The following is a 288,358-nucleotide window of genomic DNA, read 5'->3' as shown; positions in this document are numbered from 1 at the left end:
CCATGATTCTAAGTCTTGGCCCCTTGACAAACACTAGAGACCGCTGCTCAGTGAAGCTGAGGGGGAGGGAGGGAGGGGAGTAGGGGGGGAGGGGAGGAGTGGGGCTCTGTTAGCACTAGGGATGGTCTTAGTGGCGGCTGCAGGATTTAGAAGCTCTTTGCAGAAATCCAGTTGCATTTCTGTAAGGGAAGAATGGAGAGTCCTTATTTTGTCTGGACAAGTCTGGAGTGGGGAGGGAACTTGGTCAAGGTGAAGAGCTAGGTTAGCTCTTCAACCATCCTTTTCTCCTCTCTCCTCCCCTCTTTCTCTCAGTCAGCCTGGGCTTGGGCTGTGGCCTGGGGGTTTCCAGCAAGGCTGCCTTAGCTGCTCTTCCAGAGCACCAGCTGTGGGGCTACTCGGGGAACAGGGCTGGGGGGAAGGGGCTGTCAACCTGCTAAGCACTAGCTTTCAGGAAGGCCCGGGTCCCTCACACAGAAAGGAGGACATCCGACCAGCAACAGGACACCAGCCTGGGGAGGCTGCAAAGTCCTCTTCAGGACACCTCTTCCCCACATGGCCCTCCATCCCCGGGCCCAGGAAACATATGGGCCACAGGAGCCTGATCCTGCGGCGTTGGCCTAGAGCCCAGAGCTCCGGGGCAGCTCCAGAATTTCTGTGTAGGAGGAGCTCAAACTTTGCCATCTCACTGGAAGGGAGGTGAGGGGACTGGTTTTAGTTGGAGATGATTTTCTGGGAGATGCTGATACAGATCAGGAAGGAGGCTACCTTGCTGCCCTCTGCTAGGCTCTGCCAGTGCCTGCTGCCAAGCTCCAAGTGGGCTTGGGTTGTGCCAGCCGCTGAAGCCAACGCGGGGTCAGAGCAGAGAAGCCATGTTGGGCTGAAAGGCAAAGCCTGGTTGGGGAGGAAGGAGCCACGGCAGATGCTGACTATTTGTTCCTGGAAGCCTGGGGAGGGCAAGGAGAGGAGATTCACTGAGCATCCCATGGAGAAGCTTAGAAGCAGAGGAATATGGACCAATCCTTTCTTCTTTCAACGCCCATTTATTTGTGTTTCTTTACAACCTTTATTTCTCTAACATGGATATGTGAGGAATGGCACTGTTAGTCTCTCTACATTAATTACCCCTTATAATCCTTAAGATAACTCTATTTTATAATTAAAATCCCCACATTGCACATAAGAAAGCTGAGGCTCAGAGAGGTTATGTAATCTGCCCAAGGTCACACAGCACAGCACACATGTGGCTGTGCCAGGATTTGAGGACCCTGAAACTTAGAACCACTAAGATCTATTGGGTGCTGACTCTGCACCAGCTGGATGGGCAGGGGTTCCTTTCCTTCCTGGAGCTTACAGAATTTCTGTAATTGAGTGGGGGGGGGTGCTATTTTCTAGCAGGAAATGGCAAGGGTGACAAGTGCTACAGATGAGAAATACTGGGTACACAAGAGAGGTGCCAGGGAATTGAGATTGGCAGGCAGTACAGAGGGGAGTTGGTGTGGTGACGTGGGGCAGAGAGGACAAATGTCCTCCATTAGAGGACAGCTTGTGCAAAGGCTCTGTGGCAGGGAAGAGCACAGCCCTTTCCAGACCTGCAAGATCAGGGCAGCTGGAACTCAGAGTGTGAGGGAGTGGGGGCGTGGCAGGCTGAGCTGGAGGGTGGGCAGGGGCCACATTTAGAAACGTCTACAAGAAGGCGGTAGGAGAGGTAACCATAAGGAGCCCCTGGGGAACCGGCCCCAGCTGGAGCAGCTGTAACCAGCTCAGAGGATCAGCATGTGAGGTCACAGGACCCAGCTCCATGCTCTTAACTCCCTACCAAAACAACACAGGCACCTGGGGGAGTCACTCCCCCTTTGAGGGCTCCCTATAGCTCAGTGAAGGATTGTCTCTTTCTTGCCTTGCTACCTCCTGGGATTGCTTGAAAGGATCAAGTAAAATCAAGGCTATAAGCTGTTGCTACCATCCTATAGTGGACTGTGGTGGGGGTGCCCCTCTGGGGCCCTAGGGACTTTCAGCAAACCCAAGCTAGCTTTTCTCAAAGGACCACACTGCTCCCCTTCCCCATCTTGACCCAGCCCCCTGCCTGTGCAAATGTCACCTGATCATTCCCTACCCTATCAGATCCCACTCCCCCAGGAGGGGAGAGGCCACAGTGGAGGAAGCTTATACATTGAACACAGGGATTTTCATGAGCAGACACAGTCCTATATAAATGCTTTATTTTCTGTCATTAGACCCAATTTAACTGGCAGCAGTTTTGGTAAGACTCAGGTGTCTTTTCCTCCATATTACCAGAAGGAGCCAGGGGGTTCCTGTCCTCCATCTCCCAACATCCATGCAGCAGTCCATTGCAGTCATCAAGGATCTGCCGCCCCAGTGTCTCAGGACATCCCAGTCTGTGCCCCATCCAGGCCGCTGAACTTTCAGCCCTTTTATCCCTCCTCCTGGCAAAAAAAGCCTTTGGTGGATCTCAAAAGAGAAGCGTTTCTTCCTCTAGAAAGGGAGCAGCCAAGTGACAAGCCCCCCGCAGTGTGGGAGGCCAGCAGCCCTGTGGTCCGTCCCTGTGGTGCTGTGGGGGAGAATCCCTAGTGTCCTCCCTGTGGAGCATCTGACCTTGAAGCTTTGATGGTCCATCCCCTTTTCTATCCGAAGGATGGTGAGGGGTCAGCAGAGCTGACCAGAGAGTTCTTGTCCGGCCTCTGTCTTGTCCCCTAGCCCACACCTAAACACACACACAGCAGTGTGCACACACACCCCCTTCCCAACAGCGATGTGCGGCCCCAGCCCGGTACATGGGTGGCACACACTCCCCCACTCGCTCGCAGCCTGGAAATCCCCGAATCAGCTATTTCTGCAGCCCAGGGGCCGTGACTAGCGAGCTGCTGTTCTAAAGAGAGGCTCCAGCCCAGCCAGAAGCGGCGGGTGTCGCAGTATTGCAGTGGCCCGGCTCTGGGGTGATGTTGTCAGGGGGCTGGGCCAGGGAGAGGGGATTCGCTGCAGGTATGGGGAATTCCCAGGGTTCCTCACACGCTGTGGAGATAAGAAGCCCTGGAAAGCTCTGAGGGACGCCCTCCCCAACACATACACGTATGGGAATTTTTTTTCGGGGGAGGGGCGTGACGGGAGAATCACCTCCTGAGTCAAACTTGATTCTTGAGTCTGGATCTGAAGTACAGGAGCAAACGGGAGGAAGCTGAGGGGGAGGAGAAGCCGTGGGGAAGAGGGCAGGGGTGGGGTGGGGTGGGGTGGGGCTGGGAAGGGTCAGGGATGGGTGATGGCACCACGCCAGCACAAACTGGACGGGGCTGAGCTGGAGCCCTGAGGGCGGAGGCACGAGGGTGAGGCCCAGGCAAAGGAGCCCGACCCGGTTCGCAGCCCTCCCCGCCCCTTCCTGCCCTGAGAGTAGGGGCAACTCCTGGTCCTCTCGTTGCTCTGGGAGGCTTGAGGCCTGGCGTTCCCCAAGAGGGAGAAAGCGGAGTTGTGGCAAGCGGGGAGTCTCTGGGTTCCTCTGGCCTGAGCCCTTTCGGTGGGTTCCTACCTGGGGGCCAGGCCCAGGTCCAGGGCAGCGCACACTTCCCCCTCGCTCCCCAGGGGCCCCTCCAGCCGCTTCCTCCCCTTCCCGAGAGACCGGAGGAGAGCCCCGGGTGCCCGTCCCTACTTAACCCTCCCGTCCGAGCTCTCCGGGTAGGCACCCCCACCGCCCCTTCTCCTCTGCTCTCTGCCTTTTGTCTCCATCACTCCCCTTCTCCCTCCCTTTTCTTTCCGTTCCCGACTCAGGAAAACCTTCATCCGTATCCCCTGAAGCAAATCGGCTCCCTCCTACCCGCTAGTCTGTTCCCGACCGCGCAGCGATACCCCTCCCCGCGCCCCTCCCCCATCCAGTCCCCGCTCCGGAGAGGCTCGTAAAGCTCGTGGGTGGCGCGGGTGGGGTGGGGAGTGTCGCAGGAGGGCACGGGGCGGGAGGGGACTCCTCCGCATTGCCCCGCGGGGCTTGGGGACCCGAGGCCAGCCCCACCCACCGCAAACTTCTTTAGGGGCGCGCCGGGTCGAACCCCTTTCCCGCACGCCGTGTCTCCCTCACACACACCTCCCCTTCCCTGTCGCTCCTCCCTCCCCGCCCACCGGCGGTCCGGACCCGAGCAGGGGGGCGCGGGGCGTGCGGGGGCGGCCTCCCCTGAGCGGGGATTGCTGGGGCGGGGGCCCTGCACCGCGGTTTGCGGGGATCGCCCTCGGAGGGGCCGGCACGCGCTGTGTGCAGGCGGATGTGAGGAGCATCTCAATTGGCGGGCGGGGGGAGCGGGATCGGGCTGTTACTACTGCAGAGAGAGAGAGAGCGCCGGCGAGCCGGCGAGCCGGGAGCCGGCGGGCGGGAGGAGAGCCGCAGCGGCCCGGCCCGCCGCGAAGTGGAAAGAGGGGACCGCGACTTCGAGACCCCGGCCGTCCCCGTACTCTGGCCTCTGGGCGAGCTCACGCCGCACCGCGCACGGACGTCCCCGGTAAGAGCCGCCCCGGGCGGGGACACCCTGCGAGGGCAACGCGTGGTCCCGAGCGCAGCAGCGCGCCAACCATGCGCGGCCACCCGGAGGGCCTGGGGCGCGGGGCGGATGGATGCAGGGTCGCCAATCTGGGACGCTCCGACTTTTTCTGGGCTCGGCGCTCGCAGCCGGATAAACTAAGTGCGGGACGGAGCCCGCGGTGGGAGCAGTGGGCTTCGGAAATCCACTTGCTTCTGGACCACCGTTGGCGTCCCAGGGGAAGCGTCCTGAATTATGCCGGGAACCCCTCGCCATTGCCCTGCTTCTCCTCGCGGGTAGCGCGGGACGCGCGCGGGGAGAAGGCGAGAGAGGCCGCGGCGCATCTGCGCGGGCACCCGGGGCTAGCGGGGCACGGCAGGAGGCGGTGCGGGGGAGGCTGATGGAGTAGGTGTACTGTGAAAAGTGGGTGCGGGGCACGTGGGGCCCCCCGCCGCCCCCGCCGCAGTGAGGCTGAGCCAAAGGGCCCCGCGCGCGGAGCTCGGGAGCCCCCTGGCGCAGAGCGGGACGCGCTGTGGACACTGGCGGTGCGCGGAGCTCTATTCCCTTCCGCGCCCCCCGCGCTGCCGCAGCGGTCTGGGGCTGGAATGGACCGCGGCATCTTCGCCCCTTCCTCTCCTCGAAACTTTTTCATACTCCCAACAAGCGCCGCGGCTCCGTTTGTTGGAGGAAGCCCGGTCCTAAGGATTCTGGCAATCGGCAGAGCTTGGAGAGACGGGTGGGGGTTGGGGAAGGGGCAACAGCGCAGGAGGAGGGCATGCTCTATTCAGTTTGCTGTGTGACCTTGGACAAGTTGTTGTACCTCTCTGAACTTCACGAAGATGGAGACACTTGGTGCTCCAGTCAGGAATGGGGACCAGGTGGGGAACAGGGTGGTCAGGGGAACCAGCCTCCGGGATGCCTGTCCTTTGCTTTGGAGCCTAGGAACTCACGCCCTTGATCCAAGGCCTCTCTGCGGGGAGCTCCGCGCTCACTTCCTGGGGAGGAGATGGCAGTGTGGAACTGTGTACCCAGCGTTCCAGGGGAAGTCAGGAAGCTTCCATTCTGACCCAGCCTGTGACCTTGGACAACTTACTTAGTCCTCTGAACCTCAGTCTGGTAATCTGCAGAATGGGGTTTTGGAGCTTCTGGATCTGAAGTCTCCTGGTTCTGACACCTGTGCAGGCCCCAGCATGCAGGGGAGGCCAATGGAAGGATTGGAGGATTGGATGAGGTGCCCCCCCCCCCCCCCCCCGCAGGAGCTGCCTTCCTGCTGTGACCTACCCTCTGGGGAAGCTGTGGGTCCCCGCCCCCTAAGAAAGTCAGCAGGGCCTTGAGACCCTCTGCCTGCTCATCCATCATTTCTTCCCACTCAAGAATTTCCAGTCCGGCTGTGAGATTATCCGGCTTCCTAGCACCACACGTCCTTGTAGGGTGCAGAGCTTCCCCGGGAAGAGATTCCCAGGGACAGATAGGAGCCCCCTGGGCAAAAGGGGGGATGTCAAGGATCCCCCCAAGGTCATGCTGTCTGGCCCCTGGCTCTGGACAAGGCTGCATCCACCTCAGACAAGGGTGATCTGAAGGAATTATGTTTAGAAAGATCCTGTCTCTGATTAGAGAGATCTCCACTATCGTAGCCCCCAGCACTCCACTGGGCAGCCTCGAAGCCTCCACCATAGGAAAACCTCGTCTCACTTCTTCTCGGGTGAACTCTGGTTTTGTCTGCAGGTGGGGTGGGACCTTAGCTTCTCCCTGGGCCTCAGGGTGTCGTAGGGGCGAGTCCTGGCTTAAGACAGGAGGCAAGAGTTTCATTCTAGGCCCTGCCTCCAATTTGGGTGACCTTGTGTGACCTTGGGCAAGCCCTTTCCTTGCTCTCCTCACCTGTCCATGGAGAGGGTTGAACTGAATCACTTCCCCCCGGCCCTTCCCACCTTGTGGTTCTGTGGCTGGAGTTCCGGACTGGTGTCTGAGTAGCCAGCCAGGGGGCTTGGCTGGGTGATGGGGGCAGGTGGTGCTCCCCAGCCTCGGCCTCACACACGCTTCGCTTCTGTCCCCAGTACTTCTGTCTCCAGCACAGAGACCACCAGAGCCTCAACTCCCTATATGGAGGGACCCCTTTCAAGGCCTTGCACGCCAAGGAGTGAATCCCCGGGAGACCCTGGGATCTACTGGTTGTTAGCTGAGTGACCTTGAGCGAATACAGGATTTTACATCTTTGGGTTTCAGTTACTCGAAAATAGTGGTGGTATTTTAGGATTGTTGTGAGGATTAAACAAGAAATGCTCAAAAAATGCTTCATCCAGTGCTGAGCCCTCTGTGTCCTCAGTGAGTGGTAGCTGCTAGCCCTGGTACCCAGAAAGCTTGCAGGAGCCGGTGTGCCTCCCTGCGGAGGGGGCCCTGGAATCTCCTCTGGGCTTCCAGAGCTTCCCTATGGGATGGCTGTCTCTCTCCCTCCGTCTTTCCCTCCCCCTCTCCCCCTCCCTCTTTCCCCTTCTCCCTCCCTCTGTCCCCCTCTCCCCACTCGGCTCTCATCATTAACATCATTCTGCAGCAGAAACTTCATGTGAAAGAAAAAAAACTGCTTGACTTTCCTATAACCTCATACCTGTTTGCCTCTAGCTCTCCCTTCCCCACTTTCTGCCACACCTCTGGTCCCTTCTGTGGTGAGGACACATGAGGGTTTGATTCCACTTCCTGAACTTTCCAGGAACGAGCCCCCCCCCCCCCAAGCCCAGGGAGGGCTGAGACTGGATCCTGGGGGGCAAGGAGCCAGAGGCATGTCTGGGCTGGGTGGAAGGGCTGGTAAAGGCCCTGACTCAGCCCTGGGGGAACTCTCAGGATCCCAGACCACAGAGCCAGACCGGATGGGGTGCGCTGGTGGGCTGGGAGGAGGGGTGGCAGGGCCAGCTCTTGGGGTGACTTTAGGCAAGTCCCATCCACAGGCCTCTGAGTCTTCATTTCCAAAGTGAAAGGTTGCTTGAGATGAATCCAAGGTCCTGCCAACCCTTTGGGTTCAGGGCCCGGTTGGCACTGCCTTCACTGAGGCTCAGTGGGGTGGGCATCATCTGAGCATCAAGACTCCCTGCCCCTTGGTCACAATTCAAGGACATTTGTGGGCATCATCTGAGCATCAAGACTCCCTGCCCCTTGGTCACAGTTCAAGGACAGCCTGGGGAGAGGGCATGCCGTCTTTCTCTTAGTAAGAATGCTGAGGGTTAAGAGCAAAGGCTTTGCATGTAGACAGACCTGGGTTCTCATCTTGGCTCTCTCTTCTTATGAGTTGTGTGAAGTTGGGCAAATTATGTAAGCTCTCTGAGCCTCAGCTATCTCATCTGTGAATTGGGGAGAAAATTACCTGTCGCCTAGGGTTCTTATGAAGATTACATGAGAATAACTTCTATAAAATTCCTCCCAGGACCATGAGTATGGGCATTTCTAAGTGGGGACTGGGTGCTGCATAAGCACTGAGTTTTTGAGGCTCTGTGTTGTCACTGAGGGGGGCTTGGGTTAAAGGAAGGGTGGGGACAGAGCCCACAGTGGTGCAGTTGTCACCAGGCACAGGCTTCTGAGACCAGTTCCCTCCGTGCCCTAGCTTGGGCTTCAGGAGTCTGCACTCACCCCATGGAGGGGTGAGCTCAGCCACAGGGGGCTGCAGGCAGAGTGTAAGACTGTCAGAGAGAGCATGGAGGTTAACAAAACGCGCGCCCTGTGCCGGTGCTCAGGGAGTACAAGCTGGAGGCGCCACAGCCTTCCACTCAAGGTTAGTCGCGAGGAAAGGGCTGTAAAATGAGGTCTTGGGGAAAAGGCATCTCTGCTCCTGGGGATGGGTTAGGTGAATGGAATCACAGCACGAGGCACTGGAAGAGGCCGTGCGGTTCATCTCATCCAGTCTGACTTTGATTATGGGCAAACTGAGACTCAGGGAGGGGGAGCCCCTTGCCCAGGACTACATGACCCGTTGGTGCCAGGGGCGGCACTGAGTCTGCATCTGGGGGCCCTCATGCAGTGCTCTTTGCACTCTTCCCAGTAAGCACAAAGCAGGTATTTTCCAGATCTTCTAAAATCAGAGAGCACAAGGCATTATGCCTGATGGCCATGGAGAGGACAGGAGTCATGGGTGGGAAATCACCTCTAACCCAATCCTGAGAGCATCTAGTCTGACATTCCCATTTTTCAGATGAGAACACTGAGGTCCCAGAAAAATGACAAGACTAGCAAAAGGTTGCCCCGTGTCTGAGACTGTAATTCCCGGGCCAGAGCTCTGGTCGTTTGCCAGCTGTCGTAGGCTGCCTTCCCTGGGTCAGACACGCTTCGTGGCTTTAGGACAGCCAGAACGTGAGAAAATAAAACCCAGTGTGCTTGAGAGAGGGACAGAGGACAGAAAGACAAAGCAGAAGAAAGAAAGACAGAAATATTACTCCCATGACCATGATATTCCTTCCAGGCTTGCTTTCCTGATGCGTCTCTGGGGCCCCCCCCCCGCTTGGAGCTCTTCTGCTGACAGCCTGCCTTGCCCTCGCCGAGGAAGGAGACAATAGCCAGCCCCGCTGGTCTCAGTTCCACTGGCAACGCTGAGTGAAAGAAAGTCAATATTTGCCCAGTGGCAAAGGACGGGAAATAAGTCTGACTTGGGATTGAGGTTTGTGGGGGAGGAGAGGGATTCTGAAAAGGAAGGTTGCAGAGTGTAGGGCCTCCCGTGTGAGTACTTGACTTCTAAAGGAGCCTTTGGGTTTACCGCATTAAATAACCCTTTGCCTCTCGGACAGCATCTGCCTGCTCCATCCTCCTGGGAGCCCTGATCCCTAATAAATTTCCCTTATTGTTTGGAGCCGACGCCTCCCCCAGCTTCCAGCTCCCTGGAGAAATGGGACTTTTAAAGCTTTTGCAGAAAGGCCTTGGAGCAGATGCCCATTGAGTGAAGCTCAGGCAGAGCCATACAGAAGCTGCTTCCCTATCTAGGCCCCTGAGCCCAGGGAAAGATGTGGTAAAAGTCCTTGGCAGGTCAAGAGAAGCTGTGAATGATTTTTTTCTCCCCCTGCCATTGTTTTGTTATCTTTCCTTTTTTCTTTTTCTTTTTTTTTCCTCTGCATCCCACTTACTTGTTCTCTGGGTCCTGAATTTGGATAGCGGCTGGGGGGGAGGAGGATCGAAGCCCCCAGCCTTTTCTTACTGAAATGAAATTCTTGACCCCACGGCAGCTGCCGGCTGGTTTAGTGGCTTCTGTGATGGCTGTGTTGCTCGTGGAGTTGCATCTTAGCAATGTCACAAGGGTACCTTTGGAATCAGAAGCATTTCTTGTATGAGGCAGTGGGCCTGGTTGAACTGCAGCAGGAAGGACTCAGGTGAGGTACGAGGAAGGACTTCCTATGGTGGGCTCACTGGCTCTCTGTGCGACTGCTAGGGGAGAACCGTGGGGGTGGATCTGAGCTCATTTGGCAATGAGCTAGCTTTCTTACCTGCCCCCGGAAGAGGCCGCAGTGACCTTCCTGGAGGTCAGCCGTGCCCCCTAAAGCTAACCCTGGTGCTGTAGCTCCAAAACTAACCAGCAGGACCGATGGGCCCTGGAGACCATGCAGCCAGAGTGACCTCCCGCCATCGGGGCCCACTGTGCTGCTGCTGCGGGCTTAGGGCTGAGGGGCTGAGCTGGGGGGAGAAGGAGGGCCCTGGGTCTCCCCGCCCAGCCTCTCAGGGCCCTGGTGGCAGGAGAGTCTCTCAGAGCTGCTGCTCACAGTGGGGCAGGCCAAGGCTGCCAGCTCGGGGCCTGTCTTTAGCCTGCTCCCTGCTGCTTGGCCAGGGCTGGGCCTTGGGAGCGGCCAGCTGCTCAGGGACAGATAGCAGCCTGTCCCCAGGCTTCCCAGCACATGGCCTCTGGGCGGGAGCAAAGCTCCGCTTCCCCACATCTCTATCTTGAGCAGACTCCCTGGGCCTCCTGGGGACATTTGCTCCCCGTTTTGGTGGGATTTGGAGCATAAAGATCCTTCTGGGTCCTTGGTACTATGGGACGGTGACTGAGTTCTCGGACACCAGGGCACTAGCTTGCCCCAACTCCTTTGGGATTTTGTGGTTTAAACACTTGGGAATGTCAGTTTCTTCACCTTTAACATGGAAATAAATCAGCTGGTATGCCGGAGGGTTGACATGAGAAGTTCAGGAAGAGCAAGTACCTGGCGTTCTGTGCTAGCACAGCTGTTGTTGTGGGGCTTCTTAAAACCGAAAAGGGACATTTTGCAGAAAAAGAAACGTGACACTGGAGCTAGGAGTGGGGTGAGGCAGGGATGTGACCGTATTTGATTAGAAGGATCTAGAAGCCAATGATTTCACTGCTGAGTTACTGCACATGGTCCCACACATGCTGTGTCTTCCCTTCGTTGGACTTCATTAGTCCCCATTTAAAAATGTGGAGAAGGATGACTCTCTCTCACCTCCTCCAGGGTGCCTGTGCATCCAGTGAGGTGGGTGATGGTCTGGAAAAACCAGTGGGCCTGGAGGATGTACACCCTGGCGTCCTCCTGTCTGAGCCTCTGTGACACAGGCAGGCTTCCTGGCTGAGGCTCTGGCCCGTTGAAATTTCTACAAATGGCACCAAACCCAGTGGGCTGCTCTCCCAGTGAGACCGCTCAGACTCTGGGTGATTCTGGGGGAATCTGGCCTCTCTCTAGGTCTGCTCTTCTTCATTTTGGCCAGGAAAAGGGATGATGGTTTTGTGTCTCTCCATGCTCCTTAGCAGTGGGACAGGAGTCCTTCTGGATATGGCCCACAGCTGTACAAACAGGGAGCAGGAGGCTTGACCATCTCTCCTTCAAGCTGGGACACCCTGGCCAGGAGCCACAGGCAGACTTGGGTCATGCCTTCCCTGGGATGGCCAAAACAGGCCATACTTCCTTCCTCCTACCCTCAGCCAGGCTATCTGCAGTGCAAGGAGGCAGAGGGGGCGCTGCCCGGAAGCAGGGCAGTGGCACAGGTCATATTCAGCACCTTTCCTGCCAAGTAAGTCAAGGACCCTGCTTGATCGCGCTTTTATCCCCTCCCTTATCCGTCTCCTTCCTGGGGTGGGAGATGGCGCCAAGCTGACCTGCTGACAGTATTGGGTTGATGATTAGGCCAAGGATCTCACACGAGGTCACCAGAGGTCTCTGCCGAAAACCACAGGGGTGACCAGGCTGCAGATACCCAAGCTGGCAACTGACAGCTGCCCACTGTCCCCATCCCTCACAGCTGGTCATCTGGGGTGAATGGCAGATCTGGAGAAGGGAGGACACTTTATTTCAGAGTTACTCAGGGCCTTGGAAATGTCTCCTCTGGAGCCCTCCTCAGAGCCTCTTTCTAAATATCATTTTACCCAGAGCCCCAGAGATGAGGTTGCTTTGCCAAGGTCACCTCCAAAGTCAGCCGTGAGCTCATGCTCAGAGTCCACTGTATTTCATCTGTTCCATTCCCCAGGCTTCCTAAAGAAGACGTTGGACATTGGCTAGAAATGGAGGGGCCCAGCCTGATGCCTGTCTCCTGTGACCTTGGCCTTGACCTCAGATTTCCCTGGACCTCATATCTCAGGAAGTTGGAAGGACTTAGATTAAATAGCAAGGAGAATTTGCAGAGTAGCTTTGTTAAGGGGAGAGAAAGGAAGATTTCCCCAAGACATTTGGGAGTCCAGGTTGGATTAGGTCTTAGGAGAAGCTTCGGGAAAGAGCCTTGGACTTAGAGTTCAATAACACCAAGTCCAAAGTCAGATCCTACACACTCTAGCCCTATTGGGCTAAGTGCTGGATCTCTCTGAACCTCATCACCCTCCCCCCTCTAAATGTGATTGGAAGCTCCTTCCTTTTACTGGGGGATATCGATTTTTTACTAAAAAGAAAAAAAAAGTTTTATTGAGATATACTTCATTCATTTAAAGTGCACAATTCAGTGGTTTTTAGTACCATCACAGAGTTGTGTGAACACCACCACGATCTAATCTCAGAATTTTTTTTTCAGCCCAGGTAGAAATCTGTACCCGTTAGCAGTCATTCCCTATTCCTTTCTTCAAGCCTAACCCATGGATGGTCTACGGCTTGTCTCTCCACATCTGTCTGTCCTGGATATTTTATAGAAACAGAATCATATGATACATGTTCTTTCAAGTCTGGCTTTGACTTAATGTTGTTTTCAAGGCGCCTCTGGGCTATAGCAGATGCCATTTCATTTCTTCTCATTGTTAAATCATGTTTCACTGTGTGGATAGACCACACTTAGTTTATCCTTTATCAGTTGATGGGCATTTGAGTTGAACTATTACGAGTGCTTTGCGCATTCATGTCCTTTTTTTTTCTTTTTTTTTTTTTTAAAGTAATCGCTATACTCTATGTGGGGTTTAAACTCGCAAGCCTGAGATGGAGTCTTGTGCTCTACCCACTGAGCCATCAGGGGGCTCTGCATGTCAAGACTTTTGAGAAAACACGTATCTTCACTTCTCTGGGGCACATTCCTGGGAGTGGAATTGCTGGGTCCAATGTACACTTATTTTGAAAGTTGACTTCTATCAGGTCCTGTTGTGAGTATTTTACATGGATTATCTCCTTTACTCTGTGAGGCAGGTGCCATTGTGCAAAATGAGGAGACCCAGGCCCAGATAACGTATTTGGGGGTGCTTAACTAACAAGGCCAGGACGAAACCCGAGCATATGACGATAGCGCCAGAGCATCTTGCTTCTTTATGTGAGGTTTAAATGAGAGTGTTAGCACCAGAGTGTTCCCAGCACACTGCCTGGCTTATAGTAGATGCTCAGTAAGTGTTTGTTGTATTCTGGGGAAGATGACCAGACACCCTGCATTTCTCTGTCTGACCTGCTGTGTGGCCTTCGGAACATCTTGTGTTCCTTTGAGCCTTAGTCCGGTTCCCTCCAGAATATAAAGCTTCCAGTGTGGAATTGAAGAGGCAGAGAGGACCTATATGACCCAGGGTCAGGGTGTGGCAAGTGCAGTGCAGTGGAAAGCATCCCAGATTCTAGCTCTGACTCTCTTACTGACGTGAAAGTAATTTCTGGGGCTCCTGGGTGGGCTCTCAGTCAGGCCGGCACCTGACTCTTGATTTCGGCTCAGGTCATGAACTCGTGCTTGTGGGATCGAGCCCCATGTCGGGTTCTGCGCTCAGTGTGGAGTCTGCTCCAGATTCTCTCTCCCTCTTCCTCTGACCCACCCCCCATGCTCTGTCTCTCTAAAGTAAATAAAAATAAAATCTTTTAAAAAAAAGAAAAAGCAACTTCCCTTCTCTGGGCCTTGGTTTCCCTTTGTTCCAGAAGGGGCTGTAATAATCCACCCTAAGGTGCGTTGCAGCTCTTCTGTCCTGTGTAAGCCCCATGCTGTCTCCTCAGTGGCCTGAGCCCCCTGGGAGCGAAGCCTGGAGTAGATGCCCAGGGTCTTGGGTCACCATGGGTGCTCGGCAATATTTCTCCCACCCGGTGTGTTAACAGGCCAGGTTGGGGCTGCGGGTGGTGGTAGGCGAGACCTCCCTCCCCCCCTAGTTGCCCCCTTCATCCTAGAGCCCTTGGACTGGGGACCTTCTCCTGTGATCTAACCCAGAGAAGAGCCATCCCACCTCCCCCCGACCTCTACCCCTCCTTCTCGGTTTCCCTTCTCTTGAGTCCTGCACTTCTGGAATTCTGCTGTCTAGAGTCAGTGTGATCCCCACACCAGCCAACTACCTAGCTGGCTTCTGGTGCTTGGCCCCACCTCCTGGTTTGGGACCACCTGTGGAAAAAAGCAGAGCACACAGCAGGTGCCCTGTGCGTGCTGGCTGAAGGAATCTGGTTCCCCTAGTTTCCCACCCTTTTTCAGTGAGAGCCGTATAACTGTTTTCCAAACCCGCCCAGCACCACCAAGCAAGGCAGCTGCAACAATTCTGCATCTTCTTCGAGCTATGGCAGCCTTTCCCAGGCCCTCCCTTTACTCCGCATTCTCTGCTTCCTGGAACCTGCCAGAGGTCCTACTGCATTTCAGCCATAGTGGGGCTAGTGCATGTAGCCCTACGTGGTAGGGATCCATGGTGTTTCTGTTTTATGAAAGAGGAGGCCAGTCCAGGAGAGGGGAGTGCCTTCTCCAAGGTGACCAGGCTGGTAGGTGGCAGCGGGAGAATTTGAGTGAAGGCTGTCTAATCCCACAGCCCGCACAGCAGACTGATCAGAAAGGTGGTATAAAGGATGTTTGAGGGGTGCTCAGACCCAGGGAAACCGAGTAGTGTCTGTGAGCAGGCAGGCTCTGCAGTCCTCCAAGGCAGGTGTGTGTCCCGCTGCCCTATCTCTGTCTACATCTGCACGGAGCTCAGTCATCCTCTGGGGCTCGTCTTCTCTTCGCTGAGCAGGTGCCGTGTCTCCAGCGGGGTCCTGCTCCAAGCTTACCCGGGAAGATCAGGTGAGATCTAAGCAAACTTTCCTTCCCCTGGGGATGGCTTCAGTCTCTCCAGGGGTTGCTGTTCCTTCCTCTGGGGTGCTGAGCTGGTTTCAGGCCCCAGTTCCCCTCCCCTCCCCTCCCCCCATGCCTGTGTGTCTCACTATTTTTAAGCTCCGTGGGCTTAATGAGCTGCCTGCCATGACACGTATTCAACATTCACCTTTTTCTCTAATGAACCTTGGAGAGCTGAGCGGGCTCCCTTCTCACTTGACAACCACCCCCAATCAGGAGGCCAGCGCTGGGCTGTGGCCTGTCTGGGTCCCAACTCCGCTCAAGGACACCCGCCCTCCCAGGTGCCCCCCAACTTGGCCTTGGGGATGGCCACACTGGATTCCAGGCGCCCCCCCTCCCTCCATGCTGTCTTTTGTCCTGTTTTTTCCCCCCCCATCCTGCCCCAAGCCCAGAAAAAGCAAAATTGAAACCACCAAATCAATAAATAGTATTTAGTGAGAGTTTATTGTGTATTTAAGAACAGTTGGTGAACTGGGAGCTTTTAAATCCAAAGACTGATAAGAAGCTCAGGGACCTGGCATCACAGGATGGCTTACCAAGTGAGAAGGAAGTTGTTTACCTTTTACCAAGAGTGCCTTATTACAATGGAGGTTTCCACTTGGCAGGGGATTGGTTAAAGGTGATTATCTTACATGTTTTTTTTAGGAAGGCAGCTTTTTTTTTTTTTTTTAAATGATCATTGGAGGCATTTACAAGAATAATCTAAGTAAAATTTCACTTATCAAATAAGCTAGATTTAGTTTTGCTGATATGGCCTAAATGGTCTTGTCTGCTCAGGGAATTCTCCAGTTTGGTCTCCGTTTTGTATTTAATTTCTATACCCCGAAGCCATCCCTGCACGAGTAGTGATGTTCTTTTTTTTTTTTTTAAAGATTTTATTTATTTATTTGACAGAGAGATCACAAGTAGGCAGAGAGGCAGGCAGAGAGAGAGAGAGGAGGAAGCAGGCTCCCCGCTGAGCAGAGAGCCCGATGCGGGACTCGATCCCAGGACCCTGAGATCATGACCTGAGCCGAAGGCAGCGGCTTAACCCACTGAGCCACCCAGGCGCCCCACGAGTAGTGATGTTCTGAAGAGAACTGTTGAGCTCCCCCACGTAATCGGTGGTGGCTTCTCTTGAGGACAAAGAGCCTGGGAGCGAATGAGGCCAGCAGGCGGTGGGATGAAGAGTCAGAGGTGTGGAGTCTCATGGGGTTGGAGAGGGAACTTTGAAGTTCATCTAGGCCAACTCTGTGTCCCGTCCCTGTCTATGGCCCTCCATGCCAGGGTATTCATTACCTCACGAAACCCCCATCCCATCAGGATTTTGCAAAGTGCTGACTGCAAAACTCCTCCCCCATTTTGAGCTTGAAGTTCATCTTCTTCCCCAGCCCTCACACTGCTGGAATTGAAGAGGGGAAGCAGAGGAATCCCTCAGCGCAGTGTGGGGGGCAGGGGCAGACTGGCCTCTGAGCCCAGGAGGTGTGCTATGGTCCTCACCTCGGAGGGGGCTACCAAGGAGAGCCAAGATGGCTGCCAGAGAAAACCGAAGTTCGATGCCTGAAGCCTTTCCTGCTTCAAGTGTGTGAGGAGCTTGAATTTGTGGCAGAAAATCAAAATGACTGAAACAGACCAGCTCCGTATATGGAAAAGGTGAAATGCAGCTTCCCGCTTACCAGCCATAGGGCTGCGGGGTCTGATGGGAGCCACGGCAGGAATGCCAGCTGAAGTTTTAACCCAGGCCCTTCTATAGGGAGATGGAAACCCCTGATGTTCACATCGTGCCTATTTTGGGAAACTTTGCAGGCCTGAGGGTTTTGCCGGCTTGGAAGAGCACTGAACTGAGAGCCAGGCTCTGCCCCATGAACCCTGTGACCTTGGGCCAGTCACTTCCACCCTCTGGCTCGGTTTCTTCTGCTTTAACCTGTGTTGCGTGTGGCCCTTCAGAACGGACATGGGCATCTTCGCCCTGCGGTTGCTGAATGCTGTCATGCTCAGTGTCCCTGGTTGCATGGAGGGGACAATCACCCGCCTGATGCCTTTTCCGGTCTCCTTTAGCCTATGGCGGAAAGGCTGGAAACATGTGTGCCTTTTGCCCCTGACTACGGCCTGGATCATTCCCAGTGCGCTTGGCAATGGTGGGTGTAGAGCAGTACTTCAGCTCCCGGAGAGAACGCCAAGAGGCCTCTGGTGTCCTGGCCCAAGGAGACTCTCCTGCCCCAGGTCAGGCTCTGGGGTGGATGTCCCAGAAGGTGGGGTTTCTCAAGCCCCGGCCGATGTCCTACTGCCCGTCAGATGTCGTTCCTGCACCTTCCGGGGCCATGGTGGCGAGTGGGCCCATCTCATCTTGTGGTTGTCAGACACCCACCCCTGCCACCTGCCAGATCTCTTACCTAGAACTGTCCAGCCCCTTCCAGGTCCACGTCTGTGTCCCTGGCTTGGGGCTCAGGAAGCCTCCCCTCGGGGGTGCTCCCTGGTTCTTTGTGCCTTTGCTCCGTGGTCTCTCGGCAGGAGCACCTGTGCATCCCAGAGGAAGCAGGCGCCCTGCTTGGTGCCCAGCGCCAGGGGCAGGGGCTGTGTTAAGTCTCCCCGGGTGGCCCTCTAGTCCGGCTCTCGTGGACCAAATGGAGCGTGTCAGTGCAGAGCTGGAGCACTGACCACGGGTCTGCCGGGAGAGCTTTCTGCTCTGCGTGTTCTTTGTTCTTTCTGATTGAGGTGGAACTTAGATTAATACACACAACTCACCGGAATGTTCTCCCGTACGAGTATCCCAAAAGCTGCCTGTGTCCCCGCCCACTGCTCTCTTTCCTCTGTTGCCGCCCAGCTGGTTCTCTTCTCGCTGGGTCTCCTTCCGTACTTGGCTATGCTTCATCTGCCTGGCATTTCCCTTCTTCCTGCGACTCCTCTCAATGTGGATGTTCCCGGGAGCCCGTCTCTGGTTTCCTTTTCCCTGGGGTGACTGTTCTCCCAACCCACCCCCCACCCCAACCTGTGCTAATGACTCCCAGACCTTGGTTCTCCCCATAGCGCCCATTCCTGAGTGCACACGAGCCTGCCAGGTACCTGCCAACATCACCGCCGCTCGGTGGCCCACTGGCATGGCTAGAGTGCCGCTGGGACGTCCTCCGGGCACCAGCACCACTAGCTCCGTTGCCTCCGGGCTCTGTCACTGCAGAATGGAGGTGCTGGCCGGAGGCTTAACCTGGGCCACCGTAAGTGCTCAGGAGAGGTTCACCTGCTGGTTCCCCCCCTTCAGGAACAGGACAGCTTCAAAACCTCCAAGGCAGGAACTCTCCTGGTTCTCATCTCACAGTTGGAGAAGCAAGACCCAGAGAAGCTAAGCTACCCGCCCAAGTTCGCAGGGCTGCAAGTGGCAAAGCTGAGACCTGAAGCCAGGTCGTCTGACCCCAAGGTCGGGTGCTAACGTGCACCACGTCGCTGCCCACCGCCCCCCTCCAACCTGGCCCCAGGGGATCCGTTCCCTTAATGGTCCTGCTCCCAGGTTGGGATCCACATAGAATCCGAGCTGGACTTTCCAACTTGGAATTTTCCTGCATCTCTTCCCTCCTCCAGCCCGCTGGCATTTTGAGGACATGGTTTGCCCCTGTGGGCCCCTATTCCCCATGTCTCTTCTCACTCCCAGGTCGGGCCAGAGAAAGTCGGCTTCTTCGGGGACTATAATTGTGCCCCCAGGATTTACGTGACCCACTTTAGTTTTTGGAGACCTTGAGCTGTCAGAGGTGTTGGCAGTAATGGGCATCTTTATCCGAAAAGTGAAGGGCATGTCTTTTTCCCCAGGGCCTGTCCAGCATCTGGGGGGATTTGGGGAGAGCAGACAGCATCCCCCTCAGCTAACCCCCCCCCCGCCTAGGTGCTGAGAGCGCCCTGGGCTCCCCTGACTTCGGACTGCCCCCGGCTTCCTGATCGGCCGCCAGTAAAATACTCTGATCTCAGTATTTCAGAGTATGAAGTGCTCTGCCCCTGAGGGCAGCTCTTCCCGTCCTATGGGGCAGGGGAAATTGGGCGCGATGCGAGTATACCCCGCTCGGCCTCAGTCTCCTCATCTGTAAAATGGGAATATTGTACCTATCTGACATGGCTGAGCATGAATGAAATTCAATGTGGCAGGCAGTAGAAACTCGAGGAAGGGAAGCTTTCCTTCCTTTCCCCTGACATACACCCCCACCTGCGGGCCCAGGGCCTTTGTGATCTCTTCCCCCGACACTTGGTCCCACGAGCTGGGGCTGACTGTTAGGAGGGAACAGAGCCCTGGGTTGGGTGCCAGGAAATCAGGGTTCCAGTTCACAGTGAGGTTTTGGGTATGTTGATCTCTGAGCCTCAGAGGTCTCCTGTCACTGGGGAGAATCCCATCTGCTCCACCTCTGAGAAAACCTGAGTGTGTCGTCTTGCCCCGAGCTGCTTGAGGATGGGGCTGAGTTTTCTTCATTCATATTCTCAAAACTTGGCCCTGACATGACCTTCAAGGTTGGATGAGGCGGGCAACCTCTGCCTGGTCCCTCATTAAGGAGGGAAGGAATTTTCACGCCCTTCCTCTGCTTGTGTCTCTCTTGAGGTCTGGACCGCATGGTACTGCCTTTCCTGAGGGAGGAGCCTGAGGGAACAGCCTGCTGGAGGCTGTCTGTGTCTGTCTCCCTGCTGAGCCGTCCAGGGAAGCAGGCCTGCCTCTCCTAGACCAAGGACGGCTCAGGCCCTAGGCTGCGGAGGTCTGGCCTTGACAGCATGCCTTAAGCCTTGGAGTCTCTCCCCTCCCGTCCGAAGCAGGGAGCCTGCTGGTGTGGCTGCCGGAGGGGAGGGTGCTGTGCCCTGTGACACCCCCCCTTCTCCGTTCCCTGCCTGTCAAGCCCAGCAGCCAGGCTGCTCCAGGGTGCAGGGCCGGTGCTGGCAGGAAATGCGGAGGCCAACAAGACACCTCCCACCTCACAGCCTCATGCAGGGACTGTGACACAGGAGTGGCGCAGTCTCCCTGAGGACAAGGCGGGGCTGGGGGGAGAGTCCCTGACTCTCAGCCAGGGCTGCTGACTCCTTTTGGGGACACTAGCCCTAACCTGGGGCCCATGGTCAGCTCGGACGCTGCCAGCCCCTCTGGGGAGTGGTGAGGAAGGGCAAGGCATGGGCACTCGGGCCACTCCGTGGCCGTGCCTCGTGGCTGATTTTGTCCTCATGGGGCCCTGCTGGGACAGGCACTTCGCCCGGTCTCTGCTGGGGCCTGAGCCCTGCTCCCAGAGGTGCCCCACTGCTAGGCTCCCGGTCCTACCCAGAGGTCAAGGTCTCCAAGCATCTCGGATGGTCACGAGATCACCCAGGGAGGTGCAGAGGCACTTTCCAAAGAGTGGAAGGAAGCGGGGAGACACCAGGTCCCCCCATGCCTCCGTCGGGTCCCGTACCTCAGGCCACCTGAGGAAACAGAGGAGCCCCTCGCCTGGGGACCAATGAGAGGTGACAGGATTGCTGCAGTGGGGCTGGGGGGTCTGTGGTCTCCCCCACCCCCAGGGCTCTGTGGTATTGCAAGGTGCCCCACGCTGGGGTCTGTCCCGCTTGCCATCCAAGTACAGGGTCTTCCCATGTTACCCCAAGTCCTGGACAAGGGTATGGTCTGGGACTCCCCAATTTTCTGTTCCTAGGGCTTCTCACACTCCTGTATGTGGCTGCGTGACCCACACATTTACTCGCTTGATCATGTACGTGTTCCCAGTGCCGTGCACATGTGTTAGCACAGTGGCACATGATGTCACATACAGAGCCTCGCCGGTACCTCGGCCCTTCACTGTCCCAGTCCTTCAGTGGCTGCTGTCGCTTGGCTGGGCTGGGCCTGAGGGGTGCCAAGCCTCTCTTGTCTCCCAGCGGCTGCCAGCACACGCCACGGAGCCGCAGTTCTGCTCCGTCACTCAGCTAATGGGGCCTTCCACCATTCGCCCACCTCCTCCTCTCTGGGCTGTGAGCGTTGAGTGGGGCCTAGGAATCCGTGAACCTGAGCAGGGCTGGGGGGCCTCATCCATGCCCCCCCCCACGTGGAAATGGAGATGGGGCCGGCTGGCTGCAGCCTCCTGGCAGACAGTGGGGGCACCACCGGGCTCCCTATCAGCCAGGCCGCCGGGGGGGAGGCTCCTGGGGTCTCTCACTTCCTCCTCAGAGCCACCTAGGGCCCCTGTCACCTTGCTACGGCTTCCTGCTCCTGCCTGCTCCTTCTTTCCCCAACCACCCACACTACCCTCCCCACACACGCATCACACACTCACGTTCACACGCTCGCCCCCTCCGACACGCTCATAAACTCATCCCACACACCGGCCCGCACCGCCACACGCACACACTCAAACTCAAAGACCTTTGCTTGCAGCCCAGCCTCTAACCCCCGGTCCCTTAGCGGGGCAGCGCTGAGCGGAGCTGGTGTGTTCAAAGCTCAGTAACGTTTAGTCAGGAAGAAGATGCATCAATTTTTAACGGTTTTTAGCTCAAAATGAAGATGTGCATTTGGCGTGCAGGGTAACGGGGCCATGCTGGGAAGTGCAGGGCCACTCACGTGGCAGAGCAGGGAGCCCATGGACTGGTGTCAGGTAATCACTACTAAGCCATCGGGTTCCTCTTCTGAAACCAGTGCTTCCCCATGTGCTACAGGAAGCGGCTGTCCTGGGTACCCTTGACAAGGGCACAGCCCCCTCCCTGCCCCGTACACTGAGGCTCCGTGACCTTTGGGGGTCAGCCCCCTGCACCCCCACTGCACCAGGCAGCCTGGGAGGCATGCGTCCCCAAGCTGCCATGTATCCCCACTTGGTCAGGGTCCCCCAGCCTTCCTAGCCCGTTCCCAAGCATCCTGATACCCAGCCCTTGGAAACCCTTTCCTCCGCCCCAGGAGAGCTGCCTGTGGGTCTGGGAGACATTGTCAGGTGCCAGGCAGCAGGGCTCTGGACCAAGACCCAGGATTCTGAGTCTTGGGAGAAGGGGGAGGGAAAGCAGCAGGTCCAGGGGTAGAGGGACCCTTTAAACTGGTGGCACGGGAGCCCCCATCGGCTGCTCTGCACAGGCCAGCGGCTGGCGGGCAGCCTGGGGAGGTGACTCAGCAGCTTCTCAGAGCCTTCTTGCTCTGAGGGAGTCAGGGCCCTGGCCCCTCTCCCTACCGCCCAGGGGGGTGGGTGGGTGCTCCTCCCTCCTGGTTCCAGCTGTGGTCCTGGCTGGGGTGGCAGAGGGACGCAGGTCCCCGGGGCCTGGCCGGACTAGGGCATCCCTGACCCCCCCCTCCACAGTCCCTCTGCACCCTGCTTTCCTGTGGGCTGCTGGGGGTGGAGAAGGGGCGACAAAGAGCGGGGAGTCGAGGACATGACTGCTCCTGCCGCTCTGTGCTCTGCCTTGCTGCTTGTGTGAGGTGAGAACTCACATCCCTTGGGGGGCGGTTTCCTCACTTTTCAGACAAGGGGTTGGACTGCGTTGTCTGCTGGGTTTCCTTAGTTCTGTGATGAAGAGTAGCCGCGCCTCAAGTCTAGGTCCGGGGACAGACGCCCTGCGCCAGGTGTGCGGCCTTCCCCTTCGGCACCATCGGGCAGCCGAGCGGGGATGGTTAATTTAGCAAGGTGCCAGGGAAGGCTCCGGGGGGACTCAGTCCCGCTCATCACCCCCATCTGCCCTGGGCCTCTCCTCAGGTGGCCTAGGATTTGCTGACCTCAGCCTAGATGCAAAAGAAGGGAAAGGAGTGTGGAGTGTTGCAGCAGGAGGGATTGAAGTTAGACCCTGGGAAGGACTTTCTCGCTCCCTGGGACCTTGTGGTGGGTCCACAGCAGGCTCTGCTTCTATAGAGAAGCCATGGCGGGGCACCTGGGTGGCTCAGTGGGTTAAGCCTCTGCCTTCAGCTCAGGTCATGATCTCAGGGTCCTGGGATCGAGCCCCATGTTGGGTTCTCTGCTCAGCGGGGAGCCTGCTTCCTCCTCTCTCCCTGCCAGCCTGCCTCTCTGCCTACTTGTGATCTCTCTCACCTCTGTCAAATAAATAAATAAAATCTTAAAAAAAAAAAAAAAAAGAGAGAAGCCATGGCGACCTTGCTGCCAAGTTGCGGGACGTGTGGCCTGTCCCAAGCCTCGCTACACAAGGAACTCGCAGAGATGGCTCATGGGTTTCCAAAATGAGCTAAAAAAGTAATTCGTTGAAACTTTATCTTCTGATTCCCTGGACCAAATGAGGGATTGGAGCATTGGTTCAAAAAAATAAGAAAGTAACTTATCCTGAAGTATTGATCTTTTTAGCCTGCCCGGCTTTGGTGAGAGGCAGCTTGCTGGTTGTGCGTTGCTGGTTGTGCGTTTCCATCTCGTTATGATGGTTTCTGCAAGTACAACCTGAGGAGACATTAAATACGTTGTATCCAGTTAGCGCCCCATGATCTGGACCTGAGTGTGGTAATCCACAGGGGTACAGAGTCCCCAGATCATTCTGAAGAGGTTTGAAGTGGCAGTTGGTGAGTGTGTGTGTGCGTGCGTGAACATGCACGCTCCTGTGCTTTGGGTGTGAGGTGGGGATCAAATGTACTCAGCTTTGATGTGGGGTCAGAGTCTGATTTTGAAGGGAGTCTCATCAGGGAGGACACCGTGGGGGTCCAGGGGGCCTGTTGGAGAAGCGTGTGGGGCCCTAGAGCTGCTGATGCTTTCTAGGGCAGAGGAGAAGCAGGGGCAGGGAGCAGGGTGGGTTCTGGGTAGGGGAGGCAGGGGAGGTCTCGGTGACCCCCAAGCTGGGTGATTCCTGGGTCAGCTACACAAGCCCCCTCCTTTGTGCCCGTCTTTTGCAAGGCTGGGGACTGGGCTCTTGGTTCTGGAAGCCTCCCCGGGGCTGGGGAGGGGATAGGCAGATTTACCTGTGTGCTTCAAAACCCAGGCACCATAGCAGGGTGCACAGCGATCTATCTGCCAACTACTCCTTCCCAACTCCCCTCCCCTGAAGCAGTGACAACACATGTCACCAACTCCCTCTGCATCTTTCCAGAAGCAGTCTCTGAATATATAAGCCCATATCTACATGTCTCCCCCCCCACACACCACCGATATTATGCTTATCCTCGTGCATATTCATTCTTTGATTAACATTCTCTTGAGGTCGCTCCATATCTGCACCCACAGATTGAAGCCCTGGGGCAGATTAACCTCCCTCTTGAATCTGGTGACCATGAGCTGAGCAAAGACCCTAAAAGCAGAGCACTGGGGAACTTCTGTGGGTGTGGAGGGGGTGCGAGGCTGGCTCAAGCCACCTTCTGCCTCTTGTCTGACCCCCTTCCATCCTGTCGGACAGGTTGTGGTCAAGGGCATCTTAGATAACAGGGATCGCAGCTAAGCTCGGAGAGCCTCTGGCTCATGAGGGGGATCACCTCCAGGGGCCTGTTGTTTCTGCTTGCTGGGAAGGCTCTCTGGAGAAGGGGGTAGCCCTCCTTGTTTTGCTGTACCCCAGGGCTCTCTGTTCATATGCCCTGCTTAGCCCCCACGGGCTATCCTGTTTCCTCCCCTGCTCCAGGGCACTTCCTCAGGTAGATGGGTAAGATAAGGAATAAGTCAATCAGGTTGTCACTGGCTCCCCTACACTGCCCCCATACCCCGCCGCCCCCCAGCACCAGTGTCTGCTCATCCTGCAGAGGGGCCCAGAGGCAGCAAGCTAGTGCTCAGAGATCCCAACGTGGTTCTGAGTGTGCAAGGACTCTTAGAACACCTGTACCACCTCACCTGGCCCTGCCCACCCAAGCCTGCCTCCTCTCTGCTTTTCTCCGGGAGAGTGCAGGGGTGGTGGAGGAGGGGAAGCTGGGGACGAAGTATGTGCAGGTGGAGAGGGCTCACTGAGTGGTGACTGCAGCCCAGAGGCCCAACTGACTACCCCTGAGGAAGGAAGCCGAGGCCAGAGTGCTGAGGACTCAGACCATCACAGGAGCCAAGTGGCCATCCTGGACAGACAGACAGACGGATGGCAACCAGTGGGCTGGGGGTAGAAGTGAATACCTGCGGGGGTTCTCCATCCACCCAGCTACCTAGCTCATCTCCACCCCTGCTCCTGGGGCTTCTTTTCCCACTGTTGGAGACTCCCCTGTCCTGAGCTTCCGCTGCGCCCCTTCCCCCGATGCCACCCCGGGGTGGGGGGGGATAGGAGTGGTAGAGCAGGAGGAGCCTCAGGCAGACTTGGGCTCCAGTCATGATGCTGACTGTGGGGCAGGCACTTAGCTGAGCGGAATTTGCCGTATCTCTGATGGCCGAGCCCTCCCAGGCGGATTCATGGAGAACAAGACTGGAGACCTGACTACTTAGTCCTTCCTGCCTGCCTTTCCTCCAGCAGCCTGCAGAGGGCGCTGTCGCAGAGCCTTCAAGGCTTATTTGACTTCAGGCACTGGTCTTGAACTTGAACTTCCCCTGACAAGCCTCTCTGAAGTCTTAGAACCTCAGTTACCACAGTGTGGCCCCTGAGCTCCTGTGTCACGGTGACCCAGGGCGCTTGCGGCTGCTCAGGGGTTCCAGGGTCACACTTCCACCCCGCAGAGCCAGGCCTTGAGGGCGCGGGCGGTGTGGGTCTGCATAAGCTTCCCAGGGTCTCCCCAGGAATGAGACTCTCCCTCATCCCTTCCTCTCTGTCTGCTCCTGGCTGGGTCTCCTGGGGAGCCCCCTTGCCCCCCCATTGTCAGACCTTGACCCTGACCCTGCAGGCCCAGAGCGGGCGCCTCCACCCAGCCCTCAGCCCATCTCCCAGCTGTCCCGGTGTTGGTGTCACAGCACCCTACAGCCCTTCCTGCCTGATGGTGCCATTTCATGCTTTCCCGCTCTGGCAATTCTCACCAGACACAGGAGTTCACTCCGTCGTGGGAGCCCCCGGAGCCTCTAATCATTTATCATCCTCAACACTTGCAGCTGGCTGCCTTCCCCAGGACTGCAGCCTGAGCCACGGGGGAGGCCGCGGCAGCTATAAATCCCTGAGGATTGGACTTTTCCTCTTTTTCTGTGCTTGTCTCTGCCTCTGCTCAGACCCTGGAAGCCTAGAGTGGGGAAGAGCCCTGGAGATGAAGGAGGTGGCTCTGCTGGGAGGGAAGGAGCACTGGTTGGGGCTCCAGAAGATTCTGCTCCCAGCACTGCCAGCAGCATGGGCTGTGTGCCCTTGGACAAGTCACTTCACCTCTCTGGGCCTCTGTTTTCCACAGGACTGTTGGGAACTGGCGCGCAGTCTTCAACCCCTTGTTTCCTTAGCTTCTGGTGGAATAAGTAGGGAAGAAAACACTGACCCCCTAGGCTTACCCAAGAGGGAACATAAAACCTCGTAGTTTTTAGAAATGCATACGTGCTCTAGAAATGGTTGGTGATGTCACAAACATTCACAGCGGGGTGAGTTCTAGGAGGCACTTCGGACATGAAAGGCATGGGACTCATCCATTCCTGACAGATGGTTGGGAGAGCCTACTGTGTGCTAGTCAGACATCCCTGTATTCATAAATCTTCAAGTCTGGGGAGTGGAGACACAGATAAAATGATAAAATACAGCACATGTCTGTTGATGATAAGTGCTATAGAGGAAAAAAAGTGGGGGGAGGAAGTGCCAGTGGCTGGTGGGGTTTGCACTTTCAAAAACGGTCATCACCGATGACCTCACTGAGCTAAAGACGTAGCCATGTGGAAACCTGCAGGGAACAGTGTTTCAGGCTGAGAGAACAGTAGGTGCCAAGGCTCTGAGCTAAGATGTGCTTGGCATGCATGAAGATCTGGAAGGAGGCCAGCGAGGCAGAAGGAGGGGAGAACCAAGGGCACGGGCTCTATGTGCAGGGCCAGGATGCTATTGGGAGGATGGGGTACTTTGAGGGGGAATGAGCCACTGTAAGCGTTTTGTTTTTGTAACAGGATCTTTCTGCCTGCTGGGCTGACAAACTAGAGATGGACAAGAGGGAAAGTAGGGAGCCTACCATCCTCTTTGTCCTGACAGAAAGGCCCCCTGAGGGGTCCTTGGTGGCTCAGTTGATTGAGCATCAGCCTTCAGCTCAGGTCATGATCCCAGGGTCTTGGGATGGAACCCCGAGTGGAGGGGGAGGATTATGCGGGGAGAGAAAGAAAGAAAAAACCCTGGAAGAGCAAGCCTGGGAGGGCTCTGAGGCAGGGCAGAGGGACAGAGAGGCCTGGAGCCTCTAGAGGGCACCGTGGGATTATGGGGTGGTGGGGAGAGGGCTTGGGAGAGTGAGATCAGAGTCCGTGAGTCACTTCGGAGGGAGTGACTCTAGAGGGGAAATGGAAATGCAGCCCAAAGAGCAGCCTTGGAAAGAGGAGAAGCACTTGTCAGTGTTCTGGGCAGGCGCAGGGCCCTGGAAAGCGCTCACACCAGCCCATTTAATCCTAGCCGAGACTAAAGGCACGAGGAAAGCCATCTGTTTGACAGTGAAGCCATCTCATGCTCAGAGAGGTCAAAGAAACCAGCCAGGGTCAGACAGCTCATCTGGGAATGTGCTCGACTCCATGGCAGGGGCCTGGCTGCCAAGGGAGAGGAAGAGTGGGCAGCCCCCAGAACTGTGCACACCCCCACTTACCTGTCTTGTCGCACACACGCACAAATGCGTGCACACCCACTGAACCCAGCCAGGGGACTACTGGAGCAGTCGGATGGAGTCTTTAACATGCTTCTGGAAAGAGCCCCGCCAGCAGAGTCAGGCAGTGGTGCTCCCCGTGTCCGGGGAAGGATGGGCTCCGGTGTCATCTGTGAGATGACATAACGTGCCCAGTGATCTAAGAGTCTGTGTCCTGTTCACTCAGTGTTCCAGTCACGTATCAGATGTTTACTGAATGCCTGTGTTATGTCAGATGCTGTGGTTTCTGCGAGGGCACGGTCAGCAAAGTTTCTCTTAAAGGACCAGAGAGTAGAGACTGTAGGCTTTTCGGGCCACCCAGGCTCTGTCACAGCCACTCGGCTCTGTCGTGGTGCGGAAAACAGCCAGAGGGATTGTGTGAACAGATGAGTGTGGCCGTGTTCCAATAAAACTTTATTTACAAAGATTAGGCAGTGGGCTTCATGTGACCCGCGGGCCAGAGTTTACCAAACCCTGCCCCAGAGCTACAGGGGTGAGCAAAACTAGCGTGGTCTCTGCTTAAATAGTTACAGGCCACGTAAGGGCTGGGAGAGTGAGGACGCACAGCAGGCCTTGATCTGGTGCGGGTGGCGGCAGGAGCCGTGGGCATGGTCTGGGAAGGCTTTCTGGAGGAGGTGCCATCTGAGCTGGGCTCAGAGGGCTGTGCAGGCCTTAGCTCTGTGAAGTTGGGGAGTGGGGGCACAGCGGGTGCAAAGGCCCTGTAGAGTGTGTGTGTGTGTGTGTCGGGGGGCGGTGCATGTGTATTACAGGAAACAGCAGAGGGCAGGTGTGGTTGGTGTTAGAGACTGGGGAGGGGAAGAGGAGATGAAGTAGATACAGAACAGGACGGCCTCGTAGGCCACGTTTGGGATGGCGGCTTGTGTCCCTGGGATGGCTTTTTTTTTTTTTTTAGAGATTTTATTTATTTATTTGACAGGCAGAGATCGCAAGTAGGCAGAGAGGCAGGCAGAGGGAGAAGAGGAAGTAAGTTCCCCATGGAGCAGAGAGCCCGATGTGGGGCTCGATCCCAGGACCCTAGGATCATGACCTGAGCCGAAGTCAGAGGCTTTAACCCACTGAGCCACCCAGGCGCCCCTCTGGGATGGCTTTTAACCATAGTGATGTAGTCAGATTCATGTTTTATGAAGGTTGCTTCGGTGGCACCTGCAGCACTGATTGGAGGTGAGTGAGACGAAATACAGGGGATGGAGGGTCTGTGTCAAGGGCCTGGCTGGACCTCTGGGCCTCGGAGCTCAGAAGTAAGGTGGGTTGTGACAGCCGTTGGAATGGGACTGTGGTCACCTGGGGGGACCCTAGGCCTGAAAAAAGAAGGCTCGAGGGCAAACCTTGAGGCAAAGGATGGAAGCTGGAAGCTGAATTAGGATGAAAATCAGGGAGTGGTGGGGGTGAACACGAGGGAGGTCAAGTATGACCAAATGAAAGGTTCTGCTGGGCTCAGCGACCTTGGGGTCATCTGTGGCTAGGCAGAGGGCCACATCAGTGGGTGATGGGGCAGAAGCCGCGGAGGGGGCGCTGAAGGGAGGGGGGCGAGGAAACAGAGACCATGTGGTAGGTGTGACCCTGAGGGGAGGGGGAGACTGAGGCATCTGAATGAGGAGAGGAAGGGAGGGTCTTCATTGCTTGGTTGGTGGTATTTTATTTTATTTATTTAAAATTTTTAAAAAAGATTTTATTTATTTATTTATTTGACAGACAGAGATCACAAGTAGGCAGAGAGGCAGGCAGAGACAGAAAGGGAAGCAGGCTCCCTGCTGAGCAGAGAGCCTGATGCGGGGCTCGATCCCACGACCCTGGGATCACGACCTGAGCCGAAGGCAGAGGCTTAACCCACTGAGCCACCCAGGCACCTGGTTGGTGGTATTTTAAAATGGGAAAAATCCAGCACACGGAACCTTTTCTTTTTCTTCTCTTTTCTTCTTTTCTTTAATTCCTTCCTTCTTTTTTCTTCCTTCCTTTCTTCCTCCCTTTCTCTCTTTCTTTCTTTCTTTCTTTCTTTCTTTCTTTCTTTCTTTCTTTCTTTCTTTCAGGATTTATTCACTTAGGATTGAGAAAGAGCGAGCAAGTAAGCAAGGGGTAGGCGGAAGGAGAGACTCCCCAGCGGGGCCCGACACAGGGCTCCGTCTCACAACCCTCAGATCATTTCTGCCCCTGAGCAGAAATCAAGAGTTGAATGCTTAACTGACTGAGCCACCCAGGCGCCCCAGAGAGGGAAATTTTCTTATCCCCAGCCTTGCCCTGTTCCCATTTTTGTTTTGTCTTGTTTGTTTCTGTTATTTGCACTTTGTATTTGTTTTGTGTCCCTCACCAACTGCCAGCTGCTACCAATACAGTGGTGGCTCAAGTGACAACATCCACTGTTCTAAAATAATTCCTGAGCCTACAAATAACTTTTCTTACTAGTGTATCCTCTACCATTGAAGAGGTTGCATGGTCCAGAGGAAAGTAGGATTGGGCAGGCATTGGGAGACCTGGTGACCAGTCCCGGTAGACTATGAAGCAACTACATCTGAATGAACTGGTTGAGCAGGAAAGGTCGGGCTAAGGAAGACCACAGATCAAGACGGTGTCCTGAGGTCAGAGGGGTCGCCTCCAACCGAGATGGAGGGCCTGGTCTTCGATAGGAAGAAAATACTCAGCTGAAACAGGTTGTCATGAGGAGAGGGTGGGTGGCTTGGCCTCTGGTGGGGCATTCTCAGATTTCTTTCAGTGGCTTCTAATAATAACGGGCCAGGTGTTGGGGCCATGGAAATAGAAGGGTCACGTGGCTGTGTCCATTGCGAAGGGAGGCGGAGTGAGTTGATGGGGCATGTATGCGAAGGTTTCCATGTTGAGCATCCAGGGGGCGCCCGGCTGCCTTCATGCGGCTGCTCACCCACCGTGCTCCATGGTCTGGGGGGCAGCAGAGAGGACGACCTTGATAGGGCGGGTCTTAGCTCCGACTGCCATAACAAAATACCATAAACCAGGAGGCTTATCCATGACAGAACTTTTTCACAGCTCTGAAGGCTGGGACGTCTGAGATTGGGGTTCCAGCACCGCTGGGTTCCGGTGACGGCTCTCCTGCAGGCTGCAGACCACAGACGTCTGGCTCCCCACCTGGTGAAAGGAGCCGGCTAGCTCTGGCCTCTGCTTCTCCCGCCCTAACCCCATCCCAGAGGCTCCACCCGATCACCTAAATGCCTCCCAGACCCTGCCTCCTAACGTCATGATGTTGAGCTCGACATCTCAGCATAGGAGTTTGGGGGGCAGGGACACAACAAAAACTCAGCCCTCCTGGGGGAGGGGATTTCTCCAGGTGGTGTTTAGCCTGGCGGATGTTGAAAAGGCAGAGATGGGGAGGGTATGTAGGGAATTAGGGAGAATTATTGGCGTGCTGGACCACTCTGGGAAATGAAGACAGGAGGGACTGAAGGTGCCTCAGGGAGGTCAAGGAGCTTTCTGGAGGAAAGGCAGGCTAGGCGGGGGGAAAGTAAGTGTGAAAGCTGTGAGTCGGGTTGGTGAGCCCGTGACCTGCAGCCAGAAGACCACTGGGGCAGGAACTGAGGGGCTGAGAGCAGGGGAGTTAGGAAATGCTCCAGGGAGCCAGCCAGGGGCCAGAGGCCAGGCCAAGCAGAGATTTAATCTAAGTGTGATGAGAGGCCATTGGAGGGTTTTCAAACACGTGGCTGGCCGCTGCGTGATTAGACTGAGCAGAGGAGAGCGGGGAGCTTCCAGACAGGTGGCTACCGTGGGACTCCAGGTGGAGAGGTGGGAAGTGGCCGGACTTGGAAACCACTGCGAGTGGAGCTGACGAGTTTGTGCACCCCCTGTGTGGGTGACGGCAGGTGAGGAGCTCAGGATAACTCTAGAAAGTGATGCATCTAGAAAGTAGCGCTTTTTAGATGTGTAGCTGAGCAGGTGGGCCCTAAATCCACCCCATCCGTCTCCGCGCGCCTACCGCTGCCCCTGCCTTGTGTCAAGAGCCATCTTCTCCAGCATCTCCGTTATTCCCTTGCTTAGCTGGGCAGTTTTGTTCTCATGCTTTTTGGCCAGAAGTGGATTTAAAAGGGCATTCCAGGCTCCGGGCCCTGGAGAAGCCACTGCTCTGTGCTGCGGCCTTATTAACAGCCTCCACGTAACCTCCAAGCCGCTGTTGTCACTCCCCTGTGGGGATTGCCCAAGAACACTGGAGAGTCTTTCATGGGAACTTGGGGATGACATGACATCCATTATTGGCTGTTTTAAACTCTTTCCCCTTCCCTCTGGAGTCAGGGTGCCTTCTAGGCTTTTATTCACTGGCACCAGAGTGCAGTTTTCAAAATGTAAATTTGTACACATTACCTGCATCCTTATAACCCTCTGGCAGCTTCCCATTACTCTTTGGGTGAAGACGAAGTCTTTGCTGTGGCCTGTGATGGTCTGTGCCTGGGTCTCCCCGGCCTGCTCTTCCAGCCCCATCTTGACTCAGGCTCCCTCCACTCTGGTTTTCCTTCAGGTTCTGCACTCAGCACACTGCTTCCTGCCTCCGGGCCTTTGCACATGCTGTCCTGTCTGTTCAGACTGCTCCTTCCTGTCCCCCTCATTTGGATATTTCCCACTATCCTTAGATCTTGGTCAGTTCCTTGGGAAAGCATTTTTTCTCTCCCAGATTAAGTCAGATGTACCCCATTATAAACTCATACCACCAAGTATCACTCCTTTGTGGCATTTCTCAGAATTACACTTTTATTTTCACTTAGAATGAATGAATGAATGGTTCTCACATTTGTCCTCTCTAGTGCATCCCCTGTGTTCCTACTCTGGTCTGGATCCACATCGTCTCTGTCTGGTCTGTGGAACTAACCCTATGCTGGCCCTCAGCCCCAGCCTCACTTCCTCCAGTGCCTGTGGAGCTGTCTTCCCAAAGCCCCACTTTTAACAGAGCAGGTCACTCCTCTGCCTTAAACGAATGCCACCAGAGTAATATTTTTACCAGCAAAAACTTGGAAACCGTCTAAATGTCTAATAGTGCAACGGTTAAGCAAATACGAGGCTTCCACGGAATGGGGTACTGTCTAGTTATTTAATAATAAAGGAAGATGTTAATGACAAGAGAAAAGATTGGGGGCGCCTGAGTGTCTCAGTCTGTTAAACATCTAATAACTCTTCATTTTGACTTAGGTCATGATCTCAGGGTCCTGGGATCAAGCTTCACATCAGGCTCTGAGTTCGGGGGGGGGGAGTTCGCTTTTCTCTCTCTCTGCCCCTTCCCCCACTTGCCTGTGCATGTGCTCTTTTTCTCTCTATGATAAATAAATACATCTTTTTTTTTTTTTAAAAAAGAGAAAAGGCTTATGATAAAATTATATATTAAAAAAAGCAAAATGGGGCACTTGGGTGGTTAAGTGGGTTAAGCCTCTGTCTTGAGCTCAGGTCATGAACTCAGGGTCCTAGGATTGAGCCCCACATCGGGCTCTCTGCTCGGCGGGGGGGCCTGCTTCCCCCTTTCTCTCTGCCTGCCTCTCCGCCTACTTGTGATCTCTCTCTCTCTGTCAAATAAATAAATAAAAATCTTTTAAAAAGTCAGGGTCATGAAAAAAATAAAAATTTTAAAAATTTAAAAAGCAAAATGCTGAATTACACATAGTATGGTCTCAACAAGTCAAACGCACCCAGAAAAACTTACAAAATGCTGCAAAATGTAAACCTGAGTTATCTCTGGGTGATAAAATTTTGGGAAGCTTCTCTTTCAGTCTCTTGCCCTCTGTTTTCTAGAGATTTTGATGTAGACTGAGGGCAGGGATGGTGACAGCAGGAATTTGAGAGCAACGAGCAGGAATCTAGGCAGAACGAGGTCATGGAAGAAGTTAAGGAGAAGACAGGCTCAAGAAGAAGTCTTCCATAGCATAACCTTGCCTCCTTCTTAGAGTTGTGTGTTTGGGTTTAAATGAGATATACGAAAGAGATAAGGTTTACAGGCTTTGGAGTCAGGCCATCCGGTTCATATATCAGTCTCAGAACTTACCAGCTAAGTGACCTTGGGAAAACTGGCTGAGCTCTCCGAACCTCCATTTCCACATCAGTTAAATGGGAATAATAATCAAACATTAGGTTATTGGGTCATGATCCTGGAGTCCTGGGATTGAGTTCCACATCGGGCTCCCTGCTCAGTGGGGAGTCTGCTCCTGCCTCGGCTCCTGTCCCTGCCCCACTCCTCCCCCCGCTTGTGTTCTTTCTTACTCTCTCTCTCTCTCAAATAAATAAATAAAATAAAAATCTTTAAAAGAATTGGGGCACCTGGGTGGCTCAGTCGGTTAAGTGGCTGCCTTTGGCTCAGGTCATGGTCCTGGAGTTCCAGGATTGAGTCCCATATAGGGCTCCCTCTCAGCTGGGGGACTGCTTCTCTCTCTGCTCCTCCCCCTGGCTTGTGTTCTCTTTCCCTCTCTGCTTCTCAAATAAATAAATAGAGCAAAAATTATTTTAAAAAAATTAGGCAATTGTTTGGATTAGTTGAGGTCATGCATGGAACTACTTTGCACCATGCCTGACTCATATACATCGTAACTTTATGATGACAATTATTGTTGTTGTTTTACCATAGTTATTAATATTATAGGAAATATCTTTGAATTATAAGGAATTATTTGAATAGTCTCACTTTTTTTTTTAAAAGATTTTGTTTATTTGACAGACAGAGATCACAAGTAGACAGAGAGGCAGGCAGAGAGAGAGAGAGGGAAGCAGGCTTCCTGCTGAGCAGAGAGCCCGATCCCTGGCTCTCAGGACTCGAGGGGACTCGATCCCAGGACCCTGAGATCATGACCTGAGCCGAAGGCAGCGGCTTAACCCACTGAGCCACCCAGGCGCCCAAATAGTCTCACTTTTGAAAGAATTTTTCCAGTCCTTTGGGTAGAGCTTTCTGTACTCAGAAATGACCCCTGGGACATTCATCTGCTCCTGTTCCCCTCTCGTCTGCAGTAATCTCCTCTGCCACCATGAGGAACATCTTCAAGAGGAACCAGGAGCCCATTGTGGCTCCTGCCACTACCACCGCTACAATATCAACTGGGCTCTTAGACAACTCTACCGAGAGTGGGGGCGCTGGGGAGAGTAAGGAGGACATGTTTGCCACGATAAAGGACAAATTCTTCAATGAGATCCAGAAGATCCCCTGTGAGTGTCCCAGGGGGCTGAGAGGGTGGGGTGAGGCTAGGGTTAGTGAAAGGCCTTATGGGCAGGGCAGGGTGGGGAAGAGTGGGGAGTGCCAGTGGGATGAGATTGGCTGCATGTTTGGATTTCAGGATGGGTTATTTGGGGAGTCCCTTCAGGAATGGGGGAGAGTGTGGTCTGGCACTAATAAAGGGAAAAAGGGTTTTATATGCCCCAGTCTTAATGTTTAGAAAATTATCAAAATTTGAAACCAAAGGAAGATGAAAAATCACAAAACGGAAGTTATAATTGAGGTTTTCCAGTCATATTCTGAAACTACGCTGGTGTGAAAGACAGAAAATACCTCCCCTCCTCTCCCATTGCTTTCTGAATTCTTGGCAAAGGCTATATAGGATCACCAGAGCTGAAGGGGAGCAGCCCCACCCGTGGGAGATGGCGCTTCAGGACCACGGAGAGCAGCCCAGGGCCCCCGAGTTCTGCCAAGTTGAACCTTCTAGGTCCTAAAGGAGCTTGGCCTGCTGGCTCTGGGTCAGCCGTCTCAAGGCTGGGCATTGGCAGTGGGTTGGAGGGGCTCTTTCTATACTTGGTCCAGTAAGGACCATCCCATTCTCTCCACTATAAGCCAGTTTTTCCTAGATCAAAGGAGTCAAAACTCAACAGAGCCAGTGGGAAGACAGCTCCACAACCAGAGTTGATGTTCTTCCTCATATACATCTGGCTGCTGTCTTTCAGGGACCTATACCACAAGGGTAGTAGGCTAAGGAGAGAGGAGGGTATTAATGAAAAGACACGCAAAAAGGATATGCAACTTCTATGTCAATCACTCATGAGTGTGTGGTTCACAAAGGTGGAGTGTGGGCATTGGAGTTCATAGTCTCCACCCCTTCTAGCCAGTGCTCTGGGATCTGGGGCTGTATGGCAGAGCGCTGCTGACTTTGGGGTCTTCTCTGTGCGGACAGTACCACCCTGGGCACTGATCGCCATTGCCGTGGTCGCGGGCCTCTTGCTTCTCACCTGCTGCTTCTGTATCTGCAAGAAGTGCTGCTGTAAGAAGAAGAAGAACAAGAAGGAGAAAGGCAAAGGCATGAAGAACGCCATGAACATGAAGGACATGAAAGGGGGTCAGGTAGGACAAGGCAGGGGTGGGAGGACCGGAAAGGGGCCCAGGCCGGCCATTCCAGGTTCTAGAAGGTGACACGAAGGCTTCTGGGCTCTATAGCCCAAACAGCTCCCCTTCTTAGAACTCCACATGCCCCCCACCTTCGTGCCTGTTGGCTACATCTCAAGTGAACTGTTGTCTACCCATCAGCTAGTGGGAAGCCCCCTTCCCACACGTTAGCACGACTCATCCTTGATAACACAGAGGACGAGAACAATATGTGGGTGCCCAACGAGGCTTTGGGACAAAATGTTGGAAAGAGAAACCCCAGCCTGCCAAGAAACCACCATTGGAGTGACCCTGTGTTTTCCTGCCCGAAGAAACTAGAGGACAAAGTCTTGCTGGAGGCTCTGCTAGGGATGGGTGGGGGACCGAAGGAGGTAAAAGAATGGTCACGAGGCACCAAGACAGGGCCAAGTGGAATCCATCTCTCACATAATAATTTGGCTTATTTACCCCTATTTTTTAATGTTCATTGGCCTGGAAAGGTCCTTTGATAAACTCTTGTTTCTCCTTTTGAGTTTACAAAGGCCCCTATGTGCTTCACTTTTGCTCATTTGTTCTGGGAGTGATGAGGGGAAATCTCTTGCTCAAGGAATCAATATGGAGGGTGAAAGGAAGGTCTTGATTTCAAGAAGTCAGCCAGAGATTTAAGCCTTTGAGGGCTTGTGTGTGCTCGTATATTCCTGCCTGTATGCGTGTGTGTGTGTGTGTGTGTGCGCGCGCGCGCACGGCGCTTGCCCAAAGGAAGCCTGCAGTTTACAGTCGAGGGGGGTAGGCAAGACTCCAAGAATGATCTGGATGTAGCCCACCCAGTTTGCTCTCACCAGGTGCTTGTGACTTCAGGGGCTGGTCTGAGCTGTAGGATTTTCTCTTACATCCTTTTTTCCTTCCCTTCTCACCTCTGTGGACTCTCCATACTCCTGAATGCCCGGACTGTGCTCCTGGTAAGTCTTGCCCTGGGGGGGGGGGGTCCTGAGCTGGGGAAGCACTGAGGAGAGGCTAACAAGGGAAGCACCCCCCCACCCTACCCCCACCTCAAGAAGCCCTAGAGCATTGGCATGGTGCCTGGGCTCACAGGACTGTGTCTTGCAGGGAGAGGGGCACACCCAAACCAGAGCCACGTCTTCCAGACAGAGGCTGGGGTCCTGACGGGCTGCCTGGGGGCTTTGAGGGGTTGTGCAGAAGCAAGTCCCCCAGGGCAGTGCCGCATTCCCACTCCTTGCTCCACACCCAGCTCCGAGTCAGGGTCTGCATGGAGGGGCTGGCTTCCCGCTGGCCCTGCACTGGCCAGGCTCTGTTCTCTCTCCTCTTAACTCGCCCATCCTCTTGCCCAGCCCCCACAGGATGATGACGACGCAGAGACTGGCCTGACTGAGGGAGAGGGTGAAGGAGAGGAAGAGAAAGAGCCAGAGAATCTGGGCAAACTGCAGTTTTCCCTGGATTATGATTTCCAGGCCAACCAGGTATGAGGACCTGGCTGGAGGGTAAAGTGGGGGCTGGAGCAGAGGGCTGGGATGTGGGTGGGAAGGGGATAGAAACAGCTCCACACTCCCACACACCTCACTCCTGCCTCGGCCCATAGGCATTGCTCCTTTTCATGGAGTGGGGTGGGCTGGAAATCACAGGCATGTACCCCAAGACTGCCTTGGCCACCACTGTGGAGAAGGTTCCCTGGCTCGGATGGGCTCTGCCGTGAACTTGGCCTACCAATCTTGGGTAAATCTGTGAACCTCTCAGCTCCGGCATCCACCGATGTCATGCCAAGTTCTTGGGGTGGAAATGGAGACCGGTCTTCCTCTCTAGCACCACCCCGTTCCCGCCTCCACAGCCGCCCAGCACTGAAGAAGGGTTGGTGCGTGCTGGGTCCGGGACAACGTCTGGTGTTGGAGCAGTCCCGAGACTCAGGGCCCCTCTCATTCTCTCCACAGCTCACCGTCGGCGTTCTGCAGGCTGCCGAATTGCCCGCCCTGGACATGGGAGGCACCTCAGACCCTTATGTCAAAGTCTTCCTTCTTCCAGACAAGAAGAAGAAATATGAGACCAAAGTCCATCGGAAGACCCTGAACCCTGCCTTCAATGAAACTTTCACCTTCAAGGTGATGCGGCCAGAAAGTTCCCTCCCTGATCCCAATTCCATTTCAGTCCTTTCTTTCATCCTTGGCTGCGGCTAAGGCCCTGGAATGAGCTCAGGCTGGAGCAGTGGCAGGTTGGACTGTGGGCTTATGGGTGAGGTCACTACTCAGGCTCCTGTAGGACGGTGACATCCCACCTTCCCACACACACTCGTCTCCCCTAGACCCCGAAGTCGTCTCTCTGTCTCTGCAAACTTGCCGGGAGTCCCGTGGGTTAGGGGGAGTAGAGCTCAGACCCAGGGTCCCGCCCACAGAAGCCCCTGGAGGTGTGTGAGTTGCTTTGACCCCTCTCTGATCCTGCTTGTGCCCTCCAGGTGCCATACCAGGAGCTAGGAGGCAAAACCCTGGTGATGGCCATCTACGACTTTGACCGCTTCTCTAAACACGACATCATCGGAGAGGTAAAGGTGCCTATGAACACCGTGGACCTTGGCCAGCCCATCGAGGAGTGGAGAGACCTGCAGGGCGGGGAGAAGGAGGAGGTGAGAGGAGAGACCGGATGGAAGATGAATGTGGCTGCCCACCTGGGTTGCCACCTACTGGCACGACAGGGAGAGGGCCGCCTTAGGGTGGGTGGGCTGGGTTAGGATCCCAGCTCTGCAGCCAGAGCTGTGTGACCCTGGGTACGTCACTTAATCTCTTTAGACCTGGCTTCTCTCCTGTAGTCTGTCTTTACAGGTAAGAATTACCTATTTCTGTAATGCCCCTGGCACCCAGTAGATATCTGGCATCTAGTAGGTGCTCAAGTAAAGGAGAACACCATTGTTATTTTACTCCTAAGGTTCTGCTATCATTAGGGCCAGGGGGTTCCTGACTTTGTGCCTCAGTTTACCCACAGGGAAAGCCCACGTTTATTATAAAGGTTTCTCAGCATGGGGGCTTGCCCTCCCAGCAACTGCTACGGCACTCAGTCACTTACCCAACATTTATTAAACACCTGTGTGCCATATACTGTGCCGAACATTCCATTTTAGCCACCGCTCCTTCCAAGCATCCGTCCTTTGTCTAGGCCAAGCCCCTGCTCTGTGCCCAGTGCAGTACTGGTAATGGGGGGTAGGTGAGAAGAGACACTTAGGACACCCTTCCTTCCCTTGGGGCTCACGCTGGGTGAAGGCAGGCCCAGCACACCTGAGCTGAGAGTGAAGAGGTCAGAATTGGCCCGAGTGGCCCCGTCTCTGAGCGCCTTGTCTCTGAGCACCCCATTTCTGAGCAGCTCGACTCTGGCCTGGTGTTGGCAGAGCTCTTAGTACCCACCAGCGCTGGGCTCTCCCCCTGTCCCCAGTGCTAAATTGTTGTGGACTTTGTGGAACTTTCACTGGTCACAAGGAACCCCCCACTTATCTATGTGAAAACATTCTGGGGACAGTCACCCAAGAAAAGAGATGCAAAGTGCTTGGAAGACTGCAGATCCCTCTTCAGGCAGAATGGTTGACCCTGAGTGGCCTCAAAGGCAGAGGAATCAGGGAGGAAGACTTCCGAGACAGTTTCCCAGTGTCCTTGGAAATAAACCCTTTCCAGTGTACCACACCCACTCCTTCCCACCTCTTCTAGGCCTGGGGTAGGAGCCGGGCCACACCCTGCACCCCGAGTCTATGATCACCCACAGCCTGTGCTCTGCTCCTCTCACTCTGGAGGCCATGGCTCCTGCAGCGCCACTATCAGGGGCTTCGTTGAACTGGAGCAGGAGGCCGGGAGACCTCAAAGATCACAGATATGGGGATGGGGACTGGGGACCGAGAGAGCTGGGGAGGACCACTATCTCGCCAGTCTCAGCAAAAGGGGGGTGAATGGCGGGATGGTTGAGATGACCCTGAGTCCCGTTCTTGTCCCTGGACAGCCAGAGAAGCTGGGCGACATCTGCACCTCCCTGCGCTATGTGCCCACAGCCGGGAAACTCACTGTCTGCATCTTGGAGGCCAAGAACCTGAAGAAGATGGACGTGGGCGGCCTTTCAGGTACATGCAGGGCCTCTGGATGCCATTGGGTGGCAGCAGCGAGCCAGTCACGGCCCAGAGCCCTCCGTTGCTGCACTGGTTCCAGGAACTCTTTCCTGTCCCTGGACCCAGAGGCTGGACCATGGAACAGGAGACACCTGGCTTTCCCTCCTTTCTACAAGGGTGCCCTGCCCCCACTCTGAGCTGCCAGGCAGTATGGGCTGTGGAGGAAATGATCGGAGTCTTATCTCCCAGATGAGTTAATGGCTTCTCCCAGGGAGGTGTAGGAAGCGGACGGGTTGCAGGCCATAGCTTGCGTCTCTGTCCTATCACCAACCATCTGGGACGCTTCTCCAGGGAGGCCCTGCCGGCTCTACCTTGGAAGGGGACTGCGGGGTGGGGAGCACTCGGAGTGGAGCTGGCCTATGGCATAGGGTCTGCTGGGACAGGGGAGCATGCCATGCCTTGCAGGGAATCAGGCTTGGCGGCTGGTCCCCCACTCTATAACCGACCAGCCGTGAGACCGGGGACATGTCATTTCCCTTCTGTGGGCCTCAGTTTCTCATCTGCAAGGTCTGGAGAGTTGGACTGAATAGGGGATGGCGATGTGTGTGGTGCCTGTGGCATGCCTCCGTCCCCTGCCCAGGACAGAGAGCAGCACATGACCACTTTACTCCTTCCGGATGAAGTTTTAGTCTCAGGAATGGCCCACATCCAGTGCTCCAGGCAGCCACAACCAGTCAGCCCCTGCTGGTCCTCCCAGTTCAGCCTTCTTGTCGTCCCTGAACTAGACACTCACTCTGCTTCCTTGGGACTCAGCCACCTGTGCCTCCGGGCTTGCTGGGCGCCTGGCCCTGGCCTGGGGATGCTCTGGGCAAGGGCATTTGGTGGGAGGGTGGGGGACTGAGGGGGCCTCTCCGGGGCCGCGGTTCTCCCTGCGCAGATCCCTACGTGAAGATCCACCTGATGCAGAACGGCAAGAGGCTCAAGAAGAAGAAGACGACGGTGAAGAAGAAGACGCTGAACCCCTACTTCAACGAGTCCTTCAGCTTTGAGATCCCCTTTGAGCAGATTCAGGTGCTCGCGTTTCCGGGCGCGGGGGCCCAGGCGGGTGCGGGCGGCAGGTGTGCCCTCGAGGGGCGTGAGGGAGCTCCCCCGCAGCCCTGGAGCCGCCTCGGGAGGGCTCTGGCTCTCATGGTGCCGTCCTGGGGTCTCCTTCCCAGGCCTCCTTCCAGAGTTTTTCAGAGATGAACACAAACAACTCAAAACAATTCTACCAGTCATTCCTTTAGAACCGGGGGGCACCCGAGTGTGCGATGGGCCGGTGAGGTTGAGCTGCCGAGGAGGTGGGCGGCAGCCTCCACCTGGCCCGGCTGCTTCCCGCCTTGGTGATCCTTCCCCCACTTCTGCTGCTCCCTAGGTCTGCTCCCAGCTCCCCCCACCGCCCCCTTCCTCTCCCCTCTTTTCCTCCATCCTTCCCTTCTCTGCTCTCTCCTTCCTGCCTCCTACCAGCAAGCTCGCTAAGTGAGAGACCTGGGCATCATCTCAGACCCTCTGTCCTTTTTCTTTCCTTCCTTATTTATCGAACATACTTCGCTGAGCATTCCCTAAGTGCCAGGAACTCGTGAGATGCCGGAGAAACACAGGTGTAGAAGACACAGTCCTCACTGTCGAGGACCTCACAGTCGGGAGGGACCGCAGGAACAGGCCACTGAGACCCAGGGAGATGTGGGTGACCCAGGCTTCAGTGTATGTGACTGCAGAGCATGGTGAACAGCTCAGCTGAGGCTCCCCAGAGCAAGTTTGGTCCTAAAGGATGAGCCTGAGATGGGGGAGGGGTGGAAGGGCTGGGGGCGGGGGTGGCCAGGCCAGAGGAAGGCACTGATTGTCCCCTCAGTCAGTCCGACTGACCACCAAGTCCTCTTGATTCTCTCCCCTCAACGCCTCCAGTCTGGCCTCTGCTTCCGTTCCCACTGCCCCCACCTTGGTTCAGGCATTCACGATCCCACCCCCCTCAACCCTGCCGCGGCCCCCCAGCCAGGCCCAGTCCCCCTCCAGTGAATCTGTGTCACCTCTGTGAAGCCTTTCCTGACTGACCCGAGGAGGACGGTCACCTTGTCTGAGTTCCCATAGTACCTTCTACTTACCTCTCTAGCGTAAACTTTATCACTTTGAGTTGTATGTTTCTGAGTACGTGTCTGCTGCTTTCCTTAGAGGTGATGTTGCCTTTTCCCTTTTCCTCACCCCCCTCCACCCCCTGGCCCTCAGCAGTGGCCGGAGCATGGCACGTGCTCAATAAGTAGCTATTGGTAGAAACAAAGGCTGTTTCCAGAAGGTGCAGCCCCTGCCTGTGTGTAAGTCCAGCCTTTTTGGAGCCAGAAAGGGAAGCAAGGTGCTCTCCTTGCCAAGCATTTGGACTAGAGGAGGGAAGAGGAGAAGTTCGGTCACGTGATCGCTCGTTTTCACCTGCCAACTCCTCCCCTCCTTTGCTTCCTCACAGAAAGTCCAGGTGGTGGTCACCGTGCTGGACTATGACAAGCTGGGCAAGAACGAAGCCATTGGCAAGATCTTCGTGGGCAGCAACGCCACGGGCACGGAGCTGCGGCACTGGTCCGACATGCTGGCCAACCCCCGGAGGCCCATCGCCCAGTGGCACTCACTCAAGCCTGAGGAGGAGGTGGACGCGCTTCTGGGGAAGAACAAGTAGGCAGCAGTGGCCGGGAGCCTGCGCCGTGACAGACACTGACAAGATCCAGAGCTATCAATACCTCAGTTATGCGACCTTAGAGGTTTTCTTTCTCATTTGTTTGTGGTTGTGTCCTTGTTTTTCCTTCCTTCATCTCTTTTTAAAGACCAACTTCCCTCTGAAGGCTGTGTGAGGAGAGTCCCCTAACAGGTGAAAGAGAAGCCTGGCTCTTTTCATCGTCCCAGGAGCTGTCCTTGCTGCATGCCCTGTCACGTTTCCCTCTCACTCCTTCAAAGCTTCTCTGAAGCCTCACCCCGAGTGAGGCCCTCTTCTGGCAGAAAGTCTCAGCACTTCCTGTTTTTAGAGCGTTCTGGACCAACAAAATGGCAGCACATCCTGTTTCCTGACAGGAAAGGCAACACAGTGGCCTAAGGTGTGTGTGTGTGTGTGTGTGTGTGTGTGTGTGTATGTGTGTGTGTGTTTGAGTATCTCTCTGCATTCCTGGAATGAGCCATGGACAGTGAAGTTGTGTGGGAAGAGAAGGCTCTTCAGGGACTCTGAAATGAAGAGACCTCCACTGTCTAAGTGGAAGATCTGTCAACTCGTGGAGAGGGCTCAGAATCCTGGCCAGATGCCAGAAACTCCCATACTCCTTGTGGGTGGGTGTGGGAGGCAAGATGTGGAGACTGGATTTGTCCAGAACTAGGACCAAACCCCTGATGCCATCCCGTCAGGCATGGTTTCCCCACAAGTATGGTTTCTGGGACATTCATGGACATGAACTATTACTAGATCGGTCAGGCTCTAACAAGGGACCATCACTCCTGGGATCTCACTGTTGTTGACAGTTAACATCAAACTATGAAGAAACAAAGACCCATTACCTAGAAAGACCAAATGAAACTCCTGGATCTTCTTCAGTCCCTTCCAGTGGGAAACACAGATGCTTTCTCCCTTTCCAGAATATAAGCTATGCGGTTGATTTGCATTGATTCCCCATAATGCCTTTGCTTCTGTTTTCTCTTTTAATCTAAGTGGAGCAATGCTATCTGAAGACTGTTATCTGTACAGAGCCAGAGAACTCTTAAAAGGAAGGTTTAAGTATTCTTAGTTCCCCTGAGGTCCAGGTAAGAAGGGGGACGATGGTGGACAAATGGCCGAGATTTCCCGGATGAGACGGGTGGGGGTGCTGAGAGTCCCCCCCAGCACCCACTCCTCTGCCTTCCACGCCAGACAGCTTATGGGTAGCTGGCGTGGCCCAGGGAGACCTGTGGGGAGCCCCATCCTACCGTTTCTTAGGGAGGCTTCTCTCTATGAAAGCCAAGAAGCAGGATATCCATTCTAAATGGGAGGTGGAGGACAGCTGTGGGGGTTTCTACCCCACGCTCCATTGTGTCCCATTCCTTCTTCACCTTTTGTCCCCAACACTGATAAAAAGCCATATATATGTTAGTCAAGTTTGCACTGAGCCTCCTTCCAAACACTCAGCCTGGGCAAGAAGTTAGGCCCCACACGGCCTGAGGTTAGCGCCACTTCCTTCCGCCTTTTTCTCCCATCCTTGCCTCCCTTCCTTCAGCCTTCAGCCTCTCTCTTCCAACCATGAAGCCCTGAGGCCCTTGTCATCTCTTCACCACAGAATACTCACAGCTTCCTCAGAACCTTGGGGATCTCCCTCTTTCCTGGCAAAAATGGCAGCACTTCCTGTCATGCCCCATCTGGGCCACCTCAGCTTCCTCTAGGTACCTGAGACAGATGGACAGTGTTAGAGAAAATCAGGCTATGAGGATCCACATGAAGAAGGTGCAGAGTGTCTTTTTATTTTCTTAAAAGAAAGGTTTTTTATTTCTGTTGTGCCAACTTTTTTTGTTTAGAGTTGGGGACGAGGGAACACTTCCACCAGAAACAGACTGGGAAGCAGGGCTCAGCCTTGTTCATCTCTCAGAGACCCTTCTCCTTGCTAGTGGCCCTTGGTACATGGGAGATTGTATTTTACTGGACCCTGTGTGAGTGTGGGTGTGTACTCAATGATGAGAAGGTAGGACTCTGACAAGGACTGTGAACTTTGGACCTTGGGACCAGAGTTGTGGTCATAGTAGAGAGTTGTAGGAAAATAGGGTGCCTTCAGAATCTGGCTGAGGGCAGCGTAGGATGTCCTGGTATGGACATCCGAAGTCACTGGACTCTTCTCCCATCCCCAGAGCTGTGGGATTTTGGTGCTTTCTCAGGTCTCTCTCCCCGCTCTATCCCACAATTCTTGTTCATAGGACCTCCCTGTCGATCTCATCTTCCTTACCTCCATTCTTTGGCCTCTCCTGATGTACTTTCTACCCCCTGAGATTCTTCTGTGCCCATGAACCTCATTTAGCCCTTCCAGAGCCCGAGATTTGCCACTCTCCTGATGGGGAGGAGAGGAAATGGTGGGTTTGGGTGATGTTCCAGAAAGAAGACAGGGGCTGGATTTTGTTACTCTGGACGGCCCCTCTAGTGAGCAGGCTTGAGGGGTGGGGACATGTTGCTGAGAGACTGAGTGTTGGCACCAGTGTGACCCAGGGAGAGACCTGAGTGTCTCTCAGGCAACAGTTCCCCCCTCCCACCCGCCTAGGTTCCTGCCGGTCCTTGGATGGGCTATTGGCCAAGAGGAGCCATCCTAGCGAGGGCCTCTATCCAGGTCTATGAACTAGGCTGGTAAACATACTTAGGCTTGTAAGTTTTCTACACCTGAGTGAGGATGTTACCCGAAGCACGGAGCATTGTTCTGAACCCTCACTGCCAAGCAGGTTTATTTCTGGGGATGTTAGGATGCTGGCATGCAAGCCCTAAGTAGGACAGAGTTAGGGTCTGGCTAGTAGTGAGGGGTTCTGGAGGTCTCTTGCGGCTGTGCGTTTTCACACCCAAAGTCTATTGCAGACAGGGACCTAGCATAGGAGTGATTTTCTTCCAAAGGGCTGAGACCATAAAGACCCAAACCCAGTCCCACCCAGAACTGGGGGAGACCAGAGAACTTGGTCCTCTCCTTTCTCCTTGAATAGTCATTCCAGAGGGGAAGCTAACTCTACCAGAGCTGTGGCCAGATTTTTGGACTTTGGAAAGCGGAAGCTGAGGTCTGGGGGGAAGTAAGGTAGAGGACGCTCAGGCAGCCCCAGACAGGGAGAAGTGCCCTTGCAGGGATCCCTCCGCTGGAGGGTAGGCCAGCCGGGATTAGAGCACAGCCTCAGATCCTGATTTTTTTTTCTTCCTAGGAAACCATATTTGGCTAGGTTTCTGCAGAATCAGTTTGGGCTGATGTTGCTGGCCCAGGGCTCCAGTGAGAGAGAAAAGAGAGGTTGCAGCGGTCCTCCTGTGGGTAAAACCAGCTCCCCGAAAGTGCTGCCTCCTTGCAGTGGGGTGGTGGTGGGTGAGCAGAGAGGTTGAGAAACCTCCCCTGGGGCTGGGAGTGAGAGATTCCATGGATGCTAATGTATGCTAATTCTTGGTCTCACCCAACTATATACGGAGAGAGGCTGGCCTTTGTTCCTCCACGCCTAGGTAGGAAGAGACTGAGCCGGGACCTGCCCTCCTACCCTCTACTCTGTCCTCACCCTCCACCCCCTTCCCACCTGAGGCTCGGTGGGGGGTCATTTCTCAGAGCCCTGGCTGGTGGCAGGCAGGGAAGAGTCCCAAGGCCTGACCTTGGTGGCCCAGAGCCCCACGACATGGTTGTCAGATTTGGCAAATAAAAATACAAGATACCCAGTTCAATTTGCCTTTGGGATAAACAATGCATACTTTTAAAGCCCGAGTATGTCTTGGGCAAAAATTGGAGCATACGATACAAAGAGGGATTTGTTGTTTATCTGAGATTCAAATTTAACTGGCCATCCTGTTTTATCGGACACCCCATTCTATGACCACTTCCCCCCTCTCCCCTCAGTCCCGGGGGGCCAGAGACGACTGGTCACCGAGGATCTTACTTAACCTGCTTTTCGAGCTGCAACATTGAGAAGGGGATACTGTGACTTGAAGACACACGAATATACTTTATTTTTTAAGTGACAACAAAACAAGAACCTTCTGAAGCCATTTGAGCCTCATGACCCCCTCCATGTGCATTTAGTTAGATAGACAGAAGATAGTGACCTATAAACCTACGAACCGAGTCTTGTTTACTCAACATGCATGTCTCTGACTTTCTGTAAATAGCCGCATGGCCATATGCTGAGAGTACCCCCGACCCCTGACCTCGGTCCCACTTGACACACCTCATTGAGGCTGCCCCTTCGATTTTATGTCATGTCCAGTCTTTGTCCCCGAGCCCCACCCTGTCTCACCCCATCAGGAATCCCCCAGTGGGAGCCGCGGGCCAGGGGCGCCGGTTTCTGGCACCAGCCCCAGCCCTGCCTTCGGGGACGTGGGAGGACCCCTAGCACCCCGAAGGCCCATCCCCCCATCTCCGAGCTGACCCTCAGTATACTGAGTGCTGTGTCCAGCCTGGTGTCTGCTGTCCCAGTAGCTTCTGTGTCCCGTGTGTGTGTGTGTGTGTGTGTGTGTGCGTTGTGCCCCTTCCTCCCACTGTATGAATTAACTGAAAAGCCATAAAGGGAGCCTCCTGCAGGAGACTGCCCGTGGTTCCTCCCAGGAGCCCCCCGTGTCCCTCTGACTGGCTCCCCACAGAACACTTGTGAAGGGCTCACCTGTTGTCACCCCTCCCGCTCTCTCAGCCCCGTGTCGTAGGACGGATGGCGTCCAGGGGTTCTGGCTGAGTCCCAGGAGGCGTCCCCGCTGGCCCTGCCCAAGCGGGCTCCTTCACCTGGATTTGACAGTCCAGCTCCATCTCCATCCCGTGCGTGGACGGGGCCGTGGCGGGGATGCCATAGTGTTGGCTACATTCTCAAAGGGCACTGAGGAAGCCACCGGGATTTTCGGGAGCAGCTAGTCAGCGGCTCAGGTTCCCATCACCATCCGGGCTTGACAGAACCAGCCCTGCTTCTGTGACCCTGTGGGCTCAGGGGCTGTGGGTGGCAATGGGGGAGGGCCTCTGGGGGGTACACTGGAGCGTGCCATGGGTTGGCCTCTTCCCACCATGCTCCCTCCTGCAGGCTCCCTCCAAGAGCCGGTGGCCTGTGGCCTGCAGACCCTCCCGTCAGCTCTCCAGGGCAGCCCCAGCCAGGAGCATCCTGTGGTAGAGAATTGGGGTGGGGGCGCTGGGGGCTCTGCAGGTCCCACGTCACTGTGTTGTACCAGGACGGACACATAGCTTCCAGCCTGCGGGTCCTCGCCCCAAGGGCACCGACGAGGGCAGACTAGACTTGTGTGGAAAATGCCAGGAGGCCTGAGGCCTGGCAACCAATAAGCATGAGGGAGAAGAGAGACAAAAACCTGAGGAGAACAAGGCCGAAGGCAGTGAGGTGGGCTCTGCCCTTCACAAACCATGACTCGTGAACACACAGAAGTCCCAGGGATCCCGGTGCTGGGGGACTGTCTCCGGGTGGGCTGGGATCCCGAGCTTGGAGGAGGGAAGACGAGCCCAGCCTCCCACTAGCGCTCTCTGGGACCCTCCCGCTGTCCCCACCCACGGCAGACAGCAGTGCCGACAAGAGCTGAGGGGGTCCGGCCTGGTGGAGTGGCAGAGCCGGGTGCAAGGGGTCGGGGGTCTCTCCACCTGGCCCTCCTCAGCCATCAGGACTCGGGGGTGGTGGGGGGGGACCCTCTTCAAAGAAGCTTGACTGTTCTGCCCTGACTCCTCCCCCTCTAAGGACTTGATTTGCTGCTTCTGAAATCCCAGGGATCTGAAAACTTCAAAACTAGCGGGGCAGACCCTAGCCTGCCTCAGGTCACCGCTGGAATGCATCGACCCTGCCAGGAACCCTGCCTTTGTCTTCATAAGAAGGACACATGTGTAGCCCTCGCCCCGACCCCTCGCCCCCCACCTCCTCTGCTTGGCAATGCTCTCCACACCCCCCTTATGTGGACTCTGTTGTTCTTGTCTGATCTCTTGTCAAATGTTATTTTGTAATGAGCTGCGTCTCCTTATTAAAGAAATGAGCTGAAAGAAACCCGGGGGTGGGGAGCTGTCTCTTGTGTTTGCTGGGCTGCGGGGAGGGGCCTGGCAGGAGCTGCCTCCTGAGAGTCTGGGTGGTGGGTGCGTGTGGGGAGCGGGTTTGGAGAACCTGACCTTGAGGCCAGCGTATTCCTTCAGGGAAGCAGTGCAAGGGGCCTGAGGCTCCTTCTCTTCTTGGGGATGCAGTCTGTGATCCCCGTGACAGGGTCAGGGCAGTGGTGCTGGGGGAGGGGGCCTGGGAGGCTGGGGGATCCTCCATTCCTTTCCCGTGGGGCGGGCTTGGGGGAACAGACCTTGCGAGCGCTCAGACACGGAACCTGGGCCTGGGGAATAGAAGTTTGAAAAGAGAGAATGCCTAAGAAGTCCTCGATTGCCCCATTGTAATGTCTTTGACTACTGAGGCAAAGATGTTAGGGGCCAAGGAGGAAGCTTCAGAATTTTAAGAAAAGAGAAAGTAGGGCAGCAACCGCCCCTACTGAGAAGGAAAAGAGGGCGAACTGAAATAAAACAAAGGCATTTGTGTGGGGTCTTAGAATTGCAATTCAGGGGACCCAGCTTCGGATAGCAAACCGGCGGTGTCCCTTCAAGGGTAAAAGCCTGAGGTTTTTATCAGCAGACTGTGGAAGTATTAAGAAATGCAATCAAGTTGTTTTCTAAAAATTATGGTTGGAAGATAGAATCACATTGTACAGTTGGTTTTCCGAGTACGGTCGGTTCTAGGAAAATCTTTTGCACAGTGTCCGACAGTTATCAAGAATGTGGAGGCAGGGGCGCCTGGGTGGCTCGCTGGATTAAGCCACTGCCTTCGTCTCAGGTCATGATCTCGAGGCCCTGGGATCGAGCCCCGCATTTGCCTCAGCATCCCTGCTGAGCAGAGAGCCTGCTCCCCCCTCTCTCTCTATTTTTTCTAAAAAAAAAAAAAAAAAAAAAAAAGAATGTGGAGGCAGCAGGCCAGTATTCAGGCCTGTGCCTCTGCCTAGTTCAGTAGTTCATGTCATTTTGAGAGCTTCGCCCTGGCTGAGATTCCCGCTGTGTCTAAGGGCAGCCGAGTTGGTGCGGGGCCACTGGGCCCAAACCTGAGCTTGCCTGTCGGGTGCGGACACAGGAGGCGGCGACGGCACCCAGACCAGAAGGCGGATCTGGGCTTGCTGCTTTAGCTCCTGAGCAGGGTGGGCTGGGTAGACTGGAGGGCTGAGGACTTGCCGTTGGTGGGTCTCCTGGCTGAACACGTGAGCTCTCCGCCATGGGCTCTTCCCCTTTGCAGAGGGCTGGCCAGGGGATACCAGGACCGGGAACAAGTCCTCACCAGCTCAAGCGGGGGAGAACAGAAGGAGAAAGGATTTTTGTGGTTTCGAAGGCCCTCACATCACACATGCTGCTTTGCCTCTGTTTCGGGCCCCAGGACAGGTCTGAACTCTTCAACCATGACGTCATGTTTGTTGTGTTGCTGCTTGGGCTCCGAGCAGCTGGGTGACAGCAAGGGAAAAGAATCTTTCCTCCCGGTGCTTGCGCCAAGTCAGTGACCAGGGATTTCCGCTTGGCGGCAAACGCAGGGCTGAGCCAAGCTGGAGGCAGGGCTTGCTGGATGGAGAGAGCAGACCCGAACCTTGGCTGAGCGAGGTCAGACCTGGCCACCCACCTGCACCCCCGGCCAGGGGGCCTGAGCGGCCGCCCCCCTGGACACGGCTGCTTGGCTGGGAGTTCGGATTTAACCTCCAGTAACCCCGCAGCTCGGTCGCCGGAAGCTGCTGCGTGGTTTAGGCTCTCCTCAGTCACAGGGTGGCCTAGCGAAGACAACTATGCATACAGCAGAGGGCTGAGGGGGAATGCTGGGGGACCTCCAGGAGCCCAAGAAAGCTGCCGCCTCTCCAGCCCTCCTCTGCCCGTGTGCCTGAGCAGGTCAGTGTCCAGACCGGCTCCGCCCCTCAGTCACAGAGCTTGCTCCCCGCAAAGAAATCACCATATTCCAAGTCGCTCAACACCGGGAATCTTCATTTCTTCGAATGGTTCCTTTGAACGTCCAATCTCGGCTTTTCCTTGGTCTGACTCCAGAGATCCCGCTTTCAGTGACAGTGACTCACTCCTGGCTGTTCCTGGGACAGAGGCAGGAGGGTGAGCACCCCCCACCCCGGTAAACCTGGAATGGGCTGCCCCAGATGGGACAGTCTATAGACCCCACTTCCTTAACCGTGGAGACACAGTCACAAAGTTAAAACACGGTTTTATTTACTCATTTATAAATATGGTCGTGTTTACAGGCATCATATAGATGTGAATATTACTCCCAAACTTTCAAACACAGAATACTTAATAATACTATATAATAACAACCAGTAAAACAAAATCATTCATCTCAGGGTTGAAAGGCCACTCAAAATTGCATAAAAATACATTCAATTCACAAAGCGAATCTGGCTCCCCCTCCCTAAATGCCCTTATCCCACCCCAGGTGTATTTACAATGGACTGAAGTTAATCCGTACAAGTCAGCTGAAAAACTTACATCTGGTGCTTTAACTGTGGTGGAAGTAAGGTCGGGAGTGAAGGGTGAACTGAATGGAGAAAACACAAAATTCAACCCCTAAAATGGGAGAGGCATGAGGACCCCAGGGTGGTTCTTCTAAGCTCTTCTCCCCCCTAACTGATCACGGTCAAGGGCAAAGGAAGAACAGAGGGAGGGAAACCATGAAGCCAACGCCAGAGTCTGCAGGAGTCCCGTGAGAACAGGCTGTATCTTCTCCAGGAGCGGGGGAGCAAGGATGAAACACGTTCCGTCCCTCCTCGGGGAAATGATGGCCCTTCCTGGGGGCCAGTGAGGTGGCAGGCCCAGTCTTTCAAAGGCTCAAGGGACTCTAGGCGGAAGTGGCGTTCTTCTGGATTGCTGCAACCTCCCAGAACCCTCTCGCAGCCCTGCAGCCCGCTTCCTGGTGGTCTGTGCCTGAGCCCCTACATCCTCCTTCCCTCTTTTCTGGCCTTCCTCACTGGAGGACAAGCTGGAATCTGTCCCAGGCTTCAGTGGTGGGGGAGGGAGGGAAGACAGGGTCAGATATGTTAAGGTGAGAGTCTAGTGAGTGTTGACTTCACGTGTCCCTGTTCAGGATCTGCCCCTCATCCTCAAATCTGGTTTTGCGGGAACATCGGAGGCTCTCAGAGGCTCCCTGCAGTCAGTGTGCCTCTCCTGCCTCCTCTCCTGCAAGGGAGCAATGGGCTGAGGTTTTTTTCTGGGAAAATACTCTGTCCCTAGCTGGAAATAGTCAAAGCTCCCAGGACAAAGACTGAGTAAGCTACACACGGCTACCCATGGTCTCCCTGGCCAGGCCACGGACAAGTCAGACGGGCCCACCATTCAGACCTCCTCTCTGAGAGGCTGTTAGAACGGCCAGGGACCTTCGAAACTAGAAGAGGGGTGGTGGTGGCTGTGGTTGGAGAATGGGAGTGGAACAGGAACCATGGCTGATGTGTGGAAAACCTCCTAAGTGCCACTAGCGCCAAGTGAGACCAGCAGAGAACAAAGAATGGTGGGAGATGGGAGAGGAAGGGTGAACAGTTAAGTTTCTTTGCTTGTAGGGACACAAGAGCATCCTAATGTCACCTTAAGGGGACACCCAAGAAGTTTATTGGAAGCATGAAGGGGAAATTTGGAGGAGAAATAACAGAAACTATTACTCTGGCAGATTCACAGTCTGAAATGATGAGCAGATGGGACTGGAGAATGGCTCAGAGAGAAGGCCTTTGGGGGATTGGAAGGGCAGGGGAAGAGCAAAAGATATGAATTAACAGAATAACAGACTTGGATAACATTGATCCGAGCACACACCAGGCCAGCAGATGTGCACATGCGCGTGCATGCAGGTTGGAAGCAAGGGCGATCTCCCAGTCGTTACACCTCTTGAGATAAGATGAGATCATTCGTCAACTCATCACTCACCAGTGGTGTCTGTCTGTGAACAAACCTACTCCCTATACTCTTCCTGGACACTGGGTTGCAAGCCACACCTATGCTCAATTTGACCCTTGACCACAAATCTCAAAGGAGAAGTGAAAGCATCTCTTCCTCTGCAGTTGCTAGCAGGCTAGTCAAGATTCTCGAGCTGGTTTTTATCAGCCCCCAGAGACCACCTCCTCCCTAGTAGCTGTGACAGTAACAGTTCCTGGGCTGCAATGAAGTTGATCTGTTTTCCAATCTAATCAAAACACAAGTGATCAATAGCTGTCCTTGATAGGGTCTACTGCTCCGGAGCAATGTCGATAACCATTAGGGAAGCTGATTAACATCTCTGCTCTGCGGGAGGCAGAGGGACCAGGGTACCAGGGACAGAGCACTCATTTCCCTGCTTGCGGCTCCACTGCTCAGTGACCCTCCCCCTGTGCCCCCCCACCCCACCCCGGCAGCCTCCACCCTGCTCTTCGTTCTGCCTCCTTCCCATCTTCCCACCGCAGCTCACTGGCCACCTTCACTTTCAGGGTCTCTGGCCTTTCACTCTACTCACACCCAGTCCTGCAGGAGGCTCTTTGGAGCCGAGCGCTGTTCTATGCCACACGGTTGTGTGGACTTAGGGTCTCTGAGCTCTTCCTGCACCAGCGGTCTCCTCTGCAGACCTGCTTAAAAGAAGGATCACCCTGAACAGCACGGGAACCTCCTACCTTGGATAGTCCAGAACCCAGAGGGGCTCCCCAGAACTAAAGGTTGAGGTTTTTATTGAGGAAAACTCTCTTGCTGCTGTAGGGCAGAATTTAAGACTATGTGTAAGCTGGTGCTAAGCAGAGGGGCCATGTCTGCCCTTTGGATGTTAAGGGCCATGAAGAACACATTCGAGAAGGCTGACGAAATCTATGAAGCAGTAGCTCTATTTCCTATATTAAAACAACCTGTCCAAAGGCTGCCTGCAACAAATTGCTTTCTATCCATTTCCCCATGAGCTCCAATTTCCACCTCTGCAGGTTTTAATATTCTTACCGAGCCATTAGGAGGGAAAGCAATTGCAACACCATTCCATTACCTTCAATATTAAATTCACTTTCTAACAAGGATGAGAAGTCAACCTTGACGTGCTGATGTTAAACAGTACGAATCCAGAAGAAAACAAGATTTTTTGCCATTAGAAAGAGCAAAAATTCTGAGTTAAGAAATGTTCTGATCTTCCCAGGAATAAATATATCACAGAATTATAAGCCTAGAAGGGATCTTAAGGACAATCTAGTCCAAAACTGCATTCTGCAGACAGCGAAGGTGACTTTCCCAAGGTCACATGGCTAGTAAGAGCTGGCCCTACAATGCAGCTGTTCTGACTCCTAGGGGCTTATCCTTTCCTGTTGGCTTCTTCTGCCCTCAAAGCTGCCTTGCTTATTGGGTGAGGGGACTCACATCCTTTGATGGGCTGAAACCTGCCTTAAAAATCAGCTTTGCAGTTAGAATCGGGCCAAGATTTGGGGCTGCTAACTGTGTGTCTAGAGTTAGGTGTGGTGCTGGCACAAACAGTGGCCCTGGGAAGGGCCAGGAGGGAAGGACTGCAGCCAGTGCCCATCTAGTGTCACCTGTTAAGCTCCAGTGGAACCAGTGGGGTGGTACCAGGAATTGCCCCCTGCCTCATGGCTCAGCTGCTGAATCCTTCAGGCTTTCCCTTTTGTGGGGCTGAGCAGCCTGGAAGCTGAGGAACTGGCAATATTTTCAATAGCTCATCTCTCCTCTCTATGCTTCTCCCACTGCAGAAGGACTGCCACCGTGGTCGGGATAGAAACGCTGGCCTTTGTCTGAGGGGAGGCAGTCTGTCTGTCTGGCTAGGGGAGGCTGCACTGGGGCCAGAAAGCCAGAGACCAAACCAAATGCGTGGCTTTGAGACTTTCTTCTCCTCTCATCCGTGGCTCAGTTAAAAGCCCCTGAGAGTTCACGCACGATTTTGTGGAATTCACAGGCTAACACGTGGGGGTTCAGCCTTCTCATTTCTGAGCACAACCACTGAATAAGCACGTTTTGTTTTGGGCCGGGGAAGCCTGTGAAATGATCCAAACCAGAGATCTGAAGCCTCCTTCACCAGAGGCCTCAGAGAGCAATAAATGTATCTTGGTCTCAAATGCAGAGAGGGAGACAGGAAGGGGCAGAAAGAAGTGAGCACATCCTGTAGCTGGATAGGAAAAGCCAGGCGGGTTCCAGGAGATGTCAAGCAAGACTGCCTGAGAGAGAACCCAGCGCACTGCACAAGCCCAGGGCATGTCTGTTCTCCAGATTCTTTACAGGCAACACCCCAAGATTTGCATGACCCTGTTGCACTGGAGACTGGGACTGGGACAGGGGCCATCAAGCCCAAGAGCTATCTGGAAAAGAGTAAGCAGTCCTTGAAGGCCAAACAGTTGAAGCAGTGAAACTTCAGCCAGAGAATCTCTGGAATGGCCGAATCATTACTCCCGAAGGTGTGGCTTGATTTTGAAAAATATCAAATTAATGAGAACAGAGGATATAAAGTCGTACCAAGAACCTTCTCGTCCCCATCCTGGTATTTCATGTAAAGAGTCTGAAAGTGACCCAGCACAGCTGAGCCCCAAATTGTTGGCCAGACCGGCAGTATTCACACAGCCTGAGCTATCTGGGGTGCTCTTGGGTATCCAGAGCAGTAGGTTGAGGACAGGAGGTCTGTGGCCACTGCAGAGACCAAAAGCACAAGTGGAGGGAGGCCTGCTGCTGTTGGCCCCGAGAGCACACGGCTGGCCATTAGGTCTCTAGACATCACTCCAGGGCTTCCAGGCAACGCAACTGGGAGGAAAGGGTATTTTATTCTCTGGGAAGGGACCAGAATTCAAAGTCTATCTGTCCAATAAAATTAATTGCATAAGAGAGAGTGCCTGAAATTACCTGGGATGGTTTACACTTTCATGGTTTTTTGGCCATAGAATCCATTATTCCTGAGATTGAAAAGCTTGTAAATTTTTCATCACAAGGAAAACTTTCTGGCAAGAAAAGGCATCTTTAATGTGAAAGGGCTGTGTGAAGCAGCAGGGCCTGACACCCACCTAAGAGTTTTTAGATTCTGTCCCACGCTTCTGAAAGGCACAAACAGATGAGGGAACTGTAACCCTTTTACTTGGTCTATCTAATGTGAGAGGGTCAGGATATTTTCCTAATAATTCAGCTTTCCTTTCCTGAGAAAGAGGCAGGAACCACCCCCATGCCTTGCCCAATATCCAGGATGTGCCAGGAGAATCAATTAGTCAACACCTTCTGTTGATTTCCCCTCTCCCTAGAATGAAGAAGATGTTTATAGTGAAAGTGAGGAAACATTTTACTCTAATTTAGCATTCCCTGAGAACTGAGCTGACAGTGCTCCCAAGGTCATACGAAATCCTAATCAGTAGTGGCTTCTCCTGGAAAATGGTTGGAAACGGAAGAGAGAATTCTGTATATTCTAAAAATGGGGTCTTGCCAGAGGAGACATGTTTCCTATTCTGGAATTAGGACCTCTGGTTTAAAGAGCATGTAACATTTCAGAGGGCCGTGAAGAACTACACTGTCATTTTTGGGAAAGAAATTAAAAATGGGCAGAGATGGTATATGTTAAGAGAACGGACCACCCTAAGCACTGAATACCATGAGCCACTCTAAAATGAGGATTTACATGACCCGCACACTCAAACCAACCTTGGGAGAAAATGCCTGTAAAGGCCAAATACGTCAGGAAGACAGACGAGATGTGACAGGCAGGAAAAGTATGCCATGTGAGGGATGCCTTCAAGGACTGGGAAAACGCTAGTTGAAAGTAAGGTTAAGGGGAGATGACCAACGACACGAGGGGCTGTCACATGAAAGGGCAGCACTGGACCGTGTGGAGCCCCCACGGCAGACCTCGACTCATCTTAGGAAAAGCTTTCTGGTTATCAGAGTTACTCACCTTTCGAGGGACAAAGGTGCAGCTACCTGATGGAGGGCCAGAGCTGGGGCAGTGGGGTCCCGGCGGGGGTCCCTCTAACATGACAATGGAAAGCTCAACCAAATGACCTCTGGGCTTTGCCACTCTAAGATTCTGAGACTCTCATCAGTGGGCTGGAAGTATCCCATCCCTTTAAGCCTCTATTAAGAGGTCATTTCTCCTGTTTGCTTCTAGAAAACAAATGGTCTCTCCCCTACATCTAGCCACTGGAAATCATCACATTCACCACCATTACCACAGCACGATCTATCTTCTGTCCTCTTTGTCACAAGGTTGCAGATGTCCCCAGATACTCTACTCACACCAGGTATGTGTGCCTCCACTCCCCGGTCCACCTCCCACCCAGCCCAGCTCTCGACTCCTTGCAAGGACCTCCTTTCTCATTTGGAGCAGGTGCCAGAGTGAAGAGAGGAAAACAAGGTCGAAAGGAGGTGAGGCAGAATGGCGTGTTCAGAGCCCAGATTTTCTAATAAGGAAAATCACTGTGTAGGGAAGACAAGTGGGAGATGAGAACAGTGGGCTGACACTTATGCCATGGTCTGGCTTTTCTGCAACAGGGCCAGCGGTGCCGCCAAGGCAATTCTTCTGGTCTCCAGAGCGCCCCAAGAGAAATGATTTTCCATAATGGCCAAAGACAAGTGAGGTCAGATGCTCTGTTCTAGCTCTTACACAATGTGGTAAGGTGGAGGAGGGGACACAGAAAGGAAAATAGAAGGATAGAAAGAAAAGGAATAAGGAAGCCAGGGTCATCTGAGCCCTGGGGAAGGGGGCCAGGCATGAGGAAAGAATAAGAATTAAGACGAATCAGGCATGTTACTGGGTTGTTGATAGAAAAAATAACAGTAACACCAGCAAAGAGTAAGAGAAAAGTCAGTTCCTGAGAGGTGCAGACTAGCAGAGACCTTCAATGCAGAGTCACGGTCACCTTGGAATCTAATGGAAACATAGCTCCAGAGGCTGTCCGGTGGTTACGCCAACATCCTGTTTCCCTTGGCATCCCAGACAGGATCCTGGAATGGCCACCGTAAGACTCACCTAGATCAGAGGACACTGGGTCCGTGTAAAAGGCTGTGGGGTACTGGTTTGGGTAGAGCCTTACATGTTTGGATCAAATCCAGTGTGGACGAGTAGCTGTGCAGCAGGGAGTTGGGACCCACAGCTGAGCCTGGTGGACTCCCCAAGGCCTTCTCCAGATGGCTCGAACGGCTCAAATGATCACAATCATGCTTCAATTAAAACTGCCATAAACTCAGGGGGTGGGGGGCACGGGAGGGACAGGGCATTCAGAGTGCGGAGGACATGTATGGTGCAGAGGAGGTGACTGGAGGAGGGTCAGAAAGAAGTCCTTCCACCAAAACATTCACTTCATTTGGTTGGAAGGCAATGGCTGGAAAAGAGGGGTGGGAACCGCAAATGCTGCCCCTTCCCTCCCAAACTGGGAGCCTAGTCTATTTGGATAGTTTGCTGATGACTCTGATGAGGGCACCATTTTCATCTTTCAGCCTCTGGTTGTCGGATTTCAGTTCTGTTAACACCTGCAGGGTGACAGAGGGAAAGGTGTGTTAGAGCTTGGAATCATCACCTCCGTACCGTCCCTGCCCAGGCCAGGCCAGCCCAGCGAGCGGGGCGTTCGGAGGCAGCATATGCAGGGTACTGCCACCACCCTTTCTCCCAGAGAGGGAAGTCCCCCGAATCTTCATGTTTGTTGAGTTGGTGATGTGCAAAGGGAGATGTGCATTAGGGAGACCACAGCCCTCCGTCTTTTGAACTAGCATATTCAGCAATAGCGTCTTATTTCACGTTCCACACCACGTGTCCTTTCATTCTCCTGAATCGGTAACTGTTCACAATGGTTCTGGCGCTTGAACTCACTTCTAGCCTGGAGATAGTAAGGAGTGCGCCAAAGGGAGCTGGTGAGGACACAGTTTCTCAGGAGAAACTGAGAAAGGAGTCCTGGTCAACTAAAAGAGTTAAGGGCAGACACTGCTTCACACCCCATCAAAAATAGGAATGCAAGGGGGCAGGGCACAGCTTGGCTTTCTGTCACACCCACGAGATTTAAGGTCCTCCTCGTGCCTTCTGTGATAAAATCCACCCAAATTCCTGCCAGTCATACTACATGTGTCCACTTTCAACCACTAAAACCCAGGGAGTGTACAAATTCGGTCACTGCACAGCTGTGACGCACAGAAAGCGATAGGTATGTATTGAATTCTCGCCCGGAGCTCCCTGTGGGGAGCTACCACAGGATACCAAGGGTCCTCAGTGGCAGTTTTAGGGGATAGTGTTACAAATCCAGGAAATAGGTGCTTTGGAGGATGGGGGAATAGAGATTTCTATTCTATCAGTTTTGCCATCTTGGACAGGACACAGTGCTGTTCAACAGGCGAACAAAGGAAACACGGCAGCCCAGGCCCTAGTCTGGACAGCCAAGTCTTCATAGGGGACCGGACAGGCTGGCAGGTGTGCTGAGCGTCTAAAGCACTACCATGGGACGTTGCTGAAGGGACAGTTCCTGTGTGGGCCCTGCTGGCAGTTTAGGGAGACTTCGGTTAGAGGGGAAGTACATCTTCACCTTGAAAGCTACAGAAATCTACATCTACATTCCATCAAGGCAAACGTGCTTTGATGTGTTTAGTCAGCAAACCTACAGGACTCCAGCAGGTGAGGTCACCAGTCAAGGTGGCCTGGGCTCGGAGGTCATGAGGCCTGTTTAATTCTAGCTCCAGCACTGCTACTAACCACCTAGGGGCTCTAACTGTACATTAAGAAACAGAGTTTTTGTTTCCTCAATCTCCTATGGAGGATGTAGCCTTGATTACACGAATACTATGTGTAAGCACAAATATATGTATCACAGAGACATAAAGGATTTGTATTAAGGGAACGAAAACAGCAGTGAACATCCATAATGGGGAAGGTCTCACTCCCATCGGCTCATTAGTACCGCAAGAGTCTGTGACACAGGTGCTATCCTTACGTCTACAAATGAGGAAATGAAACTTCCTAACTAGTCCAGAGTACCCAGCCCTTAAATGGCAAAGCTGATACCGAGCCCATGTGTGCCTGACTCTGAAGATGATTCTTTCATTACGGAGGTCGTGTGGGGGCGGAAAACACAGCACCAGAAGTCCAGAATTCCAGCTCCGTCGCGGTCATGAATGGTCTCTATTATGTTAAGCAAATCACTCAGCTTGTCTGGGCTTCCATTTCTGTGTCTAAAGAATCCATCATCATCTCTGCCCCGGTCGCTCATCAAGTTGGGCCCCTTTGAGGGCCCCGGGAGAACCGCACGGGGAAGTGTGCCGACGGGCAGGACGTGCTCTGCGATTCTGGGGATTCTCACGACCGCGGTGAGTCCTCCCATGAATGTGGGATGGCAGGTAGGTGATCTGCAAATTTTACTACAAAGATTTTAATCCAGATAGTATCAAAATAAAGTTGTGGTCCTTTGCCTCTGCCTCCCCTACCTCCAGCCTAATCAAAGCTGTTCTGGCTGCTCTCTTCCGAGCCTCCATCCCTGTGGCCTTGGCTACCAGAAGCGAATGCTCAGAAAGCTCAGTCTGAGAAGATTTTTAGAAAAAGTCAGCCAGGTTGGCCCCACAGTGCTTCAGCTTCCCATCTGCTCTCCAATGCTCCATCCTGGATCCCACAGCCAGCCTGGGTGTCAGTGAGACTCTGAAAGTCGTATTTCCACTACAGCGTTCCATAGGCAGGGAAGGAGCTGTACATGTCGTTGGATTTCATTCCTCTGCCAGCAGCTCACCAAATCAGAACTGAGCTGACCCCTCCCTGCTTTTTAAACGTACAAACAACTCGCTGGGCCTGGTGATTTATTTCAACATTAAGAACTCAATTCTTTGGAAAAAAAAAAAAAAAACACCAAAAAACTTGGACAAGGCAATTTCCCAGCTGCAATACGCTACAACTGACATCTTAAGGGAGTGTCAAAAAGTACAAGACGTGGAATGTAGAAATCAAGAGGGAAAACAGTCTCATAAACTTGACTCTCAAAAGGGAGAGGAGGAAATGAACAGTGTTATCTGATATCCACTTGGAGTTAAAGAAGGATTAAATAAGAACACATGCGGAAGCACTAGAGAAGTATGAGGTTTAACGGAGCTTTATCATTTCAGCCCCCTGGAGGTCAGCTTTCTTAACTGCTAAATTACCAGTTCACAGGTTTGATGGTAAGGTGTCTTGGGCAAATAAAATTTCAGTGCATGTTTTCCCAAACATGACTTTGTCCAGCCTTTGATGAGGAATGTGTTGAAGAGGGAGAGGATATGAGGGTCTTAAAGCTGCAGAGTCCTGGGAAGGACAAGGCTAGCTGCAGGGTGATGGCAGCTCAGGAAGAGCCTTACCTAGGCTGCTTCGCTTCTGACTACGTGGGAAGTGGGGAGGGCGTCCCACTCTTACATTCTTTTGGAAATGGCGTATACAACACATTGAGATGATGATTTCTCTAGGGGATTATTAAAAAACAAAACAAACCCCAAAACACCCAAAAAGGCAGGGCAAACTTTCTTGGCCACCCTGTCAGTTTGGCTTAGTTATTCCCTCTTTCCTTCTGGTGGGTGTTGGCAAGTGTTTTCTGTAAGGGGCCAGACAACTGGTATCAAGCCATACGGTCTCTGCTCCCACTACTCAACTCTGCTCTTGTGGCCCAAAAGTACTTATAAACATAATGATAATATGTAAACAAATGAGCATGGCTCAGTTCCAATAAAACTTTATTTCTGGACATCAAAATTTGATTCCATTATTTTCATGTGTCATGAAATAGTCTTTACCTTTTGATTTTTGCCCCCCGCCCCCTCACTATTTGTATGGCTTATGGGCCAGACTTGATGGGCCACAGTTTGCTGATCTGTTACATGTGCTATGCAATGGTTTCTTTGCAGTGGCAAAATCTTTGGGTGGTAATGGCTGTTGAAGAAGTCAAGAGTGCAGAGAAAGCAGAATGCTGTCCCCCATCCCTCAGCTGCAAAGGTGGGGCACACGATCAGATTCTTCTTGCACTGTTTAGGCCATATGCTTAACAAATGGCTAAAACTCTGTGCCAAACACGAGGCAGCTAAAATCACAATGGTTGAGTGCTTGGGTCTGGAACGTGACATATTGGGTATGAATTTTGGTTCTACCATTTACTCTTTGAGTGACCTTGGACAGGTTACTTGATCTGTAACTTGCTCTTCCCCCACATGTTAAAATGACTGTTCTGGGGAATAAGTGAGGAAAAAGCATAGAAGGTACTGTGCACAGGCCTTAATAAATGATAATTGTTACCTTAGTTATTAACCACTGAAAGCACAAGATCTAGTTTTGCTCCATACTCTATACTATGTTGCACAAAGAGGGAAACTAAAAATAACTGGGACATCTTCTGTGGGTCCCTAGTTCACCCCTGTCGAATTTCCCAGTAATCCTGAGGCTTACTTTAAAGCTTGGAGCTAGGACCTGACATGGCACTTGGTAAGTAGGGTAACTAAGCTGCCTGGTGCCAGGCCGCGGTATTACTTCCCTTTCAGTTTTCTTTCTGTGCGTGATAACATCTACAGCTGGTATTAGCTCAGCCCTTATGGTAATTTGGGTGCTTGAGATCTAGTGGGTATTAGCTGCCAGCTACTGACCCTGAAGGCACAAGCAAATAGGCAGAGAAAAGAACAGGCGCTGGTCAGGACTAATTAGATTGTTGCTGAAAATTAAAAACTCATTTCAAAGAGTGAAACTGCTCAGCAGTGGTGACCCCATCACACCACCGCGGGATGGGAAAACAAGTTATCTGTGAGCTTGTCTTTCAGGCTTCTACCAAGGAAAGGCTCCAGGTTAGCAAACATAGTTTTTGGTTCCCAGCTGAGAAGAAATCCCTCCTCTCTGCTGCAACGACTGTCATCTCCTTTGCAAACCGACTCCCATTAGGGAAGGTCTGGCTGTGTGCGGGTCTCATTTATCCAGGCTGTGTTCTGCCTCACAGCCCACACACTGGCTAGGGGTGGGGGTCAAGGGGCACATCCTTAGGACCCAGAGATTTGTGACAGGGATGAGAACGATGCCTCCCGAGGAGGGGGAAGAAAGCAAAGATTACTGCAGAAGGGAGGCAAAGGACAGCCAGTTCTACTCAAATGGTGGGCTGGACAGTGGCGTCGCTGGTGGGGGAGCTCTAGCCTTTAGTGCTAGTCAGCCCCACGCAGCATGTCGTCAGATGTGGAAGACTTCGTTCTGTCTGGTACGTTCTGGGGATTGGGGCAGGGCGGGGAGGGGGGCATGGGCCCACCAGGCACTACATACATTCAAAGCTCCCAGCCAGGGTTCAGAGTCCCTGCCTTTGGTTACCCCAGGCCCAACAAGAATTTGGAGTCCGGGACCAGCCCCCATTGCTCCAGCGACCATGATGTACTTGGGCTGCTGCCGACTGAGCAGCTCAATCTCAGTTCGGCAATGACCCCACCAAGTCTGCACATCCACGGGTATGTGTGCACATCTGTGTACTCCTATGTGTAGCCGAGTGAGCAAATCCACATTCAGTCTCCAGGGGAGGAGAAGGTGATGTGGTGATCTTACCAAATAGACCACCGGCCCAGGTAAGGGTTCCTCCACGGCCTCCCCTTGACCTAGGCTGTTATGTCTCACTCTGTGGTCTCAGTCCTGGCTCTTTCCATCTGCAGATGACCGACACTTAGAGGCACCCACAATACGGTGGCTCCGATGGAGGGGCATGAGCACAGGGCTTCTGGGTCCAACAAGAAGAGTGAACATGCCTGGAGTGGTGGAGGAGGGAAGTGAGGTGGAGAAGAGGGGCAAGAACTAGAGCTCCTGGGTTTCCGAGGACTCGACGGACTCCGAGAGTCTGGCCACAACTCGGGTCAGGGCCCTGTTCTCAGCCTGCAGTTGCTCGTTCATCTGCTTCAAGGTTTGAATCTGTTTTAGCTGGTGGAGGTTCTGTAGAGAGTGAAACATGGAGGGGACAGACAGACAAAAGAGAGACAAGACAGACCAGAAGAGATAAAAGTAGGACAAAGAAATCACGTGACTTTCTGTTTTTTGTTTGTAGTTGGCATGCAAGAAAGGAAATGAGAAAGGCAGGAGTGATGGTGCAGGATGAGAGGAGGGACGAGGGAGAAAAGCACCAACGAGGGGGAGAGCCGGGCCTACGACTCTTGGCTAAGGTCTATCTACGCTGCAGGTCAGCACGTGAATACGACCACCATGTTCTCGAACAGCATGTGCGGATGGCTTTTGAGAAGGACTGCCACCATGCGGCTCGGGCCTTCTGAACGGATTTAACAAGCCTGAGCCACAGCCTCAGGGGCCCTTCTTCATCATCAGTGGGACCTGGAGGTGAGGACTCCACGCATTCCTAAACCCAGCTGTGGCCCTTTCCTCTCTCCCTCCTCTCATCGTGCCCCATACTTAGCCCCTATTCCTACTCCCCCGACCCCCGGGTCCTTTTCTTACTTCATTTTTTTTTATTTAAAAAAATGAAACAAGGAAAACAAAAGAGAGGCCTGTTGTTTAAGTACCTTCTGCACGGGGCATGTACTGTTTAGAAGGCCTAAGGGGCACGTACAAGCTAAGAGACAGGCAGTGATCTGCAGGGTCCTCTGGCCTGTTTTGGGGTGCCTCATTAACCCTGCTAGTTCTCCACTGCAGTCCCGAAGCTTGTTCCAGGATCCAAGAACTGCCAACCCGCCTTTCACCTGCTAGAGGACTACCTGCGTTGTGAAATTCACAGCTGACTGTGCTTTTTTGTCCCAGCTCATGAACAGGCGGGCGGCTGCTTGGAGGTGTTCACATACAGACTCGTGCTCTGAAAATTACAGCTGTGCACAAAAGTTAGAGAAATAAATATCCAAGACAGTGGAATTGCTTGGAGTGATGTACTAGTTCAGACCTCACTATTTGTAAGTGTTACAAATGGGACAGAATAATCAGTCCACAGATACTCTTCCTAATACCTCATAGCCCATAAAGGACCTAAAGACTTCAATAAATGGGACTATATCACAGGCCTCCTTACTGTGACTGTCCTTCCCTAAGTGGTTGTCTGTACTGACCCTGTAACCAAGACCTTCAGCTCTTTGGGAGGAGGAAAAGGATTTTATTATGTAGGGCTTCACAGAGGAAGATGAAAAATCCTGTGGATTACAGTAATGACAAACCAGAGAGAAGTCTCTCATACCCACATGGATGTGAGGCACAGAAATGAAGGATGAGCGGAGTTAGAGTTGGACGTGAAGAAGCAAGAAAATGAAAGGCAGCATGAGGCGGGGAAAACAGTGAAAAGGAAAAACAAGCAGAGACAAACTGCAGAATATCTCTTTCCCCAAAGAAGGAGAATGAGCACCTTGGAAAAAAGGCAGAGCAGCCCAACACTTCCATGGAGCCATTGAAGGGTAGGGACCAGGCAGTGGTTCTTACCCTCTGCAAGCATCCTGGCCATGGAGAGAACTGAGATCAGAGGAGATCATGGTGCAGCATATGGAAATATTTAAAGAAATAGACAGGGACCAAACATAAGAACCAATGGAAAGTCCCTGGCTCTCACCCTTCTTTGGTGTTGACCTTGGACCAAAGCTTTCAACATAACCATAGTCATTACGTGAAGTGGTCCTTGCCTCCTAGGGAGTTATATAAAAGGCACAAGCAATGAAAATGATTCAGTCTAACAAGTGAGTACAAGTAGATCAAGGTGGAAGAATTTGGAAGTTATCTGCATGAGGGAGAGAGGCAGGAAACCATCTGGTGGAATGTTCCGTAGGAAATAGTACTGAAAATAAGGCAGCAAGATGGAGGGGAGGGCAGGGCACAGAGCAGGGTGGGCAAGGGCAGGATCAGCTAGTGGTATTTCCAGAGTAAGTAAAAATAAAAATTCCAAGAGCGATCTAAAAGGGGAGTGGCTGCCGGGCCCCTCATGCAAGGACCTGGAGAGGCAGGGAGGAGGTCTGGGAAGGAGGCCAATGCTGAATGGCTGATGCAGTAGAAAAGTCATCCAGTCTGATGTGGGCCAGACCCAGTGCAGCCTCGCACAGCTCGCGCCGACATGCACACCTGTCAGAGGCTGGCACATCATTCCACTCCAATCCAGGATCTGAGTGCAGTATGTCCTGGGGAGAACTCATAAATACTTACCTTTCTAGTAAGGCCAGAAAGATGCAACCCATGTCACAAGCTCAGAGCCCCATGCACATCTGGGCAAGCCCAACTCAGGGTTCCCCATTTCACTTGGCCTTTGCACTTTATTTGCCAGAATCAGAAAAACAGACACCAGAATCCTTGAGGACCTGCTGGATCTTCACTGGAGGTTCACTGGAGGTCAACCTTCAACCTGCTCCCTACTGATTGCTCCAAGAGGTTTGAGCATCTGTATAAACCAAATACGCAACAGGCATGGGGGCTAACTGGACTTTAGTTGTACTGGGTCCCAGATTTGATAAGGCAGTTACCTGTGTGGTTGACTGGCTGCCTAGCACACACAGATTTTAACCACTGATCATTCCCAAGAGGTTACTGATCACAAACTGTAGCTTGGATGAAGGAGGACTTGAAAGCTACCCAAGCAGCTTCTTAGACTCCTTTAAGGTCAGTGACATCAATTTTATGATGTCTGTATCTAAATATTTGACGTTTTTGCTTATCTCAAGGTATAGACACAAACATGAAACTGGTGTTGGCTGTGAGGCTTGTATGTTCCTCCCACTTCGTCCTCTAGGGGGAGCCGGATGATCTGTAAACCTGGTGTTGGGCTTGGACCTGAGCCAAGGGCGTTTAGGGGCTTGAGAAATTGCAGGTGTGTCTTCTCCATTTGACTTTGCAATCGGTCATGGAGAATAATGGCAATTGACTGAATGCTTCCATTTTTAATCAAACAAACAAACAAACAAAAAAACCCCAAAAAACTCAACAACAAAAACCAGTTTCAAATCAATGTGCCTATTTTTTGAGGTCTAAACAGCCAGAATCTGGCTTCCTTTGATAATTTAAACAACTGGATCTGAAGCTGGCTGGCAAACAACTTGAGCCTGAGGGAGTGAACACCTTCATGTATTTTGATCTCTTGAGGAAAGAAAGGAACTCGTGACCTAGTTTAGGAAGTCCTCGCCCTGACAGAACAGGGAGAAAGAAATATGGAAGCCTATCTCAAACCACAGGCCTGAGAACAACTAGAACCACTGAAGGGGCTCTCATGCTCGGCAATTTAGGATCGGAACAGAAATAAAGAAGGACCTCAGCTGCTCCACTTGGCGACTTTCTGGGTCTTTGCGTGCGGGTCTGGGCAGAGTAGTGCGGAGTTCTGTGACAAATGGGTCTGGGCTAGCCTTGGGCTCCGGGGTCCTCATGAGAAGGCACCACCTTTGGCTTCATTTACATGTTCCCGATCAGCATTTAGGCTATTCCTTAATGAGCACCACCGACAGCTGCCTAACAGCAGAGCACAGACAGCATCTACTCAAGGGGTTTCAAAAATGGAGGAGCCCCCAGCGCAACCAAGAACTGTGGATATTCATTCATCCAGAACTGTTTAGCTCTACTAACATACTGCTCGAAATGGGAGAGAATACTTCTGTGCTCTAGGTGAGGTGTGTTTGGAAAAATTCAGAAGAAGGGGAAGCTAAGGGTGTTGGGTCATCCTGTTTTTACCATAGGAGAATTAACCATTAAGTGTTTTTACTTCTTGTTGTTTTACATCAACTTAAAAGATATAAGTGCCACTTTTTGGAGATATAAATAGGTATTGCTTGAAACTCTATGTGAACGGGAGGTTACAGTTTTGGAATGGTGACTAAGAACTCAAGGGCAGGGCATCTCTCCCTCATTCTGGAATTATATAAAGAGTAACAGGACTACGAGCACTGGATCTTCTGTAAACCTGGGCCTTGTCAGGTGCTGAGAAGTTTTTTCTTCAGTAAATAACCGATTTTTTTGGCCATTGTAGTAATAAATGTCTCTCCTAAAGCTCTAACTGCATATTAGAGATGCTCGCTCACAGCAAGGGCTCTGCCCCAGTGTTTGTTGCTCCCAGGTCAGGAAACCCAAGTTTCATCAGACGAATGCTTTGTATGATATAGCTGGTAAAATAAGATCCTTGAAGTTTAAAAAAAAAAAAAAAAAGAAGGCCAAAGCCGAGCAAGTGCTAGGTGACTATGGGCATGCGGCAACATGTACTCTCAGGGCTCAGATGCTCCCAGGTCACCCCAGGTGGCTAACCTGAGCAGCAGTATGTTCCCTACTGCTTTGCAGGCCCCTTCTAGAGCAGGGAATTGCCTTTTCTGGGTCGACTGCCAGTTCTCAGCACTCAAAGCTGCCTGGGATGGCAGTTGTTCATTAAAGCGGCTAATGGAGATGATGGTCATTGCAGGGCACAGTCAAGGGAGAGGGGAAAGCAGTAAGCCGGGGGGTGTCAGTGGGGGCATGAGCTTATTCTAGTGGGCAAGTGCCGAATATTACTGAATATTTCGGGGGAAATGGGCTGGGGCAGGAAATGGATGTGAGAATTAATCTGCATTCTGCTGCAGAATGACTCAAACTGTGTTGCAGCGAAGGGCTGCGACAGGGAGGCACACCAGCCAGGAAAGTCTCTGGCTGTGTTCAGGCTTCCCTGGGCACCTCATGGGAGGCCTAGAGAGCTGGGACCCTTGTTTTAGCCTTTTCATCCAGCCCCTGAGGGTGAAGCTATTGCTTGGAAAAATCTTAGAAGTTGACCTTAGCTTTGTCTCCAGCCTGCAGACACCTCCCCTTAAGCCAGAGCAGCACTGGTTCCCAGAGACGCTGCGAGGTGCCCACAGGGGGCCTCTGAAATGGCTGAGGAGAGATGCTCGGCTCCTCTTCACACATCTTCTCTTCTGGAAAGGGTTGAGTGTGTGGGGAAATCTGGAGGGGCAGGCCTAGGCTCAATCACCCAGTCCTAGCAGGCATTTAGGGAATGGGCACACAAGGAAGGAAGAAAGAGCTCTCCATACCTTCATCTCCTCCTCCATCTCTGACATTTTCCGCTCCAGGGCTCGCCTCTCCTGTTTAGAAACAACGAGATTGTTGGAACATCGACTGGGTTTAGAAGGGAGTCAAAATGCTGCCTCCCAGGGGCCACGTGATCAGCAGTGTCACATCTCAGGCAAACCTCATGCAGGAGACTAAGAGACTGATCTGTGGGATGAAACTACTTCATTGATAGAAATCACGTGACTTAAATCTCCATCAGAATGTTCGAAGAGAAGCAAATGGTAGGACCAGGGTCCTCTGGATATTCTGATTTTATGGAATTTCAAGTGACTGCCAGTGACCAGGGCCCTTGTTTTCTATTAATAAAAGGCATCCTTATCTTCAATAATGCTCCCCTCAAATTCCTAAGAAGCTGCTTCTACCATGATGGGGAGCAGATGGTGAGTGGGGAAGCAGCCATCATTATCTGGGAAGAAACAGCACCCTTCCCCCTAGTCCATCTCTCTCCCAGCAACCCACTCCTGAGTTAGCCTGGACTCTGAAGATTCCTTGATTAGATGAGATGCCAGTGAGATTTTGTTACAGGCCAAGGAAATAAAATATAAAACTTTGCTGCTTTCCAAATTAAACAGGAGGGATGAGAACATATTATACCCTTAGGGTCAAATCACAGCTAGGGTTCATCAATAAATCTGAGTTTTCCCAATCCAAGAATGTCAAATCCCAGAAAAATATTCTGAATGCAGTTGGGAGGTCAGCAGTTGAGCTGGAATGTCCCCTCCCCACTCCCAGTCAGAGTGAGTGCAAGATTCTGCTGGCTCATAGAACAAGTCAGAAGACCTAAATCAATGGCAGAGGGTCCTGCGGAAAGCTTCCTTTCTGTTCAAGGTGACAGGAAGGGGAAAGAAACCTTGGTCCGGATGTGTACATGTGTGCTGATTTACAGTAAACCAAAATATACTGTAGGTGTGTGTGTGTGTGTGTGTGTGTGTGTGTGTGTGTGCGCAGTTCTGCCTATAGGCCAAACCAGTGCATGGGGATGACCTTCCAAGGACCCACCCCAGACCCTAAGACTGGACTAAGTGAAAAGCACTAACCATCTAAAGAAGCCAAAAGGACTAGCAATCAAACTGCTGTCCAGAGTCACACAAAAAGAATTTATTATCAAGCTAGGAATGGAATGTGGCAGAACTCCCGCCTTCTTAAGACAAACTTTTTCCACTGGCCTGAACAACAAAGTCAGAGAAACTCAGATGAAACAGAGCAGGGGGAAGAAACGCACATACCCTTTTCTCCATCTCCAGCATTGATGATCGGTCAGAGGTCTTCTCTTGTTTCTGCTAGTGCAAATTGAAGACAAACAGTAGTCACTTCGATTGTCTCAGGGTCACTAGGAAGCCCAGTCTGGTTCAGCTTCACCGTGAGACACCCAGAAATAGATGTCAGGGCTTGGGCTCTACTGGGGCAGAAGCCACTAGCTAACAGATTCTGATAGATCTCTAGGGCTGACGTTATTGCCTCTCTGAAGTTTGCAGGATTCCCATGAGGGAGCAGAGGTGGTAGTAATGCTTATTAAAATTTAGCACAGTCCCAAGTGCAAAGACATACCCACAACACAGACACACAAACATTTGTTAGGTCTTCAACGCCAACTGTCTCCTTCTACCTCACCGCCCCTCTCTTCTCCTGGTCTGTGAGTAATCTCACGACTCAGATGAAATGAAAAGTGGCTTTTCTTCTTTGAAAGCTAGAGGCTCATGAACTTGAGGGTCTAAGCCCCATGGCTCTTAGCAATCCCTTTGCACTTGTCGTCCTTCTGCTTTGGGCACTGACATGGTTTCTCCTTTAAAGCAGTGGTGTGCACACGTGGGCGGGCTTCCCGGGCTTCTGGGAGCCCACTTGTGCGATCAGCCCTGCTTTGAACTGAACAGCTCCACTTTTATCTCTTTTGTATACTGAGCTTCCAGGTGAGGTGAGATTTTACCTGAACAAAAGACTGGAACTTAGAACATCTTTGATTTTTGCTATAAATGTCACTGAAGGGCCAAGAAGATTTAGCCACCGTAGCTAAAAAGTAGAAAAACTTCAGGTAGTGACTCTTAAACAGGGACTGGAAATGAACCTTAAGTTCCTTTTGGCCGTAGCACTATAAAATTTCTTATATTTAATAGACTATATTTAATAAATACGGGGTGTTTTGCCTAGTACCATGTGCAAGCAACCCTTTAAGAATACAGAAAGTATACTGGTCTTTTGGCAAGAGGTTTCTTTTTTCAGAATGTTAAGGGATAGCTAGAGCTAACAGTAAAACTCTCATTTCTGGCTCCTGTCCTGGGCTTTCACCTTCTGTTCTGAAGGTCAGGGCTATCTGCCTTTCCACTGAATCTACTAGAAGCGGAAGGAAAAGAGAAAAGGCAGAAGTAGATCCGGGCGCTGGTTTATATCCTCGTCTGACTCCCTTCCCTGAAACTAAGAAGCACAGAAGCTGTCACGATTTCAGTATTTTCATTTTGTCCCCTTCTACAGAGTGACCTTAACTAGTTCACTTCTACAAAGAACTCGTTTTGTTTTGCTTTTAAAATCTTAACCCCGTTAGAGTTAGGGCAGACCTTTCATGTAAAACATCGCATGTGTCCATGTGGTGTCTCCCTACGACGTGTGGGGCTGACAGGCTCGCCTCCTCTCTTGCCAGACACTCGATTTGTCGTAAACAGCAGAGGACTGGTTTGTAGCACCACTGTTCCTTCTGAATTTGCATCACTTGTATTTGGCAAAACTCAGTATATTCAGACACACCCAGCAGAGCGGTTGGCTAGAAAGTAAAGCCCTTTTCCCCGGTGACTGGAAGGGCTGATTTTATTTTCAGTGTCCCCCATGCGAGTCAATGTCACAGCTTGTTAGCCTGCTCACTGCTCCGGAGCTGGAGGAAAAGCCAAGATCCCCTAAAGGTCAAGAAATGTGCTTCTGGAGAGAGTGGGGAGCAGGTCCTCCCATGGCTCCTCACGTGACCACCCCCCTCCCCATTTCCTGTAAAATACCCTCGGTCATTCCTAACGGGAAGCAGCAGCAGGTCTGTATTAATTAATTGTTGTCAGTTTGTGGCACGACTCAGAAGAAAAGTCAGCCTTCGGAATCTTCCACGGGTGTGCTGTGAATGAGACGTTCTGCCTGCCTCAGGCATGCTGGGGTCAGCGGAGCCCTTGAGGTTCATTTAGTTCCATCCCTCTGCCATGTATGTGTGTGTGTGTGTGTGTGTTTTCTTCTGGATCGAGACCCACTTTTCTTGTACCACTGCATCACTCTGTGCACAGCTGTCCTCTGCGCTACAGCAGGTCTTACAAACCCCAGCCGAAGAGCCATGCTCAGCTACTCCAACCAGGCGGAGGGGGGCCTCTTCCCACTGACGGGCAGTTCACAGGCCAGGCCACCCACTGGGCGCCTGGCTGGGCCCCTCTCCGGAGAGCGCCCATATTCCAGCTGTCTGCAGTTAAGTCGTGAGGTCACCCAGCGCCAGCTCACCCCATTCCAGAGGGGATGCCGTAAGATGATCAGAGGTGCCTGAGCACCCCTGTCCCACCGAGCCCCGAGTATTCAGTACTGTATACTCCTAGTGTTTTAGGCTTTGCTTTTCCATTATATCATACAGCCAGAACAACTAGCCGTCTCTGGTTTTCATTTATGGCTTCCCAGTAAAGAGCCATTTTTACCTCCGTTCAGCTTTCAAAATTCTTAGTCACTGGGCATTCCAGGAGGGTGATAACTCCATAGGTTTCCTGTTAACTCAGCAATCACCCAAGACAGCACTTGCTGCAGTGTTTGTCTCACTGGTGATGAGGTTATTGCCTCTAGTCCCCTCTAAAGCGTTGCCTAATTAAATCAGGCCTGGCAGTAAAAGGGTTTATCTGGTCCATTTGCCGCTAACATTCCTTATTCCTAGGCTGAACAACAGTGGTGGCTTGAGGAGGTAACATATGCTGTAGGACAGAATCTTTGCTTTGGGATCTGGTTGTACATTCTAACAAGACATTTGTCCTTGATTTCTTTTTTAAAGAGAGAGACAGAGAGCACGAGAGAGCATGAGGAAGGGGGAGAGGCCGAAGGAGAAGGAGAGAGAGAATCCTAAGCAGGCTCCATGCTCAGCAAAAAGCAACTCAGGGCTCTATCTTAACGATCATGAGATCATGATCTGAGCTGAAACTGAGTCAGATGCTTAACTGACTGAGCTACCCAGGTCCTCCTGTCCGCAATTTCTTGTATGACCCATGCTAACCATTATTTCCCTAGGCCTACATTAGGTTCAATGGTATCTTGCTTATCCCTCTCTAGGAGCTGCCCGCAGATAAACTGAACTGAAACATGATGATCACAACAGGAGACACTGTTAGGCACTAATCTTGTGATACTGGTTAATACCCTTCTACTAAGAAATAAGTAGATTATCCATAATATTAATTATTAGCACTCAGGCTATTAGGAATTGTTCACTGAACGATCAGTTTTCCACTTTAGGTTAAATGCCGATTGAACCCTGAAATCAGACGAGAATCTCTACTTCTGTCCTCCTGTCTCTGGGGAGGGCCAGTCTTCATTCCCTGTCACTTCCCCTCTCTCACAGCCCTAGGTTACTTTGCCTCCTTGCACTCACCGTGCCACCCAGCCTTTTTCCTCTTCTCCCTTACCTGGGCCATCTTCTCAAGCTTGGACTTTATATCTGCTAGCTCTAGCTGGGCCTCCTGAAGTTTTGTTTTCAGTTTTTGGTTTTCGGTCAGAGCACTCTCGTAGAGCTGAGGGGAGGGAAAAAGAATCAGGTCACCGACTAGGCAGGGCTCCCAGGATTAGTGCTCCCACAGTTTCATCCTATGAGAATCTCCACCGCCCCAGACCATCATTGTGGGGCAGATGGAGAAGATGGAGGAAGTCTAGGAAACAAATTATATTCAGCCAATTGGTTTCTTGCCTCTCAGTACTGGTGAAGTCCCAGGTGCTGAACATAAACGAATAGAATGGTGCTCCAACTTCAAAAATGTTAATCTCCGGGGGAAAAAAGAGTCACTGTGGTTCCCCGTACAAAGAGAACATTTTTTTTTTTTAGAGCCTGTCTAGTGTATATATTAATTTTAGTCAAGTTCTGCTTAACACATTAACAAAACAAACATTTCGTTAACAAAAACGGTTTTTCCCCCTGGCATCTCAAGCATTTGAAAGGGAAGGTTTTCAAGCGGACCCCTGGAGCTAGGCCCTCTTCTGCAAGAACCAAAGGCAATGAACTATAAAGTATTTTAAACCCCCCCAAACCAGATTATCATTTACCATCACCAAGAAGTATTTGGTTGACATTCACAGAACTTCATGAAAAGCACGTTTGTTAATATTAAAAGTCTTACCAAACGACTCTCCACGGCTCAGACACACGAAAAACTACTTTTATTTTCCCTTTCTACAACTGTCAATCTTTACTTTCTCCTACACCTCTAAATACCAGATTCAAGGCATAGATTTACTGCACTAAAAACAATATATGGAACGGTCTGTATTTAGCTAGAAGAGAGATGGATCAAACCAAGAAACCCGAAAGGAATTAGTAGCTCGGATTTATCACGGAAGCACCTTTTCTTCTGGTTTATGGGAACTACATTCATTTTTCTCCACTGGGGAAAAGGCTGAGAGCTTGACGTGTTGTAACCCAACAACGGGAAAGTTGAAAGGGGAGCCTACTTTTTTATAATCCCTGTTGCTGTCCTCCTCCACGCGGCTGGTCAGGCTGGCGAGGCGCGCCTCCCGGGCCTCGCGGCGGGCTCTCGCTGAGGCCCGGTCACCATAAGAATCGCTGCTTGAAGGGTTACTACCTCCTGATTCCAACCTGTCGGAGATACGTTAAAGGTAAAATTGGTTTTCAAGAATGAAGAGATGGGGGAGGGTAATGCTTCAGGGGAGTCGTGCCTTTTCTAAGAAGCACTTGAGAGCCTTGGCCAGAAACAAGGCACATTCCTTCCTCGAATCTTCTCCGCCAGCATTCTCGGACCTTGGGGCTAAGCCGCGCCAGCTTGGAGGAGGAGGCTGTCTTTTGCCAAGAATGGAGCTTACTTGAAAAATTGGCGGTTTGGACTCATGTGCCGATTTAAATCTTAGAGCTTTTCAAATTAGTTCGGGTTTGAACAGCTTTCCTCAAAGAGTGTGCTTTTAAAAGCGTAAGTTTTTTGGATCTCAGTGCTCTTAGACGATGATTCCAACGAACTGTCAATGAATCAGAAACATATGGACTTGGGAGTTCTGAGCTGGAGGGGTCTGGGGGGGTGATAAGGAGGGCATGGTGCGTATGTTTTTTAGGTGCACTGCAGGTTTGCTGCAATCTCAAACATTTCAGGGTACCACCACAGCTATTTTTCTACCCTCTGTTCTCCGGTCCACATTGTGGACTGTGATGAGTGTTTCTATGTCTTCCAGCAGTTGAGCTCTGAGAGTTGATGGGGGCCTCATTTCCAGGAGTGGTAAGTTCATTAGTGGAAGGGTCTCTCAGCTGATTATCTGTTTAAGTGTACAACGATTATCCTGATTCTTAACCGTGGTTTACATTTTTCTCAGAGTTTGCTCTTTCCAAATGAAAATGTGGCCCACGAGACTGCTACGTACAGACCAGCCCTGCAGAGCTCTCCCTCCCCGAACGGGGATGGTGTACAGAGTCACAGCTGTGGAACTTTCATCTGAAGGCTCTGTCGTGCGGTAGCTATTGCCAAAGCTGGGGGTCGGGGCGCTGGACTAAGTGTTAGAAGTAGTAAAGGGACAACAGGGAGGACACAGAGGGGGAGAGGCAAAGCTCCTAATGACATTAATGGCCACTCTGTCTTACAGAGATGCTAAGTCCTACAACGTTCTTCGAAACGTTCGTTTTCTTCTTACACTTCTTTTTTTTTTTTTTTTTAATTTGTAAATAGAAACCTCTTTACTGGCTTTTCTGATGTCAAAAGAAATATATGCTTGAAGAAAAATGTAAGTAATACCAAAGTGTCTAAAACAGAAAAATGTAAGTAATACCAAAGTGTCTAAAACAGAAAGTGAAAGTCACTCCATAATCCTGCCCAAGAAAGAACCCACTATTAACAGTTTATTTCATATCCTTGCAAAAAGTTAAACACATGTTAAAATGTACATACTTCTATAAATAAAACCAGATAATACATACTATTATCTAACTCTCCTCCTTCTCCCTCCACTTGGAGGCATCTCACCATGTAAGTAAACAGATCTGCCTCATTAAAAAAAAATGATGCACAGTCTTCCACCGGGCGGTTGTATGGCAACTGGATCTTCTAGTGACAGACAATTATATTATTTATAACTTTTTAGCTATTAGAAATGATGCTACAGTGAGAAGACTTGTCCATAAATTTTAGTGCATTTGTCCAATCTTAGAAGTGGAACCCTTTGGTCAAGGGGCAAGTCTATTTTAAATTTTGATATACGTATTGTCATACTGTCCTTCAGAGAGTTTAGTCCAATAGGAGAAACACTCTCATTAAATTAAATATTTGTAGATCACTGAGAAGGTTGAGTATCTTTGGTTATTCATCTTCATTTCTGAATTGTCTATTCAAAGCTTTTGTGAATCTTTTGCTTGTTACACTGTGGGAGCGCTCTATAGAGCAAGGCTTTTAAGACGAACATAAGGTACAAATATTTTTTCCTACTTTATTTTTTGTCTCTGTTTATGGTGTCTATTACTAGCAAAGATTTTACATTTTATATAACTAAATTGGACAATTTTTACTTTTATGGTACCATGCCTGTGAGAGTCTTTCCTATATAAAGATTACAAATATTCTCTTCTATTGCTTTTGTAGTAAAATAATTTTCTCTTAAAAATTGTAATCCATCTGGAATCTGGTTTTGTTTGTTTTTTTTTTGGTATAGCTTCAGGGAAGGATCTGTCTTCCCAAATAGTTGGTTGTGCCAATGATCACTTAACAAATATCTCTTCCCCAACAGAGCTGAGACATCATCACCTTATAAACACGTGACTTTTCGGGGACTATCTACTGTGTTCCACTGATATCTTTGTTTATTCCTGAACTAACACCTCACTCTTTTAACCATTAGTTTTGTAACATATTTTGAGGTCTATAGGGAAGTCTCTTTTCATAAATGGCTATTATAATGTAACAGAATTAAAAAAAAATTAACTATAGCAAAATACCACTCTCCACCAGTTTTGCAAAGCTAATTTTCTGCTGGGTTAGATGTAAATTATTTATCTTCAGCCTGCGCCTGGTTAGAGGGTAAGCAGAGGAGAATCCACGCAAGTTTACACCTTTTGAAATATATCATTAAGGTAGGATAAGCTCAATTATCAAATAAATTATAAGACTCATTTGTCCTATGTTATCCCATAACCACATTTCCCCTCAATCTCTTCTTAGTTTCTCTATCAGAGGAAAAGTGGAAAGGGAGAGGTTCATACTTTTGGCTCCACAGTCTTTATATTTTTTTATTTTGTTCTTCAGGAAGATCAGTTTTGTATCCTTAGAAGCTAGGTGAAAAATTAGGATCATTCCCCAAACTCTGATCTGTTTCCTTAATTTTTTAGCACTCGCAACTTTGGTCTTTAGCTCATTCAATAAATTATTATGGAGCACCATCCAGGTACAAGGAATTGTGTTACGTTCACTATTAAGTGACAGTATCTAAACGCAATCACAATTCAGGCACGTACCCTGCAACAAAGTCTTCCCTGAACCACCAGATTAGGCTAATGGCCTTTTCTCTCTGCTCATACTACCTGTCCATACTACTATCTTGGCCCTTACTGAAGGTGAGGATAGGGTTTTATTCAAGTTGTTTCTGTAGCACAGTGCCTGGTAGGTGCTATAGGAAAATTAATGTGGTGGAAGTACATAAACCGAATTGGAAGGAGGAGACTCTGATGGCAGGAAGTGAGTTGAAAAGCTGCGGCATTAACTTGGGCAGGAAATAACAGAAGTCTGAACTACCGTGGTGGCTGAGGAAATGGAAGGAAAGGATCCGAGAAATATGAGCGTACGATATAAAGCTAAGTTCAATTAGACATGCACTTCTCACAAGTATTAAGCATGCATATAAAACAGGGAAAGGTCTTACCTAGAAAGTCTTTCATGCTGGAGAAAGGAAGAGACAAAACAAAAAACCAGCATTAGCAAGGGACTGAAAATTATTATTTCCATTTACAAATGCACTTTTCAAATAGGACATCTCAACTTCACAGTTGGAGGTACGGGTGCAAATTAAGAAGAGCAATTCAACAGACGGCACAGAAGGCTACTTAGCCTGTCTTCCATGACACAGTAGACTTGAGACTTTGGGGAAAGCATCTTTTTTAACTGGAAGTCAGCAAACTGTAAAATGAACAAAAACTGCACCCCCACTCTTATCTGCGCCACCCAACAACCACCCTTGTGTTCTAGGAGGGACTGATTTTCTGTGTGGCCTTTAGCCTCTCTGGATTTCAATGTCCATTCTATTAACTTCCTTTGATTCACAAACCCCCAGCCCTGCCCTGAGTACTGCAATCTACAAATATTAAAACCCAGGACAGTTCCTGGCTTTACCATAGTAGCTTTACCACGCATCCTACTGAAGGGTGAGTAAGAGGGTGCGGGGAACAGGAATCCTAGTCCCTAGGAGGGTGGTTAGAAAATGAAAAGAAAAAAAAAAAAAAAAAAAAAAGAGAAAAAAAAAAAAAGAAAAAAAAAAAAAAAGAAAATGAAAAGAATAAGAAAGTACTTTGAGGTCCCAGCAGAAAGGAGTTTTGTAGATGCACACTGTAAGCTTGGTTATCTACCGATGGTCTATCTATGGTTGTAAACAAACAACAAACAATAATTATGTCGATATTTTACATTTTTAAAAATCATAGATGACCATTACCCTCTTATTTCCACTTTTTTTTTTTTTTTTTTTTTTTAAAGAACTCAGGCAAACAGAAACTCAGTTGATTTCAATAGATTTACTTATTTTCTCTTTGGAGATACTGAAGAACAATAAAGTCCTCAATGACACACAAGAGGAGGAGGAAGGGAAACAAGGACCCAATAATCTACAAAATGAATAATAAATTCTTTGACTACTGAGGACTCGCTCAATGACACTGCTTTGTTGTAGAAGCATTACACAGTCCCTGGAAGCCACTGGTTTGCCAACCAACAGAGCATGGCAGTACAATACAGACCACCCCCTAACTCTGTCCAGAAGTGTTTGCTGAAAGGAATTCTCTCTCTAAATCATGAGTATATTCATAAGAATTCTTTTGTGTACTTTCCAAATGCACATATCCCAACGTCAGCCCTAGAGACTCTCTTTCCCAAGGTCTAGAGTAGTGCCTTATGACATGTATTTCTTTAAAGTCCCCCAGGTGATTCTGTTTTACAGCCCTGGCCAAGCACCACTGGACTAAACAAAGGCTTTTCAACATGTGGATGTGGACCACTGGAGATGAGGAAGCCAGTAAGAAAAGTATATGGTGCATCTTTAGCCTTCTCAGACACTTGGAGTATCCTAAGCTTACAAATCTGGAATTGAGGGCGCCTGGGTGGCTCAGAGGGTTAAGCCTCTGCCTTCGGCTCAGGTCATGATCTCAGGGTCCTGGGATCGAGTCCCGCATCGGGCTCTCTGCAGGGAGCCTGCTTCCTCCTCTCTCTCTCTCTGCCTGCCTCTCTGCCTACTTGAGACCTCTGTCTGTCAAATAAATAAATAAAATCTTTAAAAAAAAAATCTGGAATTGAGGAATTTCCGTCTCACATTCATAACTGATCTTCAGTGAGAACCATATGCCTAGCCTACACTATCAATGACTACCCTATCAATATTAACTAGGGTTGTTTCTCTCTCTCTCTTTTTTTAAGATTTTATTTATTTGACACACAGAGAGAGATCACAAGTAGGCAGAGAGGCAAGTAGAAGGAGGGGGAAGCAGGCTCCCTGCTGAGCAGAGAGCCCAATGTGGGGCTCGATCCCAGGACCCTGAGATCACTGACCTGAGCCTAAGGCAGAAGGTTAACCAACCGAGCCACCCAGGCGACCCTAGGGTTGCTTCCTCTTACTTAAATCCTATTTTTAAACAAAGACACTAAATTTGAATCACCTCTTGAGAATTTAATTAATGTGCAAACATGTTTCAAGTCTACTCAAGTAAAACTGAGATCCTCCACTGTTGACAATGCCCACTCACCGGCTTAGTGATAAGGTCCAGCCTTTAAGGCATCTGGGTGAATTCAAATTCATATCCTAGGAGGACTGTAAACTGACATGCCAAAGATTCATGAATTAAGAATCAACTCTATACCAGCAAATGTTAAGGGTCTACTGAATTTAAGAACCCACTGCACACAAAGCCCTGCAGAAGAGGTCCCAAGGAAGAATGGCCAGAATAAGCTGCATGAGTGAGGAGAGCCCCATGAACAGAATCAACAATCGTCTGAAGCGATGGGAGGAACCCACGTGAGCAAGTGTGCCCACCAGTAGGCTCCAACCACAAAGGCTTCCTGAAACTCATGAATTATGAGAAGAGAAGGTTAGAGAAATACAAAGATATACATACATACATTAAAAAAAGATATGTTGTTGGGGTGGGGGTGGGGTCCTTACCAGTGATCCATGCATTTATTCCCAGTGACACCTTCAGTGCCAGAACATGACAGGTGCTTGGTAAAGACTCACTGAACTAAACTGTTAATGTTTCTGGGAAAGAGTGGGATGTCCTTGGCTGGACCTCAGCTCTAATTGTTGCCTTGACATCTTTTAGCTATGTGACCTTGTGCAAGTTACCAGCTACTCTTGTGGTAAAAATTAAATTTGATAGTTACGAGGAAGTATATCCTTAAAATGTCAGCTTCCTCTCCTGCCCTGAACCCCCCTCCCCCATTCCCTTTCTGGTTGTAGAAATACTATACTGGCTGCTGATGTCTGTTAGAGCAGTAAGTTAGCTTAGGACTTTTGATTCAGGGAACTGAGTTCACAGAAAACCAAATGAAACAACAATTTAACAATTCAGGAGACCACTTATTTTCTCTTGCTGCTTCTAGGCAGAGCTGCCTTTTTCAAATTTCATTATCCATATGAGATAATCATTCTTCCTCCACCTACCCCCTTGGGAGAACCATTCTTGTCAGTCTCTCCAAGACAGACCTGCCACACCATGTCTTAGGTATGGAAAAGGACCCATGTATAATCAAACTGTTCTGCCTTATATAAGCCTTCTTTTGCTTCCTCCTAACTGAAACAGAAGTCTGCCTTGCATGGTATACACTGACCGAGGCCTGATTCATTTACTGACAGATCATGTTTATCTATTGACTTTGTTATTCCTAAAATGTGGGACCTCACTTGAAAATACGTTAGTTTCCTCCTTGTAAACATCTAATTTGTTGGGTACGATTTTAGCTACAGCTTCAGCTTTAAGTCCAGCAGGCCCTGTAGACGCTGGCAGTTGCCTCTAGAGTGAAGAAACAGTGTTTCTTTTCACTAAGACAAGGAAATAAGGATTTTACCAGGTATCAGTTTTAGCTATTACATAGACATCAAAGCATGCTAATCATTTCCACTGACTTATTCCTTATAAGAATGACACATAATTAACCTTTCTCATTTAGGATGGTCTGGAAACACTATGAAGCTTTTTATGTCCTATCGTCACCCCCAAGAAAGTTCTCAGACAGATATGTGACTGCACAGTATGGCTGGATATACCGTCTGGCCATCAGGAGGCTGATATAAAATATTAACACTTAAAAATAAGAAATAGGTTAGAGCTACCACACAGCAATCAGGTTCCTGGATGGGAAAAGGTAGATTCCACTGTGTTTTCGAGAGGCCTAAATCAATTTCTCCACAGAGGACAGCATGCCGAGAAAGGTACTGCTAAGGGTGCTCAAGCCTGTGCCTGCCGTACCAGTTCTGTCCCTCCAGGCATACTGTAGGAGACAGCTCCCATAGACAGCCCCGTAGAAACTGATGAAGGACACTCATTTCCACCTGCTGGGAGCAACTGAAAGCAGGTATCACAGTCTGCTGTTTATCATTTTTTAAGGCATGTTAAGATTTGCGTTATCAGGGCGCCTGGGTGGCTCAGTGGGTTAAGCCTCTGCCTTCAGCTAGGGTCATGGTCCTGGGGTCTTGGGATCGAGTCCCACATGGGGTTCTCTGCTCAGTGGGGAGCCTGCTTTCCCCTCTCTCTCTTCCTGCCTCTCTGCCTATTTGGGATCTTTGTCAAATAAATAAATAAAATCTTAAAAAAAAAAAAAGATTTGCATTATCAATTGATTTTGGGGTGAACTTTAACTAAACAAAGTCTAGGTGATGAGTGATCCAGGAGACATGAGGGGAGATGATGTCCCTAGATCCAGATATCCAAGAAAGAAGGACTTCCCGCTAATCCTTGATCTCTCCTCACTACTTCAGACATTCCTCCCTCTCCTCCTGCTTTTACCTGACCTTTGGAGCTATCTGGACTCCCTGTTTTTCGTTTTCTGTTTTTTTTTTTTTTTAATTTTTTTTTATTGCTTTCAAGGGCTACCTTAGCTATGTCCTGGGAAGGTCAACCCAACTAATTAGAGGAGAGCATATAAACCTTATGAACTGAGATGTGGATACAGTAGAGGCAGCATATTAGCATAACACAGTATCATTCCAAAGAAAAAAAACAACTGGGATTTCTCAAGGTGATGGTATTCTCACTATAACAGCAATTAGCTTAAGAGGAGTGCTCCTATAGGCTGAAAGTATACATGACATGGGGCACGTGGAGGCTCAGTTAAGCAGCCCATTCGATCTCAGGGTTGTGAGGCTGACCCCTGTGCTGGGCTCCACACTGGGTATGGAGCCTGCTTAAAATTCTCTCTCCTTTCCCCCGTGCCATGCCCCCCACTTCCCTCTCTAAAAACAACAACAACAAAACACACAGGACTTAGGGTACAATTTCCCAGCTTCTAATAAAAACCTTTTCAGATCATACATTCTCGTTTTTTCATTGGTGGAGTATCTCTAGAAACTATTATTTTGTTTGGCCTCTTGATATTCTAGATAATCTGGTGTTTGATGAAAAAACACTGGTTAGATTTAGGGAGAGAAAAGTTTGGGTTTTTTGGTTCTTGGGTAAAAGGAGCAGAGCTGCTGAACTGGTGAAGACTTCACTTCAATCTTCCCTTTTCATCTTGCTGTCGATCAAACTAAAGCACAGTTCACCGTTATCCTGACACTGCTTCTCATTCTAAAAAGCTGCTTGCCATCCCTGCAGGGAGACTACTGAGTGAGTGTGGAGAGAGGGAGACAAGACAGAGTGGGAGTCTGCCTAAGTGGTCTCAGGGGAACAGCAAGCCAGGAAGTGACATCATAAAAGGTAAGCAGAACACAGGCTGGGGAAATGAACACTGAAGGTTTTCCAAGAGAAGATTCCAAGAAGTCAGCCTATTGGGCAGCAAATAAGGAGAAGCCCTACAACACAGGGCTCGGGGATGCTAGCCAAATCTAGGATCTGGAAGCTAGGAATGTGAGTTCTTCTTACCTATGTTCTGGCAATAGCCCTATCTTTCTCTTTTATTTGTTTTTATTTCTAAAAAAGATTTTATTTATTTATTTATGAGAGAGAGGGCAGGGGGAGCAGACGGGAGAGGGACAAGCAGATTGTGTACTGAGTACAGAGCCCAGCGTGGAGCTTGATCTCAGGACCCCGAGATCATGACCTGAGCAGAAATCAGGAGTCGGACCGTTAACCACCCAGGTGCCCCCATGGGCTCTCGCTTTTATTTTTACTTACTTATTTATTTATTTTTAAAGATTTTATTTATTTAGTTGACACAGAGATCACAAGTAGGCAGAGAAGCAGACAGAGAGAGAGGAGGAAGCAGGCTCCCTGCTGAGCAGAGAGCTCGATCCCAGGACCCTGAGATCATGACCTGAGCCAAAGGCAGAGGCTTAATTCACTGAGCCACCCAGGTGCCCCAGGCTCTCGCTTTTAAAAAACAACAGTTACTCTTAGTCTACTCTTTCGATAGGGTCTGAAGAGCTCATCTGTACATGATGACATCATATATTTTAGAGAAGGCATGAGTATTCTACCCTATTTGCAATTAACACACGTGTTATGTTAGGTGCTCTAGTCAGGAAGCCGTAGAAGGCATTTCTCTAAGTGTTTTAGTTAAAGATTGTTCCTCTACCTTCTACTGAAGACGAATGATGGAGAAACTCTTCGGTGCATCTGATGAGATAAAAACTGTTCACAGAAGGAATTAATTTCACAGCTTTTTAGGGCCCAACTGGGGCACTAGGTATTGTGAATGAGACCCTGGAGGGGTAAAGACTAAGAGCTGTTCAGAAACCACTAGGAACACAGAAAACAGAGATAAAAAGAATGATCAGCTACATAGACCATAGTTTTAAAAAGTGCTCCAAAACCAAGAAGTGGGCTCTCTCCTTTCATGACTCTTGAAATTCTCCCATAATAATTTCATTGGTTGGGACCTGTTTCTGATCAAAGAACAGACTGAAGATCGTCATTAATTCAGACGGCAATCCTGGAAAGGGACGGGAACCAGGCTGGTTTTGATTTGTGAAATGTGTAGGGCTCTCAGAACACCAGAGCCTGGCTTAGAAAAATCCCCACAAAAGCTTTTAACTTGAAAGTTATCAGGAGTTCAGGAAGGCACGTAATTAAAACCAAACTCTTCCGACCAAGTTTAAAATAAAATTGTGGCTCTGGAAAGCTGGGCCCAAGGGAAAGGAATGAGACTAAGTCACATGTCTTCTGCCAAGACTGAAAGGGGTTTAACTTATGTTCCTTTGGAGTTAGGGCCTGACCCCACAGTGATGGGAAAAAATCTCCTATTTACATTTTGCCTGAAAGGGACGAAGCAGAAAGAACATTTTATATCATGTTTTCGTGCACTAGCAGAGCCAGGGGAAACAGTTTGAGCTATTCTGGGATGGCCTACAGAGGACCAGCCTTCCCTTCAGTGTTCTCAGATTAATGACTGATGATGAACGAGTCAAGGATGGGAGTGTGGTTGCAACATGGACCTTTCGGATTTGTAGAGCTACTGCAAAGCTACTCAATATCGGAGCTAATTGACAAGTAATAGAATTCTATAACTTCTTGAGCTTAAGAATCATTCTGGTTTCCTACATATGTCTCAGACAAAGTTTTCCTAGCTTTCTACCTTAAGGGAAGAATACTCTTTACAACTCAAACAGATGGGACTTGAGTAACTTGAAAGGAGAGGTTCCCGGTCTAGCTTGAAAGGGATCTTTCTGAATCTATATTGTTCTAATAATAAACTTGGGGATCCTGCACAATTTGGAATAATACAGGGGGGGTGGAGAAGAACTTTCAAGACTTACACAAAGGTGTGACAGGAAAGGATAGTGATGATGAGGCCTATATCACGTTTTTTCTCCACATCTAAAAATTTAGTATTTCCTTAATATCATTTAAAAAAATCTTACTTGTATTAGCTTTCTATTGCTGCTGTGACAAACTGTAACAAAGTGTAGTGCCCTCAACACATCCATTTATTATCTCACAGTTTTTGCAGGTCAGAAGTCCAGCATAGGTCTACGGGGTTCCCTGTTTACGTTCTCACCGGGCAGAAATCAAGGTGTCTACTGGCTGGGCTCCTAGCTGGAGGCTCTGGGGGAAGAATCTGCTTTTAAGATCATTCATGGTGTTGGCAGAATCCAGTTTCTTGTGGCTGAAGGTCTTAGATCTCCATTGCCTTGCTGGCTGTCCGCTGGAGGCCGCTCACCGCTCCTACAGGTGTCTACATTCCTTCCCGCAAGGCCTCTTCTATCTTCAAGCCAACAACAGCAGACTGAGTCCTTTTCACACTTCAAATTTCTGTGGCTTCCCCTCTGTCATCAGCCAAGAAAGCTCTCTACTTTTAAGGGATCATGTGATTAGATCAGGCCCACCCAGAAAAATCCCCCCGTCTTAAGGGGAATTGTGCCACATGACATAATCAGAGAACTGTCTCATCATATTTCTGAGCTTTGGAGATTAGGCCAGGACATCTCTGCGGAGCCATTTTAGAATTCTAACTAGCACAAGGATCCCTCTTTAAAAAACACATGGTCTAGGGGCACCTGGGTGGCTCAGTGGGTTAAACCTCTGCCTTCGGCTCAGGTCATGATCTCAGGGTCCTGGGATGGAGCTCCGCACTGGGCTCTCTGCTGAGCAGGGAGCCTACTTCCCCTCTCCCTCTGCCTGCCTCTCTGCCTACCTGTGATCTCTGTCAAATAAATAAATAAAATCTTAAAAAAAAAAACAACAAAAAATGAAAACATGTGGTCTAGTTTATAACTTCCTCAAAATAAGAAATATCAATAGTACATATGGCCAATCAGCTGCAGTTAGGTGATTATATGCGTTCAGAATGACGAGAACGTGGTCTTGCACTGGGGAGAAGCACGTGTCCATGCAAGCAGGTGCTGTGTGTGAGAGTGTACGTCCAAGTAAAATTTAGCTTTTAGAAGGATTAAATTACATATAACTTTATTATATTATACTCCTTGATTTGTCTTTCCCAATTATTTAATACCCATGGAACATAAGCAAGAAAAGTCAAGAAATACAGTATTTAATGTTCAGTTTATATCATAAATATTTCTTTTTTTTCAAGTTTTCAGAGTGAATGCACTTAAGTGGAGGGAAAGGAAGAAGCAGACTCCCTGGCGCAGGGCTTGTTGCCCTGGGCGTATGCTCTCTCTCAAATAAATAAATAAATAAAATCTTAAAAAAAAAAAAAAAAAGGCTCTGCAGTAGATGCTGTTACTGATCACCACTAACACCTATTTTAGGCATTAACTTACCTCTCCATTCCCAAAGCCTGGGAAAAGACGGATTTTTTTTTCTTAACATGGTAAATGTCCTTGTATAACAAACAGCCTGCTTGAGCAGCAGTTATTTTAGATTTAGACAGCTACGATCAAATCAAAACCTTTGCAAGGGGGTTAGTGAGGCTCTCCAGACCTCACATTTCAAGAGAAAATAACCACTTGGGAACCTAAATAACATAAGGTAAACGTTTTTACTTCTAAGAAGGTCCCACATAAGATCAGGCACTTTCTTTGCTCTTAGTCTTTTCTCTTTCTGTCCCCACAGAAGCCAAAATATTAACTCATGTATCTTGGAGCTACCGATGCACTATCCAACTGCAATGAGCAGGTATCTGAATTGCCCCAGGAAGGCCTATTGTTGGTCTTCATTTCAGAAATAGGGTTTTCTAGTATGTGGCCTTTGACTCCTTTCCAGGTGTGCAAATAGGATAGGAACAGAGAGACCAGATCTTAATTAGGCAGCAGTGTTCATTCCTTGTATGTATATTAAATGCCTTTGTGTGCCCAGCTCTGTGAGTGATATTTGGAGGAAAAAATAGGTATGTGCGGAATCTAAGACATGGTTCTCTAATGTCAAAGAGCTCTTCTTTAGGAAGGAAAGATAAGTATATTCATAAAACAATGAGAGAGTGATGCAAGAAACTGATCAGATACTAGATTTTCTGCTATGTACAGCAAATAAAAAAGTAGCCAGAAAAGAGAGAGACTAATACCAACTACAGATTTTCCATAAAATTTCATGGAAAGAACAGGCCTAATGGGTTCATCAGTCTGGAGTTTGAAACTAGGTAGTCATGAAGAAAGACACTATCATGAGTGACTTGTAAGAAGTCTGGCACAAGTTGGGACCTTATTGGGGCCGTAGTTATCCCTAAGTGCTACTGGAAGCTCTAAAAGATAAAAGATAACTCAAGCTTTTTTTTTTTTTTCCTTTGCATTCTTTCACTAAATTTAATTCCACTGAATTTGATTCTTCCACTAGAAACGTTTTATACCCCCCCCCCCCCATATAGACCTTAGGTATTAGATGCCTAAGATTCTTTGGATTTAGGGGGCTAAGTTTTTCTCCCCAAACAAAACAGGTAATTCAGAATGAAGAAATTTGGGAGAGGGGAAGTATTTGCAGTCTGATTTTTGGCAGGAGAAGGGTCCCTCAGATAAGAAAAGCTTCAATAACTCAGGCTCTTCAAATTCAGAACTTGTTAACAAGTCCTGAATTTAAGCGTATCTTTGTACCATCTTTTACTTATTTACTTATGGGTGGGGAAGGGCAGAGGGAGAGGGAGAGAATCTTAGGCAGGCTCTACACCCAGCACAGAGCCCAATGCTGGGCTCAGTCTCAAAATCCTGAGATTATGACCCGAGCCAAAATCAAGAATAAGATGCTTAACCAACTGAGCCACCCAGGTGCCCCTTGTCCACTGGTTTAAAAATTAATTTATAAAGCAAATTATAGTAGCATAAGCAAAAGAAGAGAAATAACCTTATTAAAGGATCTACTTTTGAGTACTGAGAGCTTTAGCATAATTACTTATATACAATTAATACACTCACTAAAAAGTCTAGATTACTACCTTTAAGGGTACAGCAGATCTTCACTCCTTGGCAACAGTTCATCACAGATACTTACAAATAATAAAACTACCTATTTTGAGATGATGCAAAATTCTGACTTTTGACTAATTTAGATTTTTTTCTTCCTAAATTATTCAGTAAAGATTTTGTTTCTTTTATAAGGTTTAGTGATGACTGTCTCTTTTCAAAATAGGTTCAGTAGGCAGGGATACTAACTGTAATTCGGGAGTTGTCTACTGGAGACTGCAGTCTCACTGGCCTGGCTAGATGGCTTAATGGTTAAGCACTCCAGCACTTTCTTGTTAGGTGGTCTTAGCTAATTATTTAACTTCTCTCTGCCTCAATGTCCTCATCTCTACAGCAGGGGAAATACCCAGTGTATAATGTTATCAAAAACACTAAATGAGGGGCGCCTGGGTGGCTCAGTGGGTTAAGCCGCTGCCTTCGGCTCAGGTCATGATCTCAGGGTCCTGGGATCGAGCCCCGCATCGGGCTCTCTGCTCAGCAGGGAGCCTGCTTCCCTCTCTCTCTACCTACCTCTCTGCCTACTTGTGATCTCTCTCTGTCAAAAAAAAAAAAAAACACAAAAAAAAACCAAACAAACCACACACACACTAAATGAGACAATAAATCTAAGTGCTTGGGACTGTACCTGGCATACAGCGAATGTTCTATAAATGTGAGCTACTGATATTACCACAATTTCTGTTTTTTAATTCTCTCTTCCACTCCAGTTTGGTCCTTTGGCTCTGCCAATGCCTCTTGGTGGCAAGAGTAAAAAGCTCAAACAAATTCCTTGGCACACAAGTAAAGGGTTTTGATTATTTGTAGATTTTGATAATCCAGGCTAATTCCTACTTACCCTTTCTAACCTACAGACATTTAAGGTCATTATTTTACTGTCTGGAGACTTATACTCTCTCCCAGATAACCAACCACATGAAGTCAACAAACACAAAGGTGGGAAGAGTCCTGTATGAAAATGTTGCTTTCATAATGAACCATAAAGGCCAGCCTTACTTTTAGTATCATCATCTAATCACCGCACCCGCAGAACTCCCAGATTGTGTAACCAAAGACGATGGGCTGTGATAAGAATTAATGCCCCAGTTGTGGATAACCGCCACTCACTGCATAATAAACAGGTTAAGAACAGAAACAAAAAGGGGCTGAAAAAGAACAAAAGGGGATGAAAGCCAACTCCAGTTGCTTCCCTTGGGTCTTCTGACAATAATTAGTTGTCTGTTCACACAAATATTATGACTGAGAAAGAGAAGTGAAAAACAAAGCTGAATAAAATGAGCACTTTTTCAAATTTGAAAAACAACCCCAGGTTGCACAGCTGATTATGTACAGAAAATAAAATGAGAACCCTAAACTCTTAACTGACCCTAAACTGACCTCCTAAATTTCTGGATTCTTTGGGAACTAAAGCTTATCACCGTTAACAGAGGTGACTATAATACCTCCAAACAAACAATATATAAGATCTTCTGCTTTCTGTGCAGTAACTGAATAGCAAAAACGACGGGAAGAAGCCACACGTTGCTACTACCTCCCCCACCTCAAGGTTTTATTCTCAGCTCCCTTCTTCTGTTGTATCTACGCCTCAGACAAGCTTACCACTCCCATAGCTTAATCATAAATATCAGTGTTTTCAGCCCATACTTTTCTCCTGAGCTTTAGACCAAATTCTTCCTGGATACCACTACCTGGATGTTCCAAACCTCTAACATATCCAAAAGTGAAATCTTTTCCCTCACTTCATGCCCTTTTCCCCCTCCCCTGTATGCCAACTAAGTTTTGTCATGCCATCTTCTACTGAGTCACCTAGACCAGAGACCTGGGCGTCATCCTGGACTCCGCCTTCTCACAAGTTCATCCTTAGCCCTATTCTATCAATTCCCAAGTCTTGTCAGTTCTACCTTCTAAACAGCTGAATGCTTCTCTGTTCTGCCTGGAGAATGTCTCTGTTCAGGACCTTATCAATTCTCACCTGGAGTATAGCATTCGGGGCAACGGACTTAACCTCTAGACTCCCCCTGCTTCAATCCTGCCTCCACAGATGCCAGAAATCTCTCAAATAAGCAATTCTGATCACAGCAACTTTACAATCCTTCATCTACAGGATAACTCCCCAAATCCTCAGAATGACATATTAAGCCCCATATGACCTGGCTCCTGCTATGTCTCCAGTTTCATTTCCTATTATACTCTTAAATATATCTTTTGTTCTAGCCACACTGATCTGCAGCTCTCAAAATAACCCTATACTTTCTCATACATATTTTTCCCACTTTTGTAATGTAATTTCCTCCTCCTTTAATCACCTATCTTCTATTGTTCTTTAAATATCTGGCTAATGCATTTACAATTGACTGATCTCTTAAAACAAAAACACCTTGTAGTTGATTTTCTTTTTCATCTCCCTAGTTAGACTGTTAATTCTCTGAAGACAGGGATGTATCTATCATTTCTGAATTCCATTGTCCAGCATAGGGCTTTTGCATAGCAGATGCTCCAGGAATGTTAATGGTGAGAAGACTGGAAATAGAGTAGGTGGCCTTGATAAACATTTATCATGGAAACAGAAAATTGGAGGGCCAAGGGTAGGGCACGGCTTGCCTCTCTGTGTTGTCACATGGAAACTCCACAAAAGGAACTGATGCTTTCAAAACTCCCAGTCTCTCTGGTCGAAAAACCATGACTTCAGATGCCATCTCATACAGCCTTTTTTTTTTTTTTAAAGATTTTATTTATTTATTTGACAGAGATCACAAGTAGGCAGAGAGGCAGGCAGAGAGAGAGGGGGGAAGCAGGCTCCCTACTGAGCAGAGAGCCTGATGTGGGGCTCGATCACAGGACCCTGGGATCATGACCTGAGCCGAAGGCAGAGGCTTTAACCCACTGAGCCACCCAGGCGCCACATCATCTCATGCAGCTTTATGTAGAACACGGGTTAACGAGTCCAGCACCCAAGATTCCAAATGGGGAATCTGCTTTTGTTTCTACAGGTTCTACTACTCTTGCTTAGGAGGGTCCTTGGGTTATAGAATTACTGCCATTGACTTTTCTGAGTGGAATTAAAAAAGAAAACAGATACGCTAGTGGTTTTCATTAGGAAAAAAAATGGTTCACAGATTGCATCCTTCATTAGCCTTCTTCACCCAGACAAATGTTTCTCATTCCATGACAATGGATTATAAAGCAAAGTGAAGTATGAATTCCAGATTGGTAGTGCCCAGATGCAGAATGAGAGGTAGAAAGAACAGGATAATACACTAAAAAACTGTTTGGTGTTTGCCACAGGAGAGCAGAAAGTACATGCAAAGAATGACTATCAATAATGAATGGTCTGGAAGGCTAAGAGGCTGAGGGGAGGCTGTTAACCTGAGAGGTCTGTAAAAGCAGCGATCCTTTATCACTCACTTGTTTACCAAATGTTCTCTGATTAGTCTGTAGAACTGGTTATAAAACAAAACAAACTGGCTAACTGTTCCCTTTATTTATATTAATGGCTGGGGTGACAAATGTTATGAAAAATCTCTACATTTTCAGTTGAGATATAAATCCTAAAGGAGTAACAATCCAGATTAAATGGGAAAAATGCTACAGATCTTGCTTTATAGATGCAGGCCCAATCCTATTATCATAAATACCAAGCAATTCAATGAAAATCTGTCTAATTAAAAGATTCCCAGGGTTCAGCTGATGACCTACTTACTTCAAGAATGTTCCATATAATAAGTAAATATCAACTAAGCCCTACAATGTGGACATTCTTAGTATTTTATTATCTTTGGATATACCTATATTGAAAACTATGTTGTTAAATTAGCAAATAATAATTTGAGACCATTGACCAATGATTGATTACCTGGCTCTTGTTTTCAAGATGATTTAGAACTGCTAAGCCATTTAAATTGACTAATTTCTAAGTTAATAGAATTTATATACTTGAGAACTGATAATATAAATGGTGAGGAAAAAGCAAGAGCTAGAGGTGTTTAATGTATTTATAGTTCAGAATTATTTTTTTTCAATTGTTGGGAAATTACATCAAAAGGAAGTTTTGTTTTTGTTTTTTAAAGATTTTATTTATTTATTTGACAGACAGAGATCACAAGTAGGCAGAGAGGCAGGCAGAGAAAGAGGGGGAAGCAGGCTCCCTACTGAGCAGAGAGCCTGATGTGGGGCTCGATCCCAGGACCCTGAGATCATGACCTGAGCTGAAGGCAGAGGCTTAACCCACTGAGCCACCGGGGCAGCCCAAAAGGAAGTTTACTAATTGTGTGAACCCAGCACCTCACGTAGTTGTTTCAGGGTGTGAGAACAGAGGCTAAGCCTTCAAATTCTCATACATAAATCATTGGTGTGGTTTGCATTAGAAATTTGAGTGAATTGGGGCGCCTGGGTAGCTCAGTCGGTTAAGTGTCTGCCTTCCACTTAGGTCATGATCCCAGGATGCTGGGACTGAGCTCCACATCAGACTCCCTGCTCAGCCAGGAGTCTGCTTCTCCTTTTCCCTCTGCCTCTCCCCTGAGCTTGTGCTCTCTCTCTCTCACCCTTTCTCAAATAAATAAAATCTTTTTTAAAAAATAAGAAGACTATTCTCAATGGTATGCTCTTAATATTGCTTTGGTCTCTGTTGACCCTGAAGAGTGAAATTATTTTTTTTTAAACAAGTCTTTGGGCTTTCACACTAGTTCAACATCTCTTTTGTCTCTAAAATTTGTGGAGCTCCCTGAATAACAGATCTACTCATCTCTGATTTTTTTACTCAGGTAAAACAGAACAACTTCCAGACTGACTCAGATATCTTTTCTTTTCTTTGTTTCAATATTTTATTTATTAGAGAGACAAAGAGGGAGAGCACAAGCAGGGGAGGGAGACAGAGGCAGAGGGAGAAGCAGGCCTCCACAAGGGCCTCAATCCCAGGACACAAGTCATTTTAGAGCGCGGTGGGGATACTAAAAGAATGGATGATGGATATTTTTGTTATGGAAAGAGAGGGGTGTATTTTTAAAAACCATGTTTGACAGTGTAATTTTGTGTTCAGAGAATGAAAAATATTATTTTCGAAATACAAATTAGAGGAAGTAAAATCTTAGCTGGTAAGACACATACTCTCTTCCATATGCAAGTGACTTTCATTAGGGAGAATACTAGTTCTTTAATCTCTAGGCCAGCATTACATTTTTTTCTTAAAGATTTTATTTATTTATTTGACAGAGACACAGTGAGAGACACAGTAAGAGAAAGAACACAAGTAGAGGGGTGCGAAAGGGAGAAGCAGACTTCCTGCTGAGCAGGGAGCCTGATGCGGGGCTCCATCCCAGGATGCTGGGATCATGACCTGAGCCGAAGACAGACACTTAATCGACTGAGCCACCTAGGTGCCCCCATTATTACATTTTTATACTATTAAAAAGGGTCCTAGTTTGCCAAGTACAGAAACACAGAATTATGTCATATTAAAAGTATCAGAAGCTGATGAGAGTTGAAAAGTAAAGGTATGATGAGAGAGTTTCAGTTTTCTAGTACTGAGAAATCATCCTGTTGTTTGTTTTCTCGAGTTAAAATTCATACCTGTTTGAGTTACAGTTTACAGTTTGCCCAAGCTGCTGCTAGAACATCTGGCTAAGAGCAAGGGGTCCAAAACATGTTCCCCTGTGAATAGCCATTATTTAAAAATTCCCTTTGAGAGCATGTTCCGTATATGAAAGTATTTAGTATTTAGCCTGTTTAGCAATAATAAAAAAACAACCATAAATATTTATATGCTGGCTCAAAATTTCAATCGTTTCGAAAAATGCTGGCTTCTTTGTGCAAGTTTTAGCAGAAAACCAAAGGTACACCAGTTTGCATGGGGAGAACAAGAGGTGTTCCAATCTTAACTCTGAAGATGCACACAGACATGTCCTTGCGTCCTTACTCAAGTATTTCTGCCTCTAAGAGAAACATGAAGACCTGTAGCCCACACGGTCTCAGGCTCTGTGGGATCCATGTTTCCATATGCTCTGACTAGGATTCGAGAATCAGGCGTGGGAAAATCAGTAGAGCCTGTCAATTCCCTCCGTTGGTCTACAGATACCGCCTTCCTCCTTCCTGCAATTTCAGTTTCCTGGGTCCTCATTATGCCTGAATTTTGGATTCCCACAGCTATCCAAGCTTTTAACTGTCCTCTTTGACTCTAGAATGTCCTTAACCTTCCAATATACTTGGTATGAAACCAGTGTTGTGGATAAATATGGGTTTTGAGGCCAGAGAGACCACGCTCTGCTGCTTACTAGCTGAGTGATGTGGGGAAGCCACTTCTCTTCCATGTATCTCAGTCTCCTCACATGTAAAATGGTGAGAGCAACACTCACCTTTCAGGGTGGCTAGGGGTGAAACGCGGTAATGATGGTGTAGCAGCAGCCAGTGCAGTAACTGGGCATCAGAACGCAAATGAGCGCAACATGGCCACCACAACACTAGTCATTAAAGAGCACCACATACAGAGTGAGAGGCGCGATGGTCACAGCATTCAAAACCAGTTAGCATCCTAGTTAGTTAGGACGTGAGAGTAAACTAGGCTACAGGGGACTTGTAGGAGATAAATCCTGGTTTTGTAACCCATTCAGCCTCCAAATTAGTCTTGCATATCCTTCACAATCTCAGACAGTAAAGACACAAGCAATGTAATAGAACATGAATGATATACAAAAATCAACAGTCTCCAGAGTAGAGCCCAAGGCTGTGTGGACCTAGAAGCTGGTCACAGTAAGTAGATGCTATTATGGGAATCCACTGACCACTAACACTGGGACGTGGTCTCTTATTAAGGCCATCCATGTGCTGGTTTCCTGTAAATCCAAATTTTCAAATTCCGTCCCATGGTGACCTCTGTCTAAAAAGTCAGGGAATGGGGGTGGGGGGATGATGCAAAGAGGCTGGAAACGGTGGATGGCAGCTGTGAGGACTAAGACAAGAAGAAAGTAGTACTTAACTGTGAAGAAGAAATGGGTTCAAAGAGAAAAGGAAAAGGCACGTGTGTCGCCAAACAGATTTTGCTGAGTGCTCTGGGAACTGTGGTTACAGCAGTGAACAAATGTTAACGATGGGTTCTTTACACCAGTTTGGTAAGAGGGACAGGAACAAAGGGACACACTACTGAAGTAAAAGTGCTCCATTTTGTGGACCTCAGCTGGAGGCCACCAAAAAGTACCCAACAGCTGTTGAGGGGAAAGCATTCTGTGGCTGCTGTTGCTTCTTTTTAAATAACTGTATGTTTATAGTCCCTTTTATTTTTAATTAATATTAATTGAGAGAAAGAGAGAGGGAGAATGTATGTGTGTACAGGGGGCAGGGCACAGGGAGAAGGAGAGAGAACCCCAAGTAGGTTCCATGCTCAGTAAGGAGCCCAACGCAAGGCTCTATCCCACGACACTGAGACCATGACCTGAGCTGAAACCAAGAGTTGGACACTCAACCAGCTGAGCCCCCGTGGTGCCCCACACTTTGTGGCTTCCTAGAAAGGAAAGGCAGCAGCCTATGGAACTCTCCCAGAACTCAACAGGGGTGACATATACCCTGGAGCCTCCCTCTCCTCTCACAGAAAGAAGTCATGAATGAAAGAGCTTTGTAACAATCCTTTTGGTATTCCGATAACTAAACATCCCAAGCTGATGTCCTAGACCAACATGTCACACACCAAATGCCACTCCACAGTAATGTATCCCATGAGAAAGACACTGAAAATGAATATAAAACAACTCAGAAATGCAGCAGTCAATTCTGGTTTCTCGCAGATATTTCCCTCACAGCTCCCCAAATAAGGAAGCTGTGACCATCATGCTTGTTATTCTGTATATGCAGTAGAGCACAATCTTGTTCCCTAGAAGGAACTGCTACCTTGCCTACTACCTAATATGCCCATCGGGCTTCTCATCGCTTGCTATTGGTAACAGTCCTCGCTTTGGTCAGTTTCCTATGGAGGCAGACACTAAATCAGACGCAAATTGCTTCCACAGAAATATGCACTTGAGAAAAAACTCAAGTGGATCTGCCTAGGACATTACAATCACCTCCCTACAGCTGGTTGTCAATAGCTAGGAGTTCTTTCTTTGCCTTTATAAGCAGGAAATCTCCTGTTGGTGACTGAGGAGTAAGAAAGACTCCAAGTGTCCATAATTCCTTGCTCTGTTTTGTTTTTTCTCTCTATCACTCAACGGACACATAAAACAGGCAAGGGCATATTCTCTCTCACATTCACGAGGAACTTGCACACAACTGAAGTTTAATGTATATAGTTTCATGACCATTTGGGAGCTTTTTCTCTAGAAGTATAGTATTGACCCACAAAAAAACAGGAAAGGGAGCAACTAAAAATAGCCACAGAAATTAAGAAATGTGTGTAAGATACAGTGACAAGGACTCTAAAATCTGTCAGACAGCTTACCAACTGATGGTTGAAAGCTAAAAGACAGAAACTGTAGTCTGACATAGTTAAATCTGCTTTTACTTAAGACTACAGTAAGTATTGTGAACCATAACCTCCTGCAGAAAAGCATACACGGTCTTTACTTGCAAATTTTCTTTTTTTCCTCTACCGATTCCCATATGCTCTGAAATGCCTTTGCTCTAAACTTAACTCCCCAAGTTACACACACATTCTCCACCTTTGACACAACTAGGAACATATGTAAATAAAATGCTGCTTACTCGGAGCGTCTTGGCAGTCGGGGAGGGAGAGGCTGGGGGAGAATCAGACTGAGATTTCCTATTCCGAGTGAATTCTTTACTTCGGGTATATAAAGAGGACATGGTTCCTCAGGATGGAGACAGATACTCAACCGCTGGATTCTTCACGTAACGCTGGGAAACTGGCCCTGCAGGTTACCCTCCCAGAATCTCTCCTTTTGATTTGATGCGAGAAGACTTTGGATAGAACTAAATAAAGGATAAAAGCCACCCTGTAAATTATAGTCTTGCGCTCTGAACCAGTCCACAGTTAAACAGAGTCTGAGAGGCGTGTTCCATCAATATTTTCAGTCCAGCTTCAACCACAAGTGCTCGGGACTGGTAGCTTACGATGGAGAGTACTGCGCTGAGCCACACCTTTTCTGCCTAGATCGAGTCCTTGATTCTCCCAAAAGGACACTTCTTGGTGAGACTTGCTCCCCAATAAAACCTGACTCTAGTTTCCCGATGACACCGGATTAAATCCCAGAGGAAAGACGACCTTGGATCCTGCCGGAGGCGAGCCTGGGACGAACTACCGTCACTTTATCCAGAGGGAAGAAAGAGAAATCCTCTGGAAATCATGCTGTCTTTCCTTAGCTTGACTCCACTGGGCTGGAAGGGGTTTAGAACTGCCGTGATAATTCAGATTAAACAACTTAAAAAAACAAAAAACAAAAAACAAAACAAATAAGGAACCAAGAGTTTATGAGAAGGAAGCAATCGGAGGAAGTCAAGTTTCCCGAAGTCCTCCCAGATGAAGCTGCTTTTACATATAAACACTCACAGTCATACACACATCTTTTCCCCTCCCCTCTTCTATTTTCTGACATTCCAAATCCCTATTCGCTCAGCAAGGAATGCTGGAGAAGAGCCAAGGGCAAAGATTCACTTTCAACTCAGAATTCGGGTTGCCACTTGCAGGAGGAAAAGAAAGCCTGCCAGCTTCTAGGAATAAAGAGAGGCTCTTTGGGGACATGCTCAGGAGCGAACCCCACCAAACCTTCTGGTACCACTGTTTCAGTAAGAGTGAGCCGCCGTTTCAACGCTGATTTCTCCGAACAGTGAGTTAAATATGAGAATGGGGACTTTTCAACTTCTGGATCTCTTCAGTAACAAAGCCCTGACAGACACATCAGTCAGAGCACCTTCAGGCCCTTTATGTTTCACTTTAATGACATATCGTTCTGGCTGCACAAGGAAGCCCAGCAAACTGAAACTCTGGCCCACTGCAAAGGAAGCTCTCTGTACAGCAGAGACTTTAATGCCTGAGTCTCTGAGTATTCAGCTTACCAGAGTTTTCCAAAATGCCGCAATCAGGGAAGAACAAGACAGGAAAGGGGCTCAGGTAAGGGGAAAGAAAGGGTCAGAAATGAAGAGAGAAAGCAGAGACAGGAGCGGAAATGCAAGACTACAGGACTGAGTTATCCACAAGCACAACCAAGAGTTAAAAAGAAAGGAATTTATTTTCTTAGTGTTGAAGGTTCTTGGATTTGGCCTTGAAACATCTCAAATTTAATCTTTTGCACTCTGTTGTCATCACTGCCCTATCCAACAGTTCTAGGCCAAATGCTTTCTAAGCCAGTGGATTTAGCCCCAAAGTGACAACTCACTTCTCTCTGGGCTCTTGGAAACTCTATCCTGCCCTTCCTTTTCCTACACGAAATTTATACTTTTTCCTTCAAATCTTCCCAGCATGCCATTCTTTTTCCCTCTAATTATCTTGACATTTTCCTTATTCTTATGACAAATTTTGTGAAATTAAATGAAGGGAAGTGATCAGCTACTTGGGGGTTGGTCTGAGGAATACAGGTTGATAAGGGTTTATTAGGAGAGGTCTTAATTCATTCCCAATCTAAAAAAACTTAAGCAGACTAATTAATTTTACCACAAACCAGAACTATACTGTGTCTGAAAGGCCAATTATCTTGGGAATTCAGATCTATGAATCTTACATTTTAGATCCTACTTATACAATTAATCTCATCTGATAAGAGTGAGTTTTCCTCTATTACATCTCTTCACTTAGAAAAGAAATATTGATGTAAACCTAAATAGTAACAGTCTCATAACAAGCATGATTGTCTAGGGAAAGATTAGGAGAGATACTTTTTCACTTGGAAGAATGAAAGTCATCAGGTTACATTATTCCTCAAAGACATGGCAAGGGGCGCCTGGGTGGCTTAGTGGGTTAAAGCCTCTGACCTCGGCTCAGGTCATTCATTATCCCAGGGTCCTGGGATAGAGCCCCACACCAGGCTTGGGCTCTCTGCTCAGCAGGGTTCCTGTTTCCCTTCTCTCTCTGCCTGCCTCTCTGCCTACTTGTTTTTTTTTTTTTTTTTTAAGATTTTATTTATTTATTTGACACAGAGAGAGATCACAAGTAGGCAGAGAGGCAGGCTGAGAGAGAGAGTGAGAGAGAGAGAGAGAGAGAGAGAAGCAGGCTCCCCACTGAGCAGAGAGCCCGATTCGGGGCTTGATCCCAGGACCCTGGGATTACGACCTGAGCTGAAGGCAGAGGCTTTAACCCACCGAGCCACCCAGGTGCCTCTCTCTGCCTACTTGTGATCTCCGTCTGTCAAATAAATAAATAAAATCTTAAAAAAGAAAGAAAGAAAGAAAGACATGGCAAGAATAAGTCTGATCAGTCAGTTTCTTTCTTTTTTTTTTTTTAAAGATTTTTTATTTATTCATTTGACAGAAAGATCACAAGTAAGCAGAGAGGCAGACAGAGAGAGAGGAAGGGAAGCAGGCTCCCTGCTGAGCAGAGAGCCCGATGCGGGACTCGATTCCAGGACCCTGAGATCATGACTTGAGCCGAAGGCAGCGGCTCAACCCACTGAGCCACCCAGGCGCCCCCTGATCAGTCACTTTCTGACCTGTTTCTGTAAGGTTTATACAGTGATTTCATTACTCCTTGGCAACTAAACAGGAAATGTAAAAGCCTATTACTCCCAACTATTATTCCTGTCTCTTTTTCTTTCTTTCTTGTATCAGCTTCTAGGCAGTGGTAAACTCTTTTATATTTTAAAGTGTTTTGGGGTACCTGGGTGGCTCAGTTGGTTCGGCGTCTGACTTCAGCATGGGTCATGATCTCCGAGTTCTGGGATCAATCCCCGAAAAGGGATCCCTGTTCAGTGGAAAGCCTGCTTCTCCCTCTCCTGCAGCCCCTTCCCCCCACTCATGCTCTCTTGTTCACTCTCTGTCTCTCAAATAAAAACATAAAATCTTAGGGGAAAAAAGTGTTTTAACGTACGTTATCTCACCTGATCTTCTCAACACCAAGAGGCAATAACCTGGTCTAGCTAGGGGACTGGCTTTATACAGGAGGGTTGAACAAATAAACAAACATATTAAGGCTAATGGGTGCTAGGTTTCTCAATGTTGGCGAAGGCAGGTATAAAAGAAAAGGGAAACCTAGGATAAACCTTGTGATACACAGGATTGAAGGTATTGGTGTGAACAAGTGATCTGCAATATATACAGACATAAACAACGAAAGATGTAAGAATGTGGGGCACCTGGGTGGCTCAGTGGGTTAAGCCTCTGCCTTCGGCTCAGGTCATCATCTCAGGGTCCCGGGATCAAGCCCCACATCGAGCTCTCTGCTCAGCAGAGAACCTGCTTCCCTCCCTCTCTCTGCCTGCCTCTCTGCCTACCTGTGATCTCTCTCCTTCTGTCAAATAAATAAATAAAATCTTAAAAAAATACGCAAGGATGTGTGTGTGCACATGTGTCTAAGTAAATACATCTATATGTGTATTTCCTTCCTCTGTGCACTGAGACATGTGGGAAGACCGACACTCTAGCAGCATTTTGCACATCTAGTGCCCAGATTGTTGTTTCTACATGCCATTCTCCATTAGGAACGGGGCTCCCTGGAGAAATAACTAATTCCAGAGTTGGGGCAGGGATAGAAAATGAGCCTGGGTCTCTTGTGTCGGAAAGTAAGGAAGCACTTTACAATAATGGGAACATGACAAAAGGACACAGAGACCTGCTTTAAAAGCCAAACCTGGGGGCACCTGGGTGGCTCCGTCGTTAAGCATATGCCTTCAGCTCAGGTTATGATCCCAGGATCCGGGGATCGAGCCCCACATTGGGCTCCCTCCTAGGCAGGAAGCCTGTTTCTCTCTCTCCTACTCTCCCTGCTTGTGTTCCTGCTCTCTCTCTCTCTCTTTCAAGAAAATAAAAATCTTTAAAAAAAAGCCAAACCTGAAACCATCTGAGCATCAAAATAAATATAATAGTGAGAAATTACAACCCACTGAATAAAATAAGAACCCATAAGCACACATTAATATAAATAAATGAATGATAAAAAGAAATGAGGACAGAAAGTTCTTCCTTACAATAGAATGCCTACTAATAAATGGAGAAGAAGTAATGAAATTAGAAAAATGACCATTTTGCAAAATCAATCCAAGAAAGGAACATAGTGGATACCAAAGATAGATAGATAAATACAGGATGAGGAACTAGATTTTACACAATCTCACAGTATTGCCTTATAAAATATTTATTAATCACAAAGGAGGAAAAGGGAGCTTTACTGTGGAGAAACCTAGCGGACACTACCTTAATCAGGTGACCAAAGCTCAGCACTACCAGTAATTGGACAAATTGTTAGAACACAATGAGCAAAGGATCACTTTTGCGACACTGTAAAAAAGGCATAAATTGGGTATACTTATGAGGAACCACTGGGCCCAAATTGAGGGACATACATGACAGGCCTGTTATATTAAAAGATACCAAGGTTGGGGCGCCTGGGTGGTTCAGTCAAGAGTCTGCCTTCAGGGTCCTGGGATCACACCCCTGCGTGGTACTTCCCACTCAGCAGGAAGACTGCTTCTCCCTCTCCCTTTCCCCCTGCTTGTGTGCTTTCTCTTTCTGTCAAATAAATAAATAAAATCTTGAAAACAAAGCAAAACACCAAAAACAACATCATGAAAGGCAAGGGAAGGATCAAACTAGAGAGACATGACAATCAGGTCTAATGTGAGATCTTGTACTGGATCCTTTTGCTACAAAGAACATCATTGGGACAAGTGGAAAAATTTGAATGTGGTCTCCGGGTGAAGAATATATAAAGGTTTTGGACTATTTTTTTTTAAAAAGATTTTATTTATTTGAGAGAGAGAGAGAGAGAGAGCGAACGAGAAAGCACAAGAGGGGGAGGAGCAGAGGGACAAGCAGACTCCAGGCTGAGCAGGGAGCCTGACACAGGGCTCCTTCCCAGGATCACGACTGAACTGAAGTCAGACGCTTAATTGACCAAGCCAGCCAGATGCCCCTGTACTATTCTTTCTTTCTTTTATTTTTTAAAGGATTTTATTTATTTACTTGACAGAGAGATCACAAGTAGGCAGAGAGGCAGTCAGAGAGAGAGGGGGAAGCAGGCTCCCTGCCAAGCAGAGCGCCCAATGCGGGGCTCAATCCCAGGACCCCAAGATTACGACCTGAACCAAAGGCAGAGGCTCAACCCACTGAGCCACCCTGGCACCCCGCCCCTATATTATTCTTAAAATATTTCCGTAAGTTTGAAATTGTTTCAAAATAAAAAGTTAAAAAATACCCACCCAGTTCTGTCGTATTATAAAGGTGGGAAATGGGGGCAAATGAGGTAACGTCTTTTAACTCCAGAGAACTTTCAAAACATAGTCTCTCATTACAGATATAATTAAGATTTTGCATTCACCAAAGAACTGGATTTGTTAATAGCAGTAAGCAATCACTTGGGCTAAAGCACAATGAACTAGGTGACCATGAATCAACTTAGTGGTTCACAAACCAGATCAATAAAAAGTGAAACAGAGGGTGCCTGGGTGGCTCAGTGGGCTAAGGCCTCTGCCTTTGGCTTGGGTTGTGATCCCAGGGTTCTGGGATCGAGCCCCACATCAGGCTCTCTGCTCAGTAGGGAGCCTGCTTCCCTTCCTCTCTCTCTGCCTGCCTCTCTGCCTACTTGTGATCTCTGCCTGTCAAATAAATAAATAAAATCTAAAAAAAAAAAAACAACAGTGAAACAGAATAGCAAATTCCAGAGTATATTACACATGAAGTAAGGGTATGCTTTCATGGAACCATTGTTTCTGTTAGACACAATACATCTATATGTATCCTGGGTCATAGTGTAAAATGGATTTCTTACTGTGGGTCATGGTCAAAAAGTCTGAAAGCACAGAACAAAGAGCCAGTACAAGTCTTTCACTGGGAAGAAGCCAAAGAGTAGTTTCTATTCTGGCCTGATAGGACTCTCATTGTTGAGTTATCAAATTGGCAAAAGATATGTGCTTCGAACTCAATTTGACCCAATATTATATTGCTTGATCAGTAAAATCTGAAAATACTACAAGAAGTCACTATTTATTAAATAAAATTTTCTTTTTTGGTGGGATTTGGTGGACAAACACCAGAGAATGATTTTATTATGGTTGATAAATTTCCCAGAAACATCTCTAGTGTCAGACTCAGAGTTTCACCTTACAAACACTAAGACTACCCAAATGCACCCTGCAAATCCTCTGTGTGGTCTAAGCCACGAATGGAGATTCCTTGAATGTCACTGAAGGGTTTTAACTAGAGGAACCAGTACACCCCTGATTATCATCTCAAACAGGTATGCTTGGAATTCCAACTCTTTTTTTTTTTTTCCTAGTTGAAGAACACGGATCCCCCTTTTCCCCAATAAACTCATAATTCAAGATCAACAGTGTTCATTACCATATGAACAAGGAGACTGTAGTTAGAATTTGTAAGCATATTACATTTTGGGTATTAAACATGGTATTATTAAGTTCACAGGAAAAAAAACATTTTAGATACTCTGCTTGCTGTATTTGTTCTTCCACACTGACTAGGAGCCTGTAGAAGGGGTCCTGATGCTTACCCAGGACAGATTAAAAATATATATTTAAAAAAAAAACTTGGGCGCCTGGGTGGCTCAGTGGGTTAAGCCGCTGCCTTCGGCTCAGGTCATGATCTCAGGGTACTGGGATCGAGTCCCGCATCGGGCTCTCTGCTCAGCAGGGAGCCTGCTTCCCTCTCTCTCTCTCTCTCTCTCTCTCTCTCTGCCTGCCTCTCCATCTACTTGTGATTTCTCTCTGTCAAATAAATAAATAAAATCTTAAAAAAAAAAAAAACTTAATCTGGTAAAGATTTGAATAGGGCAAGGACTAGGAGTATATAAGGACAGAGAGAATGTGAAGACACAAGTGAGATAATAGCCAGCTAGAAAGAACATAAATTGCTCTTTGGTTCAGAGCCAAACTAGTTTTTTTTTTTTTTTTACAGATTTATTTACTTAACAGAGAATGAGAAATCACCTGTAGGCAGAGAGAGATGGGTAAGCAGGCTTCCTATAGAGCAGAGAGCCCAATGTGGGGCTCGATCCCAGGACCCTGAGATCATGACCTGAGCCAAAGGCAGAGGCTTAACCTACTGAGCCACCCAGGTGCCCCCCAAACTAGTTTTTTAAAATTCCTGAGGGCACAGTAGACAAATGTAAACGGATGTGAATTGGAAAGGCATGGATACACCTGCAGAATTATGTTCAACTATGAACTGCTTAAAGTAAACCTCATAATTCTTTTTTTTTTTAAGATTTTATTTATTTATTTGATAGACAGTGATCACAAGTAGGTAGGGTAGCAGGCAGAGAGAGAGGAGGAAGCAGGCTGAGCAGAGAGCCTATGCGGGACTCGATCCCAGGACCCTGGGATCACGACCTGAGCTGAAGGCAGAGGCTTTAACCCACCGAGCCACCCAGAAGCCCCTAAACTTCATAATTCTATTAGATTGTAAAACCCACAGAGGCTTTATTTTATCATTGTCTAGGTCACAGAAAAACTAATCTCTTAGAATTAGTCACTTTTAAAATGAAAATGATCTCAGAGTGGTTTCACAATCTCAAATGGTCCCTATCTATACCTTCCAAACTCTTGTTAAAAAAAGGAAATACAGTAACAGAATTAAGTTCTGAAGTGCTTCTGGCAAAGGGGATCAGAAAAGACCTATTAGCACTTGTGAATGTTAGATTTGAGTCTGAACTATGAGATGTTTAAGTCAATAAATAAATGTTGTCTGACTATAGTCAGAAACATCAGGCCTAGATTTTACTGATGGGGTCCCACACCTGAAACTCAATCATCTAGAACTTTAATCTCTAAAATTCTATTTTTCATAGTGCCAAAAGAATCCTTTCCCATCACCATTTCATCAGATCTAGCAAAAGTAGGGGGCGCCTGGGTGGCTTAGTCAGTTAAGTGTCTGCCTTTGGCTCAGGTAATAATCCCAGGGTCCTGGGATTGAGCCCCGAGGCAGGCTCCCTGCTCTGCAGGGAGTCTGCTTTTCTCTCTCCCTCTGCCCCTCCCCCGGCTTGTGATCTCTCCCTCTCTCTCAAATAAATAAAATCTTAAAAAAAAAAAAATGCATAGGAAAGTTCCTCTTGGAAGGTAAGCCTGGCTTCCAAACCACAAGGTCTTCAAAGCTTAAAGGACATTGTTAAATTGGCAGACATTACCTAGTCTTCCAAAAAAATTTTTATGCTGCTTTTGGCAAATCAATTTTTTTTTTGGTAGCTTAGTTTATAAACTTCTAAGTAGCCACAATATACAGTATTTCATTTATTTATTTTTTTTAAAAGATTTTATTTATTTAACAGAGAGAGAGATCACAAGTAGGCAGAGAGGCAGGCAGAGAGAGAGGGGGAGGTAGGCTCCCCGCAGAGCAGAGCGCCCAATGCGGGGCTCAATCCCAGGACCCTGAGATCATGACCTGAGTTGAAGGCAGAGGCTTTAACCCACTGAGCCACCCAGGTGACCATTATACAGTATTTTAGTTTAGATTTAGGGAAGAAGGTAATGAGTCAAATATTAACAATTAAGAACTATAAATAGTTTAAGATCCCTGTTCCTCCTTTTGGAACTAAGAGTTTAAAATAGAGCAATCATTTTCAGCCCCATTTATGAATATAAGGGCCAAAGAAAATATTTTATTTATTTACTTACTTATTTTTTAAAGATTTTATTTATTTATTTATTTGTCAGAGAGGGAGAGAGAGAGGGCACAAGCAGGGGGATTGGCAGGCAGAGGAGAAGCAGGCTCCCCACTGAGCAGGGAGCCTGATGCAGGACTCCATCCCAATCATGACCTGAGCAGAACATAGACACTTAACCGATTTAGCTACCCTGGTGTCCTGAAAAAAATTTTTTTTTAAGATTTTACTTATTCATTTGACAGAGAGAGATCACAAGTAGGCAGAGAGGCAGGCAGAGAGAGAGAGAGAGAGGGAAGCAGGCTCCCTGCTGAGCAGAGAGCCCGATGCGGGACTCGATTCCAGGACCCTGAGATCATGACCTGAGCCGAAGGCAGCGGCTTAACCCACTGAGCCACCCAGGTGCCCCTGAAAACATTTTTATTTTTAATCATCAACTGATACTTTTCTTCCACTAATCTATCTAATACTATTAAGTACTTACTCCATGCAAGGTATTATTAGGGTTATATAAAGTTCTTTAAGACATGACTGTTGTCTTCAAAGAGATTATAGGAAATCTCAAAATTTACATAACGACAAAGTGAGGACCCATACTGCTAAATTAATAATTAGCACCACACTGAGATATCACCTCGCACTAGTCAGAATGGCTATTATAGAAAAAACAAGAAATAACAAGTGTTGGGACATCTGGGTGGTTCAGTGGGTTAAAGCCTCTGCCTTCGGCTCAGGTCATGGTGCCAGGGTCCTGGGATCGAGCCCCACATCAGGCTCTCTGCTCAGTGGGGAGCCTGCTTCCTCCTCTCTCTCTGCCTGCCTCTCTGCCTACTTGTGATCTCTGTCTGTCAAGTCAAATAAATAAATAAAACCTAAAAAAAAAAAAAAGAAATAACAAGTGTTGGTGAGAACGTGAAGAAACGGGAACCCTCATGCCTGTTGGTGGGAATGTAAACTAGTACAGCTACTGTGGAAAACACTATAAAGGTTTCTCAAAAACCTAAAAATAAAAATACTATATGCCATAAAAAAGAATGAACTCGTCATTTGTTATAACATGGATGGACCTAGAGGGTATTATGCTTAGTGAAATAAGTCAGATATAGAAAGACAAATACTGTACGATTTCACTTACATGTGGAATTTAAAAAACACAAAAACAAAAAACAGAACAGATTTATAAATACAGAGAACAAAATGACAGTTGCCAGAAGAGGAGGGTTGGAGGGTAGCCAAAACAGGTGAAAGGGATTAAGAGATACGAACTTCCAGTTATGAAATAAACAAGTCACTGAGATGAAAAGTACAGCATCAGGCGTGTAGTCAGTAATACTGTAATAACTTTGTATGGTGACAGATGGTGACTATTCACTGTGGCATGGCCTGATGTATTGTCAAATCGCTATGCTGTACATCAGAAACTAATATAACACTGTAGGTGAACTATACTTCAATTAAAAAAAAAAAAAAAAAAAGAATTGTAAAGGGCACCTGGGTGGCTCAGTGGGTTAAGAGACTGACTCTTGGTTTTGGCCAAGGTCAGGACCTCAGGATCCTGAGATCGAGCCCTGCATCAGGCTCTGCACTCAGAAGAGTTTGTTTTTTTCTCTCTCTCTCTCTCTTTTTTTGTCTCTTCTTCTCCCTCTGCCCCTCCCTCGATCTGGCACTCTCAAAATAAATAAATATTTAGAAAAAAAAAACAACTGTAAACATAAAAAACAAAAGTCAAAAAACCCAATCAGGCCCTACTCTTCCGTGTGATCTCAGTGTAATATCTAACTTCACACTAAACAAAGAAGCTGTTTCTGAAGGCGACCATCACGAGCACGCAGCCAAGTCAGAAGAGCAGTGAGAGTGAGAGCAGTGCATTTACTCCTCCGTTATTTTTTTGTTGTGTTGAGTGAGAGCTATGCACTTACTTCTCCACTGTTGTTCTGACTACTGGGCATCTGGAGGGGCCACAAGCATTACTTGGGGGAAAAGGGATATATGAGAAGTTCTGAAGGGAACAGGAAGTTGTCACATAACTCCTTTGTCCTTCCATTTTCCCATCTTAATCCTCATTTTTAATGTATGTGATATGAAAATCTTCCCCCTTCTTTGAGGATGGGGAAGATCAATGACGGGAACTCATGTTTCATGATTCTTTCTGCGGAATGCTCTTGAGTGAGGCAGACATATTAGGGATTTTACTGTGAAATGACTCTCTTACCCTCAACTTCTCCTTTGAAATGAATCACTGCAGAGTGAAGAGTCAATCGGCCTTCATTACAATATAAGGAAATAAAGAGCAGAAGGAAGTCATGCAATTCTTTCCATTTAATAAAGGGCTTTTGACATGTGTTCTTTATGAAAAAGCAATAAAAGCTAAAAATCAGACCAACAAAACACAACCACTAAAAGGCTTGTGTATAGTCTGGTGGGTTGCAGAGGGAAGGAGCAGAAGATGATACCATTTTGAGGTACAAGGTAGGAACACAGAAGCAAAGTGAGATAAGACCTACAAGTTGTTTAGCATGGAGTTCACCAGTTTTTATTAGTCTACAGCACATTTCCCATGTTGCTCTCATACACTTAAATAATGTCCCAGTGTTATAAAAGTTTAAATCCCAGAAACTCACTTAAGCGTAAGGGATTATTACAGATCCTTTAAGAAACCTGTCCCAGAATTAGTTTGTAGGTTTTGTGTTTTGCAATTAATTTTAAAGTGAGTAACAGAAAAAGACAAAGAGAAGTGAGAAGCTACCTCCTTTTTTATGTGAATTAACTTACGTAGTTTTTCCTCTATTTACGTAGTTTTTCCTCTATTCACACTTTCTTTGTAGGCCCTATCTGATAGCAACAGCAGTTAAGTAAAGTTAGGTGGGGCAACTCAGAACAGGAGTGGAGGTTTTTTCCAAGGGAGTGGTGGGAGTGGGGGCAATTCTCCCTTAGGGGCATGTGCAAACATGTGGGGACATGGCTCTCACAGCGACTGCCGAGTGCTAGCAGCATTTAGCAGGCCAGGGTCAGGGATGCTCAATGTGCCCTGCTCTGCTCCAGACAGAGCCACACGAGGAAGGAGTAACTACTCTGTCAAAATGCTCACAATACCCTGATCAGTCAAAATGTTTCAACTGATCAGAAGCACTAACAGAGCAAATTAAATCTTTTTTGATTAGCTTAAAAGTAGCCCAAAGGGTGCTCTCTGGTTATATGGCTGGTTAAACACTAAGTACTTAAAACAGTGTAACTTATCTAAACCTTTTGTTAAAACTATATATACTCAGTAAAGAGTAAAGAGTTGTTTTACTTTTTTATTAATATTTTTTATTTTTTGAGAGAGGGAGAGAGAGAGAGCATGCACACTGGTTGGGGTGGGAGGGGGGTAGGGAATAGGGAGAGGGAGAGAGAATCTAAAGCAGGCTCCATGCCCAGTGCAGAGCCCAATTTGGGGCTCAATCCCATGACCCTAAGACCATGACCTGAGCCACAAAGAGCCAGTCACTTAATCGACTAGGCCAATCCAGTGCCCCAAGAGTTGTTTTAAAAAGTTATCTTAATACAGTTACTTAAAAAAGTCAAGGAAAGGGGTTGCTTGGGTGGCTCAGTCAGTTAAGTGTCTGCCTTCAGCTCAGGTCATGATCCCAGGATCCTGGGATAGAGCCCCCACATCGGGCTCCCTGCTCAGCAGGGATTCTGCTTTTCCCTCTCCCTCTGCCTTTCCCCCTACTCATGTGTGTGCTCTCTCAAATAAATGGATAAAATTAAAAAAAAAACAAACAAGGAAAATGATGCTGAATAATACCATATTTTTTATAATACCCTAATATACTTAATTATACTTTAGAGTAGTCTTTAAAATAAATTTGTTTGGTGCACAAAGATATGTTTGATATTTATGTTGTGCTTATAATCTGTATATCAGGCAAATTGTACTACCATCTGGTGGCAACATGCCTTAAACTAAGCCTCAGTATTTGGCAATAATGAGTTTCTTGACAATGTAAACTACAACTTAAAAACAAATTATAAACACAAAGGTTCAGAAATTCTATCTTAAGTTCAAGCTTTTTAACTGTCATCAGCCTGATTTATTATTTTTTGTAGTATTTTGGTAACTTTCTTTACAGCCTATCAATTTGGCTGAATCTTCCATCAGGTGGTAAGAAAAGGAACAATATTTCCCATCATTAGTAATGGCAGAGTTTTAAGGAAAAAGGTCATTATAAAAGAAAAGCAATCTATGTGTGGTTCATGTAGAAGTTTTAAATCTTTCATAACTGTGAGTTTATAGTTGGTCCAGATATAAAATCTGCTCCAGTCATCTAGGTTTACTAAGACTACTACTCCGTAGCATTAAAAATGTAGTTAGAAACTCAACACTTGGGACGCCTGGGTGGCTCAGTGGGGTAAGCCTCTGCCTTCCACCGGCCCAGGTCATGATCTCAAGGTCCTGGGATGGAGCTCCACACTAGGCTCTCTGCTCAGCAGGGAGCCTGCTTCTCCCTCTTTCTCTGCCTGCTGCTCTACTGCTTGTGATCTCTCTCTGTCAAATAAATAAAATCTTTAAAAAAAAAAAAAAAGAGAGAGAAACTCAACACTTTATTTTCTTATGCTAGTACAGATCCTGGAAAAGCCACCAAGGAAGCTTCCTAGTCTACAACGAACTGGCACGCACCTTTCTGCTTTGCAGGTACTGCTGACATACACAGCATCAATGGGTGTCCATATGCTTTATGAGCGGTCTGTGTGCCGTGTATATATGCTCTATGTTCATGCTCTCTGCTAAAAATACTTCAAAATAGTTGGAAATGGAAGATGCCACTGCACTGCTATAGGTTTAGTTTCTAATGCCCTCATTTCTCTTACACTCAAATTACTTTCTTCTGTGCCAAGTGAAACCTCTTCATATCCAATTTTTCCTTTTTCTGCCTTTCTCATTTCCACTGGACCTAAGTTTGCCCCTTCACCAGGGATCTGCCAGAGGAAGTTTAAGCTTTGTTTCTGGCTAAAAAGTACAGCTATAACTCTGAAGAGGACATAAAAGTTTCTCCCTATATCTAAGGTACAAGAGATTTAAAAAAAAAAAACAAAAAAAAAAAAAGAAAGCCATTCATTACAGAGAAAAAGTTGAAAGATAAAACATTTCATAGGGAGAGTACTATTCTTTGTCCAAATTATTTTTGCCCATGGCAGGTAAAGAACAGTCTACGTACTGTTTAATAAGAAATCCATTTCAAACCCCCATACCATAACATCATTCAGAAACACAGCTCCTTTAGTCAGCCATGGTTGGAGGGGGGGACAATTCCCAGGGTACTCAAGTTAATGGTCCTGTCAACCCCGTCATTCCCACATTGCAGTGCCAATGTAATTCCACATAAACACAATTATGTGGAGGCAAACACTGCTGTAGAGTATAAATATACTGCTACGTATGCATTTCTCCGAGAAACACAACGTATAACACTCATGAGGCATGGCAATGTTTGTAGCAAAGAGGACCAAAGTGGGGATCAAATTAATTAGATTCCTGGAGTGTGTGTGTTGCTTAGCATGCAATTCCAGAAAGAACTAAGCTCCATGATGACTGACTGATTGACTAGCATATATAGAACCAAATATTGCTTTGAGCACAAAGGGCATATAAGAACTAATATTTGAGTGTGCTGGGCACTGTTCTAATCAGTTTGTGAGATGCTGCATGTAATGTTACTATCTGGGCTAGTCAATTTGGGTGCTGATAACAATGCATTATTGGAGTCAAGGTCATAGGCTCTATACGGTTAGTTAACACATATTTAAACAAACAAACCAAAAAATAAAATTACCTTTTCCATAACAGACTACTGGTGACCTAGCTATCTTACAAATGTATACCACTGGTCCTAATACAAACCGAGAGTACATAATACCTATCATTAAAACTGGAATCAAAACTCTAAGAGCGGGCGCCTGGGTGGCTCAGTGGGTTAAGCCGCTGCCTTCGGCTCAGGTCATGATCTCAGGGTCCTGGGATCGAGTCCCGCATCGGGCTCTCTGCTCAGCAGGGAGCCTGCTTCCTCCTCTCTCTGCCTGCCTCTCTGCTTACTTGTAATTTCTCTCTGTCAAATAAATAAATAAAATCTTTAAAAAAAAAAAAACTCTAAGAGCAAAGCAAATCTGTTTTTAAAAAATATTTTATTTATTTATTTGAGAGAGAGGAAAAAGAGAGAGAGAGAGAGCAAAAGGGGGTAGGGGCAGAGGCAGAGACTCTCAAGACTCTGTGTGGAGCACAGAGCCTGACACAGGGCTCGACCTCAAGACCCTGAGACTTCAACCTGAGCTAAAACTAAGAGTCAGATGCGCAACCGACTGCACAAGCAGGCGCCCGGAAAGCGAATCTATTTTTAACCATCCAGAAGGATGATCACAAAGTCTGATGGTCCAACCAGAGAAACCTGTATCACCTAGATACAGTCAAATGTCTTTTTTGGTTACATTTTAAATATTCTGAGTACAGCAGATACACAATGTTACAACAGTTTCAGGTGTATAACAGTGATTTGACAAGTTTATACTTTATGCTATGTTCACCACAAGTGTAGCCACCATCTGTCCTCATACATCACTATTACAATTTCATAGACTCTATCGTTTATGCTGTGCCTTTTATTCCCATGGCATAGTCCATTCGTAACTGAGAGTCTTATCTTCTAACCCTTTCCCTTCTGGCAACCGTCGGTTTGTTCTTGGTATTTATAGATCTGATTCTGCTTTTTATTTTTTATTCATTTGGTTTTTTGTTTTGTTTTTTTAGATTCTACGAATGAGTGAAACCACATGGTATTTGTCTTTCATCTCAGTCTGACTTATTTCACTTAGCATAATAGCCTCTAGGTCCAAATCATGTTATTTCCAATGGCAGAAGCTCATCTTTTCTTATGGCTGCATAATATTCCATGGCACATGTGTGTGTGTGTATACATATATATATATATATATATATATATACACACACAAATACACACACTCACATCTTCCTCATCTGTTCATCTATTAATGGACACTTAGGCTGCTTCCATACCTTGGCTGTTGTAAATAATGCTGCAATAAACATGGGATGCATATATCTTTTCTTTCTTTTTTTTAAAAGATTTTTATTTATTTATTTGAGAGAGAGACAGTGAGAGAGAGCATGAGAGGCGAGAAGGTCAGAGGGAGAAGCAGACTCCCCATGGAGCTGGGAGCCTGATGCGGGACTCGATTCCGGGACTCCAGGACCATGACCTGAGCCGAAGGCAGTTGCTTAACCAACTGAGCCACCCAGGCGCCCTGCATATATCTTTTCTAATGAGGTGTTTTTTTTTTTTTTTTTTTTTTTGGTAAATACCGCAATAGCAGAATTACTGAATCAGATGGTATTTCTATTTTTAATTTTTTGAGGAACTTCCAGTTTTCCAAAGGGGCTGTACCAACTAACATTCTCATCAATAGTGTTTAAGGGTTCCCTTTCTCTCTATATCCTTGTGAACACTTGCTATTTCTTGTGTTTCACATTTTAGCCACTCTAACAGGTATAAGGGGGTATCTCATTATGGTTTTGATTTGCATTTCCCTGATGATTAGTAATGCTGAACATCTTTTCCTGTGTCTGTTGGGCCATCTTTGGAAAAATGTCTATTCTGGTCCTCTGACCATTTTTTACTCTGATTTGTGTGTGTGTATGTATGATGAGTTGTATAAGTTCTTTAAATATTTTGGAGATTTCGGATATATCACATTTGCAAACATCACCCCCTCAGTGCGTTGTCCTTTTGTTTTGTTGATGGTTTCCTTTGCTGTGCAAAAAGCTTTTTATTTTGATGTAGTCCAAATTGATTATTTTTACTTTTGTTTACCTTGCTTTAGGAGACGTATCTAGACATATCATTATGGCCAAGTCAGAGAAATTACTGCCTGTGTTCACTTTTTCAATTTTTATGGTTTTAGATCTCATATTTAGGTTTTTAATCCATTCTAATTAGTCAAATATCCATATTGTTCCAGTCCTTAGTCCTCTTTTTTTTTTTCTTTAAAGTGTTTATTTAGGGGTGCCTGGTTGGCTCAGTGGGTTAAAGCCTCTGCCTTCGGCTCAGGTCATGATCTCAGGGTCCTGGGATCGAGCCCCACATCGGGCTCTCTGCTCAGCAGGGAGCCTGCTTCCCTTTCTCTCTCTGCCTGCCTTTCTGCCTACTTGTGATCTCTGTCTGTCAAATAAATAAATAAAATCTTTAAAAAAAAATAAAAAATAAAGTGTTTATTTATTTATTTGTCAGAGAGAGAGAGAGAGAGAGAGAGCGCGAGCACAAGCAAGCGGGTGGGCAGTAGGCCGAGAGAGAGCAAGGAGCCTGATGCAGAACTCAATCTCAGGACCCTGGGATCATGACCTGAGCAGACGGCAGATGCTCAGCCAACTAAGCCACCAAGGCATCCCTTTAGTCCCCTTTCCATCATGTCATATGGTCTGATGGCTTTAAATACCATCTGCCCTCTATACACTCCAAAGATGCAACAGCTCTGTCATTTTCCCAGCTGGATATCTAATAGGTATCTTAAACTTAACATATCTTAAAACTGGATTCCTGATTTTCCTCCCCAACCTTGAACACCTGTAGACTTTCCCATGTCAACTGACAGCAACTCTATCTTTTTCAATTCCTCAGGCCAATAGACCTTGGAGTCATCCAAGACTCCTCTTTCCCTTACATCCCACAGATCCAGAATATATCAACCCTCAACACCTCTACCACTGCCACATGATCCAAGTTCCCATCATTTTTTTTGCCTGGATTACCATAATAGTCCCTCAGCTTCTACTCTTGTCTCAAGTCTAATCTCAATGCAGCAGCTAGAATTCTTTTAAAACTTAAGTCAGATCATGTCACTTCTCTACTCAAAATCCTGCAAAGGCTCTTCATTTTATTCAGAGGAAAAACAAAGGTTTACAACATCCTCTACCTACATGATCTGATTCTCTTTCCTACAATTCTCCTCTATAATTTCTTGTATGTGCCAGAACTTGCCCACCCCATGGCCTTTGCTCTAGCTGTTTCCCCTGCCGGGAACACTCTTTCTCCAGATATCTTCGTGTTAACTCTCTCACCTTCAAATCTTTGTTCAAATCTTAGTCTGTCAACCAGGTTTACTCAGGCAACCTACCTGGTACTACAACCTGTCCTCTTTCCACCAATCCTCCTTATTCCAACTCTTTTTATTTCAAACTGCATCTGTCACTGTCTAACATGCTATATACTTCATTATGTTTATTGCTCACTGTCTGTCTCCTCCTCCCTGATGGAATGTTAAGCTTCACGAGGCCAGGAACTGTCTTGCTGACTCACGTATTCCAAGTACCTACAGCAATGTATGGCAAATATCAGGCACTCAAATATTTGATGAACGAGTGAGTGATGTTGATTTTAAATTTAGTATGATCTTCACAGTACACACATTCCATGTGTGCTTTATATCTACTGGATCAAGAGGGTTAATTATGTTGTTCAAATCTTTTATGTCCTTAAGTACTTCTGTCTATTTGACATTAGTTTCTGATAGAGGTGTGTTAAAATCTGCAATGCTGAATGTCAATATACTATTTCCTGGCAACTCTGTCAGCTTTTTATAAATGTTGAAACTGTATTTTAGTGTCTACAGTCCATTATTTTATATCTTGTTTGTGGACTGTTCCTTTTTTTTCTTTTAACAAGTAAGAAATATCTTCCTATAATTTGATGCTTTTTGCTTGAAATTATCTTTTTTGGGGGGCTCCTTTTTAAAAAAAATATAAATTCAGTTAATTAACATAGAGTGTAGTATTAGTTTCAGAGGTAGAGTTCAGTGATTCATTAGTCATGTACAACACCCAGTGCTCATTCCATCACGTGCCCTCCTTAACGCCCATCACCCAGTTACCCCACCCACCAACCCCCTCCCCTCCAGCAACCCTGTTTGTTTCCTATAGTTGAGTCTCTTATGGTTTGTCTCCCTCTTTGTTTTCATCTTATTTTATTTTTCCCAGGTTTGTTTCTTTTAGGAACCAGAATCATGCTGTATGTATTGTTCTTTGAAGTGCTTGTTGATGTTCTCAGCCTAGCACACTCCTTTTACCCATTATATATTCCACAGAATTAGTGTCACTATTCGGGATGCTTCATTCTCCTGTTCTAATTAAGCCCAGTTTTGTGCACAGACTCGAGCACAGGGTTGGAATCTGGGGGGCAGAGTGTCAGTTTGAGCCGCTGGCAATCTGAGGTGAAGGTGTGTTGACTTGGCATTGAGCAGGAGGCAGGTGGCAGGAAATTATCTTTTGATGGATATTAATGTTGTCATATCAGTTTTTTTCTTCGTGGGTTATCTGCATATATTTTTCCCCATATTTTTTTTACCCCCTTCAGTATCATTTTGAAGACAGCAGAAAGTAAGCAGAATAATCTGAGTGCCTCTCTGGCTTTGTAGATTAATTTATGTTCATTATGATTGCTTACATATTTTATTTTATATTTCCTATCTACTATGTTTTCCCTTTGCTTCTTTTTATCTCCTTTCCTGCTTTCTACTAAATCGAGTAAATATATTTTTAAAATTACCTATTTTTTCAGGGGCGCCTGACTGGCTCAATAGGAAGAACATGTGACTCCTGATCTCAGGTTCATGAGTTAGAGCCCCATGTTGGGTATAGAGATTATTTAAATAAGTAAGCTTCAAAAATTTTTTTAAAAATTACCAATTTTTCCACTACTAACTTAGGAATTGTATCTTCTATTTCTATATTCCTCTTTAGTGGTCATTCCTACATTCAACAAAGTTATTTAAATGTATTTTTTCAGTTTATAAACTTAATCAGTATCCTCTCTACTTAAAATAAGGACCTCACCATGCTTTTATATATTTAACACATTATTGTCGCTAGAGTTTTAGATCCAGTTTTTTACACATAAAAGAAAAAAAATTGGGTTTATCACCATATTTTACTATCTCTGCTTCTAGTATTCCACTGTTTTCTTGCATGTACTTCTCTTTTTGCTTTTTCCCTTTGGTTCTTTCACTAGCAAGAGTTTGGGGGTTGAGAAGTTAGCCCCTGTGTATCTGCAAATGCTTTTGTTTCATTTTTTTTTTTTTAAGATTTTATTTATTCATTTGACAGACAAAGATCACAAGTAGGTAGAGAGGCAGGCAGAGAGAGAGGAGGAAGCAGGCTCCCCGCTGAGCAGAGAGCCGGACACGGGCTCGATCCCAGGACCCCGGGATCATGACCTGAGCTGAAGGCAGAGGCTTTAACCCACTGAGCCACCCAGGCGCCCCTGTTTCATTCTTGTACACACAAAGCACTGCACAGAACTGTAGGTTTATAATTGTCTTTCCACAGTACTTTGAGGATATTGTCTACTGCAGCCAGAGCCTAATGCTGATTTTGTAGATACATTATCTGTATTTTTTCTTTGCATTTAAAATTTTTTCTCAGAGCACCTGGATGGCTCAGTTAGTTGGGTGTCTGACTACTGGTTTCCACTCAGGTCATGATCTTAGGGTCACAGGATCAAGCCCCATGTCAGGCTCCAAGCACAGAGCCTGCTTCGGATTCTTTCTCTCCCTTCTCCTCTGCTCCGCCCTTTGCTCACGCTCTCTCTCTCTCTCTCTCTCTAATAAATAAATAAAATCTTAAAAAATTTTTTTTCTTTATATCATTAATATCCTACAATTTCATTATGGAAATGATTAACAGCCATGGGTTTATTTATTGTGCTTTATGGATGAGGTTTTTCTATTCTGAGGACTCCTGCCTTCATGGATCAATACTCTACTGCAATCTTTATTATTATCCCTTCTTTTTCATTCCCTCTCTCTGCTTCTTTGGCCTCCTGGCAGACGTGAGCTTGAGCTCCTCAGGCTGTGTTCTGTGTCCCACTTCTCCGCCATCTCCACGCTGCACTGATGTTTTCTCCACCCTATTTTCCAGTTCACTGGTTTTTCTCTGAAGCTGGAAGCAGTATGCTGTGCAAGTCTCTTTATTCTGTCACCTCATTAGATATTGTTTTCATTTAAATATTACATTTTCACTTCCAAGACCTCGAAGTGGTTCTTTCTCATACCTTTCTGTTCTTCTTCCTTTTTTAAAAAAAAGATTTTTTTTTCTTCCAATTTGTCAGAAGGGGAGAGCGAGCACAAGCAGGGGAAACAGCAGGCAGAGGGAGTGGCAGGCTCCCCACTGAGCAAGGAGACTGATGTGGGACTCATCCCAGGACCCTGGGATCATGAGTTGAGCCAAAGGCAGACGATTAACCAACTGAGCCACCTAGGCATCCTGCACACCTTTCTGTTCTTGTTTTATTACCTGTTATTCTTGTTTTGTGGGATCTAATTTCTTTTGTATGTTGAGAATTTTATTTTAAAACCCTCTTTAGACTGTTCTATTACCTTTTCTCTCAGGTATCAATTCTCTCATTTGTTGGGTCTCCTGACTACTTTTCATGGTTTTAAATTTTATGCATTCTTTATAGGATTTTGAGGACTCAATTTCTATGACAGTGTTAAAATATGAGTATCTGTCTCTACAGGGTGGTTTCAAGTTGCCTCATCTTAGACCTGGTAAGATGCTGGCCTTGAACCCCATCTTAAGTTGACAGCTATGGTTCTGTCTTGAGTGGGTCCTTGTGCTTGCAGCCTCTGGCTGTCCTTTCTAATTTCTGGCCAGGTGCAAGCGATGTATTTCTATAATGCTACTGGGATGAGCTGCACTAACCCAGCCCACATTTGCAGGTAGCATAGTGTGTTCCTGGTTCATGTTCTGAGTAGGCAGAATCTTTACAAAAAAACCCTGACCCAATTGCCTATATCCATTTATAGCTCCCCTCCCACAGTGGCTTTTCTCTCCATTATTGGCCCAAAGAGACTTTCCATCTTGTTTTTAAGTATGATTGTGTACTTTTAAAAATCTTTAAAAAATATTTACCCACTACTTCTTAATTTTGTAATGAGAGGAATAGGATTCAGTGTCCTTACTTTGCCATCCTGACGTGGAAGTCCTAGGAGTAGCTTTTAGTTTTGAAATAATAACAGTTCAATTCTCCTAATCTCACCAGTCTATAAACATTAGCAAATATATCCAGGGTTTGAACTTAAAATCAACTGTAGTGGAGGAACATTCTGATTACTTCTAAGTAGTTTGGATTAAAATATGTAACAGATAGATTGAAAGACCAGAAATGGAGGGAAGATGATTTTAAAAAGGTAAGAAACTTGGGACAGCAGCAGACTTAATTGTAGACCTTGTGTATAAACTCTACTATAAATGGAATCAGACTGAGCAAAAGAAGAGGGTGCTTCCCGTGACCTTGGGCCAGCACTGCCACCAGCTGAGTCTTGTCATAAGCACCACCTGCACTCCAGCACCTGGAAGACAGCCATCAGCGCAGTGGAAAGAATGCCGATCTGGGAATTCAGAACTGTTCTAGCTCATTCTCTGCCACTAAGCTATTGTACAGCATAGGTTAAGCCATGATCCCTTTTGGAGTTCCAGGCATTTTATCTGTAAAATAAGGGAGCTGAGCTAGAAGAGCTTCTAAAGTACCTTCCAGAAATAATTTTCTGTGATCTCAACAGTTTGGTACTTCATAAGTATGCCCAATCTTCCATTCTTTGGTTTGCTGAGTCAATAACTTGCCAGGTAAAGGAAGAAAACCATGCATTTCTGAACCCAGTCTTCAAAAACTGAAACTTATGATCACCAGAAGTATGGCTTTTTTTGATCACCACTCTGCAATGGAACAGCCTACTGGTGCCTGATGGCTGTATGAAGTTTCTGTGTGGGTGTAGACACAATCTAAGTTTTAAATAGAGAAAAGCAAACCAAGCCAGACCAAAACAAAACCCCTACACAGTCTCAGACACCACAGAGGAAACAGGTCTTTTCTACAAACATATCCGTCACTAATAGTTGAGAAGACAATGAAAATCATACACTGAGCACATCAAAGTGCAGAGAGTGGCAAAAGTAGGCATCCTGCCGCAGTCACAGGACGTGAGGGGTCTGACTGTGCTCACTGTAAAGTCTGCACCATGATAGAGTTCATGTAGGGGAAAGAATGAGGAAGGAAAGAATAAAGTTGAAGTTCTACTGAAAAGAAGGAAGAGTGGATTAAAAATCTAAAAATTCAGTTAAGGTGGCAAGGAAAACTCAATCATCTTAGAGCTTCTTAGCACCTGGACTAAGTCACAGTGTGAATTTCTATGAACTGTTTAATCTCACCACATTGCACTAAAAGTGACAGAGATTCCAACTGCATAGATGAGAAGATGGAGAATTAGCATGTGACCAGCCCCACTCCCAAGCAGTCTTCAGACAACATTCTAAAGACACTTACGAAACAAACAAATAAACAAACAAAAAACCCAGAACCCAACGTTCACTGAAAGGTACCTTACCATCCACATGCTACGTGTGGGGCACAGTACTCTGCAGCTACACAGCTATGTGTGGACACAGACGATATTAGGGGCGGGGTGGGTGCCCAGGAGACTTCTGACTCCACCATCCAGCACGTGTACTCCATCAGAAACACACAACCCATCACCAGAGACAGAAAAAGTGCTCTTACAAAATTCCCACTTGGTTCAGTCTTCACTTTCAGGCAAGCCATCACTTTATGGAAGTTTGTGTGGCTAAAGCATTTAAGGAAAAAAATATATATATATAAGTAGCACAGGAGCATTAAAGAAAAATAGAAAAAAGCCAGTCATATTTAGTCTCACCTTAGAAACACAATCATTGGTAACACTCTGGAGACTCTCCCCTCTGGTCCTTTTACCTGGACCTGGGTGTTCTCTATCCCTTCACAGTTGTACTCCTATTACATACATAATTGTACATCTAGTTCATATAGCAATATTTTATCATAAGCATTTATCCAGGTTATTACACTATCTTTGTAACTCAATTTTAAATGGCTGCCTCATACTCTAATCTGTTCCAAGGAAACACCCGTAAATGGCTAGTCATCAGGGAACAGGAAAGCAAACTATGATTCATAGTATTCCCTTGCATGGGTGAATCATAGTTTACTTAACTGTTGCCAGAATACTGGGCAGTTAGGTTGTTTCCAATTCTTCCACCATCACGAACAGCTAAATGGACTCAATCTGTTTTGTTCAATAGTACCTCCCAAACAGTGTTTCACATAATAGGTACTCAAGTATTTATTGAATGAATAAACGTTTATAGAGCTACATACATATAATATACAGAAAATCTCTGTATATAAAGAATATATATACAGAAAATCTCTGTATATAAAGCTTCCCGACTTTCCTAGATTTAGGACTGTGTCTTAGAGAAAGATTCCCGTAAGTGGAAATTCTGTATCAAATTGGGGCTTTTCATAGTCTGACAGTTTGCTTTCCAAAAAGGAAGTATTAACTTGAATTCTCAACAGTAAAATACACGGAGGCCCATTTCACTATACTCACGTGAACTGGGCATTATCTTTTTAAAACTTTGTGTATTTTGGTTAGTGGGAAAAAAAAAAGCCCTACTTACAATACTAATTTACAGTTTTGAATACTAGTGAGGTTATGTACTTTCTCTTATAGATGTTCACCACTGTCCATCTTGAAATAGTTTTCTAATAATCTTTACTATCTAAATCAAATTTATTCCTTAAGCTCAGTGGTAGGCTGCAATTAAAAAAAGACATTTTTAGGGAGCAAATTCTGGAAGAAACTTTAAGAGACTAACCTAAATGCATAGCTGGGAGTAGCTTATTCATACTTATGCATTATTATTACACTGCAATGTGTAATAATATTAATTGTCAAGTTGGAAGTGAGAAGTCTCAGTTCTTGACCTTTCCCTAACACTTATCTGCTATACAGCTCTGTTTTATTTGTGTCATTTTTCCGGGGTGATGATGCAGCTGGGGAGGGGCCATGCTGGGAGGAAAAGGTTCCCATATAATTCTTCTGGAATTTGTCTTTCAGGAAGCCATTCTAGATTAATCCAGAACCTCTCAGGATTGTTTTCCACAACTGCACTCTATTGAACTTCTTTAGCTATGATAATCTTGGGGTGGCTTAGCAGAACTTTGTCAATCCTGAATTAGGCTTTCTGTCTAATCCTCAATTAGGTGCTCTGTAAACAAGTGAAACACAAAAAAGGTAAGATGGTCAGAAAAAACATGGTAGGTCTGGACAACATGATCAGTAATGAGAACCTGACAGTGACTGATAATTGCATCTCACTAGCTAATCCTTTCATAATTGCCAGCATAACATGGAAAATGCTCCTCTGGGGTAGAGGAATATTTGCTTTTCATTCCTTCAAAATATGCTTGCAGGAGCAGGCAAGAATGTTGGCCTACCATCTGTTCTCAAAAAGGAGAGGGAGCAGAAATGTGGAATAAGGACTGTTAAGAGGAAGCCCAATTCAGAGTAAAGCATGAAATCGGACAGTCACCACAATCTGCCAAATGATATGGTGATTAGATGTGTTTGAACTCTTTAAGTCTTGACAAAGTCTTTCTCTCTCCCTCTTTCCCTCCCTCCCTCCCTCTCTTTTTTCTTTCCTTCTTTCCTTCTTTCATAGCAAACCATCTTGGAGCTTCGCCTACAGAGCAAATGGCTGCTAACAAGATGCTATTAATCCCCAGGAAGCTCACTGAGATCATTATTGTGGACAGTCACAAAGAGAAGAGGCCACTAATTCAGCGTCACCCAGACCACCACACTGCTCTCACAGCAGCAAGATCTTCTTATTGCCAAATCCACTCAGACTCTATGTGGATTATAGAATCAAACTGGATATGATTACAGAGGGCTGTGGTAGCTACAGTTTGTCTTTCCAGCAATTTATCCCTTTCTTTTCTTTTGGTAACAGGATCCTTTTAGCCTGTGGGGAGCCATACACATAGCTGACCTTCTCCTAACCCTCCCCTTGCAACAAGGGGTAGCTCCTGCTGCTACTTCCTCATTATCACAACCATCACTACTACTGTCATCATCATTACCACCACAATGGTAGTTACCATTTACTGAGCACTTCCCATGTCCAGTAAGGTAAGCTTTATCTGTATTATCTCATTTAAAGGAATGACCTATGTGATAGCTACTGTTATTGCTTACATGTTAGAGTTCTAAGAAACTGAGGCACAGAAGGAGTATGTACTTTGCCCAAGGTTGCACAGTAAGTAGCAGAGCAGGGATCTGAACTCAAATTCCTTGGTTCCAAAGTGCTGGCTCTTAACCACTATGCTTCACTGCCCTTCTGTCTAATCTCTGGCTACAGAAATAGGCTCAGGAGGTTCAACTGACCCAGACAGGGTCAATGGGATAGACAGACACTAAGACAGAGACAAAATTCTTCCTCTTGTGGTCTACAGAGAGGAGGCTGCAGAGCTCCGATGACCAAGTTTTAGCCTCCTGAATTTAGCTATGCCTGATACCAGCCTGGATCAATGTGCAGATTTCTCAGTTACATGAGCCTTCTGCCTGAGCTACATGAAATTACATTTCAGTCACCTCGAGTCCTTGAAACTTTTCACTCCCTTTTTGTGGACGGGACATACTCTTTCCTGACTCTTTAGCTTCTTCTCTGACCATTTCCACCCTGATCTCTTTCATGGGCACCTCTCCTCCTTGGCTTATCCCTTAAGGTGTGGCCCAGCCTCTGTCCTAATCTGCCTGTTCTTCCTTTCTCTCAGCAGTGATCCTCCTCGGTGCCCCACAATCATTTTGAGGCCTCCCCTGGGGAATGTGCTCCTTTTGCCCATCCTGCTTCAGAACCATTGTGATGCTGAACCAGTTACCCAAATGAGTGCATCCCTTACAACAATGGGGAAGAAAAAAAGTTGAGAAGCAACTGTCCTACAAGTTATTCTTGGAAAATATCACTCTCTTCAGAGTTCAAAACTATTACCAGCAGGCTGATACCTCTAACTCTTTATTTCTAGCCCCCAAGCCTCCCACAGTTCAGGCCTCTCTAACTGCCGATAGGATATTTAATTTCATAAGTCCGATAGGTACCTCAAAGTCAGCATGTCCAAAAGCAAACACATTATCTTCATCACAAACATGTTCTTCCTCCTGAATTCCCAATCTCATTAATGGCATATGATCCATGCAGCCATCAAAGTTGGAAATATGAATGTCATCAACTGGACTGTTCTACAAATCTTCATAGAAGACATACCTAAATACTAGATATTCTGCTACATCCTGCGTAGCGAAAACAACGAACAAGAAACAGACCTCGCTTTTAAGGATTTTAGTTTAATTGGTGAATACCACACAGTAATAATTACCACTATATATTAAAGATTAATTCAAGATACTGAGGAGAACCTAATCTACTCTAAGGAGGGGTCAAAGGAAGCTTCTTGGAGGCCCTAGTTGGGGCCTAATCTAAGTCATAAATGGGTGTTAAAAAAGGGAGTGGGCAGAGGAATAGGCAGTAAAGTAGGAGGAAGAGCATTCCAGGAAACGGGAATGAAGTGTGAAAGCTCAAAAATATGGGGCGGGGCGGGGGGAAGACTGATGAAGTACTATTAAACTCGCAGCTTTCGTTAATTAAAAACTTGCTAAAGCTAGGCACTATTTAAAGTGAAATACATTATTATTGCTGTCCTTACATCAAGCCTACAAGATAGGAATAACAATCCCATTTTTACAGTCAATTAAAGCACTTTTAGAATTCAGAGAGGTTAAATTACTTTTCTGAGACCATACAGCTAAAAAGAGATGGAACTTGCTTTGGCCCTAGGTTTTCTGGCTCCAAAGCCAATAGTTTCTACCGATCCATGTATCTTCTCAACCACTCTAGACTCTTCTTTTTTTTTTTTTTTTTAAGATTTTGTTTATTTGTCAGAGAGAGAGAGGGAGAAAGAGTGAGCACAGGCAGACAGAGAGGCAGGCAGAGGCAGAGGGAGAAGCAGGCTCCCTGCCGAGCAAGGAGCCCAATGTGGGACTCAATCCCAGGACGCTGGGATCATGACCTGAGCCGAAGGCAGCTGCTTAACAAACTGAGCCACCCAGGCGTCCCCTAGACCCTTCTTTATGTTCACTGTCCACATCCAGTAAAATATCAAATCCTGTTGAGTTTTCATATTTCTTAAGTTCCTCCCATTCAAACCACACTTAATATTAGAAATCTTGTTCATTACCTTTCATTTAGATACAAATAGACTCTAATTGTTCTCTAGATATTAAAAAAAAAAAACAACTGTGTGTGTGTGTGTGTTGCATATTACATAAAGTCAGATCAGAACTACTTCATTTTCTCCATTTGAGATCCACCAACTTACCCGTATAAGTTCTGTTCCACAGAAGAACTATTCCTGCTTCTGTCTAGAGCTGGCCCTGGGGTCTTCTAGGGCGTGGTCATGGACGCCTTTGTCCTCTTTATGTTCTTTTCCTGAGAGATCTCACCCAGTTCACCATCTCTGAGTATCATCTTTAAGACAATGACTTCCAAATAGCTTCATCTCCAGCTCTAATATCTCCCATGATCACCAGATTCCTATATTCAACTGCCTATGCAGTATCTCAACTTGTCTGTCTGATAGGAATACCACCTGCCCCATTAAAATACGAGTATTATGAGTCTGGCAGGATCATTGTCTACCTTATACATTTCTGTATCCTTAATGCACAATACTTAACACATACTAGGTAACCAATAACCATTTCTTCATTGAATAAAGGCATGCTGCTATGTGAGCCAAAGACTTCCTGAATGGGACTGAACTGTCCTACGGGGCCTTTAAGAATTTGATTCTTTGCGGGTTAAATGGACATTTTTGGAGTAGAGGTAGGAGTACAGATTGGCTCTAAGTCCCCTCAGTGCGCCATAGTTAATCCTACTTTTTAATAATGACCTGGGAGATTAGCAATCTCTAAATATTATACCTGTAAGAAGAGTGTCAAATCTGCCTGTTAAGAATCACCTAGGCGACTTCTATTATAATACAGATTCCCAGGCTTTCCATCCTCCACCACCATCTCCCCTCCTAATTCAGAACCTCAATGGGGAAAGGCCTAAAATTCTGTATTATAAACAAATGACCCCCATGATTCTTACTGACAAGTCTGAGGAAGACGACTAGAGAAGCTTCATAATTACGTAATTATTGAAAATGGCTCAGCTTGCTGGGTAGCAGTATCCAAATTTGCCCTTAGTGCTAAGTCGAACACACCCAAAATGATTTATAAGTTGCCCAAACACTATTTCCTTAGGTTTATTTGAGAACCCGAGGTCACCAGTGACTGCAAAGACTTCTTAGACAACATGTCATATATTAGGCAGAACTTTATTCTATAGAAAGGATCTGGTTTCGTTTACTTGGCACAAAATTCATTGTGCCAACCCATCGCTGATTCCCATATGTGATATGAGTCTTTACTGTGACATATCACTGTCAGCTCTCATCACTTTTTTCCTTAAATCTGTTCAATAACCAGAATTTTAGCTTCTCTTTCCAAAAATCCATTGCTCTTAATGATCATTTCAGTAAGTGCAAGGTCAAAGCTTTAAAGAGTTCTGTCATCCCCTTTGTAAATCTCCCCCAAATTCTTCCAAAGTTAACAAGGCAAAAACAAAAAAAGAATAAAAAAAAACACCCAAAACTAATATACTCCATAACCTACTCCTGACTAAGGAATTCAAATGACAACCAGCAATTAAAGTGAATGACAGGTATCCTTCCAAGAATCTGTGAGCCTTAAAGGCAAACTTATTTATGGCCATAGCCTAAAAAAAGCAGAATTTCTCAAGTGTTAAGTGATTGTATATCGCCGAACTGTAATTTTAGCTAACCTCAAAGTCAGGTCTTTGGGAGGTAAAAAGGGATAGGATCAGATGAAAAAAAGCAGATAGGGACATATTAGGAGAATTTCAGACTTTGTCCTTAAAAGGTAATGAACTACCAGATGGCAGCTACACTTGTGGTAAGCCCAGTAAACCTGCAGACTTGCCGAGTCACTATGTTGTACACCTGAAACCAATGTAACACTGTGTGTCAACTATGCTTCATTAAAAAGGTAAATGTTTAAGAAAGAAAAAAGGTACAGAACGAAGAGAACAGGGAAACTACACTTAAAATGACATGGAAGAAATTCTCCCTCTTTTACTCCTTCATTCAGGAATTGTTAGAGCTTGTTTTCTGCGGCGTGACCAAAACTGATGCTTTCCAAGCGCAGAAAAACAGTATGTCTCACTCCACATGATTCCCTTTGCCCCACAAAGTGTCAATGATACTAAAGAATCAGAGGAATTGGAAAAATGCTGAATTACCAGAAAAGCGCTTGGAGGAGAACAAACTGACATTTGGAGCCACGTTTACATCAGCAAACATTTCTGAATCTGTAGCCAAGAGCAGAGGCTGGCAAACTGTGGCCTGGGCCATAAGCCAAAGCCAGCCCACCAACTTGCTTTAATAAGTAAAGTTTTATTAGAACATAGCCACTCCATTTGTTGACATACTGTCTATGGCTACTCTCCCACTATAACAGCAGAGTTGAGTAGTTGCAACTGACTATATGGACCACAGAGTAGAAAATATTACAATCAGGCCCTTTATATAAAAGGTTTGCTAAGCCCTGACCTAGAAAGTGTAATGTACGCAAGATGAAAACTAGGCTGGCCCTGCTGCTGTTGTCCCTCCCCCAATACACACCACTGGAGAACAGACATGGACATCTGCCCTCCCTGTGGACCTCAAGAAGGGGGTGTTGACCCTCCACAAGAGCCAGCAAGCAGCTCTACTAGACACCTGAAGAAATAAGAAACTAAGAATTCAGTACCATAGATAGCCCATGACTCACCAACTTGGTATACCACTTTTCAAAGTCACCCAACAGCTAAGTAATTTTAGTTTGAGCTATAAACTTGCCCATGTTTTTTTAATTGAGGTGTATATGATACACATTATATTAGTTTCACGTGTACAACACGATCATTAGATATTTGTATATATTTCAAAATAAACACAATAAGTCTAGTTAAAATCCCTTACCATAGTTACAGAACTTTTTTTCTTACCATAAGAACTTTTTTTAAATTATAATAACTTTTAAGATTTATTCTCTTAGCAACCTTCAACCATGAAACACAGCATTTTATTTATTTATTAAAAATTTTATTTTTTTGACAGACAGATCGAAAGTAGGCAGAGAGGCAGGCAGAGAGAGAAGGCCATGGGCGGGGGGAGCAGGCTCCCTGCTAAGCAGAGAGCGGGGCTTGATCCCAGGACCCTTGGATCATGACCTGAGCTGAAGGCAGAGGCTCAACCCACTGAGCCACCCATGTGCCCCATGAAACACAGCATTTTATTTTATTTATTTTTAAAAGATTTTATTTATTTATTTGACAGATAGATCACAAGTAGGCAGAGAGGCAGGCAGAGAGAGAGAGAGAGAGAGAGAGAGAGGAGGAAGCAGGCTCCCTGCCGAGCAGAGACTGATGCGGGGCTCTATCCCAGGAGTCCGAGATCATGACCTGAGCTGAAGGCAGCGGCTTTAACCCCACTGAGCCACCTAGGCGCCCCACAGAGCATTTTAAACGATAGTTGCCATACTGTTTGTTAAGTCCTCATGACTTATGCCAATGGGTTTTAAAAATGTCCCCTCTTTTCTTCTCAGTAGTCAGTAACATTGGTATAGTTTAAGGTGTTAAGAGTTCAGGGCATAAAAAACATTTTTAAAGCAATGAAAAGCCAAGTATTTTCAAAAGCACATACTGGTAAGTCATACCTGTATGAACATTGTCTTGAAAAATCATATTTGGATATAAAACTTTGGATTTTCTATGAAAAAAAGTCATGTCACTAAATGGCTGCTGACTCTTGAACTTGTTTCATCGAAGACTGAGATGGTAGAGACAAAATTAAGACTGGTAGACTGTAAGCATTTATCTTTAGGTTTTCACCCCAACTATCCTACCTTTTAGCTCGTACATGAATTATAGCTTTAAAAGCAACATCTGTTAGCGCCTTGAGGGCAACATTCCTGCTGGGGCAAATCTATAAACACTCCATTTGCTGAAAAAGAGCTGCAAATCCCACACTAAGCTTTTTACCTCAATCATGGGGCCAGAACTCTGACATTAGCTAAGCCTAAGCTATGGTTAAAACTCTCTAGCCATGCTATCAACAGAAGAAATGAATACTTTCATAACTAAGGTAACTCTTAGATTCCAACTGAAAGAGAAACAATGATTCCAGGAGGCTCTCTATAATCAAAGCCATCACAGGACTGACTACTTTGATAAAAGAGTTGGACCCAAGTGCTTTGAAGACAATGCCATGAGATTGTCATCATGGTAATGATGGGGTCCCAGGAATGCTCAGGTTGGAAATGATCCTTTTTCTTAAAAATGTCCTTAGTCAATCTTGAATATGTTTAACAAAACAAAATAAAACAACTTGGGGAAAATACCAGCAGAAAACTCACCAGAATGTTAAACAGTAATTTCCTTTCAGTGGTATAACTTTGGACTATTCAGTGGTATAACTATTTTCTTGTTCTTTACCGTACAAAGAATCCCCTTTTATAACAAATATTTTCTGACAGCCTCTCCCCATCTTTATTATCCTGAACTCACAGATATAAAACTTAGCCCAAATCATTTAAAAAAACAACAATAGACTATGAAGAGAAACAAAAATTTATAGTGAAATATTTATTTCAATGTATACACTCTTGGGCTAATAGTACTAGAAAGTATAATGAAGTAATCAGAGGCTTGGACCCCTTACAGATAGCCGTGAAGAACAAAGTCAGATGCAGATCTGTAGAATGTGTTTTATAACAATGCCATTATACAAATGGCAGTGCTATCAGGAATGAGTAAAACTAAAACTACAGTTTTTCCTCAGTTCAGATGGTGGTTGAATTTTTAGATTCCCTCTGTCATAAAATGTGAATTTCTTCATAAAATCAAGTTTGGTTTTATACTCAGATAACAGATTTCATCTCTGACTGTCCAGGAAGGTAGTCAAAAGTCAAGCAAGCTACAGGGACAACTGTCATACAGGACATAGGAGGACATCTAGCATCTCTGGCCTCTGTCCACTGAATGCATGTAGACCATCCCCCCATCACTGTGACCCATCAAGTATGCCAATGAATGTTTATAACCTCTAGAAATGCTCGTGCTGCTGCTTTTGAGAACCCTGCGTTACACTTTCCTATACTTAGTATATTTTCTATAATGACATATATTGACTGTATAGCCATAAAAAAAGTTTCAGTAGAGTTTCAAGCTCATCAGTGTCTCTCCAACAAAAAGACAGAAGGTCACAGGTGACTAACACAAAGCAATACCTTGAAGGCAGTGGGAAGCAGAAGAAAGAAATTGGAAGAAAAGCAAAAGGTCAAGAGGTTAACTGTACTTTCTTACTAGTTGATAAACCCTCCACATCTTTGGATAAGAAGTGTGAGCAGGGCCCAAACAGATACCTCGAAGGTCAGTTTATTCTATCGCAAAAACAATTTCTGACTAGAGCAGAATTCACTGATGTAATGGGACAATGGGTCCAAAAATTACAGGGTCTCAAAGGAATACATGTGAGCTTTGATTACTGAGATTTCCTTGGCAACAGCACGACCTAAAATTAATAGAGGCCTTAAAAGGAAGATGCCAAAAGAAACTTTGCTGGTTTATATAGCTTGGGCTAGAGCAAGGCACAGTATGACCCATATATAGAAAATCACAGCATCTGCAGTATTTTAAGAAATTATAGTCGCAAAGCAAGAGCAAATGTACAGTGAAAGTAAAGATCCTTCCAGGCTAATGTGGAGTCAACCACTAGAGAAGATTCTTTACTGCACACTGGATAGAAGGCAGCCTCCCCCACACAGCGTTGGTTGGCTGCCAAGTCTCAATCTTCATCTCCTTCCTTGGGACTGCCCATTGTCATCAATTGGTCAAATCCAGGACGGCTTGCTTTTCTTCATGTGAATGCTAGCCTGCTCCCACAGGACTGTTTATAACAGCCATCACTTATTAAATCTACTCTTCTTTTTAATATCCTTATAAGCATTTTTATGTAACTAAATTTCTCAGACTTCTCAAAACCCTCTCAATTTGGGGACAAACTACTCCGTTCTCTTCGTGTTTTGTTTTGTTTTTTTCCTTATCTGGCTAAAGATAAAGAGGCAGAGGGAGGAAAATCTGTATTTTCTTATCCTTTCACTTGATTAAAAGAAAGAAAGTCTTGCTTTAAAAAACACACACACAAGACTGTGGCTGTTATATGGTATACTGTGAAAAATACGACTTTCCTACATAAATAACTAACCCTGCTAGCTCTGATGGCTCACCTACACTGTCTTTAAACTTAGTCAAACTGCTGTTCCATCTCGACAGTGCCGTCTTGTCCGGGACATACCTTACCATATTAGGTAATCAAGCCCCAGAGAGAGAGAGGAAAGCAAAACAGTTCTAGGATTTTACCTAAAAGGAGAATGGCAAGGATACTGCCCCGTGGTGGAGAGCAGACGGAAAATCGCTGGATGCCCTCCAGCAGATTAAGGGGCTTCACAAGATTAAGTAATAAGATTTTAAAAATACTGCTTGAGAGAGGGGAAAAGACCCAGCAAATAGCCAGAAGCAAAGCTGTGGAAAAAAACAGAGCAAATAGGCAAAGGTGCTATTATTTACTCAAAGAAAGAGTGTGTGCTGGCGGGGGAGGGTGGAGTACGGGAGGAGAGTAAACATCTATAAAACTAGAACTGTTGGAGTAATACCGGCAGAGAAAGATAAATGGGAGGGGTAACTGAGGCACAGAAATGAAAGCCTGCTTGATTGACAGAGAAATCTGCAGGAACTTGACTTGGTCAGGTACTCAGAGAGTTCCCAGCTAAACTGGGAACATTTAGTTCTTCTTTGTTTTATTTAATTTAATTTATTTGACAGAGAGAGAGAGAGAGAGATCACAAGTAGGCAGAGAGGCAGGTAGAGGGGGAGGGGGAGGTAGGCTCCCTGCCCAGCAGAGAGCCTGATGCGGAGCTAGATCCCAGAACCCTGAGATGAAGGCAGAGGCCATGACCTGAGCTGAAGGCAGAGGCTTAACCCACTGAGCCACCCAGGTGTCCCAATGTTTAGTTCTTCTTTCTTCCCTTTCTACTCATTACTTGTTTCTCCTACTCCAGCAACCCCCTCAAAAACTTCTTTCTCAAAATTCATCAGGTACATTCTCAGGGCACGGACATATACTGGAGTCAGAAAAGAGCCTGGTTACTTCCCTGACTCTCCAAAGAACCCATTCTTTAGGGATAAATGAATACATAACTTCCAGATCACATGACTCTAAGGTCAAGGAAAGTATTCCCAAAGTCTTATACTCACGCAGATTTACGAACCTACAGTTTGGAAGATAGCATGAATGAATCTCAATCATCTCTAACTATTTAATGTATTTCTTCATTTTCACTTTACAACTTTAAGAGGTAGCTACTATGATTATCCCTACTGTACAGATGAGGAAACTGAAGCATGTGAGTTTCAACTTATCCAAAGCAGTTATGTGGCCCAGGGAGTCCATCTAGATCATGGGTCTGCACTCTTAACTAGTAGGGGATACATAACAGACATAAAAATACACCTGAGGGCAGTACCACGGCCATGGACTAGGAACCCAGCTATGTGATCCTGGCAAGTTACTTAATCTCTCTGGGCTTCAGTGGCTATCTTTAAAATGAGAAGTTTAACTACTTACTAGAAGTGTAAGTCTCTTTCAGTTCTAAAATTCACTCTGTAATTTCTATTCTATGTATCACAGAGCTAACTCAGAATTTAGCTTATGATACCACTCAGAAATAAGTTTTTCAAAGAAAGTCTCTTATTCTTAAGTGGAATGGAAGTGCTAGTTATTCAAAGATGTAATAAAGCTAAGGGAGGTTAAGTAAAGCAAAGGAGACCAAAAGCTGAGTCTACTTAAAAGATCACCTGCAATATGGTTATCAATAGAATTCTTCTAATTTAACCAAAAACAGTCATATTCTCAGAGTGAAGTGCTAGGATTCATCAGTTTCCTCCGTGGTTCTTCCTCTTCTCACTTTGAATTTTGGAGTGCCCCAGGGCACTTTGGATTTTCTTTGGCTTTCTCTGTCAACTCTCATTCTCTTGGTGATCTCATTCAATCTCATGGTTTTAAATACAATCTACACATTTGCTGACATTCAAGTTTGTATGTCCAGTCTGGACCGCTCACCTGAACTCCAGACTCCAAACACTAAGTCTCTTCTTGACATTTCCAAGTGGATGTCAATCAGACATACTAAATTTAACACTCCTAAAAGCCAAACTATAGGCTTGCTCTTCCCCCACTAAATTCATTCCTTCCACAGTTTTCTCCATCTCAGTTATGAAAACTCTATACTTTCAGTTGCTTTGGCTAAAAGCTTCAGTGTCAACCTTGATCACTACACCTCCCCACAACCCCAGGCTTTTTTTCACTCTACACCCAATCTAGCAGCAAATTCTATTCATTCTAATTTCAAACTCTATCCTCATTCTGAAAACTGCTCAGTATCTTTAGTACCCACTATCACTTTGGTCCAAACCGCCATCACTTTTCCCCTGGATAATTATATGCAGCCTCCTGACGTCCCTGCTTCCACCCAAACCCCATTAGAGGACATCCTCAAAACAGCAGGCAGAGTAACTCCTTAAAATATAAGTATCATCCTGTCACTCTTCTGCTCAAAACTCTACAATGGCTACCCACTCACTCAGATCAAAAGCCAGAGCCCTTAAAATGACTTATCAGTCTATGTCATTTGGGCCCTTTTGCCCATTCTGCTCTGCCACATCGTTCTTTTCACCTGTCCTTAAGCACATCAGGCACACTTCCGCCTCAGAATCTTTGTAAGTGCTATTCCCCCTGGCTAGCTCCAGAGTTTCAGATGATGTTCAGTCTAGGTCCAGATGATGCTTTCATTTGACCACCCTACTTAAAATTCTCATGTCAACTTCCTATCCCACTCAGGCATTTCTGATTCCTGCCTATTCTACTCTACGTGGGTTTACCAAAAACACTTACCACCTTTTCACCTACTACTTACTTCACACCTTTATTTATTGTAGATTTCCTCCACTGGAATGTATAATCCATAAGAGCAGGGCTTTTCATTCATTGTTGCATCTCCAGTATCTAAAAAATTGCCTGATTATAACATGTTACTTAAAAGTACTTGCTCAGTGAATAAATGAGAAGAAGGTTATAAAGGGAGAAGGCAGGACAAAATGGGAAATGCATTTAGTGACTTCTGGTAGTAGAGACATTTCTGGGGCCAAGTGGCTCCCAAGGCAAGTTTCATTTTCTGTTAAAACTTAGTTCAAAACCAAGCTTTGGCAGCAAGTCTCTGTATGGTTTCTCTTTTATGTAATATGAAAATCTTACATTTAATAGCTTGCTTCTTTTGGAGCAATTTCCCAACACATCTATCGACTAGCAGGTCACCATTTATCTTTTTTTTTTAAAGGTTTGCTTATTTATTTGACAGAGAGAGAGAGAGATCACAAGTAGGCAGAGAGGCAGGCAGAGAGAGAGGAGTCAGGGCAAGGAGGCTCCCCGCTGAGCAGAGTCCGATGCAGGGCTGGATCCCTGGACCCTGGGATCATAACCTGAGCCGAAAGCAGAGGCTTAACCCACTGAGCCACCCAGGCAACCCAGGCCACCATTTTTCTAAGACAGATATCTTAATGTTCGAATTAGTAATTCCTTAACAATATCTCCTTTACCAACGCATTGTGAGGGGTGATTAGCAATCAAGATCTACTGGTTCCATTCTGGACTGGAAAAATGACATTGCTAATTTTGAGGTGAGGTGTCAGTGAATTTGTTCGGATGGAGTGCTACCTGATTGGCCTAAAGCCAACAGGGATGGAGGGAGGGTGTGGACGGGAGGGAAGCATTTTGTATGGAAATTCTTACTTCTTGAAAGACGTAAGTACCTACTTATGTCAAGGACAACAGAAGAATGCTGCTATTCTACCTACCGACTGAATCTTGATACTCAGAGGAGGCTTTTCAGTTGTCCTTCAGGAAGACATTCCTCCACTTAAGGAAGCAAGAAGCTACTAGCAAGTCAATTTGAACACATAATCTGTTGAGTAAAAAACCAAATGGATCAACAGGGAATGCAGAAGGATATAAGCCCTGATTGCAGGTCTGTTTCACTTAGGTCGAATAAAAAGATTCCCTCATGTGGGGCACAGGGTAATCAACTAGCAGAGCTTTCAAGTCCGTGAACACTTCTTAACTTCCCTGGGCCTCAGTTTTCTTAACTGTAAATGAAGTCCCTAACCCAGGTTATCTCTCTAAATTCCCAAAAGTTGGGAGGCAAGTAACTTTAATACACTGAGCTGGGTTCTTTAACAATTCCTTTAAAACTAAAGAATCTGTCTTCTGTTCAAATTTTTTAGGGCACTACTCTTGTTCTCTAGCATCTTTTCTGTTGACTACTTACGCCCTCTAGTGACACACTTAATTATACAACAGAACTGGCTAGGGAAACTGTCTGTTCCAGAGGAGTAAAAGGGGGAAAACAGCAAGAACGCAGAGGTGCTAAGACATCAAATGATATATTGTCAGTCTCAGCTGTTCATGGATTTACCAATGGAGATGGGTTCTGACTAAAATCATGGAGTGTGTTGGGCTTAAGCGAAGTCCTCAGCCTTCTAAGTATCATTCCTTGGTGTCACCACCATAGAAATGCACGAATGGTCTTTCTCCTACCACACAATTGAAAACAAACACCAGGGTCCTTCCTGGCAATAAATGATATGTGTATATAAATGCTGATGACATTTTTCTAGCACAGGTACACATAAAGAAGAAATGGATTTCAATGATACCAACAGAGATTTAGATTAAACAACAGAGAAGTTTTCTTAACCATGCTGTTGTTACTGATAGATGGGCGTGAGGGCAAAGAATCTTCTTATGAAATCATTTAAGAGAAGGAAACAAAATCTGTACTTATTTGGAGTCATTTTAATTCTAACTCTAACTGGAACATAAGATAGGGATGATAACCACTAAAGTTTCCTTTCTACTCTTAAAATGAAATATGACTGTATGATTCCTATATATTTAGTTCAAAAACAGGCAGTATTAATCCATGGTGACAGAAATCAGAAGAATGGCTGCCTCTTGGGACAGGGAAGGGGGCATGAGGGAACTTTTCAAGGTGATGGAAAAATTTTATATCTTGATTTGAGTGGTGTTCACACTGGTGTATACAGATGTCAAAATTCATCAAATTGTACACCAAAGATCTGTGCAGTTTATAGACTGTAAATTATATTTCAAAAAACATATATGCCAGAGTCTTGGGAAGAGTTAATTTTAAAAATACCGACACTACTCTTTAACAACAGGCTAAGAAAGAGAAGGGAGCTGTCATGACCTCAATAGCAATATATAGTCTTACTGAACCAAAAACCAAGAAAAGAAAGAACTGGCCTGGCTTCTCAGTAGTATCCACGCTCATTAGCTAACAGTGCCAATTCAACAGAATGCCCCCTCCTCGGGCTGGCTCAGTTCTGCTGCCCGATGGAAGGGCATGGAGGAGGGGGAGAAAGACTGGTCCTAAGAGATCACTGACTGTCTTGTAGTACAACCGCACCTTATGCGGCCTGGTGTGTTGGTCTGTGGGTCCACAGGATAATGGCATCATGCCTGCTCGTGTTAGAAGAGAGTACTTGCGAGAAAAACAGGTGTTTTTTGGCTTTTTGTTTTCCGTCTTCAGTTAAATTACCTTCTAGAGATAACAGACTGTTCATTCTTCTCTTAAGATTCTTGTTGGAGTCCGCTTGACACATGGCAGACACTAATAGATGCCTCAAGCAATTGAATGAGTGAAATGTTTTTCAGTCTGACAAATGACTTTCACATCAAATCTCAATAGTCTGTTCTTCCTCCAGTCAGAAAAATTTTTCTATAATTTTCATTCAAGGCCTGAGATGAAATTCTCTGGGAAGCACTGCATCAAGAACATTCTAGCTTTCCTAGCCTGTGCGCTATGTCAGGATTTTCCCATGCCAAGTGGTTTGGAAAGGTGGAGTCACAGATTTTCACTGACGAAAGACATTCTGTCACAACAAAGCCATTCTTGTTGTCATTCCCTTTATGGATTTAATGGTCCCTATAACTCTCTAGGAATTACAGTCCATTTTAGTGCCCTGTAATTTATTATTCAGATTCTCTCTTTAGGTATTTTATAATTCCCCAAAGCAACTTCCCTACATTCACTCTTCATGTCTCCAAAAGCCCATTCCAGCCCAGTGAAGAACTGAAGAGTTGCTGTTATTTATGCAAGTGTAGGAACGTCTTTGTGGGACTTCGACCGACATAGTTCCTCTTTGTGAGTCCACCTGGCTTTAACCAAGGGTGGGCAGTTCTCACCTATGTCACCACTAGTCGTCTAGGCATTGCTTTCTTGGAAGGCCGTACTGATTGCTTTGCATCTTGACTAAAATACAGGCAGGTCAATGACATAATGCAGTATTTCTATTTTCTCTGCTAAGAATGCATTAGTTGTTGATTTTCAGTATGGTTTATCAAATACATTCCTTTTTTTTTTTTAAGTGGGTGCCACAACTGGGTGTGAAACTCACTTAAGATTCTCTCTCCCTTGCCGTCTGCCCAGTCCCCATCTTTTAAAAAAATAAAATAAATTAAAAAAAAAAATAAAAGAGTTGGACACTTAGCCAACTGAGTCACCCAGATGCCCCTCAAATATATTCTAAGAACCTACTTTCAGCTAACTGCAGAATATAAAAAGGCCATCTTTTTACATAATTTCCAGTAGAAACGTACATGTAAGTCTCAATTCATGTAGTCAAAACCAAATTCATTCTTCCCTCAAAAACAGTACTGATAAGGAAACCACTAACTTTCTGTCATTTTTGAGTGGCTTTCAGGAACCTGGAATGTCAGGAAAGCTGGGCCCAGGCCATCCACTACAGAGAGAAGTTGGATGCCAGGCCTGAGTTGTATAAGAGTCAAGGGTTTAACCTCATTTCAAAGTCAAATATAAGTGACTTTTGGATTGTGCGATGTTTACATTCTTCACATGTATGTAAGTATAAATCCATTAAAGAAATAGTATCAGTCTTCACTTTTCTTCCAAAGACTTCAAAGTACTTTCTACAATCCAGTAGCGTACTCAAAAGAGAGAAAAAGCAGACAGATCCTAGATCCTAGACAGCTCCTAGAACTGTATTGGGGATCAGCAGAAGACATAGAGAAGTGCAGGAAACCTGCTCAAGAGCACCTGAGACCATGTACCGCCAACTAACACCTGCCCCATCTCTCAGAGCAATGTCTATCTCCAAATCCTCCTGTAACTCAAATCTGCATAGGGCCTGCTCTTTTCTCTCAAAATTGTATGCACGTGAGAGAGGCTGAACCGAAAGGGACATGCCTCACTGGCTTGCCACTTACCAGTGCTGCTTTTACCTCTTCGGACACGTCAGCATCATCCCCCTGAAAAGGGAAGAGGGAGAAAAACAAGAAGACCATGGTTATAGACCTCCTTGAAAGCAACAAGGTCAGCTCCCATCCATTATGCATCTCGGCATTTCCAACACAGGCAGTGAGAACTGACTGCCAAGTGATGCTCTGTTACTGCTGTTTTTAACAGCCACCAGAGGCAGACAGAGCAGGAACATCACCTGTCATCAAAAACACCACATAGGCCACAGCAGGAAAAGGGGTATCTTTAGAAAAGACAGAACTTTATTTCATCTCTGTCAATAGTTAGTAGTCTATCGGGGCCTATAAACATGAGATACTTTTATCTTAAAGAATAGATTCTAAAAGATGACTATTACTGTTTCATTCCTTGTCTCCCTGAAGGTTTCATCTAGTTTTCAAATGAGTCATTGGTAAGCAGGGACATCTTGATTCTTGGTCACTTCCTTTTAAAAAATGCCAATAACAAAGTTGAGTGAAACGGGCACAGAGTAAGAGGGTAAATGAAAGTACTGAATGTGCCTGCAGTTAGTAGGCACCAGTGCACCTGCCTTTATTTTAAAGTTGAAGTTAATCTGTTTTATATGTATTTTTTTCTTTTTTCCTCTAAGAGAGTAAAATTGGGTCAGATGAACTTGTGTTACTAAGATTTTAGTAACACAAATCCTTGAAATTCTTGTAATGCTCCTAAAATAGTTCATTAGAACCTCTGGTTATATGGGAAAATACTATTGTCTAACTATATGATTTTCTGGGACTACTAGGGAGAATTGCTAATATTTGACAAGCTTATTCCCTTGTTATATTTGCTTACATAGTTGTTATAGATTTCTGGTCATTTCATTCATCACCTATTATTTACTGAGTGTCTACTTTGTGCCTGGCACAGTTCTAGGCACTGGGTATCCAGCCAAGAATATATGAAAGGAGTCCCACTCCAGGGTAGTCTTTCTTCTCTTTCCTCAGTAATATTTCTTGATCATCTGCAAGATTCATCGGACCACATGGGACCCTCAAACAGAGGATGGCAGCCATGGGTGATGTGATATGTCCCATCCCGGACCAATCTACTTACATCCTTTGTCCAGAAATTGATGCCCGTGCCTCGCCGTCGTTCCTTGGCCCGCCTCCTCTCACGGATGGACAGTCTATTAGAGGACTGATCATCCACATCCGCTTCTTCACTCTCTGGCCAGAGAGAAAACAAAATGTGATCTCAGGAAGTGGGGGCATGTACATGAGTGGGGGTCGCATATTCTGAAGCTCTACAAACCATTTTTGTCCATTTCCTTTGCAACTGCAGTGTTTGTGGTGGTCTCCGAACTCTCAGAGTCAGGGACTGAAGATCTGCTTGTCCGTGGCAGATGGGAACTGGTGTACAGAGACGGCCTTGATGCAGAAGGAGACACTGGTGTTGAGGGTTTGTCTGGCTGAGCCGGATACCTCAGGCGACGATAGACAGGCTGGAAATAATCCATAGGCTGAGATGTTAGAGGTCAAATCCCACCAAATGATAAGGATAGCAGGCTTATAACAATGGGCTTTTCCTATACCAAGAGGCTTATTAATAGTAGATGCTCAGTAAATAGCTACTGAACTGAACTAAAGTTAGTTAATTAGCCAGAAAGGAAACAGCTTCTAGATTCCTATCTGATAACATCATCATGTTGACAGCAGCCCAGGAAAAGTTTCGAAAAATTTCCCTAAATTGACCAAAGGGTACTCTGTAGCATTAACCTTGTTAATAAAAATTCCTTTCATTTTGGAATGAATAAGAAGGATGATGATCTGTTTAAGATGGAGCGCTGAAAAGCAAAGTTTACAGAGAAAAATAAAAAGCAGCTTGGGAATATGAAGAAATAAGACAGTAATCCGAGAATAGCTACCAAGTCTGAGCAGTGTACCAATTTCTGAATACTCTACAAGCCTGCCATAACCAGGCTTATTAAAACTTAAAAAAAATTCCTGGGTGCCTGGGTGGCTGAGGTGGTAAAGCATCTGCCTTCAGCTCAGGTCATGATCTCAGGGTCCTGGGATAGAGTCCTGCATCAGGCTCCCTGTTCAGTGGGGAGCCTGCTTCTCCCTCTGCCAATCTCTCTCTCTTTCTCTCATAAATAAATAAATAACTCTTTAAAAAAATTCCCCATTTTCCACTTTGAATTTTTTCCCCAAGAAAAAAGACAGAGCCTGACAATAAGCCTTAGCTTGATTTATTAAAGGTGCACAGAGAGAGAAATTCTTACTATATGTAGAGATTGTGTATGTTTTTCTTTATAAAGACAGAAGCAATAAAATATAGTAAGCTTTGGAATCAGACAGAATTTGGTTCAAATTCTAGTTTCACCACTTACTAGCTGTGTGGCCCTGAATAAGTTACTTAACTTCTCTGAGACTCGGCTTTCTCCTATGTAAAGTAGGGATAATAACTTTCTCAGAGAGGGTTGTGAGGATTATAAAGGTAATGTATGCTCTCCTTAGAACAGTGGCTAGTAGTAACTAATCAATAAACAGTAGCCGACAGAAAAAAAAAAAAAAAAAAAAAAGAACCTCAATTAGTTTATATAACCTAGCCATTTAGAGTTGGAGCAAGGAGATTTCTTCTTCCTCTAACTATGGTGATGAGAAAAATTTGTCATCCCCATTAAGATACTTCGGAGAGTAGAGATGAATGATATTAATAATTACACTAAGATAACAGGTGTAATTCGAACCGTCTTAAGTAAACTAGAAGTTACATTCACCCTAAATAGAACCCTATACCTTTGACTACCAACTCCACTTGAGAAAGGGAACATAAGCTAAAACTGTCCACCTCAATAGGTGGCATGGGATTAAGGGGGTGCTTTGTAAACTCCTAGGTTTGCAGGGGTTTAGACAATAATTTAATCATGGTTGGGAGAGTACTCTGGAGCTTGACTGCCTGTGCTCTAGTCCTGCTTAACCACTTCGCATCTGTGTGAAATGCTGGGCAAGTTACTTAACCTCTTTGTGACCTGATTTCCTCACATGTACAATACAAATAATATCATCTACCTCGGAGGGTTGTTTTGAATACATACAAAATTGTTGAAATAATGTCCAGTATAAAGTAGACACTCAGTAAATCCTTTTATTTCTATTTGTATTTTTATTATACTATAACCTCTCTCTTGAGAATAGAAAAACATCTTTAGTTAAAGAATTAATTTAGTTAATGGAATTTATTGTGGTAATCATTTCACAACATACACATGTATCAAATCATCACGTTGTACATAACCTAAAGTTAATAAAATGTTGCATGTTAATTCACTGTTATAGGTCAACATCTCAATAAAACTAGATGAAAAATAAGCGTCAGTTAACTCCGAGCACAAAATGATGACTGACGGACAGATATCCTCTGAGTTCTTTCAGCCACTCAGGTTTGCCAATGACAGACAGACGTTACCAGTGTTTTCTATGCGTTGTCCACTGCAAAGGAGCACTGTGCTCAAGTTACCAGCGAGGAGGGATTCCCCATGTTAATGACCCTGCTTTTAGCACAGTACATGCCAGTGACTTACTTCTTCATCCAGACTCCCGCCCCAGGGCTGACCACCCTCGCCAGCTTCCTTTGTCGGGACTACAGAGGGCTCATGCTTCTCTGAGCTTCCCTCAAGCCCTTCGGTGCCTGCGGGCTTCTGGCTAGGCTGCTCCTGAGCTTGCCGTTCCGCTCTTGACCGACTGAAAGTCCTTTCTGCTTCCTGAAGGTCCGTCAGTGTCACGCCCTGGGAAAATGATACAAGGTCAGGGAAGTTACACCTTAACCGTGGAGTAACTCTTTTTTTTTTTTTTTTAAGATTTTATTTATTTATTTGACAGAGAGAGATCACAAGTAGGCAGAGAGAGAGAGGAGGAAGCAGGCTCCCTGCTGAGCAGAGAGCCCCATGTGGGACTCGATCCCAGGACCCTGAGATCATGACCTGAGCCGAAGGCAGCGGCCTAACCCACTGAGCCACCCAGGCACCCCCGTGGAGTAACTCTTGATAAATAAGCAGGGAGACTGCCTTAAAGTTCTAATAGTATCAAATTCCAAATGAAGCTCTCAAAACGTGTGAGGCCATTTCAAGTAAGATCTGCTTAAAATAAACACCTCGGTGTGCAGAGAGCCCCAGCCTGAGCCCATGCGTATTTCAAATGTAATACTTTAGCTTTTCCAGTTTGAGTGCCAGAAAATAGGGCAACACTGATGGCTGCCTGTCATAGATGTACTTCTCTCATACCCTTAATTCTCAACACCTTCATTTGAAAGCTGCATACCTCCCAAGAACAAATGGCTAACGAAACAAATTCTCTAAACAGTGGATAATAAGAAAAACTTGATTTTATTTATAGAAAGAAAAATCAGGCTCAAAAAGGTGAAAATTTGAGCCAGGCTAGAACAACAAAACAACCAACCAACAATCAACTAAAACGATACCACCTAAATTAGCTTTACTCTAAGATGATTTCCTAAGTAACTCTAGAAATGTGACACAGAAACATTCCAACAACTGATATTTCCCCCATGCTCTTAGGAGCAGCAGTACGGAAGAAAAACAAGGAGGAGCCATCTGAAGAAGAAGGGAAAGAGTTAGGACGAGAGCGAACTGATTCCAACTCAAGCAGTTATGTGCTCAAGTCTTCAGGAGAAGGAAGTTCTAAAGCTGGAGGTAGTTAAGCAAGTACTATACCCTGTTATTATTGTTGTTAACTATTCATGAATTTACTCACTCATTCTCTTAATAAATTAAGTACTGGAACTACAGACAAATCAAATCATTCCTGCACTGAAGAACCTTTTAATTTAATGGAAAAGACATAATAAACAGATGAGCATAATGGAATGGATATAAGTCATTAAGACAAAAAGGTATGATCCAGAAAATTCTGCTTCTGAGTATTTACCCAAAAGGACTGCAAGCAGGGTCTCTAAGAGATCATTCGTACATCCGCGCTCCCAGCAGTATTATTCATAGTGGACAAAAGGTGGCTATCTGCAAGTGAATGAATGAACAGCATATGGTCTAACCACGGAGTGGAATACCCTTCATCCCTAAAGAAGAATGAAGCACTGACACAGGCTGTGACGAGGATGAATGCTGACGACATTACGCTAAGTGAAGTAAGCCAGCCACCGAAGGACAACTAGTGTATGACTCTACTTGTGAGAAGTACTTAGACTGATCAAATTCAGACAGACGAGAAGTAGAATGGTGGTGGCCAGAACCTGAAGGGGGTGGGAGAGGGAATTACTGTTGAATATACATTAGAGTTTCAGTTTGGGAAGATCAAAAATGTTCTGGAGATGGATGGTGGTAAGAGTCGCAAAATAACACAAATGAACTTAACAACACTGAACTGTACACTTAAATGGCTAAAGTGGTAAATTGCATGTTATGTGTATTTTACCACAATAAACCAAACCAAAACAAAAAAGTTATCGTCAGTCTTGATCTTTATGGAGGTTACATTCCATGAGGGAAAAACAGAGAAATAATGAAGCAAAAACAAAGTAACAGTAGTCATAGTTACTACAAAGGAAGGACACTTAACCTACTTTGGAAAAAGTCAGGGAAGACTGGGGTACGATTGTGACTATTTATAAAGTCCCTTTCTGGGGCACCTGAGTGGCTTAGTCAGTTAAACATCTGCCTTTGGCTCAGGTCATGATCCTGGGGTTGTGGGATCAAGCCCCACATGGGGCTCTTTGCACAGCAGGGCGTCTGCTTCTCCCTCCCCCTCTGCCATTCCCCGTGTTTGTGCTCTCTCTCCCTCTCTCTCTCTCAAATAAATACATCTCCTTTTTTAAAGATTTTATTTATTTATTTGACAGAGAGACAGAGAGAGAGAGCACAAGTAGGCAGAGAGGCAGGCAGAGGGAGAGGGAGATGCAGGCTCTCCACCGAGCAGGAGCCTGATGCAGGGCTCCATCCCAGCACCCTGGGACCATGACCTGAGCCGAAGGCAGATGCCTAACCGACTGAGCCACCCAGGCACCCCTCAAATAAATAAATCTTAAAAAAAAAAAGTTCTTTTCTTCAGTCTTCAGCTTTCCTGCCTGACCTCTGTAATATTTACAACTGTTACCTTCACCTTTTACCAGGAAACTGACTTTTCATTGACTTCTATGTTGTTCCTATTTCTTGGCTTACATTTCATCTCTCTGGCTGCTCCTTTTAATTGTGTTTTATCAGCTCATCATCCTCTGCCTCCTTAATGCCAAGTCACAGCTTTCTTTCCCTTCTCCCTGCCAGTGCATCCTGAGTTCATGATCTTGTTTCTCCCAGCTTGGACTACTGTGACGCTTCCTAACACATCTTCTTGTTTCCTGCCTTGCCAAACATACTTTCGCCGTCCATTCCCATCAATTCTCTGCATGGTAATTTCTGCAGTATTACGCAGACTGGGGCACTGGGTGGCTCAGTTGATTAAGCATCAGATGCTTTTTTTTTTTTTTTTTAAGAGGGAGAGAGAGCAAGAGTGTGACTGAGTCACCTAAGCACTCTATAGCCTCTGACTCTTGATCTCAGCTCAGGTATTGATTTCAGGGTTGTGAGTTCCAGCCCTGTGTTGGGCTCTACACTGGGCATGGAGCCTACTTTTTAAAAAAATAAATAAAAAATTATATACATATATATATAAATTTATTTCTTAATATTATATAAATATTTATATGTATATTTTATATAAATGCAGATTATATCCAGACTCTTCCTTACTTAAGTGGCTCCCTTAGTGATTTTTTTTTTTTCTTTTAAAATTATCTTTATTGAAGAGGTGCCTGGGTGGCTCAGTGGGTTTAGTGGCCAACTCTTGATTTTGGCTTAGATCATGGTTTCAGGGTCCTGGGATCGAGCCCCGCCTCAGGCTCCACGCTCAGCAAGGAGTCTGCTTGACATTCTCTCTCTTCTCCCTCTGCCCCTTCCTCTGTCCTGGGCAGGCATGCACACGCTTTCTCTTTCTAAAATAAATAAATAATAATAAAAAATATATATATCTCTTTATTGAAAACTAACTCCCAGATCATAAAACCTACCCTTTTAAAGTACAGGCATGGGGTGCCTGGATGGCTCAGTCTTTATGTGTCTGCCTTCGGCTCAGGTCATGATCCCAGGGTCCTGGGATCGAACCCACATCAGGCTCCCTGATCAGTGGGAAGCCTGCTTCTCCCTCTCCCACTCACCCTGCTTGTGTTCCTTCTCTCATTTTGTCTCTCTCTGTCAAATAAATAAACTCTTTAAAAATAAATAAAGAAGGAAAGAAAGAAAGAAAGAAAGAAAGAAAGAAAGAAAGAAAGAAAGAAAGAAAGAAAGAACAGGCATATTTCAGAGATACTGACCACCATGATAAAGTGAGTATCACAATACAGTGAGTCAAATAAATTTTTTGGTTTCCCGATACTTAGAAATGTTATGTTCCTACTATACTGTGGTCTATTAAGTATGCAATAACATTATGTCCAAAAAACAATGTACATACCTGAATTAAAAAATACTTTATTGCTTAAAAAAAAGGCTAACCATTGTCTGAGCTTTCAGCAAGTCATAGTCTTTTTGCTGGTGGAGGCTCCTGCCTTTACGCTAAAGGCTGCTGACTGATCAGAGCGGCCGTGGCAATTCCTTACAATACAACAACAGTGAAGGAGTGTACCGTGTTGCTTGACTCTTGTTTTCATGAACAATTTCTCTGTAGCATGGGATGCTATTTGGCAGCATTTTACCCACAGAAGAACTGCTTTCAAAATTGGAGTCAATCCCTCCAACCCTGCCACTGTCTCATCAGCTAAGTTGAGATCATATTCTAAATCCTTTGTTGTCATCTCAATAGTCTTCACCGGGAGTACATCCCGTCTCAAGAAACAAGTTTTTTTGCTCATCTGTAAGAAGCGACTTCCCACCTGTTCAGGTTTCATCATGAGATTTCAGCCATTCAGTTCCATGTTTAGGCTCCGCTGCTAAATCTAGTTCCCTTGCTACTTCCACCACATCCGCAGTGACTTCCGCCACTGAACTTTGAACTTCCGATTAGTTAAAAACAAACAAACAAACAAAAGCAGTATCTGCAACGCATAATAAAATGAGGGATGACTGTATAGAATTTAGTGGTTTTAGCATGTTCAGAGTTCCACAACCATCATCACCGTCTCATTTCAGAACATTTCATCACCCCAAAAAGAAACTCCTTCCATCAGCAGTCACCTTCCTCTCTCCCACCCTGGCAACCACTAACCTATTTTCTTTTCTTTTCTTTCTTTTTTTTTAAGAGAGACAGCGAGTGAGTGTGAGGTTGGGGGAGGATCAGAGGGAGAGGAAGAGAATCTTAAGCAGGCTCCATGGCCAGCATGGAGCCTGATGCATGACCCTGAGATCATGACCTGAGCCGAAACCAGAGTTGGACGCTTAAGTGACTGAGCCACCCAGGTGCTCCACTAATTTCTTCTATTTCTCTGGCTTTGCCTATTCTGGATCTTTTCATATCAATGGAATCATGTCTTGTTTCTTTCACCTAACATAATGTTTTCTCAAGGTTCCTGTACATTGTAGCATTAGCATGTATCATTTCATTGCCAAATAATATTCTATTGTACAGATCTATAATATTTTGCATATCCATTCCTTTATTGATGGAAATTTGTTTCCTTTTTTCCCAATTATGCTAACTGCTTAATTTGTTTGGTTTTCTTGATGGCTCAGCCTGTGCCCACCACTCCTACACCTGCTGAAGATAGCTGAGGCACACCCAGCCACACAATGCTAACCCTTGCTGCTGCTGGGGGCCCAGGACTCAACTCTACAGCAAGCTTGTAAACTCCACATGAGTTGGTCTACACAGCAAGTAAACTCTGGTCAGAGTTCAGAGATGACACTGAATTTGGGATGTGGGCTGTTGTGAATAATGCTGTTATATAAACATCTATGTACAAGTTTCTTTTATTTATTTATTTATTTATTTGAAGAGCAAGCAAGCACAAGCAGGGGGAATGGCAGGCAGGGGAGAAGCAGGCTCCCCACTGAGCAAGGAGCCTGATGCGGGGCTTGATCCCAGAACTCCGGGATCATGACCTGAGCTGAAGGCAGCTGCCGAACTGACTGTGCCACCCAGGCACCCCTATGTACAAGTTTCTGTGTGGACATATGTTTTCATTTCTCTTGACTATATACCTAACAGTAGAATTGCTGGGTCATATGATAACTGTACAGATAACATTTTGAGGAACTGCCAAACCCTTCTCCTTTAGGGATTCTTCAGATGTGGCCTCTTAAATACAAATGGAATGATTAGTCTTGTGAAGGAAAGGAGATAAACCTGCTCTGAGCCTAGAGAAATAAAAGTGAGAGTGGGCAGATGGACCTATAAATTCATCTGATCCTATGTAGTATAAGATTTAACACAGGTGAAAACTCTTACAACAGTGGCTGGAGTAAGGAACTCATCTTAAGATTTTTTAATCGTTCTGCCAACAGAAAGGAAGATAGACAAAATGACATAAAAAAGAAGGCCACACTCACTTGGGTAGACCTTCGAGTCTGCCGAGCTTGTCTGGAGCGTGCTTTTCGTAAGGACTCTGCTTCTTCATCCCGTACAGGAGTCAGATATGATCTGTAGAGAAAAAAAAGTCATAGCAGAAGTAAGTTGCATGTACTTGGGGAATGGGGAATGACAAGGTACTTCCACATACTGTGGTGATTTCTATACTCTTAGAATGAACTTAGGCAGAATCAAAATGATAGAAATGCTAACAGTGAAAACAAGACATTACTTGTAAATGTATTACTGTTCAAGCAGAATCATGTCATCTATAAAATAAAAATTTCATTTCTTCTTTCCACATCCTTACAATTTTTCTTTCTTTCTTTTCTTGCTTTAATGCTCTGGCTAGAGCCTCCAGGATATGTTGAAAAGGAGTGATGATAGCAGGTTTCCATGCTTTGTTCTTGCCTTCAGAGACAAAGCATTCAGCATTTTATCACCCTGATGTCTAATGCAAGATTTCTGTAGACACTGCTTCTCAAGTTCAATCAACTCCCTTCTATTCCAGGAGGAAGTAGGCTAAGAGGGTTTTGTTGTTATTGGTTCTGTTTTTTAATCATTAGTGTGTGTTGAACTTATCATATGGTTTTCTTCCCCATATACTGAGATTATCATTTTCCTTCTTTTTTCTGTTAATATGGTGAATTGCACTGAATAATTTTTGAATAATAAAATAACATTGGATTCTTAGGATAAGCTCAACTTGGCCATGATGTATCTTTTTTTTTTTAAGGAAATATTATTTTATTATTTTTTTAAGTAAGCTCTATACACAACATGGGGCTTGAACTCACAACCCTGAGATGAAGAGTTGTACACTCTACTGACTGAGCTAGCCAGAGACCCCTACATAGACTTACTTTTCTACAGATTCAGTATTGTTTAGTTTAGGATTTCTCTATCCACGTTTATTAGAGAAATTGGCCTGTAGTTTTCCCTTCTTGTAATAACCTGGTCAGCTCTAGAAATAAGATCATACAAGTTGGGAAGTGTTTTCTCCTTGTCTATTTTCTGTAAGAATTTGTATAAGATTAAGGTTGTTTCCTTCTTAAGCAATTAGTAAAGTGCACGAATGAAGGCATCTGGAGTTAAAGTGTTCTTTACGGGAGGTTTTTTTTTTTTTTAATAAAGATTTTTAGTTATTTATGTGACAGATCACAAGTAGGCAGAGAGGCAGGCAGAGAGAGAGAGGAGGAAGTAGGCTCCCTGCTGAGCAGAGAGTCCGATGCAGGGCTCAATCCCAGGACCCTGAGATCATGACCTGAGCCGAAGGCAGAGGCTTTAACCCACTGAGCCACCCAGGTGCCCCTTACGGGAGGGTTTTAAATAAGGGGTTCAATTTCTTTAATTGACTTAGGCCTAGCCAGATTTTCTGTTTTGGTAATATTTATTTTTCAAAGAACTTAATATTCTTTTAGTGGCACAAAATTATTCATAATATTTTTGTATATTTTATTTATTTATTTTACTCCTGTATATTTCAATGGTCATTTTAGTATCTGCAGCAATGATACTTTAATTTCTTGGTTTCAGGGTCCTTTTACATTATATCTATATCTATCTATATATATATATATTTTTTTTTTTAAGATTTTTTATTTATTTATTTGACAGACAGAGATCACAAGTAGGCAGAGAGGCAGAGAGAGAGAGAGGAGGAAGCAGGCTCCCCGCCGAGCAGAGAGCCCGATGCGGGACTCGATCCCGGGACCCCGAGATCATGACCTGAGCCGAAGGCAGCGGCTTAACCCACTGAGCCACCCAGGTGCCCCTATATATATTTTTTTAAGATTTTACTTATTTGACAGACAGAGAGAGCACACACAAAGGAAAGTGGCAGGCAGAGTGAGAAATAGGCTTCCCATTCAGCAGGGAGCCAGATGTGGGGCTCCATCCCAGGACCCTGAGATCATTACCTAAGCCAAAGGCAGATGCTTAGCCAACTGAGCCACCTAGGTGCCCCTATATATATTTTTTAAGATTTTATCTATTTATTTGAGAAAGAGTGTGTGCAAGAGGGAAGTGCAGAGGAAGAGGGAGAAAAAGACTCCCTACTGAGCATGGAGCCAGATGTGGGGCTTGATCCCAGAATGCTGGGATCATGGCCTGAGCTGAAGGTAGATGCTTAACTGACTAAGCCGCTAGGTGCCACCCTTTTACATTCTTAAAAATTACTGAAGACCCCCCCCCCCAAAGGGCTTTTGTTTATGTATATCTATTCATATTTACCCTAGCAGAAATTAAAACTGATCAATTTTAAAAATATGCACTAATGCATTTAAAAATAATAGCCCTATTACAAAAAGTTATATCAATAACTTAGCTTTTATGAAAAATAACTATTATCTAAAACAAAAGATTTTGGTAAGGGTGTTGTATTACATTTTTATCATTTTCTTTAACACTGGCTTAGTAGAAGATAACCAGATTTTCATTCACACTTTATTCAATATGTTGTATAATGGTGTTTCAATTAAAATATATAAAGGTTTGTATATACAGGTTTGTAGTTGGTAAATCCAGTAGTGTTGTAATAGCCTTTTTAGTTAGATAATTATGGATATTCTTCTTTAAAACTATATACTAAAACACAAATGGCAGTTTCTCAAAGGTTAGTAGCAGAAAAAAGAAAGACAAAAATGGTTAGTAGCAAGTGGAATCTGAAACCATGTTAACAGACTGTACATATTGTTATATTGAAATCTATTGGTCTGCCTTGCATTTTGAATGGACCTTCTTACCCCTGCACGAATTTAGGTCATCGCACATTGGTCATTTGGAAAACACTGGTGCAGATCCTCCAAATGTTGACACATTGCATTATAAAGTAATAGTTTTATAAATCACATTCTGTAACATAGGGGTAAGCTCCTTGACATAGCCCTGATGATGATTTTTTTGGATTTGACACCAAAAGCAAAGGCAACAAGAGCAAAAATAAATTAAGTGGGACTGTATCAAACTAAAAAGCTTCTGCACAGCAAAGCAAACAATCAACAAGAAAAGGCAACCTATAGATGGAAGAAAACATTGGCAAATCATATATCTGGTAAGGCTAATATCCAAAACAGATAAAGAACTCATACAAAATAAGAGGGGAAAAAAAATCTAATCTCACTTATATGTGAAATCTTAAAAAAACACAAACTCATAGAAACGGAAAACTGATCTGTGGCTGAGCAAAGTAGGTCAAGGTGCTCAAAAGGTATAAAATTTCATTTATAAGATTAGTAAACCCTGGGTATATGAGGTACAGTATGGTGATTATAAATAACAATGCTGTATTATAAACTTGAAAGTTGTTAAAAGAGTAATTTTAAAAGTTCTTAAGAGGGAAAAAATTATAATTATGTGTGATGATGGATGTTAACTAAACTCACTGTAGTAAACATTTTGTAACATATTTATTAAATCACTAAGTTGTACACCTAAAACTAATACAATATGTCAATTATATCTCAAAAAAATAGAAAAATAAAACATAAAAAATCATTCTTTAATATCACCTTTGATCTTGGGACAGTCTTCAAATATTGGGAAGCAGTCAATAATACCACTCATAATGGCAGATACAGGTTTTCCAAAATTCTAATCTCTCCTTGAAATTTATTTTGTAATTGGCAACAACTAACTTTGTGACAAGCTCACTGTATTCATTTTCAAGAAAATGTCTGCCAGATACCTAAGTCTAAAGGACTATAGTTTGCCTAGTCATTCTTTCAAGTAAAAAATGGTGTCCCAGGAAAAAAGCAGCTAATTCTTCTTTTTCTTTCCTCTGCATTCCAATTCTACTTATGTCAGACCTTATTTGCCATATTCTATTTATTTATTATGCTTTTTCTATATTTCCCTTCCTAGTCTCTGTCTGAGTTTCATTCTGAGTTATTTTCTTTTTCTTTTTGTTTTAAGTTTTATTTATTTAAGTAATCTCTACACTCACTATGGGGCTGGCACTCCCTAGATCCAGAGTTGCACGCTCTTCCAGTGGAGCCAGCTGGACACCTTGCGTTAGATATTTGTTATCATCCATCTAATTAGTTCACTAATCCTCTCTTCAGCTGGTCTACTATAAACTCACCAGTTGAGTTTCTAATTACAGTTATTTAAAGTTTTGGTTCTAGAATTTCTATTTGATTCTTTTTAAAAATAGACCGCAGTTCTCTGTTGAAATTCTCCACCTTCTATTTTCTTGAACATATTAACCATAATTAATTTAAAGTCCATGTTTGATAACATCAATATCTGGCTCTATTCGTATTGTTTCATGTTGTTTAGTTTTCTTAGTCTTTTTGGTAAATCAGTCTTATTTCTTGGTGTCTGCTAATCTGAAAAAAAATCCACATTTTGCTTTACTTTGAATACATGTCTTTATTAGGAAAACTGTAAGTGCATATACATCTTTCTCACTGATATGACTTCAAAGTAGTAACTGTTTCTTAAATGGAGTTGTTGCTTGTTTAAAAAAAAAAAGCACACTGCATAAAGGAAGCTGTTTTCTTTGGACCATTTCCACATTATAGCTCCAATTTAAAAAATACAAAATACAGTATTTATCACATTTAACACTGAACCCATCACTGCTCAGAGCTTGAGCATCCAGCAAGCATCAACTGCCAAACATTTTTAATGAGAGAATATTCTTTTCCTCTGGCACTTAGGTTAAGGAAGTGATTCTCACACTTCCATCTGCATCAGCGTTTTTTAGGGGGCTTGTGAAATACAACTTGTTAGGCCCCACGCCTAGATGTCCTGATTCATCAGGTCTGGAGTAGGGTCTAAGAATTTGTATTTCTAATTAGGTCTCCGTGATGCTTCTGATCTGGAGACCTCCTCTGAGAACTACAGGGCCAAGGCAAATGACCTTCATCTACCTTGAGATTGAGCTGATTGGAAGGCAAACTTCAGTGTTTGCAAGGGCTGGTCTATTTCTGGTAAGTCCTCACTTTAGAAAGTAGTTCTTCAGTGGTCCAGGTGAATATATGGGGCCCCACTATCTGAACCCCAGTTTTTGTTCCTTCAGCTCCATGAGACTTCAATTGCTGAAAATCTTGCCCAGTTTCTTAGCTTTGCACCTAAAGCTCTATTAATCAGCAAATACCTCAAAGGGAAAAGCACAGCCAATTGTTGGGTTCACCTCTTTATGATTTCTTTCTCTCTAGGATCTTGATCTCTCAAGTCTTCACTTCCTTAATAACTCTCCAATATCTTCAAAGATACTTTTTAATATTTGTCCAGTTTGGAGAGTTTGTCTAATACAAGATACGCCATAGCCTGAAGCAGAGGTCCCCAACCAAGCTACAGAGATTTTAAAAAAGATTTCATTTATTCATTTGACAGAGAGAGAGTGTCCAAGCAGGGGGAGAGGCAGAGGGAGAGGGAGAAGCAGACTCCCCGCTCAGTGGGGAGCCTGATGTGGGGCTCAAATCCAGGACCATGGGATTATGATCTGAGCTGAAGGCAGATGCTTAACGAACTGAGTCATCCAGGTGCCCCCAAGCTATATTTTAACAGTCTTACTTTTTCCCTTGATATGGATTAGTAAATTTGGAATTCTGATACATGTATTAATGTATTAATCCACTGTAAGTCTGGTAGGTTTGAGTCCTTCCTTAATATGTTCCTCTCTTCTGGGTGAACTGAAAAAAATTAAGTCTCCAAACATGGAAAGCTCTGGACCATTGAGGACTAGCTCCCCATGAAATTCTGTCTGGGTTACCAACTGGCCTACACACATGTCATTTCTACCTGCAAAATAAAGAGAGCATCACTCTTATACTTAATTCTTGACTGTTAACCTTCCTTCCATACTAGATGGGAGCAACAGTGAAAGAAAAGAGCTTCAAACTGGCTTCTCCCATTGCATACTCTCACTGCATATTCTAGGGTTTTACTGGATGAGAGACAAGGTAAAAACAGGCCTGGTAGGTAAGAAGTCTTAAATATTTGAAGTCATACATGTTTTTCACAGAAAAATTAGAAGACAAAAACGGAAATAAAAAATAAACTTAAATTCCACCACATGAAAATAAGCCATTTCCATTCTACCACATCTATGTCTAGATTATTAACATGTACATATGTATGTATTTAGTGTATCTTTTTAGTAAATGTATACTATTATAGTATATTATACATGTAGTATATACTATGTATACTATTTCATTACCTGTGTCAATATATGAGAGGTTTATGATTTAAATTGTAAAAGAAAAATTAAAAAACCCAGAAAACTCCAATACTTGAATTTGTAAATATTTTGAGGAAGGAAGTAACACTTCCATTCATTTTCCTTTACCTAGATACGGATCCCAAGGTTCACAAAAGTGACACACCTAACTTACAGTTGCCTTGGGGACATACTAAGTTTTAAGTAGAGCCCTGGTCCTAACACTTTCTAAAATCTAGACCAGGTAGTGAACAAACTATGGTCCTGAGCCAAATCTGGCCTGCCACATTTTTATAAGTAAAATAAAGTTGTATGTAACTACAGCAACAGAGTTTAATATTTGCAGTGGAGACAAAATCGCCTGCAAAGCCTAAAGGATTCACTATCTGGTCCTTTACAGAAAAAAATCTGGTGACTCCTATACCAAACCCATGCTCCACACACCTTGCTCTTTCTGAGAAGCATTTGAGCCATCCACAAAATCTGAGTGCAACACAATTCCTTATTGCTAGGAAAAGAAGATGGGTCTATGTTCACAAAATAGTACAATAGAAAGTATAACAGAAGCCATGGCTCTACATATTTGTGACATCCAGATAAAACTAGGCTAAAACCCCAGTTCAACAGCACAGAAAGGGATTCCAATGCCAAAGTCCTTTGATTACCCTATTTGTCTACTACTATGTTTCCTGGAGGGCAGGAAGCATTTTTCTTTGTATTTGCTAAGACTTTGAGGTTACATAATCAGTGGAATTCACATAATTACAGGTAATTAGCATGACATCACAAAAATAATTTGCTCTCTGCATCTAAATTCATAGTGCCCCTTTATATACCACAGATGGGCTGATATTATCTTAAGAAGCTGCACAGAATGCCTAGCAAATCACCAGTGAACCTGAAGAAAGTCACAATAAATAATATCAGAAGACCTAATATATCTTCTGACAAGGACAGTGTAGTGATAAAATACCCGGGAGTAGGAATCAAATCGCCTGGGTTTGAACCCTGACTCCTCAAGTTCCTTGCTAGATAATGACCTTGGATAAAGTATTTAAGTGCGCTCAAACCCAAGCTTCTTATACGATGAAGATATTAACAGCTGTGATAGATATTAGCAGGTATAGATAGGGTTCTTGTGAAGATTAAATAAGAAAACATATAAAGCGCCTAGAACACGAGCTGGCACGCAGCCAGTACTCAGCACAGTGTCGCTGCTGCCGCCACCAGGGCACACCACACCGCCTACGACATCATTCTCATCGCCGCAGTAAAAGCTCAGCAGTGGCAATTGGAAAAGAAAGGCCGTGTATACGGTAATAGGCAACCCATCTAATCTAAGTGTTCCCCTTAATTATTTTTACCAGAAATGGATAATTCATTTGGAAGAGGTGTTGATTCCCTTGAAAATATGCCCTAGGAAGGATCAAAGGGCTCTCTGAGTAAAATAAAACTACCATAAGTAGAAGACTTAAAGAGAGATAAATTTTCATGATCTCCAAGATAAGAACAAAGCTGTTTTCCCTAGAATAAAATTTTTGTCTGGAATCTACCAATAGGAAATTGGTTTTTGAAATACCGCTAAGGAGTCCTGTATCCAAAATCTGTACTGGAGAGAGAGGGTACTTACATGGTTAGCTTCAAACTGGGAAGGACCATGTTCCATATGTGTCTTTTATGGCACTCATGAGGCTGCGGTCGTTAATTATAGAATATTTAGTGGTCTTATGAGATAGCTTGTCATTCCTTGGACTATATCCTATGTTATAAGGATATAGAGACAAGGTATTCCAGAAAGGCCAAAGAGAACCGCTTCCATATCAATCTGGAAGCACCTATAGATAGCTATAGGGGAGGGGGACAACTTAAGAGGATTAACAGATTCATAAACCCATAGATAAAGACTTTATGACTCCAAGAAGTCATCTAATTCCAAGACTGCAGCAAAGATGATAAATTCCTGTTTTAGAGATGAGTCGATAAAAGCCTAAGGAAACATTAACATACTTGCCTAAACTCACAGTGTTGTTCAGTCACAAGCCTAAAGGGACTATAACTGTGGTCTCCTGCTTTGAGTACAGCTTTTTTTAGATTACACCAAAGAACTGAAAACTGTTTCTTCCACCCAGCACCGTGAAGGGTACCCTAATTATGTGGATTTATGGGGCAGGACACTTCTTCTTCCAAATCTAGCAATATCAGGAATGAGTGTATAAAGATGCCTTGCATTAGACTTTCCCCTATCTTCCCCTGATGTCTCCTAGAAGAATGCCATAATCAACACTCTATCTTGGGAAAGAATGATTTTTCCATTTTCAGAGCCTGCCACCAACACATTATAAAGCTGTCATGAACAAAGCACAAGTGACAGAGAATGCAGTTGACGCTACAGTCGCCAGGGCTCTGGCAGGTAGCTTGAGTTCAAGTTTCCCTCGCTATTTCTAGTGTTAGAAATGTGGTATGGCAGAAAGAACACGTACCTGGGTTCCAGTTTCAGTTCTGCCATTAACTACATGTTTGACCTCAAGAGAATCGTTTGATTTCTTGGTACCTTAGTTTCTCCACTTACAAAATGAAGGGTTAAGTCTATAGTTTTAAGGTCCCATGCAACTTGAATTCCTAGTGAGTCCGTTTTTATGCTGATTCTGGACAAACCATCTCTAAGTCTCTCACTAAAATGCCTATTCATTGCTTCTGCTCAAATACTAGATTTCCTATATTCTATAGGTCACTTGCTTTAGTAGAGTCCAATGGAACTTTGTACGATAATGGAAAAGTCGTATCCCTGCCTGGTCCAAAACAGCAGTTGCTGTCATGTGTGACTACTAAACACCCAAAACGTGCTAGTGTGACAGAGGAAATGAATTTTTAATCTTATTTAATTTTTAGTTAACTTAAATCTACACAGCCGCTCATGGCCACTGGCTACCATCCTGGAAAGCACAGCTCCAGAAGTCCTGAAAATCCAATTAAGACACGTTATCATGAAGCTCTCTCCTTAAAACCTGAAAACTAGATTCAGCTCATACAACATAAGCTAACAGAATGCAGTTTGTCAGACAGCTGAGTTTAAAACCAATTTATTTTATTTTATTTCCAAAGATTAAAGTTCCATTTTTTTTTTCTGTGCTTCTAGAGGTATTATGACATTAATTTTGCATTTTTACATGGGGTGCTTTTAAGTCCTATAATGTAGTGGTGGGGCTCCTGTCTGTAAGATATTTATAGACATAGCGAACAGGAACAAGCTTAAGATACAGCACACCTCAAAGACACTTTTTACCTAATGGCAGCATTTATTCTCTGCTAACCCCGTATGCCTTACCCCGTACCACCGTTCTCTCCCTCTGCCCCCTTTACAAAGAGAGCGTCAAGAAAACGGACTGTTACCTCCTCGTGCAGGCCTGCATAGCAGAATGAAGGTCAAAAGATGTGTGGAGACGAATAGCAAGAAAGGTAAGCGGCTGCCGGGCAAGACTGCAGTCTCAGCACCCGGTCTCCCTTGGAAACTAGGAAAGGCTTGCGCTTCCACTGCTATCCAGCAAGCCAGAGGCAAAGCTTGCAATTTGCTAAGAACCTGCTACTAAGGAGGAGGAGAAGGAAGGGGAGGAGAAAAGGCGAGGAAGGCAAAATCTTGGGGCTCGGCACAGCGAATGCTGCTAATAGTGCCCAAAATACCATTCCATTAGATGCATATTTTATACACTGTACCAAACCAATCAATACTACTTCTCATTTCATACAGAGGGGAGGGGGAGGAACTCTGTGTGAGAAAGACAGAGCAAGAGGGATGCTGTGTTCTTATTCTGGATGTTATTTCATCTGCCCTTGGGCTATCCTGGTAGCTACATCTACCCACGTGCCTCACTAGAGGCTCAGGCCCAGCTGGCTGGCAAAGGTCAACAGCGGTAAGGAACAGAGACAAAAAAGAACACATGACAGACAAATGCAGGGACAAATTTCCAATCTGGCATAAGTGGGTTAAAGCTAAACACAGAGAGACTAAGTACTGCTCAATTTGATAAGCTACCTACAGATCAGAAAGACTTCCAGATACGGTATGTGTCACATATCAGGAGATTCACAGTTTAGGGACAACTGTATTCAAGTGCTCATTTGACACATTCCTAACGCAACCCTGAGATCAGAGTGAAAGTTTAAGCAAGCAATCAAAGCTACATCTCCCCGACACAGAATAATTATTTAAAGAGGAGGGAGGAGTTCCCTCAACTAAACGAAGAATTTCCTGAATCCCCTAGACCAGCAGTCCTCAACAGGGAACAATCTGGTCCCCACCAGGGACAATGACAAAGAATTATCTGGCCCCAAATGTCAATATTGCCAAGTTTGCAAACTTTATCTGTGAAGGGCCAGACAGCCTATCTTCCAGGCTTTGCAAGGCTACGGAACACCTCCACTGTAGTGCCAAAGCGGTCACGGACAATACAGAAATGAGGGGTGAGGCTGTGTGCCTACTGCTTGCTCTGCTGCAGGGGCAGAGCTGAGCAGATGCAGCGGAGAGCACAGGGCCCAAAGGCCCAGAAGATTTACTGTCTGGCCCTTTACAAAAAAAGTCTGCTGATCCCCCCGCCCTAACCTCTTAAGTTATATGGCACCAAATGACAGCTCAGAGAACTCCTTTTGCTTTACAAACCACGTGAGCCTGGTGTTTCTGTGACCTACCTTTGATAAGTACTATATTGCCTCAAATTCCTGTATCTCTGAACATTTGTTCCATTAAAAACACTCCAGCTTCCAGTGCCAAAACCACTTTCACAAATGACAATCTTTTACTTATTTAGGTCACTCTACAGTTAGTTCATTGGTCAGAACAGGTGTTAGGGATGCCAAGAATGGCAGATTCAGGTGCCAAAAGCACAAGGGCTGCTTTATTTCATACCCACAGGCTGTACCAACTGGACTGGGCCAACTGTCTTGAACATTCATCACTAACTACAAAATAGACCAGGTCAAATTCAGCACCACCACTGAATTTTTTTTAAGAAAAAAATTCAAGGGGCACCTGGGTGGCTCAGTGGGTTAAGCCTCTGCCTTCGGCTCAGGTCATGGTCTCAGGATCCTGGGATCGAGCCCCGCATCGGGCTCTCTGCTCAGCTGGGAGGCCGCTTCCCCCTCTCTCTCTGCCTGCCTCTCTGACTACTTGTGATCTCTGTCAAATAAATAAATAAAATCTTTAAAAAAAAAAAAGAAAAAAATTCAAAAAGTCAACACAAAATATTCATGGAAATAATCCAAATAGGAAACAACAGGGGGAACAACTGAATAGATTATGGAACATTCATATGACAGAGTCTGTACAGACATTAGAAGACAAACCACAAACTACTACAGATACGTAACTTGCAAAATATTAGCATTTTGAATATGTAAAGAACTTACACCAATTTAAAAAAAAACCAAGAATCCAAGAGGAAATAATAACAAAGCATATAATCAGGGAATTTACAAAACAGGAAACCCACAAAGCCAATACACATAAGAGAAAATGTTCAGTTTTGCTTAATGATCACGAAATGCAAAATTAAAACAAGGAAAACCACTTCATCTTCCTGAGATTCTCAAAAGCACAAACCACTGACATTATCAAGTATAACATTAGTTGTAAAGATGTAGAAACTCTCCTACATTGCTGGTGAGAGTGGAAATAGGAGAGCAGTCTGGCATCTCAAGTAAAGAGGTACTCACTGTTTAGATCCAGGAATTCCATTTGAAAATAAATACCCTTGAGAAACTGTTACATATTTAGATAAGAAAACATGAAGAATGTACACAGCAACGCAACAGAATAATCAGTATTTATAAAAGAGAGAGAGACAGAAAATGACCTAAATGTACATTAGCAGAAAAAAAACAACCAACCCCAAACCAAAATGTGGTATATCTACACAATGGACTAAAATGAGCATGCAAAATGCACAAAAGAATGCTAAGTAAAACACAGGAGGTTTCAGAATGATGTGTGCAGAATGATATAATTTATAGGAAGGAAAAAAAATGTGAAAGTAGTAATATGTGTATATATAAACAGAATAATAACTAATAAAAGTTTGCAAATGACAAACACAAAATTTAGTATAGTAGCTACCTCCAGCTAGGGAGGGAGTCAAGGGGATGAGACTGAGACAGACGCAGGGGCCTCAATGACATTTTTAATATTTTATTTAAAAAACACTGAAGCTAAAAAACAAAAAACCAACCAAACCAAAAAAAAAAAAAAGCAAAAAAACCCCACTGAAGCTAATATAGCTAGAACTTTTTTTTTTTAATTTTTTTTAAGGATTTTATTTATTTATTTGACAGAGATCACAAGTATGCAGAGAGGCAGGCAGAGAGAGAGGAAGGGAAGCAGGCTCCCCGCTGAGCAGAGAGCCCGATGTGGGGCTCGATCCCAGGACCCTGGGATCATGACCTGAGCCGAAGGCAGAGGCTTTAACCCACTGAGCCACCCAGGCACCCCTAATATAGCTAGAACTTAATTGAGCCAGAAATGGATACGTTGGGTATTTGTAATATTTAATAATAATATTTTAATAAGAAAAAAATCTACAGTATACTCTCAAAATCAACACAACATAAAAAGATGTTAGTAGGGGTATTGCTGAATGGTTAAGATTATGGATAAATAATTATTTTTCTCCTTAAAATATGCACATGGTGGAAAATTTTATAAACTCCAAAACCTTTAAAGATTTTATTTGAGAGAGACAGTGGGGGGAGAGGCAGAGGGAGAGGGAGGGGGACAAGCAGACCCTGCACTGAGTGCAGAGCCCAATGCGGCAGGTTCACCCCACCACCCCGAGAACTCAACCTGAGCTGAAATCAAGAGTTGGACACTTAACCGACTGAGCTACCCAGGCATCCCAAACTTTAAAAACTGATTATTAATATTCAAAGGACTGTTTTAAGGAGTAAGATGTAGTTATATTCCACACTTAGAAAAATCCTTTATTACCATAATTGGCAGTGACCTAGAAAGGACAGATACTTTCTAGGATATATTAAAGTAATATAAATATTTCAGGGAAAAAAATATCCTTTCGTCACCCTTAGGACAGAGAAGGGAGTGAGAGTTTGGGTTTAAGAAGGTGGAAAAGAGGGCTCTAATCCATGTAAGTGGGGAATTAGAAACAGGCCTATGTTAGCACCAGGTGGGCTCTAAGTACTAAGGTCAGTGGACTCACAGACTCCTCTCACCTTCTAGAAACTGGTCTCCAACTGCTGTAATCACTAGCATGGCCTTCCTTAGGAAAAAGGGAGGACCTGGGGAGTGGGGAAGCACCCCAACCTGGTTTTTTTAACCTTTATTGAACAGTAACCTACTTATAACAACAAGATTTAAGTTGTCATCTCTTCCCAGAAAAAAAAAAAAAAGTAATTTACACCTAACAAAATTTTGCTAACAATTTCAGGGATTTCTGAACTTTCCTGACGCTTGGGTTAAGAAGAGACGGGTCTACAATGGAAGGACTTCGGGGACCTAAATCAGATTTCTCTTCAGAGAAGGCCTGTAAAACAGATTATCTTCCCCAGCCAACCACCCCACTTTTCAGATGACAGATTAATTACCCTCAGTGGCACTTTTTAAAAGTCAGGCTTCCTGGGATATAATTTACACACAGTAAAATTTGCCCTAGAAAGTATACAGGTCGAAGAGTTGTAAGTTCTGACAAGTGCCTAGAATTCTGTAACGATCACCACAATCAGGATAGAGAATAGATCTATTAGCCCCCAAAATTCTCATGTCCCTTTGTAGTCCATCTCCCCCAATCCCAGTCTATGGGAATTTTTTGTAATTACACAAAAAGCTTTAAAACTTGATACTAAAGGAACACACTGACTTTTTCATTCACACTAAAAAGTAGTAAGTAAACCAATAACTGTCCTAACCCACTAAATCAGGTGTTAGCCACTACCTTATAGATCGTAACAAAAACGAGCCTAAGCTCTTGTGAAATAAAATTCCTTATATTCTTTGCACCACTAGCCACCATTCTCTAAGTTTTAGGAAGGTAGGGCTATTTTTTGTCATCACATCATTAACATTTAGCACTGTGTCTAGCTTATAGTAGGTGCTCCAACACGGTTACTGGACTCAATTAAGTTTATGGAGGAAATTTAGAATTCAAGTTAACATAGCTTTGTCTTAGGGTTGGTCCCAATCACACGCTCATTTATTTACCATTTGGAAAGTTTCACCATCAGTGTGTTGATCCATTCATTTTCTTCATTCCATTTAACCAACCATTGCCCCATCCTGCACTTTTTTTTTTTTTAAACCTACTCCAGATACTATATTTCAAAACAAACAAGGCCTGATTTCCAACAGGATCTCGTGAGGAAGTCGTACATATAAAGGAGTGATAATTAAAATTTAAGATAAGAAATGCCATGACATAAAGAGCTCGTGCTCTGGATAGGAAGCCCAGAATTATCAGAAGGGTGAGAGATAAAACATAGAGGAGGTGATGTGAACGGAATCTGGAAAGACTGGGAAGAGGGCTTCCTACACCAAGCCGGGGGACAACACTGCTTATGGCTCCATTCTTGGATTTCAAGCAAGAGAGTGAGCCGATCAGATCTGCACTGTAGAGGAGGGACTGTTGGGATGGGGAAGGGGAGAAGGCGGCCAAGGGTCCAGCTGGGAGGGGCCAAGTTAACAGAGGGCAGTGCAGATGGAGAGAGAGTATAATTGAAGGGCTCTTGACAATGAATGACAGGACCTGGGGAGGAGTATGTCACTTCTTGGTGGGAAGTAAAGAGAAGGTTTCTAGTTTGATTTCTGTGTTTCCCAATTCGGTAACACTTCTTCAGGACAAAAAGACTTTTTAAAATACATGAAAACTGGGGCACTTGGGTGGCTTGATTGGTTATGTCTGACTCGTGATTTTGACTCAGGTCATGACCTCAAAGTCCTGGGATCCAGCCTTGTGCAGGGCTCCTCACTCAGCGGGGAATCTGCCTGGGGACTCTCTCCCTCGCACTCTGTCCCTCCCCCCGCCCCCACTCAACGTTCTCTCTCTCACTCTCTCTCTCTCAAATAAATAAATAAATAAATCTTAAAGAAATACATGAAAACTAACAGGCTTTTGTCTCTCTTTGCAGGCTTTTTGGGTCAGAAGGAAGGAAACGGTTTGGTTTGGTTATATTCTTTTTCTTATAGAGGACTAGAGAATCCTTAAAAATGCGCACATGTAATAACACTTGAAATCATGAATATTGGGGAAAGGAAAACAATGGCCAGAAAACATTAGGTGTGGCTACCGGAAGTGAGGCACTATTCTACCTAAATCCTTTCCATGCAGTGCCGTGAAGCTCATCAGAGATGTCTAGGCTAGAAATCTAGTCGAGTAATGGCTGAGGAGACTGGAGTGGACCAGATCAACTAGAGAGTCCTGAGAAGAGAAAAGAAGGAAGCCCGAGAACAGTACATAAGGTGTTTGCAAAAGAAAATGAGCTTAAAAGGACACACTGAAGGAGCAATCCGAAAGGACAGAAGTGAGCCCTCAGGGGTCTCTCTTTCGGACAGAAGTGGTATCTCAGGGGTCAAGAGAGAATAAAGATTTCAGAAGACAGCAGTCAACATCATAACGTGCTGCTGGGAGTTCAGGGTAACAGATGAAGCAGTGATTAAGGAATCTGATCATTAGGAATGCCACTGGGCCCCCTCCTAGAGCAATTTCACTGGAAAGGGGAGTGGGGCAAAATTTCTACTTTAATAGGCTGTGGAGAGAACAGGAGGCTAGGAAGTAAATAAAGTGACATAAGGGCTTTTCCAAGAGTAATAGGGAAGACAGAGTGAGAAAGGATGACCTCAGAAGGTAGTACAGCACCGAAGGTAAGTCTATGAAGACACAAGAGACAAGCACCTGTCAAGGACAAACAACATCTTTGTGCAGGAGTGTTTTTGTCATAGATACAGCTAAGCTTGCAGCTCTGGTTCCCATGACTTATGAATTTTGTGTGCCAAATGTTCTTTCTTTTAAATATTATAAGCTTCATTGTAAAGGAACGTAGTCCTTGAGTTATTACTATATTTTATTTACATGGCAATGAGCAGTGAGCCATTTTCAGCACAAATGCACCAGATTTGTGAATCACATTCAATTTTTCTTTTTCAGGTTAAAAGACTAAAATTTATTCAGAGGAAACAATTTAAAGAGCTGGGTCAATTATACTACCCAGAATTAGCTAAAAGACTCTGGGGAAGAGGGGGAAAAGTGGTTTAAAGACAAACCAGAAACAATGAATCATTCAGGTAATTGCTGTCATCCAATCCCAATTTTTAAAATATTTCTTAAAATAGAAACAAGCCTGCCCGTGGCTCTGGAATTCTCCCAAAAGTAACCTTCCCATATCCAGCATCCTCACAAAACACTGAATAAGCCAGTGGACGTATAAGACAACTTCTCATTTGTTTCCCCAAAACCCTTACTTCCTATTTCAGTTTCAGATAGGATAGAAAGTGTTTGATTTGCTTTGTTTTCAAAAGTGGTATCTCCCAAGATGAATACTCATTTCCTAGAAGTTCTGTCTTCCCTTCAAAAAAATGTCAAGAGATTTTAACCACTGTGCTCATTGCTAGCTTATGGTATACAATGGTCCAATGAAGACTTGCACCCTGGCACACATCTGTGTGCTCAGTGGTGTACAGTAAGCATGGACTTTAAATTCCAAAAGATCTGGTTTTGAATCCTGGTTTTGCCATTTACTAGCTCTGTGAGTGTGGGCACTTTCCATAGTCTATCTGAGCCTTAATTTCCTTGTATCTTTTAAGAAAGCAATATTACTTATCTCACAAAGCTGGGAGGATTAAATGCATCTAGGAGGGTACTGGCGTATAACATAACAAGCTTCCAAAAATATGAATTCTCTTACCCCATTTAAACCAACTCATATGTTCAAAAGCCAACTCAAATTCTATCTTCAGTGGCTTCACGAAGCCCTTCCTACCCTCTCCATCCTCCCTCATTCATTCAGCTTCTTCTCTAAACTCCTAATATACAGGAACACAGTCTTGCAGTCAAGGATATACAGTTCCTTAATGTATACTCTTGGTTTACTGTGTGTGTATGTGGTGACCCTGATCTTCTAGGCACTGCCTAGGACATACCCCTTTTTTATTATACTCAGCACAATACTGAGCACAGAAACAGTCAGATGGCCATCAAAGACTTAGAATCCGATGATTTTAGAATCCAATACTACCTACAAATCTCCTAACTCCACTGACTAACCAATTAAGACTCTGAGAGTGAAGAAGTTAAATGGCTTGCCTGAGAGGGCAAACACTGTGTGTTCAGCTGAAGAGGAAACTGGAGTCTCCTGCCTTGCCCCCAGGGAGTTTGCTGCACTCTGGTGAAGCAGCACCCCAGTGATGCCCACAGAGGGCCTCCCCATGCCAGAAACACCTGCACTCCCTGTAGAAAAACTCTTTACATGGAATGGGGTAAACACGCTTATCTGCAAACTGTCCCAAACACAAAATCAGGTCTTAGGGCACCTTACATGAAGTAGATCAACTGACGTTCTTCTGCTGCCACCTTCTGGAAAGAGTGTATTACTACACAGAGGCTCATTTTCACTGAGAAGTTTCTTCTATACGTATTTACCCAACCCCCACTATGTATTAGGCTCTGTGGTATGCAGAAAACCCAATAAAAAAAGCATTCTCAAGAAGCTCACAATGTAGGGGCGCCTGGGTGACTCAGTGGGTTAAAGCCTCTGCCTTCGTCTCAGGTCCTGGTCCCAGAGTCCTGGGATCCAGCCCTACATTGGGCTCTCCGCTCAGCAGGGAGCCTGCTTCCTCCTCTCTCTCTGCCTGCCTTTCTGCCTACTTGTGATCTCTGTCAAATAAATAAATAAAATATTTTTTTTTTTAAAAGAATCTCACAATGTAGTAATGAGGAGAGACAACATCTAATTTATTTAATTAGTTAAAGCAGTCCTAAGAAAAGTGCTACCGAAGAACACTCTAGAGACCGCACTGAGTGCAGCCTGGAGCTGGGGAAACAGGGTAGCCAGTGGTGGGTTTTCACCCCATGAATAGACTCTTGTTCAGTGGGGAAGGTGATAGAAGCCCTTTCCAGAAAGAAGGTCGAGCACAAAGAGGGTCATATAAGGAAAAGCATGTTCGGGAAATGGCCAGCGTTTTCTACCTGAGTACATAGAGTGATACGATGCCAAAGACACAAAGCCCAAGAAGAAGAGTAGAGAGGGACCAGTGAGAAGAGCCAAAGTTTAGTTCTGGACAAGCTGAGCTCAGACTCTAGTGAGTGATCTCTCTACAGGGCTGAAATGACTACCCATCCACAGAATCCTTTACATGGCCGGACACAGCATGATTTTGAATTTTGTCTAGAAAAATGGGTCCTAGGAATATAAAAAATGATTTAGGAAACTTCTCCTCTTGTAGGTATGGGAAAACATTTACTTCCATGAAGATTCAATGCGAATGTATGGTTTGTAGTATGTAAACAGCTCAATGAGCTAGTCTTTGCATTTTGTCATTTCCTGTTCAAAGGCCAACTCAAGGAGTAGTCTAACCTTTCATTTACCTAAACCAGCTTCTCTCTGCAATTGTCCTACATATCCAACAATTCTTTTTGTTTCATTTATTTAAAATATATTATATAATATTTAAGACTTAAAAAGATACAAAGAATACAACCACCAGGGGCGCCTGGGTGGCACAGTCAGTTAAGAGTTCAAATCTCGGGTTTCAGCTCAGGCTATGGTTAAGGTCCTGGGATGGAGCCCCATGTCAGACTCAGTGCTCAGCGAGGAGTCTGCCTTCTTTCTCTCTGCCCCTCCCTCCTCTCTAAAGTAAATAAATAAATCTTAAAAAAAAAAAAAAAAAGAATACAACCAACCACCACCTATCATCCAACTTAAGAATACATTACTGATGTCAGTTTCTTCTTGAAAAGAGAAGCATGTTTCTACTTCTTGAAATTATTAGTTGTCCTCTGCCACTCTAACCTCTTGGGTGGGATCCTTAAGTCAGTGCACATGTTTAAATTCTTTAGGAATATGAACAAACACCAGAGAAGTTCTAAACCGGTTATTCTAAACACTGTACACCTTAATTCTTTTTTTTTTTTTTTTTTTAAAGACTTCATTTATTTATTTGACAGACAGAGGTCACAAGTAGGCAGAGAGGCAGGCAGAGAGAGAGAGAGAGAGGGAGGCGGGCTCCCTGCTGAGCAGAGAGCCCAATGTGGTGCTCTATCCCTGGACCCTGGGATCATGAGCTGAGCTGAAGGCAGAGGCTTTAACCCACTGAGCCACCCAGGCACCCATGTACATCTTATTCTTAAACATCCACCCTCTCCCTCTTCTCCCAACCACACCACCACCAACACAAGGTATGCAATCAAGTCAGCTTCCCAAAGGACCATAAGGAAGGGAAGAGCACGGAGGGTAGATACACACATCTAGGACATCAAAGCCAACAAGCAAAGAAATTTTACCTTCTGCTTCTGCTATTCCATGCCCATTCCTGATGTCTCAACTCAGCATACCGAGTTAGCTCCCAAACACAGAAGGTGCTAGTAAATTACGGCAGGGGCTTGATTCAATTCCCCAGAACACAAAGATCAACTTCCTGTGCCTCGGATTTCCATAAAACCAGGAAGAGTAAGGAACTCCACTGCCAGATCAAATCATTCTAGGTGAGAGCAGGTCAAGCTACCTGAGACACACCTTGCCACACACCTGTGCAGCAGCTTCCCAGAAGCCCAATTTTCACAAACAGGTGGCCACTCCTTGGACTGTCCTTCCCTAGTAACCTAGTAAACACCAGCGCTCATTTTATGAGATTGTTCCAACATGGGAAAATCAACTCATAGGAGAGAAAGGGGAGGGGGATTTGAGAGAGGGCACAACATTTTGGTCCCTCCCACATGTCACCAATACAGCTCTGAAAAAAGAACCACTTTATCAGAAGGAGATTAACTGTAAAAACACAGCTGATAAGGGCTTTGAGTAGCAGGTGCTGGGTGAATGCTCACTTTACTCTGAAGTGGTTGGGGAACTGGGACAGAACCACTAGAGGCTCTACCGCACCAGGGAACAGATTCTTGTCCTTTCTTTGGAATGCATGTGTCCCGAAGGGGTAGGGGAACGTTTTAAAGCTCCACTCCTCAACTGTTAAGTGGTGTGCTGAGGAATTATGTGACAAATGCCACTGTCTCTGGAAAATGAAGTGAGTTTGTGTCTTAACAGCTGTGGTTAGCTGCAGAAATACAGGGGAAAAGATAACAGACTTGGAAATTCAAGACCCTTAAATCTTACCGTAGTAACTCTTAGCAGGCACCATCAAGGTCTTCTTTCCCAGAACAGTTCTGTGGACCTATAGTCTTAGTGTTATTTTTAAACAGCTTTTTGGAGATACAGTTCCCATCCCCAGTTAAGCGTACCATTCAGTGGTTTTCTGTACACTCACAGTTATGTAATTATCACCATCATCAATTTTGAAACATTTTCATCACCCCAAAAAGAAACCACATACGCATTAGCAGTCACTTTCCAGTTCATGTTTTTAAAATATAAATCAATAGCATCATTCTCACTGGCTAAAGGGGACCACATTGCACCAAAGCTAACGATTGCCCATTGTAAACTGCACTGGCACGTTACCACTAATAAAGAAAAAGCAGTGCCAATCACACATGCTTTTTTTCATCACCTTTTCAGCACTTGGTATAATAGTTACTGAAAGGGATCTTTCAGATTTAGACATACTTTGTACCAGCAATGCACATACCTCAGTGGTAGTAATGAAATACCTATGACCAAATTCACACATGCACTAGAACAACCAGCAGTAAGACATCCTGGCTTTAGAGACATTGAAATGTGAAAAATGTTCACCCTAGAATCAACAGTATCAAATAGTGCATGCAGGGTTTGGAGCCTCCTTGGTTACAAAACAACAGATACTGACCTCACTAACTAAGCAGGAAAGGAATCAGGAGAGCATAATCTATATATACTAATAAGGTAACATAGTAACTCATCACCTAAGCAACCCAGAAACCCCCAGGATGGGGGCAGAAAATGTATCTACTGCTATACACATTTCACTCTCTTCCTGTTCGCAGTCACAGTTAGGAAGAGAAAGAACTATCTCAGTAGAGAAAAATGAAGTAAGTTCAGCTTCTTTGCAGTCTTTTAGATAGGGAGAGAAAAATACTAGTTTTAGAATCAAAGCTGAGAGAGAGTGGAGGAGCTGTGGAATCCCCTTTCTAGGGCGCCTTTTCCAATGGACAACTGCCTGTCTTTAGCCTGGAGACAGAGAGATGAGTCAAATGACTTTAAAAAACCATGACTCAGAGTTTAAATACTTGGTTTAAATTTCTAACATTCCAAAGACGATGCCAAATTAATTTGCTGACAGCTTCACATTAGCAGGAATAACTACCTAGCTTACATGGACCCCAAGGGATTCAAGAAGGTCGGTAAGTGTGGTATATATGACTCAGCCAATACTGACCATATCCTGACCAAGCACGGTCGCATGCGGGCTATCTGGGGAAGGGAAACAATTTTAGTTTTAGTTTTTTTTTTTTTTTAAAGATTTTATTTATTTATTTGACACAGAGAGAGAGAGCATGCATAAGCGGGGAGGAGGAGCAGAGGGAGGAGAATCATGCTTCCCCACTGAGCAGGGAGCCAATGCGGGGCTGGATCCCAGGACCCTGGGATCCTGACCTGAGTGGAAGGCAGATGCTTAACATACTGAGCTACCCAGGCGCCCCCAATTTTAGCTCACTGTGGAGAAAAACTATTTTGGCTGTTTCTCTAAAAAAAGGAAACAGCATCAATAAAAAAGATGTAAAACTCAGCATTAAGTGGTAGTATTTTGTAATCTAGATCTCATTTCTTACCGAAGTTGCATACATTAAAAAAAGAAAGATGCAAAATTCAGGGATTGGGTTGAGAGGCAAAAAAGCTAGAGGAGAAACAGCAAGAGGATCAAAGGCAGACACTATCAGACTCTAAAATTAGCCAAGGGGACTGTTTACATTTTGTTGCTAAGGAAAACTTGGCGCTTTGGAAAATGAACCCAGCCACTACGCTATTGTGACAGCTGCCGCTTGGCTCTGATGCCCCTGCAGAGCTGTCTGCCAACCGCTTGCCACTCGCCCTTTCTGTCCCGCTGTCTGCCAGTCAAATCAACTCCTTTACAATCAGATGACCCTGTTGGTTTCTGTAATCCTCAGGGTCACTCCAAAGACTGGACGACAGTGATTAGGGTGCCATGGAGGTAGACTGCTGCGTGCTGGGCTCCCCACTAAGATGGACGGGCCCCTGAATCAAAACCTTTATTCTGAAATCCAAAAGAAATGGTTGGTGAGCTCAGTGACAAGGGAAAAAGAGGCCTGGGTGACGATCTCCACTGTGCCTCTGACTCAGGTGTGCTATTAAGCAAATCATTCCACCTCTTAGGGCCTCAGCAATTCCATTTGTAAAGAGAATACATTTAATCACCCTTGAGCTTTTCAGGAAAGAAAACCAAAGGAACTTTGCAAATCCAAGATCATGTGCTTCTTCAAAGTAATAAACTATTTCAAAAGTCCTGCACTGAGCTTATGTAGCAAAATCATAAATTATCTAAAATCCTACAAACCTTGAAACTTTTTTTTAAAGATTTTATTTATTTATTTGACAGAGATCAGAAGTAGGCAGAGAGGCAGGCAGAAAGAGATTGGGGGGGGGGGGGCAGGCTCCCTGAGCAGAGAGCCTGATGCAGGGCTCAATCCCAGAACCCTGGGATCACGACCTTGAGCTGAAGGCAGAGGCTTTTTTTTTTTTTTTAAAGATTTTATTTATTTATTTGACAGACAGAGATCACAAGTAGGCAGAGAGGCAGGCAGAGAGAGAGAGAGGAGGAAGCAGGCTCTCCACAGAGCAGAGAGCCCGATGCGGGGCTCAATCCCAGAATCCCGGGATCATGACCTGAGCGGAAGGCAGAGGCTTTAACCCACTGAGGCACCCAGGCACCCCGCCCCTTAAACCTTGAAACTCAACTCTTTTGTTAACTCTTCAGTGACTATGGCCATCTTCAGAGACTTACATCGTAATAAAGACTGTGGTTTCTAGAGTTAAATTTTTTTTTTTTCAAGCTCTCCTTCCTCTGCCCTGCTTGTAATGGTAATACTTTATCACTCTGGAACTTCGGAAAATACAGGGGAAAAAAAGGAAAGAAAAGAAAAGAAAAGAAAAAGCTACCCTTGGCCCCCTCTGAAAAATCTAATGTTAAGATTTCCATGTTTATTATTGTTTGGTATCATAATCTATTTCTTTTGTCTCTAGCTCTGTCCATTCAATCATGTATCCGTAGTTATGAATGGATGAGAGCACACAGTGTAAAGCTGAGACTCATCCTAAGCCAGTCGGTACGCACATACCCGTCTATACCCATCTACCCCTTCTTAGGACTAAGCATTCTCAGAAAAGAAATGCCAGCCGTGCGGCTTTAATGGCAAGACGTACTCCTCAGTCCATGTGCTCTGATTACATTGCAAATGGAGATTCTTTCTGGAAGATGGCTTTTCCACTGGGTAGGTCTCCCTGTGGCCAGTTTTAAAGCCCCATTTATCCCAGTGTTCACTAATTGTTTCAAATTGGACCTGTGAATGTGAGCTTCAGGCCTCCATCATGGTTCTCAGCAGGAGTCCCAATGCTTCCACAAGGAGCTGATTACAGAGAAAGCTGCAGCTTCAAGAGAAGAATTAGCACCCAGCATGCTCTTTCAAAAGGAAAATTTAGCTGTTTTCAAAACATGTGATATTTTTTTTTCTTTCAGCTTATGTTTGTCTAGAGGGAGAGATTCTAAATGGCTTTAATTCTGTAAAGGCTTAAATGATATGTTTTATTTGATCAAGTCATTCCCTAGCTGAAAATACTTCAATGGTATTCCATAGCTTTGAAAACAGAAGTTCAAGTTTCTCAGCATAGCACAACAAAAATCTACATGGTTTGGTTCCTGCCTACCTCTCTAGCTCCACAATTTCCAAAGTATACCCAGTGGGATACCAGTCTTGGTTTTTTGTGGAAAAAAACAAAAACAAAAAACAAAAACGGAACTATTCGATGGACACAGAAATTTGGAAAATGCTGCAAATTCTAACCACCCCCACACTCCCCTTTCCTCACCCAACTCCCCCCACCCACCCCTGCCCCCTGAGAGGAAGGATTCTGAAGCGGCTTTGGAGTAATTCTGTTTAACTCTGTTTAGCCGTTCTTTCAAAAACTCATTTGCCCACAGATTTTTTTTTTTTTTTTTTTAATTTTGATTCATCTAAATCTACTTCACAAAGACACTTTCAGGAATACAACACTGGGCCTTGCCTGCTCCCTGCTTCAGGCATATTAAACTTGTTTGTTGAATTTCTTGTGTGCCCTCTAAAATACCAGCATCCTATTACTACTCAGAGTTCACTCCCAGCTGCCTTCAAAATTCAGCTCCACTCACCTCCTCTGGCATACCTTCTCTGTCACCCTACTCAGTCTGATTTAGTCTTCCTTCCTCTGTGCTCCCACAGCAATCTATACACATCCTTATCAGAGCACTTAACAACTGACTATATTATTTGATTTACTTGTTTGCCTTCCCACAATAGATAAATTTAAACACTCAAGGGCAGGAAAGACGTTTTTCTTTGAACTTGTATCTCTAATAACTGTGCCTGGCACATGGCACTCTGTCAATAAAGGGTTGATAGTCGGCTTTACATATGTGGATTCCCATTTAAATAGGACTTTATATAGGAACAACACGTTTTCAAAACATTTTATGCTAGGCACCACTTCTGATTAATTTGCCATTTTTACAGATGTGTCTATCCTCAGTACAACTGTTTCATGTCTAGTTATTGTTACCAAATTAAGTAATAGTTTGAGGTTTCTGATTTGTATCCAAAAATTCTACTACATAGTGATCTGCATGTACTTCTTCTAAAAGTAGCTAAGTATCTAAGAAGCTGCATCTCTTAACTTTTCCTCAGAGTGGTTCATTTCCTACGTGAGTCTGTCTTTGGCAGGCAACTGTTTTATAGAAATCCTTTGTACCCTGGGTTGTTGATGTGTTTCAAATTGCTTGTGCCTATGGCCTCAGAGTTTCAAGAATGCAGACCTAGTTTCTATGGTAAATTCTCGGCTTAGGTCGGGGGTGCCTGGGTGGTGCACTGGGTTAAGCATCCAACCCTTGGTCTCAGCTCAGGTCATGATCTCAGGGTCCTGAGATCAAGTCCCACATCGGGCTCCCCACTCAGCATGGAGTCGGCCCGAGATTCTCCCTCCCTCCTTCTATCCCTCCCCACTGCACATGCTTGTGCTCTCTCTCTTAAATAAATAAATAAATACATAAACAAACAAATAAATAAATAAAATTCTTGGCTTGGGATTTCCACACACACATATATATATGGGTAGTAAAAAATTTCCCACAGAAGACTTTTCTGTCCCAGCTCAGACCCTTGAATAGGCACCATCCTTGACACTTCTTTAGGCCACAGGCAAAGTATCCTTTTCATGAACTGGGCAGCCTTTCGAGAGCTCCAGCTTTAGACGGGTTCTTACTTACAGCTCCTGACCTAGTCAGGTCCAAAGCCATACTTCGTACACCCACGCATGGGCATTAAAATCTGAGCCTCCAGACACTGACATCTGTTCTAGAGGTCTTATACCAACCCTGGGCCACTCAAACCATTCTGGCTTTTGGATTCTCCTCATTTTTGTCACTTCACAGTTTCCTTTCACTTTTCTAAACTCAACTCTATTTTCCTATGTTTATAATGGGAAAGGGGTCCTTATAAATTCATCTACCATGTTGCTAAACGTTTTCCTAAATAAGTTTCGAGTCCATTCACTTTTTTTTTTTAAGATTATTTATTTATTTATTTTACAGAGAGAGAGAGAGATCACAAGTAGGCAGAGAGGCAGGCAGAGAGAGAGGAGGAAGCAGGATCCCCGCTGAGCAGAGAGCCCAATGCGGGACTCGATCCCAGGACCCTGAGATCATGACCTGAGCCGAAGGCAGTGGCTTAACCCACTAAGCCGAGTCCATTCACTTTTTTCGATCTCTTTTGCTACTACCTTTGGGCAAGCCGCTGCTCGCTCTCATGCACCTTTCTTCTGCAATGGTCCTCCCATATCTATTCCTTTCTATCCTTCCCATGTCCAATTCATATGGACTACTATAACCAGAGTTTAAAAGCCAGAATTTAAAAAAATGTAAGTCAGGTCATGTTATCTTTTTGCTTTTGGGATATTTTCTATAAGACTCAGCAATTCTGTGCCTACATATATAGCCAAGAGAAATAAAAACATAGGTCCACACAAAAACTCGTACACGAATGTTCACAGTAACATAATTCAAAATAGCCAAAAGGTGGAAAGAACCCAAATGTCCACCAACTTATGAATGGCAAAGAAAATGCAGTATATCCACATAATGGAATAGTGTTTGGCCATAAAAAAGAATAAAGCGCCAATACATGCTACTGCATGGATGAACCTTGAAAACATTATTCGAAGAGAAAGAAGTCAGTCACAAAGACCACATATTGATTCCATTTATATGAAATGTCCAGAATAGGCAATTCCATAGGAACAGCAAGTAGATCAGTGGTTGCTGAGGTCTAGGGAATGGGGAGATGGGGGTGGGAGCAAGAGGGCCAATAATGAAAGGTATGGGATTTCTTTTTAAGATGATGACAATGTCCTAAAATTGACTGTGGTAATCACTGCACATATCTGTGATTATACCCCAAATGACTGAACTGTATACCTTAAATTATATGGTATATAAATTACATCTTTATAAAGCTGTTTAAAAATGTTCCCAGTAGCTCATCATGGTTCTTAACATATATATCCACAATCTTTGTCCTTGGCTCTAAGACTTTGCATTATATAGCTCCTATTTATTCCTCAAGCCTCGCCTTAGACTGCTCTTTCCCTAACTCTCTACCCCAAAGCCACAACATCACTCAAATTCTCCAAAGGAGGGGCCTGAGTGGCTCAGTTATTAAGCATCTGCCTTTGGCTGAGGTCCTGATCCTAGGGTCCTGGGATGGAGCCCTGCCCTGGGCTCCCTGCTCAGCAGGAAGCCTGCTTCTCCCTCTCTTGCTCTCCCTGCTTGTGTTCCCTAGATCGTTGTGTCTCTCTCTGTCAAAAAAATAAAATCTTTTTCCCCCCCCCAAATTCTCCAAAGGATCAAGCACCTTTCCACCTTAGTGGCTTTTCAACAGTCACATTTTTGGCAGGAATGTTCATCCCCTTCTCCCAGCTGTTATTTGCCCTTTACACTTGGAGTATCATCCTCTTGAGATAACCTTCTCCGATCCTACAGGAGAAAGGAAGTCTTCTGTAGGCAGATCTTTGGTCATAACAACTCATACTACTTCTTCACAGTATATATCACATTATTTAGTGTTTGTTTTTCTTCACTACCATATATGTTTGCCAAGAGCTGAGACTGTTTTTCTCATTCACTGCTGCATTACCGAGGTTCATCATAGTACTTTGCAATGGCCGATGCTCAATAAAATTTTGAACAGAATGAATGCTGGTGACTGAGTCCAACAGCTCTTTATGTAATATCTTCTTATTTATCTTGTGCCATTACCTTATTTGTCTAATAAAGATTATTTGTTATCTAATAAATAGCTATATCTCCCTATTATCTTGCACCATTCTAAAAATGCACTTACCTTGATACACCACATTCATTTAATTCAGTGATGCTTTGATATAATTCTTCTATTCTTTTATTTGCTGCTTCTTGAGGAATTATGTCCTAGTCACAATATATGGTACACAGTATGTAACCAATAAATATTTGTGGCTTAAGTAAAACTTCTAAAACAAAATTACAATCTGTAGCAGGCACTACATTTTGTTTGTAGGTTATAAAAATCCCAGAAGACAGTAACTATCTCTCTAGGTTTCTCTAAATAATGGTGCATACAATGAGTATTTAATAATGCAGTTTGATAAGAAGCCTGATTTAGCCATCCTTTCAGGGATCATGATCTTAATGATGAATTTAACTCATTTTACACTTGCCTCAGCCCAGAAGCATTTTTTTAAAGGGAGTTTTTTTCACCTAATATTCAGAAAAAAATTAATTTTGCATTAATGCAACTAGATGAAACTAATAATACCTTAATTCCATCTGAGCTATTAAATTATAAACATTAAATATTCAAGACTGATTAATTAAAATTTCCTTAGCTGGAAACCAATGAAAAGATGACGCTCTATAATGTGTTAGCCCAGGAAACTGACTTCCTTTTATTTTTATATAAAGAAATGAAAAAAGAAAGGAAGGAATTAAAAGAAAGGAAAAAGAAAAACATTATTCTTCAACTCACTTAACATCTCTCTTCAACTTCTCAGAATTTTATTCTTCGAACTGTCTTTACAATAAACAAACATCTAAAAAGTTTAACTCGTTATTCTTACAGATGATAAGACTTCTTGATTTATTACACATATACACACACCCACAAACATAAAATCTTCTTCCTTTGGATATTCAAAAGAAAATGAAGCCAGACGGAAATTTAAATTTTGATAAGATTTCACTTCTTTTTCCAGTCTTAAAAAAGGGATAAGTATGGCTTCAGTTTTTAAGTAGATCTGAAACAGCCAAATGGAGGGCATTCTATTTTTTCACTTTTTCAAGTGGAGAAAAATGTCCCATTTTTCTTGGTCACGTTTTCCAAGATCTCCTAATGCTATCAGAAAGTTCTTCTTAGCGTCTACCTTAAACCTCTCCTGTGCCACATATGACTGCTCTCTCCTAATTTTTCTTGGAAGAAATTGTACAGTAACCAGTCCCTACCATTCCACCTATCATCATATACTATTGAGTTCTTTTTCTGGTATTTTTTAACAAATTAAAATGATATCCTAGCTTTATTTCTCTGAGTCTTTTTCATGATACTGCTTTTCTTTGCTGCCAGAAAAGTCTTTATCGACTCCTCAAAACAAAAGAAAAGATCCTTCTCCGTGCTTCAGGTTCTCCATCACAAAATGGGGAAAACATGCCTGACCCTGATTTCTTTTATAAGATAAGTGGAAAACAGACATGCCTATATTCGTAACAGAATAAGTATCTATGTTAAATAATCAGAAATAATTAAGAGCTCCATCAAAAGTCTCCCAGAGGCGAAATAGAAAACCCAAACTGTAATATAAAGATCTACTTTCACAAATATATTTGGGATTGGGGGAAAGACTTCACACCCACTCCTTTATCCTACCTCAAAGCAGAATCCCGCAAATGCAATCAGTACAGAACATACCTCCTCCTGTCCCGGGCTTCCACAGAGGAGTCTGTTCCAGGAGTGGAGAGCTGAGTGGCAGTTGTAACCCCATTGGCAGTGCTAGGTGGAGGGCGATTAGTGATCACACAGAGAGGGGTGCTAGAAGAGACATTGTCTACTGTTTTCTCTGTTGTTGAGTCAGCCTGGGATTTGTAAGGAGTCCTGAAACCCAAAACACAAAAACACAAGCAGAAAGAGAATGGTCAGGCATGCTACATAACAAAGCACTAGCAGCACACAGACAGAGGGTTTGAGATAAGTTTAACTAGAGACTCTTCTGGCTCAGATTTTATTTGCTGGTTGACTGGTTTTTTTCAATTCTGAGCTCTTAAATCTTAGAACAGTATGATTATACATTTAATATGATATCCTCTGCCCAAAGAGTTCTATTTCATAAATTTTTTTTTAAGATTAAAATTTTTTTAAAAAATTAGCTATGGCACAAGAAGATAGTAACATATGCAAGAGTGCTTTAAATGATTCCTGAGTACCATCTGGTCTCCACACACACGCACACACAGAGGCAGGGCCTCTCCACACACATGAAAACAACACTAAAGTCACTTACGATATTAATCTCCACCTGCCCCTTAATTCTTGACAGTTGGAGTCTGTGGTAGTCCTCAGCCTAGATTAGATGACCATCTTCTTGGATTCCAGATATATGTGATAAATACAACCTCAATATGTCTAGTTCTTTCTCACCTAGCTCAGCAACTGCTCTCTATTTAACCAAATGGCCTGACTGCCTGTATCCTTAAGTGTATACATGAGCCACCGAAACAAAAACTATTAAGATTCTATATGTAACCTTAACTGCAGACTTTCCAACAGCAAGCTGTATAATTAAACTCATTTACATGAAAACAAGATCTTTGTTTCTTAACAAAGAGTTGAGAGCAACCATTGGCTCTCCACCCAAAAAGCTATCATTTGTGATGTCACAGCTTGTTGCTGGGGTAACAGAGATCCAAAATTGATATTCACAGAGATGGGAAAAGCAATGAAAATAAAGAATGCTAAAAATCTGTTTTTTTTTTCACCTACTCACAATTACCAGAAATGCTTATAAGTAGCTATAAGCTCATTTTCAAATAATCACATCATTAGAATAAGCTTGAAAGCAATAATCAGATTGTAAAAATCTAAACAGGGTACCTAGATGCAAATATAAAAATAGAACAGTTTTGAAGAGATATCTAAAAAACACAAGCCACTTCCCCAGAAGCAATTAATGACTCAGAAAAAAGGTGAAATTAAATTCCTCAGACTTACAAGATGTATAAGTCTATAGGACATACCAATATAATTACCCAGCAACAAAGCTATAAAGAATTACATTTATCAAAATCTTACCTGACATTCTTTTTAGGTTAGTAACATGTTTTGTTCTCTCTGTGATTTTTTTCTGCTGTAGAAATGCCAAGGATTTTATTTTACTGAATTACAGAATAGGACTTGAACTATTATTTGGATGTGTGATACGATTTTACAAGTAGAATATTAGAGCAGAGTAGGAAGGGACGCCTGGCTAGTTCAGCCAGTTAAGTGTCTGCCTTCAGCTCAGGTCATAACCTGGGATTGAGTCCCATTGTGGGCTCCTTGCTCAGTGGGAAGCCTACTTCTTTCTCTGCCTGCTGCTCTTCCTGTTTGCACACACCTTCTCTCTCTAATAAATAAATAAATAAAATCTTAAAAAAAAAAAAAAAAAAAAAGATTGCCAGAATAGGAAAAGCTCCAAAGCAGGCGTCAGAGGCTCTGGAACCACTGGTGTTACATTGCAGCCAAGTTAACCTCTCTAGTCTCTTCATCTGTAAAATGGGAATAATGATACCATAAAATTCAGGGCTCTTGTGATAATTAAATAAAATAATTTATGAAGAACACTTAGTATTGACAAATACTTAGTATTGACAAAAACAAAACATAAGCTCAGTGGAAACAAAATAGTTAAACAGGATCTCTGACATGGAAAAATCCAGGTTCAAACTCTACCTCGATTCCTTACTAGATATGTGACCTTGAGCAGATGAATAGGTTTTGGGTCTCACTTTCCATGTCTATAAAATTAAAATGGTACTTCATATACTGGAGGCCTCTTTATAAACAATGTACTTATGCCTGAGATAGCGAGTTGCCTGACCCATATTCATTTTCCTTTTCTTCCTAACAGAACCCAGACTTTATTGAGGCCAGCATTGTACTTAGTTAAAAATTCACATTTTCCAAAGTCTTCCTGGCTGCTAGAGGTAGCCAGTGAGACATCAGTAGAAATTGGTGCTTTGGGGGAAACTTCCGTTCAGAGGCCTTCCCTCTTTGTGTATTTCTCCCTTTCTTCCTTCTTCCTGCCTAGAATGCAGTCATGACTCCTAGAGCTTCAACAGCTGTTTTGTGCCATGAGGCAACCCATGGAAATGGAAGCATGATTTAAGGACCGTGAAGCAGAAAGACATTAGGATCCAGGATTCTTTAATGACTTCAAAGCTATGGTGCCAGCCCTGGCTATTGCTGGACCTTCTTAGGTGAGAGAAAACAAGATAAACCTTTATCATATTTTAACCTTAATTATTTAGATTTACTGCTATATGGGAGTAAACCAATTGCTCATGAAATTTTTGTAATTACCTAAGCCAATGCTTGGCACATGATAGGGTTCAACAAATGGCAGCCATTACTATTTCTCCCTAGTCTTAGCTCTTAATACTTAAGCAAGTAAACTCTCTGTGTTTCAGTTTCTTTATCTATGATATAATATTTACTATGCCTGTGCAGATGAATTATTGTGAGGGTCTAATAAATTTCTACATAATTATATAGTATTATTAATAATAAATCCAACCCGAGGCTATCCCTCTGAGCCAACCAATGCTCACCAGTTATTTTAAGGAAAGAAATCTAATAAATGGACAAAAATCAATCAAGCACTACCATAAGCAAGTGTTCTTGCAGCAACAAGCAACACTATCATCATTGTTTTTCATTTTCTTTGTGTCAGTTCTAGAAACAAACCCTCAAAAAGGGGTCCCTTTGCCATACCCCAAAGTAAAAAAGATCTCTGACCATACATACAGGGTCAAAAGCCATAGTCAAAACCACAGCTGAAGTTCTGTTGCACTTTCACAATGAAGCCTTGCCCATGCTACCCTGATGCTACCCCTTAGGCAGACTAGACACCATTGCCCCAGGAATACCATAAATCTAGACAAATTCAGACAAACACAAATCTCTCCCCCCCCCCCCCACAGTGTTTCCAGCAAAATTCTCTCATTGACTAGGAATTTTTAGAAAGCTATAGGAAGCTTTTGGAACAAGAGTTAGCTTTTCTTCTGATTCGGGTTTGTATTTCATACTCTGAAAAAAAGAGTAAGTAGAAAAGATTCCTACTCACAATTACTGGAAAATTAATGTAAGTGAAGTATGGGGATATTTTTAATATGTGTTTTCCCATAATAGGATGACCCTTACACAGGAATCACACAACAGAAGTCATTTTAAGTTGATGCCTAAACACCAAGTACCAAGATATATATATACCCAATGAGCAACTGCTGAGTGGCTAATACAAGTCCAAACAAAACATCCTTGTTAAATCACGGACATTTTCACAAAGAATTCAAACTTGTATCCCCAGTGCCAAAGTCCCTTTGGTTCGAATTTCATATGTGCATCTAGAGGCATGAGTTTCGATGACTGTAACTCAAATGGCCCCAAGAAGCCTTACCTGCCATGGTGTACAGATGCAGTAGTGTTTGCACTGATTGGTGCAGGGCAAGAAGAGGCAGGTTGCCACTTGCTGCCCCGAGAGGTAGATGAACCAATGGTAATGGGTGAGGTAGCAGATGGATTGCGATTGGCTGAAATGTAGGGACTTGTGGGGTCACTACTTCTACCAAATGAAGCACTGCAAAACAGCACACAGTCACTTTCTTCAGGACATGCTGCTCACCCACCATTTCCCAGCACCACCTTCCCCCCCAAGATTGTGCATTTAAAAGGAATGTAGACCAAAGAGAGGGTACGGCAACTGGGAAGTGGAGTGAGTGATCAACTCCAGCTAGAGCTGTGTCACTGGCAGCAAGCAGGCATCTGTCAATCATCCAAAAGAGTGAAGGAACATGGAGGAGAGATGATATGCAATAAGAGAAAGCAGAAGAGTAGTATATAGGAAGAGAAGAGGGGCTACGAAATATTAGCAAATAGAATAATTTCATTAGAAAAAGTAATTCCCAACAAACCCCAAGGCAAAAAATCATGCAACCCCAAATGTCTACCTGATACAGAAGTAGCAGTGCAGAAGCTAAAGTAAGACCAAGGATTTGGAGAGGTTTTGGAGTAGCAATTTAAAATTAAAGAGTGGAGAAGAATAAAAAAGCTCTGTGGGGGGAAAAAAAAGTCTCTGAGAATTGTGGTTACTTAGCCTAAAATGTGTCTTGGGAGGATTCAAGGTTTTAAGTCTAGAACATAATACCACATGGGCTATAGAAGGTAACTTTCCTTTGTTTCAAATGAAGATAAGTAAGAACCATCTCAATTGAAGCAAAAAATTATTTGGATTAGAATTTTTTTTTAAAAAGTCTTGACTATTATAGTAATGAGACACAAGCAGAGGTGACCAAGACAAACTATGAAGCCTTCTTTGGTAAAGATTCATTTTACTGGGACACAGGAAAGAAATTTCTGCCCAAGGACAAGAGATGAACTAGAAGAAAATGGAAAGTATGCTGAGGACTGGTGGAGCCCAAGATGGCCACGTATCTTCTCACACTTTCTTTTTTAAATAGCAATAGCATATAATTCTTCCCTTTTGAAAAGATCATAAAATGAGATTTTGTATAATCAAAAAATGCTTTAAGGGTGACAGAGGTTTGGAAATCCAAAGCATGAAGCAAGTTGTGGATCTTTCAACTCATAATTAAGCATGCTTTCTACCCTAAACAGAAACAGTTCCTTTCTCCTCTGTTTACCATAATTATGCCAACTGTATCTACCTATCTATTTATCTATCCAGATGCTACTCCCTCAACCCATGTGTTAATGATCTGGATGGTGAAAAAGAACAACCCCACCACAATGTAACAACATACATGGAATTTAAATGTGGTTTTCTCTCTTTCCTAGATCTAGAATGTTACTTTCTTAGAAAAGTTTTCTTGGTCTTGGATGCAACCATAAGAGGTAATGATGTGTCTAGACAGACTAAGACCTTAGCCCTGAAGACAGGTAAGTAATAGCTTCATTGAGCCAAAAACACCGAGTTTGTATATATAATGAAGCGTTAGTGAGATCACTGAACTACCCACTACCCCTGTAGAACTGAAGACCATCCAAAGGCCACAGTGGCTGTTTGTTTTATAGCTTGCTAGTTCCCATGTTCTGACATTAACTAGTTGACAAGATTCCTTCAATCCAGTGGAAATAAGTTTTAAACCCAAACACATATTTTATGGCAAAAGGCTGTTTCTCAGGCAGCCAACCAATCATCCATAAAACCTAATGATGAAGCCCATGGCATGAAGAGGCAGCTGGAGGGGTTGAGTAAATCAAAGTGAAGAAAGAATTCACAGTGAGCAATGACAGCCAGACTCTTCCACATCAGCAGCAAAGTTCAAATCAAAACACTACTTAAGTGTATCTTACAGCTTAATGGCTCTGGCAAAGGTGCTTTGCTTGCTGGCTGGTACATGGCAAAGAAAATAATGGCAGAAAAGAGAATATATAAATGAGAAAAGGGGAAAGAAACCCATGTACCTTCTCTGCACCAAACTTGCGAGTTTCACATCTTGATGGATCTGAGGGCCATTAAAGTCATAAAAAAAAACAACAACTCAAGTCCCTAAATTAACAGGCTTCAATATGAAACTTCTTTAATGCAATTCAAAACTGTCCCCATTACCCAACCCCCTCACCACCCTATAGGGTCCCTCCCTTCCTTCCCATAAAAATGTAACTTGAGATGAGAACTACTCAAGTTTTAGAAAAAAGGAAAACTAGCTACTGGACAAAGGTGATTTAGATTCAGTCCTGCTCGGGGATTACTAGAAGTCACATCCAGTTGAAGATTTTAATAGGACTGAGAAGAAAGAGTATAAATTCGGATCTGCCTGTGGTGAGAATTTGGAATTAGCTTACTTTACTTCAGTTAGAAAAATAAATGTTAATTTAAAATTAGTCAAGATGTTACTCCCAAGAAATCTAAAAGTAATTCATTTTTGATTCATTTTTGTGGTGCTAATTGGATATAAAATGGCATGCAATTATTACCCATACACCCATAACCAGAGTGAAGAAAAATCATCTCCCGCCGCGTGGAACCTGGTACCTTTTCAAGTAGGTTGATACATAGGTAGAAGGAGCAACTGTTTGTGGAGTTTCACTTCCCTTTGCTTCATCCCTCCACAGCTGCCGTGTGTACGAACCACTCCTCACTAGATTAGCAGCTGATTCTCTGGAGAGGCATGGAAGAAAAATAAAACAAAGCACTGATTCCTGCCACCAGTTTTGTCCATGATACAATGCAAACTGGGAGGGTTGCCTGGGTGGCTCAGTTGGTTAAGTGTCTGCCTTTGGCTCAGGTCCTGGGTAAGAGACCCAGAGACCTTTGGCTCAGGTCTCAGGGTCCTGGGACTGAGCCCCACATCAGGCTCTCTGATCAGCGGGGAGTCTGCTTCCCCCTCTGCCCTGCCCCTGCCCCCCCCCCCCGACTCACATTCTCTCTGTTGCAAGTAAATAATAAAAAATGAAACAAAACAAAACAAACAAACAAAAACACTCCAAACTGGGAGAGAAGAGCCAGGGACAGGAACCATAATATGGCTAAAGAAATAGAAACACTTTTCGAGCAATGCTTCGTTTTATATGAACCTGTTTTCTGTATACACAAAGGATGGGTCAAGTATTACAACTGCCTGCTTTCTTTTATCAGCTTCAAAGCCAACTAACTTCAATAGGTACCAAATCCTTGTATCAAAGGTCTCCAATTCTTTGGTAATAAGAACTCACTTTTGTTTCTCCTTTAAAGGGCTTTATAAAATCAACAGATTGTTCCTAAGTAAGCAGAGAAGAGGATGATGGGGAAGATGAGGAAGTCTGTCACAAGGGAAAGAGGTAACTAAAGAGGAAAAGAGAAGAACATGCTGGAAGTCTACTTAGTGTTATAAATAAAAGCCATCCAGGAAAGGGCAGTAGTAGGATTTCTAATTCACAACTGTTCACTCAGGGCCTTTGCGACCAAAGCTGCAGCTCTCCATAACAGTCCTCAAACTTCAATGTGCATTTGAATGACCTAGAGAATTTTGTTAAAATGCAAGTTCTAATTCAGCAGGTCTGAGGTGGGGCCCGAGATTCTGCATTTCTAACATGCTTCCAGGTGATACCAGTGCTGCTGAGTGGGAAGACCACACCTTGAAAAAAGCAAGGTTCTCGGGTGCCTGGGTGGCTTGGTCAGTTAAGCTGCTGCCTTTGGCTCAGGTCATGATCTCAGGGTCCTGGGATCGAGTCCTGCATCGGGCTCTCTGCTCAGCAGGAAGCCTGCTTCCCTCTCTCTCTCACTGCCTGCCTCTCTGCCTACATGTGATCTCTGTCAAATAAATAAAATAAAATAAAAAAGAAGGAAAAGCAAGCTCTCATTCAGGCTCTGCCTGAGATGCAGCAGTATCTCAAAATCCTCACATTCATTTTCACTGATGAGGAAGACTTGAAATTTTATGTACATACACATTAGAAGTTGATCACTAATTAAACAACACTATCTTTTTATCTACTATGGAGTAGGTCGTGTGCTAGGTACTAGGGGTCCCTCAGAAACCAGACAGATACAGACCCTACCTTCACAGAGCCTGCTGGTATACTAAACAAATTCACCCTTGGAAGGGTCTGGGAAGACTTCCTAAAGACAGTAATACCCAAGCTGAAGGGAAAGCATGAAGGGTGAAGAACTGGCAAGCACAAGAGCTAGGGCTGGGGCTGGGAGGAGCTCTAAGCAGAAGGGATAAACAATCCATAATGGGCCAGGGGCACCTGCCCCTAGAGGACCATCTTCTGGCCTGTATTCGGATTACCTGTTCTCCTTTTCTTCAATGTCGCTTGTGCTGCTGAGCCTCCGGGGGGCTAGGGAACTAAAATAGCTTTTGTTTTCTCTCTCCTGTAAAATCAAAACAAGTGAAGCACAGAGAAGGTACAATACTGACACAGTGTAACGTTCTGGGTGAAAAAGCAGACAGCAATACACCTATATCATCTTATTTCCTGATCCAATACCAATTTTGGTTTGACTGGTATTACAAAAGGTTACCTTCCAAAGGCTGATTCCTACATTTCCTCCATTAAAAACCAAAATGTAGGGAAATAATTCTCACGGGAAAAGCCAAGATGATCAAAAAAGGGAAAACAGCAGCACAAATGACACAAAGCAGCAGCTGCCAAGAGAGATGGAGCCATTGAAAGCCACAAACAGAAAGCTCCACTCGAAAGTTCTTCATGAAATAAGCCTTATTTCTTCCCCAGCCTATCTTCCCTTTGAAATGCAGCTTCATGTACAACTAACATGCTGCAGAGTTCACCCAACTAATAGGCTTCCTCTCCTTCAGGATCTCCAGAAATATAATCCTGAGCAAGGGCACTATGGTTACAGGGCAGACCTGACCCCGGAGAAGGGCATCAGGTGAGCTCTAAAAAACCTAGAACCAAAAGTTAAGAAATAACAATGCACTGATCTTGGATGATTACATGGATGAGGGGTTTGTGAAGTAAGCCTGATCATACATCTAGTCATGAAAAAAATGAGGCACTGAAACATGATTTTCCTAAGTGCTAATTTGCCTGAGCTTCATTAGGATCAAAAGTCCAGGGTGCCTGGGTGGCTCAGTGGGTTAAGCCTCTGCCTTTGGCTCAGGTCATGATCTCAGGGTCCTGGAATCGAGTCCCACATCGGGCTCTCTGCTCAGTGGAGAGCCTGCTTCCCCTTCTCTCTCTGCCTGCCTCTCTGCCTGCTTGTGATTTCTCTCTCTGTGTGTCAAATAAATAAATAAAATCTAAAAAAAAAAAAAAAGTCCAGCTAAGGAACTTTGTTTCCAAACACTGAAAGAATAAATTACTGGTATTGGTTCAAGGGAAACTTAGGCCATATCCAAATCTTCCTGTTTCTGATTTAATTAATTAATTAATTAATTAGTTTGCCCTAGGTAAGGAGGGTAAGGAAGAACGAACATCAACTATGCCAAAAGGTAAAGGGTTTTTCTTTTTTGGCCAAGTAGTAATAGCAAGCAAATCACTAACTGATTAAACTACTGATGTGCCATCTCCCTTTAAAGACTTTGTACTCCCAAAATCAAACCAGGGACTAGAACACACTTTCCTTTGCTCTGAGACTGAATTTCCACAGAAGGGAACTGCCTAGGAACTCCCCACCCCCTGCCTAAACTGCACCTTATCTTTGCTGTCCAGCAGGGCAGAAATCCGAGGGCTTGATGACGACCGGTGGACGGAGGAGCCTCGGTCCCTCAGGGCCTCCCTAGAATTGGCCGCCTCACTCAGCATGTTGTGGCTGCCCGTTTTTCTGAGTCCCAGTCTCCACGAAGAAGGAGATTCATCTCTGGGCTCTTCTGGCTTGTTAAAAAGGCTGGAGGAGAACTACAAGGGAAGAAGCAAAGAAAAGAAAAGGAGGAATAAAAAAAGGTCCTGATGATTCTTTTCAGCCTATTTGCCTTTTCCCACACTTAACTAAGTTCAGCGAGGCAGTATCGGGCAGTACAAGAACAAACACATGGCAGGCTTTCTGCCAATGTTCCCTTCCTCACCTGGCAGATGCTAGTAACTGCTCAAGGCTCCCTTTCTCCCTGAGCCAGAAATAGCCTCAAATTCTTAACACAGTGCTCCTACTGACAGAGTTGCTCTCTGAGAAATTAAACACTGTTTGCTCTCTTAGCAATGAGTACTGACCTAGAACACCAGGAGATCCACGTTCTAGTAAAAACATCTTCTCTTGCTTGACTGTGTAACTGAAAATGGGACATTTTACTTCCCTAGGTCTCAACATGCTCACCTGTAAAATGGTGATAATAAGCTTAATTCCTCCTTATAACATGTGAAGACTAGAAAACACAGATGAGGCAATGTATAAATATGTTTTAAGGTACTGTGGTAAGGCTGTGGTAAGCCGATTTAAGTTAACAGTAATAAGAATACTAAAACTCGGGGCGCCTGGGTGGCTCAGTGGGTTAAGCCTCTGCCTTCAGCTCAGGTCATCAGGTCATGGTCTCGGGGTCCTGGGGCTCTCTGCTCAGCGGGGAGCCTGCTTCTCCCTGTCTCTCTCTGCCTACTTGTGATCTCTTTCTGTCAAATAAATAAATAAAATCTTAAAAAAAAAATACTAAAACTCACTCCACTCAAATTCTAATTGCTTATTTCAAGAAAATAGTTTATTTGATCTTGGGTAGCAGTTCCAAGTGTTTCAGATCTCACCAAGCAGCAAAATTAAAAAAGAAGAAAAATGGCAGAAGTCACAGAATTGCCATCTGTCTAGATTTTGCCAGGACAACATCTTTCAAACACTTGCTTATCATTTCCATCACTATCATTTCATTAAAAAAAGAAAAACATTTTAACCTCAGAAAAGAGAGCTTTCTGAAAAGCTTACATTGTCTTCATCTCATTTTGCCATAAACCACAGAAAACATCATAGACTAGTGTTAGGCCCAAACACCGGTCTGAAGTAGCTGCTCTTTCGAACGGCAGTCAATGATCCATGCCTGGGACCTGGGGGACCTCTGCAAGATGGCTTTGGTCTTTCTCCAGGTTATCAGGCCACCTTTACTGCCTGGTGGAGTGAAAAATGCAATAGAGACACTAAATCACTCATCTCCAGCTCACACTTAGACTTTCTCTTTTACTTAGTCCCTGAATGGATATATTTATGTACTCCCTCCAGCTCTTTCTAATCCACCCCGATTCTGGGAGTCACGCACACACTCTCTCTCTTTAAAAAAAAAAAAACAAGAAATAAAATAAATTAAAAGAAAGCAAGAAGTCTAGTCGCACTTAGAAGCAGTGGGAGTATGTGAGGTAGAGCTATATGCCTGGGTAAGGAGGGAGGTCTGGGTTCTGTCGGAGACATCGCTACGGATTCAAAGCGATGCTCATGGGAATAAACAAGCAGCCAGGCCTTTGCTTCCTCGTCTCCACAATGATACCATAGTCCTGTCTTTTCCATTCATGAGGCACTAAGATCGGTGTAAGTTAGTGTCTACAAAACCATAGAGTTTTGGACAACTTCCTTCCCAAGAACTCAGATCAATTCTTAATCTCAAAACTAACTGTATCCTTTGCAGAGCAAGGTCATTATTCAACTCCATCTCACTGCCTAGAAGCCTATAGCTTCTTAGAGGTCTGGGCTGAACTGCAGGAGGAGGTGTCTCTGGTATTTCGAAAAGTTCTTTCTACTTCTGCTCTCTACACATTATGATGAGTACTGACAAGACTTTATTTATGAAAGTAAAATTTTAAACAAGAAGTAAAAAAAAGGACGTAAGTCATTGAATCAATTAATACTGAATGCTAGCTATCCTCCTAACCCAGTCTGAACTTTACATATACTTACCTTACTTAGCCTTAGATATGAAGAAAATAAGCAATGGACAAAATTCTTTGGTCCCAGGTCACTATATCCTATGTTATTTAAACAAACTGTAGCCAAATTTGGTGTTGGATTTGTAGCTTTTGTGGGCAATGTTATAATGTAATGGTTGCACACCCCCCCAAATCCATACTTTGAAGCTCTGCCCAATATGACTATAATATTTGGAGACAAGGTAGCCGTCTGCACACTAGGAAGAGAGACCTCACTAGGAACTGACTCAGTTGTATTGTTTAAAGCCATCTGGTTGGTGGTATTTTGTTACGGCAGACTAAGCAGACAAGGACAGGCAAGATGTATCTATATTATATTAAGAGTGCATCTTTAAGGCCTTTCAAACTGTATGTAACCATAGTAGGAGAAATATAATATTCAAATAAGTTCCAAAATACTCACTCTCCTAGCTGAAGAGGCAGAGAAGGTATTCTGAGCTGGTGGTGGTATCTGTTCCGTGATAATACTCTTGCTTTCAGAGTTGGAATGGTTGACAATGGCTTCTGGCTTTTTATCTATTATTTAAGACAAAGAGAAGCAACAAGGGCAAATATGAAAACCTTATCTGTGCATTTATGTATGTACTTTTCTGCTAACAGAAAAGGTTTACCCATTATCAAAAAAGAGTATTAGGGCTATGTAATGCTTGGATTCAAACTAAAATGAAATCTCTAGCAACTGTTGCCAAAAGGAAATAAACTCCATGGTAAAATTTCTTTCTCGATAGGCTCTTGTTCCCAGATATATAGCTGAAACTTCCTCTACATTATGTACCATATATAAAATTCATCAGTAAGTATATAGTAAGAATCTACTCTGTTTTGGGGGATTGGGCAGGAAAAACCAGATAGATCTTGCTTTCTAGGTAATTATAATCAAGACATGAGATAAGATGCATAATGATAATAGTAACAACAGAAGATCGTATCTAAGTCAGGTGCTAAATTGGCTGAGTTGGATCGATGGGGCTTTATGAATCTAGAGTAAATCCTCTGAGGCAGGAAATGACAAGGAAAGATGCCATAGAAAAACTGGAAGACAAATACCAACTGGCAGGAGAAAGAAAGGGTATGAGTAATGATTCAGAAATCAAAATACACACATCTGTTGGTCAGTAAATTTAAGTCTAAGTGGGCCTAATTTAAGCAGGCTGAACTAAAGTAATGAATATTCTTGGGACTACAATAGGAAATAAAGGTAGAAAGGGTTACAAAGGATATTGCAAGTTAAGCTACAGAACTGTAGTAGGTGAACCCTCTTAATAAATAATGGTAGTCCATTTTATAGGGCCATCAAGTGGAAACCCCAATTGTCTCGTTCACTGCTACATCAGCGCCTACACCTAATAGGTATGGTGGGGCCTTCTGATCCATGTATTCTGGAAATAGGGCCCCAGAGTAATCCACCTATGAATTACGTGACAATTTTAAGCCACGTTCTAGCTGTGGACATTGGGCAAATTACTTAACATATATGAACCTCTCTTTTCTCACTGGTTAATCAGGGATTTAATTCTTACTTATGAATTGCTATAAAGTCTAGAGATAATGTTTTTAAATTGCATTGTTCAATGTCTGGCCATAATGAGTCCCTAGTAAACAGTTATTTATTATTAATGTTATCATTTCTTGTGGTTATTATGAATATTTAAGACATTCTTTAAATATTATCTGAATATCTCTCTCCCTTACTACTCAAATGTGACAGATCATTACAGTAAGAACCCTCAATGAATCTATACCCCTGTGTAGTGGCCTCTCAGATTGACTCTGGGCTTATCAATGTGACTTTCTTTTCTTTTTTTTCCTAAAGATTTTATTTATTTATTTATTTATTTATTTATTTATTTATTTATTTGACAAATAGGGATCACAAATAGGCAGAGAGGCAGGCAGAGGGAGAGGGGGAAGCAGGATCCCCGCTGAGCAGAAAGCCCAATTCGGGGCTCGATCCGAGGACCCTGGCATCATGACCCGAGCCAAAGGCAGAGGCTTTAACCCACTGAGCCACCTAGGCGCCCCTCAATGTGACCTTCTATGGCCACTGGGACATTAGCAAATGTGACACAAGCAGAGGCTTGGAAAGTGCTTGTGCATTGAACATTGCCCTCTCTTCTGTGGAATCCAACTGCTGTGGGAAGAAGCAGGGGCTAGTCTGCTTGATGAACATGGCCCACTTGCTTCATTTTAACCAACCACCAGAGAGGTGAGTAAGGCCATCTGGGACCAGCCAGCCCCAACTAACTTACCAACTGACCACCAACACAGGTGTAAGCCAGTATTACCACATGGAGAGAAAAGTCATCCCAGGGAAGTCCCTCCCAAATTGCCAACCCACAGAATTGGGTATATATAAATAGTTTTTTTAAGCACCACTATATTTAGGAATGGCTTGTTATTTAGCAATAGATAACTAATATACCAAGTGTTTAAATAGAATAAGTAAAAGAAAGGGGAAAATAGAAATCCAGATCAAACCGCTTACATTCACCTCAAGAGAGAATTAGTATTCTTTACAACTACATTTACATGGAAGACACATGAAAACTGTCATTTTATGAGATTATATCTGTGGATCTTTTTAAAATTTTTTTTAAATTTTAAATTAACATATAATGTATTATTAGCCCCAGGGGTACAGGTCTGTGAATCACCAGGTTTACACTTCATAGCACTCACCATAGCACATACCCTCCCCAGTGTCCGTAACCCCACCACCCTCTCCCTACCCCCGTCCCCCTGGCAACCCTCAGTTTGTTTGTGAGATTAAGAGTCTCTTATGGTTTGTCTTCCTCCCGATCCCATCTTGTTTCGTTAATTCTTTTCCTACTCTGTGGATCTTTAAAAACAGGATAAATGAATTCAATAAATACTTGTTTAGGGTCACCTGCGTGGCTCAGTTGGTTAAGCGACTGCCTTTAGCTCAGGTCATGACCCTGGGGTCCTGGGATTGAGGCCCACATCGGGCATTCCCTGCTCTGTGGGGAGCCTGCTTCTCCCTCTCCCTCTGCCTGCTCCTCCCCCTGCCTGTGCTCTCTCTCTGTCAAATAAATAAATAAAACCTTTAAAAAAAATGAAATACTTGTTTAGTACATATATAATGTGCTGGGCATTTGGAAACGTTTCGCTATAATCCAGTTCCCCATATTCTTCCAATATACACTTATGTATAATGAATATTTATTGTGCACCTACCACTTAGAAGACCCAGTGCCAGGCATTATGGAAGACAGAAAGATAAACAAAACACACAACACATTTCAGTGCTTCTGAAACTTGCTGGTAAGGGAAGAAGAGAGGAGATGAGAAACAAACAGAAATAACACTACTATTAGGTAGGGTAAGTAATATGAAAGAAGTTCAAACAGATAGCTACCAGTCAGAAAAGGGGGGGAAAAAAACTTGTTTCCGTGATGAAAACAAGTTTCATAAAAGAAACTTCTTTTCATAAGAGAAGCGATTTGAGCTGGGCTTTGAAATATGAGGAAAACTTCAACTAGCAGAAATGACCAGGGAAGCTTGTTGGAATCATTTGGCTTCTGCCTCCATCAGACCACAGAAACTGCTGAGATTACCAGACTCCCTAAATACTGTCTATTTCCTGACCTCTCCCTTCCCCACTCTTACCCTGGGTTTTCTTTCTTTCTTTTTTAAGCTTTTATTTAATTATTTGAGAGAGAGGGAGAGAGCATGCACAAGCAGGGGGAACAGAATGCAAAGGGAGAGGGAGACAGAGGGAGAGGGAGAAGCAGGCTCCCCCGTGACCAAGGAGCCTGACATGACGCTCGATCCCAGGACCCCGGGATCATGACCAGAACTGAAGGCAGCTGTTTAACTGAATGAGTCACATAGGCATCCCCTTACCCTGGCTTTCCTGATGCAGAAACACATATCCTGGTTATCCTCAACCTCTCTGACCATACCTTCTTTGCTTCCTAAACACAGCATGCCCCATGACTCTTTCTTGTACATCTTTTCTCTACAGTCTCTCCCTTGGGAATCTCCTCCTTTCCCATACCTTTAGCTTTTACCTTTTAGGCAGATAATTTCCACATTTCACTCTGCCCCTGCTACTCTGAGGAGTCCCAGGTCAAAGTCAGGATCTCAGGCACACGACTTGCCAACTATGAGACCCAATTTTCCTCACTCCTTACAGGGTCAATTTCCCATTCTAAAACGTGGTGATAATACATCCCTCAGAGTGTGGCTGTAAGTACACTGCAGAGTAAAAAGCACTACCCAAATGTTGTTATAATCCCCCAAACTAAATATAATCTCTCTTACTAGTGAATACCATTGACAACATTTATATCTCTCATGTGACATGTATTTTATTCATGTACATGCCTTCCTATTCCCCTGTATGTCCTAGATGTATCCAACAAAAAGCATTTATTTAATGAACATGAATGCTTGTCCTGTGTCAGGCGTCATGCAGAGACTTAGGAGTAAATGATAAACCTGGAGTTCCAGCAAGAATGGTGAGTGCTACAACAGAGGTAAGTATGAAGTGCTAGAGGGATACAAACAGGGGAGCAATTATCATGGGGTGGGAGAACAGTGAAGCAATCCACTCCTTTTCAGTTTTTTATATAGAAAAACCTAAAGAAGGGCTCTTCATTCCAGTAAATCCTCCTATGCTACAAACTTAGTTGGTATCTATCCTATAGCTTGTAACAGAAATCAGTCAATAAACATTTGATAGAAAGGAATTCTAAGGTGCAAATAAATGTTCAGGGGTAGGAAAACTAAGGGCATGTTTGGGGAAATCAAGAAATCCAGCTTGGCTAGTAAATGACACTGCCTATAGATAGTACTGGAAAGCTCAGCTAGAGATAGATTATGAAAGATCTTGAAGGTCAGGCTATAGGACTTGGGATTTACTCTACAAGCAAAGATGGAAGTAGCGAAAGAGGTCGTAGATGGTTTCTGGACAGGGGTGTAATATAATCAAAGGGAGCTGAGGGTGTTTTACTCCAACCACAATGCGGAGATGGGCTGCAGGGACCAGAGACCTGAAGCATGGGAACATATCGCAAAGCAATTCCAGTAGTTCAGGGAGCTCCCTCCCATTCTTCAAATACCTTGGTAGCTAACAAAGTGATCTAGCATAGAGCAAGACCAGATAGTAATTAATTCCTGAAGCTTAAGACATGTAAGCCCTCAATAAATAAAAACATAAAAAAAGATGAACATTTACAAATGTTGATAGGTACTAGACTAGCATTTCCAGAGCAAGTTGTGCTTGCTTAATAATAGAAATTCAAGGCTCTATGAGTAAAAAGTTATCTCCTATGCTACAAACTTAGTTGGTATCTATCTTCTCTATACAATCAGTAATCTTTAATTTCCTTTGGTGACATTCAGTGAGCTAATACTATACTAATATAAAACAGTGAGTGCAGGACACATGTACTATAAAACTTCAGTTATTGTTGGGCCGCCTGGGTGGCTCAGTGGGTTAAGCTTTTGCCTTTGGCTCGGGTCATGATCTCGGGGGCCTGGGATCAAGCCTTGCATCAGGCTCTCTGCTCAGCAGGGAGCCTGCTTCCCCACCCCCCCACCTGCCTCTCTGCCTACTAGTGATCTCTGTCTGTCAAATCAATAAATAAAATCTTTAAAAACAAAACAAAACCTTAGTTATTGTTAACTTCCAGTTATCCATGAGAGCTATTCTGTTGCCACTGAACCTCTATTCAGTAAAACCCAGTATCTCTTTTCTCAATGTTTGCCTATGTATCAAAACCAGTGGGTACTTCTGCAACCTGTGGATCTAACCATGTTCAGCACCTCACTCTCACTGTTGGGCTTCCATATGATAACCTTAAGAAATGCCATATGAAGCATATATAATATCAATAAGAGTCATAAAGGTAAATATGATTTTGTTCCTTCTTCAATCCCCAACTCAGGAATTGAAGGGGCTTCACATAATCAGAAGGAAAAGGAAAGATCTTGGGATTCTGTTTAGGGAATCAGAGGAACCTGAAAACTAAATGCAAATTTCCACCAGCTGGTTAAAGATACTTGACCAAATATGACTGCAAGATCTCACCTTCTCAGCCTACTGGGTATCTGATCTCTATACCCTACCAACCTGAGGTCAGAGAGTTGGCTCCTTTACACAAGAATTTTGGTGCATGGGAGGGGGGTGGGTTGTGGCACACCTGGGTGGCTTAGTCAGTTAAGCATCTGACACTTGATTTCCCCTCGGGTCATGGCCTAGGGTCTTGGGATCAAAAGCCCTATTGGGCTTCACGCTCAGTGCTAAGTAGGCTTGAGATCCTCTCCCTCTCCCCCTCCCTGCCTGCTCGCAAGCACACGCTTGGGTGCTGGCTCGTTCTCTCTCTCTCTCTTTCTCTCTCTCAACTAAATAAATAAATAAATAAATCTTTTTTTAAAAAAGGAATTTTTGTGTGTGCCTTGTCATATGGCTACATAGAAACTAATACACATATTCTAACCTAGCTCACGGTTTTTACAACCAAGTTTTCACTCAAAATTTGGTATCTTACCTTGGAAAACTAAACTTAAAGAAGTTAAAGTCCTCTAAGGTCTCCTAGCTCTGATAAGCAGTTATCTCCCTGCATTATGGAAACAGAGGACCTTTGCTACCAACATCTTTATATTACCTGCTTCCTTCTCAGTTTCTGACTCAGAAGCTTCATCTTCACCTTCCTCCTCCTCTGAGCTGGAGCTGCTGGACTCTTTGCTTTCCTCCTCCATTTCTTGGGACTTGGGTACTTCTTCTTCATATAGCATCTTCTCTTTGCTAATTAGAGATGACAATTTGAGTGTAACTCAGAAATGGCAAACTATTTAAGTTCATTGACAATCAAACATAAGGAAAACAAATCCATAAACTTCTGTGTAAAAGCACTAACAGAACTACATCAAATCCTTCTTTACATTCTTCTGAATCCTTGGGTTTTTGCAGACTAAGGTTCATACTTTAGAATATGACTTAAGTAGATCTAGCCTGTTCAACACACAGGAAAAAGGAGGGCTATGAATCTTGACGGTGATGAAGCAGGTAAATGTTTTTAAAAAGTCACTTAACAAATGTTTACTGAGTGCTTATTACCTGCCAGGAATCAAGCTGGTAACAGTGATAAACAAAACACACATGTCCCTGAGTTCAGAGAACTTACAGTTAAAGATGTAGCTAGGACTAAGAACTCCTAAGCTGGGGGGAAAATATGTTGTACACTGTCTCAATTAATTTCTAAATTTAAAACATCATCACCTGGGGCACCTGGGTGGCTTAGTTGGTTGAGTGTCTGCCTTTGGCTCAGGTTGTGATCTCAGGGTCCTGGGATCAAGCCCCATATCCCTGGTGTTGGGCTCCCTGATCATCAGGAAGTCTGCTTTTCCCTCCCTTTCTGCCACTCTCCCTGCTCATGCTTGCACTCTTGCTCTCAAATAAATAAATAAAATCTTTTAAAAAACAAAGTTTAAAAAACCACATTCATCCATCCTCAGTGTCTCCCTCATATATCAATGCCAGCTCTTTTGCCCCTCAAACTTCCCACATGTTTAAAGATCATTTGGTTTAAATTGAACACAGTTTCTTTCCTATATAAATTCTTGAGCTAAGTATGTCACACACACATATGTACCCAAACACAGCAGAGCTCATTGCATTTCTTAAGCCCCGAATGTCTTACTTCTTAAAGAGTCCACTCTGCAACTTGCTGTTCAGGTCTGACTCAATGAGCTTATTCCGTGTCTCTTTTTCACTTCGAAGCTGGAAATTGAGAAAACAGAGAGGAAAGGGAAGAAGTTGACTATTGGTAAAAATCAGCAGCAATGAGAAGAACTCAAAATGGTACTGTCATTCTGAAGAAGACAAGACTAACACCAAAAGGGGAAGAAAGAACTGAGAAAGAGAGAAACCCATCAGTTGGGTCTCCTTCGAAGAAAATGACAGACAAAAATCCTCATCCAAGGTTAGAGAAAAACCATGGTGTTAGAGCTACAATAAAACTGTCTGTACCAAATATCCAAACTCAATCTTCAAAAAAATCCTGGCTTCTAGGGGAAGCTGGCTGGCTCTGTCGGAAGACCATGCGACTCTTGATCTGGGGTTTGTGACTTTAAGCCCCATGGTGGGTGTAGAGAGATTACTAAAATAAAATAAAATAAAATAAACTTTTAAAAGAAAAAAAAAAAAAAGCCTGGCTTCTGATGAATTAAAAAAATATAAAAGGAGGACTACCCTATGACCCAGTGATTGCACTACTGGGTATATGTCCTAAAGATACAAACATGGTGCTCTGAAGGGGCACATGCACCCGAATGTTTATAGCAGCAATGTCCACAATAGCCAAACTATGGGAAGAACCTAGATGTCCATCAAAAGATGAATGGATAAAGAAGAGGTGGTATATATTATACAATGGAATACTATGCAGCCATCAAAGAAATGAAATCTTGCCATTTGCGACGATGTGGATGGAACTAGAGGGTATTATGCTTAGCAAAATAAGTCAATCGGAGAAAGACAACTATCATATGATCTCCCTGTATAAGGAAGTGCAGATGCAATGTGGGGGGTTTGGGGGGTAGGAGAAGAAAAAATGAAAGAAGGTGGGATCGGGAGGAAGACAAACCATAAAAGACTCAATCTCGAAAACCAGACTGAGGGTTGCTGGGGGGAGGGGCGATGGGAGAGGGTGGTGGAGATCTGGACATTGGGGAGGGTATGTGCTATGATGAGTGCTATGAAATGTGTAAACCTGGCGATTCACAGACCTGTACCCCTGGGGATAAAAATACATGATATGTTTATTTAAAAAAAAGAAAAAAAAAAGGAGGAACTTTGAAAGAATTCTTTATGACCATATACTGAATTAGGCTGGCAATAGTTCTCAAGGTAAAAAACAGGTACCAAAGGGGAAATAAGTCCTTAGAATAAATTATCTGGTATTTAGATACATGCTCTAGACAAAATGAGTTTATATCCCTGGACCCCAAAGTTATGCAGGGAGCAAAGAGAAGCAGAAATGTTATTTAGTGAAAATACCATTATGTTCAAAAACCAAACCATGCTAGGTAAAGGATACATTGAAACTCTCTATTATTTTTGTAATTTCTATGTGGTTCTAAAAATTATTTCAGAATGAAAAGTTTAAGAAAACAACAAAAACCTAACTAAAAAAAGCATACACCTTAGGAAGGCTGATTCTGCAAGATAACAGCCCAGATAGTGTGTGGTAAGTCCCAAGTTTTAGCCTAGGTTCCACAGCTTACCAAAGAAGACAAAATGAAATATTAAGTTGTGTTTGTCTGAGCTTTATGTATGCAACTGTCCCACTAAGCCTTGAAGGATTTTTCCTCTACCAGTCCAGACGTGGTGCTGTACATGTGTGAGGTGGGATACAGTTGAGCTGTGCCACCAGGGAACTCCATAGTTACTTTTTTCAGGACTGCTCCAAGCTTCTCTCCTTTGTCCTAAACTTGAGTTCACATGCCCTAGTCACAACTCATGCAAAGGAAAACATAAAGGAAAGCTAGTGATTTTTTTCTGTCCTACTCTGTTCAGACATCAGCCCTGATGATCGTCAGTAGCTGATCTTTATTCTTTTTGCCCAAATTACTCATCTCACTTACAGGTAGAAAATGTGAATTATTCACTGTTTTTTTGGATATTGAGTGGGTTTTTTCCTTCTGCAGTCTGTATATGAGTACCATATTTAGGTAGGTCTCCCGTACAGCACTAAGCAACATAATGGTACATGTAAGCAAACAATAAAAGATTTAGAATGAGAAGGGAGAGGATTGAATTCTGGATATCTGATGAATCTTAAGTATGAATCACTGACCAAGTATTGTCCAATACAAAAAGATAGGTTTAGTTTTTTTTTTTAATTTTTATTTATTTTTTAATTTCTTTTCAGCGTTCCAGAATTCATTGTTTATGCACCACACCCAGTGCTCCATGAAATACGTGCCCTCCATAATACCCACCACCAGGCTCACCCAACCTCTTTAAGAAAGAAATAATGAATTTCTCTCTGTAATGAATTTGCTTTAAATAAACATGTCCTTTCAGTCAATAAGGGGAGAAAAAAGTTACAAGATGTCCTCTACTCTAGTACTCCCTATTTGGAAAAAACTTTGAATATACCACATTCACTTCCTAGAACTCAAGGGTAATTATTAGTTTGCTGTTCTCATCATTTTTGACTTTCAGCTGCTTGAAGGCTAGCTTATAATGAGTAAACTTTAACAACAATGGTTTCTGGGATATTTTCTAACAGACTGTTGTTAGTCCCTGAAGGGAACAGTTGTCATCTCTGAAATGTAGCTATGTCCATTTCAGCTCTCAGCAGACATAACTGAAACAAGGTATGAGATACCTGCACTGTTATAAAAGCTTTAAAGCATTAACCAAAGACTTACCACATTCTGCTTCTTCTGGAGCATCTCCAAATGCTCCACAACACCCTCATCAGCGACATCAAATGGCGTCTGGCCCTGGCACAGAAAAGTGGGTACCATGATCAAAAGACAACAGAAGTAGTGATGTTGTGACTTTATCAGAGAACTAGTCAATACTCACTTTATGCCTTTGTTCCAATGATAGCTACTTCCTTAACTTACCTACTCTACATAATAATAATTGCTTCATCTATCACAGAAGAAACTTAACAGGAAACAGCAAGTCTGCTGGGGAACCTGGGTAGCTCAGTTGCTTAAGCGTCTCTTGACATGCTCTAGACATGTTTTGGTTCAGGTCATGTTCTGTGCGTGGAACCCACTTCGGATTCTGCAGCCCCTCACACACACACACCTTTACCCACGCACACTCTCGTCCTCTAAACCAAACCAAAACAAACAAAATACATCAAATCCTTTAAATACATGTTTTTCCATTTTATAAAACAGGATTGAGGAAATCACCAAATTAACTCTAATGCTTACTGCACCTCGGCATATAATCAATTGAAATCTCTATTTGTACCTGTTCTCAAATGGTCTTACTTAATATATATGATAAATTCAATAAGGGGCTTTTAAAAGCCTCAGAAGGGGGTCCAGGGCTCATGTGTACTAAAGATTAAGTCACAGCAGTCATGTCCCTTTAAGTGAGAGAAGGGTATCTCTTTTAGGACACATTGGCGCAGTTCAGGACCCTAACCCATAATCTGGGGATGAAAGCTGGGTTCAGGAGAGATGTGAAGCAGGTAGAACAGCTACTAAGTAAAAAGCCATGTCTCTGTATTCCTAGAAAATCACTAGAAGTAGGGACAGGAGTTCTAAGGCCTCTAAAGTTGCTTTAGTGAGGCTGAGTAACTATTTTCAGCCAGACTCAAGGATCTTTATCATTATAATGATTTTTTTGATGACTAGATGAGAGTAGAGCTCAACGATCAAAGTCCTTGAATTAAAAATAAAATAAAATCCTTCATAACTCCACCACAGACAGTAACCTTAGGATTTCCCTATGCTCATTTTTGTTAAGGGCAAAAATGTCTTTTACAATTTATTTTAGGGGCTTCAATATAAATAGAATCAGAATGCTGATCAGTCGAGTTTTATTTTACATAGCAAACACTACTGTGTTGGTAATGGGGCAGGGGGGAGGGAGAAGGGTGCAGGGAACAGAGCCAATAGCTACCCGTGATACATATTTCCCTAGACAGTAAGCCTAGCCATTTAACTGAAACTTTAAGCCTTTTGTTCTGGAGACCCAGCCACCAATTTTACTCCCTTTTAGAGGGTCAGGCATACTAACCAGTTTGTTCCTGATATCCATGTCACAGAGTGCTTCTGCCAGGATGGAACAAGCCTCCTTTACTCCCCAGTGTGCAGCAGCATGGAGGGGAGTCCAACCATCATAATCCTGAACATTGAGTTCATAGCCAGCCTGGATTAAAAGTCTAAGAAGAAAACACCAAACAAGAGACTTATACTCTCTATATTACAGTTTTCTGCCAAATAAACTATCACCTAATTGATATTCAGACTTCAGCCCTGAACCACTGGGAAATTGTGGTTACTTTTGGCCTCTAAGGCACAGCTCAGGCTTCATGGTTCCTACACTGAGAGCCAACCAGAGACAGCAGTTATCAACCACCCTGAAAGGTCATAAGGTATTTCCTAGGCATATCCATGTTATACCACATAAGCGTGGTGTTTAGAAAGGTGTATCCCTTTGAGAGTCACCAAAGCCTGATTAAATTTGCCAAATCACAACTCTGTTACAAGGCATGTTTCCCATTTCCCAGTACGGGGAGGAAAGAACATCTAGAATGAGAGCTCAATTCTCCTCCGGGCTCTTTACTTACTAACTTTCTAGTTGATATTTGCAGGATCCCATATATTTACTGCAGACTCTCAAACTCCCAACTCTGCGAAGTATTTGCTTGGACTTCTTGCTAACTATCAAAATCTGTGTGCATGGAGGAAGAAAGGTAGGATTCCTGAGACCCCAAAATGCACTGGCCTGACTTGAGGTCACCCATATCATGGGCCTCCAGACACCTTCTAAGAAATGACCAGAATATGAATGTCATTCTCAGGCAGAAACAGTACACTGACATATTGCCACACCCATTAGAAACCCCATATTCGGTGGAAAGTGAAGCACTGGAAGAGTCTGGCAACGAACACACACACAATGCTATCAGCTACGAGCATCCGGGAAAGCCTGTCAACCCGTAAGCATCAAAAGCTACATAAAGCATGTACGGACAAGGAAAAAATGGAACAGGTAGAGTAGTAGAATCCAAATCCCTCTTATCAGTTTAACTACTTCACTCTAACTGGACACTGCACATTCAAGATCTATACCCTTAATCTAAAGAGCCCAGAGAAATTACCTCTGTCCAAAAAGGACCCAAATCACAAGCCTGTCCTGTATTACATGTCAACAGGGGAGGAGACTGCTGGGATAGTAACGATAAGTCATAGCACTGGAAGAGATCATGTAAGGTCATCTTCTAGGCCAGTACACCTCATTTGTTTCTTATTATACGTGTCAGTGAGAAGCTAGAGTGACAATAGTAGGGTGGGAGACCAGCTATGGGTTATTATCAGCAAACTATAAGAAAAGACTGCATGATTAGAGAGGAAAAAAATAAGGAAATACATCGTAGCTGAAAATCTAATTCACTCCCTGCTTCCAAACCCCAGCTCCTCTTCTCCCAGTCTGGCAAACTCCTGATTATGTAAATGGACGATACCTGAGGACCTCCGAGTAGCCTTTGGCAGCAGCCACATGGAGGGCCGTGGCCCCGGAGCGAGGCTGCCTTACATCCTCAATTTTCCCGCTGTTGAGCCACTGGCGGGCATCCTGTAACATCTGTTGTTCCTCTTCTTTTCTTGACTGCTCTAGATCAACTCCTGTAGAAACCAGACCAGCCAGAGTTACTCAGGGTCCATTTAAATCTGACGGGATATTTTCCTTAGATTTTAAACACAACATAAATTAAACCGCAAATAATGGTTTAAGTCATCAAGTTGGGTATTCATTAAATTTATTCTTTATTTAGAAGAACAATGACATTTATACACACATTAGTAGTTTTATCAGGGTTAAATCATTTTAAATACGGTGTGATGGCAGATCCATTAAAGTAACATGCTTAAAATGGTTTTTAGTTTTAAGAACATAAAGACCGAAGTGGACTTTGAGTTTTGTGTTATAGTATTTATACAATGCTCTACATTTCAAAGACCTTTTACATGTTTTACCATTTTAGTTTCCTAACAATCCTTTGAGGTAAATGTAACAGATATCACTATCACCATTTAACAGATGAGAAAATAACATAGAAAGGTGCCTCGCTTAAGACCACAAAACACATTAGAGCTGTCATTAGAAACCTGGAATCCCAGTCCCTGTCGTTCTTTTCCACTTACTAGTCCATAAGGCTGGTATCAAAAAATCTTAGATTCAGGTATGATATACTTTAGTATATCATTAGAGGTAGCTCTAATGTTCATTTCCACATGTAGGGAAATAAACTGACTTGAAGCCATATAATCTAGAGCAGCTGAGTAGGTCACGTGAAGTTAAAGCTTCCAAGGGAATGTAGCTTTTGTTTCGCTTTAAAACATTATAGAGGAACTCCAAAAAGTTTTTCTCTTTAGCCAGAAACTCTCCAACATTTGTGTGCCACTGAAAAGGGGCTGCGGTGGGGCATTCCCCCTTCGATAAAATAATGACATGATCATTGTACAGAAATCAGTTGCATTTCTATACACCAACAGTGAGACAGAAGAAAGAGAAATTAAGGACTTGATCCCATTAACAAATGCATCCAAACCATCAGATACTTAGGAATCAACCTAACCAAAGAGGCAAAGGATCTGTACTCAGAAAACTATAGAATACTCATGAAAGAAGCTGAGGAAGACACAAAGAAATGGAAAAATGTTCTAAGCTCGTAGATTGGAAAAACAAATATTGTTAAAATGTCTAAGCCACCAAAAGCAATCTACACACTCAACGCAATCCCTATCAAAATACAATCAACTTTTTTCACAGAGCTGGAACAAATAATCCTAAAATTTGTATGGAACCAGAAAAGACCCCGAATAACCACAGGAATGTTGAAAAAGAAAACCAAAGCTGGTGGCATCACTCTTCTGGACTTCAAACTCTATTACAAAGTTGTAATAATCAAGACAGTATGGTACAGGCCAAAAACAGACACATAGATCAATGGAACAGAATAAAGAGGCCAGAAATGGATCTTTGACAAAGCAGTAAAGAATATACACTGGAAAAAAGACAATCTCTTCAACAAATGGTGTTGGGAAAATTGGATAGTCACATGCAGAAGTATGAACCTGGACCATTTCCTTATACCGTATACAAAAACAGACTCAAAATGGATGAAAGATCTAAATGTGAAACAGGAATCCACCAAAATCCTTGAGGAGAAGACAGGCAGCAACCACCTTGACTTTGGCTGCAGCAACTTCTTGATAAACACGTCTCCAAAGGGAAGGGAAAAACAAAGGCAAAAATGAACTACTGGGACTTCATCAAGATAAAACGCTTTTGCACAGCAAAGGAAATAGTCAACAAAACCAAAGACAAGACAGAATGGGAGAAGATATTTGCAAATGACATACCAGATAAAGGGCTAGTATCAAAAATCTATAAAGAACTTATCAAACTCAACACCCAAAGAATAAATAATCCAATCAAGAAATGGGCAGAAGACAGGAACAGACATTTCTGCAAAGAAAACATCCAAGTAGCCAACAAACACACGAAAAAAGTGCTCAATACCACTCCATATTAGGGAAATACAAACCAGAACCCCAATGAGATACCACCTCACACCATCAGAGTGGCTAAAATTAACAAGTCTAGAAACTACAGATGTTGGCAAGGATGCAGAAAAAGGGGAACGCTTCTACACTGTTGGTGGGAATGCAAGCTGGTGCAGCCACTCTGGAAAATAGCATGGAGATTCCTCAAAAAAGTTGAAAATAGAGCTACCCTATGCCCCAGTATTTGCACTACTGGGTATTTACCCCAAAGATACAAATGTAATGATCTGAAGGGGCAAGTGCACCCGAATGTTTATAGCATCCATGTCCACAATGGCCAAACTATGGAAAGAGCCCAGATGTCCACTGGCAGATGAGTGGATAAAGAAGATTTGGTATCTATATACAATGGAATATTATGTAGCCATCAAAAATTGAAATTATGTCATTTGCAATGATGTGGCTGGAACTAGAGGGTATTATGCTAAGTGAAATAAGTCAATCAGAGAAAGACAATTATATGATCTCACTGAAATGTGGAATTTAAGAAACAAGGCAAAGGATCATAGTGGAAGAGAGAAAAAAATGAAAAAAGATGAAATCAGAGAGGGAGACAAATCATAAGAAACTCTTAGGAAACAAACAGGGTTGCTGGAGGGCAGGGAGTCAGGGGGATGGGGTAACTGGATAATGGTATGTTTTGTAACGAGCACTATGTATTATATAAGACTGATGAGACCTGTGACCCTGAAACAAATGATACATTATATGTTAATAAAAAAATACCAAAAAATTACCCCAAAAATGGCATGTCCCAAATACAAACATACCCATCCAAAGAGTTCTATACTCATGAGCAGGCTTTATCTGAGTTTGGTCTACTCCCAACTAACTTCCTAAATGAAAACCTGTGAACTACCCTAAGGATTATCTGTCTGATTTGGAGACAGATGGGGTGAAAGGGTAAGCAATTTATTTCTTTTTTCCCCCAGCATCACTGAGATACAATAGACATAAAACACTGTGTAAGCTAAATTTGTTCATGTTGTTTTGATACTTATATATTGCAGAATGATCACTACAATAAAGTTAACTACTAACAATATCATCTAACATAATTATTTCTTTTTTTTTTTTTTTTTAAAGATTTTATTTATTTATCAGAGAGAGAGATGGGGAGAGAGCGAGCACAGGCAGACAGAATAGCAGGCAGAGGCAGAGGGAGAAGCAGGCTCCCCGCTGAGCAAGGAGCCCGATGTGGGACTCGATCCCAGGACGCTGGGATCATGACCTGAGCCGAAGGCAGCTGCTTAACCAACTGAGCCACTCAGGCGTCCCTAACATAATTATTTCTTTTTTGTGCTGGGAACACTTAAAATCACTTAGCAACTTTCAAGTTCATAATATAATACTGTTAATTAAAGTTACCATGCTGTACATTAGATCCACAGAACTTATTTTATAACCAGAAGTCTGTACCCTTTGACCAATATCTCCCCATTTATCCCCATCCCTGGCCCCTGGAAACCACCATTCTACTCTCTTTGTTTCTTTTTCTGTCTTACTTCATTTAGCATAATGCCCTCAAGGTCCACCCACGTTGTTGTACATAGCAATATTTCCTTCTTTCTTTTTTCTCATGGCTGAATAATAAATAAATAATATATATATATATATATATATATATATATATATATATATATATCTATCTATCTATCTATCTCCATTCATCCATAGACTGACACTTAGGTTGCTTCCGTATCTTGGCTATTGTGAATAATGATGCATTGAAAAGAGGAATACAGATATCTCTTTGAGATTTTTTTTTTTAAGATTTATTTATTTTAGTGGGGAGGGGCAGAGGGAGAGGGAATCAAGTAGACTCCCTGCTGAGCAAGAAAACTGACGTGGGGCTCAATCCCTGACCCTGAGATCATGACCTGAGCTGAAATCAAGAGTCAGCCGCATAAACAACCGAGCGACCCAGGCACCCCTCTCTTTGAGATTTTAGTTCGATTGCCTTTGGATATATACCTTTAAGTGGGACTGTTGGGTCATATAGTAGTAGTATTTTTAATTTTTTGAGGAAATTCCATGCAGTTTTCCATAGTTGCTATACCAATTTACATTCACACCAACTGTGTACAAGAGTTCCCTTTTCTCCACAGCCTTGCCAACACTTACTATTTCTTCTCTTTTTGATGAAAGCCATTTGAACAGGTATGAGGTTATCTCTCCCAGTGGTTTTGATTTCCATTTCCCTGATGGTTAGTGATGCTGAACATCTTTGCATGAACCTGTTGGCTATTTGTACATCTTCTTTGAGAAAATGCCCATTTTTTTTTATCAAACATATATGTATTGTATTTATCGAACATATGATTTGCAGATTTTTTTTCCCATTCTGTAGGATGTCTTAATTTTGTTAATTGTTTCTTTTGCAGTGCAGAAACTTCTAGTTTGATGTGGTCCTGCTTATTTATTTTTGCTTTTGTTGCTTGTGCTTTTGGTTTCATATCCCGAAAATTATTGTCAAGACCAATGTAAAAAGGAGGTTTTTCCCCATGTTTTCTTCTGGGAGTTTTATAGCTTCAGGTCATATGCATTAGTCTTAACTCCAATTTGAGTTAATTTCTGTGAGTGTTTTAAGATAGGGGTCTCATTTCATTTTTCTGCATGTGATTATATTCAGTTTTCCCAACACCATTTATTGAAGAGACTATCCCTTCCCTATTGAGTCTTCTTGGCTCTCTTGCTCAAATAGTAGTTAACCATTAGTATATGAGGGTTTAATTTTGGGCTCTCCGTTCTGTTCCATTGGTTTAGGTATCTATTTTTATGCCAGTACCACACTATTTTGATTACTATAGCCTGGTAGTATAGTTTTATCATCAAGGAAGTATGATGCCCCCATCTTTGTTCTTTTTTTTTTTTTTTTTTAAGATTTTTATTTATTTATTTGACAGAGAGAGGTTACAAGTAGGCAGAGAGGCAGGCAGAGAGAGAGAGGAGGAAGCAGGCTCCCTGCTGAGCAGAGAGCCCGATGCGGGACTCGATCCCAGGACCCTGAGATCATGACCTGAGCCGAAGGCAGCGGCCCAACCCACTGAGCCACCCAGGCGCCCCCCATCTTTGTTCTTTTTCAGGATTGCTTTGGCAAGTAGGGGTCTTTTGTGATTCCATACAAATTTTAGGATTTTTTTTCTATTTCTGTGAAAAATGCCTCTGAAATGATAGGGATTGCACTGAACCTATAGATGGCTTTGGACATTTAAACAATATTAATTCTTTCAATCCATGAACATGGGTGGATTTCCATTTATATGTGTCTTCTTCAATTTCTTTCTTTTCAGATCTTTTGTCTCCTTGGTTAAATTTATTCCCAACCAATTTATTGCTTTTGATGCTAACAGCTTTTTGGTGGTCTTCAGGATTTTCTATATCTGAGATCATAATCATCTGCAAACAAAATTTTAGTTCTTGGGGCGCCTGGGTGGCTCAGTGGGTTAAGCCACTGCCTTCGGCTCAGGTCATGATCTCAGGGTCCTGGGATCAAGTCCCGCATTGGGCTCTCTGCTCCACAGGGAGCCTGCTTCCTCCTCTCTCTCTCTGCCTGCCTCTCTGCCTACTTGTGATCTCTCTCTGTCAAATAAAAAAATAAGCATTTAAAAAAAAAATTTAGTTCTTCCTTTCTGATTTACATGCCTTTTATTTCTTTATCTTGCTTGACTACTCTGGCTAGGACTTCTAGTAATATGTTGAAGAGAAGTGATGAGAGTGGGTACCCTTGTTTTATTCCTGACCATAGAGGAAAAGCTTTCAACCTTTCACCATTGAGTATGATGTTAGCTGTGGGCTTGTCATATATGGACTTTATTATGTTGAGATAATTTCTTCTATATCCAATTTGTTCAGAATCTTTACCATGAAAGGTTGTCACATTTTTGTCAAATGCTTTTTCTGCATCTGTTGAGATGATAATTTTTACCCTTCATTCTATTAATGCTGTGTATCATATTTATCGATTTACGTAGCGGAACCACCCTTGCATCTTAGAGATAAACTCCACTTGATCATAGTGTCTGATCTTTCTGTTGTGCTGTTGAATTTGGTTTGCTAATATTTTGTTGTGAATTTTTGTACCTATATTCAGCAAGGATATTGGCCTATAGTTTCCTTTTCTTATACTGTCCTTATCTGGCTTTGGTACCAGGGTAATGCTGGCCTCATAAAATGAGTTTGAGAGTGTTCTCTCCTCTTTGTTTGAAAGAATTTGAGAAGAAGTGGTATTAATTCTTTAAATGTTTGGTAGAATTCACCAAAGAAACCATCCGGTCCTGGGCTTTTCTTATTGTTTGATTACTGACTCACTCTCCTTATTTGTTATCAGTCTGTTCAGATTTTCTATTTCTTCCTGATTCAGTCTTGGTAAGTGGTAAATTTCTGGGAATTTATCTATTTTGCCTCGGTTATCCAATTTGTGGGCATACAGTTGTTCAGCATATAGTTGTTCACAGTAGTCTCTTACCAAGCTTTGTATTTCTGTGATATCAGTTGTAATGCCTCTCCTTTCATTTGGTTTTGTTTTAGTCTTCTCTTTTCTTCTTAGTCTAGCTGAAGGTTTGTCAATTTTATTTATTTTTTTAAAATAAATAGTTTCATTGATCTTTTTTCTTTTTTTGTCCTGGTCTCTGTTACATTTATTTCTGCTCTGATCTTTGTTATTTCCTCCCTTCTGTTAATTTTGGACTTAGTTTGATCCTTTTTCTATTCCTCTGAAATGTAAAGGTGAGTTGTTTATTTGAGATACTTCTTTTTTCCTAATGTAAGCATGTCACTATAAACTTTCTTCTAAGAACTACTTTTGCTGCATTCCGTAAGTTTTAGCATGCTGTGTTTCCATTTTTGTGTGTTTCAAGATATTTTAAAATTCTTCTTTTGATTTATTCTTTGACCCACAGGGTGTTTAGTAGCAGATTGTTTAATATCCACATATTTGTGAATTTCCCAGTTTTCCTCTTGTTATTGATAGAATATTTTGTATATGTCTATTAGGTCCATAGAGTCTAGAGTATAGTTCAAGTCCAATGTTTCCTTGTTGGTTTTCTGTTCAGATGACCTATCCAGTTTGCAAGGGGTGTACTGAAGTCCCCTTCTATTACTATATTATCATCTATTTTTCCCTTCAGATCTGTCAGTATTTGTTTAATATATTTAGGTGTTCAAAAGTTGGGTACATATGTATTTATGACTTATATCTTCTTGATTAATTGAAAGAGGTATCTGATTTAGAACATACCAGAATTCCACACAGAGAACAGTGCTAACAAAGTTAAGCATACATTTGAACACCTCTTCTAACACAGCATATTCTTTAACTGAAGAGTCAGAAATCAAAATAGAAAAGTTGGTTTCTTGGAACACCTGAGTGGCTCAGTCAGTCGTCTGGCTGGTGATTTAGGCTCAGGTCCTGATCTCATGGGTGGTGAGAGCAAGTCCCACTGGGGCTCTGCACTTAGTGGGGAATCTATTTGAGATTCTCTCCCTCTGCCCTCCCCCTTCTCTCCCTCAAATAAATAATTTTTTTTAAACATAAGAAAAGTTGGTTTTCTAAATCAAAGCCATCTTAAAAAACTGTTTGTTTTAAAAAAAAAAGTCTTTGTAAATTGTGATGTCTATCTTAGCATAAGGCCGGGTGGGACTGAGTGGTAAACTAAGTATAAAGTTCTTTAATTCAAAGGGCACAAAAATTATACACAGAAAGGCAGTAAAAACAAATATTTACTACACTACAACATCATTATTTTAAGGCACTGGCATACTTTCCATAAAAAGCCAGATATTCAATATTTTCCGCTTTGTGGGCCATTCTGTCTGTTCAACTCTGCTGTGGTCGTGCAAACGCAGCTTTCAGTAATATATGAACAAATGGATGTAGCCAGCCTTGGCCTGCCTATTCTAAAGGTTCGTATCAGGAAAGGCCACTGGAGCTTAATCTTCTGGAATAAAGTGCAGACTGTGGGTAAACTAGTTTAACAGAAAGACTAAATAAACATCACCACAAATCATGTCCACAAAGTTTTTTGATGGTTCTAGCAAACTTCCAAAAACCTGTCCTCCTTGCCATCTGACCATTTGCAATTAAAAGAACCCAGAGACTTCAGGAAGATCCTGACTTACTCTCAGATATGGATTCTTCTGAAAATGTATTTATAGAGTTTATTCTTCTAAATAACAAACTACAGAATAACTGTCATGGTCAGTATGGTTAAGGATCATTTCAGAGGTTATAATACTTTTAGCAGCACCACTTTTAGTTCTCATCAAGAGAAAAGATACAAAGTCATCAACAGAATTTGACCAATACTCCAATTTACACTAGCTATCATCCTTTCTTTAGACTTCACAATGTGTAGCAAAATCCAGTATTATGTCCACACAGTGATAAACTTCATGCTCCTCATCAGTCTGACTTATATTATCAAAGAATACTCAGGTCACTCCCAACTATTCAATGTGTATACACCCTTGGATATGGCAAAAACAAGGAATCACCAGTCATCCTTTTGACATCTGGCCTATTCTTGCGTGAGTTATTAAGAGGACATGTGATTTTGGTGATTGATAGTCAAGATACCCAATGTTGTGGAGATAGATCTAATCCTCTCATAATCTGATAATGAAAAACTCTACACAGCAAATGGATTATTTTCTAAGTAGCAATGTTTGAGAGTCTCTCCTGGCCCTCTGGAATCGCGTAGGTTACCTTGCTTCTTTACTTGCTCCAGAAGAAGATCCTTCATGGCAGGCTCTTCTGCAAGGTCCGAGGGGACTTCACCTTCACTATTCACAATACCCACACTGGCTCCATGGTTAATGAAATACCTGCGTAGACAAGATCCAGGATCTACATTATCTCGGTCAGTCTAATATTGATTTATACTTGTGCATATTGTCTTCTATGCAGAGCAAGGCCACTGTTTTGGGGTCTTAAATGTGGTCCCAGATAACATATGCCATTGTTATTTTCTAACTCCATTAGCCTTCAATAGTTAGGACTGGAAGCTTCTCTATTTCATGATGAGCAATACCAACAAGCAGGATTTTGTTCACACTCATATTCCTAACTTCCACCCTCTCACTCCTGTTGGATAGTAAGAGATTTTCTAAATACCTTAAGGAAGACATACAGCCATAAAAACTCACCCACCATCTCTCTGAGGTCCAAACACAGATTCCCAAAAGGATTTATACACTTGAATATTGGCAGTAAGAGCCCTCAGAAGATATATAAGAAAGAATTCTCACAAAAACTTTCTCAATGTCGCATTAGAGTATATTAAGTAGTGCTGGGTATGAAAACAGAAAAGTAATGAAATAAAATGTGCATGAATCTGCCTAAATTATGCCTCTACACAACTTTCCCTTCAACCCGCCATCTACATGAAACCTTCTACACTCTAAGAGGAAACTAAATTACTTAAGAAATAAATAGTTAGGGGTGCCTGGGTGGCTCAGTGGGTTAAAGCGTCTGCCTTAATTTAGTTCAGGTCATGATCCCAGGGTCCTGGGATTGAGCCCCGCATCGGGCCCTCTGCTCTGCGGAGAGCCTGCTTCCTCCTCTCTCTGCCTGCCTCCCTGCCTACTTGTGATCTCTCTCTCTCTGTCAAATAAGTAAATAAAATCTTAAAAAAAAAAAAAGAAAGAAAGAAATAGTTAAATTCAATTAGATTCTATATTGAAATACAATAGTCAACCCTGAAGAAGAAAGGTCTGATCATTTTAATATCCTAAATGGATCCTTTTTGATTTTCAAAGTGCTTTCACATACAATTACATAATGTGTCAGGCAATTTTAAGAAGTAGACAATATGGGGAGTACCATCAGCACAGGAAGTCGAGGCTCATACATGTTATTTTCCTAAAATCAAGAAAGTGGCAAACGACAAAGGTAGTGGCCCCAGCCTCTCATCTTCAGGTCTAGTTCATCTGTTCACTAGATCAAGTTGCTTTTGGGCCAGTGAGAATCCCAGTAATGCTGGGAACTCTACCAAATACTCAGAGTATTTAAAGGGGAGAAAGAAATACTATTTAAATCAGTTTCAACAAAGCGGTGAGCATTTATTGGTCCCCTACTATGTTTAAGGCACCACATTTCAGATATCATAGACTTTCAAAAGATAATCAAGATTGTCGCTATATTCAAAGAGCTGGCAAAAGAGAATCAACAAAGACTATATTGAAATTGTGTTTTTGCTTTCTCAGTGCCTAGTACCTGGTATAACAGAGCCTCAATAAATGTGAATTTCTGGATTAATTGCGCATATATAAAGTGCAAAAGCACTCACAATTCATCTAATTTTCAGCTCTCCCTGTCCTTCCCTCAGAGTCTGAGGATGAGACTTTTTTCAATTCAAAGGTTAATTCTCTGTATCTGCTTTCTTAATTCTATGAAGTACCAGTCCTCTGTTCATCAATTACTCCTTCATCTCCACGTATTCAATAGCTTCTCTCTTCTGGTTCCTTAACTTCAGGCCAAAGAAACATTTAATTGCACCTCCCCCACCCTGAAAAATCAAAATAGAAATAATCTGCAGAGTAAGCACTCAGTAAATGCTTTTTGGGATGGGGTGCCTGCCTGGGTGGCTCGGTCGTTAAGTGTCTGCCTTTGGCTGAGGTCATGATCCCAGGGTCCTAGGATCAAGCCCTGCATCAGGCTCCCTGCTCAGCGAAAGTCTGCTTCTCCCTCTCCCACTCTCCCTGCTTGTGTTCCCTCTCTAGCTGGTTCTCTCTGTCAAATAAATAAAATCTTTAAAAAAAAAATGCTTTTTGGATTGAGCTGTACCCTATACTCCAATCAAACTGAACTACTTGATGTTCCCCCAAACATCCCACTCTCACTCAGCTCTCTTCCACAGCTGACATAGTTTCCTCCAACGGGATGAAACACCCTCCCTTATCCTTTTCCTTCTAGAAATTCCGTATTTCAATGTCCATTTTGAAATGTTTTTGCCTTCATGCAGCCTTTGCTTGTTCTCACCAACTGAATTTTCTGTCTCCTTCCTTTAACTCCACCCTCCCCCCACAGTCCTCCGCATCACCAATTCTGGACCTCTGCCAAGACACTATTGACCCAACTGTCCAATCAGGCTGAAAGCTAGTTGAGGGCAAGAACTGTATCTTCCTTACTAGTATCATTGCTATGACATTCTGATAGCATCTCTACTATCTCAGCACTATATAAACATTACCTGAAATAAATGAAACATCTTAACCACTCTGCTCTGACATCTACTCCATCCCTTACTAGATCAGGCACTGAATAACGGCCCCTGTTTTTCCCCTTTTCTGACATGCTCTTACGCTCATGATCAAGAAGACTCATTTCTAGAAAGCAATCTGGCTCACCATGAATCAGAGATTATGGTTAATCAAAGCTACCTTTCTAGACCATTTTTAGGAAAAAAAGAAGTAAAAACCTGTTTAGTTTCCCACGTTTACCTGAGAAATAATAAATATCAATCTATAAAGTAATATTTACTTTACCCATGAGAATCTTTATAGTTATCCAGAGGCTCAGAAATACCCATGAGCTCAATAGATACGCCCTTAGAAAATAAAGCCCTTCTAGTGTCTTCCTAACTCACAATTGATATAGGATATTTTTACTACTATCTAAAGGAGGAAGAAAGAAAATTTAATGTATTTTAAAACTCAGAATAAATTAGCGTCCTAATAAACTATAAAGTCAAACTAAATGCTGTGCCCTTGGCTCTATCTGTTGCTTCTAAGTTAAACAGTCATTGGTAACAAAAATATAAAACATCCAGTAACTAACAATAAGCCTGAACTCAAATTAAAATGAGAAAAATAACAGCCTCTAAACCCCTTTTTAAAAATATACCATACTGAGTTCAAATATGAGACAAAAAGGTAATGGAACATGAAACAGAATGCATTTCTTTCTTTCTTTCTTTCTTTTTAAGATTTTATTTATTTATTTGAGAGAAAGCGAGAGTGAGAGAGAGCATGAGCAGGGTCGAGGGAGCCAGAGGGAGAGGGACAAGCAGACTCCCTGCTGAGCAGTAAGCCTGACACAGGGCTCAATCCCAGGACCCCAGGATTATGACCTGAGCCAAAGGCAAAGGCTTAACCAACTGAGCCACCCAGGTGCCCCTTAGATTCTTCCTGGAAAGCTAGTTTGCCTTTTGTTTGTTTCCACTCCCTTGAAATTTAGAATTCCTATGATTCAGAGCATAAGGGTATAAAACTTAAGATCTTTAAGATTAAAAAAAAAAAAGAAAGAAAAAATGACCAAGGGCTAATCTTATCTAAAACATTGTTCATAGGCCCTAAGGTAAAGCAACCAAAATGAATTACATAAACAGTGGCGTTCTTTTCCATTGTACAGAAAATAATCACAAATAAGTAAATAATGACAAGGTCAAAACCTGTCTAATAATGATATGCATAATGAAAGATAAATTAAAGAAGGCCATCCCTAACCATCACCCCATGTATACAGTACAGTCTAGTCTAGATCATCACTCTCCTGATCAGACTTTGATATGTCTAATGAGTAATAATTTATATGAGGAAATAGTAACTCTTACCGATTCCTTTCACTCAAGGTAATATTTATTTGGGCAGGAGACTGTTAAATTTTGAACTTATTTCCAAAGGAATCGTGTTCATCCAAAGAGAAGAATTAAAGAAATCACTGTAAAAAAGCATTTACAATCATTCTCTGTACTCAGCTTCACAAAAAGAAGTGAAAGAAAGAGACCCCATGGACAATGCCAACACAAGTGATCCTAATTCCAAGCATGAGCTCTGCTTGTTACCTTCCAACAGAAAAAAGTGGAATTCTTGAATGTAATGAGATTCGGTAACTTAAAAATCACCAACAAGCTACCTGAACAAATAATAAAATATTAAAAATGAGGTGCTGGAATGTTCTATAACTGTTTCTTAAATAAATTTTTTAAAGTAAAAACAATATCTATGAGGAAGCCACCATAACTCTTAGACATCAGAATGCTGGCATTAGTGGTAAGGCTGAGTAAGAATCAGAGCCTTTCCTATGAGACTCTGAAAAGAGGGCAGCCTAAGGGATGAAGAGATGACTGATTTTTACTAAATTAGAACAGGGAGAAGAACTGAGACTAAAGAAAACGGCATTGTTCGTTTCTGTTGGCTTTGGGACCAGTCCCGTTGTCCACTTTTTAGAACAAGCAGCCCAAACACCAGCACTGCTGCCTAGTGTTTCTCTGGCTCTGACTCTCCCATTGTTTAACTTCTCCCACTGAGCATCCCCGACTCAAAAGCAAAACTGAGACACAGGCTCTCCCCCAGGAAACCTGGGCAAATCAGATTGTGTGGGAAGCCATTTCCAGGCCTCCACAGAGCTGCCAACAGAATCCTCCCTGCTGTTTGCTGGGTAAGAGAAATATAATAGAGCTCTAATTATATGGAAAAGTGCCTTAAAACAAGCATCTGATTTGCAAAGGATCACAGAATATCATGATTTTATTTAGTGAATTTACCTTATCAACCTAAATCTACTCTTATCTAGAATACACTCAACTGTCTCATTTTAAAGATGTTTCAACTGCTAAGCCTCTTTCCTATTTATTTATTATTTATTTTTACTTATTTATTTTTTTAAAGATTTTATTTATTTATTTGACAGACAGGGATCACAAGTAGGCAGAGAGGCAGACAGAGAGAGAGAGGAGGAAGCAGGCTCCCTGGGGAGCAGAGAGCCTGATGCAGGGCTTGATCCCAAGACCCTGGGATCATGACCTGAGCCGAAGGCAGAGACTTTAACCCATTGAGCCACCCAGGCGCCCCAGCCTCTTTCCTATTTAAAAAAAAAAAAACAACTTTCAGATGTGCCGGAGAGGCTCAGCAGGTTCAGTGTCTGATTTTAGTTTCTGCTCAGGGTATGATCTCAGGATCATGAGATCAAGCCTCCCTCCTACCCCAAAAGGTGCTGCAACTCAGCAGGGAATCTTCTTGAGATTCTCTCCCTCTGTCCCTCCCCCAACTCACAGGCACACTCACTCTTGCTCTATCTCTTGCTCTATAAGAATAAATAAATAAATCTTAAAAAAAAAAACAAACCTTCAAGGGTGCTTGGCTAGCTCAGTTGGTGGATCAAATGACGCTTGATCTTTGGGCTGTGAGTTTAAATCCCATCTGAACGTAGAGATTATGTAAAAAGAAATAAACAGAGGTGTCTGGGTGGTTCACTTGGTTAAGTGGCCAGCACCTGATTTCAGCTCAGGTCCTGATCTCAGCATAGTGAGACTGAACCCCATGGTGGGCTCCATGCTCAGTATGGAACCTGCTTGAGATTCTCTCTCTCCCTTTGCCTCTGCCTCTGTCCCTCCTCCTACTTGCATGTGTATTCTCTCTCTCAAAGTAAGTGAAATCTTTTAAAAAATTAATTAATTAAAATTTTAAAATAAATAAGTGTTATAAAAATAACAATAACCTTCATTCCTTCATACCAGACATGATGTGGCCAGGATTCTTCTGCCCAAAACAGGGACAACTGGTTGTCATGGAGGTCAGGAGCTACCTATGTGTCTTAATAAACACACCCATTCTACTAATGTGGAGAACACATGCCAAACCCTACTAGCTTCCTTTGTTCCATGTTTAGGCTCATTCTTCTGCTATTAACTGTATGGGTATTGTGATCAGTATGCAGGAATTCTCTACCTACATTTGTACTGAGCACTGATTTTTTTTTTTCTTAAACAATAAAACAAGTTTACAAAGAAGTCCAGAAAAAATCTCTAGGCCTGCCTACATATTTGTGACCCAGAGAGTTCAACAGAAGCCACCTCCTAATAGCTTAGCAAATATGAATTACTGGAGAATAGAAACAAACAAAAATTTTCAACTACAAAACTGTGGATTTGGGGCACTTGGTTGGTCAGCTGGTTAAGCAGATGACTCCTGGTTTTGGTTCCGGTCATGATTTCATGGGTCATGAGATGGAGCCCCATGTTGGGCTCTGCGCTCAGTGGGGAGTCCACCTGAAGATTCTCTCCCTCTGTCCCTCCCCTGATTTGCACTTTCTTTCTTTCTAAAATAAATAAATAAAGCTTAAAAAAACCCAAAAAACAAAAAACAAATTGTGGATTTAGCAGGGATATAAAAACACAGTATCAATTATTTCTTAAAAATTATTCAACCTCCCACTTTTATAATTTGTAATATAAATTATGACTATTTATGAATTCAAGTTTTTAAGAGCAGAAGATAAATGAAGGCTATTCCTACAAATAATCCAAACCCAAACAGAGACTCACTCTGCTATGTTGAGATAGCCACAGGAAGCTGCTGCATGAAGAGGTGTCCAGCCCTCGTTGTCCTGCTGGTTTACATTGGCCCTGTTCTCCACCAGAAACTTCACCATGTCCAAATTTTCATCAATACAGGCCTGAAAAGAAAAATCCATTCATTGACTCAACAAGTACTTACTGAGTTCTACTATGTGCCAGACACCGCTCTTGGTACTGACAACATGGCAGCTGTAATAGCACATTAATGTCTATTTCTTGCATGCTGACAAAAGTGTCCAGAGGATGACTTCTAAGCTTTGTGAATTTATGCAAACCCCTGAATTGTCCGGGTGCCTCAATATCTCAGCTGTAGGGATGCCTGGGTGGCTCAGTTGTTTGAGTGTCCAACTCTTGATTTTGGCTCAGGTCATAGTCTTGGGGTCATGGGATCAAACCCCGCATCAGGCTCCGTGCTCAGTGGGGAGTCTCCTGGAGATTCTCTCTCTCCCTCCCTCTCACTCATGGGTGCACATGAACACACTCTCTAATAAATAAATAAGTATTTTTTTAAAAAACCCTCAGCTGTGAAATAGGTAGAACGATACTTAATTTTATTTACAGTACTATTAGGATTAATTATGAAGTGATTTCCAGAGTACTATAAATGGATGAGCTGTTTCATCATCATAATATAAAAAAGGACATGCTAGAAACCACTAATCTGCTTATTAATTTCAAAATAAAACAGTCACACAGAATCAAATGCAATTTTCTTGGTAGGAGGCTATAGTTTAAGATTCTAGGGTTGCCGCACGATCCCCACTTTGGTGAGGAAGGATGAGGTGATCATTTCAACGTGAAGAAATGTACTTTCTTTTCATGTATTTTTTGAATGGCTCCAAACTATATGGCAAAGTCCATGTGTCTTGTCGTTATGGATGGTTAAGGATCCTCAGCTGCCCATCTCACAGCAACAATTAGGAGAAAGCAGAGGAGCTCTTTGAATAGAAACTTTAGACCTACCATAAGCCTAAATGAACCAATAGCAAATAGCAATGAGATCTGCAGACCAAAAGGCTGTCTTAACTTATCTATAGAACAAAAAGGAGGAGGTAAAATGTCCACATTGATAAAGGCAGTCATTATCAAGACTTTGATGGTTCTAAAACAGCTGGAATAATTCAGGACCTAGAAACAAATGAGAATCCCCCCCCCTTTTTTTTTTAAGATTTTATTTATTTACTTAACAGACAGAGATCATAAGTAGGCAGAGATCCCAGGACTCTGGGATCACTACCTGAGACGAAGGCAGAAGCTTTTAACCCACTGAGCCACCCAGGTGCCCCGAGACTCCTTTAAAAAAAAACCAAAAAAACTGTCTTTAAATCCTCTCCGTGGGGGTTGGGTGGATGTGTGGTGGGAGTTAAAACTCCAGCTGAGAAGCTATTATCAGATCAAAATGATTTTTCTATAACAATATTAAGACATTATTTGCCCTTTTCACTGTGCTGACATTTACACTAAGGATACAAAAGGTATTATGGGTAAAACTACTGGTGCCTTAATATGAATCAAGGCAGTGCCATCAAAGGATACTAGTACTCACTGTATTCTTCCCTATCACGCACTCACAGTTTAAAACAAAAGTTTCATTTAAGAATGACCTTGATGGGGCCAGCTGGGTCCCTCAGTTGGTTAAGTGTTTGCCTTCGGCTCAGGTCATTATCACAGGGTCCTGGGATTGAGCCCCACTTCGAGCTTCCTGCTCAGTGGGGAGTCTGCTTCTCCCTCTCCCTCTGCCCCTCCCCCCTGCTCATGCTCTCTCTCTGTCTCTCTCACTTTCTCTCTCTCTCTCTCCCTCCCTCCCTCAAATACATAAATAAAATCTTAAAAAAAAAAGAATAACCTTGGGGAAGCAGTAAAATATTATCAATTTTATTAAATCTCAATCCTTGGCTATAAGTCTTTTAAATATGTGTGACATAGGAGGTACACATAAAGCACTTCTGCTGCATCCCAAAGCATGATGGTTGCCTCCAAGAAAAAAGCACTTGTGGGATATCTGGGTGCTTCAGTCACTGAGCATTTGCTTCGGCTCAGTTCATGATCCCAGGACCCTGGATCGAGCCCTGAATCGAGCTCCTAGCTCAGTGGGAAGCTTGCTTCTCCCTTTCTCACTCCCCCTACTTGTGTTCCCCCTCTTCCTGTGTCTCTCTCTGTCAAATAAAAAATAGAATCTTTTAGAAAGAAAGGAAGGAAGCAAGGAAGGAAGAAAGGAAGGAAGGAAGAGAGAAAGAAGCACTTGTGCATCTATTGTGAGATGAAAAAGCCACTTTTTCATGGAATGCTATTTTTACTCAAAAGAACAACTGATGTGCATATTATGGTTTAAGACTTGAAAATGAACAAGGTGAGCCTGTCACTTCAAAGAAAATAAATAGCATTTATTGCCAGTGATAAAATTTGACCATCCAAAAAAACTTGGAATTTTGGGAAACATACTACTCCCACGAGTTTGACAGCTTCCTAATACTTTTCTGATGAGATCATTCGGAATATACACAAGCATATAAGAAAATGCATTAACATTTGGAAAATCTGAATAGCGCAATGAACCCTTATTTTCCAAGTCCTAATGAAATACATGGTATTAGATAATCATACATGAATAAAAGATTCAGTGGGTTAAGCCTCTGCCTTTGGCTCAAGTCATGATCCCAGGGTCCTAGGATGGAGCCCCATGTAGGGCTCTCGGCTCAGTGGGGAGCCTGCTTCCCCCACCCCCCCACCCCCGCCTGCCTCTCTGCCTACTTGTGATCTCTGTCTGTCAAATAAATAAATAAAATCTTAAAAAAAAAAGTGTAAGTCAGACCACTCAATTTTGATGTCACAAAGTAAGAAAAACCCACCGACATGGTTTCAGATTCTGCACAGCAACTAATATTTAAGAAACTCCTATTTGCTGGACTTTTAGTATAATAGTTAAGAAAAGTATCCACAATTGTCTGTACATTACAATTCTCTGTAAAATAGTCTTCTTTCCAAGTTTATTTGTCTATGGGGCTTAAGTAATACATATCTTACTCAGAGAACTTAAAGGAACTTAAGTTATCTGCAGAGATAAACCTCACATCAACCCTGCCTAGAAGCAGGGGCATGCATGAACAAAGACTGATTCAATTTGGATGAAAATTTAATTAGGTAACCCTGGTTACAAAAAGCATCTTTGTTCATTTTTCCCAAACCATTTGATACTCTTTTTACAAATACTGGGATTAGCTAACATATCAGCCTAGATTTGATTTGATGCAATATAACATATTCCTCTAACCTGACCTTTGGAAGCCAGATGACTCTTGTTGCCAAAATTCATATTGGTCTCTTTTTCAACAAGCAGCTCCCAAAATTACATTTCTTCTACAACGTTCTCTTAGGCTTATCAATTTCTACAAGAATTCCTCACTTACTCTTTACTTCTTTACCACATAAAATATTCCATAGCTATTATTCTCACAAAATTTCAGATATATTGAATGTCTGCCAGTCTGTAAGCCCCATAAGGTAAGATTTGGCCAACTTATTGCAGAGCACCTTGCTAAAAACTGTTAGTAAAGACTTTCAAGTGAAAGGATGGAAGGGAATACTTTTCAAAAAGGCACTAAAGTCTAAGGAGAAGAAAATGCTTTGCTCATGTAATAATAAACTCCTGTATCATGAAGATCAGATGTGCCATCTTAACCTGTGTTAAGCAGCTGGGTCAACTGCTTCCTGCTCGGTTGCAAAATTTCTTTGGCTCAACAATCTAAAAACTTAGCTCCAATATCCATGCCACCACCCGGCAGACTTTTGGAAGCCAAGGTTTTCAAGATCATTCTTTGTCCCTTGAAGATGAGAGCAGCCAAATCCCGGAGGGCTTAAAATAAGCCTAGTGAGTCCAGGTATCAAACAGGAGAAAACTTCTTCCGTCCCCCTTACTTCTCTCCCTTCCTTTTCTTAATCTCCTTCACCCTATCACCACTTCAGTTCTCTTCCTTTTCAGTTCTGTGACATTTTTATCTTTGAATCTCAAATTCTTGTACAGTATTTTTAGTATTTTTAGACATTGTGAGGATGTTGGAGAAGACAACAAAAAGCTAGCCTAATCTGCAATGTACTTTGGCAGATCATCAGTCTCCAAAGAATCATCTCAGAGAAAATAAAGTAGGTCAACAGTTAAATTAGTCCCCATGCCCTCCACAAAGTGAAGAACATTATATTGTTAAAAACATCAGCTTTGAAGTCAGACCCACCCGGGGTTGCATACCAGTTCTGCCAGTATGTGTAACCTGGAGTGAAGTTTGTAACTTGAGGATCAGTGTACTCATTTTTTTTTAAAGATTTTATTTATTTATTTGAGAGAGAGAGAGACAGAGACAGCATAAGCCAGGGGGAGAGGCAGAAGCAGACTCCCCACTGAGCAGGGAGCCCAATGCAGGGCTCGATCCCAGGACCCTGGGATCTTGAGCTGAGCTGAAGGCAGATTCTTAACCGACTGAGCCACCCAGGAGCCCTCACTGTCCCAACGACAGCATGAGAACACCACCTAGCTCATAGGATTCTGTGAGGATTCAAGGAGCTAAACCCTGGCATTGTTGTTTTTAAGCCACCAGTTTAACAAATAGCAAGCAACTTCCCCAAGAAAAAGCACAAAAGGTACTAAGTCTTCATCCACCACTGCTCTCCCCACCTCCCAGATCTTATAGGAGGAAGGCAGTTTGGTTTAAAAAATGTCTTTGAACTATCAAGATTTTAGAGCTTGTTTATTAAGTCTGATTTCAAAAAATTCCTTCTCTAGTGTCCAAGATTCTGCCCCTTAGGTTTAGGAATCTAAACCTGAATTTAGGTTCCTAAATTCAGAAGCTGTGTGAATAAATAGTGTGTATGATTGTTCAACTGAAAGAGAATCGTCCTCGGATACAATCAACAAAGTTGTGCTCATGAAATATCTTGGACTGACCATTCTCCATTCTTTTTGTTTCTATCTCCAGAAGAAGGAATATGACTATAGCCATGAAGGAGAGACAAATAGTCACTGAAAACCTTCTCAAGTGAATAATGACTAAATTTAGATGCCCTTCTGCCCACTCTGTCTGCAGCTCGTGCTGCTGACTCATCTACAACGAAGCACGGTGGATGAGCAGATCTGTCCATCTATCAAACCTTGTCCAGGGGCACGGACTCCAACACGGACTCCATAATGAACCTTCCAGATAGATGAGTCTTTCCTTCCCTTGAGTAAGCCAAGGATGGTAAAGACGTTTCTGATGTTACTTATGACATCAGTGGGAATATTCTTTGCCATTTAACCCTATTCCTTCTGCTGTGGCTTATGTCATTTCCTTCTGCTTTTCATTCCTAAGGACACACAGAACATTACTAAAATAACAAGTAGTCCTAAGCTCCTTAACAAAAGGAGATATTATTTATTGGTCCAGAGAAATATTAGAAAAATTGCCAGGTAATAATTTAAAGCTTCCTAAAATCAGCATGTCCCATTTCCTTGGCGGTGATAAGTTATCTCCAAGGAAAAACACTTGATTTTACCAATAAAATGATAAAAGAGCACTATGATCTCTCTGCTGTACCTAATACTGCTCTCTCTATATCAAAGACAAAAGTGGCTGATGGCTGATCAGTGCCAGAGTTAAATCTGGGAGTGCAGAGAAAGCCTTACAAAACAAAGCCTCCTCCATTCCCAAAATAGCCTGCAACTGTCGCCACCACCAAGTGCCGCTGGCTTGAAGAGCTGACCTTGCTCTCGTGTCTCAGAATACTGCTAAAACTACCTGCCTTTGTCCCAGAACAACTCTTTTCCCCACAAAACCCAGCTCCAGATGCCAGACCAGATGACACTTAGAAGCTGGGCTTTATGCAGCATACCACCTGTGTGTTTGGACTTTTCAGCTCACACTTGCTTGATTTCAACAAATCATGCTGACAAACATGTTGGGAGATGATGACGTTTGTAATATATCCCCATTCTATCCATTTCACTATTTTGTCCTTCAACCTCCCAAGATTTATATAATTCAATAATAATAATAATAATAATAATAATTTACATATAAGGTATATAGTTTGAAATTTATATAACCCCCCAAATTACATAATTTCAACTTTATGCTGGAAACTCTAAATGATTAGAGATAAGACAAAGAGCATAATTTCTTTCACACAAACATTAATCAGGCAAGCAGTGCATTTCTGAATCAGCTATATGAGTATTTCAAGTCATTCTTACCAAAGCTAGAATATAAATTCCACAAGGGCTACTTGTCCACTGATGTATCACAAACACCCAGAGCAGCACTTGGCACAGAAGAGGCCCTCATTAGATATTTGTTAAGTGGAAGAATAAATGCCCAGATGCATAGAAAGTCACATTTTCTGTTCATTCAGCTGATTCTCAGATATCTAGAATCACCCAGACTTCTCTCTGGCTCCCCAAGGTGATTCCATCAAAATCATACAGCACATCCATTCATGGACTAGGGCCAGGTCAAGGATGTTGTACATTGCTGCCTACCAACCATTTTGTATTGTCCATTTCTCTCCTTTTCAATGGTGCAGTATGTTGAATGGTGGCTCCCCAAAAGATATGTCCGTGTCCTACTCCCTGAAACCTGTGAATGTACCTTACCTGGAAGAGAGGTCTCTGTAGATATAATTAAGGATGTTGAGATGACAAGATCATCTTGAATTATCAAAGTGGGCCCTGACTCCAATGATAAGTATTATTATAAGAGATAGACAGGGGGTGCCTGGGTGGTATCTCTGGTTAAGTGTCTGACTCTTGGTCTTGGCTTAGGTTGTGATCTCAGGTTGTGGTACTGAGCCCACGTGGAGTGTGCTCAAGGATTCTCTCCCTTTTCCTCTGTCCCACACTTTGCTCTCTCTCTTTCCCTCTCCCCCTCTCTCTCTCTCTCTCTCTCACACACACACACACACACTCTCTCTCTCTCTCTCAAAGCAAATAAATCTTTAAAAAAGAGAGAAAGAGGGGCGCCTGGGTGGCTCAGTGGTTAAGCCTCTGCCTTCGGCTCAGGTCATGATCCCAGGGTCCTGGGATCGAGTCCCGCATCGGGCTCTCTGCAAGGCGGGGAAGCCTGCTCCCCCCTCACTCTCTGCCTACTTATGATCTCTGTCTGTCAAATAAATAAATAAATAAAATCTTAAAGAAAAAAAAAAGAGAGAGGGGCAGGGGGAGATTTGAAACAGACCGAAGAGGAGGAGGCAATGTGACCCCAGAGGCAGAGACTGAGCTGATACAGCCACAAGCCAAGGCATGCTGACGGTCACCAGAATCTGAAGAGGCAAAGAACAAACATTCCGCCGCAGCCTATAGGAGTGCGGCCTTATCAACACCTGGGCTTCAGGCTTCTAGCCTTCAGGTAATACAACCTAGCCTGTGCAATAATAAATTTCTGTTGTTTTAAGCCACCATGTTTCTGGTCATTTGTTATTGAACCCCACAGAAAATGCAGCTGGCAGAAAACAGGAAACCAGACCCTGAAGAGTCTGCCACATCCTTATTCCTTGGTATTCATGAAAATCACAGCAATAAGTCATCCTTTCTTTGCCAGATCTAAAATGGTCAAAACATTAATTATACCACTTTTTGAAAGACGACTACATTTAACAGAAAATTTTCAGAGGCTTTTTTTTCTAGTCGTTAGCCCTAATAGCAAATGCCTTGAAAGACCTGCCCATGGTTCTCCCACTAGGTATTTTGCTGGAAGTACTCTGGCTGAGGACTGAAACTGAAACTAGGGGGCAGGACTGATTGAGGAGTTTGCTGTGAAACCCAACATTTCAAAGCTCAAAGTCACCCTGCTCGAATGAGGTAGCCTCAGTACAGAACAAGAATGAATGCCAGCAAATTAAATGTGATAAAGGAATCAGTAAATTTGGAAATCTTCACCATCAGCAGATTATCACTACAAGTAGGCTTTAACATTTTGGTAGTTAAGATTGACTGATCCAACATTTGAGTCACTCCTTCCAAGTACCTGTCTCCCTATTCCAATCATGATATAGTAGAACTACTACTCGAGTGAAAATCAGAATAGCATTCTGCTCCAACATGACAGGTGATTCCTGTAACTGTCAGCCCTGGGTGAAAGACTCACAACCCCACTGGCATAGACAGTTTGGCTCCCAGATGGTGAGAACTCTATCTGATTATGTACTCAGTGATCAGACAGGCTCTGGACACTGATTTGTTGTAGCCTTTCAGGAAAGATAGCCAAGAGATAAAGCAGAAGCAAAGAATTTTCCATGGAGTGTCACACTGACTAAGGTTTTATTCTCAGTAAACTGACATATAAACTGCAAGACTGTAAACGTTTATAATTTGGGACCAGAAAACACTTTCCTTCAGTTAAGAGCAAGTATCAGACTAAGGGTTGATAATATTTAGATATCAAAAATGTGTTCATTCTGGATTCTACTAAGGCCTCCTTTAAATGCCCCAGGCCCAAACGCTTTAAATAATGTTTCCTTCAGTCTTCTCCATTCCCCATGCATTTATATACTTAAATGAAGAAAAGCCTATTAAATTGTCTTACAGGTATTACTTTGGCAACTTTTGTGCCATACAAAGTTATACACATTTGACATGCCTGTTGTTAGATCCAGGCAGCTATTTAGAAAGTTGAGAAGAAGAAAGAATAAAGGGCCCATTTTTTTTTTTAAAGCTCATGGTTATTCTTCAAACAGAACTTTTACAGTTCCAATGTCCAAATCGCTGTGTCACAATTCACTGATAATCCTGACTTGGAGGACCAATACAGGAGGCCCTGGTAATAATGTAAAAATCCCAAGTATGAATTCCTCTCAGGTCAGAAGACTGTACACAGCTGAGTTACTCGGACACTTGTATAGAAATAAGAAAGCCCTTCTTGAAGTTATTTCCTTACAAACTCTGCCCATAAGAGCTGAAGCACACTAATGGGATGATTCGTCTTCACAGACTTGAGCAAAAGAGCAGACTTGACTCATCTTTACACACTTGGGAAAAGTGTGCTACAACAAAGATGCAAACAAAGGAAAGAACATGGTAGCTGGCACAATAAGCACTAGGATTTTTCATGTTACACATGGAGAAACTAGTCCCGAGAAAGTTAAATGACTTACTTAAGGTCATAGATGCAGTTCACCTAAATGTTTCTACCTACCAATTTAGAGGTATCCAAAATAGAGTTCATGGGCCAGTCTCCAGATACCACTTGGCTCATGGAACATTTTTAATACCTGATACTATCTTCCTAAAAATAACTTTGCTTTAGCACATATAGGGTAAACTGATATTAGTCAACTCAAATAATTTCATATGAGGAATGTGGCCAATTGGTTGATTTGAGTTGGTCACTCCTGGCTAGACTACATGCAAAACACTAAAGTGCTTTGGTTACCACTCTGTTTATTAGCATGAGTCTGGATTAGAAACCTCCCTCATATCTTGGCTACCTGTCTTAACCACAGCCCCCCAAAGGTCTACTCTGCTGCCAACTTGGCATGTTGAGTAAATTGCTGTCCCAGGGAGAGGGATTTTTCTATTTAACTCCAGATCACTCCGTGACCATAAACAAGTGTTTCATAAGCCGCAAGAGTACGGCCTGAAAGCTATGGCATGGGCAAGGATCCACGGCTGTCAAGTAAGCCTTGTGAAAAGAAGGAAGGCAATTCTGGGATCTGAGTTGGGTAAGGAGTAAAAACCACAAAAAATTACAGGAAGACCGAATTCTCAGAAAGTATAAATCAGTACAGCAAATTTTATCCCTAAAAGGAGATATTAAAACAAGAGGTTACTCTTTTTCCAGCACATTTTCATCAAGAGTTTTACACGGGCAAAGCTAGTCATATGTTAGACCATACCACTTACTGCATGTCTCCCCACATGCAGGGTCCTCTGTGGAAGAGAGTACTAAAGAAAGCACCCCCACCCAGAATAGTGTACTGGTTAAGAGTACAGACTATGGAATAAGCCTTCGTGGGTTCAAATCCCAGGTCTACTAAACTTTGTGTTCTTAAAACAAGTTATTCTGTATGTCCCAGTTTCCTCACCTATAAAATTATCACACCAATTATGGTACCTACTTCATGGGGTTACAAATGAGCTAACGTACATAAAAATACTTAATGTCCAGCATATAGGTAAATGCCATATGTTGACTGCTGCTAGTATTATTATTACTACTACTGCTTTCCCCTCCCTCATCTCTAAGAGTTAGCAAGAACACTCCTTTCCACACCAGAAAGAGCAAAAAATATATATATATACTTAAACATAAATATAGAATAAACTCTCTGTAAGTCTAGTAGATGCCAACTGACCATAGTCAGGTTCTATGAACAAGAGAAGGAAGAAATTAGAAGGATCAGAGGAAAGGGAAAACAATAAGCCAGGAGTTGACAAATGACTTTCCTTCAGCTGGCAAAGGAAGTTCAGGGGCTGCATGCTGGGTTTTGACATAACCAAAACTCATTTGAGTCCCTGGCTACAGAGGGGTCCATCAAGTCTATTGTTAGAAGAGGCAGAAAATCTGGGAACACAGATTTAAGTTCCAGATCTGACACTGACTCACATTACCAAAGAACAAGTTAAGAATTTATCTTAGTAATACATTCCTTGACTGTAAAGTGTCTTTCCATTTATTCATGTAATAAACATTTACTGAGCCCTATACTCTGCCAGACATGATCCTAAGGGGGAGATGCAAGAATCAAAAATGAATAAGACTTTACTGTTTAGTAGCAGAAAGAGATATGCAAATGATACATGCAACAGAAATCAAACTCTAATATAAAATGAGTGATATGTATAAAGTATTAAAATACAGAGTAAGAAGTCACTAACTTTGTCTGGGGGTAAGAGGGAACACTTCACAGAATGGATATTATTCTCCTGAGTTATAAAGAAGGAGTTAGCCAGTTTAAAACGCAGGGATGAAAATAGAAATAAAAATAAAAATGAAATGAAATGCAGGGATGAAGAACATCAGAGGCAAAGAGAACAATAATACAAAGTCCTGGAGAAAAGAAAAAAAGAAAGTCTTTTGGAATGGTGAGAAGTTTGGCATGTTCGTACTCAGGTGGTGGGGGCACACATGAAAATCTGAACAGGGCTTCATTTGCCATACTGAAGAATCTGAATTTCACCCTACAGGTTAATGGGAAATGGAAGGAAAAGTGGATGGTAGGATAGGTTGGCAGCAATAAAGGTCCATGTATCTCATGATAAAGAGTTTAACCTTTATTCTGAAGGCAACAGGAAGGTACTATCTCTTAAACCAGGGATTGATATTACCAGAATTGGATCTTAAGAATGGTAACTGTAGTGGGAATATGAAGATTGAACTGCTGCCAGGAAAAATTCACAACAGAGAGACAACCACAGAGAACTAATCAAGGCTAGAGAGGACGAGGTCTTGAAGTAGATACTGGCAGTGAAGACGTGGAGGGGAAGGTTTTGAGAAGCATCCCCGGGGTAGAACGGACAGCACAGCTGATCAGAATGCCCACAGTGAAAAAGGCTAACACAGAGACTGTTAAGAGCTTAGGACCCTGGGTAGACTGGGACACCACCGTAACCAGAACAGGGAATATAAGGAAGTCTTAAGAAGTCTTTTCTGTTGCTGATTCCCACCTAGTGCTAATTTCTGTTAAAGCCTAAGTGACATATCCAGGAACTACCTCTGAGCAGCAAACTAGCATGTACTACTCGCTGCCCTTTCCCTATTAAATAATCCTAAAGTGAGCCCAGGGAAATTCATGCCAACCAGCCCAATCTCACAGCTGTTCCCAGCCCCACAGCAAAGCCCTGGTTGGGCCAGTGTCATGAATACGGCGGCCTGGCCCTGGCAAAACATTATTGTACAACAGCCCACAGAACAGGGGAACTGAGGTGATGGCAGAAGGTCTCCACTACTGCTGAGATCTTTTCAAAGTCATATGTTAGTGATAATAATGGTGACTTTACAACTCAAATGGACACCTCCAATTTTTCCTCTAAAATTAAAATCTTTGGGGCAGAAAAGTGTTGGTAAATTAAAAGCATTTTGTTTGGTCCATGTGACATTTTAAAAATGAAGATTTTTCACATTAAAAAATTCTACATTTGAGATTTTTTAAAAATTAGGATATCTGGCAATGCAAAGGAACAATTAGTCCGAGTTGAATGGCAGCTGCCCTCTCTATGCAGAGAATGATACCTGGTGGCCCACGCTCCACCATTCTCTACTATCTTATACTTAGCCTATTTTATTAAGTTGCACTACCTGCCTATCCTTTTTAGACATTTCCTCCAAATATTTTATTATGAAAACGTTCAGACATAGAGAAGTTTAAAGAATTTCCACAGTGAATATCCATTTACCTTCACACGACCCGTAGTCCACCATTAACACTGCGCTGCACTCACATGCCCATCCCTTCACTCATTCCTCTCATTTCAGACATTCATAATAATTTCCCCAAACATGGCACATGCACATTTTTAGCAAAAGTTCAGGGGCGCCTGGGTGGCTCAGTGGTTTAAGCCTCTGCCTTCGGCTCAGGTCATGATCTCGGGGTCCTGGGACACAGCCCTGCATGGAGCTCTCTGCTCAGTGGGGAGCCTGCTTCCCGTCCCCCCGCCCCCATCTCTGCCTGCCTCTCTGCCTACTTGTGATCTCTGTCTGCCAAATAAATAAATAAAATCTTTAAAAAAAAAAAGAGTTCAAAACTTGTTTAGAGTATTATTTTTCTTTTGAAGTTAAATTTACATATAGTGAAAAGCACAGATCTTCAGTACACATTTACTGAGTTTTGACAAATGTACACCCTTATAATAATCCATCACTTTAGGCATTTCAGCATCCCTGAGGTGTCTGACCCCTGAGACAGAGAAAATGTTTTCCTACATTGCTCTGACCCCAGCACTGTCAGTGGCTAAGAAAAGGCTGACCATCAGTGGAAATGTAGTTGACCTCTCTTAAGGTACCATCTTGTTTCTGATGGGCCTTAACAGACCAAATCTGGGTATAATCAATTTTGCTAATAATATGAATTTACCACTTGGGCTGAAAGAGCAGACCGTAGCGGTTAAGGCTTTGGAAATCTGAATGACTTGTTTTTTCCTGAAAGCATCAAGCTTAATAATATAAGAAATATGGCTTATAGTTCAATCCTCAGACTGCTATGTCCTAGAGGTAGGAGAGGGCAATGAATAATAAAAAGCACAGATAACACAAACACCCCTGGCAGTCACATATAAGAGTTAGACTTCACTCTCCCTGACTAGCTTGGTGGTAGTGCCGAGATAACCAGGGAAATTCCTTTACTTAAGAGTCGGCATTCCTAAACTCAGATAAGATCTGGTATCTTTTCTGTAGAAAGTAGAAATCTCAGGCGCCACAGGCAGAATAATGGACAAGGGAAAACCTAAAAAAAAAAAAATTTACTGTTAAATCAAAGACTTTCCACATAGCCCACCAATGCAATGGCATCCTTCATGGAAATGAAAATGAGAAATGCCCTGTCTCCTTTGACCGTAAGTGCTTACTTATCTGAAATCAGATACAAGCCTCCTGGAGCACTTCACTGGTAGTGTGCTCCCAATAGGTCGAACCTTGCCAAGACACAGAATCTCAGACACTGTTGCAGAGGTGCTGAAGGTTAAGGAAAGAGTGTTGTTACCTTGCTCTTTCAATCTATCCCAACTGTCTGATTTATGGAGTGGCCCTGAGCCCAAGCTCTGAGCAACTGTGTATCTAAGACAGAGGTAGAGGGCAAATTTTAGGACAGAGTGCAGGATATTACAAGACATTGTATAGGAAAAAGGGTCCAACTTCAATGTCACAGCCCATCCCAATCTTCCCACAATTAGGTTCCCTACCTGTAAGACAGAAAGTACCAAACTTAACCTTCCTTTCATTTCAGGGCTGATGTGAGGACACATAAGATAACAAATATGAAAACAGATTTTTAAAAAGATAAGGAGTGGGGAGCCTGGTTGGCTCAGTGGGTTAAAGCCTCTGCCTTCGGCTCAGGTCACGATCCCAGAGTCCTGGGATCGAGCCCCGCTGCACGGGCTCTCTGCTCAGCAGGGAGCCTGCTTCCCCCTCTCTCTGCCTGCCTGTCTGCCTACCTGTATCTCTGTCTGTCAAATAAATAAAATCTTAAAAAGAAAAAAAAGATAAGTAGTACATAAAGTCAACTAGTACTATTAACACACACTCTGTGTTATTTTAGCAGACAAAATATATGATGAGGCAATCTAGTGAATTGTTTTAGAGCAAGGGTCGGCAAACTTTCTCTGTAAAGAGTCAGACCATAAGTATTTCAGGCTTTGCAAATCATAGAGTCTCTTGCAGATCCTCAACTCTGCCAATTGCAGTGTGAAAGCAGCCATCACAATCCTAAACCAATGAGTGTAGCTGTGTTTCAAGAAAATTTTATGGATACTGAAATTTTAATTTCATATATGTCTCACATGTCACAAAGTATTATTCTTCTTTTGTTTTTTGCAACTAATTAAAAATGCAAAAACCATTTTTAGCTTGTAGGCTGTACAAAACCAGGCAGTGAGCTGGATCTGGCCTGTGGGCCATAGTTTGCTGACACCCAATTTAGAGCACTGGTCAAAAAATGTGAGTTCAAATGCTAGCTGTGAAACTGAATGGCTATAAGACCATAGGTAAGTTACTTAATTTCTCTCTGCCTCAGTTACCCCATCTTTAAAATGGGAATAACAATTAATAGTTTTCTTAGAGTGTCTTGTAAGGACTACATTACTTACTATCTGTACATGTTAAGTATGTGACTGGCACAATGGGACTGCTCATACCTATTGCTACTAGCTGTCACAGGCCATTCCCATAACAATTCTCCAAATGTACCGCACTTCAATATGCCTCTGAACATTTATACATGCCATCTCCTAAGCCTAGAATATACTTCTCTGCTTGGAGATTCTCTGTGGTCTCAAAGGCTTAGTTGACTTAGACTAAAAGCCTGCCTTGACTGTCCTTCCCACCCTAGCAGAGTTAGTCACCACCACCACCTGTGTTCCTGAGGGTCTATTAGAGTACACTGCATTCTACTGTACTTATCTTTGTCAACTTACCAACCAGACTATGAACTCTTTCTATGCAGACTATGAATTACTAATTGTATCCCTAGGGCCCAGAATAGTGCTAAACAAAGAGAAAGCATTCAATATTTATTTGCTTAAGGGTATTATTAACAATACAGAACAGAACCTAACATATGAAGTGTAACTAGGATAGAAATCTCCTACTTATATGACAAACCTATGACTATAACTAAGTATGAAAATAATTTCAAATATCCTATTTTTAACATAATCAATCAGGTTATTATTCATTCCTGTGCATACCCAGTGAGAAACCAGTTCGTCCTGGCACTGTTAGCTGGTAGCGGACATCTCAGAATCTACACAATGAGAATCACAATACTAGCTTTTAGTGAAATAAAAATCCATCTCCCACCTCAATGGATACAAAATAACCCGTGTTTGGTAGTGGGTGAAGGAGGGCACTATACACTGAAATTTGAAATTTCCACCAACACAACACTGCACAGGGCAAGAAGTATGAATAGGAGCCCTTTTCTGATCCTGCCCTTAAATTCTGAAGGAAATAGTCAATGATCAAAAGGCTTCACCAAGGCCACTGAAAGAGGTATGTTTTCTCAGCCGGTTAGGATCCTCACTGAAACAGAGTTACTTGGGCAACCCAAGGCACCACCCTTCTCACTCTCAGCCTGCCAGGGGTGTTCTGGCTCTCTGTTTAGAACTCTGCCAGGCAAGCTATGATCCTGTGCCCAGTTGATTCTGCGCCTGACACAACATTCCCTCTGACAGAAGACTCCTTGTGTCTGGTAATATCGGGCTAACCAGTATACCTGGCACACAACCTCTTAAAAATCAAAGCTATTTTGGAAGAACAGGTTAGAAGGGGAAGGGACTTCAAAGTAACGAGTGAACATTCCCTGAAAGGTAGTTTAATGTCATCAGAATCAGTCAAATGCTATAACAGCCATGAAGAGGGTCCAGTAAGGACTGAGATCACAGCCTAGCAGATGACACTAACATGACATCACATGAATTAGAAACTTCATTATCTACTTTGTCACATTTGTAAAATCCCAGCTGGTTGCTGTGGAAATGACATCATAATTGGTCTTCCCTTAGGTTTTTGTTTTTGCTTTTTGGGATGGGGTGTGTGTGTGTGTGTGTGTGTGTGTGTGTGTGTGTGTGTGTTGCACTGGCTGAGAAGTCTAAGTTTCTCCAGAAGTCTCTTTCCCTCTTCTAGGTCATGAGATCACACACTATGACAATCTGCCAATTTAAGGAACAGAAAATTCAACATATAAATGATATTTGTGTTAGGGAGATGTTGAATTTTTGTCTTTATGATTGTAGTTATTCTATTACTATCATCCTCATCCTCACCATTATCATTTCCTTCAGTGCCAAGAAATGGCTTCATGTATAGCATCTGAACACTGCTGAATCTGGACCCTCTCATGATTGCTAATTCATTATATAATTCTAGATACATCATGTCAACAACTTTTTTATTCCAATATTATAATAAAGCTGAGCAGTAGGATTAAGTTTCATTTTATTTTAGTATCAGATTAATTGCAATGAAATAATAAAATATAAGCAAATTATAATGTCATTCTTTCTTCCATACTCAAATTTTAAATATATACCCATGGGTCTTCCCTCAAGTTCTTCAAGGAAGGGAAAGAATGTGAATAATGATAATAATCTCAATAACACCCAGTGTTTTTTGAGGAGTATTTGAAGCTGGGCAAGTGAATAAGATATGGAAAGAGAGTGGAGTGAGAAGACTGTAAGAGAGCACTGTAAAGAAGCACCAAGATCTGAAAATTTTTAACACTGAAAAACCATGTAGGGAAGAATGTGCAAACAAGGCAGGTGCAACAAGAGAAGGAGGGGGAAGGGCAAGACAAATTTATCATGAAAGTCTTAGGATAAAAAGGTGAAAGAGAAGGAGAGAGTAGTTTATGTTGCTGAGAGTCAAGTAAGATGAAGAATGGAAATGTCAGAATTAGCGATCTGAAGGTCACTGATGACCTTAACAAGAAGTGTTTCAACGCAGCAATGAGACAGAGTTCAGACAGGAAGGGAATAAAGGGTGAGGGGAAAGGAAAGCATGGGTAAGTCTTGAAAAATGTGGTTAAGAAAGGGAGGAAAAAGGCAGGGTGATAACTAGAGGCCAAGGTGGTGTCCCAGGGATTTTGTTATTCTAAGACGGAAGAGATCTGAGCAAGAAACAGAAAAGCTTGCAGAGAGAAACTGAACAGTGTGTGGTTGGAGAAGAAGGGTTCCAACACAAAGATGGAAGGTTTAGCATTAGATGGGAAGAACAACCCTGCCATTGCACCAGGAGGGAAGGAAGAAAGAGTGTTTCCAACTAAGGCGGAGTGGTTTATAAGTGAAAACCTTAAAGAAATTCTAATTTCTCTGTTTTCTATCTTGTCTGTGAAGTAGTAATAATAATCATACTACTAATGAAAGTGGTGGTAGGAGTAATAATAGTGTTTATTATATTGAATACTAATATTTAATAAAGACATTAATTATATAATTGACAGACTATATTTATAGAATTATTAGAATGGTGGTTATTATAATTAACAAATATAATAATAATATTAACCAGCTAATAAGGTTGAGTACTATGGGTTAAGCACTGTCTTATACATTAATTTAATCCTCCTAGCAAACTTTTAAGAAGATTTCACTTTTAAAAGGATGGGCACATAGGTGGCTCAGTCAGTTAGGTGTCTGTCTTTGGCTCAGGTCATGATCCCAAGGTCCTGGGATCGAACCCTGCATCAATCCGCTCCCCCTGCTTGTGCTCTCTCTCTCTGTGTGTCAAATAAATAAACAAAATCTTTTTAAAAAAATAAATAAACAAAAGGTTAGGTAGCTTGTCCCGGGTCCTATGGCTAAAAACTAAGCCAGCATTCAAACCCAATCAATCTGGCTCCAGAGCCTACACTATGAACTACTTTATTATACCAACTCTCAATTTAGACCCTGAGGATCACCAGACCTTTAAGAAGTCTCATGTTAAAGAGCTTTTTTTGGCGCAGTGATGGAGACAAAAACCAGAAAAGAGATTTTGTGGAGCGATAAGAGGTAGTATCATCTGCTGACAAACAGGAGGAAATAGGGTGGTCAGAAGGGTGGAGAGGGTAAAGAAGTGGAGAATGATCTTTTCGGGGAAAGAAGTAGTGAGTTGAGATGTAATGGAGTTTCCAGACAATGGGAAGATCTGTTTGAATTTGGTAAAAAAAATTTTGTGATTTTTTGAGTCACTTAGGTGTAACCACAGAGAAATCAGAATTGGATTCATTAAGGGTTGGGACTCTGTCGGAAGTTCAAAAATTTCAGAAAGATAAAGAAGCTTAGGGGTTTAATTTAGTAGTAAGGAAAGTGTGCACACAAAATCTAAGCAAGATAATAAGGCAGGGGGCGCTTGGGTGATGCAGTGAGTTGAGCGTCAGACTCTTGATTGTGGCTCAGGTCATGATCTCAGGGTAATAGGACTGAGCCAAGGTGGGCTCCCTACTCAGCATGAAGCCTGGCTGAGAATCTCTCCCTTTGCATTCCCCCACATCCCGCCCATGCTCTCAAACTCGCTTGCTCGCTCTCTCTCTCTAAAATAAATAAAGGGTGCCTGGGTGGCTCAGTCAGTTAAACATCTGACTCTTGGTTTCAGCTCAGGTCATGAGATCCAGCCCCTTATCAGGCTCTGCGCTCCGCATGGAGTCTGCTTGAGACTCTTTCTCTCCTGCCCAACCCCCTGCTCATGCTCTCTCTAAATAAATAAGCAGAAATAATTAAAAATTTAAAAAATTATCTTAATAAAAAAGATAGTAAGGGAAGCTGATAAATTAGGAAGAAAGAATACAGGGAGAAGAACTAGAGGTCCCAATAAGAATTACATGTTACTTTCAAAAAGGTAGAAGCATCTCTAGATGAAAACTATCATTGATGTAACTGTGGAAGTGGGTGACAGAGCAAGATGGAGGGATGAGTCACCCAAAAGGAGGAAGCTAAGAAACTAAGAGGCCAAAGGACTGGATGCTCCGATAGTAATGAGACCAGGGAGGTTGTGAGTTGTCTTTGAAGTATAAGAAAGAAGGTGGCTTAGCCAAATGGCATGCAAATCAAAGAAGCAGAAGGTATTTTACTGTTATAAGCGAGTATGGAAAGTTATGCTCAAGAAGTGATAATGGTGAACAACATGGATATTAATCCTACTTCCTGACACTGAGTTACATGAGATGTATGAGAATAAAACTACTCAAGAGGGCTTAAGTCTATGATCGTATCTGAACTAATGCTCTGGGGTTCCTAACTGCGCCCCCCCTCCCAAGACTCTATCCACTACCTACTATAGCTTTTTTCTTCAAAATGATTTAAGTAATTTTTTAAAGTAACACAAGAGTATATTTTTACTGTAAGATTTAAAAAATTGAAAAGTAGCTATATACAGTTTATATCCTTCTAAAATGTTTTCAAAACTCAGATACTTTATGACATATTTTAATGTATTACTTAGAATTTTTAAAACCATAGAGACATATTATATGTATTATCTGTGCATTTTTCTTTCTATTCACGAATCTTTATAGACTGTCCATGTTAGTGGAGGTCTATGATGTTTGCCTTTTGTTCATAACTGTAAAAGATTTCCATACTATGGACATATAATTTATTTAACCATTCATTCTCTTGTTTATAAAAACTTAGAGGTTTTCTTTCTAATTTTTTATTAGTATAAACAATGAATTAAAGAATATTTCTGGGGGCACGTGGGTGGTTCAGTCTGGTTAAGCATCTGCCTTTGGCTCAGGTCATGATCCCAGGGTCCTGGGATCAAGCCCTGCATCAGCCTCCCTGCTCAGCAGGGAGCCTGCTTCTCCCTCTCTCACTACTGCTCCCCGTTTGTCATCTCTTGCTCTGTCAAACAAATACAATCTTAAAAAAAAAAAGAAAGAATATTTCTGTACAACATCCTTCCATACATGTTCTCATATAAGAAAGAAATACAGGGGCGCCTGGGTGGCTCAGTGGTTTAAGCCTCTGCCTTCAGCTCAGTTCATGATCCCAGAGTCCTAGGATTAAGTCCCCCATCAAACTCTCTGTTCAGCAGGGGGCCTGCTCCCCCAACCCCCACTTTTCCGCCTACTTGTGATCTCTCTCTCTCTCTGTCAAAGAAAGACAGACAGACAGACAGACAACTTGGGGTCACATAATTTGCATTTGTTTTTATAAATTCTTCCAAACTGCCTTCTGAAAACGATTTACCCATTTATAAGACAGTGTTTAATAACAGAGTGCCAAGTTCCTCAATCCCATACCAATATCCACATTTGACAGAACCAATATAAAAATTTCTATTAAAGTACTTAACAAAAAGGATCAGAGTTTCAATTTGCATTTTGCTCATTCATAATAAATTGGGCAGTTTATCGCTTCTTTTTTATTTTAACAGCTTTTTTTTTTTTTTAAGATTTTATTTATTTATTTGACATAGAGAGATCACAAGTAGACGGAGAAGCAGGCAGAGAGAGAGATAGAGGGAAGCAGGCTCCCCGCTGAGCAGAGAGCCCGATGCGGGAATCGATCCCAGGACCCTGAGATCATGACCCGAGCTGAAGGCAGCGGCTTAACCCACTGAGCCATTCAGGCACCCTATTTTAACAGCTTTATTAAGATAAAATTCATATACCATACAATTTACCCATTTAAAATATGTAATTCAATGGTATGCTTACTTTTTAGTGACTCTGTGTGTGTGTGTGTGTGTGTGTGTTTTGTTTTGTTTCTGTTTTTTAGTATAGCCAGAGATAAGTGAATCAAACTACTGCCAGAGTCAATTTTTAGAAAACTCAATCACCTCAAATTTACTATTCAGGCTTACCCTATTATCAGGTTAAATTTCTAATGTATCTAGAAAGCAGTCTTCTCACCCAGCAGAATCTGACCTAGATGATCACAATAGTCAAATCCAAAGGGATAGGTAGAAAGGCACTGATATTTAGAGTTGGGTTTTGTTTTGTTTTGCGTTTTTTTTTTTTTAAAGATTTTCTTTATTTATTTGACAGAGAGAGATTACAAGTAGACAGAGAGAGAGGCAGGCAGAGAGGAGGAAGCAGGCTCCCTGCTGAGCAGAGAGCCCGATGCGGGACTCGATCCCAGGGCCCTGGGATCATGACCTGAGCCGAAAGCAGCGGCTTAACCCACTGAGCCACCCAGGCGCCCTTTGCGTTGGTTTTTAAACAGTGTAATCATTGAACTGTTTCCCCACCCTTGCCCCTCAAATCCCTAAAGAACTCTTTTCTACCCATCAGGGAATCATAAAAAAATTCTTGTACCACTGAAGCATTAAAAATTAAGCCAGGTTTAAAAAGCAGCCAAGGGGCACCTGGGTGGTTCAGTGGGTTAAAGCCTCTACGTTTGGCTCAGGTCATGATCCCAGGGTCCTGGGATGGAGCCCTGCATTGGGCTCTCTGCTCAGCAGGGAGCCTGCTTCCTCCTCTCCCTCTGCATGCTTCTCTGTGATCTCCGTCTGTCAAATAAATAAATAAAATCTTTAAAAATAAAATAAAATAAAAAGCAGCCAAATATTGCCAGCAGTTTTAAGCTGTCTTTTTTGAGATACAGCTATCCACTTATCAACTTCTGACATTAATTCAAATAAACCTTAAGTAGCAGTGCACGAAACACACACCTCATTCCTTGGGCTTGTAAAGTGCCGAAGTCTCTACTTAATTAAGAATTAAACAACAATGATCCCTTTATCTTTTTGAAACCAAGTTTCACCTTTCTTGATTTGCAGTTTTTTAAAAAAACAAAGAAATATCCTACATACCTAGTACTATAGCCCACCCTATTTCCCAGAACACCAACTAGTCTGTTAGAATGCCAGACTGGCAGAGTTCTCCAATTTAAGACTGAATGGTAGAAATCAAGGGCTTAAAGTAATTCAATATATCTGTTTTCAAAGGCTAAGGGAAAGGCCAAGAGCAAACTTACTTTTCCAGGTTAGCCTAGAGAGCACTGACAAGGCCAGAGTAAGTAAGCACCAGAAGGACTTCTGACACAAAATTAACACCTGCATGCAAACATGATCACTAGCCCTAATTTCTTAGACAACAGACTGTGTTTGGACTGCCACTTAATGTCTTCTAAAATCATCTTTCCCCCTAACTGACTCTTATTTCATGTCTTCATTCCTTTTTTTTGTGGGGGGGGGGGGTAGGGACAGAGGGAGTGGGAGAAAGAATCTGAAGTAGGCTCCACCCCCAGCACAAGCCAGGTGCAGAGCCTGACACAGAGCCAATGCTTGCCTTTATCTCACAACCCTGAGATAGTGACCCCAGCCAAAATCAAGAGTCAGACACTTACGACTGAGCCACCCAGCTACCCCACATCTTCATTCCTTTTTATAAAAGAATAGGACACCATGAAAAGTTGTGTAATTCCATTCTTTCAACTGCAATTTGGCAAAATCCTTAGGCAAAGATATGCCTCAATACACCCTCATAAAACAGTCCTCACAGGTATATTACCAAAAGCAAGTAGCAGTAAGAAAAATATATCACCCTCAAAAAAACAGGGGCACCTGGTGGCTCAGTCATTGGGGGTCTGCCTTTGGCTCAGGTCATGATCCCAGGGACCTGGGATTCAGCCCTGCATCGCACGGAAAGCCTGCTTCTCCCTCACCCGCTTCCCTGCTTGTGTTCGTGTTCTCTCTCTCTCTCTCTCTCTCTCTCTTTCTCGGTTTCTGTCCAATAAATAAATAAAATCTTTAAAAACAAACAAACAAACAAAACTTTGTCAAACAATAGCACCTACGCTGATTCTCAATTATTCAGTGCCTTAAATGTGCCAAAAATCAAAGAAAGTCAACATATCATATAAATATACAGGAACCTATAATACGTACTCAGACGTACACGTACATTTCTGAAGTTAGCCATTCTTAAAGTTGCAGATCTTATCACCAGTGTTTTCCCTACTGCAAATATCCCCCTTCCCCTATAACCACACTCCCTTCCTACCTTGGAATAATCCTTTTTAATAAAGACTCTCCTTGCTGGGAGGAAAAAAAAAAGTTCTTGGAATAATTGTAATTATTTAAACTATAACACTAACCAGAGGGAAAGGTGGCAATTATTGTATGATTGAAATGGAAAATATATCTAAAGGATCTAAGTTTCTTTTTCTATGTGTTCAGCCAGAATTTTGCCATTAAAAAAAAAATCTAGGGGCACCCTGGGTGGTTCAGTCACTAAGCATCTGCCTTTGGCTCAGGTCGCGATCCCAGGTTCTGGGATCAAGCCCTGCACTGGGCTTCCTGCTTGGCGGGAAGCCTGCTTCTCCCTCTCCCCTTTCCCTGCTTGTGTTCCCTCCTCCCTATGTCTCCTATCAAGTAAATAAATAAAATCTTTTTTTAAAAAATATTTTATTTATTTATTTGACAGAGATCACAAGTAGGCAGAGAGGCAGGCATGGTGGGGAGCGGCGGGTAAGCAGCCTCCCTGCCGAGCAGAGAGCCCGATGCGGGGCTCGATCCCAGGACCCTGGGATCATGACCTGAGCCAAAGGCAGAGGCTTTAACCCACTGAGCCACCCAGGCGCCCCAATAAATAAAATCTTAAAAAATAAAAAAATCTAGGGGCTCATAGCTGGCTTAGTCAGTAGAGCAAGCAATTCTTGATCTCAGGGTTGTGAGTTCAAGCCCCACATTGGGTGTAGAGATTACTTAAAAATAAAATCCTAAAAAAATAAAAATAAAAAAAAACAAACAAAAAAAAAAACCAGAAAAACAACAACAAAAAAACTCTACTACAACATGAAAAACTTCTACTATAGGGTCACCTGGGTGGCTGAGTGGGTTAAGCCTCTACCTTAGGCTCAGGTCATGATCTCAGGGTCCTTGGATCCTGGGATTGAGGCCACATTGGGCTCTCTGCTCAGCGCGGAGCCTGCTTTTCCCCCTTCTCTCTCTGTCTGCCTCTCTGCCTACTTGTGATCTCTCTCTCTGTCAAATAAATAAATAAAATCTTAAAAAAAAAAAAACTTTTACTATAAAGAAACTGCAGAGGGAAATGGTGGGACAGAAGAGGCAGTGGAAAAAAATGTATAGTGTCTAGATAATTAATAAACTAAAAAATCCAAATATGATTTGCTGAGATGCAGTTGTCTGATGCTAAGGAAGGTTTTTAGTAATGGACCAGTCCAATCTCTCCCTGATTTCATAAACTTTGTATGATGTTACTCATGCACCAACCTCAAATAACAAGCAATATGCTACTTGGGCCTTAATATTTTACAGCTAATCACTAAGAAATCTGTAGCAATAGTCAATAGGCATTTACAAATAGCATCACACTGTTGGCACTGTCTGAGAATAGTAAGCAATTGATTTGAGAACATCAGCTTTGAGCTGCCAAGCCAATGACACAAAAAATCTGACAAAATGAAAAAAAAAAAAAATCAGACAAAATGAGAATGTGGAGCTATAGGAAGTTTCACACACAGCTGGAGGAAATGCAAATTGGTATAGCCAAGAATTCAGAACGGCACTATCTGGTAAAGATGCACAAACATTTGATCTTTCCTATAACCCTTAGAAAAACTGTAACACATGTACACATGGGACCAGGAACAAGCATGCTCACGGTAGCATTATGGGTTTTTTGTTTTTATAGTATCTTCACTGAGATGTAATTTACATACCATAAAAACTTAACTCTTTTAAAGCATACAATTTGGCAGTTTTTAGTATATTCAAAAAATTGTGCAACTCTCACCAACATCTAATTTCTGGACATTTCATTACCCCAGAAAGAAACCCCATATCCACTAGTCAACACTCCCCAATGCTCCCTCTCTTTAGCCCTTGGCACCTACTAACTTACTTTCTGTCTCTGTCTTTGCCTATTCTAGACAGTTCATACAAATGGAATCAATACATTGTCTTTTTTTTTTTTTTTAAGATTTTATTTATTTATTTGACAGAGAGAGATCACAAGTAGGCAGAGAGAGAGAGGAGGAAGCAGGCTCCCTGCTGAGCAGAGAGCCCGATGCGGGACTCGATCCCATGACCCTGAGATCATGACCTGAGCCGAAGGCAGCGGCTTAACCCACTGAGCCACCCAGGCGCCCCAATACATTGTCTTTTGCATCTGATTTCTTTCACTTAGTATAATGTTCTCATGGTTCACCCACACTGTCACATACACTGGTACTTCATTCCTTCTTATGGCCAATCATACTCCATTGTATGGATACAGCACATTCTGTTTATCCATTCATCAGCTGACGGACACTGGAGTTTTTCCCAATTTTTGGTTATTAGGAATAATGCTGCTATAAACATTCATGAACCAGTTTTTGCGTGGACATATGTGGTAACTTTGCATTTAATATTTTGGGGAACTACCAAGCCTGTTTCCCAAGGTGGCTATGGCACTTTACAATCCCACAAACAATGTATGAGGTTCCAATTTCTTCACATTGTCACAAATATTTGTTAATGTCCATCTGTCCAAAAGCACAGAGCAGGATAACTGGCAGTTAGATGTAATCCCCTATTAGCTTAGGAAAAACAGTGATGGAATTCACAAGTCATAACTGAAAGCCAAGACAAGCAGTAATGTGGCTAGAGAGCACTGCTCCTTGAGTCGTGGTTGAGTCTGCAGCAGACAGTTGAGGGATAAGAAATACATACACACTCATACGCACAATCACAATAAAGCTCATCAAAAGCACTCCAATACTCTTTAACACAAAGCGGCAATAGTCAGCTAATCTAGATCAGGTCAGACCAAAAGATGTGTTTTTCCCCCTTTTTTTAAGAGTAAGATAGGTCTTCAGTAGGGATTTCTGCCCCCACTAAAGTTTAGAAGAGAAAGTTTAGAAGAGAAATAGTAACATTCTTACACTGAGTAATTGCAGATACCATCAGAGCCCCTTGGGGATTTAAAAACCTGAAAAGCATGTATGTATGCCTATATGTATATGCATGTGAAACTAGTGAAATCTGCATAAGGGGAATGTTATTAAGAAATAATTTATGTATATATCAATAAAAGCAATCTATGAATAAGATAAAGAGAGAAGAACAATCATTAGTAAAGCAAGTTAACCGCTTTACAAATCCTAACACTCTCAGTGCAATCCAATCACTCCCTAAATAACCACGTGAAACCCTGATAAAAGGTGAGACAGTGACTTTCAAAGACCACAGATAGTAGAGACCTTAGTCCTTCAAGTGTTATAACAGAACATGACTCAAACATGAAGAATTCAGAAGGAATATGCGTAATCCTTTCTTTGGAGAAGTAAGAGGTCCTAAATGGGAATAAACTCAAGTTCAGAAAAATAACCAGGACAAACAGATTTTATACTATATCAGTAACCAAAGCAGGCCTACAGCAAAGCAGAGAGAAGGCCTCTACTGACACTCTGAAGAGATGGCCAGGAAGGACAGAACCAAGGGGAAAGGCAGGTTTAAGAGCATAAATCATCAGGGCTCTGCCGTCAGGGGATGAGACAGGTGTATCCCCTCTCTAGAGTGGACAGAAACAAGCACAATAATCCGAAGTTCCACTTATGTTCATAGAATTTGTTTGAAATACATTTTCCTCCTTACTCACAGGTCATCATATCAAAACCATTTGATAAATCTCTCCACTGGGGCAACAGTCGCCCTAGGCTGGAAACAGTAGGTACATAATGAAACTGCTTTGGCTCCTGAGTCTTCCACCTGCCACAGCATGACTTACTCAAAAAGACTTGATGGATAGTCTGCGAAGTCTGAAGCTACTATATGCCTCCAAATGTCGACTGTTTGGCCATTGATCATAGTTTGCAATAATAAAATTTAGGCATATGGATGCGAACTTGGAGTCCTGGACTAAATTTTTTTCCCACTGTTTAAAACATAACGTCTTTGATTTTAGCAGTAATAAATAAGATCCAAAAAAGGCACAATCCAGGCAATAAATTGTTGCTGTTAGCCATGGGCCAGATGGAACCTAATAAAATTGCTGGAGGATAGGGCTAAACAGAAGCAAAACAGGAACCTTGTAGAGGCATTACCAGAACCTCATTAAAAGCAGAAATCATACAGGAGACATGGGACTCCTCATCCTTGTCCAACAAGTAATCATGAAAATGTAACAATCAGTCAAGATGTCCAATCATGACTTAGTCAGAGTTCTACCAGCACACGACTATTGGATCTGGAAACGGACAAGGTATTTCATCAAGTTGCTCTTGTGATTTTGAGCCCCTACAGGAGGGAGTGAGACAATTCCCTCTGCCCAATGTGTTCAGAAAAACTAGTTGAGATGTTCGTCTCAGACCAGCTAAACTTTTCTTAAGAGTTGGTTGCTTTCCCAGGAATCTCACCAGAAAGAAAATGATTTCTCAGATTAAAGGGAAAAAAAGATTTTATGCCTGCGCTTTCATGTAAGATTAACAGTTTATTCCAAAATTAAGAAGGTCCGAATCCTCACAATCTTTTAGAAAATTCAGTTTCAGAAACTGGGTTATAACTTTCTCAAACCTACAACTAACTGGACTTTATTAGCTTTAGGGAATGATGGAAAATAACAGACTTGAGCCTCTGTGGGGGCCAGGCATTCATGGGCTAGTGTGACAGTTACATATTGATCTTCTGTCCTCTAAAAGACGGAGATAACTGACTCAATAGTGTAGAAAGAAACCTCAACTATAAACCTCATTAAGATAAAATCAAGTTTTTAAAAAAGATTTTGATGTTTCTATTTTTCTATTTTAGACGCAAATACACATCCAAGTTCTCTGCAGCAAATAATATCCCTCACTACCCAGAATAATGCCTGACACATAGTAAATGCTCAATAAATACATATGTATTTAGTAAACAGCTGGATGAAGGAGCCATTAAATGGTCTTTCTTGAGGCTTCCTTAGCTTCCTTGATAACTAACTAGTTCTTCAGTTTTCTGTATGATCACTCTTTCTCTTCTGAAACATGTAAATTCCTGAAGGGTCAGACCTCGGTCTGCTCTTCCTGACAATAACAGAGTTCCTCTTCTTTCAGAACTTTAGGGGACACTGATTCATTCATTTAAGGAGTATACTGGGCACTAAGGAGAAAATGATGATTGAAACACACTTCCTTTTATCAGGAACTCTCAGTCTAGCATAAGAAAAGTTTAAATATGAATTTGTGTAAGATGATTTCACAGGTAGTTGCTAAACTATCATAAAGAACAAGTATATGAGGACAAGAAGGAAGGACAAATAAATTCTGACAAGATAGACTTTGGAGAGAAGGTGACATCTAAACAGAATCTTGAAAGATATGGGGGGGGGGCTCTAGCAAGTACAGAAGAGCAGGGAGGGCAGTGTAAGCAAGGAGAACAACATGAGCATATGTTCACGAGGAGTGCTCAGGAAATGGCAAGTAATAAACGTGCAGGTTATGTGAATATGGTTGAGCAGTCCTGGGGAAAGAAACTGGTAAGATGGATTAAAAAAAATTTCCATGCCATGGAAACAGCCTGTTTACTCTCCATGTCAATAGTTCTAAAATGCAAAGCTGCATCAGAATAACCTGAGATCCATGGAAAAAATACAGATTCCTGGGCTCTACTCCAGAGCTACTGAACTTGAGTTTCCAGAGACAGGGCTGAGACATGTGTATCTGAATGAGTATCCTAATGTGTTATAAAATTTGGTAACCATTAATAGATTCTTTTTAAGGAAACTTTTATTATTAGATTAATATTTTAAAGATAACTCTGAAGGTTCCATTAAAAATGGACAGTAGTGTGTGCAAAACTAAAAAAAGAGAGACCTATAGCAGACCATGGCAATGAGGCATTCATTTATTCAACAGCCATTTAAATAAATAGGTGCCTACTGGTTCACATGAGAGATGACAGCCTGAATGAAGTAGGGTACCAGCCATGTAAATGGAGACAAGAAGACAGAGTCAAGACACAAAAAAGATAGAACTGACCAGTCTTGATGATTCAATAGGTCACAGGGGAAGGAAGGAAAGGAGCAAATTCCAGTTTTTATCAGTGATTCCCAAGTTTGGATAAGCATCAGAGTAAAGGGTTCCTGGGTCCTACCCCAGACCTACTGAATCAGGTTCTTTGGAGGGTAGGACAAAGAGTTTCTATTTTTAACATGTGCCCTCTGCAGTTAGCTGAGCATCAACGGTGGGACTGACAAATGAGAATTAATGTCTTAGATGACTGAATGGTTTATGAAGAAAAGATGAGAAAAGAAGGAGGAGTAGCAACAGGATTAAAAAAAATACAGTTTTTCTCTGGAAATACTGAGACTGATACAAATCTGTAAGACATGTAGATCAAGATGTGTAGTTGATGACTGGGAAATACAAATCTGAAGTCCAGAGAAAAGATAAAGTTTGGAGAGGTCAGAGCTGGATAGATCGGGACAGCATGGGTTATGTACGCACTAGCTGAGGCCATGGGAGTGGATAAAGTTACAAATAGAGAAACGGCAGGAGAGAAAAGTGGGCTGGGGATGGAAATCTGGAAAAAGAGTGGGCAGAGGAGGACCTGGAAAAAAAGCAATGTTTTAGAAGCCAAAGGTTGAGTGTTTAACTAATAAAAGGGATCAAGCAAACAAAATATCATAAAATGGTCCCAAAGGAAAAGAACTAAGAAGGTATGGAAGGTATTTAGGAAGTCTGTAGTGACCTGCAAGAAAGCAGTTATCAGTAGAATGACAGAAATCGAAGTAGGTAAACACCACTCCTTAGAGAATCCGAGGAGAAAGGACAGAAAGAGAAGTCAGTAGTTTGAAAGCAAGAGTTAAGACAAAAAGTGGTTTTGGTAGTAATTTTTATCTGTGTATTTTTTTATTGAGGTATAATTGATATAACATTATAGTAGTTTCAGGTATACAATATGATTTGATATATGTATATATTGCAAAATGAGCACCACAGTAAGTCCAGTTAAGGTCATTTTTTTTTTCTTTTTTCTTTTCCTTTCTTTTCTTTTTTTTTTTTTTTTTGGTAGAGAGAGAGCACAAGTGGGAGGTGGGGGGAAAGGGCAGAGGGAGAAGGAAAGAGAATCCTAAACAGGGCCCAGCGTGGAGCCCAAGGTGGAGCTTGATCCCATGACCCTGAGATCATGACTTGAGCCAAAATCAAGAGTTGGACGCTTGACCGACTGAGCCACCTGGGCACCCCATGTCATTTTTATTTCTAAGAATGGAGACAACTTGAGGGATTTTATTTTTATTTATTTATTCATTCATTTATTTACTTTTAGGATTCTTTTTTTTTTTAATTTATTTGAGAGAGAGAGAGCAAGAGCACATAAGCAGGGGGAGAGGCAGAGGGAGAAGCAGTCTCCATATTGAGCACCGAGCCCGAAGTGGGGCTCTATCTCAGGACCGTAGGGTCATGACCTAAGCCAAAGGCAGACACTTAACTGGCTAAGCCAGCCAGGCACCCCAACTTGAGGGATTTTAAAGAAAAGAAGGAGAAAGGAGAGGAGAAGAAAGTGAAGACATAACTGATCTAGTAATATCATGGAAGAGGTGGGGAAGGAGGATACTAGCCCCTGAAAGGAGGGGAGAAGAAATGACAACAGAGACATTTTGGAGGTGGAGAAGAGTGTACTGGATGTGGGTTGTTTTGTTTTGTTTTTTTTGTTGAGTAGATGATGATTAGGTCAGGTCTTAAAAGGAAAGAAAGGAAAGATGTGGTTAGATATGGAGCCACTAGGGATGATTAAAACATTTGTAGGTGGTAATGAGGGCCCAAAGGAGGGCGTTTCAATTTATTTACTTAACAAATATATATACAAGCACTCTGTGTGCCGAGACAGTGTTCTGAGTACTTTACATAGATTAGCTCAATTATCCCTCATACCAACTCCATGTGTTTGACACTCTTATGGTTCTCATTGCACGTGAGATGGAACTGAGACACAGAGAGATGAAGTGACTTGCCTAAGCTAGCAAGTGACACAACCAAGACTCAAATCCAGATGGTCTGGCTCCAAAGTTGTGCTTTGAACCACTCTATTGTGCTGCTTCTTTAATACAAAAATCAGTATGTCTGTCATGTAGCCAGTAAGAAATATTCTAAAATTTTACCTAGCACTGCTGAGCAGTTTAGGAGAGAGAGAAGGACTGGGAAGAGGCAGGGTAAGGACTGTGAACTTGACAAACCATAAAGAAAGTCGAGGGCACTTACAAAAGGACAGTTGTGATGACTAGTGGCCTGGGAGCCCAGCTGGTTCTAACTTCATAATCTATCTCATAGATCCTAAACTCTTCTCTAAACTCCAACTGTTCAGTGCTTATTAGCCATTCGATATCTTATCCTTAATTCATAACCTAAGACTAAGCTCTACTCTTGCTCCAAATCAGCTTCCTTTCTTGCCTTCCCCATTTCAATTTAGAATTTAGTGCAGAATGAAAGAGGACTGTCTTTCTTACCATGTTTTCTCTGCGCCTAGTTCAGTATGTGGTAAGGAATGGATGCTTAATAAATATTTGTTGAATTTCAGTATTATTCTTAAAATTCAAAATTGTTTTTGACCAGTAAGTTTCAATATCCTGTATCCTTTCTAAATGCCTTTTCACAATTTACTGTTCTCTCCAACCCCTTTCACTATTGCCAGAGTCTATGATCATAAGCTATTACACATCTTATGTTTCTCCCTCCTCAAATCAATCTATTCAATACAATTTTGTCAAATTAATCACTTAAATTACTACTCTTTTCACTTAAATTACTACTCTTTTCACATTACTTCTTTGCTCCAAAATATCCAATCTGTTCAATACGTAGTTACGAGATGCCAACCTGCCAGGAAAGTGCCTTTCCCATTGACAGTAACCCCTATTTCTTCAAAACCTCTGTACTAATTATCTAGTCTAATCATTCTATAATTATTCTACCTTAAACACCTTGTTTTGTTGCTGTTGGTTTTTTTCATGTAACTATGTCTTATCGTACCAAATAGTATATAAAGTCCTTGAAGGAAGAAAAGGTTTCTTTTACTTTTTTTTTTTATCCTGCTGAGACCTCAAGCATAGTGCAGTGCACAAAAGTATCTACCATCCTTGACCAACAGTCTCCCAGCAACCATAACAAGAGAAGCGCCAGGTTGAAGGAATGGTCCCTGATGAACTCTGGTTTGGTATTATCCTACTACGTTATTTAATATTTATATTATATTGAAAAAAAACTTTAAAGATCCTTTCCACACTCCTTTACTACAAATAACAACTTCCAGTATAATTTTTATATCAAATAAATGACAGACTAGTTTTCTTTAATTCATTGTAATTTCTAAAAGGATGCAATTCTTAGCTTTATGGACAACACTGCATTTATATACCAATCCCCAAACAATGCTAAAAATATCTTTTTATTTTTATTACAATGCTTGCATTTCTACCAATCCATTCGATTTAGTGTTTTGATTTGCTTTCTGCTGATTTCCAAAGCTATAATACTTACGACATAGCAGACTGTCTGAACTTGGCAAAAACTTTCTACATCAGAGACGCTTATTCCTAACAGTTGTACTCATCATACTGACACACGGCCTGAAGGTCAAGGCTCTAAATTCTGCAATATTTTTAGCATCCAAAATCCTGGTTTATGTTTTCCTTCTTGTTCTCTTGGTCTTCAAAAGATGTAAGAACATGATATCCAATTCCTAATTCCCTCTAAGTCCTAACCAACCAAAGTTTAAGTGATTAAAAAAATCCAAAACAGAAAATGAATTACCAAGAAAAAAAAAACACTTCGAGGAAAAGACTTGAAATATGAACCCTAATACCAATTCTGATTATTCTCATTATATTATTGGCTGGAACAATTCACTGCTCCTCCCTTGATACCATCCCCTATCCCTAATTAGTTTATTCACTGAACAAATATTTATTCCCAGTGCCTAAAATTTAATAGATATTGTGGTAGATGCAGTTAACACAATGGCAAATAAGGTAGGCATAGTCCCTGCCTTCCCAGAGCTTGAAGTCTGGTTAGGGGAAGACAGCCAAAGAAATGAGAAACTAGAAAAATATATGACAAGTGCTATGACACATATGCTATCAGATACCAAGGGGAAAATGCAGGAGAAGTACCTACCATGGGAAAAAAAAACATAGTATGGGTAAGCTATGGGGAAGTTCCTTGGAGATAATGATGTTGAACCTGAGACCTGAAAAATGGGTAAGTAAACAGAGACAACGGGCATCGGAGAAGTAGACGGAGGTGTACTAAAAACAGAACACAAGCTGAGTAAATAAAATATTGTTGAAGCACAGAATTTGAAGTTGGGAATGGCAAGAAGTGAGAATGGACTTCTCACTTCTCAAAACAGAGCAATGACAAACATCGCAGGATTTTAAGGAAAGTATAAAATGTTCAGCTGTTCTTGGCTGGGGTACAGGAAATGGTTGGGAAAGGCAAAGGACAAGCAGGGAAACTACTCAGCAGACTATTTCTGTAACCCAGGTGAAAGATAATGACTTGGACTACAGTCATGGTGAGGGGAACAAACGAAAGCAGAGAGACTTCAGAGACACTCCAGGAGGTGCTATCCACAGGATACGGGGGTGTAAGCTCATGAGAATACCATGTCTGTTTTGTTACTTATTACCTCCTCAGTGCTAATAAGTATCTAGCCCATAGTAAGTGCTAGATAAACACTGCTGAACAAATCAGTCAAGAAAAGAAGGAGTCACAGATGTTACTCAGATTTCACATAACAACTGGGTAGAGAGACGGAGGTACTATTTACTAAGACAGGAAATACCAGAAGAGAAGCAGTTCGTATAAAATACATTGACTTTGAAGTACCCGTGAGCCATCCAAGGACAGATAATGAGAACACAGACGGATATCAATTACAAAGCACAGGAGAAAATCAGATCCTCCTGGAAATGTAAAATAATGGCAGCTTCAGTGCCTCAATTAAAGCTACAGTTGATAACTAGCACTTTTAAAGGATACCATCTATGATATCACTCCAATAGTCCCTTTAAACTTCCCAAGGTTATTAACTAATGTTTTTAATGTCAGAAGTATTAAAAAATTAATACCCATTCCTGTTCTCTAAAACATTAGCAAATCTTTAATTTCTTGACCGAGGTGGTGGTAATTCAAGCCTTTATTTATAAAACTCCACTAATTTGTATATTTATGTTTTATGCACACTTTTCTATATGCATACTACATTTTGCAATATAAAACGGTTCTTAAAAACCTTAACAGGGGGTGGGGCACCTGGGTGGCTCAGTGGGTTAAAGCCTTTGCCTGGGATCCAGTCCCGCGTCGGGCTCTCTGCTCACTGGGGAGCCTGCTTCACTTGCCCTCTCTCTCTCTGCCTGCCTCTCTGCCTACTTGTGATCTCTGTCAAATAAATAAATAAAAATATTAAAAAACAAAACAAAACAAAAAACCTTAACAGGGGGGCACCTGGGAGCTCAGTGGGTTAAGCCTCTGTCAGGTCGTGATCTCAGGGTCCTGGGATCAAACCCCACATCCTGGGCCTGCTCAGCAGGAAGCCTGCTTCCCCTCTTCTCTGACTGCTTCTCCGCCTATTTGTGATCTCTTTCTCTGTCAAATAAATAAATAAAATCTTAAAAAAAAAAAAAAAAAAAAAAAAAACAACGACCAAAAAAACCTTCACAGGGGCACCCGGGTGCCTCAGTTGGTTAAGCATCTGACTCTTGATTTCAGCTCAGGTCATGATCTCAGGGTTGTGAGATTGAGCCCTGTTGTCAGGCTCTGCTTGAGATTCCTCTCCCTATGTTCCTCCCACTGCTTGAGTGTGCTTACTCTCTAAAATAAATAAATAAATCTTAAAGGGAAAAAAAAAAAAAAAACCTTAACAAACCAGAAACAAGCATTTACTATATCAATAACCTCTGCCTGTAACATAGGGCTCAAACACCATCCTGAGATCAAGAGTCACACGCTCTTTCCAGCGAGCCAGCTGGATGCCCCTAATATGGTAAGTTTAACTCACTCTTTATATCTTCATTTCCATGAAGGCCTGAGTGCACATAAATATTCAAACATTCAAAGGGCACCTGGGTGGCTCAGTCATTAAGCATCTGCCTTCGGCTCAGGTCATGATTGCAGGGTCTTGGGCTAGAGCCCCACATTGGGTTCCTGCTCGGCGGGAAGCCTGCTTTTTCCCTCTTCCACTCCCCCTGCTTGTATTCCCTCTCTGGCTGTGTCTCTCTGTCAAATAAATAAATAAAATCTTTAAAAAAAAAAAAAAAAGACTTCTACAAATCAATAAGAAAAGGACCAAAAAATACTTTTAAGTGCAAAAGATTTTGCACCACATCAGACACCACACACACACACACACACACACATACATACTCCAAATGACCAGTAAGTACATGAGGTGTTCAACATCATTTGTCATGCCAAATTAAAACCTTAGTGAGAGGGGAGCCTGGGTGGCTCAGTCACCTAGGCATCCAACTCTTAATTTTTGGCTCAAGTCATGATCTCGGGGTCCTGGGACTGAGCCCTCTGGGCTCAGCCAGGAGTCTGCTTGGGATTTTCTCTCCCCCTGTCTCTCTGCCACGCCCCTCACTCCTGCTCTCTCTCTCAAATAAATAAAATCTTAAAAAAAAAATCGAAAACAAAAAACCTCAATGAGACAGCAATATACAAACACTCAAATGGCTAGTATTAAGAAGATTAACAACAAGAACAAAAAGACTGACAAAATCAAAAATTAAGAAGGAAGTGGAGCAAACAACTATCATTCATGACTAGTAGTAGTGTAAAATGGTACCACCACATTGGAAAGCTTAAGTTATTAATAAAGTTAAAATTTCACACACTCTACAACCCAGCAATTTCATCTCTAGGTATTTACCCAGAAAAAGGAAAACATATATCTACAAAAAGACTTGTACAGTAGAAAAATAGTCACAGCAGGTTTATTCATAATAGAAGGAAGAGGAAGAAAAGAAAAAAGGAAAGAAGGAACCAGAAGTCAATCTACAGGAGGATAAACAAATTACAAAAATTCACAAAATGGAGTAGCTACTCAGCCATAAAAAGAATGAACTACTGATACATCAAAAAATGGATAAACTTCAAAAACATGTTCAGTTCAAGAAATCAAACATAAAGAAGCATATATTAGTCCATTTTAAGAACAGTCAAACTAACCCAGAATGACAGAATCACAGCAGTGATTGCCTGGGAGAGCTCAAATGTAACTGTCAAGGGTGATGAAAATGTCCTGTTTCTTGATTTGGGTGATAGTTATATGGTAATATACACTGTCAGAAACCCATTAATCTGTACCCAAGATCTATGCATTTTACTAAATGCAATATATACCTCAATTTTTAAAAAATAAGAAAATGAGAGGGGCACCCGGGTGGCTCAGTGGGTTAAGCCTCTGCCTTTAGCTGGGGTCATGATCTCAGGGTCCTGGGATCGAGCCCTGCATCCAGCTCTCTGCTCATCAGGGAACCTGCTTCCCCCCACCTCTCTCTGCCTGCCTACTTGTAATCTCTCTTTGTCAAATAAATAAATAAAATCTTTTAAAAAAGAATAAGAAAATGAGGAAAGTTCATTGGAAATTTTTAGACCGGTGACAGGGAGTGCTTTGCTGCAAAGGTAACATTTGAGTAAAGATCTATTGAAAGTCAAAAAGCAAGGCAGGCAGATTATCTGATCAAGCAGCCTTCTAGGCAGAAGGGGTAACAGATACAAGGTCCTTTAGCAGGAACAGCAACTGGAGTTCAGAAACAGGACAGAGGCCAGTGTGGCTGGAGTGGAATGAATAAGAAGAAAAATGAGTTCAGGTAGATAATCAAATAGTGATAGAGATCAGATCATATAGTGCCTGATGGGTCACAGAAGGCCTCCTTAAAGATTCTGGTATTCATCTCAAGACTAATGGGAAAATCACCTACATGCCTATTAGGAATCAGCACTGCTCAGCAGCTTACATAATAAAGCTTAGTAAGAAGCAAAGCCAGGATTAGAACCCAGGTATATTTTAACCATAATCTTAACCATTTTGCTATAGTAACTCAACATAATAATAAGAGTCAATATTTACTGAGTGCTAACTATTAACTGTTTGATCTAAAGGGCTTTTTTTTTTTTTTAATCTAAAGGACTTTCTTTCAGGTCTTTCCAATCATATATTGTACTACAAATGTGTCACAAGTATGACGCAAAGATCTTTTTGAATGGAATTTTGTAATACTATTAAAAATGTTTAGCAGCCAATCAAAATTTAAAATAGGTAAAGTTATATTTAGTTTTTATGGCTACCTCTATAAACTTGCTAAATTTAGAAATAATAATTTTGGTATATAAAACTCCATTGCCAGTGAGTTTGCTATAGTGACTCCATAACATAGCCCTTTCCTTGATCTTCCTACTGAATCATTTTCGCCTATGTTTTAATTTTAGTCTCCACTGTTTAACACTAGTGAAGTTCTGTTTTAAATGCACATGTAAAATATATTGGTTTTCTATTTAATTTGCTCCAATTTTTCCACAATATTTTTTTTAAGATTTTATTTATTTATTTGATAGAGAGCGACAAGAGAGAGAGGGAACAGAAGCAGGGGGAGTGGGAGAGAGAGAAGCAGGCCTCCCACCAAGCAGGGAGCCCGATGCGGGGCTCCACCCCAGGAGGCTGGGATCATGACCTGAGCCAAAGGCAGATGCCCAACGACTGAGCCACCCAGGCGCCCCTCCACAATATTTCTAACTAGAAGATGGGTATGTCATAATTATCACTATGACCAACATCATCATTATGTGCTATTAATAGGTGTTTCTAAATAAGATTTATTTTATTCATTTCTTGACTTACACCTTGGTCTACTTATTTTTTATTTTTTAAATAGTGATTTTCCTTTAAAATTTTTTTTTAATTTTTTATTTTTTATAAACATATATTTTTATCCCCAGGGGTACAGGTCTGTGAATTGCCAGGTTTACACACTTCACAGCACTCACCAAAGCACATACCCTCCCCAATGTCCATAACCCCACCCCTCTTGTCCCAACCCCCTCTCCCCCCAGCAACCCTCAGTTTATTTTGCGAGATTAAGAGTCACTTATGGTTTGTCTCCCTCCCAATACCATCTTGTTTCATTTATTCTTCTCCTACCCACTCCTACCCCATGTTGCATCACCACTTCCTCATATCAGGGAGATCATATGATAGTTGTCTCCTTTTAAAAATTTTTTCAAAGATTTTATTTTTAAGTAGTCTACACACCCAAGGTGGAGCTGGCACTCACAATCCCAAGACTAAGAGTCACATGCTCCACCAACTGAGCCATCCAGGCGCCCCATTTATTATTAATAGATTTTAATGCTAACAATTAACCAAAGTTTAATTTTTTAATAGATTTTATCATGATATGTTAGGGAAATACAATGCACTTTTATATAAAACTCCCACGCCTCCCAAGTGTGCTATACAAATAATGTCATTTTCTGTACACCATGACGTGAAAGAGGTAGGGAAGCCGTGCATCATTTCACAGAGATGAGATGTAAATTCTGACAATGTAAAAAATCAAAGGAGCAATAGAATGCAAAAAAGGAAATCTTCCCCCTTTGCCCCAAAATGGTATGAATCTAAAAGATCTAAGAGGCCTTTTAAAAGTAAACAGAAGATCTAAGGGTGCCTGGCTTTCTCAGTTGGTGGAACATGTGTTTCTCAGTTTTGGGGTGGTGAGTTCAGGACCCATGTGGGGCATAGAGCCTACTTTAAAATAAATAAATAAATAAATAAATAAATAAATAAAGTTAATATTAGTTCTAAAAGGAGAGGTGGATCAGAACTGTCAGAAAAGCAGCCTGGGGTCCTCTGCCCCTCCTCCTCCTCATGCACGCACAGGCACACTCTGTCTTTCTCTGTTCCTCAAAAAAAAAAAAAAAACCAAAAACCTTAAAAAAAAAAAAAAAAAAGAAAGTAAAAGCATTAAAACCTAGGCAGAAAACTTGAAGCTTCTAAGTCAGACAGACCTAGATTCAATGAGACCTAGGAAAGGGCAAATTACCTTCTCTGATTCTACTTCCTTATTATTAAATGAAATAAAACCGCTTACTTGGTAGAGTTGTTGATGTAAAAATAGTTTTAAAAGCAAAATGCATAATGCAACTCTTGGTACACAGTGGGCACTCAGTAAAATAGTACTTGCTATAATCAAGACACACTGATTTCTACCATGGTAAAACATTTGTAAAAATTAATAGCCTGGGGGGGAAAAAACAAAGAAAAATGAAAAAAGTTCATTGTTATGGTGCTATTTGTACTAGTGAATTGTTTTTTTCTTTTATATAATTTTTTAAAGATTTTATTTATTTATTTGACAGACAGAGATCACAAGTAGGCAGAGAGGCAGGCAGAGGGAGAGGGAGAAGCAGGCTTCCTGCTGAGCAGAGAGCCCAATATGGGGCTCGATCCCAGGACCCTAGGATCATGACCTGAGCCGAAGGCAGAGGCTTTCACCCACTAAGCCACCCAGGCATCTCTATATAATTTTATTGTAATGTTATGATGTTACTTAACAATAAATACAGAGATGACTTAATTAAATGTGAAATCAGTACTTTAAAAGAACTCTGAGATTAATTCTCTTGAAATGTGAAAAATCATAACATGAAGATTCTATCATATTGAGGCTTACAAAAGAGAAATACACTACAGGGTATTATCCTTCTTCAAAAGTTCTTAAAAGAATTTAGAGGGATGCCTGGGTGGCTCAGTTGGTTAAGCAGCTGCCTTCGGCTCGGGTCATGATCCCAGCGTCCTGGGATCGAGTCCCGCATCGGGCTCCTTGCTTGGCAGGGGGCCTGCTTCTCCCTCTGCCTCTGCCTGCCACTCTGTCTGCCTGTGCTTGCTCTCGCTTCTCTCTCTATGACAAATAAGTAAAATAAAAAATCTTAGAATTTAGAGAATATTTTACTTTTTCCCAAACTTATCTTTCATAGATAGAAAAGAATATCAAGCAGATACTGGATCATTTTTTTTATAAGTAAAACATTTCATTATATTTTATTTGTTTCATGCTTATGGCATTCTTTTAGCTTCTTTCTAGAACTCAGATTTCTCATTTGTCAAGTGACAGAGGTGGATCAGATGTTGTCCTCTAATGTTCTTTTTGCTATAAGGTCCTGGAATTTGATAATCCTGTAACAAAACAAATACATAATGACTAGTCCTACAACTCTACTTTCAAGTGGCCCTCTAATAGTGTTTTCCTCAGGGCTGAAGCCATTATTGACTCTTATCACTGAGCCCAAAGAGAGCTGGAGAGCTTAAAAATCCACAGTAGAGATAGCAAATGATTAATGATTTGGAAATTGATATTAAATTAAATTAAACGGATGGTCATGTTCATTAGATTAGAGAAGGCTAAGGACTGAACTACACAAGGCTGAAGACCAACACTTGATAATCTAAAAAACATAGAAAGGCAAACTATGGATAACAATCAATACCCTTTTCTCTTTTACTATGAACAGGATAATAGGAAATGGATTCAATGATAAATGGGAGCAATGTGAACCAGATTATATCTTTAAAACTATGAGTTTCCCAGTAACTGCAGAATCCCTAAGGGCAGAGACTTTGCCATCGCTGTATCCCAGCATCTACTAAAAGATCTGGCATCTAGGAAGTACACAATAAATATATGGCCAAAAACAATTAATAAAGGAGCTTTCTTTTATTTTTAAAGACTCCTGGTTTTTTAAAGATCCAACCACAGAAGCACATTACAAGATCAGGAATTCTCTCTTCTCTTGATATTTAAAAAAAATGAAGATAAGAGCCTTCTTAATTTAGATACTGACTAGAAACAGAGAGATAAAAATCATTATATTTCAAAGTTATTCCCCTTTTGAGTCTTGGTGATCCTGCTAAAGCACAGAAAGAACCGAATCAAGGCAAACAAGTCTCTACTCTCACCTGAAAATGGACGCCAATAAAAAATACGTTGCCTATTTAAAAAATCTACTAAGCACTTAAAAGAGTTTCAGCAGTAACATTTTCCTGATACTAGCCCAGTATGGCACTTGGTGAGACATGAATTGGGGGGCGTTTTCACTCGGGTCTGTGCTGCAGGAGCTTTCCAACAGTGATTCTCCACAGATGGGACATAGCTCGGTCATCCTTCAAATCATTTCCCATTACCTCTAGTGATTTATAATGAGGTGAGTCATTCTTTTGACCTCATTTTTCATGCTATTTACTGTGAAAGGGAAACAATCTAAACATGGGGAGGAAAATCAATGCAAGAGTCGTGATCATACAACACTGAAGCTGCATCCAAAAGACCCAAACACAATCCGCCTTGGCACTTCGCAGCCGTATCTCATAGCTAGGCCAACTGACTTAAAAAATAAGTAAATGAACAAAAACAGCTAACCAAAATAAGAAAGCTGGCAAAAAAGCTGCAGAGAAGCAGAAAGAAAGTAAACCTGTTTTTCATGAAATGCCCCATATAAACAAAACATAATTCATAAAACCATATACTCTACTGTGAAATTCACGTTCAATAAGAAGGGCAGATCTCTCCTCTGCCTCAAAGTGTACAACACAAAGTCGGCCAGCCCAACCTCCATAAGAATATTCCAAATGTCACCTCCATTTTCTAAGATGAGCACATCATTTGCCTACAGTCGACTGCCCAAAACTGTGGCACTTGGAATGAGCCTTCTCTTCCTATCGTCTCCCCTATAAGGCCAGATGCCTACTGAGAAGGTCTCTCCTTGTACAGCCAATTTACTTTTTTTTTTTGTTTGTTTGTTTTCTTTGGAGGCTTTCAAGTTTTTTTATTTTGGGTTTTTTTTTTTAATTATTTATTTATCTTAGAGAGAGAGAGAGAGAGGGAAAGAGCCCGCATGTGTGCAGGGAAGTCCCAACCAGACTCTTGGCTGAGCGCAGAGCCCAACACATGGCTCTATCTCAGGGCCCTGAGATCACAACCTGAGCCAAAATCAAGAGTTCGAGCTCAACTGACTGTACCACCCAGGTGCCCCTCATGTTTTCTTTTCTAATAAAGGTCAAGGGCTGGTAGTGATCTTAGGGGACAAGAAATCATATTACTGAACTGGACTTTGGACACTGTTTCAAAATAAGGGGAACTTCAGTTGAGAGTTAAAGGAACTGATATGAAGAGGTGATAGAGGGCTTACTCCATTGTCATCATCACGGACAAATATTACACATGAAGAGTACGGATCTAAATTTGCTAGTACCACATCCACCCTTCCAACAGTCAATATGCTATACCTACATTAACAATTTTATTCACAATGTTCACAATTATTTTAGTTGATCACTGGTATCCCAGTTAGAGGGTCAACATAAGAAAACATAATAATTATAAAAATGAACTAATCACGGGCTCCCTGCTCAGTGGGAGCCTGCTTCTCCCTCTCCTATTCTCCTTGCTTATGTTCCCTCTCTCGCTGTCTCTCTCTCTGTCAAGTAAACAAAGAAAATCTTTTTAAAAATTAATTAATCACTAAAATTCAGGTCTAGTCAAGACTGTCTTAAAGTGTCAAAATTCTGTTAGACCATCAATGCCATTAAAGCACAGCAAGAGATCACTATATGCTATATGCCTCCCAAGAGAAACATATACCACCACCTATGATGAATTCTTGCTAAAAACTTCAAAACTGAATCAGAACAAATCTCTAGATCTGACTATTAGTTTACAGAAAATATAGGAGACAAATGAACATGTTAGCAGTACAAGCATGCAGTCAGTAAAATCCAGATTGTGGGAAACAACAGTACAAACAACCCTTATTTTTAAACAAATAAGATACAGAGAAAAAAAGTGAGGAGGAAAGTATAAATTAACAGAATCTTAAGATACATACGAACCCATGCAGACCTTACATGAATTCTAATTTAAATAAAACAATTGTAAAAAAACTCCATGAACTATCAGGGAAATTGAAACACTGCTGAATATTTTATAATTTAGGGAGTTAAGTGTTCAATATTTAGGTGTACTAATAAGATTGCGATTGTTTTTATTACACTTCCATCTTTTAGAAATACATATAGAAATACATATTGAAATAAAAATACTAAATTTGCTAGTACCACATCCACCCTTTTATTACAAATAAAAGTATGTTACACCTAGGATTGGTTGTAAAATAATCCAGTAGATTGGGTATGAGGAGAAAAGGACCTATACATGAAACAAAACTGGCCATGACTTGGTAAGTTTTGAGAATTCACTTATACTATTCTCTTTACTTTTGTACTTTGTATTTTTAAATATTCTATAATAAAAAGGTTTATAAAAAATTAAAGAAAGTGGGTCACTAGACCAAAAATTCCTAAGTAACAGCCAGGTTGTATACCATATATATCATGGGTATTCCGAGCATGGCATTGTAAAATACTTTCCAAAAATTGCATCAAACTATGATTCAGAAGATTGTCACAATATGACAATGTTTAAGATGCAAAGTACAGGGACGCCTGGGTGGCTCAGTGAGTTAAAGCCTCTGCCTTCAGCTCAGATCATGATCTCAGGGTCCTGGGATGAAGCCCAGCATCGGGCTGTCTGCTCAGCAGGGAGCCTGCTTCCTCCTCTCCCTCTCTGCCTGCCTCTCTGCCTACTTGTGATCTCGGTCAAATAAATAAATTAATTAATTAAAAAAAATAAACCACATGCAGATCAATTTTCAATGTTAAGAAATAAGGATTCAGTTTTCTAATTAAATCGACCCATGAAATGAATATAAACTCATTGTTGCCTGATAAAACTTCAAGTCTCCCAAATTTACTCTAACTGGTTACAATCTAAAAATCCAAGATTTAAGAAACAATTTTTCATTTTATTTTTTAAAAGATTTTATTTTATTTTTTATTATTTATTTATTTTAAAGATTTTATTTATTTATTTGACAGAGAGAGATCACAAGCAGATGGAGAAGCAGGCAGAGAGAGAGATAGAGGGAAGCAGGCTCCCCGCTGAGCAGAGAGCCCGATGCGGGACTCGATCCCAGGACCCCGAGATCATGACCTGAGCCGAAGGCAGCGAGCGGCTTAATCCACTGAGCCACCCAGGTGCCCCTATTATTATTATTTTTTTAATTTTATTTATTTATTTATTTGACAGACAGAGATCACAAGTAGGCAGAGAGGCAGGCAGAGAGAGAAGAGGAAGCAGGATCCCTGCTGAGTAGAGAGCCCGATGTGGGGCTGGATCCCAGGACCCTGGGATCATGACCTGAGCAGAAGGCAGAGGCTTTAACCCACTGAGCCACCCAGGTGCCCCTAAAAGATTTTATTTTTAAGTAATGTCTACACCCAGTGCGGGGCTTGAACTTAACAACCCTGAGATCAAGAGTCACATGCTCTACCAGCCAGGCACTCCTAAGAAACGGTTTTTCAAATTACACTTCAAAAGTAGGGGAGAAATCCCCAATGCATTCAAAGCCTCCTGCCCCAAGTCAACAAATTGAGCAAGCTTTCCTTGTCCTATATAAAATTCTGGGTCAAGATCTTTCATCTGGATTTATTACTACTGTTGAAACACTAAACATTTATTAAAGATCCCAAATTTCCATTTTTCACCATCTTTAGGTATAAAGGTATAAATCCACAAGCACAGATGAAAATAATCACAAATATTGATGAATACAAGATTCTCCCTCCAATCCCCAAGAGCTATGATGCTAAAATAGAAAATCACTACGTAGCCAATTTCCTATTATAAATGATAATAGGAACCAGCTATTCTGGAAAGCATTCCCAAAATTCGAGTTCATTTCTAAAATATATGAATTGCTAAGTAACAACAAGAAGCACAGAGTCAGGCATAAAGTAGACATTCAATAAATGAGTTTGAAAGAATAAATGGCAGAAGAAACTCTTTATTGGTCCTAACCTCCCTATCACTGTTCCCCTAAGGCTACCCTCCAGTGACAGTGCTAATGAGTGGGAAATGGGCCAAACCAGAACTGGGAAATAAAATAATCTCAACTAGCTAATTAGCCCTTCAGTAATAGGACTATAACCTTTTTGTTTCCAGAGTCAAGTTTAATATTCTATAATATTCTTAACTCATAAATAATGAAACCATTTTTATTATTTTGAATTAGCCAAAAGCCAGCTTTTTAGGAGTCTTCCCACATACTTTGGGTCCTTATTTACATTGAGAATCATACTGATGGCAGATCTATTTTTTTTCTTTCCAAAAATCAACAGAAAGATTAACTTATCCTTAATAAGAAAAAACTTCAAATAATCTCCACAAAAGCTCTCAAAAACATCTTTCAATCAAACTTTTCTTTCCAAGATTATAAATGGCCAAGTCCAACGGGTTTTGGTTTGGGTTTTTTTTGTTTGTTTGTTTGTTTGTTTTAGGTCTTCCCCTCAATTTCCCTTTACATTATCAACCATCCATTTCTTGAAACTCCTCCCTAGTTTCACTGTGCTTTCTTGGTTCTCTGTATTAGTTTCCCATTGCTACTGCAACAAATCACTACAAACTTAGTAGCTTAAAACAGCACATACTTACTATCTTACAGATCTGGAGGTCTGAAGTCTGAACTCAGTCTCACTGGGCTAAAGTCAAATTTTTGGCAGGGCTCACTCCTTCTTGAGACTCTGAAGGGAGAACCCATTTCCTTGCCTCTTTCAGCCTCTAAAGGCTGCCTGCATTTCTTGGCTCACAGCCCCTTCCTCAGACCACTCCCTTGCTTCCTTCTATCAGCACATCTATCACTGACTCTGCTCTCCTGCCTGCCTCTCCTCCCATAAAGACCCTTGTGATTACACTGGACTCCCTCTGGATAATCCAAAATAATCTTCCACTTCAAGATCCTAAACTTAATCATATCTTCAAAATTCTTTTACCATACAAGGTAACATATTTACAGGTTCTGGGGATTAGGATATGGTCATCTTTGAGGGGGCCTTTGTCAGACCACCACATACTCCTATGGCCCTAATGGAAACTTCTGTATCCTCTGCCTACCACTTAATCGTGTGTTTTTTTGTTCTTTTCTTTTATATTCTCTCCTCCTCAATACTCATTTCTTCAACTCTCACCTTTATGGTAATCACCAACTCTCATTTAAATATGAGGAAACTGGAGCCTAGATAGGGAAGTGGTGATTAGCTTTGAATCATAGATGCCTACAGGGTATAACTACTTGGATGTCTTCAGAGCTCCTAGGTCCAAAATTAGACTGACTCCTATATCCACTGGAGTAACAAAATTCTTTCAGACTCACAGGCTAGAACCGTATTATACATACCTCCCTTTCTCATCTGCATTCTCTCAGCTGGTTCCTTCATCTGCATCCTTCTATTCACTCTGAAATCCAAATGCAGCCTCATATTCCTTAATGCTGCTTTGGTTGGGTTAACTTCCCTGCCCAAACCCACAAAAGTCTTCTGCTAAGAACTCCAACAAGCATTCTTGGCCTGGTGTTTGATGCTCAAAGTCTTCTAGGATGTCATCCTCACCCATTTCCAAAGCCCCCAAATGCATCCATTAGGACTCCTCTATTGAGTCCCCTCTGCCTGCACACCACACCTCTTCCTATCTCCCTGCCCACACTGTTCCATCATCATGGACCGTCCTCCTTCGTCCCTCCACTTAGGAAAGCATCTCTCCCTGTCATCATAGAAATTATCACTCTAAAAGTAACTGTTTCTGATTTATCAATCTCCAAACTAGACTGTGAGTTTCTTTAGGGAAGAAACTATATCTATCAACAAACATACACTTTAACACAGACTTAGAATCTGTTATTAGGCATTCAATATTAGCAGTAAATTGAACAATCTAATAAAACCTTTAACAAGGAAGATAATATAGTAAAGCATATCCAAATACTATTCAAATGTCAAAAACTTTACTTTCAAAGCACATTTAGTGATATAAGAAAACAATTACAAGGAAAGTTAAGTGAAAAAATCAGAAGACAGTATATAATACCAACTTTGTAAATATGCTCTTATACCCATACATATGAACCCAATATAATGTTAAAAAATAAAAACCCTGAAAGGAATACACTAAAATGTTAGTAGTATATATCTCTGAGTAGCCTGATTTTAAATTACTTTCAACTTTTTTTTTATAATTTCATTTTCTAATTTTTTTAGAATGAGAAGTAATTTAGTCCAGTAAGAGGCAATATAAAGTTAAGAACATGGATTCTCCGGTCAGACTGCTGGGCTTAAATTCTCACTCTGCCATTTATTATCTGTGTGACCAGGGGCAGTGTCTCAGTTTCCCTATCTCTATAAACTCCAGACAAAAATAAAGGTATCTTATTCATGAGTTGTTTTGAGTATTCCACACAAGTTAATATATTAAAAGAACTTAGAAGAGTCCTTGGCTCAGAGTAAATACTGCAGTAGTACCCCATATCTACCACGGCTGCTGTTACTACTATTCTTACTACTGTCATTAAAAACGACTTATCACAATGTAACTATTAGAATAGCTCAAATAAAATAAAAATACCAAGTACAGGTAAGGCTGCAAAGCAGCTAGAACTCATGCATTGCTAGGTGGAATGCAAAATGGAAGAGGCACTCTGGAAAACAGTTATGGAAGTTTCTTTTAAAGTCAAGCATTCCCTGGGACACTCAGGTGGCTCAGTCGGTTAAGCATCCGACTGAGGTTATGATCTCAGGGTCATGGGATGGAGCCCCGCCCCAGGTTCTGCGCTCAGCACAGAATCTGCATGTCCCTCTCCCTCTACTCCTACCCCTCTCTCCCTCTCTCTCAAGTAAATAAACAAATAAAAATCTTTTTAAAAAGTGTTAAACATTCATTGCAACAGAACTCAATTATCCCACTGCTAGGAATTTGACCAAAGTGAAACGAAACATGCCCACACCAACAATGTGTACACAAATATTTCTAGCAGCTTTATTCATTATTACCAAAAATTGGAATTAATCCAAATGTCCTTCAACTGGTGAATGGATAAACAAACTGTAGTACTTCCATATGCTGGAATACCACTCAGCAATAAAGACCAGTGAGCTACTGATACATGCGACAAAATGGATGGATGTCAATGCATTACAGCAAATGAAAGCAGCCAGATTCAAAAGGTTTCATGCTGTACGATTCATCTATAGGGCATTGTGGTTATGGGAACAGAACATTGATGAATGGCTGCCAGGGGCTGGGGGGTGGGAGGAGGAGGTAGCTACAAGGAGGACAAAGAAATCTTGGAGATAATGATAATATTCTATATGTTGATTTGCGATAGTGGCTACACAATTGCATGTACTTGTCACAACTCACAGAACCCTACATGCAAAAAGGTGAATTTTACTGTATATATAGTATACTTTTTTTTAAGATTTCATTTATTTGACAGAGAGAAAAAGCAAGCACAAGCAAGGGGAGCTGCAGAGAGAGAGAGAGAGAGGCAGACTCCCTTCTAAGCAGGGAGCCTGACTCGGAGCTTGATCCCAGAACCTGGGGACCATGACCTAAGCAAAGGCAGACGTTTAACCGACTGAGCCATCCAGCATCCTAATAAAGTGTACTTTAATTTAAAAATACTTAAAAATAGGGACGCCTGGGTGGCTCAGTTGGTTGGACGACTGCCTTCGGCTCAGGTCATGATCCCGGAGTCCCGGGATCGAGTCCCGCATCGGACTCCCAGCTCCATGGGGAGTCTGCTTCTCTCTCTGACCTTCTCCTCATTCATGCTCTCTCTCACTGTCTCTCTCTCAAGTAAATAAATAAAATCTTTAAAAAAAAAAAATACTTAAAAATAAAAATAGGCAAACAATGACTTAATTTTAATTTACCAATAAGACTCACCCAACCTTCTACCTTTAGCAGAATTATGCTTAAACCAAACACACTGACAGCTTGCCTATTTAAAAATATTCACAGAGAAGATTCTATAAACCCAAATAATAGTATACTGCTACTCTAAAGGACTTTAATAATGGGCAACAAAAATGTGGCTAGGGAACAAATAAAAGTAACTTGCTTGTATACTCAAAAACAAAACAGAACAAAACAAAACAAAAAAACACCCCACCATAAAAATAAGCCTATTTTTCAAATCTGGCTTTGAGGTCCATTATAGCATGGAAACTTGGGACTAATACTCATAAGGCAAGGAGCCAGGTGCCTGACATAGTCTGATGCATCATAACTGACTGAAAGAGGTAAACTACTAAATGACTCAGGATGACTGTTCTAGATCCACAATAATGAAGCCAACAGGATCTTCTTAATCCCATATTGACTTGGGTCCTGACACTGAACTGAATTCATCAATACACAGAGGTGAGGTAAAGCATCTCACAAGCAGAACTATAAGGGAAATAAGTAATGAACTTGCAATAAAAGAGAAAGGGTTAAGAATACAAGTTTTAGGGGCACCTGGCTAGCTCAGTAGATAGAGCAAGACTCTTGATCTTGGGGTTATGGGTTTGAGGCCCACATTGGGCAGAGAAATTACTTAAAAACAAACTACAAAGAATACAAAGTTTTGTTTCACCATCCCTGTTGGCACATATACATACTATTTTGTACTGAACTGAACACATTACCATCCTAGTCTTCTTCTGTCTTACTCTGAATATAAATTGCTCTGCCTTTCCTCCTTCCCTCATCTGTTTCTATCTTGTAGAGAGATAGATCATTTTAATCTCCCTGAAGCTACAGGGTCAGATGGAGGCAGCTGTAGAATAACAGAAAATACTAGGAGTTGAATTCCAGTCTGGGGTGTCCCCAAACTTGGACTCTGAGACCACTACAAAACTGACCTGAGTTTCTGAATCAAGTACAGAATCATCCTCATCTCTGTGTGGACTGACATTAGAATCCATTACACCCAACACAGATAAGCGCCAAAAAAATATGTTTTGAAGAAATATGCACTCATTCTAACAAATCCCAGAAAATCTCCTTTCTGAAAACAAGCACTTGCCTCTTACAGCAGCCCAACAATTTGACAGATATAGTTTTAAGAGCCTGTATCTACACCTAGAGCACCCGAGATTGTAATACTAAGGACACCAAAATAGGTGATAACAATCAACCTTGCAAAATAAATAAATAAAAATAAAAGAAATTTTAAGAAGTACCACCTCACACAAAACTATATTAACCCATATGTCATGACTGATAGTGTATATAAATAAATGAAATGGGAATTCCTCTGTGAGCAAACAAACACTTTCACAACTTAGATAATCAGAGTAATGCCTAATTTCCATTGTTAACTCTGGGATACTAAGGGCATATACAATTTACTCACCCAAGTTTAGTTAGTCTGCATCAGTTTCCAAGGCTTTCATCAGAGAAGGTCTAACCTTTGAGATATTTCTTACCTCAGTCTATTTCAAGTATTATTAATAGGCCCCCTGGAGCTTATCATTGACTCAAGCACCTCGTGGTCTAAGCAAAGGCTGCCAAGAAAGAAAGATCTCTACGTCAAAAGTAGCATCAAGGCACCACAACCTGAAGTGTAAATCATTTACTGTGACCTTGTTGGGGGAGGAGAAAAATCAACCACCACTATCACCTGGGGGTTTCTTCCAACATGCCGAGATGGTAATTCACAGTTGGTCAAGAGGCCATGGCCAAAGAGAAGGGAGAAAGAAAGCAATTAACCTGATAATTCATACAGTATTTATATAACCGATGGATATTTTAACTAAATAATTCAGATAATTGTACCACTCTCCATTTCACAGAAGGACAATCAGTCACAAAGTAAGTTGTTCCGCTACTGGCAGCTCCAGTCTCACATTTTGAATATAACCTTTTATGTACCTTAAGAGTTCTTCAGAGCATGGAGAAACATACTGTCACTCCACGGAAACTGACTTGTAAAAGAGTTCCTGAGCCAATAAAGGCCCCTTGTCTGGATTCAAACAAAGAGATAGTTTCTCAACAGAAGGTTTGTTTGGCTCCAAATCTTGAAGCAGCTTAATCTTCAGCTGAATTTGTCTAGTATTAAGTATACCTATTCAATTCAACTCACTGTCAGGCCCATAAACAGGGACAAATCCCTACATTGCCTATGCAGGTGTCGTTGTTTTTAAAAATCTCATAGCTGTCATCTCCTTCCTCTCCTGTTTCAAGAGATAACTGAAGGTGAACAGCATATAAAGTGAGAGAAGTTGTATTTCACAACTTGAGACGGTAGTTAAGACAGAAGGAAAGGCACCAAGAAAGTCAGTTTCAGAAGGGATCAGAAGAGTGGTTACCTTGTATGAGAAGAAGCTCTACCAGAGTGACCTCAAAGCACGTGCTTTTCTCAGGGCATTACTAAAATGTATACGTAAGAACCAGATTCAGGTAGCAGAGTCACCTTAGAAGAAACAGGGCTCCTGAGTTGCACTAAGAAAACTGTGCTTTGATAGAATGGTGACTCAGTAAAGGAGCACATGGACCAGAAAGCTGTATTCTATTTCTCTATCATCTATGAACCCAAGAAACAGTTCCTTCCAGAATCCAGATCTCCATCTCCTTAACATTCCAAATATATTTGAAAAATAAATATTCACCTTCTCAAAGAGTCCAGAAACTTAAAATAATGCATATGGCCCTCTTAGCATCTAGCTTATTTATATTCAATTCAGCTACTTATTAGGTGAGATATAAAGCTCTGGAATTTAAGTCTGAAAAATCAATGCCTAAGGGCAACTTGTTCCTTTTCTAATCTTGCACAAGTAACAATTTTCCAAGCTTCAGATTCCTCATCTGTAAAATGGGAGTTACAACACTACTTGCCACACCTACTTCAAGAATCACTACTGAGATCCATATAGGGGAAGACATACATAAGAATTTTTAAACAGCAAACGACTAATGTTGCTTGCTACCTTAGGTGGGCCACAATTATAAATAGGGGGAAAAAAAAACCAGATACAAACAGAATGAAAAGAAGAGAAGGTTCTTCCATCTGAAAGAGAAGGGTTGCAAACATGGTAAGAGATAATTTTAGGCTATTGGCTAATACATTCAGTAAGTGGTATGACACAAAATGGAATTATTATTTAGAAGTGGATTCTCATGCCAACACATTTACTTCGTACACACGGCAGGAAAAAAAAATAATAAGAAAGATTAGGAGTGGGTGACCAGCTCTCAGCTCACCAAAATAAGGAATGAAGTTCCATTAGGGGAGGGAAGCGGGAGTTAGTTATGACAGTCAGCATGTATTGAACATTACTGCATAAGTAAGAATACTGTTGCATAAGATGAGGGCAGTAAGAGTGTTACTACTAAGCACACCACTGTTAAGTTATAGCCACAACCCATATACTACAGGTATATATAGGGCATATGATTTTTATAAAAAGCTTTGAGAAAAAAGAAAAGAAAAAGACTTCCACAAGTATCAAACAAACATAAGTGATTCAGTAGGTATTCAGAAGTATTCAGTTTCTCCATAGGAAGCTCTTAGGGAGGTAATACTCCTAAAAAGAAACACATAACAAAGAGGTCAAAGGTGTTCTAGGAGCCTGTGGGAGACACTAGCTGTTTATGAATCATTACAAACCAGCAAAACAAGAGGTATGGTTTCAGAAGATCTGCTTCCTTTAACCTAATATAGGAGTTTACTCTCTGAATGATCTAAGATAACAGGGCCACACAAACAGAAAACTGAATTTTCTGAAAAGGCATCAGATGACATTGACGATGCCTATACGAGTGGCATGGTGTACAGGCACACCAACTAGAGAGTGAAGATGACTAATCTATAGGGATAACACCAGCGACCAAATCATCAGTAACCATGACAACTCAAGTAGGTGGAGGGAAATACAAACACTGACCAGGCAGCGGGGTGACACTACTCCTTCAGGTAGAGACCCTGGGGTCGGAAAAAGACTTGATTAGTGGAGCAAGCTGTACGGGAATGAAACCGACTAGCCCCAAAGGACCAGTGTCCATGCAGGAGAGCTCGGTGGTGACACTAACACTCCCCATGGGCGGCCCGCAGGGGTCACAGTCTCATCTGTAAGAGACTCGACGCCTATCCGACCGAAAAGGGAGTTACCTGGTGCAGGGCTGTCAAGCCGTCCACGTTGACCGTGTTAATGTCCGCACCTCTGGCCAAAAGCTTTTTCACCTCGTCGGTGTCCCCGCTAGAGCAAGCGGCCAGGAAAACAGCACCGTCCTCGAAGCGGACCCTGGGGCTCCCGCGACGAGTCTGCGGCTGCCGCCCCGCGCCTCGTCGCTCCGCGGGTTCCTGCTCTGTCAGCGAGCCCCGCCAGCGCCGAAGCTGCTCAGCCCGCCGCATTCGCGCGGACTCTGCCCGCTTCCCGCCCAGGTGCTCCAGCTCCGCCATTGCTCCGACCTCCGCAGCTGCTGCTGAAACTCACCACCCCTGGATTGCTATTGCTGCCCCAGTTGCCGCTGCAGCTTCCCTCAGAGCGATTCAGCCCGGAGCAGAAGGCGGAGACCCCAGCACCGCCATCTTTACTCCTCCCGCCAGTAGCACCGCCCGCACGGTTCCCTCGGCTTCAACACGCAGGCGCTGCCCGCGCCTCTGGTCATCACGGGACTTGTAGTGAGAGACGGGCCCTAACGGCAGATCATGGCCTTGAGGGGACTACAAATCCCTGGATGCCTCAGGGAAGAGGCGAGGACCCGCTACTCCCTACTTGGCCGCGGGAGCCAGAGGGGTCACCTTTGCCCTAAAGCTGGAACCGTGTCCCAGACCGGCGTCAGCCTCTTTGAGCCTTTCGGGAATTGTAGTTTATTCCTGTTGTGACTAATCTTGGCTCCCTAATTATCACATCAGTTCTTTGAAGTGGAAAAGAAGCAGTAATTATCCCTATTTTCTGTTGGGGAAAACTAGACATAAAGTACTCGAAAAACTCAAAATCTATTCCATGGTTCTAAATCTAAATTTTATTTACATTATAGCGTGTAATACATTACCGTATATTAATCACAGTAAATGTAAAGGTGCATGGGGAGGAGGAGCATGGATACATATATTGTCATAATGTCATATATTATGCATAAATTCTTTCAATGAATCACTTATATTTTAGGCCCTTAAACCTTAAAAGATCCAGAAAAGGATGCATTCAACCATGGTGGAAAGAACATGAAAGCTTTCAATTAAAATTGAATTCACATCCCTAAACAAGTTACTTGTTTTCCTTGATCCTGTTTCCTGATTTGTAAAGTGGGAATAGTAATACCTCACAGAATAGTCCTATGGATTAAATAATACATGCAAGGCTACCTAGTACTATATTTGGCACATATCAGTTCATTACTATACTAATTAATAGTAATTTCCTTTCTTACTCCCTCCTCCTTCTCTACTCCTTTCCTGGATCTTAAATTCTTAGGAGACAGAGTGGATACCTGGTCTTTTGGGAATTTTCCCCCCAAAGTTACAAAAAGACAACAATGGGCATACTAAACTCCTATGGCAGCAAGCAGAACATTTTCATATTTACAGTGAACTTTGTTATAAAACCCATATAATTGATTTAATGCCTACACCTACTCCCACAGCCTTAGCCCTGGACAAAATATAATTAAATGTGCTGTCCATAATGAAAGAGAGCATATACAATTATTAGGTTCTTTAAGTTTTCAAATAGTCTTCTGCGTGTTTAAAATTTTTCATTAAAAATTATTACAAAAGTGATTAGGACATTCTAAAGGGAAACTTTACTATATTCCATTGTGAACATTTGTGGGTGCCTCAACTTCCCCTGACATGAACTGAGAATTAAATGAAAAATGACATGCACATGCAAAATACTATGTTTAAGAATACTGTTTCTGGGGGTGCCTGGGTGGCTCAGTGGGTTAAAGTCTCCGCTTTCAGCTCGGGTCATGATCCCAGGGTCCTGGGATAGAGCCCCACATCGGGCTTTCTGCTCAGCAGGGAGCCTGCGTCCCCTACTCTCTCTCTGCCTGCCTTTCTGCCTACTTGTGATCTGTCAAATAAATAAATAAAATCTTAAAAAAAAAAAGAATACTGTGTCTGTCCAAAATATGTTTTAATTAGGTATTCTTAAATACTTTGTAACTATTAATTTTCTTACTACAGAGTCTTTGTAAACAGTGAATAACAATGTGTAATAAAACAATCAAGATGCGGTGATGCGGTGATGCCTGGGTGGCTTAGTCTGTTAAGCGACTGCCTTCAATCCATCTCAGGTCATAATCGGGCTCCCTGCTCAGTGGGGAGTCTGCTTCTCCCTTTCCCCCTTCTTTGTCCCTCCCCCTGCTCATGCACTCTCTCTCAAATAAATAAATAAAATCTTTTTAAAAAAATAAATACTTTGTTTATTTGACACAGTGAGTGAGTGAAAGAGCACAAGCAGTGGGAAAGGCAGAGGGAGAGTGAGAAGCAGGCTCCCTGCTTGATCCCAGGACGCTGGGATCACGACCTGTGCTAAAGACAGATACTTAACTGACTGAGCCACCCAGGCACCCCAACATAATGATTTTGTAATAACAATTTTTAACAGGGGTAAAATGTTCTTTTTTTCTTTTTTTTTTTTTAAGATTTTATTTATTTATTTGACAGAGAGAGACACAAGTAGGCAGAGAGGCAGGCAGAGAGAGAGAGAGGAGGAAGCAGGCTCCCTGCTGAGCAGAGAGCCTGATGCAGGATTGGATCCCAGGAACCTGAGATCAGGACCTGAGCCGAAGGCAGAGGCTTAACCCACCGAGCCACCCAGGCGTCCCCAGGGGTAAAATTTTGAAGGATCAGTAATGTTACATTTCTTTTGGTTATACTATCTTCACATTCAGAATCAGGGAAGAAGAACTACATGGCTCCAGTTGTATAAATATGCTAAAATTGGCCAAGTTCAAGTTAAATCCTTCTATTCTTAAGAAGTAAACTTAAATTTCAACAGGAAGAATTCAATCTTAATATTAGGAAGTTCCAGGAAATACTTCCTTACTATATTTAATTTATTTACTTATTTTTTTCCACTGAATTTGTTAGATTATATAATACCCTCTTTGGAGCTTGTCCTAAATTCCTTGGATAATTTAAGTGCATCCCTACCTGGAAGGAGAGGAATGTATCTTCAGCTACATAATTACAAAAAGCAAGTAATAATTAATATAAATAAAAGTATTTTAGCATAAATGAAAGTAATAATTATTATAATCTAATTAATTTAGCTGGCTCAACCAAAAAAAAAAAAAAGTTATGCCACAAAAAACCCCCAAATTAATCTGTGTATAATGGCTCAAAAAGGTTTTCAAAATTAAAATCACATTAGCTTTTATTCCTGTGACATCTTCCCCCAGGACTTTCTGAGAGTAAACTTATATAATCAGCCCATTAACAAACAAAATAGTTTAGATTTACTTGATATAGAGAGTATATATTTGTAGTAATATATAGTAATAATAAATATATATAAATAGTAAATATAAATATATAGTAAATATAGAAAATTTTTTATGCAAAAGTGATAAATCCTGGCAAATAATCCTGTGTATAAATAAAATATAATTTTTGTGCTTTTAATGTACTGAGCCAGCTACGATGCATCTATATTCTTGTGTGAAGAAACTTTTGTTAAATAACTTCCCACACATACACTTAAGAAATAAGTCATAATGTTAAAATGCTCCCTTTTTAAAAGCAATGACACCCTACATAGGTAAGGAAAAATTTCCAGCCTGGCCTCTAGTCTCACCAATTAACATACCTCCCTCTGGTGGACAAATGGAAACTGTACATTTAGCCTATGGAGTTCTTTTTACCTTTTTCCTTTTATTCAATCCTTTGAGTTTAGTTGCCAAAATTATTGGCATTTACTTGTTTTATGATACCATCTCTCCTCTCCCCCAGACTCAACAAAGTTCCTGCTTTTTCTAAGAGACATTTTAAAGACTAATTTCTCAGAGAACCACCTTGATCTCAGAGATCAAGGAAGTGATCAGTTTCAGTTCTGAAGACAGAACTGTAATTACATTTGGGGTAGGAAGAAAATAAAGAAGACATTGAAAAGGGGTTACCTGGGTGGCTCAGTCGTTAAGCATCTGCCTTCAGCTCAGGTCATGATTCCAGGGTCCTGGGATCCAGCCCCCCATCCTGCATCGGGCTCCCTGTAGGCAGGAAGCCTGCTTCTCCGTCTCCCACTCCCCTTGCTTGTGTCCTCTCTCTCCCTGTCTCTTTCTTTGTCAAGTAAATAAATAAAATCTTAATTAAAAAAAAAAGACATTGAAGGAATTAAAACAAAGTACCAGTAGCAAAATAAGCATCCAACTCCAGATTTATGACAGAACACACTTGACTACAATGAGTAAATATTAACAATAAATGCGAAACCCCAGAGCAGCTGACTGGAAATTAGACTGGACAGTCCCAGGATTCCTTGTGCTTGTAATTCATAAGCTACTTTAGTCGATTCATTCTTACAACCAGTGTGAGGATCTCCAGGGTAGAATCACGGACAGCGTGCCAGTGAATGTATGGGTCTCTGGAGAAGAGGTAACATGCCTGCAGTGGACTCGGGGAACCACGTGCTACTTAACACCAGTTTGAACGAAATGCAGACATCATGGCAGTGGCCAGAATTAAATTGGTTTGCAAGTTTTGAAAGACTGGCCGTGCTGAAAGCAGTGAGAGGAGGGTTTGGCGCGTGTTATGTGTTGCTGGTGTTTTTCCACCCCCAGTATCCCCAAACGCTAGTCAAGTTCCAGCCGCGTCCTTTAGATTCAGGTCAAGTCCGAGTCACCCATAAACGCTCACGGAGCCCAGAAACTTCGAGAAGTTAAGGCTGCTTAGCCATAAACAGGTACTTCCTTCGTCAGGTAGCACCACACTTTTAGAGTTGGAAGAAGACCTCGAAGCCATCTATTCTCAGCTTCTACCCAAGGCATGGATTCCCCTTTGCACTATCCCTCATCAACTTCCAGTCGAACACTTGCAGTGATGAGTTCACTGCGGCCCAAGGTGACCGGTTCTGTTCTGCAGGGATCTCATTGCTAGAATGCTTTACTGGGCTACACTCATCTGCATCCCTTTAACTTTCATCCGCTAGCCTTAGAAGCATCCTCTGACGCAATAAGTTTCCTCGTGAAGACGTATCACGCAGTCCCTACTCCAGTCCAAATATCTCCGGTTCCCTTCACTGTTCCTCCTAAGAGGCGATTCCCAGTTCCTTCCCTGCTCTGACAAAGACAGTTGACCTCGTCACCGAACTTGTCACCGCACGGGCCACACCAAGACCTGAAGCCGGCCGGAACCTCCGAGCGCCCCCACCCTGATAGACAGCTCCGCCTACGAGGCGAAGAGACTGCGTCCGACGCGCGCTCTAATTTGAAAGCGGCGTGAGCGGAAACAAGATTCAGAACGCTGGCCAATAGGGAGCTGCGCTCCTCTCCCGGGCCTTGCGGCGGACCAATCGCAAGCCCTCGTGGCGGGAGGCGGAGCGACGCCAACAGACTGGGCGTGCGCAGGTGTGGATAGCTGCTGGGCCGCGCGCTGCGACGCCGTGAGGTGGGTACGCACAGGTAAGAGGGCTGTTTTCTGGTTCCCCGACGGAGAGAAAGCATCCTGGCGGCGGTCCCTGTGAGTCTTAGGGACCAGAGTCCTGTTTCTGCCTAATGTGGGAGATTCCTGAAGCGGCTCCTGAGCGGAGGCTCTGCTGGAATCTCCACAGCCCCGCGGCGGCCAGAGTTGTCCGAGCCGCCCCCTGCCCGGCAGAGAGGGGTGTGCCCCCGGGCAAGAGACGTCGCCGCCCGGCGCTCGCTGCGGGCCGCGCGCAGGCCGTTTTGCCTTCTTCACCATCTGGCCCCCAACCCACGTTTCCTCCGCTAGTTATTCAAACTTACTAAAAGGCTGCATACTGGTGGCATAGCTGTCTTAGAAATTAAAATACGGTGACTACACCCGTCCTCCAGGGATTTTTGCCGCAAGAGAAGAAGCTGTCAGAGATGAATAACAACTCCCGGTGCACGTTGGTGTGGAAGCGCATAGAGGGTGACAGTTGAAAGGAGTGAAGGATTGGGATGCATTACTAGAGAAAGGCAAGAAGTGATTATTTCATGTGTAATGTCTGTAGGTGTGAAAGAGAATGAGATTCTTAGTGGGCAGCAAAAAGAAGTCGGTGTGGTGTGGCTCATTGGGTTAAAGCCTCTGCCTTCTGCTCAGGTCATGATCCCAGTGTCCTGGGATGGAGCCCCGTATCGGGCTCTCTGCTCAGCAGGGAGCCTGCTTCCTCCTCTCTCTCTGCCTGCCTCTCTGCCTGCTTGTGATCTCTGTTGTCTGTCAAGTAAATAAATAAAATCTTAAAAGGAAAAAAAAAAAAGTCGGTGTGGCTGAAGCCTAAGTTTGTGGGGAGTAGTTACAGGATATGAAGTTGGGGTTTGATTGTAAAGAACCTGTGTGCCCAGAAAATACTCAGTAATTGATGGCTTTTGAGCCAAGGAGTGCCATATACCAATTTCTGTTAATATAGTGAGGCTGGGGTCTGGTTGCCCCCATAAGAGAAACTGTCTTGCTTAAAATTCCTCACCCCTGTTCTAATCCCTTTCCCCTGGGTTCTCATTTTATATAAAGGTACCCTCTGTTTCTTGTGGATTCTTGTCTTATTGTGGTTGCTTTCTCAGCATCTGCTTCCTGAGAAAAGTAGTAAGGATCTGTATATAAAATGCGAGATTAATTATCCAATGGAATTAATTAATTAATTCAATTATCCAATGAAATACTTGCCTCCAAAAGATGGTCTTATGAAGGTCTAAGGAAATTTGAAAGTACTTTAAAGAATAATTTACATGAAAGACTTGTCTTGTAATTCTGTTTGACAATTGAATTCACCTGTTATATTATTAATCTTATTTAAATATTTCTGGAAGAGTTTTTGAGGTGTGAAGGAGCAGCAAGCCTGGAGATTAGAAAAGGAAGGTCCAAAGGACCGTTCTGTCTGCAGCACAATTCAAGAGAATGTCTTTACCTAGCCAATACACAAAGTTAGTCTCCTTTAAACATCCCGGTGGTGGAGATAGATGGCCTCAATCTAAGTGTATGATTATCATAACAACCATCTAATAATGACAGTCTGTGCCCACCAGGTAATTTTCTCGTTATAATTAGTTTTCCAAATAGAAATAGCTTAAGGAGAGAATGGGATTAAAATTAAAAATTGTATCATAGTTGTACAAATTAATAAATTGACCTTTTAACGTTTAAGCCTTTGTGAGTAAGCCCTACCGAATCTAGATTTACTGCCAAGTCCGGTTTTCAGTTTACAGAGCTGAGAACCAGATCCTGAGATGTATATATGTGTGGATTTATATGAGGTGATTCTAAAACTCACATAGAAGAGCAGAGGATCAAGAATAACCAAGACAGGGGTGCCTGGGTGGCTCAGCAGGTTAAAGCCTCTGCCTTCGGTCAGGTCATGATGTCAGGGTCCTGGGATCGAGCCCCGCATCAGACTCTGCTCAGCAGGGAGCCTGCTTCCCCCCTCTCTCTGCCTACTTGTGATTGCTGTCTGTCAAATAAATAAATAAAAATCTTAAAAAAAAAAAAAGAATAACCAAGACATTCCTGAAGAAAAAGAACAAGGTGGAGGAACCCAACTTGCTGTATGTCAAGTCTTATTAATAAGCCACAGTAATTAAAACAGGTATTGGCTCAAAAATAATCCAGTTGATCAGTGGAACAAACTGAAAAATCCCAAAACAGATCCACACATATATGCAAATTTAGTTTATGACCATATCAGCAGGGAAATGGTGGACTTTCCAATAAAAAGGACTAGGACAATTGGTTCTTCATATGGAGGAAAAGATCCAAAATTGGACCTCTGCCTCACATTATACACAAAAGTCAATTCCTACTGGATTAAAGACTTAAATGTGAAAGCAAAACTGTGAAACATTTAGAAGATTTAAACAAATATCTAAGTTTGGGGATAAGGAAAAATTTAATACATGAAAGTGTAAGTGTACAGGAAAAAGTTTTAAAATTGATTATGTTGAAGTTAATAGTTGTGCGACTGTCAAAAGACATGAATAAAGTGGAAAGACATGCCACAAACTGGGAGATAGTATATGTAACTCATAATATCAAAAGATCGGTATCCTTTGGCAGCTAAAGGGAAAACTAGAGTTAGAAAGAGTGTTGAGTGTGTGGGTGTTTGTTTTAGATGAGAGAGATTTTGAGCATATTTGAATGTTGATGGGAAAAAGATTGGAAATACTGAAGAATTGGGAGGATGTAGCATCCAAAATACATGGAGAAAACCTCACACATTTAAGCATTCACTTACAAATATCTCAGAGTGAGACTATCTCCATCATCATTCCTTGCTCTCCTTACAAAGCATATATAGACCTCCTCCCACAGCTAATATTTGTCAAGCCTTTTCTATGCCAGGTATACTGAGGATGTAGTGGGGGGGCAAAATTAGACCCAGGCTCTACCTCATAAGTTTATAATTTATCAGTGGAAACGTGTTAATTGGAAACTTGTGTTTTTATTGTTTGTAGAATGCTTCGCATTTTTAATCTTTATTTTTTAAATTTTTAAATTTTATTTTATTTGTAAAGATTTTATTTATTTATTTATTTATTTTTAAGATTTTATTTATTTATTTGTCAGAGAGAGAGCGAGTGAGAGCGAGCACAGGCAGACAGAGTGGAAGGCAGAGTCAGAGGGAGAAGCAGGCTCCCTGTGGAGCAAGGAGCCCGATGTGGGACTCCATCCCAGGATGCTGGGATCATGACCTGAGCCGAAGGCAGCTGCTTAACCAGCTGAGCCACCCAGGCATCCCAAAATTTAATTTATTTATTTGACAGACAGAGATCACAAGTAGGCAGAGAAGCAGGCAGAGAGAAAGGTGGGAAGCAGGCTCCCTGCTGAGCAGAGAGCCCAATGCCGGGCTCCATCCCAGGACCCTGAGATCATCACCTGAGCTGAAGGCAGAGGCTTTAACCCACTGAGCCACCTAGGGGCCCCTTTAATCTTTATTTTTAAAATGTGCTTGAATAGATAACAGGAAGGAAATGGAAGAAACTCAGATTCCTTTCTTAGAATAGAGATTAAAATGAAGAATTTGTTTTGCTTTTCACTAAACTGAAGCCATGTGCTAAAAACTCGAGTCACCTTTGCTGACTGTTTCATGGTTGCCCCTTTTCTCCCTAGTGAATCCCAGCCAGCTTCTAGTGTGGTGCAGTGAACCGTGTACAGTTCCTTCTACTTGGGGACCATGCAGAGAGCTTCACGTCTAAAGAGAGAACTGAACTTGTTAGCCACAGAGCCACCCCCAGGCATTACTTGCTGGCAAGACAAGGACAAAATGGATGATCTTCAAGCTCGTAGGTATCATGTCATGCGTATGACGACCCTATTGAAGATTATGCTGAAATCTGAACATTTGTATATTCTAAAGTAGAGAACAGTGGCAAGGTCAAATTACCTTACCAGCGTTCTAAACCTAATTTGTTTACGTGTATAAGAGGTTTGCTTGACATTTCTTCATTGGTCTTTTATTATACCTTTTGCTGATTCATAGCCAAGATTATGATTCAATGCCCAAGATTCAGGGCATTAGCTCTGAAGCAGTGTTTAGACCAAATCTCACCATCTCAAATATCTGTGAGGCCAGACAGGAAACATAAATAATAAGAATACTGCAGTACAGACAAAACAAAACTGCGGCTTATATTTGATCTGTGGTCAGTACTGTCCAACTTCTGTTTGATCTTCTGTCTGTCCTTTGTTTGACACCATCAACATTTTGGCTACATTGGTGTATTGCATGAGAAACTTCTTAAAGCCCTAAGAGAGAATTACTGTCCTAGACCAGCTTTTGTGATCGTTCAAATCATCTGATTACCTCTTAATTTTTTTTTTTCTTTAAAGTAATATTAGGTGCAGCTGACACACCTTATGAAAAAGGTGTTTTCAAACTGGAAGTTACCATTCCCGAGAGGTTAGTGTGAGTTAGATTTTCTTTTCTTTTCTTTTCTTTTTTTTTGAGAGCAAGCACATGCAGAGTGGGCTAAGGGCAGAGGGAGAGAGAGAATATCTTAAGCAGGCTCCACACCCAATGTGAGGTTCAATCTTAAAACCCAAAGATCATGACCTGAGCCAAAATCAAGAGTTGGACGCCTAACTGAGCCACCTAGGTGCCCAGTGTGAATTAGATTCTAAACTTATAGGGTAGAGTATAGTTATTGAAAGATAGGGTAATGTAGTAGAGTATTACGTGTAGGAGTTAAAGGTCCTAAGTTTTAATCCTAGTCTTATGATGTAATGTGACTTCTGGGCAAGTTATTTTATCTCTGGAGTTCAAATTCCTTCTCTAAAAGTGAGCTAGATCATATCTAAGGCCCCTCTTTTCTTCATCGTGCTAAAATATACATAACATAAAATTGATCATTTAAGCCATTTTAACTGTTTGGTTCATGGCATTAAGTATATTCACATTATTAATGTGAATATTACCATCATCCACCTCCAAAACCTTTTCATTTTCCCAGACTGACACTCTATACCCATTCAACAGTAACTTGCCAGCTCCTCCTCCCCTCGGCACCTGGCAACCACCATTCTACTTTCTGTCTTTACGTTAAGGACCCTCTTAATTCAGGTCTCCTTTAAGGTTCTCATTGGGTGAGTTGTAGTTGTAGTTTTGTGCAGAATGGGGAAGAGAAGAAATGAATGTCTAACTGTTGACATGTAGATGTCTTTTCACTAGATCAGATTCTGGCCAAACTTGTTAATGTCCTGAGAGAAGTAGCTTGATAATCATGTGATATATCAATTCTAAAAATCGGCTGGGAATTTTCCAAGGTTTGTGTCTCACTAAAAAGGCATAATAACCAAATGCAGCGGGGACACCTGGGTGGCTCAGTTAGTTAACTGTCTGACTCTTGATTTTGGCTCAGGTCATGATCCTAGGGTTGTGGTATTGAGCCCTGTGTTGGGCTCTGTGCTCAGTGGGGAGTCTGCTTGAGATTCTCCCTCTCCCTCTACCCCTTCCCCCTGCCCCACACGCACACGCTCACTGTCATGCGTGTGCTCTCTTAAATGAATGAATCTTTAAAAAAAATAAAAACGCAATGTATGAATTTTAATTTGATTCTGTTTTTTAAAACTTCTCTGTAAAAAAACGGGGGGGGGGTGACAATTAAGGAAATAAGAATAGTAGATGATATTGGAGAATATATTTTTAATTTTTTTATAGATATATTGATAGTATTGCAGTTATATAGGAGAACAGCCTTATTCTTGGGAAATATGTGCTGAAGCATTCACAGGATAAAGTGCCTTGATCTAGGTGGTGGGTACAGGAATGTTTGTAATGCTGTTATTTCAACTTTTCTATTGTTTGGAAGTTTTCATAATAAAAATTTGAGAAAAAAAATTTGCCTCTCAAAGGCAACCCTGATGAGTCACCAGGAAGCTCTTTATAATATATGTTTATAAAGAAACAAGTACTTTAATAAAAATCCTCTATTGTCCTGTGCTTTCAAAGGTACCCCTTTGAACCTCCTCAGATCCGATTTCTGACTCCGATCTATCATCCAAACATTGATTCTGCTGGAAGGATTTGTTTAGATGTCCTCAAATTGCCACCAAAAGTGAGTGGTGGGTAAAGGGTGGACACAACATTCTGTGGTTCTCATCTATAAAACTTGAATTAGAGGATCACATTCTTAGGAATACAAAAGCAGCTCCCTGTCTGTCTGTGTATAGGGTGCCTGGAGACCATCCCTCAACATTGCAACTGTCCTGACTTCTATTCAGCTGCTCATGTCTGAACCCAACCCTGATGACCCACTTATGGCCGACATAGTAAGTATCCTTTTTGCCTCTGCAGCACACGTCCTACTTTCTTCATACCTCTGACTTTTCGTTTATGGCAGCTGCAACTTAATCACTACAGATCATTTTTCTCTCCATTGACTTGTCTTTGATTTTGTCTCAGTCCTCTGAATTTAAATATAATAAGCCAGTCTTCCTCAAGAATGCCAGGCAGTGGACAGAGAAGCATGCAAAACAGAAACAGAAGGTATGATGATTGTACAGTTCTGATTCTGCTGCCGTTGTTAACCTGTTAAAAGTGTATTTATCTGTAAATGCATAAGTGGTTATTAACTTTGCCAAATTTGTACTGTATTCTAGAGTAGCTGATTGATCCTTTCTCTTATTACAACTTTCTTTTTTGTTGTTGTTGTTTAAAGATTTTATTTATTTATTTGACAAACAGATCACAGTAGGCAGAGAGGCAGGCAGAGAGGGAGAGAGGAGGAAGCAGGCTCGCCGCTGAGCAGAGAGCCTGATGCAGGGCTCAATCCCAGGACCCTGGGATCATGACCTGAGCTGAAGGCAGAGCCCCCAACCCACTGAGCCTCCCAGGCACCCCCCTATTACAACATTCTAAATAGGTATTCAACAAAATAGCCTAGTAGCTCAACCAACAGTATATTTTTTCATCTTTGACAACACTAGAGGGCAGGCAGCATCTGCTTAATTTTTTTTATATTCTTGGAGGTAGCAAGGTTAGATAGAGGTGACTAATTCTTTTTTAAAGTTTTCTTTTTTAATACAAGAAAGGACTATTGCAGGAATCAGGAAGGAGTGAGAGAGAAATAGGAAAGAGAGGGAAATTAACATTTCTTATGGGACCATTCATAGAAGGAAGAAGGAAAATTTCTCCAGTTTAAGTTGATGGAACTTCCTCATTTAACAATATAAATTGTAGGAACAGAAAGATTGGCATATTCTGGTTCTTGCTGAGTTAGAACATCCTTCAGATTCAGTTAAGTAACAGTTACTTGTGAAAAGAAATAAAAATTTAAAACATACAAAAGATTGAGAAAGATGCATTTGAAGGAAATAATCATATACAAGAAACCACAAAGAAGTACTTGGAAATAATATTACAGCACTTCATTGTTTCCATCCTGGTTCCTGGTGTGAACCTCACATTTTACCTTATCTGCTCCTTCTCAGGCTGATGAGGGAGAGATGCCTGATGATCTGCCGGAGGCTGGTGACTCAGAAGTACGCAACACAACCCAGAAAAGGAAAGCCAGGCAGCTGGGAGGCATAGAAAAGAAATTTTGCTCTGACCTGTAGGGGTTTGTCCTGGTCCTAGTTAATATATGCTTTGTTAAGATGGTCTAATCTGCCTGCCTCTCTCTTGGATATTTTTCCTTGTATTTGATGACGTTATCATCTTTCTTGTCCTATAAAACAGACCTTGTGTATTTATGGATTCTGCTATACATTGATTCTCTGAGGCTAGTTTGTTTTATTTAGCTTGTACATACATAGTTTGAAACCTTTTAAACCTGAAAAATAAATAACCACTTAATGTTGAGTGTGTGTTTATCCTGAATGTGTGTCTGGGAGCAAACTGTCCAGAAAGCTATATAATAAGAATGTTAAAATATTTGGAATTGTTGTCTTTTATTTTGCCAACTTACCAACATCACTAGGGACGCCGAATGTTTGACGTAGATGTAAAATCGCTGTTGGAAACAATTCAGTTACCACCGGGCTTTCAAGGATTCTAGGTTTTCAGAAGTCTTAACAGAATGTGGGAATAAGGTAATGGGCCCTTTTGTTAATTTTTTTGCGGTTTTCACTTTTTGTGATTTACACAGCTGGTCAGAATTACCATGGTAATAAATATTTATTGAATACCTGCTGCGTACCAAATATTGTGCACGTGATTTCATAACAGTGGAAAAAATCAGACATGAGATTAACCAAGTAATCAGACAAATTTAAATAAAGATTTTTGTGATCACTTTCTGTCGCTAGCTTCATTTTATGGCAGGTACTACTCTGAACAGATGGATGCCAAACTTGAATCCCTGACTCATGATTTTATAATCTACTTAGACTTTAGTATTCTATTGAGATGCAGATAAAATGGACTTGAGCAGAAATCAATTAAAGCGGAAAGAGGCTGCCTATGCTGAGTGAAGGGCTTTCTGAAGAATGTAGATACTAGAATGTAGAAAATAAGGACCAGAATGTCCCTGTCCACATCCCAGTGCAGCAGTTCTATCCCGGAGCAGTGATTTTATACCTCGGCTAGGCACTGTGTACGTAAAACAGCGCTTCTCGGAAGAGGCATTACCGTATGTCCTCACCCAGCACAGCCTGCCACATGACATGTGTGGTGCCGGACTCAAGGCAAACAAGACAGGAAGTGTGAATTTTTTAATCCATTAATGACAGATGATGGCATAAACTGAAAATATAAATTTCTTTTGTAACCCCCACTTCATCAACTTCCCACTTCTCTAGAATTCTTAAGCCCACTTCTCAAAATTAGTTCTTTTTAAAGCCCAGAAATGATTTTATTCCAGGTTTTTCTCTATATTCATGTATATTTAAGCCAGATCTGGGGTTCCTAGGTAACATTAGTATATCCGTTTGGACGCTTTCAGCTGTTAGTGAAATCTGACTCGGACTGGTGACAATGCAACATGAGAAGTTCTAATGGAATATGGAAAGTCCAGGAGTAAGGTGAGCATCTGGACTGATGTGTTCAGAGGCTCAACAATACCAAGATTTCAGTCTCTTTCCCCCTGCCATCCAGAGTAAAAACTTTGTCTTCGCTCCCTGTTCCTTAAACATAGTCTCCTTTCAGAGTGACTCCTAGCCACACTCAGGGCATGTGCTTTGTAATTCACACCCAGCAGGCTGTGGAGCAAGAAAGTTCCTCTGATGGGACCACCCTGAAACCAGTCGCTTTGGCCAGCAAAATGCCATGTGCTGACTGATCAGGGTGAAACCAGACGGGAAATGTAAGCTGGACTTAGGGAAGAGTTGTAGGAAAAGAAGCCCCTCCTATGGGACAAACCCCCTCCACAACTGATCACTAGGTCTGGTCAGTTCTACCAGTCACTTGTCCCTCCCTCTTCTAACACTAGTTTAAGCCATTCTGATCTCACGTTTACTGTAGTCACCTGACCATGTCTCCTTGCCTCCAGCCTTGACCCTCAACAGTCCATGCTTCTCAGAGCAGCAAGAATAATCTTTAAATGATGTCAAAGCCAGATTTTACTTCCCTGCCTGAAACACTCCCAAGTGGCTCCCTTTTGCCACTCGGGGAGTGGGGTGGAAAATCCAGTCTCCTTCCCTGGGCCAGAAGACCCTGATCTAGCACCTGCTTGCTTTATCTGTCCATCCTTGTGGCATACCCTCTATCCTATACACTACACTCCAGCCGTATGAGCCACTTCTAATCTCTTGAACACACCTAGCTCATTCCTTCTTCAGGGATTTCTACATCGTCCATGATAGTCTCAGCTAAATATAGCTGCCCCAGAAAGTCCTTGTGTGTCCCATCTAAAGGAGCACCTTAAGTCCCAGGCACTCTAGCTTATAGCCCATGACTTAATTCATGGCATTTGTACCTATCACAAAATGTGTCCATTGTGTGTACATTGTCTGGTTCCAAGTGCTGGGGATATAGTGGCAACAAGAAACTTCTCTCTCTAATGCAAGAAAAACAATGCCAAAAATGATTAGAAGTTATCTGTCCAACTCTCTGACGTAGCAAGTACAGAGGACCTGGGCTAGAGAACAGAAATAAAAGAAAATGAGAGTGAGAAAAGCCCAGGTCCTTACCCCACCCAAGGAACAATGCAAAAGTATTAAAAGCATGGTTACTGGGGTCAAGGTGACCCCAGCCCAGTCCCGGCTGCACTGCTTACCAGCTGTGTACCCTCAGTATGCTATTCAATTTTTCTGTGCTTTGGGTTTCTCCCATAGAACAGGGAGATAATGATAGTAGCTAACTCTTGAGGTTGTTTTACTGATTGACTAAGATAATGCACATAAAGGGCCCAGTACAGGGCCTGGCACAGTACTGACGTTTACCGAGTGCTTAGCTGGATACTGGATGGAGACAAGATAGTGGTCCAACCTCAACCGGGCCCCAAAGAGATGTTGTGCCCCTTGCCTACTCGCCAGTCTGCTCTGCTCCTAGGACAAGCAAGCTGAGCGAAGTTTCCCAGCTTCAAACCCCTAATTAAAGAGGAGAGATGACCTCCGTGACTGATCATATAAACATTGTAGATTCCAAGCTCCCCTCTCCTGCTGCCCCCACTCCCTCTCCCCACCTCTCCCCAAAAGCTATCTAAATAAGAACAGATTTTACCACCCACCTTGTGGGCAGTTTCTAAGCTAAGGCTGGGGACTAGCTATTTATCCTTCGGCTGCTGTGGGAATTCAACACACACAAATAAAGCTCCTTTTCCAGCTAAGTGTGTATTTTTCCAACAGCGTGTGGCCCCCCTGCCCAGGTTGTCTTGTTTAGGTTGGGGCGGCCTGAGGGAGGGAAGAACAGGGTGGGGGATGGGTGGGGTGCTGTGGTTTCAGAACAGGATCCCCAGGATGGCAGGCTGCAGGGCAGCTTGGAGTCCCGCATAAGGCTGCCAGTGAAGCTGGGGAGAGGCTGGGCTGAGCCTGGGGTGATGGACGCAGATGTGCTATGCCCAGAAAGAGCACGTTCCATTTTCTCCTTCTTGGCAGGTTGCCCTGGCTCCTACCATGGCTCCCAGTGAGCGCCCATCCTTTTCTCCAACTCTCCGTTCCCATCAAGGACAATAGCTTCTCCAATGTCTCTTCCCCCCACCCCCTTCCCACCCTCACTCCAGTATTTCTCCCTTGGTGAGTTTCCTCTGCTTGCCTTTCCCCATGATCCCACAGGGTGGTTAAGGTGAGTTTTTATTTATTTACTAGGTTCTCTCCAGACCTGGGAGTTATGTCTGGGGAACTGCCTAACAGGGTCAGGTGGTGATAGGGTTCCTTTTGGGGGAATGTCTAGGTTTCCCTCCCCGGTTGGCCCATGACCTCCAAGGTGTCTCCTAGTGCTGATACCTGGCAGTTCTGTGATTCTCAAACTACCTGTGGGATCCAAGGCCGGAGCCTGTGGGGTCAGGGTCAGCGATGAAATAAATGAGTTTGGTCTCAGCTACCTTCTCATCTGCCCTTTCCATTCTCCCCACTCCTCTAGCACTCTCTGGCCCTGTATTACCCCCTGGGGCCTCCCCCCAGCCTCCCACTATCTCCACCTGACAGTCTAGCCTGACAATCCTCCTTGCTTCCTTATTCCCATTCTATAAACTGCCCTCTCCAGCCTAAGAGTTGGTAAGAGCTCAATGAGTTTACTCCTGGGCCATGGAGAGGAGGTGATCAGAGTGGGGTGTGTCCAAGAAACCTATTTACCAGGGACAGACGTTGTTTCACAAACTGAGAAGTTCCAATGTACCATCAGGCAAGTCTTTACAAGGACTTGAGCTAAGAGCCCATACTTGGACCAGTCGCTGTGGCCAGGAATAGACTGCCTCACATCCCACCTCTGGAACCTGGAGAGGAGTCAACCCCACCTGAACCAGAGGCATTAAGGAGCAGTGGGGACAACTGCCTTTAGAAAAGCCAAGCTACTGCTCGTGGAAGAAGGGAAGCGGTGACTGGGCAGGCTGAAGCCACAGATGCCCCAGGCAGGGAACCAAAGCTGAAGGAATGAGGAACAATGATGGTGGCATTTCAGCCACTGTGCTAGCCAAGGGAGGAGCTGTCACAGAGAAGGGGGGTCAGGGAACTTGATGGCCCTTCAAATCTCACCACAGAAATAGCTGCCCACTCTGTTTCCTTAGAAAGAGAAAGGACATGCCCGAAGGGCCTGACACAGAGCGACTGAATGGAGTACCAGTTCTCAGGAACATAAATGTAGTTCACACAAGAAGCTGTCTGTTGTTCTGTGTTATTGGCATCTTCTGGCCAGATGTCCCCATTAGGCTGGGAAATAGAATTTTTAGGGACTACTTAGATATGTTAATTTCTTAATTTTTTTATCCCCAGAAGAAATTAATTGAGCATCTTTTTGTTCAAGGCCCTGTGGAAAGGACGGAGGACACAACAGCAGTTAGACACCAACACAGTCCCTGCTCTTGTGGAATCTTCCTGTGATC

At 43.5% G+C, this 288,358-nt stretch overlaps 3 protein-coding genes and 1 long non-coding RNA gene across 21 annotated transcripts in view; 3 read left to right on the top strand and 1 right to left on the bottom strand.

The window, feature by feature from the left end:
- Positions 1-44,374, top strand: part of SYT2 (synaptotagmin 2) — a 105,275-nt gene extending 60,901 nt beyond the window's left edge. For 3 of the 4 annotated variants that reach the window (XM_082702027.1, XM_082702028.1, XM_082702029.1), the window contains 8 exons: positions 34,453-34,647; positions 35,604-35,770; positions 37,150-37,269; positions 37,735-37,902; positions 38,253-38,420; positions 39,776-39,893; positions 40,816-40,949; positions 42,373-44,374. In XM_082702027.1, the coding sequence (XP_082558153.1) occupies positions 34,470-34,647; positions 35,604-35,770; positions 37,150-37,269; positions 37,735-37,902; positions 38,253-38,420; positions 39,776-39,893; positions 40,816-40,949; positions 42,373-42,579 (1,260 nt within the window). In that variant the 5' untranslated portion in view covers positions 34,453-34,469 and the 3' untranslated portion in view covers positions 42,580-44,374. Of the gene's footprint in view, positions 1-4,213; positions 4,497-34,452; positions 34,648-35,603; positions 35,771-37,149; positions 37,270-37,734; positions 37,903-38,252; positions 38,421-39,775; positions 39,894-40,815; positions 40,950-42,372 lie in introns of those variants that run through there. The other variant, XM_082702026.1, reaches the window with a different exon arrangement.
- A 6,425-nt stretch (positions 44,375-50,799) lies between these two features.
- On the bottom strand, positions 50,800-270,926 carry PPP1R12B (protein phosphatase 1 regulatory subunit 12B). 13 transcript variants are annotated; one of them, XM_082701996.1, is made up of 26 exons: positions 270,459-270,923; positions 217,313-217,443; positions 210,754-210,872; positions 201,944-202,103; positions 200,494-200,638; positions 199,158-199,232; positions 196,421-196,500; positions 195,386-195,525; positions 189,157-189,269; positions 186,555-186,758; positions 185,189-185,271; positions 183,451-183,576; positions 180,853-181,032; positions 177,111-177,293; positions 147,584-147,674; positions 141,617-141,820; positions 139,345-139,534; positions 139,147-139,259; positions 138,042-138,083; positions 77,565-77,581; positions 74,169-74,313; positions 73,133-73,237; positions 69,740-69,790; positions 68,474-68,524; positions 63,275-63,455; positions 57,860-58,048 (listed from the first exon to the last, which is right to left on the bottom strand). In XM_082701996.1, the coding sequence occupies exons 1-25, from the start codon at positions 270,747-270,749 to the stop codon at positions 63,321-63,323; spliced, it is 3,174 nt and encodes a 1,057-aa protein (XP_082558122.1). In that variant the 5' UTR covers positions 270,750-270,923; the 3' UTR covers positions 57,860-58,048; positions 63,275-63,320. The 13 variants fall into 13 exon arrangements, 9 of the variants coding, with proteins under 9 accessions (XP_082558124.1, XP_082558123.1, XP_082558127.1 ...); XM_082701993.1 differs by having other exon boundaries at positions 69,740-69,793; positions 270,459-270,922; XR_014303700.1 differs by lacking the exons at positions 63,275-63,455; positions 77,565-77,581 and adding an exon at positions 182,880-182,920 and having other exon boundaries at positions 50,800-58,048; positions 69,740-69,793; positions 138,027-138,083; positions 270,459-270,926.
- LOC309849446 lies at positions 80,038-86,219 on the top strand. The gene is made up of 2 exons (XR_014303705.1): positions 80,038-82,965; positions 86,090-86,219. It is a non-coding gene; the product is annotated as an uncharacterized lncRNA (long non-coding RNA).
- Positions 270,927-275,824: 4,898 nt separating the features above from the next.
- Positions 275,825-284,175, top strand: UBE2T (ubiquitin conjugating enzyme E2 T). Of its 3 annotated transcripts, none has more exons than XM_082704045.1 (7): positions 275,825-275,903; positions 279,555-279,727; positions 280,275-280,344; positions 281,893-281,998; positions 282,114-282,212; positions 282,346-282,429; positions 283,374-284,175. In XM_082704045.1, exons 2-7 carry the CDS (start codon positions 279,619-279,621, stop codon positions 283,497-283,499), a joined length of 594 nt encoding a protein of 197 aa, XP_082560171.1. In that variant the 5' UTR covers positions 275,825-275,903; positions 279,555-279,618; the 3' UTR covers positions 283,500-284,175. The 3 variants fall into 3 exon arrangements, with proteins under 3 accessions (XP_082560171.1, XP_082560170.1, XP_082560172.1); XM_082704044.1 differs by having other exon boundaries at positions 275,833-275,917; XM_082704046.1 differs by lacking the exon at positions 275,825-275,903 and adding an exon at positions 276,379-276,440.
- Positions 284,176-288,358: the final 4,183 nt, after the last annotated feature.

This window comes from Mustela nivalis (genome assembly GCF_964662115.1).
Source record: "Mustela nivalis genome assembly, chromosome: 16".
Classification (NCBI taxonomy): Eukaryota; Metazoa; Chordata; class Mammalia; order Carnivora; family Mustelidae; genus Mustela; species Mustela nivalis.
Note: the sequence above shows the minus strand (reverse complement) of the source record. Positions and strands in the feature narration are given on the sequence as shown.

Bases quoted from the DNA above. Each gene is read 5' to 3' on its own strand.
- PPP1R12B (XM_082701993.1), bottom strand. From the start codon at position 270,749: ATGGCGGAGCTGGAGCACCTGGGCGGGAAGCGGGCAGAGTCCGCGCGA. The intron at 200,639-201,943 runs GTATCGTCCATT...TTTTCTTCTTAG, and splicing joins GGCTACTCGGAGGTCCTCAG to ACTTTTAATCCAGGCTGGCT. The intron at 181,033-183,450 runs GTACCAGGTTCC...GCTGTTTTGCAG, and splicing joins GTATCAACCTACTTGAAAAG to TGCTTCATTTGGTAGAAGTA.
- UBE2T (XM_082704045.1), top strand. From the start codon at position 279,619: ATGCAGAGAGCTTCACGTCTAAAGAGAGAACTGAACTTGTTAGCCACA. The intron at 280,345-281,892 runs GTTAGTGTGAGT...GTGCTTTCAAAG, and splicing joins GAAGTTACCATTCCCGAGAG to GTACCCCTTTGAACCTCCTC. The intron at 281,999-282,113 runs GTGAGTGGTGGG...GTCTGTGTATAG, and splicing joins TCCTCAAATTGCCACCAAAA to GGTGCCTGGAGACCATCCCT.